This window comes from Hippopotamus amphibius, chromosome 5 (assembly GCF_030028045.1).
Source record: "Hippopotamus amphibius kiboko isolate mHipAmp2 chromosome 5, mHipAmp2.hap2, whole genome shotgun sequence".
Lineage (NCBI taxonomy): Eukaryota > Metazoa > Chordata > Mammalia > Artiodactyla > Hippopotamidae > Hippopotamus > Hippopotamus amphibius.
In genome coordinates this window covers 67,213,990-67,482,019 of record NC_080190.1, presented here as the reverse complement: position 1 = coordinate 67,482,019, position 268,030 = coordinate 67,213,990, and the positions used below count along the sequence as shown (strand labels likewise).

The 268,030-nt window shown below is 37.5% G+C and overlaps 3 protein-coding genes, 2 non-coding genes and 3 pseudogenes across 16 annotated transcripts; 5 read left to right on the top strand and 3 right to left on the bottom strand.

Annotated features, from left to right (window-relative positions):
* The first annotated feature begins 4,982 nt into the window (after positions 1–4,982).
* LOC130854000 (40S ribosomal protein S24-like) lies at positions 4,983–5,529 on the top strand (annotated as a pseudogene).
* Positions 5,530–6,656: 1,127 nt separating this feature from the next.
* Positions 6,657–37,961, bottom strand: SLC25A16 (solute carrier family 25 member 16). Of its 2 annotated transcripts, XM_057736566.1 has the most exons (9): positions 37,713–37,961; positions 32,676–32,768; positions 27,770–27,903; positions 26,931–26,994; positions 20,092–20,213; positions 19,773–19,839; positions 15,534–15,696; positions 11,276–11,344; positions 6,657–8,288 (listed from the first exon to the last, which is right to left on the bottom strand). In XM_057736566.1, exons 1-9 carry the CDS (start codon positions 37,834–37,836, stop codon positions 8,132–8,134), a joined length of 993 nt encoding a protein of 330 aa, XP_057592549.1. In that variant the 5' UTR covers positions 37,837–37,961; the 3' UTR covers positions 6,657–8,131. The 2 variants fall into 2 exon arrangements, with proteins under 2 accessions (XP_057592549.1, XP_057592550.1); XM_057736567.1 differs by lacking the exon at positions 32,676–32,768 and having other exon boundaries at positions 6,658–8,288.
* Positions 37,962–54,651: 16,690 nt separating this feature from the next.
* TET1 (tet methylcytosine dioxygenase 1) lies at positions 54,652–188,354 on the top strand. Of its 8 annotated transcripts, XM_057735361.1 has the most exons (15): positions 54,652–54,878; positions 60,250–60,388; positions 61,212–61,379; positions 62,181–64,210; positions 90,791–90,844; positions 134,408–136,730; positions 139,469–139,559; positions 140,103–140,196; positions 161,780–161,991; positions 166,368–166,518; positions 166,858–166,944; positions 170,379–170,468; positions 172,238–172,375; positions 175,154–175,502; positions 182,698–188,354. In XM_057735361.1, exons 4-15 carry the CDS (start codon positions 62,303–62,305, stop codon positions 183,708–183,710), a joined length of 6,510 nt encoding a protein of 2,169 aa, XP_057591344.1. In that variant the 5' UTR covers positions 54,652–54,878; positions 60,250–60,388; positions 61,212–61,379; positions 62,181–62,302; the 3' UTR covers positions 183,711–188,354. The 8 variants fall into 8 exon arrangements, with proteins under 8 accessions (XP_057591344.1, XP_057591345.1, XP_057591346.1 ...); XM_057735362.1 differs by lacking the exon at positions 60,250–60,388; XM_057735364.1 differs by lacking the exons at positions 54,652–54,878; positions 60,250–60,388; positions 61,212–61,379 and adding exons at positions 69,482–69,559; positions 110,785–110,855 and having other exon boundaries at positions 64,136–64,210.
* Positions 121,268–122,013, top strand: LOC130853456 (cytochrome c oxidase assembly factor 8-like; annotated as a pseudogene).
* LOC130853457 (60S ribosomal protein L5-like) lies at positions 177,622–178,862 on the bottom strand (annotated as a pseudogene).
* A 6,794-nt stretch (positions 188,355–195,148) lies between the features above and the next one.
* Positions 195,149–247,684, top strand: CCAR1 (cell division cycle and apoptosis regulator 1). Of its 4 annotated transcripts, none has more exons than XM_057734894.1 (25): positions 195,149–195,242; positions 196,439–196,563; positions 205,223–205,395; positions 205,836–205,880; positions 208,207–208,239; positions 212,811–213,004; positions 213,677–213,791; positions 213,892–214,084; positions 215,926–216,055; positions 216,315–216,476; positions 219,128–219,353; positions 219,944–220,057; positions 220,603–220,769; positions 221,503–221,713; positions 222,530–222,613; positions 224,136–224,321; positions 232,257–232,448; positions 235,783–236,022; positions 236,424–236,535; positions 243,222–243,304; positions 243,719–243,865; positions 245,182–245,302; positions 245,534–245,719; positions 246,253–246,458; positions 247,332–247,684. In XM_057734894.1, exons 2-25 carry the CDS (start codon positions 196,491–196,493, stop codon positions 247,389–247,391), a joined length of 3,453 nt encoding a protein of 1,150 aa, XP_057590877.1. In that variant the 5' UTR covers positions 195,149–195,242; positions 196,439–196,490; the 3' UTR covers positions 247,392–247,684. The 4 variants fall into 4 exon arrangements, with proteins under 4 accessions (XP_057590877.1, XP_057590876.1, XP_057590878.1 ...); XM_057734893.1 differs by having other exon boundaries at positions 195,195–195,358; XM_057734895.1 differs by having other exon boundaries at positions 195,220–195,248.
* LOC130854717 (small nucleolar RNA SNORD98) lies at positions 220,407–220,471 on the top strand. Its single transcript, XR_009054155.1, has one exon. It is a non-coding gene; the product is annotated as a small nucleolar RNA SNORD98 (small nucleolar RNA).
* Positions 247,685–251,191: 3,507 nt separating the features above from the next.
* TRNAG-UCC (transfer RNA glycine (anticodon UCC)) lies at positions 251,192–251,264 on the bottom strand. Its single transcript has one exon. It is a non-coding gene; the product is annotated as a tRNA-Gly (tRNA).
* Positions 251,265–268,030: the final 16,766 nt, after the last annotated feature.

The window sequence follows — 268,030 nt, the reverse complement described above, 5'->3', positions numbered from 1 at the left end:
CTTCTTGGCCATCCCCCTGAGGAAAACTTCTTTAAAGAATTTTCTTCAAGGTTATATCCAATTTCAACTCCTATTCACTTTCCATTTGCTTTTAATTTTTATTTTTTAATTAAAAAATTTTTACATACACAATATTAAAAACCACATCATCTTTTTCATTCCTTTTTTTTTTTTTGACCATGAGGAACGGCTTCTGGGATCTTAGTTCCCCAACCAGGGATTGAACTGGGGCCCTTGGCAGTGAGAGCACCAAGTCCTAACCACTGGACTGCCAGGGAATTCCCCAGGAATTTTTTATATAATTCTGAATAAGAGACGTCAGATATATTTTGCAAGTATTTTCTCCCCATCTGTGGCTTGCCTATTCATTTTCTTAAACTCAGCAGATCCCTATGCGGCCTTCCCTGGGCAGAACCGTCCCCCAAATCCTCTGCTTTAGCTCCTTTCTGAAGTACCTAGATAATAGTACCTGATGCACATTTCCTGAGTTATTTTATAGATGTAACGGCCCCCCCCCCCCGGGCCAAATGGAAGATGTTTGTTTCGTTTTTATGGCCGCACCACATGGCTTTTGGATCTCAGTTCCCTGAACAGGGATTGAACCCAGGCCACAGCAGTGAAAGCCCAGCATCCTAACCACTAGGCCACCAGGGAACTCCCTGGAATATGTGAACCACTTAAGGACCATGAGCACATAGCCCCCAGGCCTGCTGAAGCCTAAGGATTGATGATGTTAACCCTTGACACCGCCCTGTTACCTCACTATCAACCACATACCTTGCAACTCTGCCCCCTCACATCACCTTTAAAAATGTTTTGCTGAAACCCTTCAGGGAGTTTTGGGGGTTTTAAAGCATGAGTAGCCCATCTTTCTTGTATTGGCGCCTTATAATAAATGCTGCACTTTCCTTCACCACAACCCATTGTCAGTAGCTTTATTGTGCTGGTGAGCGGACCCAAGTTGGGTTAGATAACAAGATCTTCAAATATGCGTAAGTTTTAATCTTTATGAAGTCTAATTTCTCCATTTTTATTCTATGCTTTTCACTTTCTGTGACCTAACGTATCCTTGCCAACCCCTAGGAAACAAAGATATTCTCTTTTGTTTTGTTCTTGAAGATTATTGTTTTATTTTTCATTTAGATCTATGATCCATCTCAAGTTAATTTTTGTGTGTTGTGAGGTAGAGAAGGTGTCCTATTCCCCCCCGCCCTCAACCATGTGCATATCCAGTTTTTTCAGTAGCACCTGTTGAAAAGACTTCCCTTCCCCCATGGGATTGCTTTGGCACCTTGTTGAAAAACAATCAAATGACCATATAGGTATAGGTCCACTTCTGGCTCTCTATTCTGTTCTTTTGATGTTTGTCAATCCTTATGGCAGTACCACATTGTCATGATTACTACAGCTTTATAGTAAGTCATACAGTACTGTATGTTGTTTTTCCTTTTAAAGATTGCTTTGGGTATTCTAGGTCATTTCTCCATAAATTTTAGAATCAGGTTGTGAATTTCTAAAAAGAGGCTGTTGGAATTGATTGAGATTACATTAACCTAAAAATCAATTTGAGAAGAATTGATTTCTTTAAAATAGAGACTTCTAATTCATAAACCCCGTTTATCTCTTCATTTATATAGATTTTCTGTAATGTCTCTCAGCAACATTTTGTAATTGTCACTGTAAAGGTCTTGCACATCTTTTGTTAAATTTAAATATCATATTTTTTGATGCTACTTTAAATGAAATTGTTTTTCAATTGCTTCCTGCTAGTATATAAAAATACAATTTTAAAATACAATTTTACCTTAGGACTTTCCTGGTGGTCCAATAGTTAAGACCTCCACGCTTCCCTGGTGGTGCAGTGGTTAGGAATCCACCTGGCAGTGCACGGGACATGGGTTTGAGCTCTGGTCCAGAAAGATCCCACATGCCGCAGAGCAAGTAGGCCCGTGTGCCACAACTACTGAGCCTGCACTCTAGAGCCCAAGAGCCACAATTACTGAAGCCCGCGTGCAACTAGAGCAGCCACCGCAATGAGAAGCCTGTGCACTGCAATGAAGAGTAGCCCCCACTCACCGCAACTACAGAAAGCCCAAACGCAGCAACGAAGACCCAATGCAGCCAATACATACATACATACATAAAAGACTCCATGCTTCCAATGCAGGGGGCACGGGTTCAGTCCCTAGTCAGGGAATTAAGATCCCAAAGGCCATGTGGCACAGCCAAAAAAATAAGATAAAATAAAATTTACCTTATATCCTGAGACCTTGCTAATAGTTGTTTCGTATATTCACTGAGACTTTCTATGTAAATAATCACATCATCTATGAATAGAGACAGTTTTACTTCTTCCTTTCTGATCTTTAGCTTTTTATTTCATTTTCTTTCTTAACTTCACTGGTTAAGTAAAAAGTTCTGACACTGGGCATCCTTGCCTTCTACTGATTTTGGGGGAAAGCATTCAATATTTCACCATTAAATATGTTAGTTATAGGTTTTTCATGAATACCGGCTATGATTATCTAATCTATGTAAAAAACAAAAACAAACCTCCAAAACGTATTGTCTTTAAACAATCTTTTTTAAAGTTAATTAATTAATTTATTTATTTAGTTTTGTGGCATATGAGATCTTAGTTCCACCGACCAGTGATGGAACCTGCACCCCTGCAGTAGAAGCGAGGAGTTCCAACCACTGGACCGCCAGAGAAGTCCCCAACAATCATTTTTTTAGTTTATGAACTTTCATTTTGGGCAGGGCTCTGTGAGGAAAGCTTTTCTCTGACCATGAAGCATCAGCTGGAAGCTGGAAGATCCAGTTTGAAGACGGCTTACTCAAATGGCTGGCAAGTTGAGGCTAGCTAACAATTTCTTTATAGGGGCTGCCTGGCTTCCTGACGGCATGCTGTGAGGATTCCAAGAGCAAGCGTTCCAAAACACTACATGGAAGCTGTTTCAGCTTTATGACATAACTTCAGAAGTCACATAGCATCACTTCCACTGTAGACGCAGGTCCACTCAACCAGATGTAAAGGGAGGGAATGGTCTCTACCTCTTGATGGGATGAGTGTCAATGACACGAGAAGAGCATGTGAGTTGAGATGTACTGTTGGAAAATATAATCTGACAAAATGCTCTATCAGACTGAGGAAGGTCTATCCTAATGTGATTAGTTTTTATAATGTATCAATTTTTAATTTTGCCAAGTGCTTTTTTTGCATCTATTGAAGAATCATGTGTTTTTCTCCTTTATTTTGTGATTATGGGAAATTATACTATTGACTTAAGATTGTTACACAATTCAGCATTCCTAGGATAAACCCAGTTTAGTCATAATATAATAAACTTTTTATGTATTGCTGGATTTGATTTGCTAATATGCTATTAAAGATCTTTTCCATATTTGTTCTTGAAGGATACTGGTTTGTAATTTTATTTTTTTGTAACTTTGTCAGGTTTGGGCATAAAGGTTATAGTGGCATCATAAAATTAGTTGAGAAGTGCTCTCTTCTAATTTCTGAACGTTTGTATAAGATTCTTTGTTTCTTAGATGTTCAAGAGAATTCACATCTGAGCCTGGAGTTTTCTTTGCGGAAGAATTTTTGATAAACTCAGTTTCTTTAATTGGTCATGCAGATTTTGTTTCACCTACATCAGTTTTGGTTGTGATTTTCAAATCACAACCTGTTCTCTGTCCATTTAAGTTGTCAAATTCCTTAACAAAAAGTTATTTAGAAATCCTGTATTATCTTTTCAATATCCATAGGGTCCACAGTAATGTCATCTTTTTCTTTTTTCTTTTTTCCTGTGCTGCACGGCTTCTGGGATCTTAGTTCCCCAACCAGGGATTGAACCCGGGCCCTCAGCAGTGAAAGCACAGAGTCCTGACCACTGGACTGCCAGCGAATTCCCCATGCTTGATATTGTTTTTATGTTCCTTTTTAGTTATCAGTCTACCTAGGGGCTTATCAATTTTGTTGATCTTTTCAAAAAACCAATTTTGGAGTTTATTTTCTGTTTTTTATTTTGTTGATTTCTGTTGTTATTTTTTGTTTTGTTTGTTTGTTTGTTTTGGCTGGGCAGGCATGTGGGATCTTAGTTCCCCAACCAGGGATCGAACCTGAGCCCCATGCATTGGAAGCTCGGAGTCTTAACCACTGGACCACCAGGGAATTTCCTGATTTCTGTTCTAAGTGCAAATAATTGTTGATAAAGCAGAGTGATCTTTGTAAAAACATCATCAGGCAATTTTATTCCCCTGCTGAAAACCTTCAAGGGCTTCCCATTACATTTAGAATAAAACACAAAATCATTACTATATCCTATAGAGCACTAAATAGATGGATCTGCCCTTTGTCTACTTCGCCACCCCATTTGTTGCTACAACACTTCATTCACATTGGGCTTCTGACAATTCCTGTGTTAAACTAAGCTTTTTCCTGTTTCAGGGTTTTGTATATGCGGTTCCCTTCACCTTGGGCCATTCTTCACCCACAGCTCTTTGCATGGCTACTTCCTGTTCATGTGTAGGCTTAAAGCTTAGCACATTAAAGCAACTTTTCCTTGACCACTCTAAAGCAGCACTCTATTCCTTACATCCAACAATTATTCTCTATCATGTCATCTATTTACTTTCTTAACAAGCACTTTCCAGGAATTCCCTGGTGGTCCAGTGTTTAGGACCCCTTGCTTTCACTGCCAAGGGCCCTGCATTCAATCCCTATTCAGAGAACTAAGATGGGGGGCAGGGGGGATAAAAATAATTTTTTTTTTAATTTAAAAAGTACTTTCCAAAGACTGTAATCATTCTATTAATTGGTTTGTATTTATTGACATATTAGAGCTTTATCTGAATAGGAAGGATACTACTGTGTTGAAGTATAGCATCATGGCTAGTAAACTAGGCTGTAGATTCAGACTGGCTGAATTTGAATAGTAGATCCATCACTTACTGTGTGGACCTGGGCAAGTTACTTGATCTCCCTGTGTCTCAATTATCCCAACTGTGAAAAAGGAATATTTAATAGTACCTATCTTATAGTATTGTTATAGAGATGGTTAAGGCACAAAAGGTGCTTAAAATAAGGAATGGAGTCTTTTTTCCTTCCTGGCTGCTTGAAGATCAGCTGCCATCATGAACGACACAGTAACTATCCGGACTAGGAAGCTCATGACCAACCGACTACTTTAGCGGGAACAAATGGTCATTGATGTCCTTCACCCTGGGAAGGCAACAGTACCTGAGAGAGAAATTCGGGAAAAACTAGCCAGAATGTATAAGACCACACCAGATGTCATCTTTGTGTTTGGATTCAGAACCCATTTTGGTGGTGGCAAGACAACTGGCTTTGGCATGATTTATGATTCCTTGGATTATGCGAAGAAGAATGAGCCCAAACACAGGCTTTCAAGATGTGGCCTGTATGAAAAGAAAAAGACCTCAAGAAAACAGCGAAAGGAACGCAATAACAGAATGAAGAAAGTCAGAGGGACTGCAAAGGCCAATGTTGGTGCCGGCAAAAAGTGAGCTGGAGACTGGACAACAGAAGGAGTAAAGATTCTGCAGTGACTATATGTGTGGTGATTGTGCCCATTTCTCACGAGAGAGTTAATAAACTAAGACCTTTAAAAAAAAAGGAATGGAACATAGTAAATCCTCAGGAAACATACACGACATTATTTGTCATTGATTTCTAATGCCTAACACTGTCTGATATTCAAAGAATTGATGTGAGGAAGTGTTTTAAGTATACAGTTGCTATACAAGTGTGTCAGGTATCATTGGCCCAACTCTGCAAGGCAATGCATTACTCATATAATATAGGCATTATTATTTGCCATTCATCCCGGCTCAAATTAGCAACGAGACATTTCTGAGAAAAAAACAAAAAACAAATGACCTGCTTTTTAAATTGCTCTTTCCCTGAACTATCTGTGCCTCATTTCTCCCTACTGGAACATTTTCTCCAAAAACAGAAACCAAACCTTCCTTCTGCCCATCAGTAAACATCACTGAGCAACTATTATGATGCCATACCCTGTGCTCCTTAAAGGGGATGAAGGCATGACTCTGCCCATGAGAGAACCAATTGGGAGAACATAGGTAAACATGCAGAAACCAAAAAGTGTGGTCATACCCTATGAGAGAAATACCCAGTGACAGATGCTATTGGGAATCCAAGTGAGACTGTAAGCACAGTTAACAGACCCCTCAAGATATGCCCCCATAAAGCTGACATAATTCCTGGCACATAATGGGTGCTGCATAAATGGATGGTTAGCAATCTGGGAGAAAATGTTGTAAGATATTATTATATATACCCACTATCCTTTCTATCTCCATACAAACCACCATTAAGAGCTAGGAATGGTACCTCACTTATCAAGCCCTAATCAAAACCACTGTCCCATTCTATAGATCAGACGGCTGTACCCACTAAAAAGCAAGAAAAGTATTACAATGGAGATGAAAACAGAAATAGTCTATCTTCAAATGGAAGATAATCTGTCAAGATTCACTTTGAGTTATCCATCTGAAATAAATCAGATATAAATACTGTCATTATTTTAAGTATTCTTCCATTATGTTTAACATTTGTGTTTCAATAATGTAAATAGTTGAGAGGAATAATTGTTGAAATATGAATAAAATTTATTTTTAATAACCTACGTATTCTGTAACAGACATACAATGCAAGTTTTTATTTAAAAAAATATTTGCAGGCCTCTTTTATTGATAACATAACTGAGATACTTATTTATACATTTAAATTATCTTGAGATTTGATAGCAGTATCTAGCTACAGTGTAGCCCAGAAATGAAAATATACAAAATAGTTTTAGGAACACAAGTATTTTTACCTGTGGGTACACTTATAAATCATACAAAGATACACATTTATTTTAAAATAAAGACTTTGAAAATGAAACCAGTTCATATAATTTTTACCAAGGTATGACAAGAAATCTTTTATGCAAAAATAAAAAATAAAAGTTGAAACAGAAATAATACTTTCAACTTAGTTTTCTAAAGTCTTAAAAAATCACATCAATTCTACAAATTGCTATTTCTGAGGAAAGAACTATAACTGTCCCCCTCCCATTTTTGTCATGCCTTTAATAAAACATAAAAAGTGCACTAAACATAATAAATGGAATTCTTATATTTTAAACCATTTTAATATAAAAGGTAGCAATTCAGATCATGTTTTACATTTCTACTTGTTTATATTGCACTAAAATTATTTTACATGGAAGAACTAGTTGCTGTGTCATAACATAATACCTTGGAAACATTCTTTGACATTCACATCTATATTAATGAATATTTCACAGCCCACTTAAATAAATTTTCTAATATACATCAAATCATCTAACAAAGACAAATCTATAATGCTAACTTGTTTTGAGAGCAAAGATATTCATTATTTACTCTTATTGACTTTGGGAAATACACTGACTTTTAAAAACATATTTAAATCACTCCGAAACTGGTAATAACATTTAAGCAATACCTGAAATTTTCTGACTTACTGATGAGTCTCTACATGGTTACTTTTTGAATACAACATTTATCAAAAAATGAAGAGAAAAAGTGTTTGTCCTTTTATCCAGTGGAGCAGAATTAATGAGAAGAGAAATATTAAGAATAATACTTCAATGCTGGCTTCTAACCTATGTTTCATGTAACTTAAAATTTCAGCTCTCATCATTCTGCTGCAATATAACCAAGCCTGTTAATAATAACAACAACCAATGTTAGAGTTTTTGAAAATCACAATTGCAATTAAAAGCTTGGACTAGCATGATAAAACTAATGGCAACCTCCTGAATCCCATTTTAAGTCTGTTCTACTTTCAAATAACACTTTAAAATGGTTTCAAATAACCTTACTGATTAGCCAGCATCAGCTTAGGATTTTTTGCAATGTTCTAAGATACAGCTTTTGGCATCAAAAAGTATAGTAAGCACTTTCAATTTGTAATGAATAGAAAAATCAAGTACTAAAATACCAGTGGTTCCTGTGACAGGGTAAATATCCCTCTTCAAGTAATGTTCTCCCCCAAATTAAATTAACATTTTATTTTTCCCTCTGAGAGTTTATTAAGGAAAAGATATAACGGTGTTTTTTAATTGAGGTGAAAAAACTGCTTCATAAGTTCATATGTTGTAAAAGCCACTGCCTGAGAAGGAACACAACGAATGTAATTAAGAGATAAACCACGATATAATCCTTTTCGAATTCCATGGTGTCCATAGACATACTTCATAGTCTCCCGCATGGTACTGAAAGAGAATGGTTAAATGATGACAACTTTATGCCCAGTCATGAAGAGACAATTTCAGGATCCATAATAGCATTCTTCTTTTAAAAGAAGCTAAAATGCAATCTTGAGCACCTTTTGGAAGGCAAGTGTTAAAACAAGCTAAAAATTCATAATACAAGAGCAATTCATTCCAAACAAGTGCAAGCATTATGCATAGAACTTCAGGGCTTATTAATATGATATGCGAGGGTGAGTCAAAAATTATCCACACTCTGGTTATATTAAAACTTCTGTTGGGCGCCCTGTTTTGTTTTTTTTTTTATAAATTTATTTATTTTTTTAATTTATTTATTGGCTGTGTTGGGTCTTCGTTGCTGCACACGGGCTTTCTCTAGTTGCTGCGAGCGGGGGCTACTCTTCATTGTGGTGCATAGGCTCCTCATTGTAGTGGTATCTCTTGTTGTGGAGCACGGGCCCTAGGCGCATGAGCTTCAATAGTTGCGACACATGGGCTCAGTAGTTGTGGCTCACAGGCTCTAGAGCACAGGCTTAGTAGTTGTGGTGCACAGGCTTAGTTGCCCCGTGGCATGTGGAATCTTCCCAGGGCAGGGCTCGAACCCATGTCCCCTGCATTGGCAGGCGGATTCTTACTCACTGCGCCACCTAGGAAGTCCTTGGGCGCCCTGTTTTATCAGCGTGCTTTCCGTTCAAAGCTACTGTCTTCCCAGTTACTGCTGTGCAGGTGTGAACGTGTTACATCAGTTCATTTGTAACTGCGATGTGAGCAAAAATAGATGCCCCACTTGTGATTTGCATGAAAAAAGAGCAGCATGCAGAGATTCATTTTTTGTGGTCTGAGGGTGTACCTGGTGCCATTATTTATTGAAGACTGTGCACAGTATGGAGAAAGTGTTTTGTCTCAAAGAAGTGTGTATGAATGGATAGAGAAGAGCTGAAGCCTAAACTTTGGATTAAATGCAAAGGACTGCTATCCAAGGGCACTGTAATCTTCCATGACAATGTACGTCTGCACACTTCTGCCCATACTGTTGACACGCTGCAAAAACTTCCTTTTGAGGTGTTAAAGTATCCTCCCTATAGTCCTGATCTTGCTCCATCAGACTTTCACCTATTTGGTCCCCTGAAAGCAGCCCTATGAGGATGAAGATTCATTTCTGATGAAGTGAAGACAGCAGTGCATTGGTGGCTCACAGCTCAACATAAAGCTTTTTTTTTTTTTTAATTTTTTTTAGAAATTTATTTTTTTTAATTTATTTTATGTATTTATTTATTTATTTATTTTGGCTGCATTGGGTCTTCATTGCTGCATGCGGGCTTTCTCTAGTTGGGGCAAGCAGGGAAGACTCTTCGTTGTGGTGCATAGGCTTCTCAGTGCAGTGGCTTCTCTTGTTGCAGAGCACAGGCTCTAGGCACTCGGGCTCAGTAGTTGTGGCTCATGGGCTCTAGAGCACAGGCTCAGTGGTTGTGGCGCAAGGGCTTAGTTGCTCTGCATGTGGGATCTTCCCAGACCAGGGCTCGAACCCACGTTCCCTGCATTGGCAGGCGTATTCTTTTTTTTTTTTTTTTTAAATTTTATTTATTTATTTATTATTTTTGGGGGGCAGGCTTTTTTTTTTTTTTTTTTTTGGCACACGAGCTTAGTTGCTCTGCGGCATGTGGGATCTTCCTGGAGCTGGGATCGAACCCGTGACCTCTGCATTGGCAGGTGGATTCTTAACCACTGCACCACCTAGGAAGCCCGGGGCCGGCGTATTTTTAACCACTGCGCCACCAGGGAAGTCCCTAAAACATTTTTTAATGAGGGAATATGAAAGCTTGTTGACAGATGGACAAAGTGCATTGAAAAGCAAGGAGATTATGTCGAAAAATGATGTATTTGTCTTTTCTAAAAGTTAATTAAAATAAATTCTACAGCCAGAGTGCGGATAATTTTTGACTCACCCTCGTATTTTGGTGGTGTTATGTCTGTGACATTTACTAGCAACACTGTTTCATAATATTATTTGAAATAATGACGTAGTCTTTTTTTTATGTAGTCTTTTTAAAGGATATTACGAGCAGTTGCCCTTTAAACTCTTATTTCTGCTCAAGTTCTATGTTATGAGCAGATGGGTATAGAACTAAAGCTTGAAGGACTACCTTTCAGATTTCAGTAATAAAGCCTTTCTTGTTTCAGTGTTCTTTCCTTTCAAACCAGCATTTGGGGCTTTGTCTCTCCCTAATATGCAATGCAGACTGAAATCTTCAAAAAATCTTTTGGGTGAACAAAGGCAATTCAACCTCTGAGTACATATTCTGCTCTTCCCCTGAGGAACAACACATCACCAATCAAACAGAATGATTAGAAATCTCTATAGATTACAGAAAACTCTAGAAATATGCTATGTAATAGTGGTAGCCTCTAGCCATATGTGGCTACTGAGTACATGAAATGTGGCAAGACCAAAATTGATATGTGCTGTGAGTGTAAAATACACCCTGGATTTCAAACATTATTTTTTTAAAAGGATGTAAACTACTGAAATGTTGAAGTGGTAAATTTCAGATATGTTGGTTTAAGTAAAATATTTTAAAACAATTTCATGTTTCTTTTTATACTTTTTTAATGTGGTTAGGTCACCAGAAAAATTTAAATTACACATGTGGCTCACATTATATTTCTATTTAATAGAACTGCTCTAAAATGAAATTTTTTTTTTTTTGCCACGCAGCTTGTGGGATCTTAGTTCCCCAAACAGGGATCGAACCCCAACCCCCCAGTGAAAGCACCGAGTCCTAACCACGGGACCACCAGGGAATTCCCTAAAATGAAAATTTTAATAGGAGGATTAGGACCTGATTAAATTTTTATAAAGTTACCAAAGCATACTATGGGAGATAAAATGAAAGCTCTAGACTACTAGTGAGATCACAGTCCTATCTCCCTACTTACTTTACACAGTACATTTCCTAAAGAAACTGAACAATGACAAATGAAGAACTTACAGGCACTTTTCAAATTCTGGAAGAACAGTTCCTAACTGCATTCGCCGACGTGTAACATCAAATGGGTAGCTAAAAAAAGAAAAAGACAAAAGGACTTAAAAATAATTTTTAGTTTTCTACTCAGCAATTATTAAATTCAAAGCCCTATGTATGCTAGGAAATAACGTGTTCCTATTCTCTTACTGTTTTGTCTAATCTGGAAGTCAGGATATAGGCACATGAATAAAATCAAATAACAATGCAGAGGTCTCCTTGCCTTTGCCTAAGTGGTTCCCTTGGGTTAGATGATTCTTCTCTCTCATCACCCAACAGCAAGTTCTATTTATTCCCCAAAGCCAAATCAAATGCCACTTCCTGAGGAAATAAACTGGGTGTTTTCCATTGTTGTAACCCTAAGACAGGGTTTCTTAACTTTGGCACTATTGCCATTTGGGGATGGATAATTCTTAGTCGTGGGGGCTGTCCTGTGCATTGTAGGTCGTTTAGGTACATCCCTCGTTTCTACCCACTAGATGCCAGTAGCATACCCCCAGTTGTAACAACCAAAAATGTCTCTAGACATTAATAAACATCCACTAGAGGCAAACCACCCCCAGTTAAGAACTACTATTCTAAGAGTGTTCAGCAAGTGCCCCTGTATACAGCAGACCAAAAAATTCTCCTTAAGGGCTAAAATTAACAATACAGATAATTGCATTTAGAGGACAGAGAAAATTCTATGTGAAAAGATTGCCCGATTCTGCAACTATGTATGGGGACAACTGTTAACTAGACTTACTGTCATGATCATTTTGCCATATATACAAATATCAAATCATTATGTTATACACCAGAAACTAATATAATACTGTCTGTCAATTATACCTTGATTTAAAAAAAATTTTAAAGAGTGCCTAAAATGAAATATACGAAAGTAATCTCTTAAGAGTGGGACCCCAGGTGATTGTTTTTTAATTACTTTTTTGGGCCTAATATTGACTACTTATGTTAGGTCCTGTGCTAAACAATTTATGTACATCATCTCATTCCATCTTTTCTACAATTGCATGAAGTAGTTACTGTTATCTCAATATTAAGATAAGAAAATTGAGTCTTAGAGACATTTTTCATGTCATAAAGCTGCTTTCTATTTTCCTACTCAAAGCTCTCATTTATATATATATACACACACGTCACGTATATATACATACATATATAATATATATATGTGATATATGACAAAAATAATTATATACTTTTATATACATTTAAATTTATTGTGAAACAGTTATAATAAAAAAACCACCCATGTACCAACCAAACAGCTTAAGAAATAGCATTACTAATAGATGAAGAGCCCTATGCATCTCAACAGCATCTCCATGAATTACCTTTTATTGGAGGGGGGCCCTGTCTCAGGGCTTGCAGGATCTTAGCTCCCCACCAGGGATCCAACATGTGCCGCCTGCTGTGGAAGTGTGGGGCCCTAACCACTGGACAACCAGGGAAGGCCCCCCCATGGATTTTCTTTCTTTTTTTTTAAGCTCTTTATTGGAACATAATTGCTTTACACTCTTGTACCAGATTTGAGGTACACCAAAGTGAATCAGCTGTATTTATACATATATTCCCATATGCCCTCCTTCCTGCAACTCCCTCCCACCCTCCCTGTCCTGGCCCTCTAAGGCATCACCCATCATTGAGTTGATCTCCCTGTGTTATGCAGCAACTTCCCACTAGCTATCTATTTTGCAGTAGGTAGTGTATATATGTCCATGTTACTCTCTTACTTCATCCCAGCTTCCCCTTCACCCCTACCGCCCCAACCCCATGTCCTCCAGTCCATTCTCTGCATCTGCATCCTTATTCTTGCCCTGTCACTGGGTTCATCAGTACCATTTTTTTAGATTCCGTATATATGAGTTAGCATACAGTATTTGTTTTTCTCTTTCTGGCTTACTTCGCTCTGTATGACAGTCTCTAGGTCCATCCACCTCACTACATATAGTTCAATTTCATTCCTTTTTATGGCTGAGTAATATTCCATTGTATATATGTGCCACATCTTCTTTATCCATTCATCTGTTGATGGGCATTTAGGTTGCTTCCATGTCCTGGCTACTGTAAATAGTGCTGCAATGAACATTGTGGTACATGTTTCTTTTTGGATTATGGTTTTCTCTGGTTATATGCCCAAGAGTGGGATTACTGGGTCATACGGTAGTTCCATTTTTAGTTTTTTAAGGAAACTCCCATGGATTATCTTTTAATGGGAGGTGAAGAGAGGAAAAAACTTTATGGGGAACAGAGGGACCAAAACCTCAACCTGAAGGATTTAGTTTCCAAGCAGGAAAAGATGTGTCTGGGTAGAAGGAATTGAGTAATAGAAAGTAAGATGACAAAGTACAAGGATCAGAACTAGGAAAATAATAATAGGAAAGAAAGAAAATGGCATTCTAGGCAATGTTCTCAAGTGAGAAATGGCAAAAATATTGGGATATGTACAATGAGGAAAATGATTTCAAGATACCAGGACTAGAAGATGGTTATCAATAACAAATAGGAAAGTTGGGGGCAAGGGAAAGACACGAAAAAGAAGACAAGAAAGTAGTATATGATTATGGAGTTTGAACTGAGGACAGAAGTCCAGGTAGAAACATCCAAGAGATTGCTAGAGAAGTAATGGGGAGTCAGTAATGAAGATTTAAATAGAATTAGTTATCTGTACAGAGGTGACCGTTGAAACCATAGAGATATATGAGCTATTCTAGATATTTACGGAAAGAGCAGAGGACTAAAGTCTGGCTGGGCCTTAAAAGATCAGATAGGTAGGAGGAGGACGACATGAATCAGCTAGATACCCAAAAAGGGAAAGTTGGGAGGGATGACTGCCAAGAGAGGACACTGTTTACAAAAACCAAGGAACTAAAACAATTAGAAGGAGGAAAGCAAAACAAAACAAAAGCTTATGAAGAGAAGTGGAAAACAGAAGACAGATTTCAAGGATCTAAGCTGGATGTAAATAATAAAGAAAAGGGACAGTAAAGCCAAGAAGAGAATCAGAAAGCAGAGGTGATCATGTCTCTGCAAATGAACAAGGTTCCACAGCCATATTTCTAAAAGTAAACTAGGCACCTTTTTTTTTTTTTTTTTTTAAATATTTATTTAGTTATTTGGCTGCACCAGGTCTTAGTTGCGGTGCATGGGATCTTCATTGCTAAATGCGGGACCTTTAGTTGCAGCATGCAAACTCTTAGTTGAGACATGTAGGATCTAGTTCCCTGGCAAGGGATCGAGCCCAGGCTTCCTGCATTGGGAGTGCGGAGTCTTAGCCCCTGAACCACCAGGGAAGTCCCTATACCTTTTTTTTCTTTACCTTCAATCTAGTATGATCTGCTCTTACAAACAAGTATACTGAATCTGCCTTCACAAAAGTAATCCTTAATTATAAATTCCAATGAACACCTTACTTTTCAGTATTTATCTTACTTTGACTTTTCTTTTTCCATTGGATACTCTTTTTTGAACCTTTGTGACACTACTACTTCCTATTGTCTTCCTGTTTTTCAGGATACTCCTCAGTCACAGAAAGCTTTCCTTCTTCCTGTTCCTGAAAAGTTCTTGCTTCTTAGTATTCCAGCTTCTTTTTACCTCATCTAACCAATCTCTCTTAGTCTACAGAAATTCTCTAAAGCTACCTTTCCAATTACACTTTCCACCTAATTCATCTGTCCCTAATACAACTTATATTAATATATTCAATAGAACTCCCTTTAATAAGAGTATAGGCTTCTTGAGGCAATAATTTTATTTTTCCTTCAGTGAAATTCCCAATGCCTAGCATATTGTCTGGCACAAAGTAGGCCTTCAAGATTAAGTGCAAGAGAAGTTGTGCCTACACACACACACACACACACACACACACACACTCACGATAAATGGCTTCAAATTTCCAAAATCTTATATGGGCAAATTCATGAGAAAATATGGATGAAGACTATGTTTAGTATTTTTTGCTAGCTTTCTTCTTCCTTTCTTTCTTTATAAATCCACAGAAATTGAGTAGGTTCAAACTAATTTGGTCAATTTGGCACAAAGTTTTTTATAATATGCTTAAAGTGCAGGCCTATCGGAAAAAATGTATTAAATTAATATTTATATTTTGCAAGGAATCCTGTGTTTTAATAATCTATTAGAAAAAATAAAATGACTAACGAAAGCTAAAAATCAGTATTGGATAAATGTAATCTGACTTAATTAGTTCGATGAAGAAACTTACGATATTGTTTGTGCTATTGCTCCAGCAACACCACCACAAAGTAAGTTTATGTGAGTTTTCAAAACTAAGACATTAGGATTGTCTGATGAAGGTCTGCCAAGAAGGGTAGGAGCATGGGAAAGCCCAACACTCTTTAAGGTACCAAAAGTAAAAAATGAAACACCTGAAAAACAAAATATAAATTCAGCAGGATGCTTAACAGAACGTGAGCTGTGAGAGGACACCATTCTTACATAACAACCAATTAACTCAAGGAACTAATTATGCATTTCCTGATTTCCAATGTTTGGCTTAATCTAAGATAAAAAGATTTAATTAATGTTTACAAATAACCCAAAGATAACAAAAGTACCACCTATACAAAATTATACATTGGTTTTTCAAACACTAATATAATGTTCTGTTCACTGAATACAGGTAGTAGTTGAGTATAATGCTACCTTATACATGAATAGAATTAAACAGTTTTCCAAGGTTTCACATAAGTAAAAGTTAAATTAATGATTAGTAATTTTAAGTAAGCATGACATATTTACAATAACAATGATGGTGATAATGTAAGGTAGAGGCAACAAATTCGGAAGTGAGAAAGCACTGTTGTTTCAACTCAGTGTCTAATTTTGTCTTCAAGGAAGAGTTATGACAATGAGACTCACCAGACACATGGAATCCAATGAATACTGAATTAAGTTATTGATAATGTGCAGTTGGTGCTGGCTGAATATTTACACCATTTTATAATGGAAGCATTAAAGTCATACACTCAAAAAATTAAAAAGAGAATTCAAGCATTCCTATCAACTAAACATTACTCAAGATATCTTGATATCCACTAAATTTTAAAAACATTTTAAAAGATACTTGATGCTTAAGAACAAATAAGCACTAACAAAAATAATACCTCAATATATGCATTTATTCTTTACATAAAATTCTTATGATCTTATAGTATTTTATAATAATGCTATACAACTTTAGAATATTCATACACTTATATTTGGGAAATCTATTCTACAGACTTAAATACAGAAATCTTAACTACAAAAAAGCTCACAACAAGGAAATTCATAGCAAATTAAACACAAGTAGAAAAAAAACAGAAATACCTAAATTATGTGGAATGGTATTCAGTGAAATATGACACAATTAATAAAAATGTGACTAGTATTCAGACATATGAAAAATATTTGGGGAATGGGAAAAAATTAAGAAAAAATTATATACATACTATAACTATGTAAAAAATGTATTTCAAAAACAAAACTAAAAACAAAAAATTAGAATGAAAGAAATATAGTAAAAAACTAAAGAGTTCTGATTCCAGCATAATGACAGTCCAGGTATTCTGAAGGACTCTGTCATTGCAGAAAAACTATATCCATTGCTGGGCTTACAGAAAGGAAGAGAAGGTTTCCAAGAATCCCTAGCAGCACCACCTTCCAAAATATAATCTGGGCCCACTTGGGAGTCATGGCCCATGAGGGAGGTGGAGTGACTCTACATTCTGATGCCAACAGCAGCCAAGCCACTGAGATAGATCCTGCCGTTGGGCCTACAGAAGATGGAATCACTGGGTCAGAAATTCAGAGATTAAGATCAAGTAATGGACCCATAATTAAAGACCACCCAAAAAACCCCACAAGAAATAAAACAACAAACTAAATAAATAAAGACCACCAAGCATAGGAGGAGGCAAATTAACATATATTTATAAAATATTGGGGGTTAAGGATTCAGAAAAAATAAGCAAACAAGATAAGAAAGGATTAAAAACAAACATAAAAAGGAAAACAAAGGTGGAAATCAACAGTAAGGTAAAGAAATAAGTCCAAATATATCAATAATCACAATAACCATTAAGTAGACTAAACGGCAATTAAAAGATTTTACTGACCCAATTAAAAAAATACCCAGCTATATGATGATTACAAAATAAATCCTTAAAAATATGAAAAAGCAGAAAATGAAAGGATGAAAAAAGATATCCCAGGCAAATATTAACTTGGATCTGGGAAAAAATATATATATAAATGGGGAGAATTTGAACAATGACAATATACTAGATGATATTAAGAAAGTTTCATAATGGTGAGACAAATACCATATGATATAACTTACATGTGGAATCTAAAATATGACACAAAGGACATAGAGAACAGACTAGCAGTTGCTGGGGCGAGGGGCTTGGGGTAAGGATGGAGTGGAAGGTTGAGGTTAGCAGTTGTAAGCTTTTATATATAGAATGGATAAACGACAAGGTCCTACTGTATAGCACAGAGAACTATATTCAATATCCTATGATAAACCACAATTGAAAAGAATATATATAAAAAAAGAATGTAAAAAAAAAAAGTTTCATAATGGTATGTGGTTATACATATATGTGTATATATATATTTTTAAGGCATAGAGAGATGAATACTGGAAATATTGTGGGGAAATAAAGTGGATTTGATTTAAAAACAATTTGGGATGAAGGGTGGAGGGAGTAAGCAGGAGGAATAGATGAAACAAGATTTGTCATTAGCTGATCACTGTGAAGGTAGGTGATAGACATGGTGGTTCAACACAGTACTACCAATTTTTGAAGATGTTTGAAATTTTCCAAATCTTAAGTAAAAACAAATAAATAAAATAACAAATTCAAGGGATGTAGCTAAAGCAGCAGTTAAGGAAAAAATACTTACATTAGGCGAAAAAAAACCCCAAAGGTTGAAAATTAATGAGGTAAGCATACAATTGAAGAATAAACCCAGAGGAAAGAGATTATTAAGACATGAACAAAAATCTATGAAATGGAAAATGAAGGTAGACTAGATAAGAGAAAGATAAGAGAAAGACAAAAATGATTCTTTATAAAATCTGATAACTGATAAATAAAAATGAAAAATAACATGACTACAGATAAAGTTGATGTGAAAAAATATCAAGAAATAAGGAAAACCTTCTGCCAAGAAAGTTGAAAACAAACACAAAACAGTCAAATTCAAAATGGTAAAGAAGGGTATGAATTACCAAAAATGACTCACAGAGATAGAAAATCTGAATGGTCATACAACCATTCAAGAAATTAAACCAGTATTTAAAAATCACTTCACAATGAAAACTTTCAAGAAACAGACAATTCTAATCATTTTATACAGATTCTTCCTAAGGACAGAAATGAGGAAATACTCTTCAACTCATTCTATGAGAACCATCTTATCTTGATACTCAAAGCACACAAGGATATTATAAGAAAAGAAAATTACAAGCTAATCTTACTCATAAATATAGATGTAAAACTTCTAAAAGCAATTAGTAAATTAAATCTAATAAAATATAAAAAGATCACTATATCATAACCAATTTGGGTTGACATTAGAACATCTATTAAGGTCATTCATCAAATTAACAGATTAAATGAAAAAACATCAGTAATTGCAGAAAATGGTGTCTGATAAAATTCAACACCGGTTCAGATAAAAATTCTCAACCTGATAAATGATATATACTACAGTAAACATCATGCTAAATAAATTTTAGAAATATTCCCTTTAAAATCAGTAATGAGCCAAAATGCCAAGTATCATCACTTTTATTCACTGCTGCACTGTTTGTCCTTAGCTGGTACAGTAAGATAAGATAAAAATAAATAGAAAAAGAAATAAGGATTTGAACAGAAGTAAGAAAAATGATTTTATTTGCACAGGATGTGATGGTCCACACAGAAAATCCAAACATTTACAAGTAACACGGTAGCAGGCTATAATATCAAGTAGAATAATGGCTAGCTATAAAATCATATAAAAGTTAAATCAAGCAATAAATTGAAAACGTAATTTTCTAAAAGACACAACAAAGCTTATAAGGTGTCTATGAATATACCTAACAAAAATGTCCAAGATGTGTATGCATTCAGAATTCCAACAAGAATTTTTGTGCAACATCAAAAAATAATCCTAAAATGCACATGGAATAGCTAGATATCTATAGTCCTCACATTCCTGAAAAAAAGATGCATAAGGTCAAGGGACTTGTCCTATCAAATATAAAGACATTATAAAACTGTACTCTATTATTGTTTCAAGAAGTAGCACTAAAGATCACTGGGGAAAAGAGAAATTAATCAACGGTTATCCTTAGAGAGGAAAAGAAGTAATTCTGGACAGATCAGGGGCTTAAATATAAAATGCTAAACTTTAAAATCATTCCTACAAGAAAATGAAAAATCAAGATTTTGCCAACTTTAAAACATACCTGCATATGGAGCCATTCCTAATATAGTAGGCATCAAGCCTCTGTAAAATCCAAGGAAACCACCTTCCTTTCGAGTGAAGAAAAATTAGAAGTGAAATTACATTGGGCTCATTATGATAAATGCAAAACAACAATAGCATATGTTATAATGGAAAAATTATTCTGGACTCACACTGAAACACAGATGTGTTTTCACAATTATTATTATTAGTATCAATAACTATAAGTAAAACAATAACTATTCAAAACAATAACATTCAAAATATTTGCCTAAATATAAAAGAACATGTTATAGACAAGAAAAGTAAAAATGAAGTACCTTTGCATAAATTGTTTTGAATGCATGAATAATTCCTGTATAAGTGTGTTCCCCTTTCACCTGGAATGCTAGGCGTACTCTAACCATGTCAAGAGGGTAAGTACAGATAACTGCTGTCATACCTGAAAGGAAAGCAGAAACTTAAATGTATAAGAATCATATATTATATATGATTATATATATGTACATATATATATATCTTTCCTATCATTAGTAATGCTCTCAAATTATATAACAGTGATGAAAACCCAATGAAATCAAAGGTAATATTACTGACAGAATTATATCATAATATCATAAAAGGGTCAGTTTGTAAAATCTTTTCAAGTTCTTCCCACTGTGAAGTTATGTTAGCCCCAAAACAGTACAGTGTTAGTGGATCATGAGTATTTTTAAAATTCTATTACTTGTCTATTCACAGGTAAGATATCAGAAAAGAAAAACACTAGGCAGGATATTTGTCTTTACTTATTTTCTCTAATCCTAAAATGAAGAGATGCTTCACCCACCTAAGGAATTCTTTTAAAAATAGAGGCATTTTCTTTAAAAATTCAAAGCATGATCACTATTTTCTTTTTAAAATTTAGGTAAGGGGAATTCCCTGGTGGTCCAGTGGTTAGGACTCTGTGCTCTCACTGCCAAGGGCCCAAGTTCAATCCCTGGTCAGGGAACTAAGATCCTGCAAGCAGAGCAGCCAGGCCAAAAAAAAAAGCAAACAAAAAACACACACACAGGAATTCTGAAAAATAAATAAATAAAATTTAAGTAAATTTGTTACTGACTAAACATAATAAAAATATAAATGTTCAAGGTCATAGAAACAATTTGTTTTAGGAATAAAATCTCCTGATAAGCAAATTTACTATTAAGTTCTAGATTTTCATCAATATATGATTTCAAATTCCATAAACTATCCAGCTGAGTTTTTTATTTGTATCTTTCTTACTGAGGTATAGTTGATATATGAATTAGTTTTAAAATTAAAAATAATCTATTTTTGTAAAGTACCAAGGAAATATATGTTTGGGTAGAAAAATTAGAAAATATAGACAATCAAAAAATTTTAAATATACACATTCATCCTCCACTAATAACCACCTAAATATATAACATTCCAAACCATTTATACAGGGGCATTTACACACATGTAAACATATACATACATTTAAAACATGGTCATGCCACTTCTGGGAACAACTGCCAATTTGCATAGAAGATGAAGGACAGAGGACCATGCTGGCATGCACCATGAGGGTGGGATCAGCACCACCCAGATCATGGGAAACAGCCTGGGTTGTGCAACTGATTTATTGTAAGGGAGGAAAGGGATGGAGGGGGAATCCATGAATTAAAAGAGGCTTAAAAGACAAAAACAAAAAACAAAACGCCGTGAGCATGGTATAATTCTATTTTGTAGTCAATTTTTCCTACTTTACATTATATTTTGAACATCTTTACACGTGAGAAAAACATTACCTGGCTGTACTATAATTTATTTAAACAATCCTCAGACATTTAGGTTGTCTCCATTATTTGCTACATATTCTAACAGCAAACAGTGCTTTGATGAATGTCCTTATAACTTAATATTTCATTATGGATAAATTCCTAAAATAGAATTATTAGGACAAAGCATAAGGCTTTTAATAGAAACTGCCTTTCGGAATGATTGTGTAAATTTATAATGTCATCCATTAGAATACAAGTCCTATTTCTCTAACTTCTCAGAAGTATCAGGTAATTATTAGACAAGTAGAATATTCAATTATTAGATAATTTTTCCAACACTGGATGGACAAAAAAACACTCGTGTTATTTTGGTTTGTTTTTCATATGACATTCTTTTTTTTTTCTTTTTCTTTTTTTTTGTTTGGCAGTTTTATAACTTTCTTTGACAATCAGTGGTCAGTTCCCTTCCACATCAGCTGTGTAGATTTTTGAAAGTGGTGACAGATTTTTGAAAGTGGTTACCTCCCTGGCACATAGGTAACCAACATAAAGAGCTGGTTTGGTGAATCTTCATCATCATTATGTTTTCTGGACAACCGCACACAGATATGGTAGGGGATGTTCCTCATTTCTTTGGACTAGACAGCTTTGTTAAGCATAGTGTCAATGAGCACATCTGGATTTCCCATCTCCTTCCTGGCAAATTTCTGGATCTCTTTGAGTACCTGAGGGGCACACTCTTGAAGTCCACTCCAGGGATGTGCTTGTGAATGTTAACAGTGTATTTCCTGGTCACTACCTTTCTGGTAACCAGATCGACCCTTCTTTCACCACCCTTCTTTGCAGGAGCCATTCTGCCAGGCCCAGGTTGGAAAGGAAGAGCTTAAGGTATTGTCATGACTTTCTTTTTCTATGTAGGCTTGTAACATGATTTCATCTTTTTATTAGTCTTACCTAATGAAAATATAATTTTTTTTGCCACAGCTTTGGCCTACAATAGCATATGAGTCATATAAAAGTGGCAATTTAAGTGATTTCTGTATTCTTACCCTAATTTAACTTTTTAGTTTTAATTTTTTTGACACATAATTATTATTTTGGCCACACCACAGGGCTTGTGGAATCTTAGTTCCCCCTTCAGGGATCAAACCGGTGCCCCCTGCAGTGGAAGAACAGAGTCCTAGCCACTGGACCACCAAAGAATTTCCAGTTTTAAATTTTTAGTATTTGTTTAATTTTATTTAATAGACCTGAGATATCTTACCCTATTTACTTAGCAAATGCTACTGTAACTTGCATCCATTTTTATTAGCCCAAACTTAAATCTATACTAATTTTCAGAGCTTCTGCCACTCCCCCCGAAATCTAAATCAGTTCACCACTCTTTACACATGGATTAGAAAACAATGTTCTTTGTGTCATTATCTAGGAATCTTTCATACCATTTCTACCTCAGTAATTATAACATTATCTCTGAGCTAAAAACCTACACAACTAATATATTAATACTTTAATGCAAACACAGGCAACCCTTGGTTCTTTTTCCCCCCCTTAGTTCTCTCTTGAGAATGACAAAGACTCAGTTCCTTTAGACAATGAGCAGAAAGTCAGTTTGAATGTTTAATTTTAGATAAAAACAATACTTTGGATCAAGATTAGCCTAATCCCTTTTCCAGCAAGTGGCCCAAGGTGACCTCTAAAAAGGGTTCACTACCCACTTGACCCAGAAAACCCCACAAAATCATGCAAGTCGAGAGGTTCAAATCTTCATGTTCACTCTAAGAATACTCCTGAAACTCCCCAGGCCATGAAAGGTATGCACATCCGAAAAGCCACCAAGTATCTGAAGGAAGTCACACTTTAAAGAAACAATGTGTATAATTCCACCGAAAAGCCACCAAGTATCTGAAGGAAGTCACAATTTAAAGAAACAATGTGTATAATTCCATCGAAAAGCCACCAAATATCTGAAGGAAGTCACACTTTAAAGAAACAATGTGTATAATTCCATCATTACAACAGTGGAGTTGGTAGGTGTGCCAAGGCCAAACAGTGGGGCTGGACACAGGGTCGGTGGCCCAGAAAGAGTGCTGAATTTTTACTGCATGTGCTCAAAAATGCAGAGAGTGATGCTGAACTTATGGGCTTTGATGTAGATTCTCTGGTCATTGAGCACATCCAGGTGAACAAAGCCCCCAAGATGCGGCAAAAGACTTACAGAGCTCATGGTCAGATCAACCCATACATGAGCTCTCCCTGCCACACTGAGAGATCCTTACTGAAAAAGAACAGATTGTTCCTAAACCGGAAGAGGAGGGTGCATGGAAGAAAAAGATATCCCAGAAGAAAATGAAGAAACAAAAACTTATGGCCTTGGAATAAACATCACAAAAAATAGATGCAAATTAAAAGAAAAGGTTGGGGGCGGGGGGGAGCTTCCCTGGTGGTGCAGTAGTTAAGAATCCGCCTGCCAATGCAGGGGACACGGGTTCGAGCCCTGGTCAGGAAAGATCCCACGTGCCGCAGAGCAACTAAGCCTGTGCACCACAACTATTGAGCCTGAGCTCTAGAGCCTGCAAGCCACAACTACTGAGTCCATGTGCTGCAAGCACTGATGCCCACACACCTAGAGCCCGTGCTCCGCAACAAGAGAAGCCACTGCAATGAGAAGTCTGCGCACCACAATGAAGAGTAGCCCTGGCTCTCCACAACTAGAGAAAGCCCTCGAGCAGCAACAAAGACCCAATGCAGCAAATAAATAAATAAATAAATAAATAAATAAATAAATAAATTTATTTTAAAAAAATAAAGTAACTGAAAAAAGTTAAAAAAAAAAAAAAGATTAGCCTAGTGATGCTCAGAACAGGTTAGACTCATGGAGGAAAGGCTGTGATTTAGCTGTAAGTGATATTTTAAACCTTCCTTTTTTTAGTTTGCACATAACAATAAAGACTGTCTACTATGTGCCGAGCAAACCATACCAGGCACTTTACAAATACCACCTCTAATCCTCACATGCCAAATATCACCAACAATCCTACAAGGTAGACACATAATCCTTGTTTTACAAATGAGCAAACTGATGCTCAAAGTAAAGTGACTTGACCAAATTCACACAGTTTCTATATCACAGAGTAGAATCTGAGACTGAGTTTTCTCACTCATATCACAAAATATATTGCCTTTCCTGTAATTTTGTCTTCTCAAACACTTACTTAGTACTTTCTAAACTTAATTTTTAGTTCAGAAATTCCATCAGTTCAGTGATTGAAAATGTCAATCCTTCATTGTAGCCAATTTGATTTAGAGCTGTTCATCTGAGCTATTTGTTTTCAAGCTATTCATTTTCAAACTATTTAACTTGTTTTTTACCTACTGGTATTCAAATCAGCTATGTCTGGCAGTCAAGGCAGTGACTCTCTTCTAAATGGCCTCTTTTAAGCTGAATCTAAACTAATACAGTACAAATGTGATGTTCCTAAGACAGGCTTGGGCAATAATATCACATTTAAGTCACAGCAAATACCTTATTATCCAGATATTTATAAAACTACATATTTTGTAGCTTGGCTTAATATTTTACAGCTTCTGCTAAATATTGTTAAAGGGAAAATTTTACAAAATAAAATGAGGAGAGATTATCTATAAACTAGTTCTATGTTTATTGAAATGGTTCATATTAAGGAGTTAAACAAATATACAAAAGAATCAAAAGACTGACCATTTTAAGGCCTGATCATGCTGAAACAATTTGGTTAAACATCAGACTTTGCTAGGATTTTCCCAAATCATCACTATTCATCTTATTTTTGTATATTTCTGTAAATTTTCATAACTCCCATTTTTTTTGTACTCCCTATCTGAATCACTTTTGTCTTGCCCCTCCCATTTGTTCTCCCTGACTCCATTTGTTTCTTCTTTCCTTCTCACATGCTCCAAGCCTTTTCACTGTCTTCTTACTGATTTCAAGTGGCTTAACATGAAATAATTGAATTAACAAAGTGATCAAGATGGTAAGTTGGTAGAAAATGAGGACATCCAGAAATTTGTAAAGGTAAAGGAGGCATTAGCTTAAAAGCTGTAAGACCACGAGTCAGGATGAGGAAATGGCATAACCTAATTGTACATCAGATTATGGTAAAAATAATGCCAATGATTACTACAATGTTAAACTGATGATCTAGTTTTACAATTTTTCAGCCAGTTTACTTCACCATGTTTTTATATGATATATTTCTTTTGAATCTGAACAATCAATCAAATCTTCCTTTAAAAAAAACCAAAACCTTTTGGGAGTGGTCCAGTGGGTAAAACTCCATATTCCCAATGCAGGGGGCCCAGGTTCAATCCCTGGTCAGGGAACTAGATCCCACATGCATGCTGCAACTAAGAGTTCACATGCTGCAACTAAGGAGCCCACCTGCCACAACTAAGACCTGGTGCAACCAAATACATAAATAAATATATATTTTTTTAAAAAGAAATAGGACTTCCTAGGTGGTACAGTGGTAAAGAATCTGCCTGCCAACACAGGGGACATGGGTTCGAGCCCTGCCCTGGGAAGATCCCACATGCCGCGGAGCAACTAAGCCCATGTGCCACAACTACTGAGCCTGTGCTCTAGAGCCCATGAGCCACAGCTATTGAGCCCACGTGCCACAACTATTGAAGCCCACGTGCCTAGGGCCCGTGCTCCACAACAAGAGAAGGCACTACAATGAGGAGCCTGCACACCACAATGAGGAGTAGCCCCCGCTCGCAGCAACTAGAGAAAGCCTGTGTGTAGCAGCAAAGACCCAATGCAGTCAACAAATAAATTAAATAAATAAATTTATAAAAAAAAGAAAAAAGAAATAAAGAAACTGCTAATAGTGATTGCTTCTAGGTAGCAGAACTATTTTCATTGTATAGGAATATGTATTACTATACTCATTATAACTTTTTAAAAATTTTTTGAAAGAAAAAAATAAACATTTCCAGAAGTAGAACTGTCAAAGGGAACATATGTTTTTCACATAGTTGTAAGTTTAGACAATACCTTACCATCTCGCACCGTAAAATACTCTGAGTTGGGATATTAATGATTTCTTGCATAATTGAGCATAGGAAGTAAACAAATATGTGCTACTTAACCAATTCCACACATATTACCTAAAGCAAATTAGGTATTTTAATAGAAAATTAATTTTGAGAAATAAAACTTACCCACTCCTATATAGCACAGGGAACTATATTCAATACCCTGTGATAAACCATAATGGGAAAGAATATAAAAAGAGAATGTATATATGTGTATAATAGAGTCACTTTGCTGTACAGCAGAGATCGGCACAACATTGTAAATCAACTATACTTCAATTAAAAAAAAAGAAAATACCCACTCCTCTTACCTGCCATGGACCCAGCCATTAATCTGTGCACATGACCAGAAACTCCCAGTTTTGTAGTAATTAACTAGAAACCAAAAACATCAAATTATGCACTTTTACAGAAGCAATCTTGCCAAATACACTATACTACACATGATAACCACAAACACTTAAAGTGTGGATGGGAGCAGTAGGGATAAAATGTTGCTACAGACAATGAAGTTTTGATATGTTGATGTCATCACTTCTATCTGACTGACTAGCTTAGAATGTTGTTCCCAATCTCTACTGCTTAATTTTCAAGATACCCTATGATAATTTTAAAAAAACCTTTTTTTTAAAGATACCCTATGAAATTTAATTCATTAGACTCCTTTCTATGTTAACATGTTTGAGAGAATAAACTTGCAGTCAGCCAGAGAAGAGAAACTTAGTGTGATGGGAAAAGCTGTTAACTTACAGCATTACTCAAAAACAGACTTTCACAACATGGTTTCACAATTTTACTTAATAAGAAAATCCAAAGTTGCAATGTTCCTCTCCTACAATTGAGAAACAAGAATCACATCAAAAAGCTATTAATATTTTATGGACTTATTATTAGCTACTAGAAGGATACTTTGCTCGCCTTCATAAGTATGATCATAAACAATTTACTTAAAAATAACAATTCTGGAACAGATAACTCCAAAACCAAGTTATATTAAAAAATTTAAACTATCACAAGTCTTATTCTTTCAAAAAGGCAATACTTTATCCATTCATCCAAAGTAACTTTAAAGGTCAAAGCACATGCCTTTGTCAATTAAGTACAATATTCAAAGACACAAAAGAGGAAAATAAGATAAAAGTTCAAGTACCGTCTTATAATGCTCAAATGCCATAAACTGGATTGCACCATAGGGGAAAATTCGAATCATCATTGCACCATTCCCTTTATACAATCCGAGGTATCCCTCCTTTTGGGGAACAGCACGCAATGCAGAAAATACTCCTATTTTAGAAAGATTTTTAGAAGAAAAATACTATTAAAACAGAGAAAAGTACCTAAATTCAAATTTTCATGACAATCACAGATAAAGATTACTGTGCCATCAATCACGACATAATTTTGCTTGAGGAATTACATGAATAGTAATTTCTATGTAACAGTTAAAGCTACTTAAAATACATCATATGCCCAAATTATGTAAACATTCCTCACGTAAAAATATAAAACATACTATAGCAAGAACAGCTACAAATTATAGTAAATTATATTTATAATTATTATAAATTATATTAGTCCACAGAATCCTAAAAAAAATTAATAGAAATATATTCAAGGTCCAGATACTGCACTGCAGATGACTATCTGGAAGGATGAAGGAAGGTTTCCCAGACTGACCCAGATATACGTGTGGTTTGTTTATGAAAGAAGCTGCTAAATAAAAGAAACAAAAAATCTACTAATTAAAAAACTATTTAAGTTGGGGGGCAAATTTTCATTAATAGTGTACTTTAATTAGGAATACAGATAAACAAAGGCCTGAGTTCTGATCCAATATATTGATATATTTATTATTCTAATAATGTCAATCACTAATCCTATTTGCAGTACAGACTTCCACATTCCATTATTAAACTATTTAAATTCCATTATTAAACTATTTAAATTCAGTTCCTTTCCAAATTTTTCAAACAAAAATTTGACCAAATATGAAAGTAAATCACTGGGTTCATTTCAAAGTTTAGAATTCAAGTAAACTTTTGATACCTTCCCAGAAATTAAAACTGTAGGTACTTATTAACATCCAAGAAAAGATATACTCTAAAAGCATTTTAAATAAGCAGATATCTAAGTGGACTAATAATGTATTAAAAAGAATTCTATTTTGGGAGTTCCCTGGTGGTTAGGATTCTAGGCTTCCACTGCCATGGCCCGGGTTCAATCCCTGGTTGGAGAACTAAGATCCTGAAAGCCACGTGGTGCGGCCAGGTGGGGAGAAAAATAGAATCTATTATTTATATATATATACACACACACAATGTATATATAAATAGAATCTATATAAATAGAATCTATTATATATGTATACACACACACATACACACAAACACACACCCCCCGTATGTATAATATATAAGCTTCTTCCAAAATAAGGGTAATCATATTTAGAACAATGGCCGCCTAGCAGGAACAGAAAGGCTGACAATGAGGGAGCACAGAGGAGGTTTCAACTGTACTTACTGATAATGTTTATTTCTGAAGTTCTGTGTGACTCCATATATGTTTATTATATTATTCTCTAAAACTCTTTGATTGTTACAAATGTTTAAACAGAAATCATTAGTAGAAGTGAAATAAAGTTCTTTCAAAAAAAGGAAATCCAGGGATTTCCCTGGCGGTCCATGGTTAAGACTCGGTGCTTCAGAACTTCCCTGATGGCGCCATGGTTAAGAATCCGCCTGCCATGCAAGAGACACGGGTTCAATCCCTGATCCAGGAAGGTCCCACATGCCTTGGAGCAACTAAGCCCATGCGCCACAACTATTGAGCCTGTGCTCTACAGCCTGGGAGACACAACTACTTAAGCCTGTGTGCCTAGAGCCCGTGCTCCACAAAAGAAGCCACCACAATGAGAAGCCTGTGCACCACAAGAAAAGAAGTCCCCACTCACCACAACTAGAGAAAGCCCACACGCAGCAATGAAGACCCAACACAGCTCCCCCCCAAAAAATTTCCAATGCAGTGGGGCACGGGTTTAATCATTGGTTGGGGAACTAGGATCCCACATGCTGTGCAGCCAATAAATAATTAAAATTAAAATTTTGAAAAAAGGAAATCTAAGAAACAAACAGCAGGGCTGAGTGGCTGGGGAGGATACAATAAATGCACAATGAACAGAAAACATAAATCTATGACTGAAAAAAAATCTAAAAGACATGAATTCTCCCATTAAAAGCAAAGATTCTCAAATTCTGTTAAAAGTCAATGTCCAGGGACTTCCCTGGTGGCGCAGTGGTTAAGAATCCTCCTGCCAATACAGGGGACATGGGTTCAATCTCTGGTCCAAGAAGATCCCACATGCCACGGAACAACTAAGCCCATTCGCCACAACTACTGAGCCTGTGCTCTAGAGCCCACAAGTCACAGCTCCCGAGCCTGAGCACCACAACTACTGAAGCCCGGGTGCCTAGAGCCCGTGTTCCGCAACAAGAGAAGCCACAGCAACAAGAAGCCCAAGCACCACAACGAAGCGTAGCCCCTGCTTGCCACAACTAGAGAAAGCCCGCGCACAGCAGCGAAGACCCAACACATCCAAAAATAAATAAATAATAAATCTTTAAACAAAAACACACAAAAAGATTTAAAAAAAAAAAAAAGGTAATGTCTAACCATGTGCTTTTCACAAAACTCTCTCCTAAAACAAAATAACACGGAAAGACAAACAGAGGAAGACTGAATGTTGAATGCTTTCAAATGGTATTTAAATATCCATTGAGATAATTACAGTATTTTTCTCCTTCAACCTATATACAGCATATAGACTAAATAGTATATAGTCTATACACTATTTTTACTTTGGGAAATTGAGATTTTCTTCATGGCATAACACTGAACCAATTTTTGCATGTGTTACAAGCATATTTGGAAAGAATATGTATTCTCTGTAGGGTGCAAAGTCCTCTTGTCTATGTTACATCAAGCTTGTGTATTATTTAGATCCTTTTCTGTATTTTTACTTATTTTGTCAAGCTAGGATTACAGGAACTAACATTTGGTAAAATATAAGCACATGCTTGTATATATATACATAAGTTCTGAAGGAAAATAGAAAAAAATTATAAAAATGCTTGATTCTAATGAGGGGACGGAGGCAGAAAGACATCTGCTTTTGTACCTTTTGAATTATGAACTTGTGAAAATATTATACATTCAAAAAATAAAAATAAATAAAATGTAAAAATAACAAAATTAAAAGGGGAGGCACCTAGAATAAAACGCCCAGCGGCTACATGAAACTCCATACACTACACCAATAGTTCATTGTTGCACACCAGGAATTCTATTACAAATTTTGCATGCCTTGTAGGGTACACGGTAACCTGTGGCATGCAGCCCTGTAGAGCGTGAAATCTAATGTGAATATGTAATCTAATGATTACAAATCAGGAAACAAAACAACGTACATCAGCATGGGGAGAAGTTTAAAGGAATAAAACAATACTGCTTAGACATCCATATGTTGGGTCACTGTCAAACACCACCAGATATTTGGTAATATAATTCATCTCCTTTTCACCCTCAATTGAGACAACAAAAGAAAATCATTTCCTTCCTTTACAGTTTTATATAATCTCTCAGTAAGTTCAAAGGTCTGATTCTTTCCATACATGAGTAAGTACACTATGAAGATACAGAATTCATTTCTGGACACAGAGATATTAGCAAAATTTTTCTTTCAATTTGAAGAATAGACTTAGTATTAAAAATATTGACAAGAACATGAGCCACAATAAACATAAAATCACATTTTAAAAACCCAATTGTTAAAATAACTGATTCTTATTCACACTGTTAAATATCTTTCTTATAAAATGATGCACAGATCATGCAGAGCACACATCATTCCCATTACTGAAGCAAGAAACTGTAAAGCAATGGAGTGGTATGAGTTAGTTGCCTTGACCTAACTTCTTTCTCGGTCTTTGTCCAGATTAATTTTTTTCTTCTAAATCTTTTTCCCTCTAATTGAAAATTTAATATATGTCCAACATGTATTACAAATTAGCTTAGAGGAAAAAAATTGCCTATAACCTCACCATTGAAAATTAACCGCTTAATGTTCATATTTCTCCTTCCAGCCTTTTGTCTAAACATGTTTACTTAGATAAAAAGCAATATGATTAAACCACTTGCAATATTTTTCCATTTCATTCTTCCTAGTCAATTAATATTCTTTTACAATTTTTGTGATTGCAAAATAGTCTATAATGTGGATTTATTTATTCATTTAAATAATACTTATTATTTAACTTAGCCAATTCCCCATTATTAAACATCTTGGTTGGCTCTTTTTAATTTTTTTTAACCAACATAAATAATGCTTTGATTCTTTGATTCTTGTATATACATCTTTGAGCACATTTCTGATTATTTCCTTAAAACAACCTCCTAGAACTAGAATTGCAGGGCCAAAGAGTATGTATCTTTTCAAGACTTCTGATGCATATTACCAAAATGCCCTTCAAAAAGGTTATAAAAAATCCTTACTCCCACCAATGATATATTATTAGAGTGTCCATGTTAATTATAATAGCTGATTTTTAAGTTTGTAAGGAACAACTAAGAGCTTGATTTTTTTTTTAACAATGCAAGTTTATCTATATATACTAATTGCACTGGATTCTGCTTCCCCTAAGATATCTACAACACATGCTTAAGTGTTTAAAGGAATAAACCTTATCTCTATCACTAATTGGATTTTTTTTTTTAAATCAAGCTGAGCTATTATGTGTGTCTGTTAAGGATGTGATTTGTTAACCTCAATAAACAAATATGTAGTGCTTACTTCATTGATTCATATTTTAGAGTACATTAGTACCCTGAAATGATAACATATATAACCACTATTGCAAATGAAAATATTAAAATAGATAAGGGATACATCCCTTGTAAACCTAAACTTAAACTCCCTTTTGTGTCTAGTTCTTTCACAACTAGAAACCAAGACAGCAGATGGATAACATTTTCATTTTTATCTTTGGCATCCATTAACTCACCCAAATGTTTGTAATGGTGATTGTGAGCTTGTAATAAAACTTTTACTCGATCCAAAGGAGCAACTGTTGTTTTGGCACAGCATCCAGCAATACCTAAAAAATTTGAAAAGATCAGGAAGAAATTCCATACCATTTCTTTCCAGATAGAAATCATTATTTATTCGGCTTGCACACCCTCTAATCTCTAATTTGATCTCCATGGGTAGAACTGCCCAGTAGCAGGGATATGTATATCCCCCATTCTCTATAACTTAATAATTGAGCATGTCAGAATTAAAAATAAGTTTGAAGAGTGTAAATCTGCCCCCTAATTCCTGATGAACAATGGAATCTTGCTAAATGTAGCTATGGAGACAGACACTTGGAGGTTTTTATTTACCCACCTATAAACCTCTGTTTGAAATAACATATTCTTCTTCTGGATGACTTCTCATTGAAATAATCAAATTTTACCTGTAAAATTCAGTCATTCATTTATACACTCAGCAATTATGTATTTGGTCCCTACCACATGCCACTGTGCAGACATGTGGATGACAGTAAAGTGTATACATGGGCTTTACCATAAATCAGAATCCAGGTCAGCCCTACTAGCCTGGCATGCTTCTAAGGCAATAATATATAAAGACTTTTTGCTACAGACTGTTTCTGTTCCCTTAAAATTCATATGCTGAAAACTAATTCCTAGTGATGGTATTTAGAGGTGGGAGGTGGTGATTAGGACCCTCATGAATGGGATTAATGCCCTTATAAAAGAGGCTCCAGAGGGACTTCCCTGGTTATCCAGTGGTTAAGGCTCCATGCTTCCACTGCAGGAGGACACGGGTTGATCCCTGGTCGGGGAACTAGGATCCTGCAGGCTGAGCAGTGCGGCCAAAAAAAAAAAGAGGCCCCAGAGAGATCCCTGGCCGCTCCACCATGTAAGAACACAGCAAGAAGGTGCCAGCTATAAAGAAGCAAGTCCTCCCCAGATACCCAGATATCTGCTGGCATCACGACCTTGGACTTCCCAGTTTCCAGAACTATGAAAAAGAAGTTTGTTGTTTATAAGTCACCCAGATTACAGTATTTTTGTTATAGCAGCCTGAATGCACTAAGACACTTTTGTGAAGTAACTTACATGTAGTAAGCACTCAACCAAATGACTTGTTACCATTATAAAAAGGTGGATTAAAAAAGTCCTTGGTGTCTTTTTTATGATTATGTTAAGCTCTTCATCATTGCATATTTGTTAAGGAAGGTACAAGAGGACTGGGATTTTGTGGGTCTCTTCACTACTGCATCCCCAGAGACCAGCTCAGGACCTGGCACCTAACAGGTACTCAATACCTGTTTGTTGAATGAATGAATGAATGAAGAGTCTTAACTTTACAAACTTTCAAAAACATAAGACAAAATCACTCAAAATCCACACACATTTACTTAATAGCTCAGCATGTTACTGATGCTAAAATCCATATTCTGAAATATCCAAAAATAAAATGCCTATTTGTACTCAAATGTTAAATCCACATATAAGTTTCCATATCAAGCTTCTCTTATGTGGACAAATGGAAATAATAGTCATGGCCACTCAAAATTGAGGATAAACTAAAAATAATCTGCATTTGGGTATATCTGGCTTCAGAACAGTTTTTTTATATTATTATCTTCCCAGTCATTATGAATTAATCATATAAAAATTATTTAGAATCTGTTGAATAAGTAGTTTCCTTTAATAGTATCTTTACTTGCTTATAGCTCAATTAATCATCACAAAAGTCCACAGAGTTAGGTCAAGTAGCCTTTATCTTCATTTTGAACAAAGGAACTTACGATATTCGCCAGACCACTGCTAATTACCAATAAAAAAACATGTATGGCTTCCTTTGTACCAGTACTAGGCTAAGAGATTCAACTGCAGGCACTGTGCCAAGGCTTTTACAGGTAATTTCTCATTTAATCATTACCATTACATTCTGAGGTAGGTATTTTATTTTACCATTTAAAGGATAGGGAAACAGGCAAAGGGAGGTTAAGCAATTTGCTCAATGGTATTTTCTCATATCGCTTGGACCAGGAGTGCCTATAATGGCTATAAAAATCTGTGTGCAACTTTTCATAACCACTTTGTTCAAATAACAAAAAACTACAAAACAAAGCAAATTTTCACAACAGATGAAACTGGTAAATCCATACAACAGAATACTACTCAGTAACAAAAAGGAGCACACTACTAATGCCTGCAACGTGGATGAAACTTAAATGCGTTTTGCTAAGTGAAGAAAGGCAGACTCAGAAGACTACATATTGTATGATTACATTTATATAACATTCTGGAAAAGGCAAGACTATAGAGACAGAAAACTGATCAGTGGCTGCCAGGAGCTGGAAATGAGGAAAGACATGAGTACAAAGGAAAGTGGAAATAATTGGGGGTTATGGAACTATTCTATATCATGACTGTGGTGGTCATTACAAAACATGTTTGCCAAAACTCATTCAACTATACACACAAAAAAGGATGAACTTTACTGTATACAAATTATACTTTAATAAACCTGATGTTTGAAAAAACTATATAAAAACAAACAAAAATATTGTGCAAGGTTCTAAAAAGTACACAGCTTAATCAAGATTCTGTTGCAGAGCTTCCTATACTTGCTGCCTCCAATTTCTTTCTTCCTCTTAATGGATTTTGTGTAGTAAAGTGTAAGACACATAGAGAAAAGTGTGCAAGTATGCCACCTAATGAATTACAGTAAGGTAAATACACCCACATGAAGACCACCCAAATCAAAAAATGGAACATTACCAGCCTCCCAGAGGTCCCTCTCCTGTACTCCTCAAATCACTATTTGTTCCTTCTCAGGGACAACCAATCAGGCTTCTGAGTTCTAAGAACATGGATTTAGTTTTGGCTGTTTTTGAACTTTATACAAATAAAATCACACAGTATACACTGTATCTGGCTTTTTCTGTTCATTACTATGCTTGTGAGATTCATACACATTGTTGGTGTGGCAGGAATTTAACTCATTTTCAGTGCTGCATAGTATTTCACTGTATGATTATACCATATTTTGCTATACATTCTAATGTTGATGGACATTTGGTTTCCTTCTGCTTTGGGGATATTATGAATATCACAGATAAGAGCAGAAATAGATATGTTGGGTATATATCTAGGAGTAGAACTGCTGGATCATACAACTGCTAGATCAATTGCAGGTATAAAAATGTTCAGCTTCATAGATAACGACCCAGGTCAGTTCTCCAAAGATGTTGTACCAACGTACATTACCAACAGCAACATATGAGTGTCCTGGTTGCTAACCTTGCCTACACACCACCAAGACTCTACTCCAATGTCTAGTCAACATCAGAAAATGTTAACATGTCCAAAACTGAATTCCTCATCTTCCCACACAACCATTATGAAAGGTGTTTCAACTAGAGGCTTCCCATTCCAGTCAATGACAACTTCATCCTATCAGCTGCTCAGATCAAAATAAGTCCCCCTTGACCCCTCTTCCTCACCCCATCTCGAAAATCATTTATTCTATTTATATCCAGATTATCACAATTTTTCACCACCTCCCCTGTTACTAACCTGATCCAAGCCACCATTATCTATCATCTGAAAACTGCAATAACCACCAGACTGGTCTCTCTGCTTCCATATTTACATCCCTACAGTTATTCTCCACAGAGCAGCCAAAGTGATCCTTTGGAAATATGTCGTATCATGTCACTTCTCTACTAAAGACCTGCAATGGCTCCCTATTTCACTCCAAGTAAAAGTTAGAATCTTTACAATGGCTTGCAAGACCTTTCATTTACTGCCCCCTTTAACTTTCTAAATCCCTTCCCCCATCAACACCACCTGGCTCCAGCGACATAAGTCTCGCTGCTATTCTTTGAACCGATAAGGTCCTCCCTGACTTTGGAGCCTTTGCTTTAGCTTTTCTCTCCACCTGGAATGCTCCTCCTCAGACATCAACTTGCTAAACTTCCTCACTTCTTCAAGTTTGCTCAAGTGTCATCTCCCAATAAGACTTATCATGAATCATCCTATTTAATACTGCACCCACATAGCCTTTCCATTTCCTTGCGCCATTCTCCTTTTTACTTCTTCCCATTCCATTCATCATTTTCTAAAATACTATATAACTTATTTTTTCATTTTGCTTATTGTCTTTCTCACCACAAGTCCCCGACTAATGTAAACTCTAGGATCTTTGTTTTATTCCCTGATGTACCCCGAGCATGTAGCAGACACAGAGCAGGCACTCAACTATTCCTTGTATAAATAAATGTCCTTTTTATCAGCAGAACAAAATAATACTACTGCAGCATACAAATATCTTTCTACAAGTCCTCATAATGTGGAGTTTTTCAAAGCCCCGGCCTGAACAAAGTGATGACAATCCAGACAGTCAACTAAGAGAGGGCAGAGACTGAAACACCTCTTTATGAGAAAGCAGAAGAAATTTCTCAGAGACAGTATGAAACTTCTGGCCCCACAGTCACACCAATAGCAGGGCTGCACCAGCTACCTATCAAGTACCTGTGCCACAGTTTGCTGGAATCACTGGAACCGGTTTTGGTTGTAGACAGATCTGCACAATTTTCCAGTCATCCTTAAAAAGCTGATTGTTTTATTTTCTTTTAAACAAACAGCAAGACCCAATTCAACACTCGGTCGTGCATAGTCTTTAGAAAAGAAAGGAGTGCCCCGCATGTTTCACTGAAACCCTGGGGTCCTTGAAGGGACTCCCCTCTTTTCCCTGCTATCCAACCCTGAAGAATAGGTGCCTGATTCAGCCTTTCCACGTCCCCAGCCGCTGCTAGACAGCTCGAGGCCCCTCCTCCCTAGGATCCTGCTGTCATTAGTCAAGGGATTATTAGAGGTTACAGCAGGTCCGAGCAAACACCTGGCAGGGCATTGGAGCAGCCAGAGTCCAAGAATGTCATCGCGGCCGCATACACCCGACCTGCCCCGGATCCTGCCCCGGCCACTCTGTGCGCGGCCAGGTCCTCCCGGCGGACACCCACCTCCGGCTAGGAAGGAGCGCAGCCAGTAGAAGTCTCTGCGGGCTGCGGGCCCGCCGGCTCCTGCCGCCTGCGGCATCGTGGGAGGTGGCTCGGCCGCTGCCAGGGCCGCCGCCGCCGCCGCCATCAGGACCAGAGCCGCGTCGGGAGCTTTAGTCACTAATTCACAACCCAAGGGCCCTGGCCATGGCCAGAGCAGGCGGTGACAGGGTACCGACCGCCGCTAGGGCGGGACGGAATACCACCGGCGGCGCGGCGCGGCGCGGGCTGATGACGTAAGCTGGGGCGGGGCCTGGGTCAAGGCCCGAAGAGGGAGTGGCCTGGGCTGGACACCTCCTCCTCTCCCCAGCCTCGCCCCACGTCCCTGCATTTGGCTTCGTTTCAGGCCCCTTCTGTTACAGGCGGAAGAAGGGAATTATGGCTGCGAAAAAGGGCTTTCAGAATCCACCACCTCGGAAAGCTCTCCCCAGTCCATTAACCTGTGTTGAGCATCGACCTGTAATCCTCCATAGGGCTGCCTTCTGACCTCCCCAAGATGAACCCTTTCCAGAACCAACCTTCAGTTCCTCACTCTTTCCAGGAACTTCTGAAATTGCACTCTCTCCCACCCAATCAGCTCTGCCCTCTCAGAGCTTCTTGCTGAATTTTACTTTCTGCCTCCCTAACCCCCCACTAAGCTTCAATTCCACCCCCATCACCTCTGCCAAAGAAATAATTGCTAAAGCACGATCTTCCTTCTTTGGGGCCCTACGAATTACACAAACACTTCTGCCTTGCCAGAACTTTCTGAATCCGTGCCTTCTCGGCTCTCAAATTCCATGACTCCCCACCGACTTCTAAACTCTTAGGAACTTCCCAGTTTCTTCTCCCTGGCCTCACTGTATTATTAGACTATTTTCATTCCTATTCTTTGTGACCAGAGTTGTTCTGAATTTTTATCCTCTCTTTCAGAAATTGTCTATTATAATTTTCGTTAGTACTTACTACAAACTTCCCTGTTATTGACACTGGTCCCCACTTTCTCTTTCTGTGGATATACCTCTGCAAGGTGTTTCTACCCAACGTTTAAATTTATCACTAATGATGAGTCCAGAGTTAAAATGTATTTTTTCCAATGTTCCCAATATTCAATTTCTACCAGAAATAAGACCCGTATAGTAATATCATTATTTATAATTTGCACGTCTAATGGGAAGAATTGAAAGCTCCTGAAAGTGGATATGGTTGCATAACATTGGAATGTAATTAATTGCTACTGAATTGTACACTTAAAAATGGTTAAGATGGTAATTTTTGTTTGTTTTTTGGTCCTTGGCTTGCAGAATCTTAGGTCCCTGGCCAGGGATGGAATCCTGGTCCCCTGTAGTGGAAGCACAGAGTCCTAACCACTGGACCACCAGGGAATCCCTGAAGAATGTTTTATTACAATACAAAAGTACAAGAAAAACCATCCTAAGGTTTTTTTATGCAACAAAAAAAGAGAAAGGTCTATGAATTTCACATTACATAACTAAGAAAACGGTCCCAGCTCCTGGTGCTAATGTATTTTTCCCTTCCTGTAAGCTGTATTGGTATCTCTTTTCATCTGTTCCCTGTTTCAAATGAGATGAACCTTACAAATTTAATTTATCACGTAATGGCCCTCAACTCCAAAACTCAATCAAGATCTAGGACTGAAAGTTTACACATGATAACTGACAAGTCTAGTGAGTTAAACATCCAATTATTTCTTCTCTACTCAGCTGGGTACAACTAAACTACTCAACCTACAGATGTTATTACACTCACTCTCAGAGATCTTACCCAACCTCAGAGTTTTAAATACCATTTATATGTAGTCATTGGGATGATTCACAATCTCCAGCCCTTCCCACTCACTCTCCAACTCTATTGATCCATATTTCCCACATCTCCACCTGTATATCTAATTGGCCTCTGTTTGTCACATCCAAAACCAAATTCCTCATCTTCCTTCCCAAACATGCTACTTCTGCAGCCTCTCCTCATTTCATTAACTCACAACTCCATCTCTGTCCATAAACTGAGTAACTTTCTAAGTAATCTTCCTGCTTTCTCTTGCTTCCTATTCCTAATATGGCAGCCAAAGCAATTCTTTAAAACCCAAAACAAACCTTGTCACACCTTATCCCAAAAACCTTCAATGGCTTCCCATATCACTTGGGGGAATTTTTACAATAGTCTACTGGTTTCTTGTTATATCTCTGACCTCAACTCTTAGAACTTCCTTCAATCACACTGGCTTCTTTGTTCCTCATAAATACCTGGCATGATTCCTTCAGGGCCTTTGCACATGCTGTTGTTTCTACCTGTACTGCTTTCCCCCTAGATATTCCAAGTAACTTCCTCCTTTTATCTCCTCCTTCAGATTTTACACAAATGTAAGCTTCTCAAGGAGGCCTTTCCTGGCTGTAATATTTAAAATTACTACCCACTCCACCCTCACCCCTACCAAAACTCACTCTTTTTTCTCTCTTTTCCTCTCCTTTAATTTTTTCTACAGCACTTATCAGTGCTAATAATATATATAAAATATTTTTATTATCAGTTTCCCCCTATTAGAATGTAAGCTCCATCAAGGTAGGAATTATCTGTTTTGTTCATGTGATATGTCATCTGACACCAAATAGATGATAAACAGTGGTGGCACTACTTAAAGACCAATCCTTTCTATGTCTGTCTTCCACTGCTAGAATATTTAGCAACTAGTGGCCAGAGGCTAAAGAAATGGAGAAAAACTAATCCCTTCCTTCAATGAATGTAGTATTTCATAGGATGAATGTGAACCTAATAGTAAAATAAATATGCACAAATAAAAAGTAGGGATGCAGAAGAAAGACCATATTCATCAGAGGTCATTAGAGAAGGAGGTAATTGAACTGTCCTTTGACACAGCTGAGCATGGGCCGGAGCAAACACACATACATGTATACAGACTATAGATGCATGCGTGCGCGTGCACACACACCCACCCCAATAAACTCAGCTTGTTCAAAGAACAAAGAAATGTCCAATTTGCCTGTCTTAACATCCTTGACCCCCTCTCCATGACTCCCCAACACTTGTATGGCAGACCATTGACCAATAACATTAGAGAAATAGGTCAAGGTTATATCATGAACAGTTTCAATCTTGGGCTAAAGAGTTTAGGCTTAATTCAGTGGCTAATAAGAAACTGGTGACAGCTATGTTTTAGAAGAATTAATCTGGAAGAGATGAATACAATGATTAGGAAGACAGTCACTGACAGATCTGACAGTAAAGAAGCCAGTTAAGGAAGCTTTTGCAATAATCCAGGCAAAAGAGTTGGTGAAAGCATGAAAACATGATCAGAAAGAAAATGGATGGAGGAGATAGCACCTTCTGGGCTTGCTAAGGAATTAAATGTGGAAGGTAAGGCATAGGATGAGTTAAAACCGATGCAAAGGTATTTGCTAGGGTGGTTAAAAGATTTGATGGGCCATTAACAGATGAGGGAAAACAGAAAGAGGGACTGATTTAAGGCACAGAAAGGGGATAGGAATGTTGGCACAAACTATAAAGATGAAAATATACAAAATACTAAAGGACAAAGATTTGGCAAGTGTAGTTTTTGTTTTGTTTTGTTTTTGCTTTTGTTTTTGTTTTATTTTTTGATGTGGACCATTTTTAAAGTCTTTATTGAATTTGTTACAATATTGCTTCTGTTCTGTTTTGGTTTTTTGACCACAAGTCACGTGGGATCTTAGCTCTCCGATCAAAGATTGAACCCGCACCCCTGCTTTGGAAGGTGAAGTCTTAACCACTGGACTGCCAGGAAAGTCCCAGGCAAAGGTTTTTTTTTAAAATATGGGCAATACATGAATACCATATAGACTGGATATAGCAATAGCTACCTAAAAAGCCTTCTTTGGGGACTTCCCTGGAGGTCTGACGGTTAAGACTCCAAGCTCCCAATGCAGGGAGCAGCACGGGTTCCATCCCTGCTCTGGGAACTAAAATCCCACATGCTGTAGGGTGTGGCCTAAAAAGTAATAATAACTAAATAAATAAATTTTAAAAACCTTCTTTGAAAGCTTCACCCAACCCCACATATACCCTGATATTTCATGAAATGGGGAGAAATCAATGTGCCTTTATTATTTTTTTTTCATGGTAGGAAAGTGTTTTATTATATCAGTCAGGCATCTGGCCTGGCCTGGACCTGGGCCCAGGAATAGCTGAGCAGAGCCTGTCCCTCCTCCTCTCCATCTTACTCTGGCTTCTTTTTGTCCTGCTTCTGCTCCTCCTCCAGCGCCAGGGTTCGTTCTGGCTCCTAAGCCAGCTGGACACCACAGTAGGTGACAAACAGAACATCCAGCATACTCTGGGGGAACCCTGTGAGTAGCAGGTGCTTGGCAACCAGCTCTGTGAACTCAAGGCTTTTCAGGCCTATATGATGATGGCCCAGAAGTTCATGGCCCCAAAGATGGCTCGGACCCTGTGGGATATCTGCTCTGATGGAGAGGCCTCAATTCATGCTAGGGACCCCCACCCTGCCAGCTTCTGTACCCAGAGCTCAAAGTTGAAGCCAAAACAGTTAAAGCATGACCACAGGTAGACAATATCACAAGGCCTGAGCCACAGAGTGGTGATAGCAAATGTGGCCACAGTTGCCCCTAGCTCTGGGATCATTGCAGAGTGCTCCCCACCAATGTGGTCCATGTATTTGCAAAACCAGCTGTTGATGCCATGGTCAAAGTGTGACTCCACAAAGACATAGAGTACTGTGATGCACGTGGGAGGCTGGGGCAGGTCCAAATGATCAAGGCTAATGAAGGTTTGATGATGCTAAAGAGGATGGCCACTTCTCCCAGTCGTATACCAGGTTTGAGGAGGCTAGGCCAGTGGCAGACAGGGGGTCATCACTGCCTAGGGAGCGTCACACCTTGTGCCACCCCCCACTCCAAACTGGGCCTCCCAAAATCCAGGGGAGCTCCCATTTTAATAAGCACTGTGATGGACCTTAGCTATCTTTAATTAATTAATAAATTTATTTATTTATTTATTTATTTATTTATTTATTTTTGGCCATACCATGTGGCTTGCAGGATCTTAGTTTCCTGACCAGAGATGGAACCCAGCCCCTAGTAAGTGAAGCTCAGAGTCCTAACCACTGGACCATCACGGAATTCCCTTAGCTATCTTTAAGTCTTAGGGTAGCTAATCTCTTTTAGACAACAGATCACTAACTTTTATTTACTTATATTTACCAGGAATAAGAATCATATATCACAGATGCCTTATAATTTAAATAATTTTGGAGTCATATATAATTTATCCAATATATAACATATGATCTTTGCTCCTTTAGTAGCATTGTACACTCTTTTATCTGGTTTGCTTTTTGTTTTTGTTTTTGTTTTTGGCCCCACTCTACAGCTTTCAGGATCTCAGTTTCCCCAACAGGGGTTGAACCTGGGCCACGGCAGTGAAAGCCTGGAATCCTAACCAGTAGGCCAGCAGGGAACTCCCTGATATTTTTTTTAATTAACTTTTATTGGAGTATGGTTGCTTTCCTTGATTTTTTAAAACGTATTTATTTCATTTTATTTTTGGCTACTTTGGGTCTTCGCTGCTGGGCATGGGCTTTCTCTAGTTGTGGTGAGCAGAGGCTAGTCTTCGTTGTGATGTGTGGGCTTTTCATTGTGGTGGCTTCTCTTGATGCAGAGCATGGGCTCTAGGCTTCAGTAGCTGCAGCACATGGGCTCAGTAGTTGTGGCGCACAGGCTTAGTTGCTTCGCGTCATGTGGGATCTTCCCAGACTAGGGCTCGAACCTGTGTGCCCTGCATTGGCAGATGGAATCTTAACCACTGTGCTACCAGGGAAGTCCCCTGATTTTTTTTTAGGGACGTGCTTTTGTTACGTTTGAACTTAGGTGATTAGATCTTAAGAAATTGCATAGGTAAAGATGATTCTTATTATTTTCAACTCTAGAAATAATATTAGATATTCTTAAGTTGTGACATCAGATTTCCATGACTAGTGTACAATAGACAGTTGAAAAAATTTGTGAACGTGAGGTAAAGGTAAATCAGGAAAGCAAGGATTTTAGGAAACAGCTTCAGGTTTCTTTTCTTTTTTTAATATTTATTTATTTATTTATTTAATTTTTGGCTACATCAGGTCTCAGTTGCAGCATGCAGGCTCTTTTGTTGCAGTGCATGGGCTTCTCTCTCTACTTGTGGTGCACAGGCTCAGTAGTTGAGGCACGCAGGCTAAGTTGCCCTGTGGCATGTAGGGTCTTATTTCCCTGGGATCTTAGTCTTCCCTGCATTGTAAGACTGATATTTAACCACTGGACCACCAGGGAAGTACCCCCGGTTTCTTTTTTATTATGGCATTCAAAAAATGAAAAGTGACATTCTTTTTTTTATAACTTTATTTATTTATTTTACTTATTTATTGCCTCTGTTGTGTCTTCATTGCTGTGTGAGGGCCTTCTCTAGCTGCGGCAAGCAGGGGCTACTCTTCGTTGTAGTGCACAGGCTTCTCATTGCAGTGGCTTCTCATTGTGGAGCATGGGCTCCAGGCACATGGGCTTCAGTAGCTGTGGCACGTGGGCTCAGTAGTTGTGGCTCGTGGGCTGTAGAGTGCAGGCTCAGTAGTTGCGGTGCACAGGCTTAGTTGCTCCATGTCATGTGGGATCTTCCCAGACCAGGGCTCAAACCCGTGTCCCCTTCATTGGCAGGCAGATTCTTAACCACTGCACCACCAGAGAAGTCTGAAAACTGACACTTGCTAGTCAAATCTTTTTCTGTAGTCCACCAAAGCTGTACATTAAATTTCTAACACAATATAGTGAAAAAGGATAGAAACATTGAATGTCTTTTTCTCTACTTAGTAGGTTAGTGATCGTAAAGACAAAAAGTATCTGATCTTCAGTTTCTAACCTGTAAAATGTGGGTGATCCCTCCCCCCAGATATGATGCTGATATCAAATAAGATAATTTAGACAAAAGACCTACCAGAGTGCTGAGCACATAGTGTGTGCCGTATTCCCTTCACTTCCTTGGTATGTGCACCCCTAGACCTGCAGAACAGGTCATTATTCATTCAATCAATATATATTTACTGTCCACCTACTGTGTGGCAGGCGTTATGTTAGATGGTCAAGCTATAAAAGTAAGATAAAATTCCTACAAAGACTTTTGTAAGAGAGCTAGCAGTTACAAAACAAAAGTAAGTATAATTTGTCAGTATCTATCCAATATTAGGGGTATGCATGGAGGACTATAAGGTGCAAAGAGGGGAGAGAAGAGTTCTGTTGGGATTGGGGGGGGAGACTAAGGAAAGCTAGATACTTGAGCTGAGCCTTGAAAAAAGAGTGTTTTCTGAGTATTTCAGAAGAAGAGCAACATCATCTCAATGCAGGTACAATTAGATATAGAAATGAACTAGAAATTATTTAGAGAACTGACCTAATTTATTTTTGTTGTTGGTCAACAGGTATTTCTTTTACAGGTTTGAGGCATCAGAGATACAATAGTAAATAAAAACTTGGTCCCTGAACTTCAGGGAGCTTATGTTCTAGTGGGAGAGAGATATTTATCACTTAACCACAGAAATTTATGTAAAATTTAAACTGCGATAAGTACTTCGGGCAACTAAGATCCCACATGCTGCGCAGTGTGGCCAAAAAAAAAAAAGACCATAAAACAGGGATTGACCTAAACAAGTTTAGAGAAGCCTTCCTTAAGGAAATGATGCTTGAACCTAAAGGTGAAGAATGACTAGGGCTTAACTGAGGAAAGGAGAAAGAAAAAGCATTCCAGAAAAAAGAAACAGAGCTTAGGTGTAGGAGACTGGTGTCTTCAAGGGTCCGATCATAACTTCAAATGCATTACCATACTATGTCCTTCCAAGGTTCAGGCAGGTCACTTACATTGACAAATGTGTAAGACAATAGAGGGAGCTGCTAGACTGAAGAATTTTAAAGTACTTGCTTTGTCTGAAATGAAACTTGTCTGCAAATGAAATTTACTGGTTTACAAGAGTGGAATTATTGGTTTGCAATTACACAAGAAAGCCACTGAAACAGAAGTGAGAAGAACTAGGATGTTTGTGATATAAGATGAGATAGAGAAATAGGTCAAGTCTTACAGCCACTGGCAGCCTTGTAGCCACTGTAGGAGCCTTGACATTATCCTAAAAGCAATACAAAGCCAGTGTTAAGCTGTGGTTGACATGGTGAGGTGTGTATTTCAAAATGATCATTCTGCCCATGGCTTGGATAATGGAATAGGGACAAAAGTGGATGTGAGTACACAATTACAAGATGTGGCAATTAGTCTAGAGTAAAGGTTGTGGGAAAGGAGGAAGTAGATGGATTTGAGACATACTGAAGTGATGAAATGGACAGAACTTGGTGATGGATTCAATACAGATAGCAAGGAAAAAGAGATGTCAAAGATAACTCCTAGATTCCTGGTTTACATGACTGGATGGGGAATTCCCTGGCAGTCCAGTGGTTAGGACTCCGTGCTTCCATTGCAGGGGGCACTGTTCAATCCCTGATCAGGGAACTAAGATCTTGCAAGCCATGTGGGTGGCACGGCCAAAAAAAAAAAAATAAAGCAACAACATGACTGGATGGATTCACTGAGGCAGGGATCACTGGAAGAGGAGCACTTTGTTGTTGATTTAGGGCAAAGTGGAAGGACTGGGGAGACGAGTTGCTTGGTTGGGACATATTGAGTGTGCAGAGGCCTCACAGACATCCAAGAGGAGATATTAAAAGAGTTGAATGTATAAGGAGCAGCCTGGGCTGAAGATATAGTATTAGTAAGTCAAAGCTAAAGAGAGAAAACCCAGAACTCAGCCTTGAGTAACTGCAACAGTAACAGTAACAGCCTTGGGTAACTGGCCAGTTGGAGAATGATGAGATGGTAAAGGAGATAGAGATGTGTGTTTGGGGGCGGGGGGTGGTGGTATAGAAGCCAACGGAAAGGAGAGTCTTAAGAATAATATAGTATTGGAAATGTTGAGTTTAAAATGTCCATGAAGGATCTAACTTGAAATAGTCAGGGAACTCCCTGGCAGTCCTGTGGTTAGGACCCTGCACTTCCACAGCAGGGGGCATGGGTTTGATGCCTGGTCAGGGAACTAATATCCTACATGTGCAGCCAAAAAAAAAAAAAAAAAAGTAAAGTCTGGAGCTCAAAAAATGAGATTTCAGGCTAGAGAGATAAATTTGGAAGTTTGGAACATTTATGTTGCACCTTAAAGCCACTTTTATTTAGAAAGCATAGTATAATGTATAAAGATGGTACTCAATCAACAGTAGCAATTATTATCCACACTTGAGCAATAATAACACTGATGGATTTACTTAGTGTTTTTCTTTGAGAAGATAAAAACACTTTGGAGATATTATCCAATTGCTTCTGTCAGTCAATATTTGGCCTGTCAGCAATATTTATTGAGGGTATTATAGTGTTAGGTCCTATAGAAAGATAAGACACAAAAGAAGTAGAAGATATGAGTCTTACCCTGAAGCTTTCATGTAGTTGGGGAAACAAAATGTTGATATATGCAACACTAATGAACAGTGTCAAAATACATTATCAGTGAGTACAAATTAATAAAGTTCAACACTATTCTTCATGAATGCTGAAGGATGGGTGATAATTCAGAGGTCATGTACGTTTGGTGGGGTTGTTTAAGAACAATTTCCTAGAGGAACTGAGTTGTCAGTGGATTTTTTTTTTAATTTATTATTTATTTATTTATTTATTTATTTATTTATTTATTTATCGGCCGTGCTGGGTCTTCGTTGCTGTATGAGGGCTTTCTATAGTTGCAGGGAACGGGGGCTACCCTTTGTTGTGGTGCACGGACTTCTCAGTGCGGTGGCTTCTCTTGTTGTGCAGCATGGGCTCTAGGCTTGCAGGCTTCAGTATTTGCGGCTTGCGGGCTCTAGAGCTCAGGCTCGGTAGTTGTGTCACACAGGCTCAGTCACTCCTCGGCATGTGTGATCTTCCTGGACCAGGGATCAAACCTGTGTCCCCGGCATTGGCAGGCAGATTCCTAACCACTGTACAACCAGGGAAGTCCCAGTCAGTGGATTTTAAATGATAGAATTCTACAGATGATGAAGGCCTTAGAAATCTTTAGGGCAATGATAACTATTTTTGAAATGCATCTTATATATAAGGGGAGAGGATGGGAAAGGGACCCACAGAGTCCCAGCTTTGTGTGAGTCTGTAGTAGGTGCTTTACATTTTCTGTCATGTTTATGGTATTGTGATACTGTGAAGTTTACCAAGAAATTAGCCTCATTTGTGCAAATATATAGAATTACATAATTGCAGTCACAGAGTTTAGATAGGACCTCTAAGAGACATTTAATGAAATTTCTTGAGCTATTGGGTATCTGTTTTGTGCTAAGTCCAGAGCTAGCCCTGGGAATATATAAAAAGAAGATAAGTCCTTCGCGAAGCATACAATTTAGTAACTGGAGTAGAGTGTGTGAGAAGTGCTATGACAGAGATATTAACAAGGAGCTTTGTGAATTGGGTTTTGAGGGATGAAGATAAGTTTGTCAGGCTGGCAAGAATGAGAGCAATGTAGAGGGAGGCGAGGACAGAATAGAAGGGGGAAGGACATTCTAGGCAGACCTGTATCTGTCCCAATTTTTTCATCCCCTCTATTCTCAAAACTGGAGAAAGTATGTTTGTTAGAAGAGACTCACCAAATAATCAAGACAACTTTAACTGAATTATCAGAAGGGAGGAAGAGAATGTTCAGAAATAGTTCAGTCTGCTGTTTTGGGGGTTTTTTGTTTTTGTTTTTTTGATGTGGACCATTTTTAAAGTCTTTATTGAGTTTGTTACAATATTGCTTCTGTCTTATGTTTTGTTTTTTTTGGCCGCAAGGCATATATGGGATTGTAGCTCCCCAACCAGGGATTGAACCCACACCCCCTGCATTGGAACGCGAAGTCTTAACCACTGGAACACTAGGGAAGTCCCCAGTCAGTTGTTGTTTGTTTGTTTGTTTTTAACAAATTATTTATTTATTTATTTTATTGGCTGTGTTAGGTCTTTTTTTGCTGTGTGCGGGCTTTCTTTAGTTGCGGTGAGCAGGGGCTACTCTTCGTTGTGGTGCGCAGGCTCCTCATTGCCGTGGCTTCTCTTGTTGCGGAGCAGGGGCTCTAGGCACATGGGCTTCAGTAGTTGCAGCACATGGGCTCAATAGTTGTGGTTCACAGGCTTTAAAGCGCAGGCTCAATTGTGGCGCAGGGGCTTAGTTGCTCCGCGGCATGTGGGGTCTTCCTGGGGCAGGGATCAAACCCGTGTCCCCTGCATTGGCAGGCGGATTCTTAACCACTGCTCCACCTGGGAAGCCCCAGTCAGTTGTTTTTAATGTGCCTACTATGTAGAGGTCACCATGTATGAGGTAACAAGAAAGAAGAATCGGAACGGAGCAGGTACCAGCATGTCTCAGGTGAAAATGCAGAGAGAGGTCAGGAACACTGCACATGGCTTCAGGGGTTAGAGATAATGCACTGCAGTTACAGAGCAAAACATTCAGGGCTGGGGACTTCCCTGGCAGTCCAGTGGTTAAGACTCTGCACTTTCAATGCAAGGGGCGCAGGTTCGATCCCTCATGGGGGCATTAAGATCCCACATGCTGCGGGGTATGGCCAAAAAGTTAAAAAACAAACAAACAAAAAAAACAGTCAGGGCTGGAGAGTCAGCTCTGGGATTCTTCTGCTGGACCAGGAGTCCCGCAGTGCTTACAGTGCCAAGAGGGGTCTGAAGAGGGAGGCATCCAGGAAAAGAAAATGGTGAAGGCATTTTGGTTGGACTTATAGAAGGAGAACCAGAATGGCCTATAGAAGTCATAGAATTCCAGGGATGAGGAATTTCAAAATGTAGGGGGGAAAAAAGGAGAACGAAGCTGTGTTGTGCATGTAACTTCGGGAGAGTAGGTCAGTTGACCCAGAAATAAATAGATCTTATAGGAAAAAGAAACAGCAAGAAACAAAATTTGTCATGGAGAAAAATAGGGCTAAAGGTAGATGGGAGAGAAAGGTCAAGCAAAGGCATGGCCTGGGCATGATAAATGTGGATGACCTGTAGACAGCAGGGAAGAAGGTGTTAATGAAAAAGAAACTGAAGATGCTAGAAAGAAGGGCTCATTAATGTAGTAAAGACTGCTCATATAAAGTAACATGGAGACTAGGTTGAAGGGCACAAGATAATGGAAAGCCATATAACAGGGAAGAAACTTCAGGTAAGGCAATAGTATCACTGAGGAAGGGAAGGAGAGGTAAAAAACAAATCTATTGTGGGGACTTTCCTGGTGGTGCACTAATTAAGCCTCTGTGCTCCCAATGCTGGGCGCCCAGGTTTGATCCCTGGTCAGGGAACAAGATTCCACATGCATGCTGCAACTGAAAGTTCACATGCCACAACTAAGGAGCCAGTGAGCTGCAACTAAGGCCTGGTGCAACCAAATAAATAAATAAAAATAAATGTTAAAAAAAAATCTGTTGTGGTGATCATTTTGTAATATATAGAAATATTGAACCGCTATATTGTACACCAGGAACTAACACAGTGTTGTAGCTCAATTACACTTCAAAAACAAACAAACAAAGAAACTCATAGAAAAAGAGATCAGATTTGTGGTTACCAGAAGTGGGGGGTGGGGGGAGGAGGAATTGGATGGATATCTTCCAGTTATAAGATAAATAAGTACTAGAGGTGTAATATACAACACAATTAATATAACACTGCTGTATGTTGCATATGAAAGTTGTTAAGAGAGTAAATCCTAAAAGTTTTCATCACAAGGAAAAATTTTTTTTCCTTTTATATATATATGAGATAAAGCTTGTTCACTAAACTTGTGATAATCATTTAATGATGTATGTAAATCAACTCATTATGCTGTATACTTTAAGCTTATACAGTACCGTATGTCATTTATAGTTCAGTAAAACTGGAAGAAGGAAAAGAGAAATCTATTGCTTGAGGACCTCTTTTTTTTTTTTTTCTTTTTTCCGGCCATACCACACAGCATGTGAGATCTTAGTTCCCTGATCAAGGACTGAACCAATCGTCCCTTGCAGTGGAAGGGCGGAATCTTAGCCACTGTACTGCCAGGGAAGTCCCTTGAAGGCCTCTCTTGACAGCCTGGGTTATGGGCAGCTTTGGAGGTGAGAACAGGCTTAGAACAGGTTCCATGGCAGGAAGATACTCAAAATCTCCCAAAAAAGGGATTGTTTAGGAGAAATAAAGCCCTTAGGCAGATTTAGGTCTTAAAATTTCAAAGCTGGCTAAGGCTCCCACAGAATTCTGCCACTTGCAAGCAGTAGAGAAAATGAATGATGGGGATACAGAAGTCAAGTCAAGGTGCTTCCAAGTTGAGTTTGGGAGTGGTTAAGAGGACAAATGAACTAGTGGGTTGGAAAACTTACCATTAAAGTTGCTGGACAAGGCATAAATGGAAAAAATGGCCTAATCCTGTCATGGGAAGTAGGGAAGGAGTTTTCACCAAAACAGACCAAACTTAATCACTCTCAGATAGTTCTTGATTTGAGATACGGTCCTTTTGGAAGCTGACTATATTATAAAAGATCTTGTTTCATTATCATAACTAGACTACATCTTCATGCGCTACAGTTACTATGAAGGTATGCTAATTTTTCCAATTCCTTCCAAAACCAATTCTGGCAATTCCAATTTTTTTCCTCCCTCACAGTATCAATTTGATTCCTTCTTTCTTCCAGCTTCTCCGCTGAGGTGTCTTTTGGTTTGTGCCTACCATGTATTATATGTATCCTGTGTATTCTTGACAATCTTTGGATTCAATTTAGAAGCTTGAGTGAGAAAAAGACTTTAGGTCTGTGTCTGCCAGTCATTTGACCAGTAAATGCCAGTTCCTGCAAACCTGATCCATGCAAATTCTCTGAGAATTCCCATGGGCCTTTTCTACTCTAAGTTTTCCTTGCTCTTTTGGACTCCTAGCAGAATTGATAGCATTACATCTTTTTCAATGCTGAACTGTTATTGTTATCTTGCCCAGCCTCCCCTGCTCTTCCAGGACCTTGTAGATTGCAGTGTCCCAGATCACCAAGGGACTATTAAGTCTATCCTACCTACTATTACATTATCTATCCATCTATCTATCTATCTATCTATCTATCTATCTATCTATCTATCTATCTTTCTATCTATCTTTCATCTATCTATTCCTGCTCTCTTTATAGAGAATCATTAGTTTGTCTTTCTTATTTGTTTGTACCATTTATACTAATAGGAATGTATAAGAGTTCCTCATCAACACTTAGGATTGTCAAATTTAAAAATTTTGCCAATGGAATCATTTTTTTTTTTTATCAATGGAGATTATATTCCTTAGGAAAGAAACTCTGTGTGTGTGTGTGTGTGTGTGTGTTTGAGGGGAATATGTATATTTTCCCCTAGGACACTGCTTAAGGAAAGCAGGGCAGGGATTTCCCTAGTGGCGCAGTGGATTAGACTCTGCACTCCCAATGCAGGGGGCCTGGGTTCAATCCCTGGTCAGGGAACTAGATCCCACATGCATGGTACAACTAAGAGTTCACATGCCACAACTAAGGAGCCCATGTGCTTCAACTAAGGAGGCTGCTGCAACTAAGACCCAGTGTAAATAAACAAATATCTTTAGAAAGATTAGTAAGCAGGGCAGCTAAGATGAAATTACATTTATGTATTTAGGAAGTTATATAAGCACAATACCCACCTTATGTGTATTTTCACACCTCTTTCCTAGAGAGGTGTTTGGAAATAAGACAGGAATTCTTGCTTTGTTATTAAGAAAGGATGAGTAAGGATAGTGGGAAATTGCTTAAACATTTACTCTTTGACATTGAGGTCTGGAAAGAATTGCACTTTCTTTTCTTCTCCTTGGGCAGACACCTCATGTTATTGTTTAGTTTCCCATGACTTTTTCAACCTTTTAGTTTCTGTTACAATTATCAGACCCCTTTTCTAACAGGTTCAGATGAACCTGATGTTGCTAGGTGCTATGTTTAAGTCTCAGCTACCAAGGTGGTTTTCAATGTCACCTACATGCTCATGGTTTCCCAATTTGTTTTTCCAAGTTAAACTTCTTTTCCAAACTAAAAATTGTCTCAGACTTGGCCAGTGCAAGTTATCTATCTTTTTTTTTTTATGGGCACTTACAGTTTCCAGTTTTTTACCATTGTGAAATACAGTGAAATTGCTGTGTTGCCACAGACACAAACCCACCTTCAGGGCCTTTGTACTTGTTCCTTTCTAAGCATAAAATCTTCCCCAGCTTCCTCTCTTAATCTCTTTCAGATCTATTCCATGAGCTGATTGCCTTATTTAAAATTGCAGCCTTCCCCAGCACTCCCGCTCCACTTCTCTGCTTTTTCCCCTCCCTCTGACCATCACCATCTGACACACTACACGTTTTCTGCTTTCTAGCCTTCTTTATTCTCCCTGCCTCCTTCCACGATTGAATGCAAGCACCACAAGAGCAGAAGGTTTTGTTTTGATCACTGCTGTTTCTCCAAAGTGTGGAACTGTGCCTGGCACATGGTATGGACTCAACTAATGTTTATGGAATGAAGAGAATAAGCATTGCTATGGTCATTTTTCTACATCTTTGTGTGATTTTTCCCATTTCAATACTTTTTAAAGTTAATCATTTCAATTAACTGACAAAAGCCATGCTATTCCTAGTACATGATAGTCTTTCTCCTTTTGTTCTTTAAGAAAATCAAGTTTTGAGTCAAGCTCTGACAAGATATTAACAATTAGGCTTTTGGAAACATTGACTGAGAAGAGTCCATTTTTGCAGATAGATTTATTTTAAACACCACATTTCTTTCTCCAATCAAGGTATTTATCTGACGGTAGTACTGAAAACACTGTAGCACAGCCATTAGTTTGTTCTGCTTGCAAATATAGAATGTGTGTTCCTTCTTGTAGGAAGCAAATTGCATTCAATTCTGTATGCCTAGCTCCTAGCTCAAGAATAAACTTGAATGAGTCAATCAGTGAGAAAGGTTGAAAGTTTAGGAATCTTTCTCAAAAGAACAATCTGGCTATGCTTATCAAAGTAGGTATAAACAAAGAATAAAAATTATGTGCAGAATGGGGGTAGAATGGTGTGGAAGGCAATGACAGAAGTCTTTCCCTTCCGTTGACCTGGGAGGAATGACTGTTCCATGAACAGCATTTTCCTTACCACTGTGACTCCATCAAAGATCTGGATTCCCATGTCTGTTTAATAACTGACTGCTGGAAGAACAACAGCCATCAAACAGTTAGGGAGAAATTCAGATGTCTCAGTCAGTCTTAATTTTGGCATAATGCCACTGGTTATTCCTTCTAAGGATAAAAACTTACTTCCTCCTGTGCCTTCATTTCTTCATCAGTAAAGTGAAATCTACCAAAGTACAGGGGCAAATAACTAACAAAAATGTTATGATGACCTTTGCAGACATCAAGCTCTGAGTTAAGGGAATGCAACCCTCCTCTGCCTTCTCTCTAAGGTATTGAGGGCAGTTTTCCATTGCTTGTGACCCAGATATGGCTCAATGGTGTCATCTCTGACCTGGCATCCTATTAATGCACCTATAAACATTCAATTTAGAGACCCTAAAACTTTTCTCTCAGCCTGAGAGTCCCTTTGAAAAAAGATAATGACAAGAAAACCCTGACAAGCTTCTCCCTCTCCAATACTCTCCTTTGACCTTAAAAAAAAAAAAAAAAAAAAAAAAAAAATGTTGGGAGAGAGGAGGGCCAAGGGGAGGGGTAAGGGTCGAGAGAGGAGTCCAGCTCCAGTTTGGGGAAATCCAGCTCGCGTTTTGCCTCTCGCTCAGTAGTATAGGGTCCAGGGAAGGCAGAGCCCCAGCTTCACTCCCTGAGGTCTGTCCTGGGGAGACAGTGCTGCTCCGGGGGGCTGACCTGGCGGGGAGTGGCAGCGCAGTCCGCTCCCGCGCCGCTTTGTGCGCGCAGCCGCTGGGCCCTCTGCTCCCGGGTCTGCCCCCCGGGACGCCCCCCTGCCCCGCCCCAGTCATGCAACTCTACCTGCCTCTCCGCTGTGGACCTTTGGGAAGCAGTCGCCCACCCCGGGGGCTTGGGCCCTGACCCGGCCAGGAGCCGGTAGGTGTCCGCCCGGGGCCCGCCCGCGCCCCTCGCGCCCGCCGGGGCCCCTGGCTCCGAAGTTGTGGGGACTGGCTCAAGTTGGAAAGTTTCCCCGAGGGCTGGTGAAGGCTTGGAGCTGGGGGGGACACGCGCAGCCTTCCGAGCCAGAGGGGGCCAGTGGTGAGTTGGGCGGGGGCAGAGGGCAGGGGTCCGGGCAGCCACACGCGGAGGCCGGAAGGCGTTGCGAGGGGCAGTGCACTGCTGGGGCTGGACGTGGGCCGGGGCTCGGCGTCCGTGGGGCCGCCGCGGCCGCCGCGGCGGGCCCGCTCCCAGCGGCGACCCCCCACGCAGGGCCGCTTGGGGCGCTTTTGTTGCGGGTGGTAAACAATGCCCCTGGCCGGAGGACGCGACCGCCGGCCCCGAGGCCCGGCCGCGGCGCCGGGTGGGGAGAGCTGGAGCGCCTCGGGCTAGGACCCCGGGCTCCGCTGGAAACCGGATTGGGACAGGGCCAGTGTGGCCTGGGGGGATCCCTGACTGTGCCGGCGATTGATGCGCCTCGGAGAAGAATCCGAGGTCGGGGTGCCTTGGGCTGAGAGGTAAGAGTTAGGGCAAGTTTCGGGTGGGGAGCCCGGGCTGTCCCACGCTCAAGCGTACCCTCAAATAAGTTTTCTCCCTCCCCCACGGTAACATAGGGGACCGGTTCCTTGAGCAAACATTTGGCACTTGCCTCCTTGAGCTTTTCGGGGAGGGGGCTTCAGGGACTAAACTTTTGGAGTGGAGGTGGTAGGAGAGCCCTGCCAGAGGTTGACCCGGAGGTCTGCCGATCGGGGAAGAAGGGAGTGGGGAAATAGAATAGTGTTCTGTCAAAATGGCCTAATAACTCTTAGGAGCGCCACTCGGTCGCCGAGCGCGCTGGCTTGCAGTCGCATCAGTCCCACTAGGGCGGAATCCGGGAGCGGGCCCCAACCAAGGGTGGGAGGTCCGCAGAGCCTGCTGCCAGGGACCGGCCGGGCGGCAACTGTGGGGCCGGGGCTGGGGGTAGCAGGGGCCGCCGCCGCTTCACGTGTCGGGGAAGGGACTGGGCTACATCTCTCTCCCTCTTCCCCTCTCCCCCTCACCCCTCACCCCTCTCTCCCTCACCCCTCACCCCTCTCTTCTCTTCCTTCCCTCACCTCCCTCCCTCTCACCCACACTCCCAAAGGATTCAGCTACTAAGGGCTGTGTTGCAGTCCATAAATTTCTACAAAAAGTGTTCGGGAAGTTGCTGGCCGGCCACACAGTGCTCTTTCCACGGTAATGAGGGACACAAATTGGGCATTTCTGACCCAATAAAAATTAATGTATCAACAAGAGAACAGATATTGCTTGATCTAGGAGTCTTTCCCCCGCCCCCAGCTCGTCCTTCTCCCAAATTAACCAGGTCACTCCAGTGCCTCTTCTCCCTACTGCCCCGTTCCACTCAGGCACAAAATGACCTGCAGGATAAATCATAGTAATGGTGAGGTTGTAAAGACATGTTTGAAAAGTGTTTCAAGACCTTGAGCGAGGAGGAGATGAGGTGCACAGCCTAGTGTCCGCGGGGCGCGCCGAGCGCTGCACCCAGATGGGTTGAAGGGCGGCGCTACAGGGCAGCAACCTCAGGTCCGCCCTGAACCGAGAAGTGCCCGTCCTTCTCTCCACCCCCTCTCAATGTGATAAAGTAAAATAAAAACGTGGACTTTTTTTAGGCCTCACCGAGGGTGCCAATATGAATATGGAAAAACCGTTTGTGAACCTGTTAGGGCAAGAGCATTTTAAGGCATATTAGGAATTTATGTCTACAGTTAAACAAGGCGCGTGTGTAGATAAGGAGATGTTTGGGGATCGGTCAGCGTTGTTTCTAAGAGCTAAAAGGCTCAGGTAACGTGATTTTTTTTTTGGTGCGTTTCCTGATTGGTTTTATTGGTTTGTATTGATTACACAGGTTAAAACCCAAGTCCCTCTCCTCCCCCGTTCCCCACAGTTAAGAGATCTTAATTAGGTTGGTTGTCAACTTATGACAGCGTTTAAAACCATGTTATGATTTCAATTAAACTTCAGAATCAAGTAGGAGAGTTATTAGTATACACTGTCCCTATCTCTTTGCAAAGATTAGCAGCTGAGATTAAGAACTCCTGGATCACTGCTTACCATTTTAAGGAGGGTTAGCTATGGCTCCTAGCTCTGGTCTTCCAGAATCCATGGGTTGGGGGTTTGGATCACCTCTGTCTCTGCCCTTTGTTTCTCTTCCTCCTCCAGGCTTCTTTATCTTGTTTGTCCCTCCCCTCCCCCACCCTCTTCTTTGCCTCTGTATTTTTCCTTTTCCGTACACTTAAGTTTCTCTTTTTCCACCCCTCCATCTTTCTTCTACCTTTAGTCTTCAGCATTTTGATCCCAGTTGTCTTTTTATATTCTGGCTTTATTACTATATATTTCTTCCCCTGCCTCTACTTTTTGGCCTTTTTATTTGTTTGTTTAAGACATTTTATGCCTTCTGCTTTTTCTTCTTCTTCCTAACCTGTTTTATGCTTTTCTTGTTTTTGGAATGGTCATTCTATCTCCATTTTAACTTGTCCCTTCCCCTTTCTGTGGTCCTTTTTGGCCTTTTTTTCCTGGCTCTCCGCAGGACAGCAGGGGTGTTTTACATATGGAAGGAGGCTTTGAGTAAATCTGCTAGCATTCTAGTGAGTTTCCCTCCACAGCCTTTCCATGTGCGGAGGGCTCTCACACTTCCTGTGGCACAGAACTATCTAGGAACAGCAAGCAGCCCGCCCACCTCCTCTTCCTTTAGAACTCAGTTGCTGGAGGAACTAAGCCAGGTGGTGCCTTTTAAAAAGAAATGTTTTAAGTCTTGCATTTCTCAGTCAAGTGCAGTAGCCTTTAAATTCTAAGGAACTGAATGGAGTGACTATTAAATCAGAGTTTCTTTTGCAGCTAGCTCCATGTATGCAAATACTCACCACTTTTTTGGCCACTGCTGGTGGTGGGAAGGATTGCAGTATAATTTTAAATTGACATGTGGCCTGGATGGTTACATCAGTTCAGCCACTTCCTGCCCAGGGGACTTTGGGAGATCCACAAGGAGGAGGGATGTAAGTGGGAGAGGATTTTTCTGACACGGTACTGTCAATATTGTCCTTTACAGACAACCCATACAGTTTAGGAAGTCAGCTTTTCAGTTTCTAGCTAGGCAAGGTGATTGCATCAAATAATTGCCTTTTTTTTTCTCTTAAGACTCTATTTTCTGCTTTGGGCTGGTATCTCTTTTCATGTTTCAAATTATCAGTTGGCGCTTCCCTCCTGGACAGTAATGTTTGGATCAGTCCCCTATGTCACAAGGACATCTTAGGGAAAAAAAATTTTTTTGATTGTGGATTAGAGGTCTTCATGCCTTCTGGTGAAAAGATGAGTTAACTAAGTAATGTTTTGCATCCCACAGTTGTTGGGGATTTTGTTTGTTTCACTTTGTTTTCTCTTCCAGTAAAATAAGAACTCACAGAATAGTGACAATTAATTGCATGTGGTTCCCTCTCTGGGGCCTACTATATATGTTTCAAAACTGGGATGTTATCCTCTTATTTTCTTCTCCAATCATATTATCCTGTAGCTACCTCAGTAGCAGTCAGACCCTTGAATATACTCTAGAGTAGAATAAAACCGATTTTGAGAAATATTGAAATTTCAGTTTTCATCAGAAATGAAAAATGGAAGTGGAATTAGTATTTAATTGTAACTATATTTCTCTATGACTTAAATGCTCTATACTAAGTAAAAGCACCACAAAAGGAAATAAAGCATTTAATAATGTTTACAAGTTAATAAGGAAAATAAATTTCAGAAGATCTGTGCAGATAATTCCATATTTAAATATGGATCTATAAAATAGAATGGACTCCTTTTTTTTTTCCCCCACAGCCCTGGAGATAACCTAGTTATCACAAAAGGGGGTTACATTTCATTAGTGGAGCCAAGTAAAATTAAGATCTTGTGGGAGTCCTTATTTTGTTTCTGATTGTTTCTTTGGCTGGGTGGTACCCAGTGGTTTCTTCCCTGCATTTGAGTTTTTCAGGGGTCATTGGCCTCTTTCATGATCTCATAAAAAGGCTGTTACCATTCAAAGAGGCCACATCTTTCCAATCCATGTTGTTCATACCTTTTCCATTTCCTTGACAGGCTCTTTTTCAGGAGATAAGGTTTGAATGGTAAACATTATCTTAATTACAAGTCTGAATTTCTAAGCACTTCCATTTGAAAATATAAAAGAATATATGAGACAGAGATCAATTTATAAACTACTTTCAAAAGCAGATCCCATGACACCTTCTGGCATATCCAGATTACTTGCCTACATATATGAATTTTAATTTTTATTGCTGATTACAATATTTAGATTACATGCTCCTAATAATTTTTTAGCAATGTAATCCTGATATAAGAGATAAAGTATGTTTATACCAATATTGTTGAATTTCTAGAGAATGGAATGGATTGCTTTTTGTTATCTGAGAAAACATCCTTATAAAGATTGCTGACTTTCTGGAGATTAGAATTGGAATGTCTTTTGTTTCCTAAAAATGCTGGTACAAAAAGCAGTGGTCTTTGGAGAAAATATTCTACAGCTTTTCACAGCCAAAGAATACAGCCAAACTGTTTTTTTGTTGTTGTTGTTGTTTTGGTTTGGTTTGGTTTGGTTTGGTTTTTAAGCAAAGGGGAAAAGCAGTAAGCTTAGATGCCAAGAAATCAAGTGGAGTATTCTCTGGCCTACTATTTGTATTTAGCACAGATTTATCAAAATGTTATTTTTCTTGTGGTTAATGTTATCACTAATGTCTATTTTAAAAGTCTTTCTTAAAGGCTTAATGCTTTGACTCTAAATGCTGTGCTCTGAGATCTTTTATTATAGTGTGTGGCCTACGAGTTAGATGAGAACAGAACAAAAGAACTGGATCTTGTTTTGCAGGTTATGGCAAACTGAGGATTAAACTGGTTCTGTAATAATAACTACCATTAAGTTTATTTTCTCTCATTATTTTTTGTATTTTGGAGTGTACACAGCCTTTATTTTTTTAGCTCTCATTTCTTAAATGTCTATTATATGCCAGGCCTAATGAAGTCAACACTATTATGTTTCCTATTCTTTTTTTTTTTCTTTTTATGTTTCCTATTCTAATATACATAAGTAAACTGAGGAGTAGAGAGACCAAGGAATTTGTCAAAATCTCATGGCTAGTATTGTTTCTGATCTGGAAATCAAACCCACATCTACCTAATTCCAAAGTCCTTCTTACCTCAGCTATCACAAGGATGAAACCATTACCACTAGCTTTTCCTCAGAGGAGCCTGTTGATACCTCAAAACAACCTCATTTCAGATGCAGAAACCTTGACTGCTGTTAAGTAGTTTGCTGAAGAAAACAGCTGATGATCACAGATTCAAATTCAGGGTTTTCTGATTTGACCCCATCTCTAGCCACTAAACCAGCCAGCGCATCCCAGGATTACCTGAATCAGGTCAGTACAACAGAAACGAAACCAAAATTTGAGAATGGTAGAGGGCTGTCAAATTTTTACTTTACCAAGTAATAACACTAAAAAAAATAAGCCTCTGTCCATCTTTTCACACACAAAAAGGACTTCCCTCACTTTAGTTATTTATTTATTTGGCCACACCTTGGGGCTTGTGAAATCTTAGTTCCCTGACCAGGGGTAGAACCTGTGCCCTTTGCGGTGGAAGCATGGAATCCTAACCATTAGACCACCAGGGAATTCATTACTTTTTTTAAGAAAGGACATTATAATGAGAGAAAACAGGAAGGCATAATTAAATAATAATAAAATTCAACCTTATGAAAATCTTTATATGGCCTCATTTTTTTTTAAATTGAAGTATAGTTGATTTACAATGTTGTGTTAGTTTCAGGTATACTCAGCCTCATTTTTTTTTCTGCCTCACTTCACCACAGACTGGTGATCACCTGGTTGCAGACCAGTTTTTGGTAACCATTCTCCTACACCAGATTTTCTTACAAATCCAGCAACCTGTCAACTGTTAAAGAATCCTCACCCAGTTTGTTGTCACACTCTTGATTCCAGGATCTTTAGGGAGCCTATTGATGTATTTTGTATGGTGAGCTTCATTCTTCCTCATAGCTTGGTCTTATTTGGGGTCAAGATAGACAATCTGAGGAGACAAAAATGCAATTGATGATGGCTCTTGGTCAGTCCACTTTCATTTGCTCCTTTTTTCTTACCTTTCAAATAATAGTTGTTTGTCTGGTATGCTTTACTGTTCTAATTATCTCATTTTCTCTTTATTTCCAATTTCCTTGCCTAGGCATTCATCATGAGACTTTTGGGACCCTTGCTAGAAGGGATTTTAGAACCAACAGTCTTTGGATTAAGTCGGGTGAAAGAGGAAAGAGGGACATCATTTCTGGGTGTAGACAGTGCCCACCCCACTGCCTTATACAGAGGAGGTACTCAGCAGATATTTGTTGGACGTGTGAGTCTTATTTGCAATCTGATCTGTCAATACTAACTCCCAAGATTTTATGCTATTTTTGTGTGCATGTTTGAAACTCAAAATTTGTGGATGGTTAACTGGAATATGGTATTAATATTACTAGATCTACCAGGAGTAGAGTTTCTTGGATAATATAAGCCTCTTCTTCCTCTGGCTTTACCAACTTTACTGTCCAACAGATAATACCTCTGCCTGTGTGGTGATGTGCTAAGGAAAGAGTTTTAAGAGATAACTTTTTAAGTATCCATATTTGTAAAGATTTGGATTTGAGCTTTAAACTACATGTAACTACAATAGTTATGGTTTCTAATGTAAAGAAAACCCCCACGCTCAGCTTATTCAAAGAACATCATCAACTTAATCAGTTGTCACAGAAATTAAAATTAAAGGAGCTTTATTTGTGAATCCAGGGTTTAGAGGACACTTTAGTATGTTTTGTGTCTATTATATTTTCCTTTTGCAGTCCATATTCTCAGTTCCTTCAATTTTTTTAAATTTTTAAATTTTTTAATTTATTTTTTAAGAGCTTCTATTGAGATACAATTGACATACAATAAACTGCATATATTTAAAACGTACAATTTGATATTTTTTTCTCTTTAGTAATGTATATATGGCAATCCCAATCTCTCAGTTCATCCCAACCCAACCCCCTCCCCCTGCTTTCCCCACTTTCAGTTCCTTAATTTTAATTAATAATTGCTAGTAAATATTCTGTTTCAAATGAGAGAATGCATAGGAAAAAGACTCACTCCCAATGTTTTGTTGTTGTTATTTCAGATCAAACTTTCGTGCAACTGAGCACAACCATGGTGCTTCCAGATTCTCCTCAGAAGTGAGACTTTCCAAGGGACCAATGACTCTGTTCCCTGTGCCCTTTCAGTTTTTCGTACTCCGTAGCTATGTCTCGATCTCGCCATGCAAGGCCTTCCAAATTAGTCAGGAGGGAAGATCTAAACAAAAAGAAAAACAGCCAATTGAAGAAGGGATCTAAGCCAGCCAACAAAAATGTGGCGACAGTTAAAACTGTGAGCCCTGGAAAACTGAAGCAATTAATTCAAGAAAGAGATGTTAAGAAAAAAACAGAACCCAAACTGCCTATCCCAGTCAGAAGCCTTCTGACAAGAGCTGGAGCAGCACGAATGAATTTGGATAGGACTGAGGTTCTTTTTCAGAACCCAGAGTCCTTAACTTGCAATGGGTTTACAATGGCTCTCCGAAGCACCTCTCTTAGCAGACGACTCTCCCAACCCCCAGTGGTCATAGCCAAAGCCAAGAAAGTTCCACCTCCTAAGAATCTAGGAAAGCAACATGAGTGTGATTATAAGGTACTTACTGACATGGGGGTAAAGCACTCAGAAAATGATTCAGTCCCAATGCAAGACCCCCCAATCCCTCCTGATATAGAGAAACTAATTGGCATACAAAATGCATCACTAATTAAAGATGAGAGCCAAGAGACAACCCAGTCTTTGTCCCAGAGTGTGGAGGATTCTCAGATCAATTGCTCTACTCATAGTGGCCCTGCAGCAGAGATTATTTCTGGGTCATTGGAAGGGACACGTGGTTGTGAAGGACTATTCTCTAGAGAGAGATTGAATGATATCAGTGATTCCCCTAGAATGTTTGCTCAGGACACTCTCTGTGTTCCTTTGCTCCAAAGAGCAGCCCTCAAGGCTACCTCTGAAGGAAACGCCAACATTCAGTTAGAAGATTTGGGTTCACGAGTAGAATCTCTTAAGCTATCTGATTCTTACCTGGATCCCAGCACAAGTGAACATGATTGCTGCCCCACCTCCAGCTTTAATAAGGTTGTACCTGAATTGGACCTTAGAAACTGTCTGTCTATTGGTGGGTCAATATATCCTACCTCATTAATAAAACTCCTCTTGGCAGGTTCAGAACAAGAAACCCTTGGTGCTAAACCAGATCATCAAGAGGTACTCAAAGCTACCCCAGATCAACGGGAAGTTCCTGATACCACCCCTGTCCTAGGACGGGCCTTTAGTGCTGTCCCACATCAATGGGAAGTTCCTGGTGCTAACCCAGTTCATGGAGAGCCTCTGGGTGAGACCCCAAACCCACCAGAGATTCCTGGTGCTATTCCAGTCCAAGGAGAGGTCTTTGGTGCTATCTTAAATCAACAAGTCCTGGGTATGGGTGATGGTACTGCCTCAGACCCAGCTATCTTTCTTCCTGCTCCTCTTAACCCAATTGCTACCTATACTGCTCTCCCAGAATGGCCTGAGCCTCAGAGTACTGTTTCATCTGGGCTTGAGGTCCAGGGCGCTATGCAGATTTTGCCTTTGGGCTCAGGTCACACTCCTCAACCATTATCAAACTCAGAGATAAGTTTGGTACCTCCCGTAATGGCTATAAACAATATCGAAAACGAGAAGAACGTTTATATAAGCTTTCTGCCAGCTAACACTCAGGGGTTCACATTAGCCCCTGAGAGAGGACTCCACCATGCTTCACAGGGCATTGTCCAACTCTCCCAGGCATGTCCCAGCAAACTGGAAGGAGGGAGCTCCCAGATCAGCACCACCAGCATGGTTGACATCAACACCACAGTGGTGTCTAGGCCAGTGTCACTTGCCAGTACCTCCTCTTCTCCTTCCTACACTACTTTGCTACCTACTTTGGAAAAGAAGAAACGAAAGCGATGTGGGGTCTGTGAGCCCTGCCAGCAGAAGACCAATTGTGGTGAATGTACGTACTGCAAGAACAGAAAGAACAGCCATCAGATCTGTAAGAAGAGGAAATGTGAGGAACTGAAAAAGAAGCCATCAGTCATTGTGTCTTTGGAGGTAAGTAAATACCCCAGGAGCTGGGGATGCCTGTGAGACTTGATAGAGTGATCTCTGTGGACAGTTTGCTTCTGTATTACATCTTTTTGCTTGTTAAAATGTTGCTTTAGCTTGTCTATAGGAATCTGTGGATCTGCCTGAATTATGTTTTGTGCACTGAGTGACACATTAGCTTATTTTTAGAATTTGTCTCAGAAAAACTAGAACATAAAGGTTTTCCATTATAGGTTTTGATGGAGAAGAGGGAAAGTGTATGAAATGTGGTTTTGGAAAGATTTCCACTATGCCTCATTTTGGCTAGTTGTATGTCATTTTTGGAAGTTACAGATTTAAAAATTAGGAGTAGAACAAAGTCACTAACTGTCTTGCAGCCTGAAAAACTAGAGGAATTAAACTTCTTTTCTTTTGAAGAAATAGAATTGTCTTTGTCTTTAATCTTGAAACTTTGCCTTGGAGGTATAATAATAATAAAGCTTTCCTCTCAACTTTTGGCGTGATTTCCACCTGCTCACAGGATTATCGAGATTCAATGGTAGTCAGAAGTTGAAAATGGTTTTTTAACTCCAAAGTGATATACAAACATTTGTACTTCTTATTACAGTCATGAAACTAAGATAGTAAAAGTATTGGTTGACTTAGAGTTTGTTTAAAGGATTTTATGGAGCTTGGTTAATACTCAAACTTGCTTTAATTAAAATACCTGTCAACCATGGTGTTTTATAGTTTTTAGATGACTTGAAGTTATATTTATTTTGAGTCTGCTATGAATACGGGTGTAGTAGAACAGATTAATTTAAAATATTACAAACTTAAATTCAGTCAACCTCTTCTATTTCATTCTGGACTTAAATTATCTGTCCAAAAATGCTGACTTCCTGTTTGATTGACCCATTGCAGAGAAGAGATCAGACATTTAACCAATCATGTATTGATGACATGTAAGCTGCTTCTAAAACATTTTGTTGCTACAAATGTTACAGCAATGAACTATCTTCTTTACTCAAGCCCTTCACACATGTGGGAGTAGATCAAAATGTGGCCAGTAACTTAATAGTTTACATACTTATATCTAAAACACTTAGTAGCAATATTTTTTTATCACAGAGAGATCTCCTTGGTAAGCTCTTGATTTGTAACACTGCCCAGTGACATTGTTGCCAAAGGTACTCTCTGTCTCTAATGGGTATAAAGAAATTTGTTCTCTTCTTTTCTGAACTTGCTCCTCCTATTGCATTACGTTTTTGGTTAATGACTATCTACACAGTCACCCCAGAGGGAAAAATTCAGTCCTCTTTAATGCCTTTCTCTTGCTCTTCTAGTATCTCTTGTTCTATCTGAGCACGTCTATCTCTCCATTTTCTTGGCTCCAGCTGTAGTTGAGCCTTTATCTCTTACTGGGACAATTTCAGTGTTCTCTTTATTATCAGCAAGTATTTATTGCATGTCTACTCTGGGTTGAGTGTACCAGCTAACTGGGAAGTCAGGATGTTGAACAACGAACTCTCCTTAGGTACAGTTCAAATTTTCTTTCTATAACCCTGTTTCTCCTAATTTAATACATTTAGTGCTCTTCTATACATGTAACATCTCACTCAAAATAAAAGAAAATAGAGCAAAGTTTTCAGCGCCTTCCAATTATAGATGAAGCTTAGATTTCTCAGCATGGAATACAAGATCTTCAAGATCTTGGCATGACTAATCTCTTCTGTCTTGTTTGCTGTCACTTCTCACACTATACCTGAAGTTTCACCTGTATCCAGCTACTTATATTTCCCCAAGCCCACTGTATGTGATCCTGCCTCAGTGTCCATGCTCATGGTACACATTCTTCCTTTCCCTGTCTGACAAGACTTTACCCATTCACTCACCCCTCCCTGTGCTACACCTGTATCTGTGCATGTTCCCCTAGTTTCATTCCAGGGGACTTTGTTTTTCTAGTGCCTGTCTAGCCTTGGTATAGTGGTAAGTGCAAAATAAACACTTGTTAGTTAAATGAAAAGAATATACTCGTAACTCAAATAATCAGGTTTAGAAATTTAGATGTTGGCATGTGGTTTATTTTTGTAAATGTGCTCTGGCAAGCAAGTGTGGCCACTGTTGCCAAGGTCCATCCATGTGAAAAAAAACAGTATTTGTTAATGAATGAATGAATACCTTGGCTATTGCTCACAATCTCCTAAACACCATATTCTTTTCCTTTCCTTCTTTCCTTCTTCCTTCCTTCCTTCCTTCTTTCCTTTCTTTTTTCCTTCTTTCTTTCTCTCCAGATCTTTATTGGAGTATAATTGCTTTACAATCACATTCTTTACTAAAAAAACAAACACTTTTATTTTGACATAATTCAGTTTTGTAGAAATATTGCAAGAGTAGTGCTGATAATTTGGTTTATCTTTCAGCCAAATGGTAACATTTTCTCATAGTACTTTATTACTTTATCTCTCTTTTTATCTCCTCCCCCATGCATATATTCTTTTCTGAATCAATTGAGAATGTTTTTCATGGATATGATATCCCTTTATCCTTACATACTAGAGAATATATTTCCTAAAAACAAGGATATTCTCTCATTACCAAAATTAGCAAATTAACATTGAACCATTACTACTATCTAGCCCACAGACTTTATTCATATTTTGCCTGTAAGAAAATGTCCTTTTGGCCTCCTTTAATCTGGAATAGTTCCTCTAACTTTTAAAACAACTTTATTGGGACTTCCCTGGTGGTCCAATGGTTAAGACTCCTCGCTCCCAATGCAGGGGACCCAGGTTCCTTCCCTGGTCAGGGAACTAGACCCTGCACGCTGCAACTAAGACCTGGAGCAGCCAAATAAATAAATGAATGAATAAATATTTAAAACAACTTTATTGAGGTATAATTGACATACAATAAACTGCACACATTTAAAGAGTACAGTTTGATAAGTCTGACATAATGTATACACTGTGTGATGATTACCACAGTCAAAATCCATTACTCCCCAAAATTCGTTTATACCCCTTCCTAGTCCCTACCCTCCTATCCGCACCCTTTCTCCTCAGGAAAATAGTATCATTCTGTCATTATACATTAGTTTGTATTTTCTAGAGTTTGATATATATGGAATCATATAATATATACTTTTTGTTTGTTTGTTTAGAATAGTTCCTTAATATTTATTTTTAATGACATTACGTCTTTTGCAAAGTGCAGATTACATATTTTGTCCCTCACTTTGGGTTTGTCTAATGCTTCCTCACGACTAGGTTTGGATTATACATTTTCATATGAATACCTTCTCATAGGGGGGACATGATGTCCATTTGTCCCACTATTCATTATCTTAATTTTGATCACCTGGTTAAAGGTAGTGTCTTCCAGACTTCTCCATTGTAAAATCAGCATTTTTCACTTTGTATTTAATAAATATCTTATAGGGAGATGGGGACTTGTAAATACACTGCTATCCCTCAAACTTTCACTCCCCAGTTTTAATATTCATCTGTGATTTTTGCCTGATTGTTGCCAAATGGTGAATCTGTTCCCATCATTGCTTCTAAATCTATTAATTAGCTTTAAACTCCAAGGAAGAGCTTTTTTTCCCTTATTTGTTTCAGTGTGAACTTACAGATTTTTGTTTTGTTTTTGTAGGTTATACCCCTTTATTATTATTACTTATTTTGATGCTCAGATTTCCCCAGATTTGGCCAGGGAGCACCTTCAACCATTGTTTGAATATTTCTTTATTTTCTGCGACAAGTATGCTAAGGTTTTCTATTTTCCATCCTGCCCCAGTCCAGACGACAGCTGTTTATCCAAGGAAACTTGGTTCTTTTTGGTGGAGAATGAAAGCAAAATTTTGGTGATAGGTATTATCGTTGTTGCTGAAATGCTAGTGATGTGTTCAAAAGTTAGATTATGCACATGTTGAGTTAGTTCTCTCTCTGTCTCACACCCCCCCCCCACGTGCTTCAATGTAGTTATGTTGTTCATTTGAAATACAATTTTAATTTATTTGTTTATATTCTATTTCAGAGTTCCCCTGTACTTGATCTTGATGATACTCATATTATCTTGCTCTCTCTTGCTTCCCCTTCCCCCAAAAGATTGCCCTCACCCCTGACAAAGCTGATTCTGAAGAATGTATTGTGTTGTCCTTCTACTGAACTCTGACAGTACAGAAACCTACTCATCCAACAGTGCATGGAGAGGCACAGAAGAACATAGGAAACACTTCTTTGAGGAAGTTCATTCTGACAGAGCAAGGAACAGTTGTACACTCATTTTTCCCTGTCTTCTTTTGCTTAGTATTAATGTTTATGAGATTCACCAATGATGCTGCTTATAATTATAGTTGTTCCTTCTCATTGCAGTATAGTATTCCATTGTATGTATATATCCCAATACCTGTATCCATTCTATTGTTAATGGGCAGTGAAATGTTACAATACAGACAGAATAGTAGGATGAACATAGTAGTGCTACTGTGGACTTCCCCGCTTGCAGGATCTAAGTTTCCAGACCAGGGATCAAACTTGCCCCCTGCAGTGGAAGCTCAGAGTCCTAACTATTGGACTGCCAAGGAATTCCCTGGACGTTTTTATAAAAGTCTTTTGGTGACTGTATGCATGTATTCTACTGAGTGTATTCCTAGGAGTGGAATTGTTGAGTCACAGAAGATGCATATGTTTAGCTTCCACAGATATCAACAAACTGCTGTGGTTGTTCCAATTAAGACTCTCAGAGTTCCACTTGCTCCACATCCTTGCTGACACTGGATATTTTCTGTCTTGTTTTATTTTAATCATTTTGTTGTGTGTGTAGTGACATCACTAGATTGCATTTCCTCAGTGACTAATGAAATTGAGGTACTTATATGCTTCTTAGCCAGTTAGATATCATTTTTGAAGTGCCTGTTAAGTTTTTTATCCATTTTTAAATTGGCTTTTTTGTCTTTTCATTATTGATTTATGAGTTTATTATATTTTGTTGGTACAAATCCTTTGTTGAATAAATGATTGCAGATATCTTTACCTATTCTATGACTTAACTTTTCACTCAGTTGTGCTTTTTAATGAACAGAAATTCTTAACTTTAATGTAGTCCAGTTTACCAATCCTCTCCTTTATGATAACTTTTATTTTTTGTTTAAGAAAATTTTGTCTATTTTTTTTGCAAATTCCAAGGTCATGAAGATGTTCTCTTTTGTTTTCTTCTCAAAAAATTACTTTTTTAAACCTTTCACATTTAGATGTACAAAGATCTTGAATTGACATTTCATTCTTTTTCATATAGATATCTACTTGACCAGCACCATTACTGAAATGACTGTCCTTTCCCCACTACTACAACATCAACTTTGTCACAAATCAGGTGATTGATTAGTTCTGAATCTGTTTCTAGACTGTTTCATTGGCCTTTTGTCTATCTTTGTGTCTGAACTCTCATTACTAGGCTTTACAACTAGTCTTGCTAATTGGTAGTATAAGGCTTTCAGTTTTGTTTTCAGTATTTATTTGGGCTAGTGTTTTGGTCCTTTGCATTTTCATCAAAAAATTTTTAAAAAATATTTTTAAAAATTTATTTATTTGGCTGTGCTGAGCCTTAGTTGCCACGTGCATGCAGGATCATGGTTGCAACATATGGGGTCTTTTTAGTTGTGGCATGCAAACTCTTAAATGCAGCATGAGGGATCTAGTTCCCTGACCAGGTATTGAACAAAGGCCCCCTGCATTGGGAGCATGGAGTCTTAGCCACTGGACTACCAGAGGGGTCCCTTCATCAAAATTTTTGAATCAGCTTGTAAATTTCCACCAAAAACCCTGCTGGAATTTTTATTGTGTTTGTGATGAATCTATACATCAATTTGGAGAGACTGACATTTTTACAATATTGAATCTTTCAGTTCATGACCATAGTATATCTTTTAAAAAATATTATTTATTTATTTATTTATTTATTTTTGGCTGCGTTGGGTTTTTGTTGCTGCACACAGGCTTTCTCTAGTTGTGGCAAGTAGGGGCTACTCTTTGTTGTGGAGTTCAGGCTTCTTAATGTGGTGGCTTCTCTTGTTGCGGAGCATGAGCTCTAGGCATGTGGGCTTCAGTAGTTGCATCATGTGGGCTCAGTAGTTGTGGCGCATGGGCTTAGTTGTTCCGAGGCATGTGGGATCTTCCTGGACCAGGGATCAAATCTGTGTCCCCTGCATTAGCAGGCAGTTTCTTAACCACTGCGTCACCAGGGAAGTCTCCAGCATAGTATATCTTTATGTCTTACTTTCTTTCAATAGTATTTTGTAGTTTTCAATATAGTTATTTATTTTGTTTCATTTTTTAGGTATTTGATACCAAAATTTTTTGATATTTATTTTACACACTTACCAATGATTGAAGCCCATTTACTTTGATAACTAAGAATATTGGTAAGCAAATATATTTCATGTATTTGTTTGTTCCTCACATCAGAATTATTTTACTTATTATTGAGAATTGGAATAAGAAAGAGAAAATACATTTACAGTTTTAAATGTCAATACTATTATTATATTTATTTTATTATTTATAGTAACATTTTATCTTTATATGAAACAAATGTACATTTTAAAAACAGAACTGTTGGAATGTTTTTCTTCTAAAATATGCTAAGCCCCCAAAAGCATATGCCATTTCTCAAAATGTTAACTACTAATGTCTGGGAGAAGTAAAAACAATTTTGATTTATTTTTTTATCATATATTACACTTTTGTCTCCCAGTTGTTTCTTTTAATTGAACAACAAGGTGATTAGATAGTCTTCCCAGTGATATCTTTGGTCAAGAGATAAAATGTTATCTTTTTGCCAAGTTTAGTTCAGCTTACTGTTCTTCATATTAGAAATACAGTTAGGGACTTCCCTGATGGCATAGTGGTTAAGAATCTGCCTGCCAGTGCAGAGGACACGGTTCGATCCCTGGTCCGGGAAGATCCCACATGCCGTGGAGCAGCTAAGCCTGAGTGCTACAACTACTGAAGCCTTTGTGCCTAGAGCCCTGTGCTCCACAACACAAGAAACCCCCACAATGAGAAACCCGTGCATCGCAAGGAAGAGCAGCCCCCACTCACACTGCAACTAGAGAAAGCCCGTGCGCAACAACGAATACCTAATGCAGCCAATAAATAAATAAATAAAATAGTGGTTAATTAAAAACTAACTTTATAACTCATAGTCATCTAGGAATTTGCTCTTGGCTAGGTATTCCTCATTTGTATTTGTAATTTACTGAGACATGCATTATTCTATTTATTGAATAATGATAGATGTTGGGGGGTTGCTTTTTAGAGACTTAAAGCATACGTGCTTTGGCCAAGCTACACTTTCACAAATAATTTTTAGTATGCTTAAAAACAACAACAACACAACAACAAAACAGTTGTTTGTAGATATGCTTCTGAGGGCAGGGTTTTGAAGTATATATCTACAGCTTGATGGTTTTGTATAGTATCACACATTTAATTGAATGACTAAGCAGCTTGTGAGTTGGTTGCCAAAGTGAAATAGTCTCTTAATATTTACTCCAGTCAGTGTTTTTTAATTTCTTTTTGTTTATGTTTTTGTTTTTGTTTTGCTGAGCCAGGCAGCTTGTGGGAATCTTAAGTTCTCTGACTAGGGATTGAACCCAGGCCAGGGCAGTGGAATTCCCTACTCCAGTTATTATTGATTTTTTTCTCCCAAATATTAAAGGGTTATTATATACTTGGTTAGATTAATAGCGGTATACTAGATAACACTATAAAATGTGCTATTTGTTACCATGCTACCTTCTTAGCTAATAGAAATTACACCTGGAAAAATTGCAATACCTATATAGGTTGTGCTTGAAAAGCTAAAAATTCAGTATTATATGATACAAACTGAACCACTGACCGTTCACTATCCTATGGATAGTGTGATCTAACAGTCTAGTTCCAGAGATGTCACTTCAGAATTGGTTGACATACTTGTTATATTTTATCCATTTTGGTGGGAGTGGATTGGGATAGGCCTCTCCTGGCCACTGCTTTTCTTAGTGTTTTCAAACAGCCGGATTTCATTTGGCATATGTTATATATGGCATATGGAACAAATTTTTGCTACCAACTCTTGCAATTGAGGGCAGATGTTATATGTCCTTAAATATGCCTTTAAGGAATCTCTTGGATCACTAGTGAGACTTCAGTAGCGTACTTCACCACAGAGCTGACCATAGGAAAAAAAAGACTGTGGCATCTAGGATTCTTGCATGTTTAGCATATGTATATGTATATATATATATACATATATATATATGTATGTGTATATATATATATGTATATATATAAATGAATCACTTTTCTGTACACCAGAAACTAACACAACATTATAAATCAAATATACTTCAATTAAAAAAATAAAAATAAACCCTAAGTATGTCAACAAAACCATGCTGATCTTGATTCTGATTGGTAGGTGTTAATTTCTGGAATCTTGTCAATATGGTTCAACTCTTACTTTCCCATTTTGTGTAGACCATTTTATCAAATAAGAAAAATGTGTGAAAGTGACTGAATGCCTTCATCTAATATCAGTATAATCCAAGTTATACTATCACTTACTAGTGAACACTGTAGTTTAGTGCATGTTTATTTTGCTACAGAGCTTTGTTGACCATCTCTTCATTGGTCAGCTTCTTTATTTTTTTATTCCAGAGTAATATTTCAAGAGTTGATGGTTTCATAGCTGCAAAAGTCATTTTTATAAAGTAGCCAATCATTGTAGTACTATGATGGATGTGACACAAGTGTAACCAGCTAGGAGAGAAGGTGGGCTCGTATATTTTTGCATTATTATCATATTAAAATAAGATACAGCTAGCAACTGAATCAAACCAATCTAAGCAATTCAGGTCATTACCTTGATAATGAGACTCAGCTCTCAAGTCATGATTATTCAGAAAGTCTTTGCTAATTATTTTCAGCTCTTCATGTCTGCTAGTAAGCAACAAGAAAAATCTTGCTCTTTTCTGATTTATTCATGTCCCATTAATACTGTTACAGTTTTAAAAAGAAGGGCATGGTGAGAAAGCAGTGATTAGATGTGAGATGTTAACTTGCTTCTAAAGCCCAAGCCTAGGCTGTAGAAGGTGCTAGCACATAATAGGTGCTCAATAAATGTTTGCTGAACAAATGATTCAATGAGTGAATGAAATCGCATAAAAAATGTAAGATTCAGTTCATCTCACATACCAATGTCGCTTAAAAAAATAGTGCACTAGGGCTTCCTAGGTGGTGCAGTGGTTAAGAATCCGCCTGCCAATGCAGAGGTCATGGGTTCCATCCCAGCTCCAGGAAGATCCCACATGCCGCGGAGCAACTAAGCCCGTGTGCCAAAAAAAAAAAAATAGTGCACTGTAAACTATTATATCCCTTATGTATTTAATATATCATCTTAGGAGCTACTACCCCAAAACATTTTGGGGTTTATTCTATATATGTCATTTTCAAGTACCAAAGATACTAATTTAGGATCATGGGATATCTATAACAGAAATTCAAGTAGAGGACTTGAGAAAAAAGTTTTTAGAAAAGTACACAGTGCTTTAAAAATATGTTAAAAGAGCAGCTGCTTGTGTTGTTTAAAATTACTGCCATGTCCATTTGTGATTGTGAGTTCCATCAAGATGCAAAGTTTGGACACCTCAAAGTTCTAAAGGGAAAAGGAAACTGAAAGCTCAAAATCATGTTTTTCTAATTGTAAGTGGAGTTTAGAAAAACAATAATGGAAGGACACATACCTACCAAACCAAATTGTTGGAAGTGTTTACCTCTGAGGATTGGATTTTTTGGATGGAAGAAGGGTGTATTAGAAAATATGTGACTTTAACTTTTTGCTTAAATTTTTCTACATGGTTTGAATTTCCACATAAAGAGCTTGTGTTACTTAAAAAGTAATAAAATCAAGGTAATGTAATTTGCATTTAGAAAGTTTAAAAGCAGGAAAAAGATAAACTTTAATTCTACTACCTAGAGGCAACCATCATGAGTACACAGGCATATTTGCTACCAATATTTTTTCTGCATTTAAAAAATAACACTGTTACTATTGCAAGAATACCACAACTGGCTAAAGGCTCAGATGATGGTTAGCATTTTTTATGAATAAAGTATTTTTTTAAATTATTTTTTGGGGGGTACACCAGGTTCATTCATCTGTTTTTATACACATATCCCCGTATTCCCTCCCTTCCTTGACTCCCCCCCCTCGAGTCCCCCCCACCCTCCCCGCCCCAGTCATCTAAGGCATCTTCCATCCTCGAGTTGGACTCCCTTTGTTATATTTTTTAATTAAAAAAATAACATTGTTTTAAATAGTTTCTTTTTGTTTGGGTGGAAAGGAAAGATGATGCTCAGGTGTAAATGTTAAAAGTATACAAATTGCTTTGTTACAATAAAGCTAAATGTGTACACACACAGAAAAAAACAACATTGTTAAAGTTGAATGGGGTAAAATTTTTTCTTCTTTTTTTTACTCAGTATATCATCATCATTTCCCTTGTAAGTAAAAATTCATAAAGATTTAAAAAAATATGTGTATAATATTCTTTTGGGTAAATGAACATAACCTACTAAATTACTTTTCATGACTGGATGAATTATTTTTCATATGGTAGTCAACTTTTTTTTCTATATAAATCTTGGATTCCATTTCAAATTATGTGTTTGACACTGGAATCTACTAGTTCTTTATTTCAAGCTAGAAATATTAGCATAACCAAAATATTTAGTATTTTGCTAATGATTTATTATTGCCTAATGGTTTCTAAATCTTTATCACTTTGGGAAAGCTGAAGTTTGTAATACAGGTATTTTTCTATCACATTCTTTTTGGCAAACACATCTTCATGCCCTCTCAAAGATGGGGGTTGAGCCAGCATTTCAGCATGTCTCATTAGCGTAACTAAATGACTGGATACCCACCAGATCAGATTAAGTACTTGGTGTATTTTTAGCTACTATGGAAGAAAAACCAGAATTTTAAAATTATTATTATATTAGTGCCTTAGTCCTGTTAAACTTTCCACATGTTTGGTTACTAGACAAGAATTCCTAAGACTAATTTGATCCTGGTTTAAATGACCCCAACACTCGTCTTTCAAATGATGTTTTAAAAATCATAAAGTTGGAACTTCTACATCAGTGGTTTTTAATCTGGATGGGCTTCAGTGTCTGTGATCCCATCCCCTCAAAATTATATGTAACATATTGTTTTATATTCATTTTTCTGGGAAAATGGTCTTTAGCTTTCATTAGATTTCACAGAAATGTAAATCATGTCTCCTACTCCCCAAAATAAAAACAAGGGAGTCACACCAATCTTGTAAGACTTTGAAGGAGTGACATTGACAACTGTTACTGTGGTTAAGTTATACTAAGGGTTCCTATATTCCCCCATGTGGTCATCAGTGTGAGAAGGGACCTATTTGTGACATCATGATAGTCAGATCCATGAAGCAGGGATGCCTGAAGAGCAGGCATCAAATGTCTACGTAGGGTCTGGCAGAGTCCCTGCTCCATAGTAGATGCTTAACGTGGTGCTTATTATTTTTATCCTTGAAGAGATTTGCCTATTCATTTCATTACTTTTACCCATTTCCCTCTTGCTACTTGACTCATGTTATTTAGAGGCAAGTAACTAAAGTCATCAGAAGTAGCCCGTACATACCATTTCACAGTATCTGCAAATGTATTTTTCCTGCTAGAGGATTAAGATGCATTATGAATGAATTGGTTTCACTGTTCCCATGTGATACAGAATTATAGTTGTGGTTTCCGTTGAGACAACAATGCCACAGTTATTTTCTTGTCCTTGTATAATGAGAGGGTTTTGGTGTTTCTGCTGTATTCTAGACATTTACACTACACAGCTTATTTTTGTATCATGTTTCATATGGAACACCATTTTGTGGTGAAAGGGCAAAAGTAGGATCAAGGCAGGAGGAAGTGGGAGGACAAGACAGTGGAAGCCCACAGTTGATCCAAGCCATGGATTTTTGGAGGGAGCGGATCCAGTTTAGATTTAGGGAGAAAAGTGTGTGTGTGTGTGTGTGTGTGTGTGTGTGTGTGTTAGTTCCCTTCACTATTGCAGGAGTAAGTAACTTGTTTAGGAGTTAATACAGACTTGCATGGAGATTTGTATACAAGTCAACATAAAGTTAAATTACCATCTTTATTCACCTAATTCCATTTTCTAGGGACATTTCTGGTATGCTATGAGATGTTAAAACAAACAAAAATCAATAAAATAAGGAAAACAAAGTAGTGTTTAACTTCTTTCTTTTAAAAAAGCCAGTAACCAAGGACTTTGTCTTCATTGATAATTAGATACATAAGATTTTAACAAAATTTAAACTTCTTTGACTTACAATGAAGGAAACTGGCAAAGGAAAGGAAAAAGGGTAAAAAGAACATTTATTGAGGGTCTACTATGGGCCAGGCACTATGCTAAAATGCTTAATGTGACCATATTTGATCCTGACAGTGACCCATGAAGTATTCATATTAGGACTCTCATTTTGCAGACCCACAAATGGAAACCGACATTAAGAAACATATTAGGGGAAACTGAGACAAAGCGAGAGAGTAGCACAGACATATATATACTACCAACTGTAAAATAGTCAGTGGGAAGTTGTTGTATAACAAAGGGAGTCCAACTCGAGGATGGAAGATGCCTTAGAGGACTGGGGCGGGGAGGGTGGGGGGGACTCGAGGGGGGGAGTCAAGGAAGGGAGGGAATACGGGGATATGTGTATAAAAACAGATGATTGAACCTGGTGTACCCCCCCCCCCAAAAAAAAATAAAAAAAAAAAAAAAAGAAAGAAAAATATTAATTCCCTCTGGCTAACAAACAGTAGAGGCACTCTTTCCACTATGATTAAGGAAGATCAAGCAATTAATACTTCTTTTTAAAAAATTGAGATCTAATTCATGTATAATGAAATTCACTCATGGGACTTCCCTAGTGATGTAGAGGTTAAGAATCTGCCTGCCAGTGCAGGGGACATGGTTCTATCCCTGGTCCAGGAAGATCCTACATGCTGCAGAGCAACTAAGCCCATGCGCCACAACTACTGAGCCCAAGCGCTGCAACTACTAAAGTCCACATGCTTAGAGTCTGTGCTCCACAACAAGAGAAGCCACTGCAATGAGAAGTCCGGGCACTGCAACAAAGTGTAGCCCCCACTTGCCACAACTAGAGAAAGCCCATGCGCAGCAACGAAGACCCAACACAGCCAAAAAAAAAAAAAAAAAAAAAAATCACTCTTTTGAAAGTGTACAATAGCAGTCTTTACTGTGTGTGTGAGTGTGTGTGTGTGTGTGTGTGTGTGTGTGTGTGTATTTTTTTTGGCTGTGCAGTTTGCAGGATCTTAGTTCCCCAACAAGGTATCGAACCCGTGCTCTCTCCAGTGAAAGCACAGAGTCCTAACCACTGGACAACCAAGGAATTCCAAGATTGTATATATTTTAGTATATTTACAAAGTTGTGTGACCATTACTACAATCTATTCTAGAACACTTTCATCACCCCAAGAAAGAAATCCAGTATAATTAAGCAGTGACTCCCCATTCTTCCCTCCCTCAGCTCCTGGTAACCACTAATCTGCTTTTGGCTTTATGAATTTGCCTATTCTGGGCATTGCATGTAAATAGAACCATACAGTATTTGGTCTTTTATATTCTTTTACTTTAGCATAGGTTTTCAAGTTTCATCCATGTCATAGCAGTTATCAGTACTTAGTTCCCTTTTATGGCTGAATAATATTTCATTGCACGAATAAATCACATTTTGTATAAACATTCATCATCAGTTGATGGACTTCTGAGCTGTTTCTATTTTTTGGCTATTATGAATAATGCATTTACAAACATTTGTGTACAAGTTTTTTTGTGGACGTGTTTTCAGTTATTTGGGGTATATTGCTAGGAGTGAAACTGCTGGGTCATATGGTAACTCTTTGTTCAACTTTAAGAAATTGCCAAACTCTTATTATGTGACTTTTTTAAAAATAATCTTTACTTTTATTCATCTTAATTCATTCAGTGAATTTATTTCTTTCATATAGATGCACCTTGCATATTAAGATTATTCTTAGATCATTTATGTATTTATTTTTAAATTTTATTTTTTGGCTGTGTTGGATCATTGTTGCTGTACACAGGCTTTCTCTAGTTGTGGCTAGCGGAGGCTACTCTTCGTTGTGGTGCGTGGGCTTCTTATAGTGGGGGCTTCTCTTGTTGTGGAGCACAGGCTCTAGGCAGGTGGGCTTCAGTAGTTGCAGCACATGGGTTCAGTAGTTGCAGTACGTGGTTCTTAGAGTGCGAAGGCTTCAGTAGTTGTGGCGCACGGGCTTAGTTGCTCTGCCGCATGTGGGATCTTTCTGGCCCAGGGATCGAACCTGTGTCCCCTGCATTGGCAGGCAGCTTCTGAAGCACTGTGCCACTAGGGAAGTTCCGTTATGTGACTTTTTGATTATTGCCTTCCTAGTCGGTATGAGGTGGTATTCCAGGGTGGTTTTGATTTGCATTTCTCTAATGATTAATGATGTCAAGCATCCCGCTTATTGACCACTTGTATATCTTTTTTGGAGAAGTGTCTATTCAGGTCTGTCTTAGTCTGTTTGGGCTGCTCTAACAAAATACTGCAGACTGGGTGGTTTATAAACAATAGAAATTTATCACTCATAGTTCTGGGGAAGGCATCAGCATGGTTGAATTCTGGTGAAAGCCCACTTCCTGGTTCATAGCTAGTGCCTTCTCACTGTGTCCTCACATGGTGGAAGAGGCTAGGGAACTCTCTGGAGCTTCTTTTAGAAGATACTAATCCCATTCATGAGGGTTCTATCCTCATGACTTAAGTGTCTTCTGAAGGCCCCATCTTCTATCATCACATTAGGCTTTAGGATTTCAAAAAATGAATTTTTGGGGGGACACAAACATTGTCACTTGGTGCTTGTCATTTGGTAGCCACCAAACAAATGTTGGTTGAATTGAATGATACTAGTCATAGATGTGGAACTGGTAATGTAGTAAAGGTTGATATCTGAAGGGGTAATTGACAACTATTTTGTATTGAGTACTTATACTGAGTGCCCAGTACTGTTTTACGCACTGACATGCTCATTGTCTCATTTAATCCTTGTAATTTTTAAAAAATAATCTAATGAACTTTTAAAATTATTATCATTGTTAAAAAAAATTTTTTTGGCTGCATCAGGTCTTAGTTGTGGCACGAGGGACCTTCGTTGAGGCATATGGGATCTTTTTGTTGCAGCATGTGGGCTCTTCGTTGTGGTCCATGGGCTTCTCTTTAGCTGTGGCAGGCGGGTTTTCTCTCTCTAGTTGTGGTGCACAGGCTCCAAAGCACATAGGCTGTGTAGTCTATCTATCATCTATCTATCTATCTATCTATCTATCTATCTATCTATCTATCTCTCACCTACCTACCTATCTATCTATCTATCTATCTATCTATCTATCTCTCTCTCTCTCTCTCTCTCTCTCTCTCTATCTATGGCTGTGTCAGGTCTTCATTGCTGCTTGTGGGCTTCCTCTAGTTGTGTTGAGCAGGGGCTACACTTCCTTGTGGTGTGCGGGTGTCTCATTGCAGTGGCTTCTCTTTTTGTGGAGCACAGGCTCTAGATGCGCAGGCTTCAGTAGTTGCAGCACGTGGGCTCAGTAGTTGTTGGCTCACGGGCTCTAGAGCACAGGCTCAGTATTTGTGGCAGGTGGTCTTAGTTGCCCCTCAGCATGTGGGATCTTAGTTCCCCGACCCGGGATGGAACACATCTCCCCTGCATTGGAAGGTGGATCTTTACTGCTGGACAACCGGGGAAGTCCTTAAGCCTTGTAATAATCCTATGAAACATACATTCTTCATCGAATATATAAAGTAAAGCACTGAGGCTTAGACAGGCCAAGTCACTTGTCTAAGAGTACACAGTTGATCTTGGATTAGAGCCTCTGGCTTGGATGGTAAGTGCTCATTTAAACCAGCATGTTCCCAGGAATTTCTTGGAGGTCCATCATTAGGACTCTGTGCTTTTGCTGCAGAGGACCCAGGTGTGATCCCTGGTCAGGTAACTAAGATCCCACAAGCTGTGAGGTGCAGCCAAAATAATAACAGACAAACAAACAAATAGGTGAAATAATATTAACCAGGATATTCCTGAGCAAGGGCAACAAGCCAAATGTGAAGAACCTGGAGGGTAGAGAGAAGTGAGACCAAAAGGTAGATCGCTTGAGGATAACCATGCGATGGTTATTACTGCTATCTTTTAGACTTGTGAAACTTTGAAAGAGATGTTGTGTGAGAATCTTATACCAGGTTCATTTTAACAAAGATCTACTGTATAGCACAGGGAACTATATTCAATATCTTATAATAACCTGTAATGGGAAAGAATCTGAAAAAGAATGTGTATGTGTGTATATATATATACATATATATAGATGTAACTGAATCACTTTGCTGTACACCAGAAACTAACACACCAAAAAAAAAAAAAAAAAAGAAAGAAAGAAAAGAAAAGAAACTAACACAGAACTGTAAATCTACTATACTTCAGTAAAAATTAAAAAAGAAACCTATAGGTTCATTTTGCAAGAATATAATTTTTTTGGCATAAATCAAATATTTAAACTCTTTGAATTTGCCATTTCCACTGCTTCTGTATTTTAATTTCAAAGTTACGCTTCTCTTTAACCATCTTTTTTGGTCTTTTTCTCCATTTTTAATTTTTACCTAAGAAATTTTTACCCTCCCTGGACCTCATTCCCCTCTGAACCCTGGGCTGGTAATTAATTCTACACTATCATAATTTTTTCACTCACCTATGCCTCCAAGGAGATGTTTTCATATTTTGTGTAGTTTTCTTTTTTCTTTTTCTTTTTTTTTTAAAATAAATTTATTTGTTTATTTATTGGCTACGTTGAGGCTTCTTTGCTGCGCACAGGCTCTCTCTAGTTGTGGCGAGCAGGGGCTACTCTTCGTGGTGTGTGTAGTTTTTCTAATTGTCTTCAGCAGGCAGATTGTTCCAAATTATCAATTTTGTTATCACTGGAAGTGAAAGTTTCATATTCTTTTTTAACTAATAAATGTAAGATTATGTTATAATGGTATTGTGAAATTAGCATGCCCTAACTCTAGTAGAAATCTTCTTAATATGAGACTTATCTGGGAGAGGTTCCAAAGTCCCCAAATATTGTTTGCTTGAATATCTCCATTTTTATATTAGAGTTTTAATTGCTCAATACCTTGTTTATTTGTATATATTTTCATGTGACAGCCGCCATTCTCTGTGCCATACCACAAGCTTTTTTTCATAGCCATTATAGCATTTAACCCTAAAGTCAGCTTTGTCCCTCACTGAGTCTAAGGGAGGTTAACCTAGTCAGGTCCCATAGCTAATAAGCATCATTGGGATTTGGATCCCACCAGGGACATACCGATTTTGTATAAGATCATATTTTGATATTGTAAAATAGAACATCTCAAGGTGGACAAACCATGAGGAAATAATACTTTCTTTTAAAAAAATCTAAATTGATTTTCGTTTTATCACATACATAGTATGATTAAGAGAATTGTTAGGTATAGTGGTCTTTCATCCCCCACCCCCACCCCAAGCCTACTAATGTTTCATTTATGATGATGATTAGCAAAAGTAGCCTTATAAAAATATGTGGTATTCTATATATCATATATATATGTATAAAGTTAGAAACTTAATCACAGCATCAGTGAATGATCAGCAGTTTGACATTCTCAAATGATGTGCATGAAAGAACCTATGTTATGAGCAAGGAAAATATCAATTCACAGTTTATAAATAGCTAGTAAAAACATTAAGAACCATTTATTTTATTTTAAGCAACAAGAGCTAATGTGCCCTTTGAACAAGTATTTGGAAGTCAGGTAAAACAAACAAATTTGGGGAAAAATTGCATTTTCTTACCTAGTCATTGAGAGTATCTATGGAAACACCATTATAATTGTTTAGGCTAAAACATTCCTGATAAAGATAGGCAATTTTTCATTTAAATCTGCACAGTTAGCACAGGTATAAGTTTGAGCTTCATATCTGATGATTTCTAAGGTGGACTGTGGTGAAAATAACCTTTTTGTTTTCTTGTTACTATAAGCATATCTCCTCTTGATCCCACAAGGTATTCTTAAAGGACTTTACATTGCAAAAGCTCAAAAGGATCCCCTCAGACAGCGAAATGGTAATTGCAAGTTAGAAGAAATGTCTCTAGGATTTTCCTGGCAGTCTAGTGGTTAAGGCTACACACATCCACTGCAGGGGTCATGGATTTGATCCCCGGTTCCGGGAACTAAGATCCCACATGCTGCATGGCAAAAAAAAAAAAAAAAAAAAAAATCCTAGTAAGAATATCGAGGATGGTTTATTTATTTTAGTTTAAACAAGTGCTAATGTGCCTAGTGAATAAGTATTTGGATATCAAGAAAGTCAAACAGACTTTAGAAAAATTAATTTTAAGCATTATATAATTATAATGGTTTTTTTTGGAGGGGAGGGGGTGTGTTGGGTATTCGTTGCTGTGTGCAGGCTTTCTCTAGTTGCTGTGAGCGGGGCTACTCTGTTGCAGTAGCTTCTCTCGTTGCAGAGCATGGGTTCTAGGCGTGAGGGCTGCAGTAGTTGCAGCATACAGGCTCAGTAGTTGTGGCTTGTAGGCTCTAGAGCTCAGGCTTAGTAGTTGTGGCACATGGGCTTAGTTGCTTTGTGGCATGTGGGATCTTCCTGGACAAAGGATCGAACCCATGTCCCCTGCATTGACAGGCAGATTATTAACTACTGCACCACCAGGGAAGTCCCTATAATTATATTATGGGCTCCATGTCAAGTTTGTTTTTTTTTCTCTCTACTTGAGTTAAGCTCAATGAAGAAGTTATTCATTAAGTCAGAGATTCCACAGGTGTTAAGCAGTGCCTCTAATGTAGTTGGTGTTCTCTATTCTATTTCTGGCATAAACAAAGGAATGGCATCCCTTTCTCCAAACATAAGAAGCATCTGTCCTGTACAGCCAGTTATCCAGCTGAAAAAGTAACATTTCTAGGCAGACAAATCTTGTTTCTCCATAGATTGTGTGGAACTCTAGTAAATTAGATCAAAAACTAAAGAGGTTAACTCTTCCTGAGTAATTGATCTCATCTCAACAAAAACCTACATAGACTTATTCTCAAAATATTGCTTTTCTCTGATTAGGAGACAGTTATATGAGGGGGTTTTCTAGCTAAAATACAAAAGTTTCAGATCTAGGATAAACCAGTCATCTCTCCTTAGTTCTCTTGAAAAGATAGCTATTTGTGGTGAACAGCTTAACAGGGGTATGGTTGTTGGCTTTTGAAAGGACAAATTATGGAAAGTTGAAGGTTGGAACAGAAACATTTCAAATCGGAATGGTAGAGAATTAAGGCTGATTACATCTCTTCATATGCATGCTCAATGAACAGCATTAATGCCCACGTAGTAGCATATCTATTTATATGCATTTCTCCCCATAGGATGAGTGTCAGTAGCCCACAGTGCTCCTAGTGTCCTTGTACATGTGATTACCTCCATCTGGGGCACATACCTTTGTTCTCTCCCTCCATGTTTAACCAGCTCCTACTTACCCTTCCTTTGGTTTCAGTGGAAATAAATGTCATTTCCTCTGGGAAGCCTTCTCTCATCTTGCATAGATTTCTGGGCTCATCCCCATTCTATACTACTTCATAATTACCTGTTTGTGTTTCTCCTGAGGTGGTACTTTCGGGGGATGGGGAATATGCACCACGTCTGCATATTGAAAGTGCCCAACACTTGTTTTTAAAACAACACTAATGTTTTAAGGGCTTTTGGTTACTTAATGGGTAAATTTCATTGTAAAAACATGAATTAACAGCTTGGCTTGATTTTGCTAAACTTAGGAGACACCTAGGTCTAACCTTCTCAGAAAGAAGTTGTATGTGTGTAAATGCTCTGAGCTTCACAGTGAAATGAGACATTTTTAGGATTTTGCTATTAGATCAAAAACTAAGAGTACAATGCTCTCTAGAGCCAGCTCTCTTGCATGAATGTCATAGAGAAGGAGCCCGAAGGTACAGAGCTTCCTAAAAAAAAAAATAACATTAATTATAAAATACACAGGACAGACTAGCAATAATAAGAAGCAAACTTCAACTTTCACAAAAGGTTGAAAAGGAAATTTTTTCACAAAAGGAAATTTTTCTAAATCGCAGCATCTTTTGTGATTTGTTTTTGACAAAAACCATAGATGCTGTTATTGGATTCCTCTATTCAAATTATAGATCTAGACTGTAATAGAGGGAGTAGGCTTGTCAGTTTCAAGTTAGTACTAAGAATTGTTGAGAAGAAATTGGGGAGAGGCAATATTTCAGCCCCATTTAGTCTCTGGCATTATCTGTGGTTCACGTCATTGTCAAATGTTCTCACTTGGTAACTGCTGAAGATCATTGCTTGCTCACTTGTTTCTTAGTTCTTGCTATTGAAGAGCAGTTATTTTTACCAGCAGTAAGCAGGACTGCTAGAGAGAGTAGAGTTGGATACTAGGTAGACCTGGCCCCTTAGAGGAAAAAAGGGTTACTGTAGATAAGCCTCAGACAAGGAAGTGGGGGAGGGAAGGAAGTTGGGGAGGGAAGCCAGGGAAAGGCTGTGTCAGGGGATCAACTCAATCACCCAGGAAGATCTCCAGTGTTAGCCTTTTAGGTTCTATGTCTCACACAAAGTAAAATCAAACTAACTTTAGGATCGCCATTAAAATTTTTAAAGTATGAGCTGCCCTTTTTTTTTATTCTTATTGATTGGAAGTTTACAAAAGATGGTACTTGGAATATCTTACCTAGGTATCACTGCAAAAGCTATGAGTCTCTAACAGTAAATTAGAAGAGAAATATAGAAGATTTCGTGGGAGACGAGAGTGTGGTTAATATTGGAAGGATTTTGTGCTGCACAGGTGTCAGTTTTGAGGAATAGTGAGTAACTCTTGAGATTAATTTAGAAGAAGACCTCCTCCTAGGCAGTGTTTTTATATCTAGTTTTTTGTGGGTACAAAATTGCTTATGTTTAGAAAGAGAAGTAAGATTTTCAAATTATTCATAAATTTATCTCTGAGGGCACAAAATATTATCTTTTAAAAAATACACCTGGGGGCTTCGCTGGTGGCGCAGTGGTTAAGAATCCACCTGCCAGTGCAGGGGACACGGGTCTGAGCCCTGGTCGGGGAAGATCCCACATGCTGCAGAGTGCCGGTGCGCCACAACTACTGAGCCTGTGCTCTAGAACCCACAAGCCACAACTATTGAGCTCACGTGTCACAACTTCTGAAGCCTACTCGCCTAGAGCCCGTGCTCCGCAACAAGAGAAGCCACTGCAATGAGAAGCCCGTGCACCGCAATGAAGAGTAGCCGCAGAACTCTGCAACTATAGAAAGTCCGAGTGCAGCAACGAAGACCCAATGCAGCCAAATAAATAAATAGATACAACTGGGACTTCCCTGGTGGTCCAGAGATTAAGAATCCACCTTCCAATGCAGGGGACGTGGGTTCAATCCCTGGTTGGGGAACTAAAATCCCACGTGCCTTGGGGCAACTAAGCCCTCACACACCACAACTACTGAGCCCACTCATTCTAGAGGCAATGTGCTGCATGAAAGATCCCGAATGCCGCATCTAAGACCTGATGCAGCCAAAAATAAAATAAGTAAATAAATAAATATTAAAAAAAATAAAAAGTACACCTAATTGCAATGTTGATTTAAAATACTAACTTTTGAGGATTTCCCTGGTGGTCCAGTGCTGAAACTCCACGCTCCCAATACAGGGGGCCTGGGTTTAATTCCTGGTCAGGGAACCAGATCCCACAATGAAGATCCAGCTTGCTGCAACTAAGACCTGGCACAGCTTAAATATTATTTTTATTTATTTAAATTTATTTATTTATTTAATTTATTTATTGGCTGTGTTGGATCTTTGTTGCTGCACTCAGGCTGTCTCTAGTTGTGGAGAGCGGGGCAACTCTGTTGCAGTGCGCAGGATTTTCAGTGCGGTGGCTTCTCTTGTTGGGAGCATGGACTCTAAGGTGCTTGGGCTTCAGTAGTTGTGGCTCACAGGCTCTAGAGTGCAGGCTCAGTAGTTGTGGCACACGAGCTTAATGGCTCCGTGGCTTGTGGGATCTTACCGGACCAGGGATTGAACCCGTGTCCCCTGCATTGGCAGGTGGATTCTTAACCAGAGCACTACCAGGGAAGTCCCAAATAAATAAATATTAAAAAAAAATACTAATCTTCTTCAGCTGCTGTTCTTCTATCCTAAAAATGATGCAAGTGAGGGTTTTTTTGTTTTTGTTTTTGGAAGTATTGTTGATTTACAGTATTATATTAGTTTCAGGTGTACAACATAGTGATTCAATATTTTTATAACTAAGGATGTGGTTTTGAAGTATGTGGGGGTTTTTTTGTGTGTGAAGATGATTCTTTTAAGGTTATTTTGGGATATTTGCAAATTCTGTTGTTGAGTATTGAAAATGAAGTGGAATTAGAGGTAGAGTAGTGTAGATGGCTAGATTCAGGCTCAAGTCCGGTTTTAACTTGCTGTGTAACGTGAGTTAAGTAATTTTACCTCTTTGGGCCTCAGTTTATCTATGACCTAAATTTTCTCTGATGTTCCTTTTTAGCTCTGTGATCATGTGATTCTTAAGAGAAAATAGATCTCATTTTGTAATATTTGCAAGAACCTAATACACTTGAGTTATTACAAATTAATTATCAACTCATGCAATTTAATAATGGTTCTTTGTGGGGAAAACAAATACATTTAAGTGACAAAAATAAGTTCTGAATAGGTAGGACTACAACACAATGTTTTCTAGTTTCTGAATTTGTAATTCATTCAACAGGATCTACTTGTATGCATTTTGCCCGAAATAATAAGAGAATGGGAATGGCCTTCAACCTCCACTTTGTCTGTTAGTAATTTCTGATTATTATGTTCTCCATCAAAGTTCATGTCACCTAAGCCTTGAGCTGAAATGGACAAATCGCTAAGCATAGCATTTAGAACAGATGGTCACAACTAAGAGAGGTTACCAATCTATTCTGTGTTCAAACAAGTATAGATCTTCATGGTGTAGTATCAGTTGGATAAATGGAGTTAATGTTAGCTCTGGTCACTTCCATTAACCCTCATTTAGCTGGGATGAGCTTTGGCTTTATTAATTAACTGATTTTACACAACACTGCACATAGACTTTCGATGTTTGCTTAGGTTGCCAAATGCAGTATTGAGTGGTTTCATGAGTATCGCATACAGTGAAAACGCCTGTCCTTGGGGCTTTAAAAAATGGACTTCTCACCAGTGTGAATATTCAGTAGACCTGATCCTGATTTTATTTTATTGAGGCAAACATGGATCACACAGGCAATAAAATGGTTTAAAGTATTATACATTTTAAACCATTTGTAATTATATTAGATCTTTTTTTTTTTTCCTGCCGCATGTGGCTTGTGGGATCATAGTCCCCTGACCAGGGATTGAACCCGTGCCTTCTACATTGGAAGCGTGGAGTCAACCGCTGGACCGCCAGGGAAGTCCCCTATAATTATATCTTAATATATATCATGGCCACTTTACTAAATAGTGAGCAATCAACCTTGGAAAATGTTGATACTTTTTAAAAATGTTATTCTGGCGTTCAAGGGGAGAGGCATAATCTGTAATTGAAATGGAAGACACTTTAATAAATGCAGGGCTACCCTTGTATGCATTGTTGATGGGAATGTAAAATGGTAAAAAACAGTTTGGCTGTAGAAAATGGTTTAGTGGTTCCTCAAAAAATTAAACAGAATTGTCATATGATCCAGCAATTATACTCCTGGGTATACTCAAAAGAATTAAAAGCAGGGCCTCAAGTAGATATTTGTACACCCATGTTCACAGCAGTATTATTCACAATAGTCAAAAGGGAGAAACGACCCAAAACTATATTAACAGAAGAATGGATAACAAAATGTTGTTATTCAGCCTTAAAAAGGAATGAAATTCTTAATGCATCTTACAACATGGATAACCCTTGGAAACATTATGCTAAGTGAAATAAGCCAGACATAAAAGAACAAATATTGTGTGATAATTCTTATACGAGGTCCCTAGAATAGGCAAATTTATAGACCCAGAAAGTAGAACAGAAGTTAGCATAGGAGGGGGGAGTTACTGTTTAATGGGTACAGAGTTTTTGTATGGGATGATGAAAAAGTTCTGGAAATGGAAAGTGGTGGTACTTGCACAACATTGTGAATGTACTTAATGCTACTGAATTGTACACTTTAAAATCGAAAATTTTATGCTATGTATATCTTATCACACACACAAAAATCTCCAAAGAGAAAGAAATGTAGGATTAAAAGGTTTGGCACCCATTTTCAGGTCTTGTTGTATTTGATCCTGTTTTTCTACCTATCTGATGGTTGCTTCATTCCCCACAGAGAGCTTCTTAGTGTGGGCTCAGTGTGCTTAAAGTTGCCGTGGTGAACATGGTTAGGTCAGAGTCCACTAGTTTTGCTTGCTTCTTATAGTTGTTAAAAACTTTAAGAGTGGGTGGGCAAGGGAGAGGTGGTTTAAAGTGGGAAAACAATGAATGTTGAACTTCCCATTCCAACAAGAAAAGTGTGCTTTTGTGGCAAACCGAAAGGCTAGGAATCAAGGGTGATGAAATACAGACTTTCCGGCCCTCGCTCTGCTCCCGATTTCTGGTTGTGGGAATCTGTTCTGACTCCAACTGCAAGTGGAAAACCCATCTTTGGCTGAGCAGCCAGAGAGGCCCTCCTGCCAATCCCCCAAATGTGCTGCTGAAGCTTTGGCCCTGTGAGGATGGAGCTGAGGCTGTCTTCCCAAGATCTGTGCAGCTGTCAAGGTGGCTGTGATGGGACTGTGACCAGCCTCTGCACTGCATTTTGGCAGTGACCTTGAGACCTGCCAGCTCAAACAGCTGTCCTGGTTCTTCGTCTACTGCCACTGTCACATGTCCAGGGGGCTGAAGGGAGGGGCTAAACTCCTCTGGCTCTGTCATTCCCAGGGTCTGGCAAGTTCTAACTAGTGCCCAGCTCTCCCAGTGCTTACCACGCACTGGGCATGGGGGCAGTCCAGGTGTGTTGAGTGTGGGTGGTTGCTTGTTCCACCTCTGGCTCAGCTCCCAGTCCCTGGGAAGTAAGTGGCTGCATCTGACCATCAGCCCGTGCACAGACAGGCTCCACGTGGGGACCTGCTTGGCAGCTCTGTGGAGAGATGCTCAGTGACAGTTGATGATCTTGGGAGGCAGAGGAGCCAAAGGTGCTTCTTCTGTCCATAAGGTATGAGTCTGCCTTCTCGAAGGCATGGATTTCTTTGGGAATTGAAGGTCATCAGACATGCCCAGAGATAGAGAGAGAAATCTTCAGCCACTGAGTGGCAAGTGTATTTTGAAAACTCCTCCCCCCTCCTTGTCCTCATCCTGTCCTTTTCCTTTTAAGTGGGTTTATTATTATTTTTTAATCCGCCTTTGTCATTGGACATTTATTGACAGAAATCAAATTGCTGTGTTTCTGGGCAAAGCGCCTGCTGCAGAGAGGTGTGGTTCCCGAGGAATGAGACACGCAGCCCAACAGCTGAGCCTACACTGTCCTCACATAACCTCCCTGCCTTAAATATCGCCAATATTTAGCCTTGCCTTATAAAGTAAAAATGCACAATACCTTCCAGAGTTTCAGCAAGCCCAAATGCCCCCCTCAGCTCAGTTATATCTCCTGTACGTTGGAGGCAGGGCCGGGTACCCCTCCCCCTCCCCGCGCAGACCTGCCCTCGGAGCCGCCAAGAGGTTACTAATCAGGGAGACTCCGCCATCGATCCGATGGTGGAGACCTGGGGGATTTGTGTGCATTGTTTTTGCTGAAGCCTCCTGTGATTTCGGCGCGACCAGATCCTTTGCAGCGAACTCCATGTCGCAGCTTGTGGCTGCCTGTGTCCTGTGGTGAGAGCGGAGCCGCACAGGAGATCCTTTGTCTAGGAAGGCTAGGCAGAGAAGATCACTTTGGAGTTGCTAAGCTCTGCATTGCCATTGGCTGCACTCTTTGTGGGGCTGTTTTTGCAAAAGGCATGCCCAGCACGTCTACAGTGCTGGCAGGCCAGGGCTGCCTTTAAACACCATGATAATAATACCAAAAAGCAGTTTGCAGAACTGTTCCACTGTAGAGGCTTCCTCTGCAGAAGCAAGCAAGATGGCTACCTCGTGGGCTTCGCTGTGAAGAATGCAGAGGCTAATTAAGACAGACTTTAAGGGGAAAAAAGGGTATTTCCCTACTTCATCTTTATGCAAGGCTTTTTTTCAGTGACTTTTAAAGTATACATTTTACATAAGCTCTTTAGGTTCTGCCTAGCAAACATGTTGATGATTTTAGATGGTATAAGTAGTTTTTATAGAGAAATAGCCAAAAATTTAGGGGGGGAGCTAATTTTTTTCTCTTAAACGGTGGCTCATTTTGCAATTTGATTTTTTTTAGGTTATAAAGGAAAACAAGAGGCCCCAGAGGGAAAAGAAGCCCAAAGTTTTAAAGGTAATCAGCTATTGATTAAATCATATTTAATTTTTTTTCCATTTCATATAGTATTTTTCTGTCAGGGGTAAATTTGGAGTAGAGTGGATGTGAATTCTCCCAGATTTTCAGTAGATAAATGAATTTTCACTCAACTAAAGTGTTTTCTCTCTTTTTCTCTCTCTCTCCTTTTTTTTTTTTTTGATTTGCTGCATAATATGCATATTAGCATCCTTTATTTTCAACTCCACACAAGTGTGCAAAAGGAAAACTTTATATGCAAAGTGTTGTGAATAAAATTTGTGGCTTTTTTTGTAGCTCCCTTTGTAGCATCTGCATTTGTGGTGCTGCACCAGTGTGTAAACTTAAGCTCTTAAGGAGAAAGACACTATTTAAAGTTGACAGCTATGATCTCTTCTGATTTTAATAGACCTTCCATTAGATACTATTTTAAAATGTGTGATTTATCCAAAGGAAAAGGTACTTAGAGGTTTTAGTTCAACTTAAAATGTGTAAGCCATTGAGATTTTTGCAGCCAAATTACAATTGCTTAATCCCAAATTCTCATTATATCATCTTTAATTTTGGCATTCATAGAGCTGTAGGAATGGTATGTTTTATTTTCAATAATTTGCCTAACAAGTATTTAGTAGTTACCTATTTCAGTTATAAGCTAGCAGTCTGTGTTATGAGCTTTGTACAGTATTTAGAAGGGTTAATTTAAAAGCATATGGCATTACTAAAAGTTCAAGGCTAGCTTTAGTCTAGCAAATAGGTGCTTATGTGTTAAAGGTTTCAAGTGGTATATTGCTATTGTGAATGTAAGTATCCTGAGCAGGCTACCTTTTTAATTCAAGAAGACATATTAAGCAATAAAATGACTGGTCTTTAAAATTATATTGTGTATATATAATTAAAAATATCTTACCTTAATCTTAGCTTGTCTTTTGCAAATAAAGTGTTGGCACTCAAAAGAGGAACAACATGTTTGAAGTGTGGATATGGCACTTTTTTTTAAAATCTTATTTGTTTCATCAGTTGTGTACCTTGAAAATGCTATTGACATGCAGGACCAACCCTTGCATTGCTTTCTAATTTGTATGACCACTTCAAGTTTCTGTTTCCTATGTGTACACAGCATTGCCATGTACATTTTTCATCACCCAACAAGTATTTATTTAATATTTACCACACAGTCATCAGTGTGCTAGGCACTGTGAAATGAATGAAATTGCTTGGCCCAGAGTGTCACTGGGCCTGGACAAATAAGAATACTGGTTATTTTCAAGGTAAATTAAGCCCTTCTCTGTTTTTATTCTGCAAATTGATCCACCTGCTCCCTTTTAATGCTCTCCCCTCCTGCAGTTATAGAAGAATATCATTAAAATACCTAAAAATATTTCTTAACATCTTTTTACACATTCTGTATTGGGTGTGTCCACCTCAGGTGTTTTGTCTTAAAATCTGCAAGTGAGAAATAGTTTCAGTCCTGCTGTTATAAATGGCTCTCAAACTTGTGGGGTGGGGTTAGGGGGTGGGGGTGGGGAGGGAGCACGGAAGAAAGGCATGGAGACTGCATGGACAAACTAGTATGGACTAGTATTGGTAGCTAAATCATCACCTGCCTTTGCTATGAGGTAGAATTAGACTTTGGGAATACTATTTAATTCTATGTTTATTTTGTTAGTCTGTGGGTGTCCTGTCACCTGAAATAAATTTCAGAAGTAAATATGCTGTGTATTGCTTTTTTGAGTCATGGCAATGGACTCTGACTTTTAAAAAGAAATACATGCCTGTAGGTGGCTAAATTTCATGTGCCACAACAAGCAGAACCAAATAGTTGCTCACTTCCACTATAGCTATCAGTTGTTGTACAAGAGTAGGGAAATGCTCTGAAAGGAAAAAATTAATTTTTTCCTGATGTTGGCATTTTTAAATGTTTTCTTTAATTTTCTGTTGGGCATAATATTTTTTTTTTTGTTCTTCTCCAAAGAAAGCTTTGGTTTCTGTGCTCCATGGTAGAAATGCTAAAATACTTTCAGATTTTAGCTTGATATGTGGAAAATACAGTTACAGCAAGTGTAGAATATTATATAACCCTGAAGGAGATGTTAAGAAAACTAAATCCACATTTTGGGAGGGAGGGTGAAGGAAAAGGAAAACTTTCCATTTAGGATTTTATGGGTGAGGACTTAACATTCCAGCTGGCTGCTACCCAGGGTAATCAGGGATGGGAATCTTGGCCTCCTTTCATTATTCTTTCTTTACTTTTGGCATTGTGCCAGAGTTCTGCTCCTCTTCGACTCCTGCCTCTTATGTCTTCAGGTCTCCTGGGTCCCTTGCTCTTTGTCGGGGTGACTGCTATCTATAGGTATCCTGACTGCTTTTCATCTTCATCATCTATTGGGAGGTAGCTGGATAAATGAAGAGTCTGACTAAGGAAATTAGGAATAGAATTGAAGCTGGTCTCATCCTGCTCTGAAACTGCTAACTAAATACTGAATCCACTTGTGGGGCTGAAATTGCCTGGTGTGTGCCACACCTCTCCTCTTTAAACAATCTGTTATCTATATCAATGACCTGTATTCATTCTATTACACTTCAAACTTTAGAATTGTACGGGGTGATCTCAAATCCCTGACTGCAGAGAGCGTCTTCCTCCGGCTGAAATTACAGGTTCTGTCCAAAGCACTCGAATGGCCAGAATGGGTATCCAGTGATGAGGGTGGGAGTGGTCAGCACAAACTCCTGCCCCCTCTTGTGCTGAAGGACCAGGTTCCTGCTCAAGCCCCGTTTTGGTCGCTGGCGTGATTTTCATTGATGGCAGCGTGTTAGCTGTGCTATAATTGTTTGCTTGACTCTTGAGTAAGGTAAAGGTAGGAGATGATTTCAGGCCTTGATTCATGAACTTGTACTCGTGAGTAGCATGGTTTGGAACTCCTCTGGGTAGAAACATTTATGTAAGTAATCACTACGTTGTGTTTTGGGGTGGGAAGATATATTCCCTTTGAGAAAGTCAATTTTAAGGTGATATCACCTTGGTTCGGTTGTCATTGTCCCTAGAGAAAATCAGATTGCACGGTCAGTTGGGAGTATTGGGGAGAGTTTAATAAAGGTATTGTTTAAAGGGTGTGGGCAGAGTTCAGAAAAATCTACGGATGGCAAAGCATCCCAAGACTAATGACAGCAGAGAGATATTGCCACTCCTCGGTCTGAAGGGCCAAGGGCTTGGGAGCAGAAAGTCAGGTAGAATAGTAGGAACTAAATAGAGCAGGGGCTTTTGTGTGGCCTTTGGTAATGGGATCTTTCTTTGAAGAGAAAGTCATGGGAAGGTGGGTGTGGAAATAAATACTCTTCCCTCCAGTTTCCTGCTGTTTTCATTGGTTGATCCCAATCAGAAGCCAAAAGGAGAAAGGGAGCCTATTGATGAAATATATTTTGGTCAGCCTCCTGTGTCATGTAAGAGGGTGTAGAAGATGGAGTGGGGACCTGAAGGGACAAACAAAACCATATTCAGCATCACTAGTGACCACAGGGGCAGTATGGTATGGTCAAAAATAGTACTGGAACCATGATTATGTAAGAAAGTAACACTAGACAGGGTTGGGTGAAGTTTATGTAAGAACTCTGTATAAACTATTTTTGCAACTTATCTGAAAATCTAAAATCATGTCAAAATAAAAAGTGTGGGCATCCCTGAGAATGAACTGCATTTATATTTTCTGTAATTTCTTGGCTGGTAAGAGACATTTTCTAGCTATTTGGTCATAAAATATCATCAAAGTATTATTTGGAAGAACTGGGTGAACAAATAAAAAGAAATGTCAGTGGATATTAAACCAGAAAACTGTCTACAAATGATTTAAAAAAAAAGAAAAAGAACAAAAACTAAGTGATCTTCCTGCTAGCTTCTATGCTGGCAGCCCTGCTCTTCACTGTTTCCTTCCTTGATGCTGATAAAGGAAGAACAAGTGGTTGGGGGTGGGGGGGGTGGGATGGGGGAAATAAGACATCTCACTAGAAGAAAAGGACAAGACACTCGTGTATAGCTATACTGATAAGTCTTTTTGAAACGTGTTTTAAAAGGAGAATCCAATAGTAAATGAATCACATTCGTATGTGGTCTTGATTTACATGACAGTGATATTCAAAATATTTAGTACCAGCACTGTCTGGCACACAGTTAATGCTCAACATGTGTTCTTTCTTGAACAACAATATTATTAACATTCGATAAATACTTTTTTAGCCCATATTGAATGCTGAGCTACAATGGTATATAAGACCAAAGTGATTTCTGCCCTCAAGGAGATTAAATGTTGTTGAGGAAAGGCCAAAAAAAAAAAAAAAAAAAAAGACAAATTAATAAATTACAAATTGTGGTATACACTTTGAAGGAAACAAAGAAACAAACTTTGCCAAGATAGAAGAAAACACCCCCAAGAGAAATTTACTTGGTGTCTAAGATCTGGTCCCTTCGTTTGTAAATTGTTACATACACTAGTGAGGGCTTAAAAGTACCAAATTAGATACAATTGAGTTACCCTGTTTATCTTAAAAACTCATTAAGCAACAAGAAATGAAAGATAACAGGGTTACTAAAGATTTTTCACAGCAGCACTTATCTACAAGTTTGTTTCAGTTAGTTAAAGAAATCATTGGTAAAATGATAAACTTTTCTTAACACTAGTTATAAAGTAACATTCCATGACTTACAGCAGTAACATGTTGCAAATTTTAGTGACATCCTATCCTGAGCTTGATGGTTGTTCAGCAGAAAAAGAAAAAGCCATTTTGATAGTCTTTTTTTTTTTCTTTTTTCTAATTTTTTTGGCTGCACCACACAGCATGTGGGATCAAACCCGCACTCCCTGCATTGGAAGCGCGGAGTCTTAACCACTGAACCGCCAGGGAAGTCCTTTGATAGTCTTACATAGTCCCAGGCAAGGAATCCCAGACTTCTGAATATAACAGACCATCGGGGTGAAAAATTCAGAGTGGTGAGAATATCCACAAAGGGATACCAGCTTTAAAAATAAAACAAACAAACAAAACAATAACAACAACAAACCCCCCACAAGCATATAAATTGGAAGAAGATAATCTCAGAATATAGGGTGGTCATACAAAATTTAATAATTTAGCTTTAAGATTCAACACATGGTCCTTATTTTCCTCATTATGTCATAAGCTGGCAAAAACTATCAAAGACTTGTGCTCATCCATCAGTGTTTATTCACACGCTCAGAGGCACACATGGGGCTTCTGGTTTGCATACCCAGAAATTGTAACATAGCATTTTGCCCAGGGATCATGAGACTGATTTCAGAGCCGAGTTCTCACTAAGTCAGCTCACACACAGTCACATCATTTGTCATCAGAACATGAACATTTCCAGTGATTCAAGACTAATGTCCATTTTGTAATTTCTAGGAATGATCCCAGACAGAATGAGAGTGAATAGAAGCCAAGTGGGGTGAATAGGCTTGAAGAAAATTTCATTCAGGCTACAAAAAAAAAAAAAAAAAAAAAGTCTGTTGAATTCTTCCTAGCTCAGAAAAGAACATATGCTTTGTGTCTTGAATCCTTATGTTCATCTGATAATGTGTTTGTGTTTTGATAGTGCTAGATTCACACTGTTTTCTGAGGTCTGCCTCCCTTATTGTATAGCTGTCCATGTATTGGCTAGAATATCATCTCAGTAGACAGGTAAAAAAGAACCAAATAAGAACTGTTAGTTAAATTTTTGTTAAAACCTTACTAGTATCTTAAGTCATTTTCAAGTTATAATTAATTTAACAATGGAATGCCTTTCAGTATTCAAAATGTGTCATAAAAATGTTTTTAAAGATGTGATAGCAAGATTTACCCACCATAGCGGCCTATTCAAGAGAATGAAGGTTACAGTATCATTCTTTAACCTGTTCTGTTGCTTCATAGTTTTATATACTGTTTTAGTCCTTTTTGAACTAAAAGAAGGACTTTATGAATATGAAAAATTTTAAGGGAAGAGATGGTACAGTTTTATTATCTATGTTTAAAATAAATGATATATGAATTTGATTAAAGCACAGGTTCTTTTCATGGTTCTAGGGAACTAGATGGTAAACAGTAAATGTATTTGAGGAATTTAGTTATTTTTAAATAACTAAACTATTTTAAGTATTATATTGTGTGTTGTTTAATTTTAAATATAGTATACAAAAATACATACTCATAGGATAAGATTGTTATAGACAAGTGAATTATTTAATACATGTTACATTGCTTAGGACCACTTGACATATAGTAATTGCTCAATTAGTGGTATTATTATTAAATCTAAATGTATAATTTATCCTACTAAAAATATTAAGTGAGGCTTTAAGAAAATGTGTATTTTCTTAGCAATATATTCACTTGCCTTATTTGAGAAATATAAATCTGTATTCCAAAAAGCCTTTTCTTTCCTTTTAAAAATGTCATTTCTTCTTTTTGTAATAAGAAGAATCAGAAAGGAGACTTTAAACTTTGAAAATATTAAATTTCTCTCTTTCTCTGTTTATTATGTGAATATATTTTATAGAATCATTAATTCTATAATAAAGACTAGAATATTATCAATATGAAAAATAATCTCACAGTTGGTTAAATTATAGAACTCAGCTGCAAAGAAGAAGGTGGACTAGGATGAACACATTTAAAACAGGATATAAATTATAGTGATGTTTGCAAGTTATGTACCTTAAGCATAACTTCTTCCAGATAAGAATCACATAAGAAAGTTCTCACTAAGTTATCACAAAATTTATCTTAAATATCTGAATATATCTTTTTCTTAGAAAAAACTGTTTTTACTTAATACCTTGTGTATTCATTCTACTTTAGAAAGGGAAAAAAATCAAATAACTGTTTATTCCACTTCTTAAAGTAAGGTTAATGTTATTTTAGACAGAACTTCTCTGAAAATAGAAAACACAAGTCTGAAATTTTCTGAGTAATTTTTTTCTTTTTTGCTGATGGGTATGTGGGATCTTAGTTCCCTGACCAGGGATTGGACCCATGCCCCCTGCATTGGAAGAGCAGAGTCTTAACCACTGGACTGCCAGGGAAGTCCCTGAGTATTTAAATTTTGATATCATAGGTATTTAGTGCTTTTGATTACTTTTAATTTTAATATTTAAACTGTGTCTTTTTGTGGTATCAGCAGTATCCAAAGGAAAGTGCCTGAGGGAAATGTAATTGAACTGAGAGTTATTTTCATTGTCTTCAAAAGGGGAACAATAACTAATCCACAAGGTTGTTTAGCAGATTACATAATTTTAAATTTGCTGAGTTTATCTCATACAGAGTGGATGTTCAATAAATGATAGCTACGAATGATCGAATTAGTGTATTTCATGGCCTAACTTTATTTAGTCAGTTAGGTCTGAACTGTAGAAATTACTATAGTGACATCTGGGTATATAAGAGAAACTACTTTCTGAAATCATCAGGCCAGCCTTGAATAGTATTGATAATGAATTGGAAATCAGGGTATATATCTAATACATTTATTTTAATTTGATTAATTGTTCTCTAAATTTTATTTGAAAAAATCAAACCTACAGAAAAGTTGAAAGAATAATACATTGTACATCAATATTCTTTTTTTTCTTCGTCTTTTTTTTTTTTTTGGCTGCACTATGTGACATTTTACTTATAAATACTTCAGCATGCCTCTCCTTAACTACAATACAATGATCATACTGAAGATGTTTAACGATTCAGAAGATACTGTCCATTTTAAAATCTTTTCAATTGTTCCTCCCTTCACCGCCTGCCCCCCCCCCAATCCTTTTTAGCTGTTTCCTTCTGATCTAGCTGCTAATCTTAGATCATGTCTTGGATTTGGCTGTCTTGTCTCTTTGCTATCCTTTTATCTGGTCTTCCTGCCATTTTGTGTGTGTCTGTGTGTGTGTGTGTGTGTGTGTGTGTGTGTGTTCCTTGATTGGTGATTTTGAATACCACTTCTCTTTCATTACATTTTTATCAAGTGATCTGGGTAGATTACAATAAATTTCAGGTTTTAGGTAGGTTATTTAATCTACATTTAACTATTGGGGTCTTCATTGGAAATCATCCAGTGCTTCCTGAATTGGATCCTAAATTCTTAATTAGAGGAGATTAGCAGATTGGAAAAATAAATGTAGTTGGCTAAACTCAGAGATTAAATTGACCTGCCACATCTTCCACCAGGTGGAAGAGAAAGGGATGCCTTAATCATTGATTCACTGGAATAAAGAAATGGGGGGAAAAAAGAAGTAGGGGTATTTATAGAGCCATGGAGAAGCACCTTCAGTATTATTGGCTTGAAGTCAGGGTATTGATGAACCTTATAAAAATCTGAATGTTATTTGCTGATGGAAATAAATAGAAGCTATCTCAAAATGTTGATTTTTGTCACTTTACACCCATGAAGTCTAGTTTATGCCCTCACTTAATGGACAGGATAAGATAGCTGCACTGCACTTTAGGACATTTCATCAGAAATTTAATCCAGCTGCCCAGGGTTTATTTAAAGTCTCTGATATTTGATCACTTCATTAAAACAAGTTAGGACCATCAGAAAGCTGAGTTACCTGGGCCACATTTGTGAGATACTATGCATCATGACATACAATAGTTATATAAGGGACAGGCTAACTTCTGCTCAGTATAATTTCTGGTGAAAAATTGTCAGGATTAATTTGTGTGCTGCCCATGGTCAGAAAAAAAGACAATATAAACAATGTGTTTTTATATTTTGATTTTCAAGTCAGAAAACAGTGAAATTTGTTGCTTAAGCAGTGTAATATGCTCAGTTCTGAAATGAGAAAGCATCTTGTCTTCCTACTTTATTCTTGTTAGCTTCCTTAAAATTTAAAAAGTAATTTAATATAATTTCAAACAACAGAAAAGCTGCAAGAGTAGTACAAAGTATTTTCATATACCCCTCACCCAGTGTACCCATGTTAACATTTTATATTACTTGTTTTCTCTCTCTCCTCATATGCAGATTTTCCCCCTTGAATTATTTGAAAGTAGTTTCAGACATGAGGTCTCTTTATGCCTGAATACTGAAGTGTGTATTTCCTACAAGCAAGGACATCTTCTTGCATAATTATAGTATAATGATCAAAATCAGAAAATTAACATTGATACAATACTGTTATCTACTGATCAGAATTTACTTGTCCTTAATAATGTAGTGCATATCAAAAGATATTAAAAGAGTACAGGTCAGTTAGAATGTCTCTCTCTTTCTCTCTTTTTTTTAATAAATTTATTTATTTATTGGCTGCATTGGGTCTTCGTTGCTGCACATGGGCTTTTCTCTCTAGTTGTGGCCAGCGAGGGCTACTCTTCATTGTGGTGCATGGATTCCTCATTGCTGTGGCTTCTCTTGTTGCAGAGCACAGGTGCTAGGCGCGTGGGCTTCAGTAGTTGCAGCACATGGGCTCAATAGTTGTGGCACATGGGCTTAGTTGCTCCATGGCATGTGGGATCTTCCTGGAACAGGGATCCAACCCGTGTCCCCTGCATTGGCAGGCGGATTCTTAACCACTGTGCAACCTGGGAAATCCCAGAATGTCTCTTAATTTGGGTTTATTTGATGTTTGCTCATGATTAGAATCAGGTTACGCATTTTTAACAAGAATGCCACAGAAACGAGTTAGCGGGCTTTTTTCAGCGAACCGTATCTGGAGGCATATGATGTTAATGTGTTCCATTACTACGATCTTAACTTTGAAAACATTGGTTACAGTGGCACCTGCCAGGTTTCTCTTAAGTTACTCTTTTTCCTTTTGCAGTTAATATCTCCTGTGGAGATGCTTTAAGACAGTGTAAGCATTCTGCTGCTTCTCATTGGTTTTTAGTATCCATTCATGTTTCTTGTCTGATATAATTATTATCGACTCCATTTTAAGCTAAACATTTTATTTTGTATTTTCTTACCTTTAAGGCATCTTGACTTTGCTTTGAGCATTGAAATGGGACATATTTTAAGTTTTAGAGATTAAATGAATAAAACTTTTAATTAATAATGAAAAATGTCTATGACTCTATTTAATGTCCTATTGCACAGTGTAGCCAAATGCTTAATTTTGGTGGAGAAAGTTGTACTCAGGTCACTGTGTGATAAAATGTGGGTATAGTAAGGATCTGGGATGTTGAAAAAATGTAGGTATGAGGACGGTGGGGTTAACTAGGCATAGAATTCCAAGAGAATGTAACGGACTTCATTCCTTCTTTATCTTGCCCTTTCCCCTCTTATCTTCCACGCAACCCAACTTACCAAGAACTCAACAGAAAAGAAAGAAGCCTAACTCAGAGGAACTCAATGAGACAAATAAAGTAAAGTAGAAGATAACCAGTCAATCAGTGATAGCCTACTCCCTCAGTCTACAACAAAGTAGTATTGGGATTGCCATATATACATTACTGATAAGAAAAAAAATCAAATTGTGCACTTTAAATATATGCAGTTGATTGTATGTCAATTATATCTCAATAACAGTTCTTAAAAAAAAAAAAGACAAGAAAAAAGATATGTTTATGAGCCAGATAGGACAAATTACATTAAACATCATTTAGGGTGTATGTAAGTAACAAAACTCAAAAAATTAACTCCAAATGACCTTTATAGATTATCAGAATAGCAGGAAAAATATACTGCTAGCCTGTGTACAAATAGTGTTCTGAGACAAACATGAAAGTGTAATGAAAATTTTGTTGAAGAAAATGTAAACATCAGTATGATTTAAAAGGAAATCCAATGAAATCACTTAAAAATAGTTTTAAAGTACAAAAAAAGAATAATCTTGAAATTCAAACAAATGTATGAAGAATAGGAAAAAAGTTCTCCTTTATACTCATTGTCCCTCTCTTCTTTCATCCTTCTTACTTTCACATTTGAGGGGTATAACCTAGTAGTTTTGTGACTATACACACATACCAGTGTAGCTATAGGTACATATAAGTAGTATATGTATACAACTGCATCAACTCATTCTTTTTAAATAACGGCCTTATTTTTTGTTTGTGTTTTAAAAAACATTTATTTATTTGGTTGCACCAGGTCTTAGTTGCGGCAGGCAGGCTCCTTAGTTGCAGCTTGAGGGCTCCTTAGTTGCAGCTTGAGGGCTCCTTAGTTGTGGCATGCAGGATCCTTAGGTGCGGCATGCAAACTCTTAGATGTGGCATGCAAACTCTTAGATGCGGCATGCAAACTCTTAGATGCGGCATGCAAACTCTTAGATGCGGCATGCAAACTCTTAGATGCGGCATGCAAACTCTTAGATGCGGCATGCAAACTCTTAGATGCGGCATACATGTGAGATCTAGCTTCCTGACCAGGGTTTGAACCTGGACCCCCTGCATTGGTAGCACAGTGTTTTAACCACTACACCAGGGAAGTCTCATGGCCTTAGTGTTTTTTTGTTGTTGTTGTTGTTATCTTTTTCATGGCCTTAGTTTTTGAAATGTATTTTATATATAATGAAATACCCAGGTCTTAAATATATTACTCAGCCAGTTTTGATGAATGCACAGAAAGACACCAATCTTTTTCTGTAATCTCAGAGCCTCTTCCTAGTCAATCTGCTTCCCCTCCAAGCAACTACTGATTTGATTTCTATCACCATAGGTTGGTCTTGCCTTTTCTGTAAGTTTTTACGTATGGAATTTTATAGAATATACTTTTACAGGGACATTTGGCTTCTTTGACTCAAGATTAGGTAGGTAGATGGTTTTGAACACCCTTAGCTTGTTGTTGTTGTTGCTGTTGTTGTTTACAGCCTTAGTGAGATATAATTCTCATACCACCCAGCTCATTTATTTAAAGTGTACAGTTCAGTGGCTTTTAGTATATTCACAGTTGTGCATGGATCACCATAGTCAATTTTAGAACGTTTTCATTATCACCCAAAATAATGTATTTCATAGAAATAGAATCATGTAATACATGGTATTTTGTTAAGTGGTTTCTTTCATTTAACATAATGTTTTCAAGATTCATCCATGTTGTAGCATATATCCTTCCTTGCTTCCTGAATAATATTCCATTGTATGTATACAGCATATTTTAGTTACCCAATCACCATTTGATGGCTATTTGGGTTGTTTCTACTTTTTGGCTCTTATGAATAATGCTGATATGGTCATTCACATACAAGTTTCTGTGTAGACATGTTTTAATTTCTCTTGGGTGCATACCTAGGAGTGGAATTGCTGGGCCATGTGTTAACTCTGTGTGTAACTCTTAGAGGAACTGCCAATGTACGAGAAGTCCAATTTCTCTACATTCTGGCCAACACATTCTTATACAAGTGCTTTTTTGGGATGTGAACATATATTTTCATTTATCTTGGATAAATAGGAATTGAATTGCTTGTAGGTTGGGTGTATGTTTAATATTTTAAGAATCTTCCACTGAAAGAGAATATTAGTTGTTCCACATCTTCTCCAACATTTGGTGTGTCAGTTGTTTCCTTAATTTAGTCATTCTGGTGATAGCTATGGTCTTGTTAATTGTTACCCATTAAATGGCTCTATAATAACTGCTTTAATTTATTTTTGAAGAATATTCTATATATTACCTAAAATAGTAGCATTGTCAAATTACGATAACATGTTCAGGACAATTAACTGGCTTCTAGTTTTTCATCATTATAACTATTGCTAAAGTAAATATACTTGACTGAACACAGATTTTTTTGAATGTTATGTGATCTATGAACATGTCATATAACATTAAGCCTGTAATAACAATATGAAGAAGAAGAAAGTTAAAAGTGAGTAAGTTTTTTTCTTTTCTTTTTTTTTTTAATTCTAAGGGTTTGTGTTTAATTTTGGTAACTTTACAGAGGAAACAGAATTTGTCTTGTAGCTTTGTCATTTACTTGCCTTTAATCTTTAGATTAAAGCACAAATAGAACACAGAGAAGAGGAATTGAGGTTCAGGAAGTTTAATGATAGCTTAAAAACCTCATGATTGGTGTAAGGAGTTCAAATTTCTAACTAAGGTAGATTACATGCGATAATACTGACAGTAGTTCTAACTAAGAGTACCTAAGTATCATCAGTGAGGTTTATGATGTCATGGAGAATGAAAGAGGTGCCTAGAAGTTTAAAATAAAGGAAAAAACTTACTAAGAGGTCAGCTTCACAAAAGAAGAAATATAAAAGTCCAAGAAATAATTTTTTAAACGGTCAGCCTCTATAATAGTTTGAAAAACTACATTATTATATCTTTTTTTTTTTCCATATGAATTTGGAAAGGTAAAAGAACATGATTAGCAAATAGGGAAAATTTGAGGTAAAATGGGACTGTCTTGGCACACTGAGAAAATAAATTGGTACTGTCTTTCTGGAGAGCAGTTTGGATAGTCTTAAAAGTATGGGCCTACTTCAGTCTAAAGAAAGGAAGAGAGTTTTAACAATGTATTTTTCAAGTGAAAAAAATTAGGTTACAGAATGACATATGGTGTAGATCTCATTTTTGTTTTAAAAATATACTGCATCAAATATTATATATTTATATACATAAAAAGGAATCTGACAGACTATATACTCATTTTTCCTGGGTATATGATATGGAGCCTTTCTTCTTGTTTTCCTCATCTATATCTGCTGGATTTTGTTTGTTTTCCTTAATGAGAACATAATAATGTCAAATAAATTTCTACTTAAAATTTAAAAACCCAAACCCTAGGAAATCTAAAAAAGAGGGGATATATGTATATGTATAACTGATTCACTTTGCTGTACAGCAGAAACTAACACAACATTGAAAATCATCTATATGCCAATAAAAATTAAACAAATAAAAACGAAACAAAAACACAAACCCTAATACTATGATTAAAAACCAGAGTAATCAACACAGTGAACATTGTGAAAATCATTCCCTCTGTGTGAAAGTTCCAGTTAAGCCTTGATAAGGGAAAGGGGTCTTTGGGAAAGGGGAATGGACTCAAGATTATGATAGATATATATTTTTTGACTTTTTATTTGGATATCATTTTTTAATTTATAAAAACATTGCAAAAATAGTGCAAAGAATTTCATTATATCCTTTACCCAACATTCCCAAATGTTAACATCTTACATTACCATAGTTCCATGATCAAAACCAGATCACTGGACTTCCCTGTCAGTCCAGTGGTTAGGGCTCTGTGCTTCCATTTGCAGGGGGCACGGGTATGATCCCTGGTCAGGGAACTGAGATCCCTCATGCCATGCAGCATGGCCAAAAAACCCCAAAACAAACCAGGTCGTTAACATGGACACAATACTACTACCAATTCTAAAGACCTGTTTCAAATTTGGCCAGTTTCCTCAGTAATGTTCTTTTTTTCAGTGCAGGATTTAATTTTGGTCCCTCATCACATTTAGTTGTCATGTCTCTTAAGTCTACAGACTGTAATGGTTCCTCAGTTTTGTTTTTGTTTTTTTTATTATTTTTTATTTTTTATTTTTTGGGGGGTACACCAGGTTCAATCATCTGTTTTTATACACATATCCCCGTATTCCCTCCCTTCCCTGACTCCCCCCCCTCGAGTTCCCCCCACCCTCCCTGCCCCAGTCCTCTAAGTCATCTTCCATCCTCGAGTTGGGCTCCCTTTGTTATACAACTTCCCACTGACTATTTTACAGTTGGTAGTATATATATGTCTGTGCTACTCTCTCGCTTCGTCTCAGTTTCCCCTTCACCCCCCGCCCCCTTCCATACCTCGAGTTCTCCAGTCCATTCTCTGTATCTGCATCCTTGTTCTTGTCACTGGGTTCATCAGTACCATTTTTAGATTCCGTATATGTGAGTTAGCATACAATATTTGTCCTTCTCTTTCTGACTTACTTCACTCTGTATGACAGATTGTAGTTCTATCCACCTCATTACATATAGCTCCATCTCATCCCTTTTTATAGCTGAGTAATATTCCATTGTATATATATGCCACATCTTCTGTATCCATTCATTTGTTGATGGGCATTTAGGTTGCTTCCATGTCCTGGCTATTGTAAATAGTGCTGCAATAAACATTATGGTACAAGTTTCTTTTGGGATTATGGTTTTCTTTGGGTATATGCCCAGGAGTGGGATTACTGGATCATATGGTAGTTCTATTTGTAGTTTTTTAAGGAACCTCCAAATTGTTTTCCATAGTGGCTGTACCAACTTACAGTCCCAGCAACAGTGCAGGAGAGTTCCCTTTTCTCCACACCCTCTCCAACATTTGTGGTTTCCAGACTTTGTGATGATGGCCATTCTGATGGGTGTGAGGTGATACCTCATTGTGGCTTTGACTTGCATTTCTCTGATGCTTAGTGATGTTGAGCATCTTTTCATGTGTTTGTTGGCCATCTGTATGTCTTCTTTGGAGAAATGTCTATTTAGGTCTTCTGCCCATTTGTGGATTGGGTTATTTGCTTTTTTGGTATTAAGCTGCATGAGCTGCTTGTATATTTTGGAGGTTAATCCTTTGTCCGTTGTTTCATAGGCAATTATTTTTTCCCATTCTGAGGGTTGCCTTCTAGTCTTCTTTATGGTTTCTTTTGCTGTGCAAAAGCTTTTAAGTTTCATGAGGTCCCATTTGTTTATTCTTGATTTTATTTCCCTGATTCTAGAAGGTGGGTCAAAAAGGATGTTGCTTTGATGTATGTCATAGAGTGTTCTGCCTATGTTTTCCTCTAGGAGTTTTATAGTGTCTGACCTTACATGTAGGTCTTTAATGCATTTGGAGTTTATTTTTGCGTATGGTGTTAGGAAGTGTTCTAATTTCATTCTTTTACATGTTGCTGTCCAATTTTCCCAGCACCACTTCTTGAAGAGGCTGTCTTTTTTCCATTGTATACTCGTGCCTCCTTTGTCAAAGATAAGGTGCCCATATGTGTTTGGGCTTACTTCTGAGTTCTCTATTCTATTCCATTGATCTTCCTTTCTATTTTTGTGCCAGTACCATACTGTCTTGATCACTATGGCCTTGTAGTATAGTTTGAAGTCAGGAAGCCTGATTCCACCAACTCCATTTTTCCTTCTCAAGATTGCTTTGGCTATTCGGGGTCTTTTGCGTTTCCATGCAAATCGTAAGATTTCTTGCTCTAGTTCTGTGAGAAATGCCATTGGTAATTTGATCGGGATTGCATTGTATCTGTAAATTGCTTTGGGTAGTACAGACATTTTCACGATGTTGATTCTTCCAATCCAGGAACATGGTATGTCCCTCCATCTGTTTGTGTCGTCTTTGATTTCCTTCATCAGTTCCTCAGTTTTTTGAAGTCTTTTATGACATTGGTGCTTTTGAAGAATCCTGGTCAGTTATTGTGTAGAATGTTCCTCAAGTTGGGTTTGTTTGATGCTCCCTCATGATTAAATTTAGGATATGTGTTTTTGGCAAAAATCTACAAAAGCAGTGTACCTTATATTAGGTCTCATATTTGAGTTAACATTGTTAACGTGGCTTAAATGTCTGCAAATATCCTGTTTTCCATTATGCTTTTACGCACTGATTTTAGCATCCACGAATTTTTTTTTTCCTTTGCCCCGCCGAGCTCCCTGACCAGCGATGGAGATGGAAACCGTGCCCCCTGCATTGGGAGCTCAGAGTCTTAACCACTGGACTGCGAGCGAAGTCCCCCATGTATAATTCTTGCCTCCCATAATCATTAATGTTGTGCTTACCAAATCGTCATTTTCTATTTCTATCATTCCTCTCCATCTGTTATTGGAAACTCCACTGCAAAGAGGCACTATCCCTCTTCTCCAACTTATTTATTCATTAAATTATTTATTATATCAATATGGACTCACAGCTGTTTATTTTATTCTGTGGTGTATAATCCATTACTGATAGATAACTGAAGGGTTAAGGGAGACTTGCCCTGTCAGGTTCCAAGGATAAGGTAGGACTGATGGGTGACGGGTGGGACGAAACAGCACACTGGACTGTTTGTAGGTAGTTTCTTGTTACTTTGAGTACTTAAGCAGAGGTTGATGGATTGCCTAATAGAGGTAATGCAGAGATAGTTCATGCCTGGCATCACTAGATGGAGTCCATGCCCTTGAAGGTCTCTTCTAACCTTGAGATCTTCTCAGCAGCTTAAGCAGAAAACACAGATGGCCACTTCATAACTTACTTAGCCACTAAGCTTGTGTAGTAAGGGTTTTATATCAGAGCATGTTTAGCCTCTGGTGTATCTGTCCCATAATTAGTAAAACCCAGCTGGCACCGCAGGCAAAGGGTAAGGTGTATAGAACTTCAATGTAAATAATCTAAAAAACGCCAGACTTGACAGATTCCACTGTTTTTTCGTAGCTGGGTTCTCACTTCTTAGAACTAAACACAATGATGTGTAAGTTTAGCTCAAGGTTACTTTTTCTTGGGATGTGTAAAGGAGATTATTGCATTTGCTGGTATAGTTGTGTTTCCTAGTACCAAGAACATTTCTTTATGATTTGTTGCCTACGGCCACTTCAAATCCTTTTTCATCACTTCTTCAGAATTTCAGCTTTGGATTTTTTCGCCCCCCATACATTTCCATATTTTTCAGATGAATTCTATACTTGTCTTTATTTCCATGATACTTCTATGAAGCAATAGAGTAGTTTTTTTTAACAAACTTATTTTTCTTATTTTGTGTTTATTTATTTTACTATACAAAAAAAATCAAACTTTACTTTTATGAAAACATTTTTAAAAATTAATTTTTCCCGCACTTCATTGAGGTGTAATTGACATATAACACTATATAAGGTTACAGTGTACAATGTGCTGATTGGATACATGTATATGTTGTAAAATGATGAGTGCATTTTTATGTTCTTTTGGGATGTCACTGAAATTTTCTTCCCTTTTAGTAGCTTGTAGCATTAGTCTCATTTATTACTGGCCCAGATTTTGCTCTTTGCTGTGTTTTTAAATTAATTGTGAGTTAAAAGGTCTTAGGTATTATTTGAATCTCTACAACCCAAGTACTGCTCACCCCTGGCAAGGGTCCTTTGTTTACCACATTTTATCCAGCTTCTAGTCCCTCCGATCGCTCATCCCCAAGCTGATTTTTTTCATTCAGTTTTGCAAGTAAAATACCAAGAGACCTTGATGGAATTGCTTCACTACCAACGTCCAAATGTATAACATCTGCTAAGCTTTCTTCATGCCTGGAGCCTTGTGTTCTCAAAACTCCCATTTTTCCACGACTGTCATCTCATTTGTTAGCAAGCATCAAAGTGGTTTACGAGCAGGTCACAAAAGTCTAGCTGGCAGCTTTCCAGAGAGGTGCAGAATAGAGGTAATTTAGGGTCAGGTTGTAACTGTAATTCTTAAAAGAGAGGTAAGAAAAATTCAGTGTTAGCAAAAAGCCCTTGGTGTTCACAGACTAGGAAACCATTTTCTGGTGCTATTTTTGTTTATTTTTATTAAAAGCCTTACACTCAGCTGTCAGTCTTTAAACAACCAAACTCAGTGTATGATATTAAAATTCAATGATTTATGTTATTGTAAAGCACCAGTCTTTGGGGAACTGTAAATTTCAGAATCTTCTTTCTGATTTATGGTTTTATTCTTGTCTTCCTTTTCCTTTATTTGTTTTGTATTCCATGATGTATAAGATGTTTATGAAGAATTAAAATGTAATGGAGTCCCAGATTTGAATTTGTCTGTTTATAATTGTTAAAGAAATACCTAAAAGAAAGGGGGAAAATGCAGTGTCCTCCTCTATGTGATTATAATGACTTCTAACTTTTTTTTTTTTTTGGTAATGCGTTTTTTTCTTTGTAATGCCTTCATTTTCATCTGACGCATTTTGTTTGTATTATAAAGTACATGAAACAATGATGGCAACACATGTGCTGGTGTTTTATTTCAAATAATGTGAGTCCAAGCAGATGATATTCTAGACACTTATTAAGTATCTTTTCCTTTCACTGTAAATTTATTTGTTGTGGACTGTTAGCCTCCTGCAACTCACCCAGATGGCCAGTATTAACTGCTGTCTCATATACTTTCAGATATCTTTCGTTACATATATAAATAGATGTAGAGAATGGTATTATACTATATTTTGCCATATACTTTTTAAAACTTTTTTTTTAAGTTCTGAAACAATACATACAGAGTGTATATGAGACATTGTGTAGTTCAGAATTATTACAGGAAGACTCAATCACCAGTCAAGTAATTAAGAAATAGAATATTGCCAATACTGCAACCATCTGTGCATATCCTTCTACTATCTCATCATCCTCCCCACATGCAAGAGGAAATTTCTTTCCTGCCCTTAGGATAATCATTTATTTGCTCTTCTATATAAAGTTTTATCATTCCTGTATGCATCTTCGATAATATAGTTCTTAAGGGTAAATTTCTACAGGATAAATACCTAGGAGGGAGATGGACATGTAGTTAAAAGAAATTTTTTTCTCTTGCATAAAATTTTTATTTTTTTCTCATTACAAAAATAATCATGTATATTTTAAAGTTCTTTGACATCATTATACAAATTAATTAAACACTACAGTAATGTATGATACAGAAAATGAAAGTACCCAGTAACTAATCCCATACCAAATAATATACATTTGGTTTATGTTCCTATGACTACACTAACATTTATTATTATCTTATAAAAATTAGATTGTATTATATTACTTCTTTGATGCTTCATTCTTTTCATATGATTATTATTATTATTATTTGGCTGCGCTGAGTCTTCATTGCTGTGTGTGCGCTTTCTCTAGTTGTGGTGAGTGGGGGGGGGCTACTCTTCATTGTGGTGGCTTCTCTTGTTTTGGAGCACGGGCTTAGGCACGTGGGCTTCAGTAGTTGCAGCACTCGGGCTCAGTGGCACGTGGGCCCTAGAGCGGGAGGGCTTCAGTAATTGTGGTGTGCTGGCTTAGTTGCTCCATGGCATGTAGGATCTTCCCTGACCAGGGATTGAACCTGTGTCCCCTTCATTGGCAGGCGGATTCTTAACCACTGCACCACCAGGGAGGTCCCTCATGTTAATTTTATGTACTTCTTTTGGGGTCAGGGTAAGTAGATTTTTATCGAGATTTTAATAGATTGAGAAATATGGATTTAAGAGTACTATTTAAAGACAAAGGGAATCAGTCATAAAATTAAAATAGAGCATATGTCTTTTAAATTGATAGAGGAAAAGAGAAAAAAAATCCATTTATTATAGTAAATGTTTATGAAATATAGTCCTCATCTAAAAGAAAAGTCACAGATTGTATAAATAAAACAAAGTCTAAATTAAATGATATATTGTCCACAAGAGACACTTCTAAAAGCAGCATGAATTGAAATGCAAAGGATTCTCAGTCAAGCCTCCAGATGTGAATGTTGCCCAGGTGATACTTTGACTGCAAACTTGTGAGATCCTAATTAAAGGACCCAGCTAAGCCATGCTGGACTCCTGACACATGAAAACTGTGAGATAATAAATGTATTATTTTCAGCTGCTAAAAAAAAAAAAAGAAAAATGCAAAGGATGGACAAAAAACATTCTAGAGAAATGTATACAATATGCATCTAGGTGTAAATTGAAAGTTTTTGATAGTTGCCTTCTAAATTTAAGCTTGAACCAAGACTATCAAGGTTATCACCTCTAGATATTATCTATCCTTATATCAGTCTGACATTTTTGTTATTACATTATTTTCATTTTAAAATTATTACTGAGATTTTTTTTCAGCCTTATTGAGGTATACGTTATAAATAAAGGAAATTCCCTGGCGGTCTAGTGGTTAGGACTTTGTGCTTTCACTGCGGAGGGCAAGGGTTCAATCCCTGGTTGGAGAACTAGGATCCCACAAGTCAAGCAGTGCAGCCAAAAAAAAAAAAAAAAGACAAATAGATTTGTAAGCTATGTAACTGTACATTGTGAAAATATTCCCTTCATCAAGCTAATTAGTACATCCATCACCTCACAGATTTACCTTTCTTTTTCTTTTTTCTTAGAACATTTTTAAATTTAATTTTATTTATTTTTGGCTGCATTGAGTCTTCGTTGCTGAGTGCGTGCTTTCTCTAAGTAGTGGCGAGTGGGGGCTACTCTTTGTTTTGTGGTGCATGGGCTTCTCATTGATGTGGCTTCTCTTGTTGCGGAGCATGGGCTCTAGACATGCGGGCTTCAGTAGTTGAGGCTTGTGGGCTCAGTAGTTGTGGCTCACGGGCTATAAAGCACAGGCTAGTAGTTGTGGTGCATGGGCTTAGTTGCTCTGAGGCATGTGGGATCTTCCCGGAAGAAGGATCAAACCCGTGTCCCCTGCATTGGCAGGCCGATTCTTAACCACTGCGTCAGCAGGGAAGTCCTCTTAGTGAGAACATTTAAGTTCTACTCTCTTAGCAAATTTCAATTAATACAGTACGGTGTTATCAACTGTAGTTACCATGTTATACTTTAGAACCTCAGACCTTATTCATCTTATAGTTGAAAGTTTGTACCTTTTCACCAACCAATCCATATTTCCCTCATCCCCCCAGCTCCTGGCAGTCACTTTTTTTACGTTCTGTTTCTGTGTTTGACGTTTGTTTTTTTTCAGATTCCACGTATATAAGGGATAGCACGAAATATTTATCTTTCTCTGTCTAACTTATTTCACTTAGCATAATGCCCATTAGGTTTATCCATGTTGTTGCAAATGACAGGATTTCCTTCTTTTTAAAGACAATAAAATCCCATTGCGCATATATACCACATTTTCTCTACCCATCACCCACTCATCAGTGGACAGACACAGGTTATTTCCTTACCTTTGCTATTGTGAATAATGTTGCTACTTCATTTGAGGTGCTAGCTCATTGTGGTTTTAATTTGTATTTCCTTGACTTTTTAATGTACTTGTTGGCCAGCTGTATGTCTTCTTGGGGAAAATGTCCATTTAGGTTCTTAATTTTTATTTCTTTATTATTAATGGGATGAAACATTTTTTTCATAGAAAAAATGTATTAATACTGAAATTTGATAGATGTGGTTTCCTGAATTTTATTTCAATTTTTTGTGTAATTAGAATTTCTTTTGACCTTAATAATAAAGGTAACAGATGCTGGTTGAAAAAAAATGACAAAATAGCAAAGTGCTGAACGATAGGCGTTCCCTGTTTTCTTCATACCGTCCTCTCTCTTACTTCACAGCAGTAAGCTCATTACTAGGTTGTATAGTTTTTCAAATGTTTTAAATCTACACTTACATAGATACCTCTCCCCAGCACTCCCCATATACACACACAGAGGACTGTATCACATGTAATTTTTCAGCCGCTCCTTTAATGCTATGTTTTGAACCTTTTGACATTTCAGTACATGCTCTTTTAATGGCTGCCTAGAAATCCATTGTACACACGTGTCATACAGTACTTTATTTGCCCAGTCCTGTATTCTTTTGAAATATTTGTTGTTATGATGCAGCTCAAACATGCCTTACATAACTATTCTCATATTTTTTGCTCTGAGTAAAGAAAAATCTAAAAATCTTTAAAAATTATTGCCTTTAACAAAAAGGGAAAGATAAAAAGAAATTTTCATCGTTATAAATTATCTACAGGAATAAGAGGAAAAAAGGACTACTCATGATGGGACTTTTGATGAGTGTGTAGTACCTCTTAGCTGCATGACTCTGCCTGCAAGAGCTTTCTTGGTTTCTCTTCCTGACTTTCCAAAACGGAGTCATGCATTAAGAGAGGAATTAGATGGAAAAAGACCAGAGCTGTGGTTAAGGAGAAAGGTGTCGTATCCAGACTGTGTGGTGGGTGAAAAAGCTGATGCTAGGTCCTGGAGACTGTTTTGCAAGAAGCAAGAAAAGAGTAGAACAAGTGCATCTAAAATAACTTTTCCTAACCAATCCTGCTATATAAAGTGTCTGGTTCCAAAAGAGCCACATTCTGAAAAGAAGTATTGGAAAAGTTGACATTTAGAAAAGAGAGAAGGATTCTGTTCCTTTCTTCTAAAATAATATTTACAAATGCAGAGTTGGTAAATCTCCCCAGATTAAGCCACTGTGCAATACCTGTTTCTTCTTTATTTTAAAATCAGTTATGCGTTTATTCATATTTTTATTCTTTCAGATAAACATCCAACTTTTTAAACAAAAATATTCAAGCATAAAACAAGTTGAGAGGATAATGCAATGAACACCACCGTACCCATTATCTTAATGCAATAATTGTCATTTTGTATGTGTATGAACCATTGGAGAGTTGTAGCTATCATCCTTAAGGTTAAATCTCTTAAAAAATTCTGCAGAAGCATACCATTATTACAGTATTCCTAGTGTTCCATATCTAATATCTAGCCTGTACTTTGATTTCTTTCCAATATAAAGCACACACATGTGAGTCTAGAGAACAGCTACCAAAATCTGTCCTTTGGGGACCAGAGTCCAAAATGAGGAGACAGCATTTCAAACAAATAAGTGCTATCAGTTGATGTGATAAATATCTGTGCAGAGATAGTAAGGAAGGGAGTGTGCAGTTTTATCTGAGTGAGGCAGGAGGATAAGAAATACTTGATGCTACCGGTTGGGGGATTGTTAAGAAATACTTGATTCCACAGGTCACATTTCCTCTAGTTCTCTAGAGGTGAATTGGTGTTTTAGAGGCAAATTGAATGGGGGAGGGTTGAATGACCAGAGAGCTTTCTATGTTGAAGTTGCTACTTGAGAAAGATGAAGCTGCTTAAAATAGCCTGGAGGAAGCAAGGCTGGGGGGTAGGGCTGGTGTGGGGAGTCCTGTTGTTGTAAGCCACATTCAGTAAAATTTGGCCAAGGCTAGGAGCTGGAGGCCTTGCTCGCTGCTCTGAAAAATGTGAATTTTGCTCTGGGGATTAGTGGTTCCCAGCTTCCTTTACCAAGCTGATCTTTGAATCTTTATGGGGTTTTTAGCTGCAGACCTGAGGGAACCATGCAGGGGTTAGTTTAGGATCTGTGGTTTTCTAAAACCCCCTTGGGTCATGTTGATGTTTAGCCAGGTGCTGTGTGGAATACAGCCTAAAGCAATGAGATTTGCATTAAAATGAGTGCCATAAATAACTGCATTGTCTAATAACTTGAAATTTGGGCTTCTCAATTTGAAACTGAGAAACGGACTTTGTGATTTTATTTTAATCAATTTAAAATTTAAAACTGAAGCGAAGTGAAGTATTTTCCTATTAAATACAACTTTATTTTGGTACCACATTTTACTTTAACCATTGAATATTTAGCATTGAATTGAGATTCATTAAGTATAAAATATACACTAAATTTCATAGGTTTTATACAAAAAAGTAAAATATCTCTGATAATTTTTGTATTAATTCCATGTTGAAATATGTTTGATATGGTGGCTTAAATAGAAATATGTTAAAACTTATTTCACCTGCTTCTTTTTACCTAAAGGAAACACCTCCTAAAAACTTTAAAATGATTTCTGTAGCCCACGTTGTATTTCCATTGGACAGTGCTTCCTTAGAACAATATGAAGGTTTGGGAGTGCTGCATTCTGGAAGCCAGTCCCAGTTCTGAGATTAATTTACTAAGGGTACAAGATGAAAGATTAGGTTCTGAAAATGTTTGTTATCTAACATCCATTAGAATGTGATCTCCTTAAGAGCTGATACTTTTTCTCTCCTATTAACCATGCCTAGAGCTTGTTATGGGTACTCTATAAATATTTGTTGAATGAATGTACTGAGGCAGAGCAGTAGGAAATGGGGAACACAGGGATAAATAGAAGAGATTTTAAGGAATAGAATCTACTCAACTTCGTGCCTGAATTTGGGTCTTGAACGAGGAGGCTTCTTAGAAGACTCACTAGGTGGATCTGGGTGTTAAAGCAGGCCCCAAGGATGAGGTAATTCATTAACTTTTAGATGTGGTTCAGTTTTAATTGTCAGGTGAAGATGTCCAGTTGGTGGATGACTGAATCTGACATTCAGGAGAGATATCTTGTCTTGATGTGAGAGTCAACAGCAAACAAGCGCAGACTGAAGGGCAAGCATGTGGATAAACAGGGCAGTTGGAGAGGAGGCAAAGGGAAACACTGTCATTTATAAGTGGGCAGGGAAGCCAGCCAGGGAGACTGAAATGATGGGCAGAGAATTGAAGGGAGGGTCCTCAGGGAGCAATGGTATGAAAAGATATTCTTCAAGTCCATTGAATTTGGTATTGGACTACATTGGTGAATCTTGGGTAGTTTCAGTGAGGTGGTGGGAGCCGAAGCCGAATTAGAATGGGTTGAAGAGTGCAGGATAGGGTGATTGCAGTTTGGAGGATGTTCTTTGTAAAATAGGACACTGAGGTAGGGTGGGAGCTAAATATTTCTGGAAGATTTTGTTTCCTTAAGATAGAAAAGATTTAAGTTTGTTATAGCCTGTAGGGAAGGAGGTAGACGGGGAAATATTTACAGATCTTTGGCTCCAGAATGCTCTCTGATTTTCCCATTAGGAATGTGTAAATACCTCTGTGCATATCATCACCAGCTAAATGCTGAATAAATACTCAGTATTCTTGGAGATTATGTTCTTATTCTTAGAAGGTCTAAATGGAAATAGACATTTTCTGCAAAGGAAAACACTGGAGGAAGGGAATAGAGACCCAAGGCCACATGGGCGATGTGGAAAGAACTAAAGCTGAAACCTGTCTTGGTGCCTTGTAGGATCATGAATTAACTAGTTATCTGATGGCCTTCTGGAGGGAGTTAGATGAGGCAAGGTCCTTAAATATTATCTTTGATCATGAGGGAGCATTCCAGGTGGGGTGACTTGATAGAAGTTAAACCCTAGTGGAAAACAGGATTATACAAATCTCCTGAAATCTTGGGGAGCATCTAAGAGCCATTAACCAAAAAAAAAAAAAAAAAGTACATATAAATTGCATTTGTAAAAGGTAGTGTGATTGGATTAAATAATCTGCAATTTGTATTTGTATGTTGTTCTTTTAACTGTTTTTTAAATTAATATGGCACTTCATATTGGGGTATTATTTAATACCAAGAAGTTTTCACTGAATCTTAGTCTCCTAATTATATGAAACTAGCGATTTTGAGGAAAAAGTTATGCTAGCAGGTAAAACATATCAGGGTTATCCAGAAGTAAAGAGGGTTCTAAGCCATGGAACATATGCAGGGGGAAATAGACAGTGACCTCCGACTGCTTCCTTAAGAACTAGATGCTAGATTGGGTTCCGGTTTTACTTCTTTCCTTAATAACTTTGTGTGAACCCATTATGCACATACTGAATTTGGAGATTGTTATGATATTTTGAGTAGCAGTGCTATACTACTACAGCTCACAAACAGATTAATAAAAGTAGGCCAGTCAGCTCAGAAAGATAATTCCCACAATCTAACAAAAGAAACTACCGTAGGAACTGTGTTGTTCTTTTCAGTTCTAAGCATCTATGGCAATTTTAGTTCAGTAAGCGTTAGTAAATATTAGTAAATAAAGGAATTTGTTATAAATGTTAATACTTGCTGCTGTCATGATTATTTGTAGGACGGTGCATTGGGTTAAACACTAGGACCTTGTGACTAACACTAGGACTTGGGCCTTTAAATTTTGGCTCAGAGCACTGATCTGACTTTGGCTAGTGACTTAACCTTATCAGAAACTTCCTTATTAGAAGACAGGAGAAGTGAATACCTTTTTTTTTTTGGTTGCACCGCACAGCTTGCAGTATCCTCGTTCGCCAACCAGAGATCGAACCCAGCCGGTGGCAGTGAAAGCACGAGTCCTAAGCACTGTACTGCCAAGGAATTCCCGTGAATACATTTATCTCAGTAGGAAAAGTAGATGAGATAATTCATATAAAGTGCTTACAGTGCTGCCTGGCAAGGGTCACATGCTCAGTACATAAATAATAGCTCAGTACATAAATAAGAAATATTCTTTTCTTAATTGTGGATTTGAGACTGGAGTTATTTGGTTTTTGCTATGTATTGAAGGACATGTAGAGAAAGAACTACCACATACATATTTTTCCCTTAAATAGTTCATTTCTACATGTATTAAGGTCCAACACTTATAAATAAGTATATGTTGTTTGATTTAATCCCCAAAATCAACCTGTTCAGTGCTATTACTAGTCTTGACTAATCTTTTTAAAATTTATTTTTTTATTGAAGCATAGTTGAGTTACAGTGTTGTGTTAATTACTGCTGTACAACAGTGACTCAGTTATACATATACATATATATACACATTCTTTTTCATATTCTTTTCCATTATGGTTTATCACAAGATATTGAATATAGTTCCCTGTGCTATAGAGTAGGGATTTATTTTTTTAATAATTTTTTTAAATCCTGAGAAATTATTGTTCTTATTTTTAAATTGAAGTATAGTTGATTTATAATATCATGTTAGTTTTAGGTGTACAGCATAGCAATTCATACACACACACACACACACACACACACACATATTCTTTTTCAGATTCTTTTCCCTTATACATTATTACAAAATATTGAGTATAGTTCCCTGTGCTATACAGTAGGTCCTTGTTGGTTATCTGTTTTATAAGTTACTCCCAGTCTTGATTTATCTTAAAGAAACTGAAGCTCAAAAAGGCTCCTGTAGAGCAAGGACTCGCTCTACACCACGTAGTTGGTAGGCAATGGGAGAGTTACCAGTTTGATTCCAGTAAAGCTCACGCTATTAAAAATATATGAAACAGTTAAGGTACATGAAAAGTGTAAAGAATATTACACTGGGGACTTCCCTGGCGGTCCAGTGGTTAAAACTGCGAGCTTCCAATGCTGGGGGCGTGAGTTTGATCCCTGGTAGGGGAATTGAGATCCCACATGCCGTGAGGTGCTGACAAAAAAAGAAAATGCACTGAACATGAGAGTTGGTTATTAACTTTAAGCATGGATAGGATTGTTCATGAAGAGTGTTAAGAACAAAAAATCAGTGGGTTTTGATTTCGAATAGGCTCAGGGACACACACCCATGGCCAACCGACACACGGGAGAGTGAGGCCAGGGGAGAGGTAGATTTTAGTTTCAGTTGAGGAGCTTCTTGGGGATCTACAAAAGAGCAAGTTAGGCCTTAATATTTAAGGAATGATTGGATTTGGCAGTTGAGAACTCACTTATAACCTTGGGGGGTAACTACTTAAGATATTTGAATGATGAGGCAATTTGATGGGGTGATAACACAGGCAGATTTGGGGTTTGACAGGTTTTTTTGTCTTTTGTTGTTTTTACATGAATTAGCCCATTTATTATAGGCTAGCGATGTTACAAATGGTGGACCTTCCCCTGGTCTTTCTGTTCCTTCAGTCAGGCTGGTGTTGTAGGTCCGGGCATCACCTGCGACTTTTTCAGGAAGCACAGTGCCAGATCCCCAAAGCTCATCCCTTCATTTTGGTTTTGCCACCAGAGAAGCAAGTGTACTTGGCTAGCTGGCTAATTTCAATTTTCTTCACCATCTTCCTGAGGGAGGCACCATAATGGGCCTGTAGTTACTGATAATCCTGACCTTAGTGCCTTTAGCATTGTCGCCACAAACCAGGTACGAGCCCACAGAGCGGGTTTTTATCTTTTTGACAGGGAATAAATTATACTAGCTCCTAGCTCCAGAGGAAGAGGTCTAGGACAAGGTCATCTGTGACGAGAGAGGTTTAGCTCTTAGGTCAGTTTTGTATACATTTGGAACTAATCTGCAATTAAGTTGGTTTTTGATTAAATAGAAGTAGTCCCTCCCCTTAGTAACTCTCTTCCTTTGCCCCACCCCCAAGTTAAAGGATTTACTTTGGATTCTAAGACCCTGTGGCCAAATGAGGGTGGAGTTTTTGTTTGGGGATAAGAATAAAAACATTTGAAAAGCTGTCTGGGTCTGAAGGAGAGAATTGAGAAACATCTCAAGTTTCTGCCATGGCTCCTATTCGGCGCAAGCTTGGAAAAGCCATAAGGCCAGATGGCACCGAGGTAGGGCAGGTGGGGACGTGTGCTGACCCAGTTCCTTAAACTTCCCCTCTCCCGGCTGACCCAGCCCTGCCTTTCTATGGCCTTTGAACCCCTCACCGGGTGGCTATAGGCAAACTGGAGAAACAGAGATCAGAGGCAAAGCTCAAAGAATGTGAGGCCTACAAAACTTGGTAGGGCAAGTTTTTCCCTTTTTATGCCTAAAAAAAAAGGAAAAAGAGAACTTAATGGCTGGGATTCTGGAATAGATAATTTCACTGCTCTAGGAAAATAAGGTAGCTGTTTTGCAGGTGCCCTTTGAAGGAAGATATTTTTGGTGTATGTGTGTTAAATGTTTATTTTAGAATCTCCTTAGGTGGATCTTTGGTAAGTAGCTGATTCATCTTTACTTTTTATTTAGGTTTGGTTTTGCTAACAAGCAGTCATGGTGAGCATTGTGTGGTGGTAGATTGCAGAGCAGGGCTGACCTCCATGCTTCTTTTTAGGGAATGTGGGAGGGAAAATACAATATCAGGCATGATTGTGTCATCTTAAAGTCAAAATTAATGGAGGCTCCAGTGGGTCTCCCTCAAATTTTTCTCTAAGCACTCAATTTTCAGGTTGAGAATGTAGAAAGTGTCACTTCTGATTAGGAATAAATACATCATGGGCTGTTCCTCCTGTTCTACATGTTAGTTTTTAAAATTGTTTTTTTCCTCAAAGCAGGTGAAAATGGGGGGGGGGGTGGTCAGGGTGAAAAAAATCTTAGATATTACAAGGGGACCACAGTATATAAACAGATACCCACAATAGCTGTGGTATTAAGATCTCATAGGGAGGGATATTAGGGAGAAAATTTTTTTAAATTAATTTATTTATTGGCTGTGTTTGGTCTTTGTTGCTGCACATGGGCTTTCTCTAGTTGCAGTAAGCAGGGGGCTACTCTTTGTTGCAATGCGTGGGCTTCTCATTGTGGTGGCTTCTCTTGTGGAGCACGGGCTCTTGGTGCACAGGCTTCAGTTGCAGCATGTGGGCTCAGTAGTTGTGGCTTGCAGGCTCTAGAGCTCAGGCTCAGTAGTTGTGGCACATGGGCTTAGTTGCTCCGTGGCATGTGGGATCTTCCCGGACCTGGGCTCGAACCGGTGTCCATTAGGAATTCTTAACCACCGCGCCACCAGGGAAGTCCCGGAAAAAATGTTTTAAAAGACTCCTGCAGGGACTTCCTTGGCTGTCCAGTGGTTAAGACTCAGCGCTCAGATTCAGTCCCTAGTTGGGGAACTAAGATCCCACATGCCCTGTGGCGCGGCCAAAAAAATTTAAAAAAAACTAAAAGACTCCTGCAGTAAGGGGTGAGAAAAAAATGAAAAGAAGGTTGAGAAACACGCCAATCTACCTGTTGAGTAAAGGGCATAGTCTTGTAGGACCACATCTCTGAACATGGTTTGAAAGTCTTTATTTTTTCATGTAATCTGGGTACCTGTTTCTTCATATAGGAAATGCAGCACGTATGGAATGTGAGCGTGTGTTGGGAGGAGCTACAATCAGATCCTGTCCAAAGGGCAGGGTCATTTCAGAATAAAATACCCCTTTGCTCAGTGCCATTTGAGCTCCTTCAAGGGTGGGTGTTAAGAGTATCCTGATGAGGGACGGCAGCCATGGCGGCCTTGCGACCCCCAAGAGGGCCTCCTCTCTGCCGCGCCTTCTCCGGCAGCGGCTATCAGCTCATCCCCCAGCGCAGTGCTGAGCGCAGGAATGCTGCGCCGAGCCGGGTCTCAAGATTCTGCCCTCCAAGAAAATCTTGCCATGATAGGATCGAGCCCCCAGATAAATATTCAAACCTTCGACCTGTTCACTTTTACATCCCTGAAAATGAATCACCAGTGGAACAAAAGTTAAGAGAATTAAGACAAGAAACACAGGAATGGAACCAGCAGTTCTGGGCAAACCAGAATTTGACTTTTCATGAGGCTTTGAGATGGGCCACTTCTCAGGAAATCCACATCCACACTTCTCCAGAAGGAAAAACGGCAAGATGAAGAAAGGGGGTTCTGATAGCTGTCTTCTTTTAGGGAAAAGAAGAATTTATTCCCTCAAGACTAAAAGCCAAAGGCCTGGAACTGAAAGCGGAATCAGATCGGGAAGCAACATTGAATGCAGAAGCAATGGCTGACTTTTACAAGGAATTTTTTTTAAGTAAAAATTTTCAGAAGCACATGTATTATAACAGGGACTGGTGCAAGCGTAATTTTGCCATCACCTTCTTCATGGGAAAAGTGGCCCTGGAGAGGATGTGGAACAAGCTTAGACTGAAACAAAAGAAGACCAGCAATTGGGAGCCCGCTCTGACCCATCCACCCGGCGTCCGAGTTTCCATGAGAAGCAGCTGCTTATAGGAGCTCTTTTGCCAAGGGCTCTAACACCTGTGAGTGCAGGGCAGGCTGGAGGATGTGGGTCCTGCTGAGGCCCACGTGGCTCTGTCCTGACTGGATTCCAAGCTGACTCTTGGTCACGAAAGTGGAGTGCCTTTTTTCTGTGTTTTTGAATTATACCTATTTGAAAGAGATATAAAATATAAATATAAAATATAAAAATATTAATAAAATTTCACTTGAAACGTTTGACTCCACTCACGGGGATGATTAGGAAGCTGGCTGCGGTGTTATGGCCTCACCGGACCGGTAGGCCCAGGTTATTACGGGTCCCCAGGTCCAGGCAGCTGTCCTGGGAGGCACGCACACAGACCTGAAAGCAGGTGCGGCTCCTCCGTCAGACCCCAGGGGACAGCAGAGGTGCCTGCGGGGAACTTTTCTCCATTTACCCCAGTGAGGCAGAGCCTGTTTCCAAAGGTTTCCGGAACAGCTTGTCGTGAATCATGTCCCTCTGTTTCAGTTCTTGTAAAATCGGCATTGTTTGAAATAGGATTATGTGGTTATAGCATGATGACGCTCTCTTCGTACTGTGTCCTGGAGCTGGGGGGTGGGGGAGGAGCCTGCCTCAGCAGCGGGGACGCGGCCTTCAGAGCCAGGGCACACGCCTATCCTCTGAGGACAGACGAGACATTTGGATTTTACCGAAAGCCACTTGGCAAGCAGTTTTTATTCCAAAATGGTGTGTGATAGTAGAGTGGAAAGGCTGGATTTCTTCTGTGGTTTATAAACTGCTGCCCCCGGAGGTGACCTCCAAGGAGGCATTCCAGGGACAGAGGAAGCACATCATCTGCCTGCCATGCGCATCCCCACCCCAGGCTCTTAAGGGCCATGTGGATGGACGAGGGTGATGGTGAAGAGGAAAGCCAAGCGCGGCTGAGCGTGGTGGTTCCAGGTGAACACGGTGTGGTCCATCAGCTCCATGGGCTGTTAACCCAGGTGTCTACAGAGGTCCCCAGGGAGTGGAGCGCGTGCATCAAGCAGCGTGGGACACGAGTTTCACAGAAACAACCCCATCTCACTCATCACGCCACTGTCTCTGCTAAGCACAACCTGTCACCAGCCCTGTGACACTGTGTGCGTCTGCAGAGAAACACCAGCAGGGTTAGGGGACCGGGCGGGGCCCTGGTTCCATGTACCCAAGCCCAGAGGTGTGAACCATTTTCTAGCTTGTAGTTCTTTCTCCCATTCCATCAAACTCACGGACTGATTTTCAGGTCACTTAAGGTCTTCTCCTGGCAACTTCCAGTGCTGTTTCTAATTCGTTTTGCACATCAATTCTTAGAGATTTTGAAAGTGACTTTCCATAGAAACCAATTATAAACTGTTAAGGATACCTCATGTTGTATGTTACCATCTCTGTGAGGGCAGAGGAGGAGTATGGAAAGTGGGCATGTGTTTGTCACCTGTGGGACTAGTGAATGACCTCGCAGATGCAGGTGTGAAGAGTCATCCTCTGAGGTGTTGAGATCCTGATGTCCCAGAGCGGTTAGCCTGGTGCTGCAGACAGATCGTTTACGGGATCACTGAGCAAACGGATTCTGCCCTTCACCTGGTGGCGTGTGACCCACAACCAGTATTTATCTTGTCCAAGAACTTTTACCGGCCATAGCTCTTCCTGCACGTTTCATGATTTACCTCCTCGGGGCTCCTAGGGGCAGGGCTCCTGAGGTTTCAAGGAACAGAAACTTAAATCAAGTAAGCTCTGGTCAAGGGTTAGGGGCAAGTAACTGGTAGGAGCCAGAGATCTCCAGCACTGGGGAAAGCCCTCCAGCCAGGGACTGTTACATCCCTGGCCTGGGCCCTCGGGGTGACGGGGTGACGCAGTGCTGGGCAGAGACTCAAGGTTCTCATCCCCACCGGAGCCCCTCAGAGGTACAGCCAGGAGACGCTGCTGTCACAGTCCCAAGGATGCTTTAAGAGTGACTTCAAGATGAGCCCAAAGCAACATACATTCTATATTCAGACAAGAGCAAGCATAAGTGGCTCTTAGACTTTGTGAAGTAAAAATGGTGAAAGGAAAGTTTCCTTTAAGGAAGGAGCGGCGCTCGAAGTGGCTGTGTCTTGGGCTGGGAGGTTCGGAGGAAATTTCGGGTGTCTCAGCAGTGATAGGAAGACAGCAGAGGCCAGGGTGCGATGCAAAGCACCCCCACGTCCCAGTGTCCAGAGTCCCAAGTGGGTCTCCTGCAAATGTTTGTACTCGACCTAGTGGTGGTCAGACTGAGGACTGGAGAAGCATTTTACAACTCAGCACTTAAGTATGGTTGAAATACAGTAACTGTATGTTGTCTTTTTTTAAATAATTTAATTTAATGCCAAAATGGTTACTTGCCTCAGGGTGTAAGCCGTGTTGCTAGCTTCTTAAATGCTTAGTGAATTAACGAGAAATGACAGTGCTGTTTTCCTCTTTCTTGGATTCTTAAACATTTAAGATTAAATGACTGTGATAAATGTTACTTTGGGTCACAAATAAATGCAAATAAATTTTTTATTGGAGTGTAGTTGATTGACAATGTTGTGTTAGTTTCAGGTGTACAGCACAGTGATTCAGTTATACATATATATGTATGTATCTGTATTCTTTTTTCAATTACTTTCCATTACAATTTATTACAAGATATTGAATATAGCTACCTGTGCTGTACAGTAAATCCTTGTTGTTTAGCAGATAAATTTTAATTAAGGTTATTTTGACCCTAAATTTGAATGTCAAGTTTTAAAAAAATTTAGATTGTTTTAAGATGATTCTTTGTCACAGCCATATTTAAATAAAGTATTTTTGTAGACTTTTAAATAATTACAGAAAAGAAAAAAAAAAAAGAGTATCCTGACGATAGGAATGTGGAAAAATGACAAAATGGAGGGGGCCTGGGAACTACTGGTCCCAGATCTGATCTAAGGAGTTCACTGTTCCTGTTAGTTCAGAGTGCGAACAACCTGTAATCTTGGAATGGCTATGGAATGGAAGACAGAGAACTAGGGGACTTTGAATCACTTACTGTCTTTTAAACTGTACCCTTGGGTCCTTTTGGAGTAGCAGAGAACAGGAGTGGGACTGAGGGAGATGGGGGTTGGAGGAGGAGAAAAAGAGACACAAACACAGGTGGGTAGGTGGCATGAGTTTGGTGACCCCAGAGTGTACATGAAACTTGAGGGCATAAAACAGCCACCATTCCAATATGCTTGAAACACTTCACTTCCTTCAGAGAGTCGGCTTCTGTTTAGAGATAGATGTTAACAATAATAATTTGAGATTCAAGATGGATGTTCAGGAAATACACTATGCCTAAACAGATTAAATGCCAATAAAATCTTCATTAAAAAAATGAAGCCACTGGGGCCTATTTCAATTAGTAGTTTGGAATAGCGCTCACGGCCACAGATCCTTCCAGCTCACTAGGTATGTGCATTTCGTCCCAACCCTTGCTCAGCTGGTCACACTGATGGTTTAGTCTACTCTGGTGGGTGTATTTACACCACAAAAGTTGGCCAACCCTACAAAACAGGGCTTCCTCCCCACCACTTCCCAAGTTGATTGTTAGACATTTACCAGAATACCACTGAGGACAGTTTCTATAAGATAAATGTTGACAGTTGTATGTAGCCTTCCTGAAATATCTTAAATATTAGCAAATACATATCTGCAGTCTTCCTTATGCTCTAATTTGTTTGTAACTTGATACTACATGAACTATTCTGCTTTTAGGTTTTTTCACTTACTATACCCTAGAATCTTTCCAGAGAGTGCTTTGTCAATTTTGATTTAATTTTAAAGGAAATACATTAAAAAGTCAAAACAATGTTTAATCAGATCTGGGTCTAAATAGTTCCCAAACCTTTGCTATTTTCTCACTGTTAGGTATTGCTCCTAAACCCTTCATATTCACCATTAGTCTCTTTTGTATTCTTCCAGAGTTTCTTTATGCAAATATGGATGTGTATATTATTTCTTTTTATACAAAAAAAATATTTCATATACAAGTTTTATAGTTTTTTAAACATAATATATTTTTGCACATCTTTACCTATTAGCTAATGGAACTTTTTATCATTCTTTTTTATAGTTGCAAGGCATTGTGTAGCCGTATCACAATTGAATTAGTCTGCTACAGATGGACATTGGGATATTTTCACTTATTTGTTAAAATATACAAAGCTGTCAAAATGTAATTATATGCAGGTATAACTAGGATAAATTTCAAACTGCTATATTGAAATTGCACTTAATTTTGATAATTATTGCCACATTACCCTCCATAGGGTTGCACCGTTTTGTACTTCCACCAGCATTCTATGAAAGTTTATCTCCCCACAGCTTGCCCAACGGTCTAGGTGGTCAAACTTTTTCATTGCTATTCTGATGAATAAAAAATGTTATATGTGTCATTTTAATTTGCATTTCTTTTAATGTTGAGCACCTTTTCACAGTGTCTTCATCAGGGTTGTATGAAGATTAAATGAGTTATTGCAAGTAAGGAGTATACTAGAATACAGCTAACCTTTTTTTGAATTATAACTAATGTAATGAAATTGTGCTCTCTCTTAGTGATAGCTCATCGTCACTGTGTTCGAGTCATATTATCTCATCTAATTCCCATCACAATCATACACGATCTCTTAAAAGGATGAAACTATAGTTTAGTCTAAGTAGCATCTCCTGGGTCACACAATTCCTAAGGATTGCTCTCTTCCTTTCCCCATCTTAGTGTTCAAGATTAACCAGTAATAGCATGTAGGTTGGTATCTTTTCTTTTCAACACTTCTATTTAAAAACAAACCTATATATACTTTATTTAGATATATCTATTTAAATAAGTTGATTTTATGTGTTTTTTATTTTTTTAGGGTTTTTTATTTGCTTGTTTTGGCTGCATTGGGTCTTGGTTGCTGCGCGCAGGCTTTCTGTAGTCGCAGCAAGCAGGAGCTACTCTTCGTTTGAGGTGTGTGGGCTTCTCATTGTGGGGCTTCTCTTGTTGTGGAGCACTGGCTCTAGGCTCATGGGCTTCAGTAGTTGCAGTGCGTGGGCTCAGTAGTTGTGGCACGTGGGCTCAGTAGTTGTGGCTCGCAGACTCTAAGAGCAGGCTCAGTTGCTCCGTGGCATGTGGGATCTACACAGACCAGGGATCAAACCCGTGTCTCTTGCATTGGCAGGTGGATTCTTAACCACCCTGCCAAGAGGAAAGTCCCTATGTATTTTTCTTAAATTGAGGTATAGTTTATTTAAAATATTATATTAGTTTCAGGTATACAACATAGTGATTCAAAATTTTTATATAGATTATATGCTCCATTTAAAGTTATTATAAAATATTGGTTACATTCCCTGTCCTGTACACTAGATCCTTGTAACTTATTTTATACATAGTAGTTGATACCTCTTAATTCCCTACCCCATCTTAACCCTCCCCGCTTTCCTCTTCCTAGTGGTAACCACTAGTTTGTTCTCTACATCTGGGATTCTGTTTCTATTTTGTTATATTCATTTGTTTTATTTTTTTAGGTATCACATGTAAGTGATATCATACACTAATTGTCTCTCTCTGTCTGACTTATTTCACTAAGCCTAATATTCTCCAAGTCTATCCATGCTGTTGCAAATGGCAGAATTTCATTCCTTTTTATGGTTGAGTACATTCCATTGTATATAATATACCACATTTTCTTTATCCATTCATCTGTTGATGGACACTTAGGTTGCTTCCATATCTTGGCTATTTAAATAATCCTGCTGTGAATATTAGGGTACATGTGTCTTTTTGAATTAGTGTTTTCATTTTCTTTAGATATATACCCAGGAGTGGAATCACTGATTCATATGGTAGTTTGTTGAGGAACCTTCATACTGTTTTCCATAGTGGCTGCACCAATTTATATTCCTACCAACAGTGTACTAGGGGTCCCTTTTCTTCACATCCTTGTCAACATTTGTTATTTGTGGTGTTCTTGATGATAGCCATTCTGATGTAAGGCTCATTGTGGTTTTAATTTGCATTTCTCTGATGATTAGTGGTGTTGAACATCTTTTCATGTGCCTGTTAGCCATCTATATGTCTTTGGAAAAATGTCTGTTCACACCTTCTCCCCCTTTTTTATTTGCTTGGGGTCATTTTTTGATCTTGAGTTGTATGAGCTGTTTATATAGTTTGGATAGTAACCCTTTATTAGTCATCATTTGCAAATATTTTCTCCCATTTAATAGGTTGTCTTTTTTTAATATTTCATTTTTTTCTTTATTTATTTAGCTGTGCTGGGTCTTATTTATGGCATGTGGAGTCTTCCTTGCAGCATGCAGGGTCTAATTCCATGACCAGGGATTGAACCTGGGCCCCCTGCATTGAGAGCAAGGAGCCTTAACCACTGGACCACAAGGGAAGTCCCTAGGTTGTCTTTTCATTCTGTTAATGGTTTCCTTTGCTGTACAAAGCTTTTTTTCTTCTTTTTTAAAATAAATTTATTTATTTATTTTATTTTTTATTTATTGGCTGCATTGGGCCTTCATTGCTGTGCACAGGCTTTCTGTAGTTGTGGAGAGCAGGGGGCTATTCTTCATTGCAGTGCACCGGCTTCTTATTGCGGTGACTTTTGTTGTGGAGCATGGGCTCTAGGCATGCAGGCTTCATTAGTTGCAGTGCATGGCTCGCTAGTTGTGGTGCACAGGCTTAGTTGCTGCGTGGCATGTGGGATCTTCCCAGACCAGGGCTTGAACCCGTGCCCCCTGCATTGGCAGAGCGACAAAGCTTTTAAATTTAATTAGATTCCATTTGTTTATTTTTGCTTTTGTTTCTTTTGTTTTAGGAGACAGATCCAAAAAATAATGCTGTGATTTATGTCAAAGAGTGTTCTGCCTGTGTTTTCTTCTAGGAGATTTATGGTTTCAGGTCTTATATGTTGTTCTTTAATCCACTTGATGTTTATTTTTGTATGTGGTGTGAGAAAATTTCTAATTTCATTCTTTTAGATGTAGCTGTCCAGCTTTCCCAGCACCACTTATTGAAGAGACTATCTTTTCCCCACTGTATATTTTTGCCTTTGTTGTAGATTGTACATGGGTTTATTTCTGGGGTCTCTATTCTGTTCCATTGATCTATGTATCTGTTTTTGTGCCAGTATGATACTCTTTTGATTACTGTAGCAGAATAGTATAGTCTGAAGTTAGGCAGTGTGATACACCCAGTTCTGTACTTCGTTCTCAAGGTTGTTTTGGCTGTTTGGGGCCCTTTGTGTTTTCATACAAAAAATTATTTGGTAATTTTGATTTGGTATTTTGATAGGGATTGCATTGGATGTGTAGATTGCCTTGGATAGTATGGTCATTTTAAAAATATTAATTCTTGCAATCCATGAAAACAGTATATCTTTCCATCCGTTTGTGTTAGCTTCAGTTTCTTTCATTAATATCTTATAGTTTTCTGAGTACAGGTCTTTTATCTCCTTAGTTAGAGTTATTCCTTGGTATTTTATTCTTTTTGATGGGATTGTAAATGGGATTGTTTCCTCAATTTTTTTCTGATAGTTTGTTGTCTGTGTATAGATATGCAAGAGATTTCTGTATGTTAATTTTCTATCCTGTAACTTTACCAAATTCATTGATGAGCTCTTGCAGGTTTTGGTGATTTATTTATTTATTTATTTTTTTAGAATTTTCTATGTATAGTATCAAGTAACCTATAGTGACAGTTTTACTGCTTCTTTTCCAATTTGGATTGCTTTTATTTTTTCTTCTTGTCTGATTGCTATGGCTAGGACTTCCAATAGTATGTTGAATAAAAGTAGCAAGAGTGGGCATCCTTGTCTTGTTCCTAATCTTACATGAAATGCTTTCAGCTTTTCACTATTCAGTATGATGTTAGTTGTGGGCTTATGGTTTATCATAATGGCCTTTAGTATGTTGAGGTGTGTTCCCTCTATACCCACTTTGTGATGAGTACATTATTTGGATGTTTGAGGTTTTTTGTTTGTTTGTTTTGCTTTTTTTTTGGCCATGCTATGCAGCTTGAGGCATCTTAATTCCCCTAACCTGGGCCCCTGGCAGTGAAAGCACTGAGTCCTATCCACTGGATTGCCAGGGAATTCCTCATTACTTTGTTTTCTTAAAGTTTATTTTTATAGTTAGTAGAGTGTAGGACATGTTTTCAAGTATTTGTAAACTTGTGATACCCAGTGTTTTTAAAAAGCTAACATGAGATGTAACTGAATAATAATGGTCAATTTATTTCCTAATATGTATACCAAGTATTTTCTATTACCTGCTTTGTCTTTGAAAAATGCAAGAGATCAAAGTGTAAAACTATTGAAACAGCAGTCCAAGGGATCTAGACTGAGTAGGAAAACAAGAAAATGAAAAGATGCAAAATGAACTGTGAATAGGTAAGGGTGGTCAAGAAACGAGGAGATATCATAAAGTAAAGATCTTTGGCACTATCATAATTCTTGGAAGCACATTTTTAAAAATTGAAGTTTAGTTGATTTACAGTGTTGTGTTAGTTACAAGTGTATAGCAAAGTGTTTCAGTTATACATATTTATATACATCTTCTTCAGATTCTTTTCCATTATAGGTTATTAAAAGATATTGAATATAGTTCCCTGTGCTATACAGTAGGTCCTTGTTGTTTATCTGTTTTATATATAGTAATGTGTATCTGTTAATCCTGAACTCCTAATTTTTCCCTTCCCCCTTTCCCCTTCAGTAACTATAAATTTGTTTTTGTGTCAGTCAGTTGCTTTTTATTTTAGCTCATTGAGACTGTCATGCTTTTGGTACATAAATTTTAAAAGGACCTCAAGATCGTCTCTGTAGGGGAATGTACAGTCCAGTGTACTTGGAATGCATACATATAAAATTAAAAACTTCAAGAAAAAAAATTTCTCTTTAATTCTATTTTACAGTGGTAACTATTATTAACATTTTAGGTTTATACTACTAGCTTTTTGTCTGCGCTAGACATGTGTGTGTGTCTGGGGGGTGGGGATGTGCTGCAAGGCTTGTGGGATGTTAGTTCCCAGACGAGGGATCAAACCCTGACCACAGCAGTGAAAGTACTGAGTCCTAACCACTGGACTGCCAGGGAATTCCCAGTGTTTGTGTGTTTTAAATAAAAAGGGATGATTATGTCCCATGTGCAACTTATTTTGGTTAATGATATTATGAATATCTTGCCATGCAATCACTAGATTGATACATAGAATAATGGCTGCACATTTTTTCACAACATGAATATATGGGTTTGTTTATTTCATACTTTCTCTATTATAAATGTTATGTTGCATTATGATGTGCTTACATACATTTCTACTTTTTTTAGTTTTGCAATTTGGATGGATGAAAACGTTACATTTATTTTCATTTGCTTGTCTTCTAGTAAAGTTGGACAGCTTTTGATCATTTTGACTTCCACCTAAGTGAATTGCATGTGCCCAGTCTTTCCTCACTGTTCTGTTGAGTCACTTTCCTTCTTAGTTTGTTGGAGCTCTTTTTCCTTAAGAATAGTACCTCCTTACATGTATCGTGAATATTTTCCCAGTCTGTCACTTGACTTTTCAATTTATTTTTGGCAATATTTCTCCTGCCTTTATAAGTAGCTATGCATATCAGAAAATAAACCCATTTTACATCATGATTCAGTGCACAAACACATGCGTAGAAGATTTATATGACAATACTTATCTTCGCTAAATGTAGTATACTTATTTTTTTTAATGTTCCATTAAAGACACACTTGTCACAAAGCATGACAATTGGTATTGGGACTCAAAGGTTGTGATCAGCAATTTGAAAAGCATATAATGGTGTCTTTGCCTTTAAGATTGTTAATATCATATGTAGTCAAAGAATTCTATCTCTTACGGTTTATTGCTTCTTGCTTTTGCTTTGGAAGATTTTTTCCTACTTTATAAATTTTCTTATTTTTATATCTATATGTAAATTATTATTATATCTGGAATTTTTGTTGCATGTTATGAGATAGGGATCATACTTCCCTCTTGTCATTATTAAGAAATTGATACTTTCTCTACTGCTTACAAATGCCAGCATTTTAGCAATAAATTATTAAAATATTTTTGAATTTAGTCTGTTAATTTGTCTCTCTACCCTACATGTTAAACTTATTATTCCTTTTAATATTAAAAATATTATAATATTGCTGTCTTTTTAAAAATCAGCTATTTCATTTATTTTTACAAAGTTGTTTTTTAAATGTAATATACATATAGAAAAATGTATATATGATAATTGTATATTTTGATGAATTTTGATAAAATGAACACAGCCTATGTAACCTGTACCCTGACTAAGGAATTAGATATAGCCCTTCTGAACGCCGATTCTTTTTTTTTAGTCAATACTCCTGGTTTTTCTATGGAGTCAGTTATATCATCATTCAATAAGAAGTCTCCTAATTTTTTTATATTTAGAATTTACTGTCTTCAAGGCATTGACTAGAATATCTAGAGCCGTGTTAAATATTATAGAGGTTATTTTATATTTGCTCCTGACAAAAATGTCCCCTATTGTCTTGTCCTCTGGTACAATTTTGGATGAGCTGTTTCAAGGTTTAAAAAAATAGGGATTAGAGGGGGGAATAGTGATTCCTTAATGGGTACAATGTTTCTTTTAGGGGTGATGAAAATGTTCCAGAATTAGAGTTGATTGTTGAACAACATTGTGAAAACAACCTCGGAATTATGCAATTTCAAATGATAAAATGGTGAATTTTATTTCATGGGAACTTCATCTCAAAAAAATTCTAAAAAAGGATGTCACTATCCACTCACCAGAATGGCTAATGTATAAAGACAGAAAATAGTGATTGTTAATAAGAACATGAGCTAATTGTTAATAAAAATCGAAACTCGTAATTTCTGCTGTCAGTGTGTAGTGATAACCACTGTAGAAAATTTTTTGGCCTATCTCCTAAAGCTGAAGATACATGCGTATCTACACACACTGAATGACCCAGCACTTCCACTCCACCCAATGTATACATAAGTTCACCAAAAGATAACAGTAATGTATTATAGCAGTGTACTTTGTTATAGCCAAAAACTAAAAATGTGTCCATCTACAGTAGAATAGACAAATACATTGTAGTATATTCAATCAATGAATTACTGTATAGCAGTATGAATGAATGGATTACAGTTATACTTTACAATGTTCATGACTCACAAATATAATTTTGAGTAAAAGGAAATCAGTTGTATAGTTTGGAAAACAGCAAAAGAAATCTGATAAGATGTCATAACAGTGGTGACCCTGTGGCAGTGGAGTGATGACTCGATGTGGTTTTTTTGTTTTGTTTTTGTTTTTTTAATAAATTTATTTATTTGTTGGCTGTGTAGGGTCTTTGTTGCTGTGCTCGGGCTTTCTCTAGCTGCGGCACGCGGGGCCTACTCTTTGTTGCAGTGCGTGGGCTTCTCAGTGCAGTGGCTTCTCTTGCTTTGGAACATGGGCTTTAGTAGTTGTGGCACATGGGCTCAATAGTTGTGGCTTGTGGGCTCTAGAGTGCCGGCTCAGTAGTTGTGGTGCACGGGCTTAATGTGTCCATGGCATATGGGATCTTCCTGGGCCAGGGCTCGAACCCGTGTCCCCTGCACTGGCAGGTGGACTTCCAACCACTGCACCACCAGGGAAGCCCTAGATGTGTTTTTTTAATTGAAAAATTTTTTTTTGCTATTTTTATTCTTTTCTCATTATCGAAGTGTACTTGATTTACAATGTATTAATTACTGCTGTACAGCAAAGTGGTTCAGTTATACATAAATACTTCTTTTTTATATTCTTTTCCCTTATGGTTTATCATAGAATATTGAATATATTTCTCTGTGCTATACAGTAGGACCTTGTTGTTTATTAGATGTAAGTTTCTCAATTGGGATCTGGGTATTCAGGTGTTCATTTTGTGAAAATTCAACAAGCTATATATTTATGATTTATATTTTTTTTGTGTGTATGTTCTACTTCAGTACAGTTTGCATTGAAATAATAGGTATTGTTAATTGAATGGCATCAATGTAAAAATATTTTAAAATTTTATTTTGGCAAAAAATAAATATACCAAAATATTAACAGGCATGGGATTATGATGGTTTCTACCTCTTTTTTTTTTCTTTCCCCTTATTGGTATTGTATAACTTTTGAAAATGTAAAAAAGTGAAGATAAAATGTTTTCAGGGACTTCACATTCAGTTGCTTCTAAATTGTAAATATCGTATAGCTCTTACTCAGATATTTGAGTAGATTATATGAGTAATTTCTATGTTTATTTTATAGGTAGATTTTGGCAACAAAACAGTAAATGGCCCCAAGTCAGAATCCATGGAATACAGTAGTTGTGGTCATGAGGAAGAACAAAGATTGGAATTGAATTCATGTCCCTTAGAAAATGTAACTAAAAATGAAGAAAGTATGACAGGTATTGAAGTGGAGAAGTGGACACAAAACAAGAAATCACACTTAACTGATCATGTCAAAGGAGAATTTAATACAATTAAAACAGAAGCTGAAAATCTGAAAAACTCTGAAGATGACAGGAAAAAAATCCTACTTACTGACCTCCTTGAACCTCAAAAATTGTTTGCACAAACTGTAAGAAACGGCATTAAAAATGTACACTATTTACCAACTGAAACAAATTTGTCTTTTAAAAAAATCAACATTGAAGAACTTGGCAAGGCATTTGAAAACAATCCTTATAAATTCCTGAAAGACACCGCAAACCATAACAATGCCATGAGTGCCATTGCTACTAGCACGAGCTGTGACCATCTCAAGGGGAGAAGTAATGTTTTGGTTATTCAGAAGCCTGGCTTTAATTGTAAGTCTTTTCCAGATCCTGCAAACCGCAACTTAAATAGTCATGCTAGTATACACAATGAAAGTGATCAACCAAAATCCCTAGAAATTATAACAAATAGAGAACTAAAAGAAGGATCAACACTTCAACCAGGTCTTCTATCCCTAATGAGAGATAGGAGATTAACATTAGAGCAAGTAGTGGCCATAGAAGCTCTAACACAACTTTCAGAAGCCCCATCAGAAAATTCCTCACCATCGAAGTCAGAGAAGGATGAAGAAACAGAACAGAGAACAGCTAGTTTGCTTAATAGCTGTAAAGCTATCCTGTATTCTGTAAGGAAAGACCTCCAAGATCCAAACGTACAAGGGGAGCCACAAAGCCTTCATCACCGTCCATCTTTGGAAAAACAGAGTTCATGCAACACATTGGTGTTCAATGGCCAAAATGTTTCTAAGTCACAGAACAGCTCACCTAGTGACCAAGCATCCACAAAGGCACAGGAATATTCAACAGCCACAAATTCAATATCTCTTTTTATACCAAATTCAAATTCATCTAAAACTGATACCAGTAAAAATGTTGCTCAAGGTAGAATCACTCTTGACAGTTCCAAGAATTTGCATCAGTTGACAACAACAGCAACTAATAAATTGGAGTATTGTAACCAGTCACTGGACAGCAGTATCAAGTTGGACTCAAAGGATGATCCATCATGTCAAGATACGGTTCACAGTAAAATAGAAGAAGATGTTGCTGCACAGTTAACACAACTTGCATCAATAATTAAATTCAATTATGTAAAACCAGAGGACAAAAAAGTTGAAAGTACACCAGCAAGCCTTGTTGCATATAATGTACAGCAAAACTGTAGCCAGGAGAAGGGCATAATACAGCAGAAACCACCTTCCAGTGTACAAAATAATCAAGGCTCTTTAGTAACAAAGCAAAAGAACACAATCCAGAAAAAGACAAAATCTACCCCAGCAAGAGATCGACGGAAAAAGAAGCCTGTGGTCATAAGTTGCCAAGAAAATGACCAGAAAAAGCAGGAACAGTTGTCGTATGAGTATAGTAAGTTACATGACATTTGGATAGCTTCTAAATTTCAGAGATTTGGTCAGTTTGGTCCACATGATTTTCCTCTTCTATTGGGAAAAATTCCTCCGCTAACCAAAGTATGGAAACCACTGACTCAAAGGAGTTCAGCATTAGAACACAAAAAATTATTTCCTCCACTCACTCAGATAAAATTTGAGCGATATTATCCTGAATTAGCACAGGAAAAGATGAAGGTTGAACCCTTGGATTCTCTCCCCATAATCCAGTTAAAAACAGAATCCAACGGGCAGGCGTTTACAGAAAATGCATATACTCAGGTACAGCCAACAGTGAATGTCAATCAGAAAGCTCATCCTTTACTCCAGCCATCCTCTCCAACTAACCAGTGTGCTAATGTGGTGGCTGGTGATGACCAAACACAGTTCCAACAGGATGTTAAAGACCAACTTGTGCATCAGAGACCGCCAACGTTGCCTGGTATCTCTCATGAGACCCCTTTACCGGACCCAGCACAAATTCTCAGGAACCTTAATGTAGTCTGTTCAGGTGGAATTACAGTGGTTTCTACCAAAAGTGAAGAGGACGTCTGTTCATCCAGTGTTGGAGCATCAGAATTTTCCCCACGAGACAGCGCGCAGAAAAGTTTTAATGATTATGCGATGAACTTCTTCACTAATCCTACGAAAACCCTGGTGTCCACAACGAAAGATTCTGAATTGCCTACCTGCAACTGTCTTGGTAAGTGCCTGCATGTGTGTTTCTTCATTTTCTTGCATTAACTGCCTCAAGTCATGACCAAATCAAGTTTTGTTTACCTTTTATGTGTGATGTTTTGGCCCCACGAGTATTCTAGCTAGGGTGGACTAAATAACTCTATACCCATTTTTCTGTGGGACCTTTATTGATGCTGCTCAGATAAATGGGAAATCCAGCTGGTAACTTGGAAATTTTCTTAAGTGGAAAATTTGATTTCTCTCAAGCTAGATGTCTCTCAAGTTGTTTATTGTGCATATCATAAGAATGAATTTCCTTAATACTTCATCACAGTTTATTCTTCCTATATTCAAAGGAATTTCAACTCTTAAGCCTTTTGTTTTAAGATATGTATTTTAAAATTGTGCAGTATAACATGCATACAGAGAACATAAAATATATGTGCAACTTAACAAATAACGTAAAAAATGTATCTGTGTAGCTGCTAATCCAATCAAGAAGCAGATTGTTCATTAGTATACTCCAAAATGGGTAGTTAAAGGATTGATTGGAAGGACAAAGTAAGTATATCATTCCGGTATTTTTTTTAACCACAATAGAAAAAATAGTGAAGTGTAACAATGACTTTTAGTTCTTGATTATTCAGAGTGCATTTGATATTCTGAAATGAATCCTTCCATTTCCCTGCTCATCATTCAACACAGTTTTGACAGCCTACCACATGCTGAGCACCAAAGACAGGCTCCTCTGAGAATGAGGAGCCTCTAAGGAGAAGGATCTGACAGTCTGGAAGGGGTGACAGTGCTGTCTGAGTGGGGTTGAATTGGGAGAATGAGAGATTCTCGGACCAGGGACAGAAGAGTGTAATAATGACAATGGCTCCTATTCCAGATCTTTTACTGCAAGTCTGATAACTGTTCTACACCCTTGACTTGTTATAGTCACAACAACCCACCAAAGGGAATGAGCATTATCCCCATTTTACAGGTGAGGAGACTGAGTCAGGGGAAGTTCATAGCTAGTAAATGATTAAACTGGAATTCAAAGACAGGCAGTTCCAGCTCCAGAGGCTTTATTTGTAACTTCCATCCTCTGTTGCTTCAAAAATATGAAGTGAAAAAGAGACTATTTTTCTGAATATCATTAAAAACGGGAAAAAGGTCTTTAATTTAAAATGCCATTAAGATTTATATACCTCAGCTAGTCTAATTTGACTGCATACATAGGATGATTGTCTAGTTTCAAGACCATTTCCTTATATAAACCACCTTGTCACAGTAGGAGTCAAGATAGCAAGGCATGCAAAGTTTATTCAGTATATGCAGTGAACCTGGAACTGTTTCATACACCGTCAGTTACATCTTTTCCTATAATTGTTACATTTGAGATTATTGTGCTTATTGTATAGTAATGGGAATTTAAAAAGAGAAACAAAAAAGTTGACTCAAATCATCCCAAGTGAGGGTAAAGGATCCCAATCATATCTGAGGGTAAAGGATTTCTATGATAATGTTATTATTTTGTAGCTAAATTAATAATTAACCTTCAGATCAGGGTTCCTCAAATTTAGTGATACTGGCATTTTAGGTGGGATAATTCTTTGTTATAGGGGGACTGCCTAATCTACTGTAGGCTGTTTAGTGGCATCCCTGGCCTCTACTCACCAGCGATAACATAACACATGCAAGTATGCAGTTGTCACAACCCAAAATATTGCCAAATGACCCCTTTGGCAAAATCACCCCTGATTAAGAACCACTGATTACCAATAAGTTAAAAATTATTCACTGTATCTTGCTTAATTAGCCACAGAAATAATCCTATGTTGTATTTGATATCCAGTTAGAATGGTAAGTAATGATCTTTTGATGTAGGTAGACATGCATTCCCCAGTGATATTAGTTAGACATGAATCTCAGAGGCTAAGTTATACCATTTTCTAAGAAGTATGCAGTTCACACTCACAAAAATTCAAATGGTACAGAAATATGGTGCAAATGTCTTTTTTCTAGAGAAAAGCAGCTATTACAGTTTTTCTATATGAATTAACACTATTAGTGATTTTAATTTTATTTCCAGTTTTACAAAATTTAAGGCTTTTAAAACATACTATTTTTGCAACTTGCTTTTTTAACATAATGAAATCTTGGATTCTTTGATGTTTGTAGACACCATTGTTTTAATAGCTTTATTGTGTTCCAGTATATAAACAACCCCAAATTTATTTAAACTATCACCTCACTGAAAGATCTTGAGTGTTTCTCTTTTTTAATATTGCATATAATTGTAACAAGGAATAATCTTGTGTACATGTGCATTATAAATATATAATTGTGCACCTGTGTAATAGAATAAATTCTTAGTGCAATTTTTGAGCTCAATTTTAATAGGATTCTGATGCCAAACTTTTACAATTGTATTGCTCTTGAATAACTTAATTTTGCACCTCAATTTTTATAGATTTTTTTTAAAGCAGGAGATCTGAGAATAAATACTAACTACAACTTAAAATATGTTTTTCCTCCTCTGATTCATAGAGAAAGAGTAGATTAATTAGGAGCAGAAAGAAAAGGATAAGTTAAATTCCAGGGCCTATTGTCCTAGACTTTAATTACTAAAGCTTACCAAAACCTTGCAAGATTCATTGCTCTGAATTTAAAAAACAAACAAACAAATTAAAAAAAAAAAAGTAAAAATAGCTCTTCCTTGCCCCTCTGCAATTTTGTAAAGCTTTGGGTCTAATAATCTTATTCCTTCCACAGATCGAGTTATACAAAAAGACAAAGGCCCATATTATACACACCTTGGGGCAGGACCAAGTGTTGCTGCTGTCAGGGAAATCATGGAGAATAGGTGAGGAAATATGCTTCCCTGTTAAAATCATTCATTATTGGGGACCTGACTCAATGCAGAGAAATAATCTCTGGGAACAAACATGAGGTGAATGGACACCTTCCAGGAGTATGAGTTGGATGTTTCTTAGGGCCCAGGAAAAGCACAGAGTCCTGGTGTCCCTGCTGAGTCACTCATCACAAGCCATTGGGCACTCAGTAAGACCCTCACAAAGCAAGGCTGTCTTTGTTAAATGCAGACATACTTATTTCTGTGTTATTGTGTAATGGTAGAAATAGTTAAAATTACCTCTGTCAACACTGCATTCACATTCCTTTTGCTTGTCTTGGAGCCAGGCCATTTTTTTAAAAAGAGGGATCCTTAAGGACAAGTAAACAGAACTGGATAACAACTAAAAATATCTGCCACACAAAAGTAAATTTTTAACGAAGTTATAATGATGAGTGTTTGATTTTTTTGTACTTCTATGAATCTGTATCTTATGCACATGAAGATTTAAAAGTGTATTGCAATTATTTCCCCTTCACTGTGTTTCGTACTCAGGTATGGTCAAAAAGGAAACGCCATAAGGATAGAAATAGTAGTGTACACGGGGAAAGAAGGAAAAAGCTCTAATGGGTGTCCAGTTGCTAAGTGGGTGAGTATTTATATTTATTCATTTCTCAAAATGGATTTATTCCACATATAAATTAAATCAATTTTTTTCCATGAAAATGTGGTCTAGAAAAATACCCACCCCCATTATTCCCAGGGAAAAAAGGAGGCTATTTGTCTTAGCCTGGGCTTTTTATATTGATGAACAAAAGGGTATGGCCATTCCCAGTTGGTATCTAGTGATAAAGAGTCATTAGCCTTACCAGCTTTTTGTTACTTTTAGAGAGCATCAGTGCATTTATAATTAGCATAAATGAATGGTACTAAACTATACATATTGCTTCCTCTATCTTTTCTTACACATTCTTTTTTCATATTCTTTTCCATTATGGTTTATCACAGGATATTAATATAGTTCCCTGTGCTGTACAGTAGGACCTTGTTTGTCCATTCTATATATACCAGTTTGCATCTGCTAATCCCAAACTCCCACTCCTAGCCTCTCCCACCCTCCTCCCCACTTGGCAACCACCAGTCTATTCTCTATATCCCTGATTTTGTTTCTGTTTTGTAGATTTCACATATAAGTTATATCATATGGTATGTCTCTTTCTGACTTCACTTAGTGCGATAATCTCCAGTTGCACCTATGTCTTACATTCATCACTTATTTTGAAATTCTTTCTGATTCATTATCTCATAGGGCCACCTTAATGAAGATCATACAATATTGAAAGCAAAATCAAAATTTTTACAACATTATTTCCAACGTTATTTCTGTGACTACTTTGAGTTTTCTAAAATTGCGGGGCTACAAACTGGATTTAGCTTCTTTAGGAAGTTCTCAACTGAGAAGCAGTATCATAGCCAAATGTATATTTTCAGGAGGGTGTTCACATCCACAAAGATATTGACCAGTTTATTTGGAATTCTTGACCAAAGGATCATTTGAGATCCTGTGCTGTCATTTGTCAGGAATGATGATGGCTATAAAGATGACTGTAATAACTGCCTTTCATTAAATGTCAGGCACCATGTTAAGAACTTGACATACATTCCTCATCAATCCCTATAGAGGGACTCTCATGGTTTTGGAAAAGGGAAAAGTCATTGTCTTTATGCCCATTTCAGAAGACTGAAAAACATAAAATGCAAAATGGTGATAGGGCTTGAACCCCACTATTCTTCAAGCAAGACAATTGCCGCATCCATACCGGTCCTAGCAAGCTGTATGTCTTTGTTATTTCTTTTTTTGTTTTTTTGGCTGTGCTGCATGGCATGTGGGATTGAACCCATACCCCCCACAGTGGAAGAGCGGAATCTTAACCACTGGACTGCCAGGGAAGTCCCTCTGGTAGGGTTTTGATTGGAATTGAATCAAATCTAGCAACCAGTTTGGGGGAATCCTTAACCACTGGACTGCTAGGGAATTCCCTGTTTGGTTACTTTTCAACCTTTGGAAGGTGACAGCAGTGATGAGCCCAAGAGCTGGGCACTGAACACTAAATATGTTAGAATACTTTAAGTTTCTTCGATCTATTTGGAGTGCGTAGTCTTATCGAAATATAAATGAACATATCAAGGAATTCTCCATATATTTAACACTACCCCAATAGTGATATAAATCGTTCTAGTACCTCAGAATGTTTATAGAACATAGGTTTAATGGCAGGAGCTCCAACAGCTGACTGGAAAGATGAATTGATTTCCTAATATAAGATATGTACTAGGATGGGGAGAAGAAACACAGGAGCCTGAGTCCCTGATGGTACTAATAGAACTGCTGTAACAATCTTAGGCTTCTTCCTTTTTTTTTTTTAATAACTTTATTTTATTTATTTACTTATTGGCTGTGTTGGGTCTTCGTTGCTGCACACGGGCTTTCTGTAGTTGTGGCGAGTGGGGGGCTACTCTTCATTGTGGTGCATGGGCTTCTCATTGCAGTGGCTTCTCGTGTTGTGGAGCTCCAGTAGTTGCGGCACACAGACTCAATACTTGTGGCTCTCGGGCTCTAGAGCGCAGGCTCGGTAGTTGTGGCACACGGGCTTAGTTGCTCCGCGGCATGTGGGATCTTCCTGGAGCAGGGCTTGAACCCGTGTCCCCTGCATTGGCAGGCGGATTCTTAACGACTGCGCCACCTAGGAAGTCTCCCAATCTTAGGCTTCTTAAACCTTGGTTTCTCTAACATGAGAGAAATTTTTTTCACTTCTTTAAAACCTGTTTTTAGGGACTTTTCTGTTATTAAATAGAATCAAGTCCCAAATAAGATACCTGCCTTCAAATTGTTACAATGTGGGTGAATTTGGAAGAGAAAAAAAGACCATTTCAGAAGGAGAAAGATAAGTGAAGGAACTCATGCTTACTGATGACTTTCCATTGCCAGGCCCTGGGCTAGATCCTGGGGATACAAATGTGAATTCAGATGGACCAGTCATTTCATTGTGTAGATGGGAAGAAACTGGCCCTGAGTCATACCTGCTAGCACAAACACATTTTGAACTAAAGTTTACTTACTCTGTAGTATCGTGAATGTTTGCTGCAGCCATCCTGCCTCCCAAGAACTAAATAAAATTTCCTAAAATGCTCACTGTAAGTGTAACATTTTCCCTAAAATTTCCATCATGTGAGTGGTTGGGGTGGCGCTGGGATGGGGGTGGGGGCGTCAGTGGTTGTGAACTATTGTTTCCCAAGGACCAACTTCTTGTCTTGCTGTGCACACTGTCAACTCAGCTGTGAAAGTTTTCTCTCAATTTCCACACAACATTCACCCACACAAGACAATCCCCACATGTGAGAGTTTTGGTGAAGATATATCTAAACAGTAGTCAGAGTGATCTTCATTCTTATTTTTATGTTTCACTCACTGTTGAAAAAGTTAAGATGGTTGATTCAAAACATTTTAAAGTAGGAAATAATACAGACTGCCCATTTTTTATACTGGGTTATTAGGCTTCTATTGATTTTTATAGAAGGTCCTTTAGAAAACTGACTGTTTGTGATAAGTTGCAAATATATTTTCTATTTGTCTTTTTTTTTTTTTCCCCATGCTACACAACATGTGGGATCTTAGTTCCCCGACCAGGGATTGAACCCGTGCCCCATGCAGTGGAGGGGTGGGGTCTTAAGGACCATCAAGGAATTCCCTGTTTGTCATAATTTTTAACATTCAGATTTTTTAAATGAGATGAAATTTTAAGTTCAATTTTTAATGAAAAACTTTGCTTTTATGGCTTTAGTATATCTTAGGGGAAAAAAATCTTTACCACTTCTAGCTTATAAATGATTCTCAAATTTTCTTTTCATAATATTTTAATGATTTCATTTTTTTCTACACTTAACTACTGTATTCATCATATGTGTAGGATGTTAGTCACAACTTAATTTTTTTCAACTGCCTACCCAGCTCTCCAACACCACTTACTTGTCTGTCTTCTCCCTAATGATTTGTATTTGTTCACATTCGTAAATTTTCTATTCTGTCACATTCCTGTTATGTCTCTCCTGTATCAGCATCAAATTACTCTAATTATTTGGGTTTAAAAATATGGTTTAATATCTGATAGAGCTAATTCTTCAGAAATTTCCTGACTGTTCTTGCCTTGTTTATTTTTCCATATGAGTTTATAATCACCTTGTCTATTTGCAAGAAATACCTTGTCTATTTTGGTATTTTTATTGGAATCATATTACAGAGAGAATTTGGAGAATTTACTGTTTAAAATTATTTATTTATTTATTTATTTATTTATTTATGGCTGTGTAGGGTGTTCGCTGCAGTGCTCAGGCTTCTCATTGCTGTGGCTTCTCTTGTTGCAGAGCATGGGCTCCAGGCACGTGGGCTCAGTAGTTGTGGCTTGCCGGCTCTAGAGCACAGGCTCACTAGTTGTGGCACACAGGCCTAATCGTTTCGTGGCATGTGGGATCTTCCCCGCCCAGGGCTTGAACCCATGTCTCCTGCATTGACAGGCGGATTCTTAACTACTGTGCCACCAGGGAAGTCCTAGAATTTACGTTTTTGATATTTAGTCTTCCTGTCCTAAATACTATAATTTTCCATTTGTTGATGCCTTCTTTTGTCCTTCAGGAGTGTTTTAAAGTTTTGTTCCTATAGGGTTTACATGCTTCTTGTTTTCCAATTTATTTCTCTTGTATATCTCAGATGTACAATCATAATCTATAACAACAAATTTATATTCCCCTTTCCAAATTTAAAGTAGCAATTCCTTTTTTTCATTTAATACAGTTAGTCTAAGATACTAACTCCAAAATTTTATATTGCTTTAAATATGGTCTCCTTGTCTTTTTCCTCTCTTCAGTGAGAGTGTTTCAGTGTTTTCTTCTTATGAATGGGTCATCAGGGAAGGCCTCTTTGGAGAGAGAACTTTTAAGTTGAGAATTCAGTGACAAGAAGGAGCCAAGTATGCAAAGAATACCCCCAAGAATGCAAGGAAGTACATTCCTAGGCAGAGAAAACACTAACTACAAAGGTCAAGGAAGAGAGGACATTCTTTAATAATCTCAGAGGAGTCTAGTGCAATTGAGGAGGTAGAGAATGGAAACAGGAGAAGGTAAAAAGTAGGCAGAAGCCAGAGCATAAATGGTTTTGTAGGCCATAGTGAGTTTTAGTCCATGAACAACATGAAGCCTTTGAAGTATTTTAATTAGGGATGTGTTATCTATCTGGTTTATGTTTTATAAAGAGCATTCTAAGTACTTACTTGATAAGCTCAATATTACTTCTCTGTTGCTTCTTTACAAATTACTCAAATTTGGTAGATTTGAACAGCAAACATTTATTGTCTCATCGCTTTTGTGAGTCAGGAATCTGTAGGTAACTTAAGAGGGTACTTCCAGAAGAGGTCTTGATCATCTCAAAACTTTTTTTATTTTTTTATGAACTTTTATTGAAATATAATTGACATACAATAAACTGCATATATTTAAAGTGTAGAATTTGATTTTTTTTTTCTTCTTAGTGGTGTCTATATGGCAATCTCCTGATTCATCCTACCCCGACCCCACCCCCGCTGCTTTCCCCGCCTTGGTGTCCATATGTTTGTTCTCTACGTCTGTGTCTCCATTTTTGCCTTACAAACTGGTTGGTCTATACCATTTTTCTATATTCCACGTATATACATTAGTATACGATGTTTGTTTTTCTCTTTCTGATTTACTTCACACTGTATGACAGTCTCTAGGGCCATCCATGTCTCTATAGATGTCCCAATTTGGTTCCTTTTTACAGATGAGTAATATTCCATTGTATGTATGTACCACTTTTTTTTTTTATATAAATTTATTGGCTGCATTGGGTCTTTGTTGCTGCATACAGACTTTCTCCAGTTGTGGTGAGTGAGGGGGCTACTCTTCATTGTGGTGTGTGGGCTCCTCATTGCGGTGGCTTCTCTTGTTGCAGAGCACGGGCTCTAGGTGCGTGGGCTAAAGTAGTTGCAGCACATGGGCTCAATAGTTGTGGCGCACAGGCTTAGTTGCTCCGCGGCATGTGGGATCTTCCTGGAGCAGGGATCGAACCCGTGTCCCCTGCATTGGCAGGTGGGTTCTTAACCACTGTACCACCTAGGAAGCCACACATCTTCTTTATTATCATCTCAAAACTTGTCTGGGGAGTGGGGTGCTGGAGGGTCCACTTCCCATGTCATTTGCAGGAAGCTTTAGTTCCTTGATAGCTATTTACTAGAGGACTCACTATCTTGTCACAGGACTTCTTAAGTGTTTTCTCATGTCAATAGCTTGTTTTTCCCCAGAGTGAGTCAATCAAAATATAACAAGGAGGAAGCCACAGTGTCTTTTATGACATTGGCCTGGGAAGTTGCTGCACAATTGAGCCTTATTTAATGTAGGAGGGGACTATGTAGGGGCATAAATACAAGGTGGTGGTGATGATTGAGGGCATCTTGGAGACTGGCTATTACAAAATTCAGTATCTCTTCTTCACTAAAAATATCAATATGTTAAGGATACTACATTGACATTGTAAAATGTAGCTATCTTAGCCCTATCCAATATATTTAGTATATAATACATCTAATCTAATCTATCTTCCTTAGCCCTGTTGTCTCTAAAGGCGAAACACTTCAACTGTGAATCTTTATTCACAAAATAATGCTGTTGAGCATCAACATTGTTTATTATGGGGCATATCAACAAAAAAGTTTGTCAAATATAAAGGTAGAGTTTACCTGTGATCATAAATTGAACACTTATCAAGCAACTACCCAGGTGAAAAATGCAACATTGCTAGGTTCCCAGAAGCCCCGCATTCTGACTTCTGTGGTAATAATTTTCTTGCCCATCCCCCTGTGTGTTTCTATTCTTTTGTGTTTTGCCCCCACATAGTACCTTGCACATTTGCTGAAATAAATGGTAGGGATTTGTTCCCAATCTGTTAGTTATTATTTTTTAATGCACATTTTTTTGTATGTATGTATGTATGTATGTATTTATTTTTGGTTGCACTGGGTCTTAGTTGTGGCAGGTGGGCTCCTCAGTTGCAGCTCCAGCCTCCTTAGTTGCAGCTTGCTCACTTCTTAGTTGCAGCAGGTGGGCTCCTTTGTTTTGGCATGCAAACTGTGCATTGCGGCACGTCTGTGGGATCTAGCTCCCTGACCAGGGATTGAACCCAGTGCCCCTAAATTGGGAGCATGGAGTCTTATCCAATGTGCCATCAGGGAAGTCCCTGTTAGTTATTTCTGAATCTTTTACTTATTTGCCTTTAAGTAGCAAAACGTGAAAATATCCTTATGGCAGCTGGCTTCCACTTGAGTAAGTGACCCAAAAAAGCAAGGTGGCTGGGTTAAGTGGTAGGATTTTTGATGATTCTTTCTGCCTTTCAAATCTTCTCTAGCATAACAGTAATAATTACACTGATAGAATTTTCATATATATCAATACTTTTATTTTTTATGAAGGCAAATATGAAGTCTGCAGCTTAAAGATTTTGGCAGGAACTTTCTGTTAAAATCCTATTAATGGCTTAAGTCTTCTTAATGGTTCTTAGGTACATAAAAAAGAGTATTTAGCATTTTCCATAATGCAGGTATAGCAAAATTATTTTCTTATTTTCCCTTTTTCAGTTTTTCTTTCAGAATCTGGCTCTTTTCACAAATACAAAAACAATTCAGAGACAAGACTGAAATAAAGCATAGTTGCAAAGAACTTATGCAAATTTTAATGCCTACTAATGACAGTACAAAAGAATGATTTTTTAAAAAATATTTATTTATTTAGCTGTACTGGGTCTTGGTTGCTGAGTGCAGGATCTTTAGTTGTAGCATGCTAACTCTTGGTTGCGGCATGTGAGGTCTAGTTCCCTGACCAGGGATCAAACCTGGGCCGCCTGCATTGGGAGCTCAGAGTCTTAGCCACAGCATCACCAGGGAAGTCCTACAAAAAAATAATCTTTTTTTTTTTTAATTTTTTAAAATAAATTTATTTATTTATTTATTTTTATTTATTGGCTGCATCGGGTCTTCATTGCTGTGCTCAGGCTTTCTCTAGTTGTGGCGAGCGGGGGCTACTCTTTGTTGCAGTGTGAGGGCTTCTCATTGAGGTGGCTTCTCTTATTGGGGAGCACAGGCTCTATGCACGTGGGCCTCAGTAGTTGCGGCACATGGGCTCAGTAGTTGTGGCACATGGGCTCAGTAGTTGTGGTGCTCGGGCTTAGTTGCTCTGCGGCATGTGGAATCTTCCTGAGGTGGGGATTGAACCTGTGTCCCCTGCATTAGCAGGCTGACTCCCAACCACTGTGCCACCTAGGAAGTCCCCCCAAAAATAATCTTAATAACAAAACCAAGAATTAATTCTGTGAATCTGTGAAAAAAATAGGTCTTATAAATGATTACATATGTTAGAGAAATTGTAATGTTAATCAAACTCTATTTTTTGCAAAATTTCCAAGTTATGTTATTTAAAATACTCATATTGTTCTTTGCTTGTGCCTGGAGCAATGCCCAGCCCACAGTTAGCACTCAAGAAATTTTTGTTGAATGAATGAATATAGCTTAAATAAGACTGTTATTTAACATTGAATATATTGAATCGCAATTGGTATCTTGAAATAGTATTGCTGTGGTATAGATTATTAGCTCTTTCCTGAGACATGGGCCATTTTAAGTATTAGAACTAATAGTCTGCTAAAGTTGTCCAACCCAAATTTGAGCTCTTGATAGAGGTTAAATAAAAAATGCATTGAAACAGTTTTCTCTATAGTCTACATTGTTTTTAGGACTTTATTATTTTGAATAACACTAGCAGTGTCAAGTCTTACATATGGATACTTAAAGCAAGAATGCAGGAAAAGGAGGGAAAGGAAATGAAGGTCAATCATTTTAAACTAAGAAATCTAATAAACCTTCAACTGGTAGCTTGTATTGCTCCAAACTTACTTTTCATGTTGTATAGTTTACATTTGTCCTGTATTTGATATTATCCATTAACATTTTGTGATTTTATGCACATTTTTCATCTCTGTGTGCAGACTTATGTGTGGCAATAGTGGTTGAATTCTATCCTACTTTTATCATGCTGTACTTACCTCCTTTTTTTTTTTTTTTTTTGTAAACATCTATTTATTGGCTGCGTTGGGTCTTCGTTGCTGCACACGGGCTTTCTCTAGCTGTGGTGAGCAGGGGCTGATCTTCATTGTGGTTCATGGGCTCCTCATTGCAGTGGCTTCTCTTGTTGTGGAGCACAGGTCCTAGGTGCATGGGCTTCAGTAGTTGCAGCACACGGGCTCAATATTTGTGGCTTTCGGGCTCTAGAGCGCAGGCTCAGTTTCAGTAGTTGTGGCTCACGGGCTTAGTTGCTCCGTGGCATGTGGGATCTTCCTGGAGCAGGGATCGAACCTCTGTCCCCTGCATTGGCAGGCGAATTCTTAACCACTGAGCCACCTAGGAAGTCCCTTACCTCCTTTTCTTGAAGGGAGATGTTAGCGTTAGGTCACACAAAAAGCCTAACAGCGAATTCTAACTGGGCAGCACAAGTTTCTAAGCCAGTCTCACAATGTTTTGCTTTTGCTCTTAACACCATTTTAATCTTTTCTTGGAAATGTTTCTTTGCCAGGTGGTCAGTAACACTCCCCCATAATTGTTAGTCTTTAACAGACATTTCTGTCTCTTCTCTGCTGTCACTTTGGATCTTGTCAGGGAGTAGTTATCTTGTTATTCAGTAGATTTTGGTGGAAAGGGTGATGTAGTTTCTTGGGTACACTATGCTCCATTAACTCCCTATACTACTCTCACCACCACTACCCCAACCCTCTGCTGCAACTGAGCCTTTGAGGTGATGACTGGAGTTGGGAGAAGAATTCAAACAGCAAGCTTCCCTGGATGGCTTCAATGCTGAGCAAGGTCCCAGTTCATGGGTTCCCCTATGTAGGATTGTTTATTAGTCAGTGGAGAAGATGTAACAGTGAATATGTACAAGTGAATGTTTTATTGCCCACTGGGTTTGATGTGACCAGAGTTTTTGGGGTGAGGTGTAAACCAGGCCAAAGTATCTACAAGTTTTAAAACCATCTTGCCCAGACTTGTACATTAATATAATCTTCAGAGACTTCCTTTTTTTATTCCTTTGTTCGAAGTTTCTGCCTAATATCTGCCTTGGTTTTCTTCAAGCTGTACCATGGTGCTGCTTATTTCTGTGCCCAAATCAGGCACCTCTCTGTGTATTACCATGTCAGCATAATTAAGGGGTAGTTGATGTCCTGGGCTACTTTTTGGTTGTCTGCAAAATCTTGCTAAGGTGCAAAAGCCATTTTATTCTTCAGTGACCAAAATTAGGCAAAAACTGGAGGTTGATGCTATCAGTTAATATTAATCTGACTTACATTTTTCACTGTCCTTGCTTTTCTTTTGTTATAAAACATTTTTCTTCACTTAAGCCTACTGTCTGCGATATATCATTAGAACTATTTTTTTTAATATTAATTTATTTATTTTGGCTGCATTGGGTCTTCGTTGCTGCGTAGGATTGCAGTGCGAGGACTCATTGTGGTGGCTTCTCTTGTTGCAGAGCACAGCCTCTAGGCATGTGGGCTTCAGTAGTTGTGGTGCGTGGGCTCAGTAGTTGTGGCACACAGGCTTAGTTGCTCCATGGCATGTGGGATCTTCCCAGACCAGGGATCAAACCCATGTCCCCTCCATTGACAGGCGGATTCTTAACCACTGCACCACCAGGGAAGTCCCTAGAACTACTTTTATGTTAGCTTGCTTGCATATAGAGTTTTTTTTTTTTTTTTTAAGATTTATTTATTTATTTATTTGCATGTGGCAGAAACATGCACTTCTTTTTTTTTTACTTTATTTGTTGGCTGTGTTGGGTCTTTGTTGCTGCTCACAGGCTTTCTCTAGTTGAGGTAAGCGGGGACTACTCTTCATTGCAGCGCTGGGGCTTCTCATTGCGGTGGCTTCTCTTGTTGTGGGACATGGGCTTTAGGCTCACGGGCTTCAGTAGTTGTGGCTCGTGGGCTCAGTAGTTGTGGCTCACGGGTTCTAGAGTGCAGGCTCAGTAGCTATGCACTCCGATCGGGCTTAGTTGCTCTGTGACATGTGGGGTCTTCCCCACCCAGGGATCAAACCCGTGTTCCCTGCATTGGCAGGTGGATTCTTTTTCATATATATAAATTTATTTATTTATTGGCTATGTTGGGTCTTCATTGCTGCACACAGGCTTTCTCTAGTTGTAGCGAGCGGGAACTACTCTTCGTTGTGCGCAGGCTCTTCATTGCTGTGACTTCTCTTGTTGCAGAGCACGGGCTCTAGGCATGCACGGGCTTCAGTAGTTGTGGCACATGGGCTCAATAGTTGTAGCTCACAGGCTTTAGAGCGCAGTCTCATTAGTTGTGGCACATTGGCTTAGTTGCTCCTCGGCCTGTGGAATCTTCCTGGAACAGAGATCAAACTCGTGTCCCCTTCATTGGCAGGCAGATTCTTAACCACTGCGCCACCTAGGAAGTCCTACCTCTCATTTGTTTAAAAAATATTTTTCATAACTTAACGTTCATTTGTCTGTCATATGAATTTTAGAAACAAGCTAAATATATGTTAGAATGGGTAATAGATTAGTGGATAGAATTAAAATCTTTTAATGTCTAACCTTCCATCTAGGAACAGCTTAATTAAGATTTACTTACATGCGTTTCCCTTAAGGTAATCCTTACAGCTATGTTTAACTTAAGTTGTAAACCAAAACTTACTGCTGATATATATTAAAGCTGTTGAGTCCACAACATTTATAAGGAGGCACCTGTTTTAGTCTCTTTAAAAATCCAGTAAAAATCTTTGATTCTCTTGAATTTTCTAGAAAGAATTTTCTATAAAAAATAATTGTCTTTCAATTATAATACAACTAGTTTCTTTTCATTTTTTAAATCACATTGTCTATTTGATCTAAAGTCTCACCTTTAATCATAGTTTTCAGAAGTAATAGTTTGATTAGCCTTTGTATCTTCAGATATCTGTAGGTACCAACAAATGTAATAGTAATTCTGATCCAACAAACAAAATGCTGTGTTTCCAAAAGAACAGTTACGAATTCTATATACCAGTAAGGGAAATTTAGCGTTTATAGTGGAAGATAATTAAATGCCAGTATATCATTCATTGACATTATGAATATTTTTTTGTTTTGTACATAGCAAGAATGTGTATATATCTAATGTTCTCTGGATCTTGGAGGCAGGGTAATTAAAAAGCTCCTTAACTACTTTTTCTGTTACTTATATAAATATACAATGGCTAGAAGCTGAGTTTGACTGTTATAGTAGAGACTACTCTTGGTCTTTAAGAATGTAAAGATAGTTATCTACGGTTACCTCCTTATAAATTGCAGCAGTAACTTTATTTCTTCTCTCTCCACCACTTTTTATATCCTTAGTAAAGAATGGCTCTAAAGCCACTAGACCACCAGAGGTTATTTAAGAATATCCCAGATTATCATTCTTGATCCTGGTCTATCATGCCTTAAGAGCTACCTGTGGGGAATTTAAGTAGGTTGTCCCCTCGAGTCCAGGTTAAGAGAAATAATTTAGAATGTACTTTTCAGAGCTATACATAAATAGGCTATTGAAGCAGAACAATTTATAACCCAGGACAAGGGGACTCCATCATAGAAATGCTAGGAAATGTCTTCCTAATGACCATCAGACTGATCTTTTATCTCCACTTCTCTGAAAGTACTATCACAATGATCACTATACCTTAACTGCCAGAGAAAGTCTAGATCCTCAAAACCTCTGTTCAGTAGTTCAAACTATTGATTATACTCCCTCTTGGTAACACAGCTTTGCCCCCATCACTTCTCAGCAACTCAAGTCAGTCTGTCTATAATATGCCTTCTTAGGTGATCTTCTTCATGGCCATACCTTGGTGTCATCAATGTGATAGTTACTACTCCACTATCACTTGCCTCCTTGAGAATGGCATAGAGAGGGAGGAACCCAGAGTTACTTTTGGAGGCGAGGTTCCAGAAAGAAAGTTGGGGAGGTGTTGACCTTTGAACTACATCTTGAATACAGAACAAACATTATCTTTATGTCAGAGATCCCAGAAATAGAACAAATTATGTGTAATAATTTAATAAAGGGAGTTTTATAATCACAGGAACCATCTGATGTGGATACAGTTGGTGGAATTCTTCCTTAAATAACACTCTTGCCTTGTAGTCTGGGTTTCCAAGAATATTAGAATTGCCTTTGTACTGTCTTTTTTCTGGTGGCAAACTCTTTCAGTTTTTTAAGTAGGGTCTCCTCCATGAAGCCTTTTCACTCTCTCCAAACAAAAGAGGGTATGGCCCTACTTTGCACGCTTATTCATACAAATCTCTCACAAGTGTCTTTTATTCTCCCCTAACAACATTATAATAGAAAAATGCATTGCTAATATTTTCTCCATTAGTGGAAATTAACCTTTACATTCAATTTTGGGTTTGCATCATTTCACTTAAGTTATTAATCAGCTTCCCAGGTAATTATAATTTGCAGTCTATCATGTTTAGAGAAAATCACATCTTGCTAACCTGACAGTATTTTGGACTTGGCTACTAATTGCTTTATCTAAATTCATATACTTAATTTATATCATCAATTTATTTCTAACATCAAAAATGATACACATCGAATATTCATTGCCTCACAGGTTGAGTATAATTGAAAAGAAAGAGATTCCCCCATTGTTCATTCATTTTTAAAAATCTATTTATTTATTTATTTTGTCTGTGCCAGGTCTTACTTGCAGCATACATGTAAGATCTAGTCCCCTGACCAGGGCTCGAACCTGGGCCCCCTGCATTGGGAGCGCAGAGTCTTACCCACTGGACTACCAGGGAAGTCCTTTATTTTTATTTTTTTAAATAAATTTATTTATTTAATTGGCTGCGTTGGGTCTTCATTGCTGCACACGGGCTTTCTCTAGTTGCTGCGAGCAGGGGCTACTCTTCATTGTGGTGCGAAGGCGCCTCATTGTAGTGGCTTCTCTTGTTATGGAACACGGGCCCTAGGTGCGTGGGCTTCAATAGTTGCGGCACATGGGCTCAATATTTGTGGCTCACGGGCTCTAGAGCACAGGCTCAATAGTTGTGGCACACGGGCTTAGTTGCTCCATGGCATGTCTTCCCAAAGCAGGGCTCGAACCCGTGTCCCGTGTATTGGCAGGCGGATTCTTAACCACTGTGCCACCTGGGAAGTCCCAGTCCTTTATTTTTTTAATTATTTTATTTCTCAGCTCTTGGACCTTGTGTCTTTTTTGTGTGTGTTTTGTTTTTGTTTTAATTAATTTAATTGAAGTATGGTTGACTTACAATGTTGTCTTAGTTTTGGGTGTACAGCAGAGTGATTCATATATTCATATATATTTTTTCCAGATTATTTTCCATTATGGTTTATGACAGGATATTGACTATAGTTTCCTGTGCTTACAGTAGGACCATGTTTATCCATTCTATAAATAGTAGTTTGCATCTTTTGTTTCTGCTGATCCCCAAACCCCCATCCATCCCTCTTCCACCGTCTCTCCCCCTTGGCAACCACAAGTCTCTTCTCTGTGCCTTTGAGTCTATGTATGTTTTGTAGATAAGGTTCATTTTGTGTCGTGTTTTAGATTCTACATGTAAATAATATCATATTGTATTTGTCTTTCTCTTTCTGACTTCACTTAGTATGATTAATCTCCAGGTCCATCCATGTGGCTGCAAATGGCATTATTTCATTCTTTTCAATAGCTGAGTAGTATGCACGCGCGTGTGTGTGTTTGTGTGTGTGTGAGAGAGACATCTTTTTTATGTATTCATCTGTCAATAGACATTTAGGTTGTTTCCATGCCTTGGCTATTGTAAATAGTGCTGCTGTGAACATAGGGGTGCATGTATCTCTTTGAATTATAATTTTGTCCAGATATATGCCCAGGAGTGGGACTGCTAGATCATATGGCAACTCTAGTTTTTTGAGGAACTTCCAAACTGTTTTTCTTGATAGCTGCACCAATTTACATTCCCACTAACAGTGTAGGAGGGTTCCCTTTTCTTTACACCCTCTCTAGCATTTGTTATTTGTACGCTTTTTAATGGTGGCCATTCTGACTGGTGTGAGGTGGTACCTCATTGTAGTTTTGATTTGCATTTCTCTAATAATTTGCAAAGTGAGCATCTTCTCATGTGTCTGTTGGCCATCTGTATTTATTCTTTGGAGAAATGTCTTTTTAGGTCTTCTGCCTATTTTTTCATTGGGATGTTTGTTTTTTTGTTATTGAGCTGTATGAACTGTTTGTATGTTTTGGAGATTAATCCCTTGTTGGTCACATCGTTTTTAAATATCTTCTCCTGTTCCATGTGTTATCTTTTCATTTTGTTTATGGTTTCCTTTGCTGTGGAGAAGCTTATAACCTTGATTAGGCTCTTTAGAAACTTATTGTTCTTTATCAGCTACTTTTCAAAATTGAGAGCATAAGGTCTTCATTTCCGTCTCCAAATTAGGTTGCAGCAATATTTTTTTTCCTTAATATTTGGTTCTGCTGTTTATTTCTCTAGAAATTATAGGAGGATATGATTAGATACAGCTTTATTAGCTGCCCAGAGCTCTTTTGTTCAAATAATTTTGATCATAATTGAGAGAAAATAGCAAAATGTAGGATTTAAACTCAGAGAAATGCAGAAATAGTAAGTGATAACAATAAAATTGGTTTTAAATAGATATTTTAATCAGAAAAGTTGTATCTAATACATTAATTAATGAAAATGGTACTTTCTGTTGAAATCCTGCTTCAGTTTTCTCTGTGATTATAAAGTATTGAAATGTAGCGGTCGGAGGGATAAATACTAAGTATGGGGATAAATTCTCATAGCATGCCAGTCTCTAATGGCTGGTCATTTTGATATCAGATGCTTTTTTACTTTCTCAGCATCATTTCTAAATGTATGAGTGTCCTTTCTTAACAGTAAAATACGTTAGAGTAGCCAAAACAGTCTTGAGAAAGTAGAGCAGAGTTAGAAGACCCACACTTCCTTATGGCCAGAGGTATATACCCGTGAGAAATGAAAACGTGTGTCTACATAAAAAATTGTTACATGAATGTTGATAGCAGCATCAATCATAATAGCAAAAGCAGAAACAATCCAAATGGCAACCAATGAATGGATAAACATAAAGTGGAATGTCCATGCAATGGAATATTATTTAGCAATAAAAAGGAATGAAATACTGATAAGTACTATAAACATGAATGAACATTATGCTAAGTAAAAGAAGCCAGAAACAAAAGGTCACATGTTAGAGGATTCCATTTATATGAAATGTCCCAAATGAGCAAAACTTACAGGGATAGAAAGTAGAATAATGGTGGCCAAGAAAATAGAGAAATTTGGCATTACAGCTAATGGGGCTTCTTTTCAGAGAATGAAAATGTTCTAAAATTATATAGCGGTGGTAATGGTTGGCCATATCGGAATGTACTAATAACCAATGAATTGCGTACTTTCAAAGGATGAATTTTATGATATTTAAATTACATTTCAGTAAAACTGATATGAAAAGACAAGTGGATGGTATTTACGAAAGTCATTTATTTAAAACATTCTTCATTCCAACATTATTCAATTTGGGGTATGTTTTTAGCACAAGTCCTAAAAGAATATATGATTTTTCCTAGGATATAATAATTGCATAGCTTCTAATACAAGAATAAATATTAACAAATGACAGGACAGTAGTCATGATCATTATGTCACTCAGATGTTTGGATACATCATTTAGCATCTCAAATGAGTCTGTCATGAGGCCCCAGCTTCAATAGCTTACCAATTAATAGCTTGTTTCAGTTACATAAAAATGTGGTTCTTGCCAAAAGTTTTAAATTTTGGGCTATTCATATGACTTAAAATCTGTTTTTGAAATGAGAGTTTCTGTCTTATTAATAGTATAACTTGTTTTTGAAATTTTAATTAAATGCAACCACATTGGGTTTTTGTGGTTTTTAGCCATTCATTCAAAAAATATTTGACGAGAGCCTCCCATGAGCTGAGTTCTGTGCTCGGGAGCCAAGTATGCAGTAATAAAGCAAAGAGACATAAAATAGTGGCTAATATTTATTGGATCCGAAGTCTGTGCTACTATAGAAAAGGTTAAGAAAATTGCTACAATGTCCTGAGCCAGTAAATGACTAAACAGTTTCTGTTTTTTGTTTTAAATTTAGGTTAAGGTACACTTTTTTTTTTAATAAATAAATTTATTTATTTGTTGGCTGCATTGGGTATTTGTGGTGCGCAGTCTTCTCATTGCGGTGGCTTCTCTTGTGGTGGAGCACGGGCTCCAGGGGAGCCAGCTTCAGTAGTTGTGGCATGCAGGCTCAATAGTTGTTGCTCTCAGGCTCTAGAGCACAGGCTCATGTAGTTGTGGTGCATGGGCTTAGTTGCTCTGCAGCATGTGGGATCTTCCTGGAGCAGGTATTGAACCTGTGTCCTTTGCTTTGGCAGGCAGATACTTAACCACAGAGTTACCAGGGAAGTCCCAAGGTCACATTATTTTAGTATAATATACATGCAGAAGACTTCAGAAATCCTAAGGTCACAGAATTTTTCTAGTGTACACACTCATGTAATCAGAAGTCAATATTACTTGCCCCTCAGAAGCACTCTTTGCCCTCTCCCAGTCACCTGCCTTCTAACATTAATTAATCTTGCCTGATTTGAACTTTATGTAAATGCAGTCTTGCAGTATGTATTCTTCTGCATATGTCTTCTGTCCTCTTTCTCACAGCATTGTGATTGTGAGATTAAGCCACATCGTTTGTAACTGTAGATCATTCTCATCTCATTGAGCCATTCTTCTGGTGATTAACATTTGGGTTTTTGCCAGTTTGGGTAAAAATTGGTAAATAGTGGTGTTATCTTTGGGAAATATAAGAATGCATTTCTGTTTGTTATATTCCTAGAAGTGGAGTTGCTGGTGGGGCGTGGGGCGGTATATGCGTACGTGTGGCTTTGGTTGATACTAACACATAGTTTTCCAAAGTGGTTATCTTTTTTTCACATTCTCAAGCATAATGCACCGGTGTTCCAGTTGTCCTACATTCTTATCAACACTTGACATTTTCTATCTTTTTCATTTTAGACAATCTCCTGGGTATGTAATTTAAAGAAGACTCCTCTTTTTTTCATTGTAGTAAAATAACACAAAATATGAAATTTACCATCTTGACTATTTTTAAGTGTACAGTCCGGATAATTATGGATACTCACATGGTTGTGAAGATCTCCAGAACATTTGCATCTTGCAAATCTGCAGCTCTGTACTCATTAAACAGCTCCCTATTATTCTATCACCCTAGCCGCTAATACCATTCTATTTAAAAAAATTTTTATTTATTTATTTATGCTGTGCCAGGTCTTAATTGTGGCATGCAGGATCTTTGCTGCAGAATCTTTATTTGCAGCACATGGAATCTTTAGTTGCAGCATGCCAACTCCGTGGCAGCATGCATGTGGGATCTAGTTCCCTGTCCAGGAATTGAACCTGTGCCCCGTCCATTGGGAGCATGGAGTCTTAGCCACTGGACCACCAGGGAGGTCCCCCTAACACCATTCTACTTTATGTTTCTATGCATTTGACTACTTTACTTATCTCATGTAAGTAAAATCATAAAGTGTTTGTCTTTTCATGCCTGGATTATTTCACTTTGAATTTTGTCCTCAAGGTTCATCCATTTGCAGCATGAGACAGGATTTTCTTCCTTTTTAAGTCTGAATAATATTCCTTTGCGTGCGTACCACATTTTGTTTATCCAGTCATCTGTCAATGAACATTTGGGTGGCTTTCACCTCATGATTATTGTAAATAGTGATGCAGTGAACATGGGTATGCAAATATCTGTTTCAGACCTTACTTGAATTCTTTTGGATATATATGCAGAGGTGGGATTGCTGGGTTATATGGTAGTTCTATTTTTAATTTTTTGAGGGACTTCATACTGTTTTCCATGGCAGTTACACCATTTTATAACTTTGCTAGATGACTAATAATATGAGCATATTTTCATATGCTCATCATCTGTTTGGATATTGTTTTGTGTTGAGCCTATTTAATTTTTTCAGCCAATTTTCTATTTTGCTTTCGTTATTCATTTGAGGAACTTCTTTATATATTTTGAGTAAGAGTAGCTTGTCAATTATATATATTGCAGATATGTCTCCCACTGTATTGATTGCCTTTATTCCTAATCTTCTTTTGTTAGTTAATGCTTTTGATAAAGTTCTTAATTTTAACGTAGTCTAATTTCTTAACTTTTTCCTTTACAATTAGTAAATTTGGTAATCTTTTTTATTATTATTTTTTCTTTTAAAAGGTGTTTTATTGAAATATAATTGACATACAATAAACTGCATGTATTTAAAGTGTACAATTTGGTTTTTTTTTCTTATTAGTCATCTATTTTATACATATTAGTGTATATATGTCTATCCCAATCTCCCAATTCATACCCCACCCCTCCCCAAATCCACTCCCCCGCCTGCCGGTGTCCACACGTTTGTTCTCTACATCTGTGTCTCCATATCTGCCTTGCAGACTGGTTCATTCACACCATTTTTCTAGATTCCACATGTGTGTTAATACACGATATTTGTTTTTCTATTTCTGACTTACTTCACTCTGTATGACGGTCTCTAGGTCCATCCATGTCTCTACAAATGACACAGTTTCATTCCTTTTTATGGCTGAGTCACACTGTATATATGTACCACATCTTCTTTATCCATTCATCTGTCAATGGACATTTAGGTTGCTTCCCACGATTGGTAATCTCTTTTAAAACATTATACCTACTCCAAGGTCATGAAGGTGTTTTTTTCTAAAAACGTAATGTTTTATCTTTCATAGTTAGATCTACAATATAGTCACTGATATGAAGTAGACATCAAGATTTCTTTTTTCTCCCCCACATGGATGTCTATCCAGTACCATTTATTGAAAGGACTGCATTTTGCATTGCACTGCAGTGTCAACTTTGTCATAAGTCAGGTGACCATATTTATATGGATCTCCTGCACTCTGTTTTATTCCATTGATCTCCTTACCTGTCATTGCACCAATATTAGACTATGCTAATTACTATAACTTTACAGTAGCTCTTGATATCTGGTAAATCACTTTCTCTGTCTTTGTTCCTTTCTTTGCACTTCTTCGTCCTTTGCATTTCTGTATAAACTTTGCAACAAGTTTGTCAATTCCACCCTCAAACAAAACTAATTCTGGTAGGGTTTTGATTGGAATTGTATTAAATCTAGCAACCAATTTGGGAGAAATTGACGTCATTATAATAGTTACTATTCCATGAAAATGGTATCTCTTCATTTATTTAGGTCGTCTTTAATTTCTTTCAATAACGTTTTTATAGTTTTCAAAGGTCTTATACAGGTTTAATACTTGTCTTACTCCATTTAGATTTCTATGAGACAATATCCGACTGGGTGGCTTATAAACAACAGAAATTTATTTCTCACAGTTCTGCGGTTTGGGAGTTCAAGATCAGGGTGCCAGCATCATTGGTGGGTCCCTCCTCTCTTTGTGTCTTCTCATGATAGAAGGAGCTACATTGCTCTCTTGGGGTCTCTTTTATAAGAACACTAATCCCACTCATGAGGGCTTCCTCCTCATGACCTAATCACCTCCCAAAGGATGCCTCCCCCCATTGATATCATTGTTAGGATTTAGGATTTATTATATGAATTTGGGGTGGATGTAAATAGCCATACCATAACATACTTAAGCAGCTTATTGAACCTGTGTCTGAATTTAGACACTCATTATGCCTAATTTTCCGTTATTGACCGAAGGAAATACGGAAGATCTGGAAAAGGCACAAATAGAATGAATAAGTAGCATTTTAGCATTTCCCACACAAAGACTGGACCACTATAACTTCATTGGTGTGACAACTTGAAGATTATCTGGTGTAATTTTGTTTGATACAATATATCATTTTGAATTTGAGCTTATTTGAAAGCATGTATTCTTATTTGGCTGTTAAAGGACATATAAATATAGAAAAAAATTTTAATATAAATAATTGTGTTTAGGGGGAAGGTCCTAAAGCCAACTCTACTCAAGGGATGCCTTGGTAGCAATGATTGTTAACCATCTGGAGTGACAGAAGAAAGTGATATTGGGTAACTAACATCTTAAGAAGTTTCATCTCAAGTTTTTGTAATATTATAGCAACAAAAATGGAATATTAATTATGCTATGGGTGCTCCATTCTTGTCACAGGGGTGGGCAGTTTCATCATTTACTGATTATGTACTGATTAATGTGATCAGTCTCTGTAAATTTGTGATATATGGAGGGAGTTTTAAACATAGTTGAATGATTTTACATGATGTCAATATTTTAATGTACTTTTCAAAAATAAACACTAGGTTGAATACTAGGACCACAGGGCAGTATTTTAAATAGTTAGGAATCCTTTTCTAGCAACTCATGGGTATGATGCAGTGTAAGATAAATGAATAAATATTCAATATTAATTGTTGTAATTTGCATTCTCCTTGTCAGCTGGACCACCTTGATCTTATAAGATGGGTATGATAAATCCCTGTGATAGCATGGAAAAAAAATCACAGGAATTGCATGAATATTGCTTTATGTATTAATTATTCTATATGGTGAAACCATTCGCCCAAGGAAAAGGTCCGTAACTTTCCTCAGATGCTAAATTTCAGCGATCAGAGTTTATTTTTAATTTTAGGAGTACTAGGTTATTTCCATCTAGCTAGATTTGTCCTGTTGTGGCAATTATGGAAGAGCAGATGAGTTAATTAGGCTCTTTTCCATGGGACCCTCTGTTGTCTGTTTTGCAATACTGTATCAACAGTGAAATAAAACACAAACTGTTTCCACAGATTCCTGCCTGTTGTTTGTTAGTCAAGTAACCTTGGATACCCTGTGATGAGTTGTGTGGAGGCAGCTAGTCTAACAACTGAAAGTCCTATAGGCTTCAACACTTTATGAGATAGCAATTTTTTAAAAACTAGAATGTAATGAGGCAGAGCTTTAAGAGCAATACCCACTGCATTTGGCATTAGGTTTCTCGTTTTCCATAAATATATGCATTCTGCTTTGGCAGGTTTTAAGAAGAAGCAGCGATGAAGAGAAAGTCCTGTGTCTCGTTCGACAGCGTATGGGCCACCACTGCCCGACAGCTGTGATGGTGGTGCTCGTAATGGTGTGGGACGGCATCCCTCTCCCGATGGCAGACAAACTGTACTCGCAGCTTACGGAAAGCCTAAAGTCGTACAACGGTCATCCCACAGACCGAAGATGCACTCTCAATGAAAAGTAATCAAATCTGTTTTGTCCTGTTTTGCCATTCAGTCTATTATAACATGTTAAATTAGCTACCAACTACATAGGTTATAGGGGAGAACAGAATTTTAGGTATTGTGCAACTAAAAAGAGTGACCATTTCTTTAAAGAGAGACTTGGTTTCATAGTGAGTTAAGACCATTTTAGGATATTCTCCTTTAGAATGTTCTTTTCTTGCTTCCCTCTTTGATACCTGATCCTTCTCAGCCCTGCAGTCTGGAGGAGAGAGCTTTTCTATGAAGGAACAACTCCTCCATAAGGAATTGTACCGTTTTGCATTTCCTCCAGCAATGTAAGAGAATATCTGTTTTTCTACAGTTTTCCAATTGTCAGACTTTAGTTTTTGCCCATTTAATAGGGGATAAATGTCATTAATTTACTTATATGCATTTTTCATATTATGAATAAGAGTATTTTTTCATGTGGTTTGCCATTTGTTTTTTTATTTCTTTAAGTTTTCTTGAAATGTAATTCATTTACCATGTTGTGTTTAATTTCTAATGTACAGCAAAGTGACTCAGTTATATATATGTATATATATACATATTCTTTTCCATTTATGGTTAATCACAGGATATTGAATATAGTTCCCTGTGCTATACAGTAGGACCTGTATATATATTCATCGTATATATAATAGTTTGAGCCTACTAATCCCAAACGCCCAATCCTTCCCTCCCCCAGTCCACCCCCACCCCTGTGGCAACCACAAGTCTATTCTCTATATTTGTGTCTATTTTTGTTTCGTAGGTTTATTCATTTGTCTCATATTTTAGATTCCATATATAAGTGATAGCATATGGTATTTGTCTTTCTCTTTCTGACTTACTTCATTTAGTATAATAACCTCTAGCTTCTTTGATGTTGCTGCAAATAGCATTATTTCCTCCTTTTTTTATGGTCAGCCATCTGTTAATTATTCTACCCCCTATTTCAAAAGGATTGTTCATTTTTTTTCGCTCCCTTTGTGATTTAATTTCTAAACACTTTTGCCAGTTTAGTATTTGTCTTTTTACTTTTGCTATGTCATCTTTTGTAGAAGTTTCCTTTCCTTTCCTTTCCTTTCCTTTTTTTAATTTATTGGCTGCATTGGGTCTTCATTGCTGCATGCAGGCTTTCTGTATTTGTGGAGAGTGGGGGCTACTCTTCATTGCAGTGCGCAGGCTTCTTACTGTGGTGGCTTCTCTTGCTGAGGAGCACTGGCTCTAGACACATGGGCTTCAGTAGTTGCAGTGTGGGGGCTCAGTAGTTGTGGTGTGCAGGCTCAGTAATTGTGGCACACAGGCGTGTTTGCTCTGTGGCATGTGGGATCTTCCCGGACCAGGGCTTGAACCTGTGTCCCTTGCATTGGCAGGCAGATTCTTAACCACTGTGCCACCAGGGAAGCCCCAGAAGTTTTCTTTTTAATGTAATTTAGTGTATCTATCTTTCCCCTTATTGTGTCTGAATTTTGAGTGGTATTTGAGAACATTTTTCCCTCATACGAGTTATAGAATGGTTCACCCATGTTTTCTTTTATTTCTTATTGAAATTGGAAATTTTTAAAAGATAAACCTCTGATGCATATAACATTTATGCTGGACAGAAGTGGGAAGAGGAGATCCATTTTCCTTCTTTTTTCCATTTATCCCAGCACTACTTACTGAGGAATACTTCTTTTCCCCTTGATTTGAAATATTACTTTATATGAAAATTATATATAATGGAGTCCTCTCTTTTATATGAAGCCTGTATCACTGTCTGGTCTTTTCACGTATTAGTACCACATTTTTTAAATTATAGAGGCATTATAATATATTTTCATTTTTGGTAAGGCTAGTTCACCATTCTTGCTCTTTTTCGAGGTTCTCTTTGTTATTTTGTTTGCTTTCGAATGAACTTTATAATCAATTTGTCTAGTGTTAAGATAAATCTAATGGTATTTTTAATGGGATTACATTAAATTAACCTGGAATAAGCTGATATTGTTATGATGTTGAATATTCCAATCCCATAACATGATTTTTCTTTCCATTTGTTAAAGTTTACTTTTATGTCCTTCAAGAATGTTTTATGTAGTTTTCCTCATAAAGTTCTCTCTTTTTTAAAAGAAATGTCATTATACAAAATATAAACAAAATATGTATCATCCCCTCCCTAACTTCCACACAAGATTATTTGTATACCTTCCAGAGCATTCCTTCATGTTTAAAATCATTTCATTATATTTTTGTTAATCTTTCCAATCCCGACAAGTATGTATATGTCATTTTTAATGTCTCTATTTTGTTATATGGATTAATAATAATAATAATACCTTTTGTATAAACATCTCTAAATGATATCCATATGAGCTTATTTTTCCCAAGAATTCGTAAATAAGTTTTATTCTATTTCACTCAATGTAGATCCAGCCTATCGCTTTTTAAAATTTTTATATTTACAGAAATGATGCAAGAATATTTCAGTGAACTCTTATATACGCCTTACCTAGATTCCACAGATGTTATCAGTTTGTTACATTTACATTTATACACATAGTCACACATACACACAAGCTTACATGTTATCATTATTGATTTTCTGTAATTTGTTTCTGAATAATTTGTGAACTAGCTGCAAACTTTGACTTTTCCCCCTAAATAATACTTTGGAGAGTTTTTTTCTAAGAATGCGGACATTATCTTACTTAACACCAGTGCAATTATCAAAAGCAGCAAATTTCACTCAGATAAAATGCTATTCTCTAATTCAAATATCATCTATTCTCCAATGATACTTCATACTGATTTTCCCCTACCCGTGATTTGATGGATTGAATTGTTTTGTCTTTTGGGTCTCATTCCTTTTACCTCAGTCTTTTTTTTGTGTTTCATGGTATTTCCTGTTTGAAAGGCACAGGTTAATTTTGTAGACTTTGCTTAATTTTGGATTGTCTGATTGTTTCTTCCTGATTCAATTCAATTCAAGAATTATTCACAGGAATACTACACTCAGGCCATAATATTAGGAGCTATTTTAAGTCTATTAGTCTCATCATTGTTGATGTTGACTGTTTTAAGAGAACCTTTTAGGTCTCACAGCTAATTGTTAAGCTAAATTTTTCTACTTGTTTGGCAACTTCTTTGAAATTCTGCAATTTCAAATTTACCTTCTTTGATCCTATTTACATCCCATTTTTCTTCCTTTTCAAATTATTGTAATCTTTTGCCTCTTTAAAAGCATATATTCTATCTTAGTGGAAGTTAGGATATTTGAACTATTCCTCTTTCCTTTTTTCCTTCATAGTATCTTACATGATCCTTTTTGTATTCAAATATATTGGGCATTTTCCTGACTTTCACAACTAAAAATATTTATAGTCTTGATTTCTGAATTTCTATATTCTTTTCACTTACTATCTTTTTTAAAATGTGGTTTTTTGTTTGTTTGTTTGTATTTTTAAGGCATTACATGAGTACTAATTCCATGCTGTTAGAAGTTTCAAGCATTATGCAAATAGGAACCACAAGAGTGTACGTTCCTTCTTTGGTTCCATATCTTTGTATGTATACTCTTATCATTGTCATCCTTAGTATAGAGTCTATTTTGGGGCTTCAGAAATGTTCCCAAGGTGATAAAATTCCTCAGTCACCGAACAAAACAGGCTTCCTCCTCATTGTTTTTCGTGACATTTATAAAGGCTTTCTTTAAAATCGACAAAGTAATTTCACATACAACATATATTGTCCTTAATCAGTCCTCACCAGGAGTATATCAATGTCATTTTACAAAGGAAAGATAATGTCTAAAGAGATAATGAGATGCTTTAATTTTCACTTCTGTTAGGAAACCAATGTAGGATTAAAATCCAGGCCGTTTATTTCCCTTCCTTGGACATCTCCAAATCAAACAAGGTTATGGATATATCAGATCTGTATGGTTTGTTGCCTTTTATTTAGATTTACAATCTTTTTTCTTTTTTTCCCTCTGTATTGGGTCTTAGTTGTGGCATGTGGGCTCCAGAGTGCACTGGCTCAGTGCACGGGCTTAGTTGTCCCACAGGCATGTGGGATCTTAGTTCCCTAAGCAGGGATTGAACCCGCATCCCTTGCACTGGAAGGTGGATTCTTAACCACTGGACCACCAGGGAAGTCCCTGGATTTACAATCTCGAACAAACATTTCAATTGAAGATTTAGTTATATTCAAGTACAGTTAGCTTTGTGTTGTTAGCATAACATTACTTTAAACAAAATAAGTAATAAAACAGATCTGTTAAAATCATTTCATTATCCATCTATACTTCTATAGTTATATGAACCTGAAATATTCTATTTGAGGTATTGTCCTACTTTATCAGTTCATTCCCTTGCACTTACCATCTTACAGTCGTACCTGTACATGTCAAGGAATTGATCCAGAGACTTGTGGAGCATCCTTCTCTTTTGGCTGTTCATGGAGTATGTATTTCAATGGCTGCAAATTTGGTAGAAGCCCAAGTCCTAGAAGATTTAGAATTGATCCAAGTTCCCCCTTACACGTAAGTGTCCTTTTTACTTATGAATTACACAGTGAATATATAAGTACATTCCTTTAAAATTTTTTTTAAATTGTGAAAAAATTAAATATTGGAAAGTAGTGACAAAATAGTAACTATATGTGTATATATAAGAAAATAGTTTAAAATTTTAAATAATGTAGGTAAAGTCTTCAACTATCAACCCAAATTCCAGTTGTCCCTGGCTCCCTCCTTCTTCTCCCCTAACCCCAAAGAGAATCACTTGTAAAAAATCTAGAATTTTATACCCAGCCAAAGTAGGAAGAATAAATAAAGCTATTTGCCAACATTTCAAAGACTCAGTAAGTTTACTACCCACAGCACTACTATGAAAGAATTACTAAAGGACGTAATCCAGAAAGAAGATATATGAAACCGGAACCAATCTGTCCGGAACACGAGGCCATGGTGAGCAAAGAAATTAGTCAACCTTACTGTTAAGTTTAAATAAGTTGAGTACTTACATTTTTAATTGAAATAACAACCTATAAGTATAATTCAATATTCTTATCAAATCAGGGGTGGGTAGGCAGTGGGAGGGGGTGGGGCACCTATATAAACTAAATGTGGTAATGTTTTATGCTTTGTTTGGAGTTGGGAGGATTTAGATACTGATTAACTCCAAGATCAGTGTTTTTCAAACTTTGTGCTGTGACCAAGTGTAAAAAGCATTTTATATTACAAACAACTATACAGACTATATATATTCAAGTAAGTAAAGAAAGCAAAACTATCACAAAACAATACTTATCCTCACTGTATGTAATAAAGATAATATGTAAATATTAAAAGTTAATGTATCCATTATACTTATTGCTGAGGATCACTATGATGCAGTAAAATATTTTTTACAAAATTTCGTTTCTTTTTTAAATGCTAGTTTTGACCTCCTAAACTGATTTCATGGCCCAGTAAAGAGTCATGACCCACAGCTTGGAAAACACTGCTCTAAATATTTTTAGAAAAACATATTTGAGAAGTGTATGGTTAAAAATTTTTTAGATGATTACAAATAGAATTTATAACACTTGAACTAGTTGTGGAAAACATTCCGCTCATCAGTCAGCAAAGTTAGTTTAAAAAATCATTAGGATACAGGATAAATAGGAAACAAAATAAAACAGCAGGAATTAATCTTAATTGTAGCTATAATACAAAGAATATAACATACAAGGAAAGCTCAGAATAAATAATCCCTTTGAAGAGATAATCAAAATTATTTGGTTTTTCTAGAGTTCCCATTTACTGTGATAAAAGAAGGAAATGACTCTAAGAGAACTATCTTTTGCAAATAAAGTATCTTAGAAGAAATCTAACAAGACTTTTATCAGACTTTTAGGGAGAAAACTATAAAAGTTACTAAAAGGACATATAAAATACCTGATAATGAGAAAATACCATGTTCAAAGGTCAGAACACTTGAGAATGAGGTGTGAATTCTCCCTTAAAATTAACTAGTTAAGTTTTTTTTTCCCCAAATAAGTATCTGATGAAGCTGTTAGTATACAAATACATTAGTAATATTGACATGACTGTTAAATTTCCATTCTATAACAAATGACACTGTTCCGGAATGAATGTAAGATCAGTTTTTGCTTATGGTTATTATTAACAATGAGTAATGTTTATGTAGTGTTTATAATACAGGAAGAAGCATTCCTCTTTCCAGGAACTGACAAAAGGCCAGTCTGAAGCTCAGCAGGCAAGGGAAAGTGAGGTGCATACAGCGGCCTTGTAAACCATGTCAAGAATTTTGGAAGATCATTGAAGAATTTTAAGGCGGAAAGTGATATAATCACACTTTTCTTTCTTTTCTTTTCTTTTTTTTTTTAAAGGGATCTCTCTGGCTTCTCTGTGGATTGGAGTTGGCCAGAAGTTGGTTTAGCAAGATGGGCTAGCTATGAGAACAGTCCAGGGAAGGGATGGTAGTGACTTAGAATACGGTTGTGACAGAAGAAATGATGAGCAGTTGTTGTTCTGGAAAGATTTTTTAAATTAGTTGTTATTCCTTGACATAGGGTATGCTGAAACAGGACCAGGTTTATAGAAGGCAGATTATGGAGTCAGTTTGAATGCATTGGCTTGGAGATTCCTAAGAGAAATCCAAGTGAGGCTGTCAGGTCATTAATAAGAACCTGACGCTCAAGGGGTGACCTTTGGTCCAGATGGTAATTGTGGGCATTGATGTGGAGATGATGATACTAGAGATGAGGTATAGGGTGAGAAGGGTATGGGGATGTAGGTGTGAGCCACTTAGTAAAGATCTGATAAGAAATCTCTATCTGATGCACTCATTCATTCTAATGAAACCATTAGAAAGTCAGGATTTTTACCACATGAATAAAGAAACTACATTCAAAAAAATGATACTAATAGCCATCTATTTAAGTTTTATTTAATTAGTTTCTATTTGCCTACTTTATTTCATTTCCACATAATAAATGAGATATTCCATAAGATGACAAATTGCCAAATCTGTCTTGTGACACTGAATGATTCATAATATTCTATTAGCAGTAAAACACAATTACCCCACCCAGTATTTCAAGTGTTAGAAAATATAATAAAGTCTTTTTAACAGGCATTTAAATAATAAGTCTGAAGTTTTCCACAAATTTATAATTAATATGTGAGTATAGCTAGAAAGTGTTTTTAAAGTAGGGGTCTGACTTCCCTGACTATATTTATTAAACATTGAGTAACAAATATGTAGATAGATGAATGGAACAGAGCAATCTAGATATAGACCCAATATACATGAATTTCCTTTTCAGTGAAAACACCAACATAAATGAGTAGGAAACCAAAAGGATTATCACAGATGCTTTGCAGTTGCTGACCGAGGCTTGTAAAAAAGCACTCGAGAATTAACTTCCTGTGTCTACATCGCTGTGTGGCTTTGGTGTTTATAATAGTCTGCTGTATACCAGAGGTGAACTGACCCACACGAAGGTTTCCTTCCTGAGTTGTAGGCATCCACCAAATCTCAAATGAGGCAGAAGCCTTCAAACCTCCTTACATGCTTCATTCATCTTTGTTGTCAGTTCTCCATCACTTGTCTTCCTTAGATGTGACTGATCATTTATCAAGTCTCTGACTTGATTTAGGATATAATCATCTCTGAAAAACTATCACAGTGGTTTTCCAACTATTGTTGCCAAAGGCTCCTTTCTCTCCTTAGTCCCTCATACTGTCATCAGTGACATTTTTATTATTCTTGTCATGACAGTTTTCCTTTGAAAAAAATCTTACATGTTTCTACTGTCATTCGAATCCAGAATCTTGATATGGTGTTAAGGCTTTTCCACAGTTCTATTAAATCTTCCTCAATTTGTAGCCATTACTGTGTGGAAAAGAAAACACAGGGTTTAGACAGCCCGTTGCCTATCTATTACATTTGACGCTCTTAACACGGGATCTGATAAACATTATGCGCCTTGTGAGAGTGTTGCTCTCCTGTCTCTGTTATAGAACCTTGTTTCACTTCTTCCAAGTTTCCACTTGTTAGCAGGAAGGTTGAATACATATAAAATATGGTTCTTGTTTTTAACAACATGAGCAGTTTTGCAGCTTACCACTAACAGCAATTAGATTTCTCATTAACTGATAACATAGACTTTTAATTTCCAAAGACTAAATTCAAGCATGACAATGACCAATAGTTCAGATTTTATGAAAACAATCCATGTCATATTCTGCGGTAGCTCTTTTATCACGGTGAGTATGAACTGTGCATTAAGCCCACATCAGCAGTGATGTATAACTCATTTTCATACGTTACACAATAAAATCATCACTCATGTTACTATGAAACAACTTTTATGGACTGTCTTTTCCTATAGGAAAAAAACCTTGAAGATAATTTACAGAGTTTGGCTACAGAATTAGCTCCAATTTATAAGCAGTATGCTCCGGTTGCTTACCAAAACCAGGTATGTTTTGGGACCTTATATGGCGCTCTTAAACATGGTTGAAATTTATATCTAAACAGTGTCAGTGTTAATAGAACATTTTTTCAGATTTGAACTTAATGTAGATCTACTTTATTGGACAGCTTTAAAAATTATCTCGTGTTTTTTAAAAAGTCTATTATGGCAATTAAATCTCCATAGTGCCAAAATTATGATTGTTTCTAGAAATAAAACTTATAAAAGTGGGAATGCATCATCAAGCAAGTAATTGGGAAGTGGGAGGGGTGGGGAGATGTTGGTCAAGGGATACAAACTTCCAGCTGTAAGATAAATAAGACCTGGGGATCTGGTGCACAGCGTGGTGGCTATAATTAACAATACTGTATTATGTATTAAAAGTTTTAAAGACATCTTAAATGTTGCTTATACACACCAAATAATTGTAATTATGTGAACGGATTGCAATGTTAACTAACCATATTGTATAAATCATTTTGTAATACACACATGTATCTAATCATCACATTGTACACCTTAATCTTACATATGTTGTATGTCAGTAGTATCTCAATAAAACTGAGGTGGGGAATACATTTTTTTTTTTTAATAATTAATTTATTTATTTATTGGCTGGGTTGGGTCTTTGTTGCTGCACACGGGCTTTTCTCCAGTTGTGGCAAGCAGGGGCTACTCTTCATTGTGGTGTGCGGGCTCCTCATTGAGGTGGCTTCTCTTGGTATAAAGCACAGGCTCTAGGCACATGGGCTTCAGCAGCCGTGGCACATGGGCTCAATAGTTGTGGCTCACAGTCTCTAGAGCACAGGCTCAGCAGTTGTGGCACACAGGCCTAGTTGCATGTGGGATCTTCCTGGAGTAGGGATCAAACCCATGTCCCCTGCATTGGCAGGAGGATTCCTAACCACTGCACCACCAGGGAAGTCCCTACATTTTTTTTTTAAGAAAATAAAAAGACAACCACAGATTGGGAGAAGATAATTGTAAATCATACATCAGACAAAGTAGAAAATAAGTGTGTAAAATACCTAATTTTAAACATAACCAGGGAGTTCCTTGGCGGTCCAGTGGTTAGGGCTCTGCATTTTCATTGCCAAAGGCCTGGGTTCAATCCTTGGTCGGTGAACTAAGATCCTGCAATCAGAGTGGTGCAGCCAAAAAAAAAAGAAAGAAAACAACAACAGCAAAGAAACCAAAAACATAACCAGAGGTCCATATTTTCAAAATATTTAATAAAAATTAAAATACTTATGTGTATTATCACGAGTAACAAGCTCTCTGTTAAATTCCAAACTTTCATTTCTAAAAGTTAAGAATTTACTTTCTATACTGGTTCATGAATATATATGTACATCTACATATATATGTACTTTTTTAAAAGTTATGAATTTACTTTCTGTACTGGTTCATGAATGTATATGTACATCTACTTTTTATAGACATTGAAAACTGGATACACGATCAAAGCGCTGTATTAGTCTTTCTTCCTAATGAAATATTTGAGGCTACTGTTCTTGTTTATCCACCATCAGCAGGTATTAATGCCCTTACCTTGCCTTCAGTGATTGTCATTTTAATCCATGTAGTCTCAAATTCTTTACCCTGAATATTACTAAAGTAGACAATCACTAAAATAATATATACTGTAGTGTCAGAAATCTCTGAAATTATAAAGTGTAATTAAGTTGTAAACTTTGTCAGAAAGTGAATTTTATTCTTTATTGAAGGTGGTTCTTCCTATTGCTTAAAACTGTGGGTCATACATTATTTTTCAGGTGGCACTTGAACATGTTGCCCAAGAATGTCGGCTTGGCAAGAAAGAAGGTCGTCCTTTCTCTGGGGTCACTGCTTGCCTAGACTTCTGTGCCCACCCCCACAGGGACATTCACAACATGAATAATGGGAGCACGGTGGTATGTACCTGGGTGGTTTTTGATTCTAAAGGCTCCATCACTATATGCTCAGGCCGAGGTCCTTAAAGATGATTATTACGATAAATCCTATTGTGTGTCTGTTCCACATAGTATATATATTGATAGTGCTCCAAAAAAGTTACAGAACCAGCCTGAAATATTTTGTTGAAAGTCTTGAATTATATATTTAATTGTGGTAGGTTTATTTGGGATGTAGGACTACATGATTATTCAAGGCAACCATTCTGTGCTGTCAAACTTCTAGGTAGGAATTTAAGCAACTTAATGTTTCTTTTTTGACACCTGTACTTCAGGGATTTTGTGAGGGAACTGTGCTAAATTTGCCATCCTTTTACTAATATTGGTTCTAATGCTAGTATGTAGAAACATTTAGAAGAAATATTTGCACGTATATGTGCATACTATGTTTTTAGCCGTGAATAGAATCACATGCCCATAGCATGAAGTCAATCAAGATATACTTAAATTAAGGAGAAGACCTCAGGAAAAATCACGCAATAGTCCTTTTATAAGGGAAGTGAGTTTGCTTCAAGTAGTTATCTTCTTACTCAATAAAACAGATTAATAGAGCGTAATTGCCTCTGTTTCTGCATGATACCAGTTTGGCCTCCTGGAAGTGCACAGTATGCTCCATTGAAAGGAGCATACTTCCTTATTTGGTTAGTGTGGTCTATCAGTAAGGCGTTAAGGAGCCAAAATAACTTTTTGCCTCACACCTTTTCACTGATGTTGACTGTGGTCTCTGAAACCAGTGTCATTTACAAATGTTGAAATGTTATAAATTCATCCAGATGAATCTTAGCCAAAGAGTGATTCAACATCATCTTTGGCTAGTACATTTTATGTGAGTTCCTTCATTAGAGAATATTAGCGATAGGGTTGAATTAGGTTCAGAGTCAAACTAAATTTTAGTTCCTCTTCTCTTCTCACGTGTTCAGTGCTTGTTCTTCGCACTGCTCGTTACTCATGCAGTGAGGCTCATACCTAGAACTTGGCATGACACCAAATTTCCCCATCTCTGAAAAAACCTGAACTCCTGAAATTCTACTGCCAACTCTCCTTCCACCCTGTCTGTTTCTCTGGTCTTTGTAATTGTGCTCCTATCTAGTCCTCGTCCCCTTATGAGTCTCCCTGTGACCAAATAAATTGATTGAAGTAAACAGTTATGGGTGAAATATTCTAATTTTTAAGATGATTATTTTAAAATTATTAACAGATCACACCCAAAAGAGTTCGATGTTTCAAGCCTTGCTGCTAAATGTGACTAGATACTGAGACAGTAGTGTGACTTTCAAAAGCTTTACTTTATCATCTGTATCCATCAAGTCCCATCAAATTTGAGAAATCAAATCTGGTAACTCTCAGTCTTATAACACCTGTGCTGTCTTAGAAAGAGATCTTTTCTATAGGAGAAATGTTTTTAATGAAAAAATAATGAAGTCATTGGGTATATTTTGATGGGTCTTTAATGACAATTGAAAATTACGATTAAAATATTAGTTTATGAGGAATATTAACATTAAGTGTCAAAGTCAGGAATTTCTACATTTTCCTGTATTTTCATTTCTCTGCAATGAATACAAATAACTTTTAAAGTAAGGAGAAGGGCTGAGATTGGTCATATTCAAGACAAAATTTTCTTAAGAATTCCTATTTCACATCCAAGAGAAAGAAAGACTTACTGTTATATTTCTAACTAGAGTAGAAGCAAAACAGAGCAGAAAGAAAAGATTTATCAAGATAAAATATTTTAGTTAATTTCTTTAAAATATTGGTGTATAAGTCCTGCTAGAAAGAGAAATCTTTTTTGCTTCTTTTTTTTTAAAAAATTTATTTGTTTATTTATTTTGGCTGCATTAGGTCTTTGCTGCTGCATGCGGGCTTTCTCTAGTTGTGGCGAGCTGGGGCTACTCTTCGTTGTGGTGCACGGGCTTCTCACTGCGGTAGCTTCTGTTGTTGCAGCACACGGGCTCTAGGCACGTGGGCTTCAGTAGTTGTGGCATGCGGGCTCTAGAGCGCAGGCTCAGTAGTGGTGCACAGGCTTAGTTGCTCCGTGGGATCTTCCTGGACCAGGGATCGAACCCGTGTCCCCTGCATTGGCAGACAGATTTTAACCACTGCGCCACCAGGGAAGTCCCTCTTGTGCTTCTTTTGCTTTATTAATATCTGTCAGTTTATTTAATGAGGAAAAAAATCACCTTGACAAGGAGGGAAAGGTAAAATATGTATAGACAAATTCCACTTACAAGCAGAAGTGAAAAAAATCATAGAGGAAAACACAGCAAATTAGAAAATTCATCATAATTTAGTCATCTCTACCAAAGGAATGTGACATTATTTAAATATTAAGAAATAGTGTGATTTATAAGCTAAAGGAATATCCTTTTATTAGTTAACATGTAACATGAAGATAGTGAACGATTCAGTAACTATTTCTTAACATAGGTAATGAAATAAGATGGAATGTAACAAAGAAGGCTGACTATTTAAACTATTAGAAAATACATAAACATGCATAATATGTACTTACAAAATCAACTCATTATACTAGTCTGCTTATAAACAATTGATAAGTTACTCGAATTGAATAGCATCGAGTGGATTGATATATAAAATATTTTTCCAGAATGAATGAATATACCAGCAGTAACCAATTGAAAATAGTTCCCTTTCACAATGGCAACAATAAGAAGGCAGGAAGAACTATGGTGAATGTGCAGGATCTCTAGTTCCTATTTCATGTTTTCTTCCTATCAGGTCTGCACTTTAACACGAGAAGATAACCGCTCATTTGGTGTTATTCCTCAAGATGAGCAGCTGCATGTGCTTCCTCTTTATAAACTTTCAGACACAGATGAGTTTGGCTCAAGGGAAGGAATGGAAGCCAAGATCAAATCTGGGGCCATCATGGTCCTCACACCCCGCCGCAGGAAAAGAACACGATTTACTCAGCCAGTTCCTCGTTCTGGGAAGAAGAGAGCAGCAATGATGACAGAGGTTCTCGCACATAAGATAAGGGCTGTGGAAAAGAAATTTATTCCTCGAATCAAGCGGAAGAATAACTTGATGACAAACAACAGTAAGGTTTCATCGCTGCCACTTTTAGGTAAGGCTTATGGAGCCTGCAAATTTTCTTGTTTTTTTTTTTTAAAGCAAAACCAAAACATGTTCTTATTGTTTGTTCCTCAGCTATTTTGAAGCAATACCCCTTCTCAGCATACATAAAATGACATCACTTGTTTGAAGTCTTACTTCATCAGCTTTTTTTTTTCTTTTTCAGCTTTAGCATCAATTTAAGTAGTCCATTTAACAGATATTACTGAGTACTTTTTTGAACTGTTCTAGGTATTGGAAAGGGGCAGAGTGCTATGAAAGAATTCCATTTGAATAGGGTTGTTGAAAAAGGATTCACTGAGAATGAGGCATTTGAGTAAAGTCCTAAAGGAAATGAGGATCAGCAATGTTTTTATTTGGAGGAAGAGCATACCAGGTAGCAGAAGTGGCAAGTGCAAAGCTCAGGAGACAGGAATTTACCTTCAATACTTGATGTAAGCAAAGAGGCCAGTATGGTTGGAGCAGAGTATGAAATGGGGAGAATAGTAGGATATGAGATCAGAAAGGTAAGAGGGGCATCCGAGCAATTCATCTTGGGCTTTGTAGATTGCTGTCAAGACTTTGGCCTATATTTGAGGGAGAGGAAGGTTACTGGAGATTTCAGAATAGAGAAGGGCTATGATCTGACTCAAACCTAACATCCCAGTTACTGGATTGAAACTACAGTTAAGCGGGGCAGAGAATAGAATAGTAGGGTGATCATAGACAGGCTAGCCTAACAACTCAGGAAAGAGATGATGGAGCTTGGACCAGAGTGGCAAATGAGGAGGACGAGCAATGTCTTATTCGAGATGTTTTTAAGGTAGAGTCAACTGAATAGCTGATAGATGTAAGTCTGGAGGGTGGGCCAAAAAAGTGTCAAGCTTTTACCCTGATGTTACTGGCCTGAAGAAGCTGAAAGGGTGGTGAAACCAACAACCATCATGAGGAATGGGGAGAGAAGATGTAGAGGGAAATTAGAAGCTCACTTTGGACGTGGTAAAAGTTTGAGACACCTGTCAGACATTCAAGGTTGACAGTTGAATAAGAGTGTAATAAAAAGAAGAGGTTCAGACTGGAGGTAAAATTTAGGAGGTCAACTGCATAGAGATAGCATTTGAAGCCTTGAGAGTGAAAATGAAATCAGAGAAGGAGGTGAAAAAGAAATTTGACTGAGGACAAATCCTGGAAATTTTCAATTTGTAGAGGTTTCAGAGATGTGGATGAACCAGCAAGAGAGACCAAAGAGTGGGAAAGTGTGGTGAGGTAGGCGTGAAACCACAGAGTAGACGTGGAGAGGAGTGATCAACCCTGTCAAATGCTGCTCCTGTGTCAATTGCAAGAGCAGAGTCCATAGAGCAGTGGTAAAAAGGAAGGAAGTAGGTATCAACCCTGTCAAATGCTGTTCCTGTGTCAATTGCTAGGGCAGAGTCCATAGAGCAGTTGTAAAAATGAAGGAAGTAGGTTTCTAGAGAAAAGGGAAAGAAATGGAAGACAAGCTTGTGGTTGGCTATAAAGGGCGTCAGTTGAATGGAGTGAAGGTTATAGAGTTGAGGTTCTTTTCCTTAAATGGAAATTTTTAAAAATATACAAAGTGTGTGAATGACATAATGAATTCCACTTCCCTCATAGGCTCCTAGTTTAAAATTTTTTCAGTACATAGCCATCTTATGTCATCTATACCATTACCCCGGCTGCATGGGTACGAAAATAAGAAGGTATGACTTGCGCATTTTGTGTGTGTTTGTAACAAATTACAGAAGTCATATCTTAACCATTGAATCATCTCTCTTTTTTTAATTAATTAATTTATTTATTTATTTATTTATTGGCTGCATTGGGTCTTCATTGCTGCATGTGGGCTTTCTCTAGTTGTGGTGAGCAGGAGCTACTCTTTGCTGTGGTACATGGGCTTCTCAATGCAGTGGTTTCTCTTGCTGTGGAGCATGGGCTTCAGTAGTGGTGGCACATGGTCTTAGTTACTCTGCTGCATGTGGGATCTTCCTGGACCAGGGATCAGACCCATGTCCCCTACAATGGCTGGCAGATTCTTTTTTTTTTTGGCTACTTAGTCAATAAGTTTATTATTTTCTTTATCTGAAAAATCTTCATAGAAATTATGGTTTGGTTTATTAACTCTCAGGAGCCTGTTCCTGAGCTCCAAGGAAGCTTGCCTTCTTCTGAGCTACCTGATCTTTCTTCTGCGCAAGTGACATTTTGGGACAGTTCCATCTCTTCTTTTTAACTTCTTTCTTAGGCTTCTTGTCATATACCGGATTCTCTTGTAGTGTGGCATGAGCTTTCTTGTACATCTCCTCCATGTCTGGAGTTACATTGTTCTTTATGTATTGAGAGGATTGTGTTTTGTAAGCATCTACATCTTCTTCAATCAGGTAACACATATAATCTGCAGCGTTCTGCCCCATGATGTGCTTTCAGTGAACCTCAGCATTGAATTCTTTGCTTTCTGAATCTTAACCAGGGAACCGTTTGGAACTGTGAGGGATAGACAAGCCTCCATCGACAGCTCCCTTCAGGGCCCCAAAAACTTTATCCCCAGTAGTAGTCCTGGCAAGCCCTGCATCCAAGTAACAGGTGAAGGCACCAGGTTGACCATCAGTGCTTTCCACATTGTATTCATCTCCAGTCACCTCGACTTGGCCTTCATAAATTGTGTCCATACCAAACCTATGAAGAAGTCTGTGGGCCAGCAGCAGGCCAGTGCAATACACTGCAGCAGAGTTTGTCAGGCCAACCTTCACACCATACTTTGAGATTTCGTGAGCATCAGCTGCATGAACTATCATATCTCCTTCTATGCGGGCACAAGCAATCTGACAAATGATGTCTCTGTTGGTTACCTGAACTATCATTCTGTATTTGGATGTGTTGTACTTTTTTTTATCTTGGATTACCAATCATTTCCAAGCATAATAGTCAGTTTTGCCCTCTCACTGTCTTCTAAATTTCACTTGGTATCTCTTGAAGTAGGCCTTATTCTTTTTTTTAATATAAATTTATTTATTTATTTATTGGCTATGTTGGGTCTTCGTTGCTGCACAGGGGCTATCTCTAGTTGCAGTGAACGGGGACTACTCTTCGTTGTGGTGGGTGGGCTCCTCATTGCCGTGGCTTCTCTTGTTGTGGAGCATGGGCTCTAGGCACTTGGGCTTCAGTAGTTGCAGCACGAGGGCTCAATAATTGTGGCGCACGGGCTTAGTTGCTTTGTGGCATGTGGGATCTTCCTGGAGCAGGGATTGAACCCGTATCCCCTGCATTGGCAGGCGGATTCTTAACCACTGCGCCACCTAGGAAGCCCCAAGTTGGCCTTATTCTTGACAACTTTAACAAAACCCATCCTGTTGAACAGAGGATTTAACTGCCACTGAGCTGCAGAACCAGCACGGCTCCTGGGGAGAAAAAGCTGGCTGGCGGATTCTTAACCACTGTGCTACCAGGGAAGTCCCTGAATCATCTTTTATGTGTCACTAAAAGATAAGGAATCTTTATAAGCATGATACCTAAAACAAACAAAATCAAATAATGCCTTAATACCAATCAGTGTTCAAATTGCTCCACTTGTCTCCTAATTGATTTTTTGTTTTTTACATTTGGGGTTTCTTCTTCTTCGTCTTTGTCTTCGTCTTCTTCGTCTTCGTCTTCTTCTTCTTCATCGTCCTCGTCTTCTTCTTCTTCTACTCCTCCCCCTCCCCCCCTCCTCCTCTTCTACATTTGCATTTATTTTTTGTGGCATTTATTCCTGGGCCATAAGTTTTTGTTTCTTCAGTTTCTTCTGGGATATCTTTTTCTTCCATGCACCCTCTTCTTCTGGTTTAGGAACAATCTGTTCTTTTTCAGTAAGGATCTCTCAGTGTGGCAGGGAGAGCTCCTGTTTGGGTTGATCCAACCATGAGCTCTGTAAGTCCTTCGCCACATCTTGGGGGCTTTGTTCACCTGAATGTGCTCAATGACCAGAGAATCTACATCTAAGCCCATAAGTTCAGCATTACTCTCTGCATTTTTGAGCATGTGCAGTAAAAATTCAGCACTCTTTTTTGGGCCACTGACCCTGCGTCCAGCCCCACTGTTTGGCCTGGGCTCACCTACCAACTCCACTGTTGTAATGATGGAATGGCACACATTGCTTCTTTAAAGTGACATCCTTCAGATACTTGGTGGCTTTTTGGATATGCATACCCTTAATGTCTGGGCAGTTTCATTAGTGTTCTTAAAGTGAACACGAGTGTTTGAACCTCTTGAGTTGCATAATTTTGTGGGGTTTTCTGGGTAAGTGAATAGTGAACCATTTTTAGAGGTTACCTCAGGCCACTTACCAGAAAAAGGCCATTTAGCTTGTTTAAATCAGTATCCAAACAAGGTCACACATTACCTCCTATGCTTCTTTTTTTTTTTTTTTTAATTTAAAGCCTGCTTTTCCTGTTTTTTTCCTTTTTCATTATAGCAGAAACCATTGTCCGTAGAAGCAAATTCAGCTTCAATTTTAAAAAATATTACTATGGCCAGAACAATATGTGTGATTTATATAATCCTATTTCTTCACATCTTCACATGTTTGGTGTGTCTTTTTGTGATGTTAAGACTAGGTCAGGGGACTTCCCTGGAAGTCCAGTGGTTAGGACTCATTGCTTCCACCACAGTGGCACAGCTTCAGTCCCTGGTGGGGGAATTAAGATCCCACATGCCAGCCCCACCCCCCCCCCCAAAAAAAAAAAAGACTAGGTCAGGTGTTGTCAACCTAATTCACTGATTATAATGTTCCTTAACAGCTTTTTATCTAATGGCTTTAGAAACCCTTATTGTCATATTACATATTCTTTATTTCATTAGGAGTTTGTCATTCTTTTCCAATTTTTAAAATCTTCTTTTAAAAAGAAATTCTCCTCATAATAACTTGTTAATTCTGTATGGATCGTTTAAGGAAATCAGAGTAAATGCTTAGCTATTTACCTTTATTCTCCAGTTTTAACAATACAGGTTAGTTCCCAAGCATCTTCCAGTATGACTTTTTTTTTTAATTTAATATCATTTTGAACTCCTTTTTTTTTTTTTAACATAGTTTATATTTCAATGCATATTTTTTCCAACTATATTTGAAAATGCTTTAAAAATCTTCAAATTCATATGCTTTCATTCAAATTCCCATCTTTGATCAGTAGAAACTCTTCAGGCTGGCTTCTGATTCTTTTGTCATGACCCTGATTGTCTTTGATAATTTCCTTAGTTTCTGTTCTGACAAGATGTTCCAGGCTCCTCTTACGTAATCCTGCCCCATATCTAAAATCAGCCATTCCTCCAAGGAGCCTTAAAAGTAAAAAACACTATGAATTTAAACTGACATTCAAACTAAGAATTACAGGGTATTCTTTAACTTCTTTGATTTTTATATTTTTAAGAGAAGTTGTTTATTTGTTTAAGATGAGAGAACTGACAGTGCAGACATTTGTATAATGGTGAGACAGATTAACAGAGATAGTAAAGAGGCAAGGCAAGGGAGAATTATCATTTGTTTTTGTTGTAGTTCCACTTTACAGATATTTAATTTAGTTTTTAAAGATTCACATACCTTGTTCCATGCTGCTTGTTAACAGCAGTCATAACATTTTCATCTTTGTGTCATTCCCCAATAGCATCTTTACATGCTATTCTCTTTTTTTTGTATAATATATAATCTGTTGGTAGCCACATGCACAATATTTGGCCTATAACTTCTTATCCTTTTGTAATATTACCCATGAAAGCTTTTTTACAGGTTTTTCCATTCAGTAAGACTCATCATGTTTTAAATCTTTTCTTCCTATGGCTTGTACTTTGTTAACAACTTAACAATAATAGTAGATGCAGCCACAGATAGTAGCATAGATTTCTTGATATACCACTCCTTGGGTCCTGTGTGTAAGTTCTCTTTAGACATGGGAATTATTATGTCTCCAGGTTGTACCATCTGAGGGAAAATTGCAGATCTTCTGAATTAGATCAGTGTTTACTATATTATTGTTAATTATTTTAAAACAAGATCACTTTAATTTTGCTGTTTCTTGGTCCTTGAAACCTACTGCTTTTGCCTTTCAAACATTTTATTAGAACTTCAGAACAGGGAGAATGTCCTCAAGAAAAATGTTTCCATTTGATGTGAGTTTTGTGTGGATATGTCAGAGCAAATGGCCCACCTTTTGTCCAATGTCATAATAATGATCTACCTACTTTGTGAGAAAGAAACGAAGTTTAACTGCACTTGTTTTTGTTGTTGTTGTTATTTTTTAAAATAAAGTTATTTATTTATTGGCTGCATTGGGTCTTCGTTGCTGTGCGGGCTTTCTCTAGTTGTGGTGAGCGGGTGCTACTCTTCCTTGCGGTGTGCTGGCTTCTCATTGCCATGGCTTCTCTTGTGGAGCCTGGGCTCTAGGCACACGGGCTTCAGTAGTTGTGTCGTGTGGGCTCAGTAGTTGTGGCGAGTGGACCCTAGAGCACAGGCTCAGTAATTGTGGCACACGGGCTTAGTTGCTCCGAGGCATGTGGGATCTTCTCAGACCAGGGCTTGAACCTGTGTCCTCTGCATTGGCAGGCAGATTCTTAACCACTGTGCCACCAGGGAAGTCCCTAAATGCACTTGTTTTGAAGGGTATGAATAACTTACTTATGTGACTTTCCTTTGCCTAATAATTAACTTTGCCAGTTATGATGCTTTCATTACCCAGAAATCTTTATAAACTGTTACCCACTGTAACATTTTCAAAAATGAGCTCATGCAATGTGTAAAATGTATCTAAACAGCTCTTTGGGTAGTGAAATATTGCTCTTTTTGTCACTGTGTTATCACCTACACCATATTTTGATGTATGGTTTTGATATTTACTTCATAGCCAATTAGGCCACTTCCAATATCTTAGCATTTTAGACAATGGACATCTTTCTGGCTAAACTTGTGAACTTATTATGATTATTTCCAAAGTAAATAATTCTTTAAGAAAAAAATATTGGGTGAAAAAGCATATCCAAACTACCTATAATTTTTAATGTGTGCGTATGTCAGGCTTAAAGTAATTAGAACAAAACTGGCCAACATTGCCATCATCAGTGTTTTTTTCTATTATTCTTTGTACTTCTCTTTAAAAGTATTGTTTAAAGACAACAACTATCAAAAGTAGTTTGTATTTATGTTTACATTTGGTTTCCTTTTCTCTATTTAGGGAATAAAACAGAGACCATGCCACCTGAAATAAAAAGTGAACCTGAACCTCATCTTGTCTTCAGAGGTTCGGACAACACTAAAACCTACTCAACGACCCCATCCATTCCTCACCCAGTGAAAGAGGCAAACTTAGCTCCAGGCTTCTCCTGGTTGCCTAAGACTGCTTCAGTCACAGCAGCTCCTTTGAAGAATGATGCATCAGTTTTGTACGGGTTTTCGGAAAGAGGTAGCAATCCCCACTGCACAATGCCTTCTGCAAGACACAGTGGTGCTAATGTAGCTGCTGGGGAATGCGCTGAAATTGCACAGCCTGGTGAAATGGTTCCTCTTCCCACCTTGTCTACTCCCGTGACAGATTCCCTGGGTTATTCTGAGCCTCCCACTGGTCCATCTGAGCAGCTAACTTCTAATCAGCCAAACCAGCAGCCCCCATTCATCACTTCTCCCCATGAACTTGCTTCCTCTCTGGTGGAAGAAGATGAGCAGCATTCTGAAGCAGATGAGCCTCCATCAGATGACCCCCTATCGGATGACCCCCTGTCACCTGCTGAGGAGAAACTGCCCCACATTGTTGAGTATTGGTCAGACAGTGAGCACATCTTCCTGGATGCCAATGTTGGTGGGGTGGCCATAGCGCCCGCCCATGGCTCCGTTCTGATTGAGTGCGCCCGGCGAGAGCTTCATGCCACGACGCCTGTCGAACACCCCAACCGGAATCACCCTACACGCCTCTCTCTTGTCTTCTACCAGCACAAAAACCTGAATAAGCCCCAACATGGTTTCGAACTAAACAAGATTAAGTTCGAGGCAAAAGAAGCGAAGAATAAGAAAACTAAAGCCTCCGAGCAGAAAGACCAGGCAGCTAACGAGGGTCCTGAACTGTCCACTGAAGTTAATGAATTTAGCCAGATTCCTTCTCACAAAGCGTTAACATTAACCCATGACAATGTTGTCACCGTGTCCCCTTATGCTCTCACACATGTTGCAGGGCCCTATAACCATTGGGTCTGAAGGCTTTTCTCCCCTTCTTAATGCCTTTGAGAGTGCAGTGTATTTTTTCAAGGTGCTCTTAAAAGAAAGTCATGTTGTCGTTTACTATATCTTCATCTCACCCATTTGAAGGCTGAGGTAAAAAAAAAAAATTGGGGTGGGTATTTCTTAACTGTGACTACATTTTGACAATTGGTAGAAGGTGCACATTTTAAGCAAAAACAAAAGTTTTATAGTTTTAAATACATAAAGAAATGTTTTGGTTAGGTGTTAACCTTGATAGAATCACTCAGTTTGGTGCTTTAAATTGTTTACTATGAAACGAGTCATTTTTAGAGGATTTTAACAGGTTCATGTGCTATGATGTAAAATTAAGACACACAGTGTTAACTCTACACAGCTCCTGGTGCTTAACCACATCGACACAAAAATAAGCTGAATTATTATTTCATGGTGCCATTGTTCTAACATCTTCCAATCATTGCTAGAAAATCGGCATATTCCTTTGAAATAAACCAATGAAATGTTTTTTCTCTTAAAATCTCTCTCCTGTGTAAAATAATTCATTGTTGTTAGTAATGGTTGGAGGCTGTTCATAAATTGTAAATATATATTTTAAAAGCACTTTCTATTTTTAAAAGTAACTTGAAATAGTATAGTATAAGAATCCTATTGTCTATTGTTTGTGCATATTTGCATACAAGAGAAATCATTTATTCTTGCTGTGTAGAGTTCCATCTTGTTAACTGCAATATGTATTCTAATCATGTATATGGTTTGTGTTTTTTTAATGTGTCCTTTCTCATTCAAAGATTAGCTACTTATATAAAATAGTTAGATCGTACAAAAATTGTTCATTCTCTCTAAAATTGGAATTAAGAAGCATATCACCAATATTGATTAACTTTTCTTTGGAGCTAAATAAGAATGGTCTGATTTTTTTGAGCAACAATGGCCCTAATTACTTTCACTCCAGCTTTCTCAATATAATCCATGAAAAGTGTTTCCAAAAGGAGATGAGATTCTGAAGAGTCAAATGCTTCTAAAGTTTCGAGGTGATAAAATACAAAAATTAAGTAGCAAGAAACTTATCCACCCCAAATTGCCTTTCATTCTAAAAGTCATTCTGGTCCAGAATAAGAATAAAATTCCTGTTGAAATCTTTTGAAAATAAATTTCCTATCATCATTATCACACACACCCCAACACACACACACACTCACACACACTCTTAAACAAACAGTAGGAATGATGTTATAAGCATGGCTTGTCCATTAAGAGCTAATCCAAAGTAGTTTATCTAAGTATGTTGTTTGGGGGAAATGTTAACTCATCTTTTTCCAGGTAACAGGAAAATAGGCATTCCATTTATTTTAGTCCTTCCATCATTTTTTCCCATTTCTTTATTGACTCATTTTATAGCAAAACAAAAGTGATTGCCCAAACAAAATGTTTAGAACAAGAAGAAATTTCAGTGAAATACTTGATTCTGTTAAAATGCAGAGGTGCTATAACATTCAAAGTGTCAGATTCCTTGGGAGTATGGAAAACCTACTGGTGCTTCTCCCTTGGAAATGCCATAGGAAGCCCACAACTGCTAACACAATTCTGGTGCAAAAGCAAACAGTTCCAACAAGCTCTCTAAAGGAAAACTCATTGTAACTTATATTAAAATAATATATGGTGCAAAGTATCAGTTTCAAGCTTTTGACTAGTTCTGACTAAAGGAATATGAAGGGATTGTAAATAACAAAATGTCCATTGGTAGACCATCATTTTGTCAAGTAGATTTCTGCTTCTTGAATATGTAAAATAGAATAATTCATTGACTTGTTTTAGTATTTTGTGTGCCTTAGATTTCCGTTTTCAAACATGTATATTTTTGTGAGCCTAAGGTTTCTTATACATATAAGTATATAAATAAGTGATTGTTTATTGTTTCAGCTGCTTCAATAAGATGTTACTAGTATTAGACTATCAGGAATACACCCTTGTGGTATTTTGTTTTAGACTTTAGGCCTTAGCTCCCACTAGAAATTATTTCCTCACCAGATTTAATGGATAAAGTTATAAGACCCTTTATCCATCCACCCATCTATCCATTCTTCCATTCAGTTCTTACTGAATGTCTGCCAAATTTAAGATTAGCTTTTGTTTTCCTTTAAATCACCACCCATGACATAGTAAACTTGAAGAATTAAAATCCTAAAAGATAACCTCATACATATTTTTCAAAAATAGCAATTTTCCTTCAAAGCAATCCGTTATGATACATCTGCAGCAATTTAAATCAGTTTGTCACCAACTTTAAATAAATTCCTTAACAATCTAAACTTGAAGCACCAATGTTGACTTATGGGAATATTTGGATTTGTGAAGTTAGTTGCAATTTACCAAAACAAGTACATGAAAATACCCTATCTCAACTAAAATATTTCCATTCTGTTATTGTAAGTAACACCATGAATGGCCTGCCTCAACCGATAAGCCCTTTGTGGGAACCACATATGATTCCTTCCTTGTTGAACTTTACTTCCCAAGTTTCACAGTGTACCATCCCATTTTCTGCCCTGTGATTTTTTTTTCAAAGGTCATGCTTATTCAGTGTCCTACAGCATTGTGATTGTATGCTGGCTATACTGTTTTTAGAATGCTCTTTCTCATGAAGCAAGGAAATAAATTTGTTTGAAATGATATTTTCACTCAGAAAACTGGTCATCTAACATTATTTCTACCCTTTTGTTATGTTTTACTATACTATCAGCTTTTGTTTTACCCCTTTTATAGCACTCATTGCCTTTTCAATCTTTTGCCTTTGTTTATGGTCTGATAATTGGATTCATTGATACCTGACCCCCAAGTAAGCCCAACCTGTTCTTACTAGTTACAAAGTTACCAACTACGAGAGAGAATAATTCCTACCTCTTGTAGAATCCTACAAAACATCATGCTGCCCTTCAAAATCCCACTTCTAATGGCTCTCAGGCCATCAATGAAAAATTTTTCTCGTGCTTGTCACCCTCACCTACGTCTTTCCAATTCATCCACAAAGTACAAATACTTCATGTCATAAACCTGATTGAAATATATTTTTATTGGAAAGTGAGGCTAGCTGAAAATGTATAGCTGTAGGTAAATTTTTGCCACATGTTAGCAAAATGTTTGCATCTTAAATAACCTTCCACATCATTATTATGCAATCTGCATGTGGATGAAATAATTTCATTTGTTAAATATAGAATTTCAACTAGATTAGATTCATAAGCAATTTATTTAAGACATAACCCCAATACGTAGTTTAATTGAATGCATACCCCTGTGTAAATGAGATACTGACTTAATTCATATGAACTAACCTACTTTCTAATGTCACTGCTTCAGTGGACTCCTACTGATTATCATTTATTTCAAAATAGCATGTATGAAAATAACCCCAATCTATTTAAGTTTAGTCTTCTTAAAACAAATTATATCTTTTTATCTGGGAGAAACTTTTGACATTGCATGACAACTTCCACCGATAACGGGCACAGCATTTCCTTTGAATGTGCCAAGTAAATCAGTAGCTGTATGTGACCTTTAATACATAGCTACCTTCTATTTCACAACTTCTTGATGCATGGAAATCTTTTTTGTCTAGATTTAGTACAACTGGGAATTTTGATCTTTTGTAAAAATTTATGATGAGAATTGTGAAATAAGGTAACATAGAGGCCTCTTACAGCCCTGGAAGACATCTTAGAAATCATACAATTCAATCACTGGGGCCTAGACAGCAGATGTTAGTGTCAATGTGCAATTATGTTTGTAATTAAAAGTTAAACAGTCAAATGAAGGCCACTTTGTGGTTAGGAGGACTGCAGGAAAACAAACGTGATCTGCTCACCCACTGGGGATTTTATCTCTGTGAAGTAACCTTATTTTTGGTACAAGTCAAAAATAAAATGGCTTTGGGTTTTTTCCTGAGTGGTTCAGGGAAAGAATTTAAGTGAAATTGGATCAAGATTTCCCTGCCTGCAGAGTTTTGTGGGCTTTGTGTGGGAAATCTAGGTGACTTTTACCTATGAAACTGTCCTGTTAATTCATCTCACAAAATGTGGCAATAGTCCTATTTGCTATTTCAATAAACGAATATCAAGTACTGAGAGAGTACAGGTTTTTATTTCCCCTGGAACAAGTGTTTGGCATACATAAGGAGTTAGAAAAGATTGAATGGTTGGAATAATTGGGGACAGTATATTTCCATTGTATATACTCCTTAGCCATAGTTGTATAGTCTATTCACACTCTTGCCAAGTTGGCCTCACAACTAAGTCCCAGCATAGTTTGTATTGATGGGACTGTCTATGTGTATTAGAATACTGTTTTGTGTTGTGCACAGCTCCTAAACTTGCCCATAAATGTATTGAACTTGTGTAACTTCAGTGTCAGTGGTATGGCACACTTATCCAAGTGATAGAATCATTGCCCTGATTTCTGAAGAAGTCTGGATTTATCTAAATCAAGTTATGCTCCACGTCAAGCTTTCTTCTAATAGATTTAGAAAATGATGCCAGGAGCAGTCCCTCAGAACTATCTGAAAGACTGACTCCTGGGCTTGAAGTCCTCAGAAAGTCTGCTGAATAAAATGCAATTCTCACCTTAAAAAAAAAAAAAAAGCCATACATGGCTCTGGAATACTGTTCAGAAAGAATCAGTATGTCCTTTATCAGAAGTGGAATTGTGTATTTTCTTAGAATGTATTGAGAATCATTGGAATCTTTGTTTTTCTCTAGTGTATAAAATAGTGTCTTAAGTTTCTCTGTTAATTTTGGAGATGGTGGAGCTGACTTTTATGCAGGACATCACTCTTTTTGTCCACAGTGAACTCTACAAACTTTAATCCTCTGCATTCCAGGATCTGGATGACTGTTTCAATGCCTGTTTCTTCTGGGCACCCAATCAAATACCATTGTTCACTTCAAAGGGCATGTGTTTTGTTCCTTCAAGTAATCCAAATGTATTTCTTATTTTTCCACTCCTAATTTTCCTGTCTTCTGTGAGGGGCCCATAATGTGTTTCTCTTTTGCTAATATACATTGTTTAATATTTCTAGCTTTAAAAGTCTAACATTAACCTTTTCTTTGTTGGTTGTTCTCCTTTCCCATCCCTACTGTTATGTCCATAATCCTGCCTGGGTCATAAATTTTCTTCCAGTTTGTTCAGCCATAGATGTCCCTTAAAGCAAAACTTAGTCTAAGGTAAAAATGTTATATATTAGCTGATTTAACCCATTTATGTTTGAGTGCAACTTTGGAAACCCTAGGTTAACAGTATAAACCTAGTTTTCCTAAAAATAAAAATTTTTTTCCTAGCAACTGTTATGAAAGGCATTCTCTCTTCTCTCATTCCTCAGAAAAAAAATCTGAACTGTCAGAAACATTTTCATTTTTGGAGAAACAATTTTAGAAAGTAATTTGGTGCAAGTCAAAAATAAAATGGCTTTGGGTTTTTTTCTGAGTGGTTCATTCTTTGCCATTTGGCTGGGTATAAACTTGTCATCTTTGAGCAGAAACTCTGCTTGTTATTATTTTTCTTTTCTCATTTAGCTGAAGCTACAGTGTCACTAAGTGTATTTTCATTCTTTTTATAGTGTTTAATCCTTTTCTCTGATTTTCTTTAAATTAAAACTCTATTGCTTCCCCCCTCTCTGTTCTGTCTCCATCCTGCACGTCCCTACACAAATACATGGTTCATTTTAGGAAATAGCAGTGATCTTGCTCAAGTTGTCTTTTCCTGTCTTTTAAAATCATTTCACCAATCCTTTTTGGAATAATACCAAAAGAATTAAAAGCTTTTATTCAGCCCTCTCAGTTAGACGCAATTTCAGTTTTTAGGAACCCCAGGATAGCATCAAGTGCTCTCTTTACCTATCCCAGCACTGTTTGACCCTCAACTTATTTATTAATGTTTGAGTGTTTTACAGAAAGTTGTATGAGACGTTATATATCCTAGCACTCTGGCTTTGCAATTTCTGTATAACGCATCATACTAATTATCAATAGTCTGACTGGTAACTTTGAATTCGCGCGTGTGATCTATAGAATAGACAGTATTTTTTTTTTCCTGCATGTTTTCCTCCTTATCGCCCAGCTCAATTTTATGGATGGTTTCTCTTTTCTAATGTAAGTTTATCCCTTTGGAATTTGGTTGTTGGCAAAAATAGGAACTATTTTATAATCTGAGTGAGAAAAGTTTAGAAAATGGACTGAAAATAATCTGAAGAGTTCTTATATAAGTCAGTCATCAGAAGCTCTTTTGAGTACACTAGGGGGAAGTTAAGGGGCAGAAAGGAAGGAGAATTCTAAGAATAAGAAGGAGAATTCCTATAAGCAGCCTGCAGGTTCACCTATCAGCTCAAAACCAAGTTGTAATGTTTCTACTCCCCACGCCATACCAATTTTTTTCTGAAAAATAGCAGCTCAAAATGAGGAACACTTTTGAAAGCAAATATGGAAGTAAGAAGAATTATAGTCCTTGTACTTCATAATGTTTTAGGCTATCAAACTGCTTTCCTATGTGCTGCTTTTTTCTCCCCAACAAGGTTCCCATCTTACTGGCCAGGAAGCTGCAGATTGGCAAGAATAGCAAATGGCTTGCTCCAAATCACACAGAAAGTCAAGTGAAACTAAAACAAGCAATATCTGCAGATTGCTGAATGCATTTCTGTGCCACAAACTATGCGTTAGAGAGTGTTATTGAGTGGAAATTTTGTCAGACCTAAGAATAATATAAAATCTACTTATTGTACAGAAAATATGCTTCTGAAGTATTTTGTCTCCACTATTTATTTTAGCCAGCTATTTTCTTATTCATACGTTGGCAGGTCTGCCCAAATTCCTAGGACTTCTGCATTAGGGCTTAGATTAATGAAGTTTTATTTTTTCCCCTGTAAAAAATTTTTTTCTTTGTTTAAAGAATGTCCCTGTACTACTGAAACAAAGGGAAACCTCCTAAATAATAATTGCTTAAAAATATTTTTTTTAAAGACCAAGGTCAGCAATTCATAATCGAAGTTTAATTTTTTTTTATAAATTTATTTATTTATTTTATTTATTTATTGGCTGCATTGGGTCTTCATTGCTGCAGACGGGCTTTCTCTAGTTGCTGAGAGCAGGGGCTACTCTTCACTGTGGTGCGCGGGCTTCTCATTTTAGTGGCTTCTCTTGTTGCAGAGCACGGGCTCTAGGCACGTGGGCTTCAGTAGTTGCAGCACACAGGCTCTAGAGCACAGGCTCAATGGTTGTGGCACACGGGCTTAGTTGCTCCATGGCATGTGGAATCTTCCCAGAGCAGGGCTCAAACCTGTGTACCCTGCATTGGCAGGCGGATTCTTAACCACTGCGCCACCTAGGAAGTCCAAGTTTAATGTTTTCGTAAATTGAAATGCAATTTTCTTGAAGGGAATGTGCTTGGTAAACTGATTATTTTAGTTCCCAGGCACTCATGGTAAAAATGTAAAACTGTTGGCATCTCTAAGGGATAGCTCTGTCTCCCACTTATTTGAATTTGTTTTCTTTTTTGTTCCATTTTCCCAACCACAGAAAATCTCTGGGTCAAAAGTTAAACACACCTTTGCTCAGAGAGTTAAGAAAAATAATGAGATGCATTAGTAAAGTTTTTAGTAAGCTCTTTATAAAGAGGTAGGAAAGCTGGCCTATTTCATCTGTATATTATGGGTTTCTAATGAGAAACGTAGGCCAGACTGCCCTAAATAGTCAAATAAATAAGATTTTTGGTGATTCAGTTCAGTAACTGCCTGTCCTCACTAATACCTCTTGTGACATTATAAAATAAATGGCTGATGACATAGGACTTTACAAAAAGAGCTCTTTAAAAAACACAAAGAGATATGGTCTTTTTTTAAAAAACTTTTATGAGACAACACTGTGATAGGTGCTTTAAGAAATATTTTTCCAGAATGGTTTTATAGTAAAAATAAAGGGCAGCTTTTGCATTGTGACATATGGGTGGATGGTCCTCTTTGGGTTAGTAAGAAATCATGAAATGCTCCCTAAAGAGAAGTTCGAAAAACTCCTCAGCAGAAAGAAAAGGATTGATTTCTGGTTTCTATTCTCTTATGCTACACGGTGACCTACCAAATAGATTTACATACACATCGATATCTTGATTTGAAGGAGAAGACTGATTAAATTCATCATTAGTGGGAGTAAAATATTCAGATTCTTCGCCATGGTGATGTAGAGTAGCACTAAATTCCCAAGAGAATTATCAACTTAACAAAATAATATTCCTGTCTCTAGCTGACTTTTTCTCTCTTTGGGGTGTATTTACTATTTATTTTGTACCTTTGATTTTTCCTTTGGAGGATTTTACCTATTGCCGTCCTACTGTATTAAATATCCCATACATTGAAATAGGTTAGTAAGAAAAAGATTTTCAAACCCCACAAACATCCATTTTTGGTTCTTGACATATGGGGGAAACAGTTTAAGGAAAAAGCACTTCAACATGTAGAAGGGAAAGAGATAATCTTAATTATGATGATTTCAATTCAGGATCAATACGTAGTGCTCTGTATACAAGGGAACACTTACTAGCAGTACTTGAAGACTTGTGAGTTGGAATTGCATGTTACTTGAAAGACCTAATTAAGCTAAATTTTGGTGCACAGCAGTTGTACATGATTTCATGTTTATGTAGCAAAAATGCTTTGAAATGTACTAGTTTTGAAACATACATGTAAAGATAGTTGTGAAAATTGTCTATTATATTTTCCTGTGTGTCTCATTTATTTAGAGCATAAAGTTTCTTTTTTTATTGTTCTAACTGAATAAGGCTAAATGAATACTGTAATTGAAATTATATTTTAAATCTTTGTCATGAGTTTTTAAAAAAAAACTATTGCAAATTGTATCATTCCTGATTACACAGAACTTTGTGGGTGGTTTTAAATAAATTTTATACTTCTATTTTGCACCTGGTGGTCTAATTTTTCTTTCCTCTTCAAAATCATATTTTTAAAATGTAATATCCAACAAAATTCACACATTTTTAACTACAAAGGACTATAAGATTTAATATTTGGAGATAACCAAATATATGGATTGGGTTCAACACAAAATCAAGATGGCTACACTTATGGAATCCTTATTATGAGGCAGAAACCTTACATTTTATGTAAACTATTTAATCCCCACAGTGATGCTATTAAGTAAGAGCTCTGATCAACCCCACTTTACAGATCAATTCAGGAGCTCACACCTCTAGTAATTAGCAAAGCTGTTAATCGATTTGCTTCTAGACTGACTCATGCCCTCTTGGATTTATCATTATTTTAATTGAACTATCCTGAACACAGTATGCTAAGAGTACTTTAAAGTTGACATCCTAAAGTATTTATTAAAACCTGAAATGAAAAAATAGATTGACAATAGCCTTTTAGTGATATTCCAGCAACTATCACAGGAAAATAAGTTACTTTATTATCTTTTTAAATATTTATTTATTTGGTTGCAGCAGGTTTAGTTGGGGCTCACCAGCTCCTTAGTTGTGGCATGTGAACTCTTAGTTGCGGCATGTATATGGGTTTTAGTTACCTGACCACAGATTGAACCTGGGCCCCCTGCATTGGGAGCTCTGAGTCTTATCCACTGTGCCACCAGGGAAGTCCCCAAAATAAGTTACTTTAAATTCACCTATTTTTGACACCTACTTCTCTGTAGCATCCTGGTAGTCCTCTTCTTTCTAGTGAAAGGAACATCTCCATCACCACCACTTCCCCTTCCCCACCTCCTCCCCAGGTTTAGCTGGGCAGCTAGAGACTACATTTTCCACCTCCTTCTTGACTGGTTAAAAGGGAGACGTGAGATGCTGAACATACGAACAGACCTTGGCAACACCCCAGGGAATGACAATAAATAGTTCAACTAATATCCCTTATCCTTATCTTATTTCCAAAACCAGGGACCAGCGATTGAATCCAGGCAGTAAAAACACTAAGTCCTAACCACTGGACCACCAGGGAATAACCACTTCTATCTTTTTGATACTCTCTAGACAACAGTCTGAGCAATCTTTTATTTTTTAAAAAAACATTTATTTATTTGGCTGTGTCCGGTCTTAGTTGCCACGCAGGATCTTCCTTGCTGCTTGCAGGAGCTTTTAGTTGCCGCATGCAAACACTTAGTTGTGGCATGTGGAATCTAGTTCCCTGAGCAGGGACTGAACCCACGCCAAGTCCCATGAATGATCTTTTAAGACACTAATCTTTTAAAAACAGATCTTGGGGGGGAATTCCCTGGCGGGCCAGTGTTCAGGAGTCTGCGCTTCCACTGTCCGGACCAGTGTGATCCCCGGTGGGGGAACTAAGATTCCCCCAAGCTGTGCGGTGGGCGAAAAAAGGAAGAAAAAAAAAGAGAGAGAGATGTGAGAAATTGAACTCTGAAATCTGTAATACCTGTTGGAAGAAATTAAAGACCTATATAAATGGAAAGATACTCTATATTCACAGAATGGATACTTGATGTTAATCTTGGGAATGTAAACTGGCGTAATCTCTGTGAAAACAGGTTAACAGTTCCTCATAAAGTTAAGTATAGAATTTACCAGATGGTCTAGAATTTCACTCCTAGGTGTAAACCTAAAAGAACTGAAAACAGGAGTTCAAACAAATACTCTATGTGAATGTTCATAGCAGCATTATTCAAAATAGCCCTAAAGTGGAAACAATGCAAAAGATCCACAGACAAATGGATAAACAAAATGTGGTAATACCCATTTAATCATTTTAGGTATAAAATGGAATAAAGTACTGATGCCTGCTACAGCATGAACCTTGGACACAGTAAATTACAAAAGCTAGACAAAAGGCCGTATGTTGTATGATTCTATTAATATGAAATGTCTAGGACAGGCAAAGCCATAGACAGAAAGCCGATTAGTGGCTGCTTGGGGTTGGAGGGAGCAGGGATTAAGGAGTGACTGCTTAATAGGTAGCGGTTTGTCGTAAGGGTGCAGGCTATGGTGGTTGCAGAACCATATGAATGTACTAAAAGCCCCTGAATTGTACAATCTACTTAAACGAGTGAATTACATAAGTGAATTTCATCTCAATTTTTTAAAGAAGTTAGGAAGATGCCACTGGATATATCCGTTCTTCCAAATACTTGAACTGCAAAAAAAGAAGAAAAAAAAAAAAAAGGCGAAAAAACACAAAATGGCGGCTGGCTCATCGGATCACGTGACTGCCGATTCTTTCCTTCCCACACTCAGCGAAAGCTTTTCCTTTGAGCTTGCGCAGAGACACTGACTCATTGTTACGCGAAGCGAAGGTAACCCTTCTTAGGCGCGCTCTAGTTCTAGCGGCATAGTGAAGGGGTGAGCACATTGAAGGCTAGCTCGGGAGCGCGCACGTTGAACGTAAGCCCGTTTGCGCCGTTCCTCGGAGAGATGGGGAGGAGGGGAGAGGCACTGGGGAAAAGGGAAGTTGGCGCATGCGCACAAGGCTGACGGGGTTGAAATGGCTTCAGTGTTAGCCCGGATCGGATTCAGGTGAAGGTCTGGTTCTCGCGACTGAAGGCCGAGCCGGGGTTCTTAACGTCTTATCGGATCCGCGGAAGGGCTGGGAGCGACCGTTTTGGTAGCACGGCGTCCGTAGGCCGGCGACGGTGGGGCTCTCGTGGGACTTGGACGGGAGGGACTCGGTCCCTTTTGTGCGGGTCGGAGCAGGCCCCGCGCGGCCGGCCCCTCCCCCACCGCCTCGCATTTTTCCGGCGGTCCCTCAGGTGCCTCCGGCGACCCTCAGGCTCAGCCGCGGCCTGGCGGGCACGAAGGGATGCCTGACCGCCGTCCCTCGCTCTCGAGCCGCTGAGGCTTTAGCCTCCTGGGCTGCGGTCCGGGGCGTCGGGCCGCTCACGGCGGCACGGCTTTTGTGGGATGGAGGCCTTCTCCGCCCCGCCGGGGGCTTAAGGGGGCCACGGCTCGCGGTATCCTCCTCTTGGCGTTTTGCCTAGTCTCGTGGGACGGAGGATTCCGCCTCTCCTGGCCTGCGGCCCGCGAGGAACTGGGGCTGGAGGAAGATGGATGGCAGAGCTCTGGCCCGTCCGAAGCGTGGGGGGGTGGGCGGAGGGAGTGCGCGGGCTGAGATCTTCGCCTCTTGTGGCTTGATTTTGGGGGGAGGGGTCTTCGCGATGCTTATTTAAGGGGCATCCGTTATTTCAACTGCCTTTCTCCTCGGAGGTGGGGAGATAAAAGGAGCCCCCCAGCTCCTTCCCTACTCTAGAAAGTAAGGAGATGTTCGTTATTTAAGTGATATTCTTGAATGCCTTCCTTTATTCGCTGTCTCGTCCCAGTTTCCGTTATTGGTTTCTCCACTTTCAGTCCCCAGCTCTTTGCCAAAAGAAACACGCAGGCTATATTTCTTTTGAACGTAAAGCTGTGTACTTTTTATTGTTAAGAATCGGGTAGAAAACAGCAGATGGTCTTCTGTTTAAATGTGACAGTTCGTAGTCGCAGAAGGAAGTGCCTTTCTTGTAAGCCTACCCCTAACGTCATATTGAAATTGGGTACTTTTTGGTGAACTGCTTGATGTAAAATGTTTTTGCTGCATATCGGACGTTCACATGCCCCTTGTTATTTATATTTGGTGTACGAAGATGTCCTTGACAAATTGAACATTTCCTTAAAATAATACTTTTGTGATATTTGTAGTTTGGTTGAACTTTAAACTGTGGATCCTTTCTTAATAGATTGCTGCTATAGAAGACAAACAAGTGAAGGTTTTTTTACCCTCCTTTTATCATGGCCCAGTTTGGAGGACAGAAGAATCCGCCATGGGCTACTCAGTTTACAGCCACTGCGGTATCTCAGCCAGGTCAGGCTTCTTCTGAACAGATGTACTGTAGATGTCGGGTTGGGGATATGTTATAAGTATGTGAATTAGGCTATGCACAATATTGTAAAAAGTTTGCAAATGCTGTATCTTTTGAGCTTATCTGTTAAGCTTCTTTTAAAAGTTCATGGGCCAACTAGCAAAATATCTGTTTTACACAGCAGTTTGAACAGTTATATATAGTTTTTCAAACATTAAATTGATTAATTGGTTTAATTATGTTAGAGGTTAGTAGCCACTCATTCGTTAAGTAGAGTTTACCTCATTTGGCGTATTAAGATGTCAGTATTCATAAGTTATATTTTTAAATAAATGTATTAATCCATACTTTATGAAAAATTATACAGGACTGGTTGTCAATTATTTGAATTTAAAGTAGAGAAACCAGCTCTAAAGAATGTATCAAGCAAAGGAAAAGGATAAATATATGTAAAAGGAGCACATGAATATTCATTTTCAGAAGAAAGTAACAAAACATGTCATTGAAAGTGTTTGTTTCAGTGTTTCTCGCCATTGCTCTTAGGAAGATTCTTTTACTGTTTCTTGACTTACGATTTGAATCTTAAAACGAGTTTCCCAAGTTTACAGAATGAAATTTTGAGTGTCTTTGAAAATTTTGAGTTACCCAGAAAAGCTGCTGCTTATTTTGTTAATTTGAATATATTTTTATTTGTGACATGTCTGATATTAGTTCTTTGCTGCATTTTACTTAAACTTTTGTTATTTGAGGTCAGTGATAGAGCCACTGTGATCTTCTGACTCCCGTGTTCTCAATTTGATGGACATGATTATCTTGTTATGTAGGTGACCTTTCTCTTTAAGGAAATGGATACATTAGGGTTTTTATTTTAATTTTTTTGATTTGAGGTATTAAATGATCAACAGTTATTTCTGCAAACAACTGAAAAAATATGAAATAATAGTTAAAGATTATGTTAATTCAGATCCAAGTATTTCTCCATGTTAAATAGTGGCGAACCTGATAATGACTTAGTTTTGGTGAAACAGGAGTTATTAGCAGCTACTTTGTGGCACAGAAGCAGGTGCTGTATACTGGTATTTTGGTAAACTAAGCATGTTTACCTGTTTTTTCCTACATATAACTTGTTTTAATTTCATATCTGTATTGTTCCAATAGAATAGCTGTTATGGTGGAATTCTGTTGTCTATAGCTCTTAACATTTGTAATTACTTAAATGTACATTATACTCTTGTTTTTATTTTAAAACTGAGCAAGGGAGACACCAAAGGTTTAAAACTTGTCAAAGTCAGTAGTAAATATAGGTCTCCTTTTCCATACTTGACAATAGAGATTCCAAATGTAAATAATGGGATTTGTCTAAACAGAGTTTGTATTTATGCTGTAGGAAATTATACATTTTCTGGGTCCTAGCATTAATCATAGTTTTTCAAAATCTGATATTTTGTTGATACATTATGACTTAAGTAACTAGGCAAGTGTTTTGTTAGCATCTGTGCTTAGTTTTCCTACAAAAATCCTGGAGTAGGTTCTAAGTGGAACTCTAGTGACAGTGTTTTTATTAAAATATTTAATTTTTAGGTGCTATATTTTAAGTTGTTTCCTAAAAGTTTGATATATTCTAGCCTTCATTTTCAAGCCTTTGTGACTAATCGTTATCTTATTAGAGTTGATTCTCAGAGCCAAGCTAATTTCTGTGAACGCTGAATTTTTCAGCCCTAAGGCAATTATAATTTGTTTTATTTATGCCTCTTTTCAATGGAGAACATTTTAGCCTAAGTATATGGAGCCTTAAGTTTTCTCCTGGCAGCTTCAACTACAAGTTGAGGAAAAATTTCAGCAAAGGGCATTAAAAGGACTTAATCAGGGTAATAGCATAGGTGCCTGTTTTATTCTAGTTAAAAAAAAAAATATATATATATATATATATATATGCCAGGTATATTAGTATCAGAGGTTGATGTCATTAATCAAATAATCACACAGCAGAATAAGATTAACTGAATAATTCAATTCAAATGAAATATTTTGATCTTTGTGCCTGTGTATCTGACTCATTTTCTTATGAAAGCAATATAAAAAATTACTACTAATTCCTTTTTGTATATAACTTAAGGTGGTTTTGTTCAGTTAATGGCTTTGCTGTTCCATTTTCTAGTAAGGTTATCTTGCATTTGTACTAACTCTGAAAATTCTCAGCTAACAGCGATTTGAAAATTTCAGTGCATTCACACAGATGATGTATTTAAAATAAGATTAAAAACTTCAGTAAAAGCACAGACACTAGCACTTTATTGCTGAAGTCGAAGATCAGTATTTGAATTGTTTCTGATTAATTTTAATGCTAAGTCTGTTCCATTAAGGAGTTAGTAATTTCTACGTCTGTCATCTTTAATTTTCTTTTCCTTTATTCTCCATATTCAAACATATATCAAACCTTGACTTTTTTCCCCCTTGAAAATGCCTCAAATATATTCCTCTGTTTTATATTTAGGCCCTCTGTACTTTGCATGTAGATAACTGCATCAGTAGTAGCTTTCTCTTGCTTACAGATCCTATGCATGTGTTTTTGTATATAATTGCAACAATATTAAAATGTTTGGATGGATTTAGCCAATTCAGACCTATTTTCTCACCCATTTCTTTGACCATTTGTAAGATGACTACATTCTGGCTGTAGACAAAAAACAAACTAGCTCAGGAGTTAAAATCATAGTGCTTTAACACAGGTGACTTAAGGTAACACAGGTGACTTAAGGTAATACAATTGTTTTAAATGTGACTTCATTTAAAAAAATTTTTTATACAAATTTTATTTATTTATTTATTTTGGCTGTACCACGCAGCTTGTGGAATCTTAGTTCCCCAACCAGGGATGGAACCCACGCCCCCTGCATTAGAAGTGTGGAATCTTAACCACTGGACTGCCAGGGAGGTACCCCCATACAAATTTTAAAGGTCACACTCCATTTCAAGTTATTACAAAATATTGGCTATATTTCCTGTGCTGTACTATATGTCCTTGTTAGCTTATCTTATACCCAGTCGTTTGTACCTCTCACTCCCCCACCGCTTTCTTGCCCTTCCCTCCCTTCTCCCCACTGGTAATCACTAGTTTGTTCTCTGCATCTGTGAATCTGCTTTTTTGTTATATTCACTAGTTTGTTGTATTTTCTTAGATTCCACATATAAGTAATATCATACAGTATTTGTCTTCTGTCTGTCTTATTTCCCTTAGCATAATGCCTTCCAAGTCCATCCATATTGCTGTAAAAGGCAAGATTTCGTTCTTTTTTTATGGCTGAGTAGTAGTATTCTGTATAAATATACCCCATATCTTCTTTATCCATTCATCTATTGATGAACACTTAGGCTGCTTCCATAAAATGACTTCATTGTTTCTACCTCTTTAATCTGGCCCAGTGGTTGTCTTTTAAAATGCCCATCTTTTGAGTCAGAAGCTCAAATTGTTAAATTGCAAGATTCATGATCTTTTTCCAACAAATAATAGTGAAGTACTATGTATACTTATATTAGTTACCTCTTGAGAGAGTTGGATGTTTCCAACTCATTTGGTAGAAAAGGAAGATTGCAGGAATTCTCTGGCCGACCAGTGGTTAGGACTCTGGCACATTGACTGTCCACTTTCACTGCCGGGGCCCAGGATTGATCCCTGGTTGGGGAACTAAGATCCTGCAAGCCAGCATGGCCTAAAGAAGATTGCACTGGTGTGGGCTTAACCCTTTTTAAACACTACTAGTGCTATGTAATAGGAAGTTGTCTCCAAAACATTTTTCTAAGAGTAAAAAAAAAAAAAAACCATAAAATCTGTTAAGGCTCATTGTTAGTACATATTTTTTCCCTTATCCTCTGAGCATGCCTTACTTCGCTCTCATCCAGTGAGAGCTGCGTTAACATACCAAACTACACACCAGTGAGTGCCCCGTCTCTCTATCCTAAGTTGACCAGGCAACTCATGTTTATGCGATTGTGGCTTCTCTTACACTATGTGTTTTTTATGATCTGGGAAATGATTTTGATCTATTATAGCTGAAAATGTAATGAAAGTAACCTCGAAAGTTTGAATATTAACTTTGGGTGATACAGGACTCATTGAAAGAAATGAAGTTGAAAACTAGGAAATTTCTGAGGCATTCAAAGGTGGAAGAAATCATATGACATTACAGATAGTGTCTTCAACTTCAATCGTTGGGAGTGTTGACCAACAATCACTTGAGTAGTAGCTAGAAGAGGTGATAGCCAGGATCACTAGCCATCACGTCCATGGAACTTCAAGGGAGTGGAAGAGCTATTGTCTGATAGGGTTTTTATCTTTATAGAGACTCTAAGAACCCCATGTAACACTGATTTATTTAAGACTTTGCTTCTTCGTTTTACAACAGCTCTCTCCACTAAGTAGAACTTTCTGTGATGATGGATATATTCTTTTCTTCATTATCCAGCATGGTAGTCACTAGCCACATGTAGCTGTTGAGCCCTTGAAATGTGGTTAATGTGACTGGGGGACTGAATTTCTAATTTTATTTAATTTTCACTAATTTAAATTGAAATAGCCATATATGACTGGTGGCTAGTGTATTGAACAGTGCGGTTAGTATAGAAGATTGCAGCATTTAGAATATGTTATATTTAAAATACTGTTTTGTGCCTTAATTTTTTTTAATATGCCCAAGACTTATTTTATAACTGGAAGTTTGTGCCTTTGACTCCCTTAATTTCTTATTAATGCCTTAATTTCTAATTCTTAATAGGTAATGAGAAAAAAAAGGTAATGAATATTTCCAGTTATTTGTGTACATTATGGGGTTAGACTAGAACCTCAAAAGCAACAGCAATGCATTGACCAATGAGTTGTCTGATCGTAAGAAAGTTATCTGTGCATGGGGGCATCAACGGTTTTGAATTTCTATGAAATCTAATCTTTAAAGCTCACTTCTTAGGAAGGATGTTGAATTGAAGGTGACATTTAGGAGACTTGTTCACTTGATTTAAAACTTGGGTTTATACGTTAAGTGCACAAGTTATAAAGAGAATCCCGCATGTCTTTATGTTTTTCTCTCCATATAGTGTAAGATTGCTTTTGAACATATATTGATACATGGAAATTTCAAAGGATAAAGCATTACTTGATCATTGCCATAAATAATTTTGCAAAAGGTGAAAAAAAAAGTTTCTTGGGTCGGTTTGAGGTTTTTGTCTTTTTAGCAAGAGGTTGCTTCTAAGTTATTTTTTTTAAATTGACGTACAGTTCATTTACAGTGTTTTGTTACTTTCAAGTGTACAGCAAAGATTCAGTTTTGCATATATGTATGTGTATATATATGAGGTTTTGAATTTTATTTCAGAAGGATGACTCAAGAAAGATAGTTATAAAGGTAATAAGGATTTTTTATTTTTTTATTTTATTTTTTTATTTTTATTTTTTTAAGCTCTTTATTGCAATATAATTGCTTTACACTCTTGTACCAACTTATGAGGTACACCAAAGTGAATCAGCTGTATTTATACACATATCCCTGTATCCCCTCCCTCCCGCAACTCCCCCCCCACCCTCCCAGTCCCGGCCCTCTACAGTGTCACCCATCATCAAGTTGATCTCCCTTTGTTATACAGCAACTTCCCACTAGCTATCTATTTTACAGTTGGTAGTATATATATGTCTATGCTACTCTCTCACTTCGTCCCCTTCGCCCCCCGCCCCCCCAACCCCAGGGTGTCCTCCAGGTAATAAGGATTTTTAAATTCGTGAGTTTGATGAGATAAGGGACAACAGATGGGACAGGTTTCTCTTACGTGTTTTAATGGTGTGTTCACTGGTACTCAATATATGATAAATGAGTCAGTCATAAAATGAATGCTTCAGTCATATAAAACTGACTTTACATTTTAGAAAATAGTGTGTTTCAGATGGGCCATGAGAACTTCAACAATCATATTGAATCAGGTACTGATAACAGACTGTTCCAGTGTGGATAATTGGAAAAAATCTCCAACTGATGTGTTAAGCTACTTATGGAGAGAGAAAGATTAAGAGATTCATACTTTTATACTTTGTAAGTTATAGAATTATCTTGCAGAATACTGATTATAGTAATTCACAAGAAGATTGGAGAATGCTATATACAGATATTCAAGGATAGCTTCTTAGATATCCATAAAAAAGAGGAGCATTAATAAATTTTAATGAAACATAGTTGTTAAAATCGCAAATGTAAATGATTTTTAAAAGAGCTATATCATATAGACATATAAAAGCCACAACTACATGCACAGTGATTTCACAAAATTTGAATTAACTAGCTAGTAGTGTGCAGCAACTACTAGAATGTGAATTTCCTTCCTATAAATTTGTCCTAGCAGTTGAGCCTTTCAGTACCAATCAGTCTGCTTTGTAGTTTCTAATTCATCCCATAGATTGTCAACAGTGGAAAAGAGACTGTGGATATCAGCTATCATCCCACCTACTTAATGCTACACTGCTGTATGTTGTCAGGGTCTAGAACACCTAGAAAAGGCATAGGAAAAAAAGAGCTCTTTCTGAGATATTGGCTCTGAGCCCTTCTCCTGTGGCAGCTATCAGTACTTTTCAGTGTTCTGGAAATTGGTACCAGCAGAGTGAAAGAGCAGATCTGAGGTCAGAGCTCAGGTGGGTGAAGGAGATGCAGGTATGATACTTGAATCACAAGATGTTACTTTTGTCAAATGCAGAAAATTCCAATCTAAGAATTTTAAATACTAATAATTTTTCCTAGATTCTTTCCCAGTCTTGTGTTTACATGAGAATTTTACTTCTGTTATCCTAAAACAGTGGTTCTTAACTTTTTTGGGGTCCATTATCATTTTGAAAATCTGATGAAAGCTTTGGACTTTCTTGTCTGTAATTTTACATTCAATTTCAGAAGGTTAACAAGATCTACTGGTTAGAACCTGTGCCCTAGTTTCAGTACCTTTTTCTCTGTTCTCACTGCAGTTAACCTTATTTTGAATTTACACTTACGTTAAGACATTCCGCACTTCTTTCCATTTAAATTAATTTTGTTAGTCCTAGTTTCTCCTTTCTGCCCATCTTTGGCATCTGACTTACCTTAAAAACAAAAGAGAGATCTAGAAAAATGATACAGGTGAGCTTATATGCAAAGCAGAAATAGAGACACAGATGTAGAGAACATACGTATGGATGGGGGTGCGGAAGGGGGAATGGGATGAATTGGGAGAACAGGATTGACATATTTACAATACTGTGTGTAAAATAACTAATGAGAACCTACTGTGTAGAACAGGGAACTCTACTCAGTGCTCTGTGGTGACCTAAATGGGAAGGAAATCCAAAAATGAGGGGATATGTATATACTTATAGCTGATTCACTTTGCTGTACAGCAGAAACTAACAACATTGTAAAGCAACTATACTCCAATAAAAATTAAAAACAAAACAGAAAAAGCGAGCACAAAAGATTGATGCTTGTAAGGGTTTAGAATTGTGTATTCAGGACATCCGGTAGGTTTTTTCCCAGCCTTAGATTCTTTTTCTTCCTCATCCTTTTTTAATTTTTAAAAAATCAGTGTTTTAGCAGGGAATAATTTGTAATTTATACCTATTCCACATGTGATTTCTGGGATTCGTTTGCTTGTTTTTGCCTAAGTTTGTTATTGGCTTGTTTTATTTTTAAGTAGAATTAATCTGGACTCTTCAACAACTCATTGATGATGAACCTCACACTTATAAAGATTTTCTGATAGATTCTAGACTAGGTGCTTTGGTCAATTCATTAATGGTCTCTGCTCTGTTCGTGTAAGGCACAATATTGCTTTTTCTATAGGATTATTAACTAATAACTGTAGAGCAGCATTTTTTCAAGTTATTATGTATAAGCAAGGTGCTTTGGAAAAGGGAGTGTTACATGAGCAAGTATTGCTTTTATGGCGACCTCTTTGAGATTCACAATGCTTACTGGCATAGAAAAGGTTCTGAGGATTCCTGCAGTAAAAATGTGTGCTTAATTCACTGTTTCATGAACTTTTTAAACCTTGGACCCCTTTTTTCCAAACTTCAATGTCCCGGGGAACTAGTCATTATTCTAAAAGATAAAGTTTTGGGAAGTACAATGCTAAACTGCAATTTAACTTTGTGTTTTTAAACTGTTCCTAGTGTGTGTTTCCTAGTCTTACAGTTCTTTAATACAGAGTAGAAGTACATGAAAATTCTATCCAGTAGGATGTTTTAAGGGTGGATCACTTCCAACAATGTTGTCCTTAATTTATGATTCTAATCTGCTTGAAGATAAAACAATACATTCTAGATTAGTAAGATAATTTATTTTTTGTTCTTCCTAAAAATATTTCTCAAGGGTGCTTTAACCTCTTGGTCTAGGTAAGGTTGGTTGGGTTCATTCTGTAGTTTAATTTTATATATTAATGTTTTCTTATATCTATCATGACTTGAACAAATATTTAATAAAGCCAATGGAATTTGAGTTGGGGTATGAATCAGTTAAATTCAACAAGCATTACTGAAATTTTTTTTTCGGTTTTTACTAAGCAATGACAGACTGTAATGCACAACTAAGCACTCATTGAAAATTCCTGGAAAGGATCCAAATAATCTTGATTTTTTCTCCCCCCTTTTTAATCTCATTTTAGCTGCATTGGGTGTTCAGCAGCCATCACTCCTTGGAGCATCTCCTACCATTTATACACAGCAAACTGCATTGGCAGCAGCAGGCCTTACTACACAAACCCCAGCAAACTATCAGTTAACTCAAACTGCAGCATTGCAGCAACAAGCCGCAGCTGCAGCAGCTGCATTGCAACAGGTGAATCTTTAATAGGTTTTAATATGTGACATAGAAAACTTTCAAATCTGGTTAGCTGGGCTAGGTACCTTCACATTTTAAAGAATGAATAGTTGTGGGGTTCTGTTATGCTTATTTTTTTTTCTGGTGATAAAAATTATTTATGCCCAGGACATACAGAGGGGTATAGTTGCATAGTCAAAATTCTTAAGTTCTTATATCTTAATTATCTGGGTAAAATTCTGTTCTTGATAAATCCCAAAGTATAAGTAATCACTGTTTTGTTTGTTTTAGGTGAAGTGTAGATATTCCAGAAAATTTCTTTTTAGTGTAATTCTGGTTATGTATTTGAATGTGTATATATGTAAGTGTGTGTATATATATATATATATGTATATTGCTTTTTGAGAATGACTAAAACTAATATCCGTATTTTTCTTTTAAAAAATCTTTTTTTCCAGCAATATTCACAACCTCAGCAGGCCTTGTATAGTGTGCAACAACAGGTTAGTGTATATTTTCCGTGTTAAAAGCTGATTTTTAAAAAGTCATTTGTTTCAACTAAATTTATGTAGGTTTTATTTCCCATCGGTAACCTCATTGTGTGATTTGAATTCTTCTGGGGTAGAGGAAATGTGGTATGTAAAAAGGAATGTCTCCAAGGGAGAGGAAGATAGGAGAGAGGTCCTGAAAACTCAGATTCTCAGCTAGCAGCCAGACTTTGTCATATATTTTTAAGAAAGCATGCAGAAGATAATCTGGAGAGAAACACTCTATTAATGAGTTTTGGCCCAATACTCCTGTTTGAATCTAGCCCTACTGTGCTGTACTGGACCACATATGAAAATGAAAAGCTTTTTTTTCCCATTTGAAACCTAAACTGTGGACAGACCATTGGCTTTCACCCTTTATTTATTTAAAGCAATGGAACCCTACCTTTTTTTCCCTAATGAAATTGTATATTGAAACCCAGTATATGAAATATAAAAACAGTGTTGAAAATGGGAGGAAACCTCCCCTTGTAGTTCTCACCCATATTCCCAAGGCACATTTGAACCATTTGAAAACTCCTTACTTAGACTAAAAGAAGTTTCTTTGGCTCCTTTTCCCTAGGCTCATACTCTAATCATGTTCTTCAAGGGTTATTATATCTGTGATGATAGAAAGAGGTAAGAAAAACTGAACCCAAGGAGAAGCATATCAAGCAAAGAAGAGTTTGACCTTCTCAAATCTAGATAGGTTCTAGCCTAAGCACCCGTTGTAGGCTTTTCCAGGATTAAGAGGTAGTCTTCATCCCTTCTCAGTGCTATTAAAAAGTTTTAGGAAAATATAGCAGTCAGGAGGGGAAAAGGGAATAAAAGAGAGGGACCAAAAACTTGGATCCACAGACAGTGTGGAGAAACATGAGCCGTCTTAATTCATTAACTCTTGTCCCTAGATCCATGCCCCAGTTTCATCCTTGCCTAGTTCCTTTTGGGTTTCAGAAGCATTTCATTTTCCCTGAAGATTACAGTATCCCACTAATAATTGCTTTAAACTTCTAAAACATTGACAAGAGATTGGTGTCCAATTTGGCTTATTTTCAGTACCTTTAGACTTACTTTAGGAAGTACATTATTAAAGCCTGTGTTATTTCAAACCACATGAAAATGGAAATACTCAAATGTTCTTACCCTAAAAAATGCCATCTTAACTTACAGAAAAATGGAAATTTGATAGATTTAACCTAACAATACATGTTGACCTAGGTAAACTGGGTGTTTTGAATTAGAATGTCATATAGATTGTTTTATCCTAGCTTTTTTTAAAGTCTGGCAAGGATTCATTAGGAAGCTTATTAGTCATAGTGAATAAAAAGTCATAACAGAAGGACTGAGATCTTCAGATTCTGCCATTGGGCTTAAAACACTAGTTAGAAGCTAATAAACATTAAGGATGCCCCGAAGGAAATCTTATATAAGTCCAAATCTTGCCCTGACCAGGGTTCCACGAACACAAATGATGCTTATGCTCTTCTCAGACTGCTTACCTGGGCGGTAGGAAAAAAGGCCTTTTCCTCAGGCTGTTAAGCTTCATGAGGAGATTCCTGCTCTTTTAGCTATAACCATGGGACATTAGTGCACGATAGACAACCCCAAGCTGGGCAGCTTGACAAGAATGTTGAAAGATTGGGCTGGGAGCAAGCAGGAATAAGTATTTCTTTTGAGACCTTCCTGATGGTTAATATAAGCACAATGCTGAGGTTTCAGAAAGTTTACTTCTGTTCCAGAGTTTTAAAATGCTCCCTTCCCAACAATTCCTTTTGTTTTTTGTAATTTTATACTTTGCTATTGGCAGAAAAACTATATATGTCAGAGTGTGTAGTCCTTTATGGTCCCTATGCCTTTGGCAAACCTGACTGTAAGGAGTGCTTCTCATTTTAGGGGGATATATATGAATTGGACAGCCAGTAATATTTTTGATACAGGTAGCATCTGATGATACTGAATCATTTCTATAGTATGGTAATTAATATGGGGCAGAACTAGAAGTTTACCCCACTAGGGACTTGTGGAGTTTTTTGTGAGTGATATTTCTCTGAAATAACAGCAGCAAAAAATTTCTTTATCGTTATTGAATGAGTTAATTATAATTAAGGTCTGTAGTTGTTACAAATAGTTGTAGGAAACCTTACACCTAATGACCTCTGTTACTTTTCACACGTTTCTTAGTTAGAAATAAAATACTCATTTAATAGGAATTTTTCCTTTTGTAAAGCATCTGTGAAACAGCAATTCTGATTGATCCTTATCTTTTTTCTTTCCTGTTTTTGTTTGTATTTTCCATTTTTAGTTACAGCAACCTCAGCAGACCCTTTTAACTCAGGTTAGTTTGACATTACTTTATTTCTCTTGAATATCTGAATGAAAAGTAGACCAAAGTTTTATTTCTATTGTAGGTTTTCTTTCAGGGTTTTTGTTTGTGTTAAAATTTATGTATGTATGTATTTATTGGCTGCGCCAGGTCTTTGTTGAGGCACGCAGGTTCTTTGTTGTCGCGTGTGGGATCTTTGTTGTGACATGTGGGATCTTTTAGTTGGCAGCATGTGGAATCTTTCAGTTGTGGCATGCGGGCTATTAGTTGCGGCATGCGGGATCTAATTCCCTGACCAGAGATCGAATCTGGGCCCCCTGCATTGGGAGTGCAGAGTCTTCACCACTGGACCACCAGAGAAGTCCCTCTTTCAGGGGACTTTCAAATGAATATTTCAAATGAATATTTGTTGGACTCACATAATAGTTTAGCAATATAATGTTAAATAAAGATGGAAAGCATGTTTTTGTTTTTTCTTTCATGCTGTTTGCTGATCCTGATGTGATCTAGTTTGAATAAATATGTGATCTTATTTTATTTATTTTTTAATATTTATGTATTTGTTTATTTGGCTGCGACAGGTTGTAGTTGGAGCACACGGGATCTTCACACATGGGGGATCTTTCATGTGGTGTGGGCTTCTCTTTTTTTGTGGCATGTGGGCTCTAGAGCATGCAGCCTCAGTAATTGCAGCACATGGGCTTAGTTACCCCACAGCATGTGGGATCTTAGTTCCCCGACTAGGGATCGAACCCACGTCCCCTGCATTGGAAGGCAGATTCTTAACCCCTAGACCACCAGGGAAGTCCCCTGAGGTCTTATTTTAAATAAGACTGGTTTTATTTATTTGTTTGTTTGTTTATTTATTTATGGCTTTATCAGGTCTTTGTTGCTGCACATGGGCTTTCTCTAGTTGTGGCGAGCAGGGGCTCCTCTTCGTTGTATTGTGCAGGCTTCTCATTGCGATGGCTTCTCTTGCGGAGCACTGGCTCTAGGCACTCAGACTTCAACAGTTGTGGCATTCGGGCTCACTAGTTGCAGCTCGTGGGCTCTAGAGCACACGCTCAGTAGCTGTGGCGCACAGGCTTAGTTGCTCCACAGCATGTGGGATCTTCCCAGACCTGGGATCGAACCTGTGTCCCCTGCATTAGCAGGCGGATTCTTAACCACTGTGCCACCAGGGGGAAGTCCCTTAATACTGCTTTTGGCTTTTACATTTTCTTTGTAGCTAATATTTTTAGGAATTTTTTTGTACATGTTATATCTTTTTTAGTTTGACTTTAGTAGGTGATTTATTGTGTTGTATTATCAACTTAATTTTTCAGCAACATTATAAAGTTTGTGAACTTTTGATATGTAATGCTACTTTAGGCTTTGCGGACCACCTAAAGTAGCATACAGTCTATGTTGCATGTTTTTTTCCCTTTTATACAATTCTTTAAAAGTATAAAAACCTGGGGCTTCCCTGGTGGCACAGTGGTTAAGAATCTGCCTGCCAATGCAGGGGACACGGGTTCGATCCCTGCCCCAGGAAGATCCCACATGCCATGGAGCAGCTAAGCCCATGTGTCACAACAGTTGAGCCTGTGCTCTAGAGCCCGTGAGCCACACCTACTGAGCCCATGTGCCACAACTGCTTAAGCCTGCGTGCCTACAGCCCCTGCTCCGCAACAAGAGAAGCCATTGCAATGAGGAGCTGGTGCACCACAATGAAGAGTAGCCCCCACTCGCCACAACTAGAGAAAGCCCGTGTGCAGCAACGAAGATCCAACACAGCTAATAAATAGATAAATAAATAAATTAAAAAAAAAAAGTATAACCCGGAATTCTCTGGCAGTCCAGTGGTTAGGACTCCTCTCTTTTTCACTGCTGAGGGCTCAAGTTTGATCCCTGGTCAGGGAACTACAATCCCACAAGCCGCATGGTGTGACCCAAAAAGAAAAGGGAAAAAAAAAAGTGTAAAAACCATCTTTGGTTTGTACGTTGTATAAAAATTACAAGCCATGGGCTGGATTTGGCCTATGGGTCGTGATTCACTGACCCCTGGTATGTGCAAATGTTAAAAAGAAAGCAGAACCTCTAATAATAACTGGGGACAGTGATTGCCACATAGATAGGGAACTAGATAGCTGAGCAACAAATACCTAGTTTTAGTGTATAAGCTTTTGTACCTTTATAGTGTTGAATCTGTTAGTTACTTTTTTTTTTTATCTTTCTTTCTCTCTCTCTCCCTCTCTTTCTTTTCTTTCTTCCTTTCTTTCTTTCTTTCTCTCTTTCTTTCTTTCATTGACTGTGTTGGGTCTTTTTTGCTGTGCGCGGGCTTTCTTTTTAGTTGTGGTGAGTTGGGGCTACTCTTCATTGTGGTGCGCGGGCTCCTCATTGCCATGGCTTCTCTTGTTCCAGAGCACAGGCTCTAGGTGCATGGGCTTCAGTATTTGCAGCACATGGGCTCAATAGTTGTGGCTCACGGGCTCTAGAGCACAGGCTCAATAGCTGTGGCACACAGGCTTAGTTGCTCCGCGGCATGTGGGATCCTCGTGGAGCAGGGATCGAACCCGTGTCCGCTGCATTGGCAGGTGGATTCTCAACCACTGCGCCACCTAGGAAGCCCCTGTTAGTTAGTTTTTAAAAATAAAGTACACTGCAATTGAGAAATCAACCTCACTTTGTTTTTATTAAAGAACTAAAATTGGGACTTCCCTTGTGGTTCAGTGGTTAAGACTCTGTGCTTCCACTGCAGGGGGCACAAGTTCTGTCCCTGGTCAGGGAACCAAGATCCCCTATGCCGTGCAGCCAAAAAAAAAAAAACAAACTAGAATTGATTAACACCTAAGTCCTGTTTTCAATCTCCTGTAGCAGGATTTCCAGACTAAGTAGAAAAGCTGTAAAAGTTAGTCTTTTCTTAGAATAGCATTTCCCAAAGTGTGCCCATAAAGCATTAGTGTCTTAGGGTGGATGTTAAAGAAACTTCATGAGAAAATTTCGTGGCTATAGTTTAAGAAATGCTGATTTCCTTTACTGTATATAGGACTTAGCTTTTTTGTTAGTTTGTTTAATTGTAGAACTTTGAGACTTGCTTTATTGGGCAGGTATAAAATTACGGAGTTCGTTTGAGTTGAAGAATCAGATGATTGTTCCTTTTTAATGATTTTATTTCTGTTTATCTACAGAAGTTTTAATCAGTAATATGTTGTTATTCATGTTTGATTGTGCCAGAAAAGACCAATGAAAGTGTTACCTTTTCCCTCCAGCTTTATTTTAGATATAATTGACATATAGCATTGTATTAGTATAAGGTGTATAGCATGATTTAATAATATGTATATATTGTGAGATCTGTAGAAATCAGTTTAGTTATTAACATGCATCACCTCACATAAGTAAGTTTCTTTTGTCTTCTCATGAGAACTTTCAAGATCTACTACTGTCTTAGCAAGTTTGAAATGCACGATATAGAATTGTTAACCATAATCACCATCCTGTACATTACATCCCCAGAACTTATCTTATAACTGGAAGTTTGTACTTTTCGACTGCTTTCACCCATTTCCCCCACCAAACTCCCTCCTCTGGCAGCCGCTAATCTGTTTTTTGTTTTTGAGCCTCTGGGGTTTTTTTAGATTGCACAAATAAGTGAATCACACATATTTGTCTTTCTCTGTTTGACTTAGTTCACTTATCTAGGACTTCCCCAAGTCTTTATTATGCCATTATGGATTTTGAATTTCTAAGAGGGGGGTAGAATATGCAGGGGTTGGGTTTTTTTGTTTTGTTTTTTTAATATTTATTTATTTATTTAGGCTGTGCCGGCTCTTAGTTGCGGCACACGGGATCTTTGTTGCGGCATGTTTAGTTGTGGCATGTGAACTCTTAGCTGCGTCATGCATGTGGGATCTAGTTCCCCAACCAGGGATCGAACCCGGGCCCCCCTGCACTGGGAGCATGGAGTCTTATCCACTGGACCACCAGGAAGTTTCTGCAGTGTTTTTTTTTAATTGATTGCACTATGGTGACTTTTTTGTCCCGAAACTTCCTGTGAAAACATTCATCTGAGGGAACTTAATCATGAAATTGATCAAAAATAACCTAATTTTTCAGACTTGATTCTTTTTTGTGTTTTTAAATTGCCTCTGAGTTTTTTTTAAGTTAATTTTATTTTATTTTTTTTGGCTGTGTTGGGTCTTTGTGTTGCTGCGCGCGGGGTGTCTCTAATTGTAGCAAGCGGGGGCTACTCTTCTTTGCAGTGCGCGAGCTTCTCAGTGCGGTGGCTTCTCTTGTTGTGGAGCACAGGCTCTAGGCGCATGGGCTTCGGTAGTTGTGGCTTATGGGCTTAGTTGCTCTGTGGCATGTGGGATCTTCCCGGAGCAGGGCTCGAACCCATGTGCCCTGCATTGGCAGGTGGATTCTTAACCACTGTGCCACCAGGGAAGCCCCCAGACTTGATTCTTATCTTCAAGGTGTATGTATGTATTTTCTAACTTCAAATTGTTTTTAGCATTTTGAATTAGTTTTAAGTAGTCAATTTTAATTTCTAGACTACTTCAAATCATTGCCTTAATTTGATGTTGATTTTGTTTTTATAGCCAGCTGTTGGACTGCCTACAAGCCTTAGCTTGTCAACTCCTCAGCCTGCAGCTCAGATAACTGTATCATATCCAACACCAAGGTCCAGTCAGCAACAAACACAACCTCAGAAACAGCGTGTTTTTACAGGGGTGGTTACAAAACTACACGATACATTTGGATTTGTGGATGAAGATGTATTCTTTCAGCTTAGGTAAGGTAAACTTCATTAGGTGTTGGCAGATGCCTTGTATTTAGCATTAAGTATATTGATAAGGCACCACTTAACTGTGACATGGAATTATGGTTTAGCTGTTTTCTGCTTTAATCATTCAACGTGTACGTGTGATATTTTTTGATGGAGAATGTGACTAAAGATATCTTTTGATTATTGAGCAGTATCTTTGGATTATTGAACAAACTAGTCATGGTGAATTCTTTGTAAGTGTTTGTAGGAGTGAGTTTACATTTCTAGCTATTCATGAGCAGATTTACAGTGAGATTAAAAATTGAAATAGTTATGCTTTTTAAAATTTTATCTTCTGTTTGACATATCTATGACAATATATACATAAAATGTTTTAGTTGAAATATAATAGGATTAAGTGACTGATGAGCTAATGAATTCGAAATAGTATTTTGTTAGTGTAGTGGTGGTTGTAGGAAATATATATCTCCTTAGATATTTTAAATGTATTTCTAAAGAATGTCCTTAGAAGTACTTTGTTTGGGAAATTAAGTAAGTCTGGGATGTGTATCTACTTTTTAAAAGAGCTTTTTAGGCTTCCATTTCTGGTATAATTTACTTTAAAATGCTAAGTATTTAAGTCTTTTTTTGGAGCAATCTCTTCTGACTGTGTTTGTATTTAACTTAATTTTTTTTCAGTGCTGTCAAAGGGAAAACCCCTCAAGTGGGTGACAGAGTATTGGTTGAAGCTACATATAATCCCAATATGCCTTTTAAATGGAATGCACAAAGAATTCAAACACTACCAAATCAGGTATGTAAAATAACATTAGGTATTATGAAAACTTGGTGGTTGAGTCTTCCAATTTATAAAGATTTTTCTTTAAAAAATTTTTTTTCTTCATTTTTTTAAGAATCAGTCCCAAACACAACCTTTACTGAAGACTCCTCCCGCTGTACTTCAGCCAATTGCACCACAGACCACATTTGGTGTTCAGGCTCAGCCCCAGCCCCAGTCACTGCTGCAGGCACAGATCTCAGCAGCTTCTATTACACCACTATTGCAGACTCAGCCACAGCCTTTATTACAGCAGCCACAGCAGAAAGGTATTACATGCAATGTATCTTTTCTTTTTAGATTTCAGACTAATATAAAAGTGTTCAGTTATTAAAATATCGATAGTATGCTGTGCTATTAATTACAGAAAAAGGCAGGGACTTCTAGAATACTTGTGTATAGCACTTCTACTTGTATAGCGATTGGGAAGTATTTTTATTTTATTTCACTTTTTCAGAGACCTGTTCTTTGTGAACTTAAATATCAAAACTAACAGTCCCCTTTCCCCCTGTTGGCATCTTATCATTTATAGAAGAAAATGTTTTGAGACTTACTGTTATAAACATAACATTTTATATATGTGTAGAGTCTGATGGCAGCACTTTGCTCATTGAACCATAGTGCATTAAATAAATGAGCTGTGTTTTAAAATTTTCTTTTGCAGATTGATAATTTGAAACTCTGGACATTTTCTTATGAAAAGTGTTAAATGATAGTCTTGACTTTAGAAAAAGTCTGCTTAATTGGTATTTTTTAAAAATGTAATTGTGGCATTTTCTCTTTTATCATAAATTGACACAAATATAACAAAGTTATAAAACATTGTGGTGTAGTGAGTTATTAAATGAACACCTGTGTAATTGCTATTTGGGTAAAAAAGTACATTACTAGTTAACTGTTTATCTTTTTTAATAGTTTTACTTTAAGTATGCATGCTCATAAGTATACTTTAGCTTTGTTTTTGAATTTTCTGTAACGTGTGACTCCATCTCTACAATCTTGTGTAAGACTTTTGTTCAACGTTATGTTTTAAAGTTTTTTCATATTTGTTTATTCCATATGGCTCTACTTTTTTGTTTTTATAATATTCCATTGTATGAATTATACAGTTTATGTGTTTTTCTTTGGTAGATGTTTGGATTGTTTCTAGTTTTTGTGTTCTGGAAACACTGCTGTGAGTAGTCATAATGCAGGCATTATGATATTTCACCCCTATTTATACAAGCGTGCCTTTCCTAAAGGAGAATCTTTTCCTGTATTACCATAATCTACTGTCACTTCTAAGAAAAAGCATTTAGATATCCTTGTTTATATTCAGACCTCCCCAGTTGTCTCTGAAATGTATTTTAAAAAGGTTGTTTTTTGGTTTCCTAAACAAAAAGATATTCAAGTTTCATGTGTTGTATTTGGTTATATTTCGTTAGTCTTATTCCAAAATAATTTCCCACTTTTTCTTTCTTTGTTTGTAACATTGACTTTTTAAGAAATCGGTCTGGTTGACTTGTAGATTCTTTATGGAATGTAGTGTTCTGTATTTGTCTTGATTGTGACATTTTTACCTTGTTTCTCTTTCTGCCATGTAAACTATAAACTAGAAGTTAAGTCTAAAGGCTTTTGGCAAGAACACATTGTAGGTGATGTTTTCTAGTTCATACCGCATCATACTAGGAGGCACATGTTGTTAGATACTTCCACTATTTATTGATGTTAAATTTGATTACTTGGTCAGAGTGGTGGCTATAGATCTCTCCAATATAAGGGTTCTTTTTTCTCTTTGTAGATAATGTCTGGATGATACTTTGGTGCTCTGCAAATGTGTTGTTGTGTAGCAATCTTTGGTTTAATGTTTGTAGCTCAGAGATTGGCAAACTACAGGTCTTGGATTTGGTCTGTGACCTGGTTTTGTATGGTCCCTGAGCTAAAAATGGTTTTTACGTTTTTAAATGGATATTTTAAAATATACAAATATGCAAATGGTCTCTACCATTTACCATTCATGGGTCATAAAACCTAAAATATTAGCCAAATTTCTCTATATAAAATTTAACCAAGTAATGCTTTTGAATTTCATTTAAATAGGTTAAAGTATCTTTTTCTGTATCTTTTAAAGCTGGTTTATTGCAGCCTCCTGTCCGTATAGTTTCACAGCCACAACCAGCACGAAGGTTAGATCCACCATCCAGATTTTCAGGAAGAAATGACAGAGGGGATCAAGTGCCCAACAGAAAAGATGACCGAAGGTATGTTTTTAAAGGTATACTTTTGATGGTGGTGATGGTTGCACAGTGTGAATGCACTTAATTCCACTGAACTGTACACTTCAAAATGGTTAAAATGGTAAGTTTATTATATTATATATATTTTTGCCACAATTTTCAAAAAGTTATTAAAAAATGTATACTGTGGAATCTTGCTTATATTACCTATGATATTTATTTCATTTAAGAACTCTTCAGTAGTGCCAGAAATAATAGTAATTTTAGAAAAATTTGCTTTAAGTCGTGAAAGGGAGAGAGAAAGACGTAGATCCAGAGAAAGATCTCCTCAGAGAAAACGTTCCCGGGAGAGATCTCCTCGAAGAGAGAGAGAACGGTCGCCTCGGAGAGTTAGACGTGTTGTTCCACGTTACACGGTTCAGTTTTCAAAGTTTTCTTTAGATTGGTAAGTTCTTTTTTTCCCTATTGTTTTCTTAGATTACTAATTTCATAATTTTGTATAATTTGGAGGAATGTGTTACATTCAGAGAGATTTTTCTTACAACTTTTGTTTCCTGACATTTAGTGATGTTAGTTATATAAGGGCAGAAATTCAGTTTGAAGTAGAATTTTAGTTCTTTGCAAGAGTGCATTATTTTCATACACTCATTAAAGATACCAGCTATTTAAAAAGGCAGCCCCTCTGTAGTGAAGTTGTTCCTTAAAAGTAAAATTATTTAAGATTCAGATTTATTGATAACCTTATTAAGGTTATGCATAGTTCATTGTGTATGATGAAGTAATGATATATTAGTAACCAAGTTAATTGTGGCCTTATAGTATAATAGAAACACAGGCCTACATATATACTCACAGACACGTAACATATATGGATATGTGTGTATGCATAAATACACTTTTTAGCCTTTGAAATCAGAGGTAACTGGAAAGTTACCAAGAATTTCTGAGCTTCACTTGTGAAATGGAAGTTATATCAGTTGGCAGGATTATTGTGAGGTTGAGTTGATTTAATGTACCAAAAGCACTTAACCCTGTGTATGGCAGTTGTAGATACTCAGTGGTGGTTGGGATTTGGTGGTCAACTAGGTAATAGCTGCAAAAGTGCAGTTCATAAAGAGGCAAATTGTTAAGTGACTAATTTGCTCTAAAGGAAAGAAAGAATCATCTAAAGGCCTTGGGACTGGCAATTGTGTATAGGAGAAATTAACAGATGGAAAAACAAATTTATAGTAAAATAAGAAAAACGAATCATTAAAAATGTTTAAAGCCATTTGGTATAGGAACAGGTAATCGCGTGCAATTCAGTGTCTTGAGAGGATATTGCTGCATTTCAATGAAGTATAATAATATAATACTGGCCTATGAAAGTTAAAATTTCTATTTATTCACTTCTACATTGAGTAAATCAGTGTAGTATTTAAGCTACTCAATGCCCAAAAAAATCTTGCTTGATGACTTTGCTTAATTGTTACGTAGTAGGTGTTCATTTACTCTTGCATGTGGTCAAAATATCAACTGTTAATTTTTACTAGTTTTCTTGTTATCCCTGTTTACTTGTATACTTAAAAAATATCTTGTCTGCATATTTAAGAGAAATTCATTGGAAACAAAACAACTTCTCCAGCCCCAAAAATATTAACTAGAGCAGCTCTGCTTTTAAACTCATCTGTTAACCAGCGTAGAATGCTATTCTGGGAGGAGTTGATAATTAGGATATAAATTGAGCAGCTGTCTTTCTCCTTCCAAGTTAAATCTTTACAGTTTCACTTCATCACTTTGAAGTAAATCCCCAGAATATCAGATGAACACATTACAAATAAAAGTGATTTTAAAGTTTCCATATCTCTTCTCATCTGTAGTTGTGGATGGAAATCAAGATTTTCTTATAGTAATATGATTATAAGAGACTGTATGCCAAGAAATGATGTTTTATTTATAGATTTTACTCCTATGGGATAAAACACAACTTCAAAAATTCTGGTTTTGGAAAAGTAGGAAACTATTACACATACTTTCTGTTTGTAGCACTTCAAAAAAAACAACAAAACTCAAATAGTTGTCTTTCACATTTTTGTTATTTTGATAGCAAAATTTAATCGAAATAAATATAATTATGTCAACAACTGTAACTAAGTTTATGCTTCTATATTTCTTACTTTTAGGTTTCAAATAAAAAGACATCCCCATAGATACATTAGTTCACATTTCGTACTCTTACCTTTAGTTGTCTTTTGAAAGGACAGTGTAGTTATCTTTTCATCTTACTTACAAACTGTTGGTGTTTTCCACTTTTCATTATGCTTTTAACAGAAATCTCTTGGCCTTTTACCAGATTGATTTACTTCTAAGTCTCTCTCCTTTAAAAAGCTCTGTTTCTAAAAAAAAAAAAAAGCTCTGTTTCTTAGGAAAAAAGGAAATCATCCTTTTAAAAAAATTCAGTATGCCAGATTTAAAAGGCAAGAAACTTATTCTCTCTTTACCTAATAAAGAATCATGTATGGATCTTAATCATTACATAGAGAGGTATGGAGATGTGGATAATCCAAAAAACATTTGGATTTTGTTTTCATGTAGATTTTTATATTTAATTTTAAATTAACTATGCCTGATCTAGGATCTTACTATAGAATAAAGGTTGTATTTTTTTTCTACACTGTATAAACCTGATTGAGGAGCACTTATACTAATTTGTACCACTCTTATCCCTTCTTTGTATCCATTCTGTATGAACCATAACTTTCTCAAAAGTGCAGCTTCAACTGAGGCAGAAATTGCTTTTGTTCAGATCTTCTCTGGAGCGTGGGTTGAAGTTATTTCAGTGGGTCTTCTCTAAATGAATTTTAAGCTACACACAAAAAATAAAGAAATAAAGGTAACATGTAGATACTAGTTATTTATTCAAAACTGTAAGTAAACATTGGAAAGTGACATTTTCATATACTTCTTTGTAAATCTACAGCTCGTTCATTAATAATTGTTCATTTTCAGCTGGCTTTTAACTGTATCAGATTATATATTTAGCGTTAGACTTGAGTGAATCTTTGCATAATCTTTGGTGTTAAGGCTCTTTATTTATTATTTATGTCTGTTTTTCAGTCCTAGTTGTGACATGATGGAACTAAGGCGCCGTTATCAGAATTTATATATACCTAGTGACTTTTTTGATGCTCAGTTTACATGGGTGGATGCTTTCCCTTTGTCAAGACCATTTCAGCTGGGAAATTACTGCAATTTCTATGTAATGCACAGAGAAGTAGAGTCCTTAGAAAAAAATATGGCCATTCTTGATCCACCAGATGCTGATCACTTATACAGTGCAAAGGTTTGTATTCTGTGATGTACAGCAGGAATTTCTGAGTAGTTACTCATATTAAGAGTGTATGTGAAATTAATCTTCAGAAAGTGGTTAGTATGTTTAAGACCTGAATGTCTGTGTTTTCTTCTTGTCTACCTGATTCTGTTTTGGTTATTTAAGTAATTTAATTTAACTTCCTTTTGCCTTAACTCTTGAACTGTAAAACTGTGGTTATTGCTTTAACATTTTGAACCTTACAAAAATGTGAAGGTGAGGTTCATTTTATTGAGCTTTTTGGAATGTTCCGTAGTTCTGGTAGCCCCACATAAAATGTAATGCTGGGTGAATGCACTATATGTTAGTCTCCAGGGTAACATTCAGTATATTGCTTATGGTCAGTAGTTTTCTGCTATTTGAAAAACATTGATCAAAAAGCATTCCTTGAAAAGTTAAAACTATAATTATAAGGTATCTAATATCATTTCTGCCATAGCATTTTACTGTCCATTATTATAAAAAACTTCAGATATCTATTATGTAAGGATAATTAGTAGTGCTTCTCATTTTTTTACATTACTTTAGACTTTTGACAGGATTGAATTGTTTGACTATAATAGGTAATGCTGATGGCTAGCCCTAGTATGGAAGATTTGTATCATAAGTCATGTGCTCTTGCTGAAGACCCACAAGAACTTCGAGATGGATTTCAGCATCCTGCTAGACTTGTTAAGGTAAAGTGAAACATTAAATATTTTAACTTAAGGTGTATATTTGTTTTGCTTAGTTCTAACTGTATATATATACAATTAAAAAGACTACCTTTTAAATTACGTTGATTTGTTCTGTAACTAATTTTAATATAGTTACAACATTCAATGATGTAGATGTTTTTCTCATTGCAGATTATGGCTGTATCTTATTTGTATGTCACTAGTTCAACTGTCCTTTTGATGTTTTATATTTGAAGCCTAGTAAAATCTTAGTGGTAATGGATTTAGTGTATCTGGTTGCTCTTAAACTTTGAATTATAGCTTGTTTCTTTAAAAGAACTTTTAATCTGAGGAAGTATTTTAGAAGGATGAGTTATGATGTGTAAATCCTATTCCATTGCTGAAATGCAGTGTGGAACACGATGAACTGAACTCTTCCTTGACTGACAGATACCAGAGGTAGTAAAAATGATATTGGAAAGGTTTGTTCCTTTCCTTTTCAAGTATTTCATTTGTAATTTGACAAGTTGCATAATATATATAAATGATTCTTTTTTTTAAATTAGTTTTTAGTGGGCATGAAAGGCAAGGATGAAGCCATGGCCATTGGAGGCCACTGGTCTCCTTCGTTGGATGGACCAGACCCAGAAAAAGACCCCTCTGTGTTGATTAAGACTGCTATTCGTTGTTGTAAGGCTCTGACAGGCATTGATCTAAGTGTATGCACACAATGGTAAGTACCAATTCATTTCTTGATTAGAAATGTGTTTTTAATAGTTTATGTAGATGTTCTTGTCTATCAGCCTTCCCCTCCCCCACCCCTTATTTTAGCAGTCTTGATCATGCGGGTAATCTCAAAGGAAAATACTCATTTGTAGCAAAAGTTTATTTGGTGCCAAAAATGTTTGGGAGAAAAGGATTAAGAACTAATCAAAATAAACTGAAAATTTTAATGTTTTGTTATGCCGTATTTTGGAAGTTGGATGTATGTTGAAAATATTTTTCATTTCATGCATAGCTGGAGAAGATCGTCAAGAGAGAACTTCATTTCATTATAATTCTTTTGTTATAAAATGATGTAGTTGCTGATTATTTTTGTTCAGCCATATTTTCTCTTGAGGCTTATTTGTCCTGTGTATTTTAGTATATTTCGTGTGACTTAATTGAGAATATTCCTTTTTTAGCACATGAAATCTGAACAGCTATCCAGCTTCTTCAGGTATTCTCTAAAATATGGGTAGCTCTGTAATCAAACTTGAAAATGCCTTGGGGAACATATTCTTTAACCATAAAATATTGTACAAATGTACCAAAAGAGGAACTATGGCTTCTATAATTTTTTTTTCTTTAGACCAACCTCAGGTTCTTGCAGCAAAATTTCTTTACTTGATGTGCTACAAGTGAACTAGGGTCTTTAAAATGTATTTTAGAATTTTTTTTCCAACATGCTTCTTCCCTTGCAACAGGTACCGTTTTGCAGAGATTCGCTACCATCGCCCTGAGGAGACCCACAAGGGGCGTACAGTTCCAGCTCATGTGGAGACAGTGGTTTTATTTTTCCCGGATGTTTGGCATTGCCTTCCCACCCGCTCAGAGTGGGAAACCCTCTCCCGAGGATACAAGCAGCAGCTGGTCGAGAAGCTTCAGGGTGAACGCAAGGAGGCTGATGGAGAACAGGCACTGAACGCTAATCCCTTTTTCTATTTCCGCTTCTCACAGGCACAGGAACACAGGCACAAATGCACACCACACACTACATAACAAACACACATGGAGGAACATAGCTGGTAACAGCGACTGGTAATCCAGCTTTCAGCAGTATAGTTGTATGTTCTTTTCTCTTAAAAAAAAACTGTCTATTATGCTAACTTTAAGAGTGCTGAGACCTCAAAGGAAAATAAGATGTGCTTAAATTGCACAGAATTTTGTTTTTATCATAGGTCTAGTTGCTGGAATCTGGGACCAGTTGTTGAGCAAGATTCAGTATTAAGCCATTTTAAACATTTTGCCATTTTCTAAAATTTAAAAAATTTTCTCTTTCACGGTCATCAGTTCTAGTCATGGATATTTGAAATTGGACAACCACAAGTCTGAGAGATTTGAAATTTCAGGCTATGTGGCATCGTCTTTGGTACATTTGAAAGGTCTGACTAAATCAGTCTTAACTTTGGGTGGCTTGAAAATTGGGGCAAGATCACACACTGTGTGGTTAGTGGAGACCGGCAGTGTTTGTGCATCCCTGATATCCTTTGTGTTGTAATTTATCACCCTTTTGTGTTTCACAGATCTGGCTTTGATTGGCTGATGAGTGTCTTTGTGATCAGTTAAAAGTGGTAGAATGTATGTACGTGGACTTGCCTAAATAATAACTTTAGGAGAAGACAATCTGAAACATTTGTGACCTTGCACAGATCAGCAACAGACTTTTAAAAATAAATTACCTTTATTTTAAGGTTGCAGAATAGTAATTCTGTTGTTTACTTTGTATATCAGGATGAAGAAGAGAAGGATGATGGTGAAGCTAAAGAAATTTCCACTCCTACCCATTGGTCTAAACTCGATCCGAAGACAATGAAGGTAACTTTGAAAGTAATGGTGTATAATTTGAAGTCTATGAACAGGAATAGAGGATGTTGTGAAACATTAGTTTTTCAGATATAAGCCATTAAAAATGAAGTCCACTGGTTTTATGTAAATATTCTGTGCTTGTGTGTGTGTGTGTAAAAATTAAATAAAAGGTGACTTCATAAATCAGTTCAGCCAATGTCTGTTAAATTTAATATACATGTGCTTATAGTATGAGGAACATTTCTTTTCTGATTTGGAAACTGACCAAGGTGGAATTTCTGCACTTAATTAAGTTCAAGGAGAAGCAATGAAACATTGGAAAAAGAAAAAATATTTTTAAATAAAATTTAAAAGTAAAATGTGGATTGATATGCATCTGAACTAGGAAGAAGGTAATTTAAGAGCCTTTTCTTAAAATTTTTGATTAATCCTTACTAGTTTTCCTTTACTCCCCAAGGTCTCTGGACCTGTTATCTTTTTGCAATTTTACATCTCTGGGCCTATATTGTCAATGTAGATCCATAGATTCTGCATACATAAATTCTACATAGATCAGAAGATCAGAAGCTTGCTTGCTTTTGCAACTTCCTATTTATGAAAGCTGACCTTTTTGTTAACTTCTGTCCTCAGCAAAAAACCGGTTTTTTCTTTTTTATGAAACTGTAGTTTTAAAACCAACACTGCTTTTTTAGTAAGTAGAGAATGTATATCATAAGAATGTTTGTTATTCTTGCACTACTCCAAGTTATTTTCCTCAACATCAGGTTTCATATAGAGTCCTGTGGATTCAGTTTATTAGATTACGCCTGCACCCCAAGGACTTTCTGTCAAACTGATGGCTTGCTGTTGTTTCTTATTTTAAAACTTGTATTCCTTTTGATGATAAATATAATGCATGCTTATTTTAAACATTGGTGTATGCATAAAAAATTGAAGAAAAAAATTTCTCAAACCTATCACTCAAATATAACAGCCTTTCTTAAAATTTGATGTGTTATCTTCCATTATTTTTTTCTGGGTACAAGTTGGTTGGTTGGTTGATTGATTCTAATCATGTTGTATAAAAAAGTTGCTACCTCATCCTTTTCAATTAATAATAGTGTTTCCCATGTAATTATTTTTAAATGTTCTGTACTGTTCCATCTAGTTGATGTACTTGTTTTTTCCTTAGGTATTACTCCTTTATTGGATATTTAGATTCTTCACTTTTTTGGAGGGAGGGATTATGACAAGGAATGTATCCATATAGAAAGTTTTTTTCTTGTGTTGAGGTTATTTCCTTAGGGTAAATTCCTGGGAATTAGAATTTCTGGGTCAAAGAGTATTAACTTTTCTTTTAAAAAGCAACTTAAAATATGTTGCAAATTATTTTTAAAAAATTCTGTCACTTTGCATTTTCACAAACATTTTATGAGCTGTACAAGTGTCCCTTTCACCAAAATTTAAAAGAAATCATACAAAAAGATCATTGCACAGTTCCCTATTTCACTATCCTGTTTTCTTTTTCTGTGTTTTTATACTGTATATTTAGGTAAATGATCTCCGAAAAGAATTAGAAAGTCGAGCTCTTAGTTCCAAAGGCTTAAAATCCCAGTTAATAGCCCGATTGACAAAACAGCTTAAAGTAGAAGAGCAAAAAGAAGAACAAAAGGAATTAGAGAAATCTGAGAAAGAAGAGGAAGAGGAGGATGATAGGAAATCTGAAGATGATAAAGAGGTATGTATATACTAAATCATTTAAATACTATTAAACGTAATATTGGTTTATAGGGTTCTTGAAATATGTATGTATATACTTTTATTAAGGTATAGTTTACATAATAGTAAAATTCATTCTTTTAGTGAACAGTTGTACAAGTTTTGACACATGCATATCATCGTGTAACCACCACCGCAGTCATTGATATAAAACAGGTCTGTCACCCTCTGTAAATACCCTGAACCCCTTGTAAGCATTTTCTTCTCCCACCCTGTCAGCCTCTGGAAACCACTGATCTGTTTTCCTGTAGTTTTGTCTTATCCAGTATATCATGTAAATGGGATTACATAACCTTTTGATTCTGACCTCTTTAACTTAGCATAATGCATTAGAGATTCACCCATTTTATGTTTCTGTGGTTTGTTCCTTTTCATTGCTAAATAGTATTCCATAGCATCAGTGTATCAGTTTGTTTATTCATTCTCCACTTGAGAGACATTTGAGTGATGTAGAAGTCACATATTTTTAGTCCTCCCTCTTAAAAATGAATAATGTTTTAGATAGAAAGATGAATGGAAATTTGGTTGACAAAGCCATTAAGATGAGAGATTGAGTTCTAGTGAAGTGCTTGTCTGAGAATTTTGTTGCTTTAAAGTTGTGTTTGATTGCATCTCAAGCCTTAAGACTCAGAGGCTGTTTATTCTCTCCCATGTATGCCTCAGTCTTATGCCCAGAAGAATAATTCTTGGATATTTTCTGAATTTGCAACATGGGGATGTCAGAAGTGTGTTACAACACCAGTAATTGGATAAACCAACATTATGTGTTTCCTAGTGGAATGCATTGTGAAGTATACATCATTAATTATGAAGTATTCTTGCTGAAAATGTTTTACCTTAACCTAATTGTGAGAAAACAGATAAATTTAGAACACGAAATTCTACAGAGCAGCTTGTCTGAACTTTGCAAAAAATGTCCATGTAATGAAAGAAGGAAAATGGCTTAAAGAAGGTTAGTAAGACAGACAATTGAATGCACTAAGTGAAACTTGACTGGGTCCTGGATAGAGGGGGGAAAAGCCATAAAGAGTATTTTTGGAATAATTGGAGAAATTTGATTATGGATGTGATATTAGATAACATTGAAAAAATGTTAAATTTCTTGGATGTGATAATGGTTTTGTAATTATGTAGGAAAATTATCTTGTTCTTAGGAGATGCACAATTTCTAATTTTATTATGTAAGTTATAAATATTTATTTTGATAGTGAAATTGTCTCAGAGTTTTGACCAGCAGGAGGCCTTTCAAGTTGGCTTCTGTGTTCTTGAAATGTCCTTGTCATTTTTTGAGAACTTTCTTATTTTGCAGCACGGTACAGTGTTTTAGTCTTAGTGTACTATCCCTGCCCTATTTCTGAAATCAGCCACTTCCCCAGGATGCCCTGGTACCTTTTCGTTAAGAATGATGCATCATATTTACAACAATATGTATATTGAAAGTCATGGGTTTGTACTAATATCTCCAGTTCTACTCCAACATCACAGAGTTCATTCTTAGTTCTCTCTTTCCGTGTATCTTAACACCTTTCTCCAATAATGAGAAACATACCTTCTATTATACTTAATATATTTGCTTACTTTCTCAGTTGTCCATCACATCCCCTCTCCAGTCTGGATATCCTCCTTATCATTCCCTGCCCTATGCTTTCTCTGTATGGTTACTTCCTTGCTTCATTTGAGTTTCAGTGCCTGGTAACAGGGCAGCTCATCTGCTCTGGGCCATTGTAGCTTTCCTTCCTCACCAGCCTCCATCCCCTGTGTAGATACCTGCTTTGCTTATAGGAATTGCTTTAGAACTGAATTGTTCAGGACAGGAATGGTAGAAAAAAGAAGGCAGACAGTCGATTTTCACTTCTTGATGTTAGTGGCCATTGGTGCTCAAATCCTAGATCCATTGATTTATTGGGATTAAAAATGGTGATATAATTTTTATTTTGTTTTCACATATTCCCCTCATCTACTGTTTGGTTACCCAGTGGTACAGGTTTGCCTTTTGGTAAATTCATATAGAAGAAGGCAGGATCAATACTTCTTTTTCTTTTTAAAATATAGAATGTTGGGAATTCCCTGGCTGTCCAGTGGTTAAGACTCCATGCTTCCACTGCAGGGGGCCCAGGTTTGATCCCTGGTTGGGAAACTGAGATCCCACATACCACATGGTGTGGCCAAAAAAAAAAAACTTTATCTATATCTCTCTATCTATCTATCTATCTATCTATCTATCGAATGCTTCATGAGTTTGCATCATTCTTCTGCCATGCTAATGTTAGTATACGTGCTGCTAAATCAAGCGCTATTTTTTTTGTTTGTTTTTGGGTGTTTTTTGTTTTTGTTCATCAGGTTTTCACGATAATGAAATGGTTCCCTGCTGTCCTCAGATGGTAACCTGTTTGTTTTTAAACATCATTATGAATATGTGGATTTGAACATTTTTGATGGGTTTTGATTCTTTGCAGTTCTTATCCTTATTGCAGCTCAAATTGTCCCCCTTTTTCTGGTGCATGGGAATATATACTACGGATACACCATACAAATATAATATTAATAGCCCCACCACCAGCATTAAAGTATTGCTTACTTTAAATATATTTTTGCATTTACTATTGCTATACCTGCTTTCTACCCACTTTTCTTTTTTATTTTTGTTAATGTTTTATTAACAGTGTCATGTATTTTTTTTTATTTTTTTTATTTTTTTATTTATTTTTTTATTAATTTATTATTTTTTTGGGGGGGTACACCAAGTTCAATCATCTGTTTTTATACACATATCCCCGTATTCCCTCCCTCCTTCGACTCCCCTCCCCCCACCCTCCCTCGAGTCCCCCCCACCCTCCCTGTCCCAGTCCTGTAAGGCATCTTCCATCCTCGAGTTGAACTCCCTTTGTTATATAACAACTTCCCACTGGCTATCTATTTTACAGTTGGTAGTATATATATGTCTGTGCTACTCTCTTGCTTCGTATCAGCTTCCCCTTCACCCCCCGCCCCCCCCAAACCTCGAGTTCTCCAGTCCATTCTCTGCATCTGCGTCCTTGTTCTTGTCTTGTCACTGAGTTCATCAGTACCATTTTTAGATTCCGTATATGTGAGTTAGCATACGATATTTGTCTTTCTCTTTCTGACTTACTTCACTCTGTATGACAGACTCTAGGTCTGTCCACCTCATGACATATAGCTCCATCTCACCCTTTTTTATAGCTGAGTAATATATTGTATTCCATTGTATATATATGCCACATCTTCTTTATCCATTCATTTGTGATGGGCATTTCGGTTGCTTCCATGTCCTGGCTGTTGTAAATAGTGCTGCAATGAACATTATGGTACATGTTTCTTTTGGGATTATGGTTTTCTTTGGGTATATGCCCAGGAGTGTCTACCCGCTTTTTTATGTTATCCTGTGAATACATTGTCCTAGCATGTAGCGTTACACCCTGTACTCTCTCTTTTTTAAATATTTATTTGGCTGTGCTGCGTCTTAGTTGCAGCATGTGGGATCTTTGTTGCATCATGCAGGATCTTTGGTTGCGGCATGTGGGATCTAGTTCTCTGACCAGGGATTGAACCCCAGGCCTCCTGCATTGGGAGCACGGAGTCTTAGCCACTGGACCACCAGGGAAGTCCCTGTACTCTCTTTAATGCTCATTTAATTTTGTGTTGTTTTTGTTTTTTAATAAATTTATTTATTTTTATTTTTATTTTCTTTATTGGCTGCTTTGGGTCTTCCTTGCTGTGCACGGGCTTTCTCTTTTGCAGTGAGCAGGGCTACTCTTTGTTGCAGTGCGGGCTTCTCATTGCAGTGGCTTCTCTTGTTGCAGAGCATGGGCTCTAGGTGCACGGGCTTCAGTAGTTGTAGCACACAGGGTCAGTAGTTGTGGCGCAGGGGCTTAGTTGCTCCACAGCATGTGAGATCTTCCCGGACCAGGGCTTGAACCCATGTCCCCTGCATTGGCAGGCAGATTCTTTTTTTTTTTTTTTTTTTTTTTTATATCTATCTATTATTTATTTATTTAATTTATTTATTGGCTGTGTTGGGTCTTTGTTGCTGCACATGGGCTTTCTCTAGTTGCTGTGAGCGGGAGCTGTTCTTCATTGTGGTGTGTGGGCTCCTCATTGTAGTGGCTTCTCTTGTTGTGGAGCATGGGCTCTAGGCGTGTGGGCTTCAGTGGTTGTGGCACACGGGCTCAATAGTTGTGGCTCACGGGCTCTAGAGCACCGGCTCAGTAGTTGTGGTGCATGGGCTTAGTTGCTCCATGGCATGTGGAATCTTCCCAGAGCAGGGCTTGAACCAGTGTTCCCTGCATTGGCAGGTGGATTTTTAACCACTGTGCCACCTAGGAAGTCCAGCAGGCAGATTCTTAACCACTGTGCCACCAGGGAAGTCCCAATGATCATTTAATTTTGGTTTTATGACTATATATCTAATGCTCACAACTAGTCTTTGTCATTGTCTCTGAAGCTCATGTGTAGTAGATTCCTCAGAGCTCATGGTAGCAATATTTAAGTTATTGTATGTTGTTAACAGTTTGACTATATCCTATGTACTTGAAAATCACTTTTGCTGAATGCAAAATTTTTGATTCACATATATTTTCCTTGAGTATCTTAAACGTTACTTTTTTTCTTACGTAAGATTTTGTTGTGAAAAAGTGACGAAAATGCGCAATCACTATTTTGCCTAGGTGTATAAATTTCTAATCTTACTAGAAATATGTTTTGATATTGGTCATTTTGGGTTAATATCATCAGATGCATAGTGTGCGCTTTCAGTACGTAAGTTCGGATTTTTTTTTTCCCCCAGGGAAGCTTCTCTTTAACATTTTTTGGTTTGTTTGATGCTAAAAAGTGCATAAATTAAAATTACCCTTATACTGTTTTTCAGTGTACAATTCATTGACATTAAAGTACATTCACAATGTTGTGCAGCCATCACCACTTTCCATTTCTAGAACTTTACCCAAACAGTAACTCCTCCTTCCTATCCGCCTAGTAACCTCTGTTCTTTCTGTCTCTATAAATTTGCCTATATTAGATACCTCATGTAAGTGGAATCATACAATGTTTGACTTTTGTGTCTAGTTTTTTTTGCTCAGCATGATGTTTTCAAGGTTCATGCATATTAGCATGTACCTAAACTTGATTTCTTTTTAAGGCTGAATAAAATTTCATTGTGTTTATATACCACATTTTGTTTATCCATTCATCTGTTGATGGAAATTTGTATGGTTTTTACCTCTTGACTAATGTGAATAATAGTGCTATGGACAAACAAGTTTTGTTAAGTAATAGTTTTTTATTTGTTCTGTTCCATTGCTTTGGTTTTCTTTAAGAAATTCTGATGTATTGAAATTTTTGCTTCTTCAATATTGGTCACTTTTTCTTGAATATTTTTCCTTTTCATTTCTTTTTGATTTTTAAGATTTCCACATTACCTTCTGTTCTCTTAAGGCATTATATCTCTTGAGTTTATTTGCTTTTTTATTCCTTCCGGTTTATTCTTTTTTTTTTTTAATTTTATTTATTAATTTATTATTTTTTTGGGGGGGTACACCAAGTTCAATCATCTGTTTTTATACACATATTCCCTCCCTCCCTCGACTCCCCCCCCCCCTCGAGTCCCCCCCTACCCTCCCCGTCCCAGTCCTCTAAGGCATCTTCCATCCTCGAGTTGAACTTCCTTTGTTATACAACAACTTCCCACTGGCTAGCTATTTAAATTCTGAATTTAAATTCTGAATTTAATTTTAAATTTAAATTTCTGAAACTGTCTTCTCTTTTCTGATTGTTCCTTAAGTTCTGTCACCTCCTTTATTATTTTTTTTTTGACGTGGACCATTTTTTAAGTCTTTACTGAATTTGTTACAGTATTGCTTCTGGGGTTTTTTGTTTTTTAAATGATGTGTGTTTTTGGAGGCATGTGGGATCTTAGCTCTCTGACCAGGGATCGAACATGCACCCCCTGCATTGGAAGGCGAAGTTTTAACCACTGGACCACCAGGGAAGTCCCTGTTACCTCATGTTCTACTTTTGAAATTCTTTTTCATGTTGTTCTTTTTCATATCTTGTAACATTGTCTTAATGCTTTTTATCACACTTTAAAATGGTAAGTTAAGATTTTTATCTGTCTTTTCGCCATGTCATTGGGTCTTTGTGGCACGTGGGCTTCTCTCTAGTTGTGGTGTGAGGGTTTTCTCTTCTCTAGTTGTGGCACGCAGGCTCCAGGGTGCACGGGTTCTCTAGTTGAGCCATGTGGGCTCAGTAGTTGTGGTGCATTGGCTTAGTTGCCCCACAGCATGTGGGATCTTAGTTCCCTGACCAGGGACTGAACCTGCGTCCCCTGCATTGGAAGGCAGATTCTTTACCACTGGACCACCAGGGAAGTCCCACTATTGCTTATTTTTATGTGAATATAGTTTTCCAAAAGTATATTTATTAGAAGGAGGTTGCTTCAGGTGGCTTTTCTAACGTCACAGAGCTCTGTGTTCTGTTATTTTCTTGTTCTGTCAAAAAGTATGGTGACTTGTGGATATTTCTATCTTTACTGCCCTCTATCACCTTTTCTTTTTTAGGATTTATTCATTTATCCATTTTTGGCTGCATTAGGTCTTTGTTGCTGCGCTTGGGCTTTCTCTAGTTGTAGCGAGTAGGGGCTGCTCTTCATTGCAGGGGCTGCTCTTCATTGCAGAGCATGAGCTCTATGTACGTGGGCTTCAGTAGTTGTGGCTCACGGGCTTAGTTGCTCCACAGCATGTGGGATCTTCCTGAATCAGGGATTGAACCTGTGTTCCCTGCATTGACAGGAGGATTTTTAACCACACTGCCACCAGGGAAGTCTCCCTCCAACACTTTTTATCCGGACTTCTCCCATGTCTCTGTTGTCTCTTTGTTGTCCCTGTCCTGCTCACTATTGATTCTGCTCCCAGAAGTTTCTCCTCAGTGTGGGACCCTATGCTGGAAGGATGCCCTGGTAAATCAGCTTTGCAAGTTCATAGGTAGGGCTAGAATATCTAGGCCCTTTCAGATATTAGCACTGACCCCTTGTACTCACTCACTTTTCCCTAGTTTCAGCTGCTGTTCTTAAATTTACCTGCTGTGCTTTCTATTGCCTGTTTTATGATTTTCCTGTTCTTAGATCCAACAGGCATCTTCGTTGCTTCTTTCTGCTTTCTGCCCCCACAGATGTCAGTAAGAAATAGATATTTTGGGTCTGGTGACTTTTTCCCACCCATTTGTGTATTGGAGTTTGTGGGGGATACCTTATCACCTTATTTTGTTGTGAATATACATGGATGTTGGTTTTGCTATCTAGATTATTCTCATTTTATTTATTTTTTATTTATTTTAAAAATTTATTGGTTTTTTAAATTAAAGTAAATTAATTCGGTTGTGCCAAGTCTTAGTTGCAGCTCACAGGCTCCTTAGTTGTGGCATGCGAATTCTTAGTTGTGGCATGCATATGGGATCTAGTTCCCTGACCAGGGATCGAACCTGGACCCCTGCATTGGGAGTGCGGCGTCTTAGCCACTGAGCCACCAGGGAAGTCCCTCTGTCTCCTTTTAAATGTGGGGATTCAGGTAGACCCAAAAACTGTTACCACTACAATTTTCCCAGAATCTCCTGATTTATGTACAATGTTAATATAGTTTTGTGAGGTTTTTTTGCTCTTTAGAAGGCAGTGTCTTACGCTGGGAAGTTGAAAAGAAAGAGAATTAGGAGCCATAAAAGCTGCTATCCTCTTTAGTAGATTGAACTTTGCTCTCTTCTTAGCCCTTAAGGTTATCGTTGTAAGGAGTCATAGAAATTTGTCCTTTCTCTTTACATGGTGTACGTTTGGAATGTATACCTAATGTACATAGAGGTTTAACCATTACTTAAAATTTCAAACATGTAGGAAGAAGAAAGAAAACGTCAAGAGGAACTGGAACGCCAGCGTCGGGAAAGAAGATATATTTTGCCTGATGAGCCGGCCATCGTTGTACATCCAAACTGGGCTGCAAAAAGTGGCAAGTTTGATTGTAGCATCATGTCTTTGAGTGTTCTTTTGGACTACAGATTAGAGGACAATAAAGAACATTCATTTGAGGTAATATTTTAAGTTTGAATTGGGATCCAAATAAGGTTCACATGTTGGTCAGTATATCTCTCAAATCTCTCAAGTCTCTTTTGAGTGCCTCTTTCATTGTTTTTTGTGTTTTCCTTACAATGTATTTTTTTGAGGGGGAAAAAAAACCAAATGATGTTCCCTACAGACTCACTCTGCTGAGTGCATTCCTGTGGTGTGGTTTAAATGTTCTTCTGGCCTATTTCCCATAAATTGGTAGTTGGATCTAAAGTCTCAATCCAGTTCAGGTTCAGTTATTTTTTTCCTAAGACTACTTCACAAGTAGTGATGTGTTCTTTTATCAGGATATTAGGGTACATTTGATACAATAAAGTCTAATTTCTTTTCTTGGGAATGTTGTAGCACTTATATTATTTACTCTAGAATTAAAATACCATTTGATGGGATTGAAACTTTTACTTCTGATTGATTTAGGTGTAAGATAAAATAATTGATGTTTATCTTTTCAACATGAATCTATTTCTTTGTACCATTACTTTAGAGAAGCTTTACAACATACAGTTTGTCATTTTTCAAAACAGTGGAAATGCACTTTCATCTCTAAGTAAATGATTGCTTCATTCTTTAAACAAAACAATGTAAAATATCCCCAAATGTCAGTTTTGTAAGTAGCGTGTACAAAATTATAATTGTGTTCAGTTCTGGTATCTTATCAACATATCTCACATTGTTTTATTTGATAAATTATATCGTAAAAAGCAGTCATACCTACTTGACCCAGGAGGTCATTGTTCACCAAATGGTAAGATAAAAATGAATTGCTTAGACCAGAGACATTTGCAAACAAATATAGAGGACTAATGAGGCAATTATCAAGCATGAAGTGCATGCTTATTGGTTTTGATATAAACTATGTTACGATATTAAAATATTTACAGTTTTTGAAAGTGTCCTTAAACATTATATATTGCATGATTTTGTTTTTATTACCAGTTGCCATAAATTTAACTCTTAATAGTGCCTGCCTATCATGTGGTAGTCATTCAAGAAGTAAATAAACAAATGAAAAAAATACTCTTTGGTATTACTTACTGCTTATAAAGTATATATTGTATACATAATGGATGTTGTAAAGGATGTCAAATTAATGCTGTTCAGTGGAGACAAAGTGATTTGAGAAACAACCCTCTGCTAGCAAAATGATCCTTTATTTTTTTCCTCTCCACCTAGCATATCCCCTTGATAGGTTTCCTTTTCATCTATCATTAGAATGTAACTCATTTTGGTATATGAATTTTAAAAAATATTTATTTATTTATTTATTGGCTGCGTTGGGTCTTCATTGTTGCATGCGGGCTTTCTCCAGTTGCGGAGGCGAGTGGGGGCTACTCTTCATTGTGGTGCTTGGGCTTCTCTTGTTGCGGAGCACTGGCTCTAGGTGCGCAGGCTTCAGTAGTTGCAGCACATGGGCTAAGTAGTTGTGGCTTGCAGGCTCTAGAGCACAGGCTCAGTAGTTGTGGATCTTCCCGGAGCAGGGATTGAACCCGTGGCCCCTGCATTGGCAGGCAGATTCTTAACCACTGTGCCACCTAGGAAGTCCCATGGTATATGAATTTTAAAGAAAGTATTCTGTAGCTAAGAAAACCCGTATATCATCAATAAAAAATAGATTTTTGGCTGATTGAATATTAATGCTAGGTGTATCTCTTTCACTGCTTGTAGATGAAAAGATATGTAGAATTAATACTGATCTAGTTACTGCTCTAGGTTTCTTACAAGCTAACACATTTTAATTGCTTTTTATCTGAGTAATAGAAGATAGAAAACTCTTTAAGAAAAATATGACTCTTGCTACTTACTTATATGGAGATTTTATATAGTTTTTACATTAATAGTTAAAAGGATTTTCAACATCTTAATGGTTATTTTACTGATAATAATTTCTTTCTTATTTAAAATGTATAAAGACTCGGGATGAATGAAAGAAAAATAGATTATAAGATCAAGTATAGTTTTAATACACTGTATATTCCTTTATGGTCAGGAAAATAGTCTGATTAAAGTGTCCTACCAATTATACTGAATACATTGCCAAAGATTACATATTTTAGAAGTGTGGTAACTATTTCAAGTTCTAGACGCTTTTAATGTGTTGAAAGCAATTAGCCTTAGATATATTTACATAGGGAATTCTCTGGCGGTCCAGTGGTTAGGACTCGGTGCTTTCACTGCCGGGGTCCAGGTTCAGTCCCTGGTCGGGGAAATAAGATCCTGCAAGCCATGCGGCATGGCTGAGGAAAAAAAAAACAACAAAACATTTACATAGGACATTTAGTGTGTAATTTTAGGTTCATGAATATATTAAAGGTCATTATCCCTGGATCCTTGCATAGTAGTAATGCTTACTCCCAACTCAGAGTTTTGATTTGGTTTCCCCTGCGTGGAGTATTCTTCTGAGTGCTTGTAATGGCTCATTCCCTTGCCGCTTTCGCATCACTTTTTTTAAAATAAATTTATTTATTTATTTGTTAGCTGTGTTGCTTTGTTGCTGCACACAGATTTTCTCTAGTTGCGGTGAGTGGGGGCTGCTCTTCATTGTGGTGCATGGGCTCTTCATTGCTGTGGCTTCTCTTGTTGCAGAGCACAGGCTCTAGGCACGTGGACTTCAGTAGTTGTGGCACATGGGCTCAATAGTTGTGGCTCATGGGCTCTAGAGTGCAGGCTTGATAGTTGTGGCCCATGGGCTTAGTTGCTTAGTTGGAGCAGGGATCAAACCCGTGTCCCCTGCATTGGCAGGTGGATTCTTAACCACTGCGCCACCTAGGAAGTCCCTCGCATCACTTTTAAAATGTCACTTGATCAGAAAGTCCATCTCTGGCTACACTCTTTTGTTACTCTCTGTACTCTTATCCTGCTTGTTTTTCTTATAATTTAATGTTGATTTGGTTATTCCATAGATTATCCCATTAGATTGTTAGCTTATGAGAGTTGGAATTTTTATCTTCTTTCTTTGCTGCTGTATCCCCAGTGCGGAGAACAGCCCCTGGTACATAGTAGGCATTTCATAAAAACTTGTTGAGTACATCTCATGATAAATGTATATGATAAACTAGTACAGTTATTAATTTTTGTAATTTTTGGCCAAAAGTATACTAAACGTAGTATTTATATCTTCAGAAGAGTTTTTGAGGATTTTGAGGCTCCTCGGCATCATTGACATCAATTGTTATAATTTTATTGTTCGTGCACATTAATTGTTAGATGTGACAGATTATCATTTGATAAATTACTTACTTGCTGGATTTGTTCAATATTTCTATTAAAGTTGGCTGGGTTACTGTTCGTTTTTTTGTAGGTTTCATTATTTGCAGAGCTTTTCAATGAAATGCTTCAAAGAGATTTTGGTGTCAGAATATACAAATCATTATTGTCTCTTCCTGAGAAAGAGGATAAAAAAGAAAAGGAAAAGAAAAGCAAAAAAGATGAAAGAAAAGATAAAAAAGAAGAAAGAGATGATGAAACTGATGAGCCAAAACCCAAAAGGAGAAAATCAGGCGATGATAAAGATAAAAAAGAAGATAGAGATGAAAGGAAGGTCTGTAATTATTTCCATGACTGGCAACCCGGTTTGGAAGTTTTCTAAGTAGTCTTCCGGAGTGTAACACATGATAATGAATTCCATCAGAATAGTGAAATGTAAAGGCCAAACTAAAAAATTTTAGTGTATTATTAGAAATTTAAGTCTTTGAATTAAGCCTATATAAGCATCTATAACTAGTTTTCTGGTAGTTTCTTCTTTTTTTAAGTTTAAGGTATATAGTGTGATGGTTTGATTTATGTGTATTGTGACTGGTAGTTTATTCTTAAAGTATATTATTGTTACAAGATATAATGTGATACTGTTTCAAGTTATATTTAGTGGATTTAATGTGTTTTCTTTTAGTCATTTGATGTTTGGTGAGATCTTGCTTAATTTTAAGACATTTTAAATTATAGAAAGAAGATAAAAGAAAAGATGATTCTAAAGATGATGATGAAACTGAAGAAGATAATAATCAAGATGAATATGATCCAATGGAAGCAGAAGAAGCTGAGGAGGAAGAGGATGGTATGCTTCAGGCTTACTTATTTCCCCTTAAGATGAAAAATACAGTTTTTGGTTGGTGAATTTGTGTCACTGAAATCTGTAACTGTAATATTTTTTAGAATAGAAACAGTAAAATATTCTCTAGTGAAAATGTTTCATTAAGTATTGTTTTACTAATTTTTAGGTGAGAGGATTATTTTAAGAAATGTTTATTTTTAACTGTCATATGTCCCATGTATAATTAATGCTAACTCAATTTGAGGGGAAAAAATATTTCCCTGAATGTGGTGTTAAATTGTGTCATGAAAAGGTATAATAGGCTTCCTTGTTTCATAGAATATAATCTTTAGAAAACTAATTTTAACATTTTTTTAATTATGAAGACTATCATATAAGCAAAAGAGTACATATAACATATAGAGTTTAAAGACTAATAATAAATACCTGTATACCTATCACCCACATTTTAAATAAGAAACTTTTACCAGTAGTAATGATATTCTCAAAATACTTTACAATAGATGTCTTGACTAGGCATAGATGCCAGTCCTGAAGTACATGTGGAGTACCACTGAGTACCTGTCAATTTCATCTTTTTTGAGATGAGAAAATCATAAGAGATTTTTTTGTAGTACATATCTATGAGGACTATTACTACTTAAGGTATTTTTGGTTTGCCTCTACATTTTTTCTTTTTGCCACATCATTTTATATTTCTTCTAATTGATGAAAATATTCAAACATAAAAGAAGTTGAAAGAATAGAGCATTGAACACCCTATATCCAACAGTTGATTTAGTAGTTAATATTTTATCTTATTTATGTTGTCTGTGTGTTTCTATGTGTATGTTTCTGATCCATATGAAAGTAGGAATTCTTCAACTTGCCTAAGAAAAGACATTCTCTAAATCACAATTCCATAATCACTCCTAAGAAAATTAATAATAATGTCATACACCATCTATTGATGCCATCTAATATGTAGTCTTTCTTAAAAGTTTATTTTATTTTTGGCTTGGCACATGGGCTCAGTAGTTGTGGCACATGGGCTTAGTTGCTCTGTGGCGTGTGGGATCTTTCCAGACCAGGACTTGAACTAGTGTCCCCTGCATTGGCAGACAGATTCTTAACCTCTGTGCCACCAGGGAAGTCCCTAATTATGTGGTCTTAATTGTTCTAATAACTCAGTAGCAATGATATAATATGCATATATCAGAATTTCTTTTATCTTCATTACCTGCTTTGCTCAATGAAGATTAGCCCTTTTTACAGTCCCATTTTGTCTCCCCCATCCTCTCAGTATTGTTTTATCACTGCATTAGTTAAATCACTAAACAGTGTTCTCATTGTTTTGTTTATGTCAGAATGTTCTAGCTCTCATCCCTTAGTTGTCGTCTTTATTCCTTTTCTACCATTTAACCTCCTTGGTGGTGTTCTCTTCCATTCTCCCAGCTTTAAGTACTGTCTACGGGTACTGACAATTCTCAAATTTGTATCTCAAATCAGACTTCTCTTATTATTCTTCCATATCAGCAGCCTGTTTGTCATCTCCACTTAAGTTATCTGACATTTCAAAATGAACACGTCTAAAACTGAACTGCAGCTTTTCCTCTTCACCATAAAGAAAACAAACAGAAAATCCTCTTTGTGGGAAACTTTGCCTTTCCCAGCTCTTTTGATGGCAATCCCATCCTTAGAGTTGCTCAAGCTAAAATCTAGGAGTCATCCTTGACTCACTCTCTCTCTCTTTGTCATATTCCATTTCCAGTCTATCAGGAGTTCATATTGCCTCGATCTTCAAAATATACCCAGAATTAGACCATTTCTCGCCAGCTTCACTAATCTAACCCTGATCCAACCCATGTTGTTTCTTGCCTGGATTACTATAATAGCCCCCTACCTGGTTTCCCTGCCTCTCCCCTTCCTCTAAAGTTTTTTTTCAGTACAGTTGCCGGAATAACCTTTGTAAAATTTAAGTCCTTTATTCAAATTCTTACAGTTGTTCTCCATTTCACTCTATGAAGAAAGCCACAGTGTTTACAGTTATCTATACCACCCTACCATATCAAGTCTTCAGTTTCATCTCTTACCACTCTTTCCACATGCTCATTGCAGCTCAGTCACTGGGACCTCCTTGAACCCGCTATATATGCCCCTGTGTTAAGACCTTTGCATTAACAATTCCTTCTACCTGCAAGCTCTCCTAGAGATCCACCTTCCTGACTCCCTTGACACTTTAAGTCCTTATTCAGCTATCACGTCTCAGTGATGTCTGTTCTGTATCCTACCCTATTTAAAATTGCAGTCTTCCCCCCACCCCCTACTCCCCACCAAAGTACACATTCCTGATTCCTCCTTATCCTGTTCTACTTAGAGAACTTATAACCTATTCTGCTATACTGTTTACTTAGTTTACTTATTATCTTATTTCCACTTGAATATAAGCTCTTAATAACAAAAAGAGAGATTTTTCTGTTTTCTGATATATATTAGAAGTTCCTAGAACAGGCTTAATATCCAAGTAAGCTCTAAATAGATATTTGTTGAACTAATATCATAAGCTGCAAAGCCAAATAGGGCAGTAGGATGATAGTTTTGGGGGTGTTTTGTTTTCTCTGGTGTTTCTAATCGATGCTTGCTTACATTATCATTTTTTCCCATACTTTATATCTCATTATCCAATCACATTTCAGAAGACCACTTTCTGCCCCATGGAAAAGTAGAATTTGTGGTTAAAAAATATATAGTGCCAGTTAATGTCTAAAATGGTGTTGAATCTTCTTAGTAATCAGAGGAGCAAATAACAGTGAGGGTCTAATTTTACCTGTCAAATTGGTGAAACTTAAGTTTCTAATAAAAGTTAACATCAGTTTAACAAGGATAAAGAGAAGATTACTTTCACTCTTGTGGTGAGTTTAAATAATTACACCTTGGGACTTCCCTGGTGGTCCAGTGATTAAGAATCTGCCTTCCAATGCAGGTGACTCAGGTTCGATCCCTAGTCAGGGAACTAAGATCCCACCTGCTGCGGGGCAGCTAAGCCTGCAGGCCACAACTGCTGAGCCCGTGCGCTCTGAAGTGTGCATGCCACAACTAGAGAAGCCTGCATGCTGCAACAAAGAAGAACCTGGGTGCCACAACAAAGACCCAGCACAGCCAAAAAAAAAAAAAATTTGTTGCGCCTTCTCTGGACAGAAATTTGGAAGTGTGAATTAACCATGTCCTTTCAAATGCCAACACAAATATTTATTTCATAATTGTTTATAAAACAAAAAGCTAGAATCAATCTTAATATTCAACGATAGGGAGTTATTTAAATGCAGTTTGACATAGACACGCAATTAAATTCTGTGCAGTCATTGAAAAAGAAGTTAGAGGATAGTGACGTGGAAAAAGATGGCAGAATAGATTTTATAGACATATACAGCATGTTCTAAGATGAGCAAGGATTACTTGGCCTTTTTTTTTGTTTTTTAATAGCCTCGCTGTGAGGCATGCAGGATCTTAGTTCCTCGACCAGGAATTGAATCTGCGCCCCCTGCATTGGGAGTGTAGTCTTAACCAGTGGACCACCAGGGAAGTCCCTGGATTTTTAAAAAAATACTTTAAAAATATAGGTTTCAGTAGAGATGGTTTCAAAAGTGACACCTTTCGAGTTAAATACTCAAAATAAGGTGGGTCATGTCTGTAAAATATGAATAAATGAAAGGAGAGGATACTTAACCATTTCGTGACTGAGGAAACTGAAGCTCTTAGCAGTAAATCAGTTTACCCACAATAATAAAGCTATAAAGCAGCTGAACCACTCTGTACTATGTTTTATGTGTATATGAAATAATTAGGTTCCAGGGATATATTCTCTTTTTGAAAAAGTTTATTTCGATTCTAATACATATCACAAACTCACCCCTTTTAAGTGTATATAATTTAGTTTGATATAACAATTTAATAATTCCTGGTAACTTTATAGAATTGTGAAACCATCACTACAATCCAGTTTTAGAACATTTGTCTATTTCCCCTTTTATTTTATTTTGATTATTTATTTAAATTTTTTATTTATTTTTTTTGTGACTGCATTGGGTCTTTGTTGCTGTGCATTGGCTTTGTCCAGTTGTGGCAAGTGGGGGCTAGGCTTCATTCAGTGCACAGGCTTTTCAGTGCGGTGGTGGCTTCCCTTGTTGCAGAGCAACGCTCTAGGCATGTGGGCTTCAGTAGTTGCAGTGCACTGGCTCAGTAGTTGTGGCACACGGGCTCTAGGGTGTGCGGGCTTCAGTAGTTGTGGGGCACAGGCTTAGTTGCTCCGAGGCATGTGGGATCTTCCCAGACCAGGGATCGAACCCGTGTCCCCTGCATTGGCAGGCAGACTCTTAACCACTGCTTCACCAGGGAAGTCCTGTTTCCTTTTTTTTAATAACAAGTTGAGATATAATTCACATATCATCCAGTTCACCCATTTAAAAGTATGCAACTCACTGTTTTGGTTTTGTTCTTTTTTTTTAGTATTTATTTATTTGGTGTGCTGGGTTTTAGTTGCAGCATGCAGAATCTTCATTGCTGTGTATAGGATCTTCGTTGCTATGTGTGGGATCTTTTAGTTGCAGCATGCAGAATCTGTTAGTTGCGGCATGCAGGATCTTTAGTTGTGGTATGCGAACTCTTACTTGGGACAAGTGGGATCTAGTTCCCTGACCAGGGATCGAAGCCTGCATTGGGAGCATGGAGTCTTAGCCACTGGACCACCAGGGAAGTCCCAACTCACTGGTTTTTAATATATCTGCATTTCATATAAATAGGATCATGCAGTACATGATCTTTTGTGACTGGATTCTTTTCACTTAACATAATGTTATTAAGGTTCATGTGTGTTTTAGCATATATATTCTGTTTCATATAAAGTTTTCTCTATATTGTTACTATTCTCGTACAACTTCTCACCTAAAGCATTCTTTCCCAGAGTGTTCCAAAATATTAACAGGTGTTAAGGTTAAGAAAAGTATGCTGGGGTCAAATAAATTTGGGAAACTTGGGCTAAGCAAAGGTTTGCATATTTTACTACAGAATTTTTTAGGTGCTTATGTATGTTGTGAGTGTGTAAGAAGGGAATATAGTATGAAATATTATGAATATATACTCTGTAATATCTCAAGGACTAATTAACTCCAGTCATTTACTGTATCTCGTATTTTACCAACAAACCCTTTGTTACTGTGGGCTTTCTGATGGAGATCCATTTGAGAGATCCAGAAGCCTTTAGAACCAGAATTTCTCTTTTAAAATTGTTGATAAATCATTAAATATTTGCAAAAAAAACTCTTTAGTCATACATTATTCATGAAAAGATGATGTATTAGTTCACTAGGGCTACCATGAAAAGTGACTCAAACTGTTTAGCTTAAACAGTAAAAATTTATTGTCTTCACTGTTCTGAAGACTAAGTCTGAGATGAAGGAGTTAGCAGGGTTGGTTTCTTCTGAGGGCTGTGGCAAAAGGGTCTGTTCTAGGCATCTCTTCTCAGATTGTAGATGGCCATCTTTTCCCTGTATCATCACATCATCTTCTCTCGGCATGTATAGATTTCCTCTTTCTGTAAAGACACCAGTCATTGGATTAGAACTCACTCTAATAGCCTTATTTTAACTTGATTATCTCTGTTTGGACCCTTTCTCCAAACAAGGCAACATTCTGAAGTACTGGGGGCTTAGGACTTCAACTTAGGGATTTTAGAGGATAACAGTTGAACTCATAGTAGGTTTACTCTTTAATATTAGTTGCATAATGAAATGGTAATGGTGGTTCACCTGAGGGTGATGGCTGAGGTCTTCGATAACTGGGTAGCTTATGGGTAGGTAAGAGAAAGGAGTTTACTTTTTACCAGCTTTCTGTTTATTTATTAAGAATAATTTATCCAATTTCTTATCTTTTATCATAGGACATATATGTTAGTGTCAGCAAAAAGATAAAAGGAAAAACAGCCAATATAGTAAAGCTAACTGCGAATGGATTATTGCACCATAAAACTATACTTAGTTTTAAGAAAATATACTTATTTGTGCTTTGTTTGAATTTATAAGTTTCAAGTTTTTGTATAAAACTCATTTATGTTTGGAAACTAATTCCCCCAAATATTTATTAAATTATGTCCTTGTATTTGAATCAGTAAAGTCCGTTTTTTTCTTCCCTCTAGTCTCTTTATAAATTTCTTCCTGTTTTTATTCTTTAGAATTGTTTCTTATAATCCAAACTTGGTATTTACATATTTCTTTTTTTAAAAAACATTTATTTATTTATTTTTGACTATGTTGGGTCTTTGTTGCTGCGCTTGGGCTTTCTCTAGTTGCAGTGGCAGGGGCTACTCTTCATTGCTGTGTGCGGGCTTCTCATTGCGGTGGCTTCTCTGGTTGCGGAGCACAGGCTCTAGGCACACGGGCTTCAGTAGTTGTGGCACGCAGGCTCAGTAGTTGTGACACACAGGCTTCATTGCTCTGCGGCATGTGAGATCTTCTAGGACCAGGGCTCAGACCTGTCCTCTGCATTGGCAGGTGGATTGTTAACCACTGCACCACCAGGGAAGTCCCCACATAATACTACTTTGCTGTTTTATCCTTTGGAAACTGATTAGTAAAGGAAAGGTATTTTCAGTCTGTACAGTAGTTGAAAACTTATCTATTATTGAATCTTTTGCTGCTGTTATATTTATTTTATAGATCGGGATGAGGAAGAAATAAACAAACGAGATGACAAAAGAGATATTAATAGATACTGCAAGGAGAGGCCCTCCAAAGATAAGGTATGTATTAAATACTGAAGTATGTTTGACATACATTATTATGTTAGTTTCAAGTGTACAACACAGTGATTTGACATTTTATACAGTACTATATTCTATATAATATGATAATTTACATTTCTTACATAATATAGACTTATTATTAAACATAACTAAGTGGTGAACTTTATTGATCCTTGTATATCTATATATTACCACTCAGCAGAATTCAGTCGGTTGTATTTTGGTGTTTGTGGTTATGTCAGATAATCAATATGTCTTATTTCTTTCTTCTATACAGATAAACCAGATGAACTCATTTTAGCTAAGATGAGACAAAGGTCTTTTCAGATTTTTGGTATTACATGAACACAGTCTAATTTTTCACTTTTCAGGGGTAAAAATTATGTACTGTATCTTCTGCATTTTCTTTAGGAAAAAGAAAAGACTCAAATGATCACAATTAACAGAGATCTGTTAATGGCATTTGTTTATTTTGATCAAAGCCATTGTGGTTACCTTCTTGAAAAGGATTTGGAAGAAATACTTTATACTCTTGGACTACATCTTTCTCGGGCTCAGGTAATCTATCTCGTGAATATTTATTTATTTATTTTTAAATAAATTTATTTATTTATTTATTTTATTTATTGGCTGCGTTGGGTCTTCATTGCTCTACACGGGCTTTCTCTAGTTGCTGAGAGCGGGGGCTACTCTTCATTGTGGTGTGCAGGCTCCTTATTGTAGTGGCTTCTCGTTGTGGAGTATGGGCCCTAGGCTTGTGGGCTTCAATAGTTACGGCACATGGGCTCAGTAGTTGTGGCTCATGGGCTCTAGAGCACAGGCTCAATAGTTGTGGTGCATGGGCATAGTTGCTCCGTGGCATGTGGAATCTTTCCAGGGCAAGGCTCGAACCTGTGTCCCCTGCATTGGCAGGCGGATTCTTTACCACTGCGCCACCTAGGAAGTCCCATCGTGAATATTTAAAATGAAAAGCATTTTTAAGTAACTTTATCTTTTTAGTATCTTTGACTTTTTGAAATATAAAGGCAATACAGGGACTTCCCTGGTGGTCCAGTGGCTAAGACTCCTTGCTCCCAATGCAAGAGGGCCCGGATTCAGTCCCTGGTCAGGTCAGGGAACTAGATGCCACATGCTGCAACTAAAAAAGATCCCACATGCCACAGCGAAGATCCCACACGCCGCAACTAAGACCTGGTGGTGGAGCCAATTAAATAAATAAATATTTTTAAAAATAAATAAAAGCAATGCAGATTCATAGTAATACAGTTAAGCAATACATATTGAAGTAAAGTAAAAGAAGTTAAAAGTCTCCTCTCCCTCTAGTTCCACTCCTCTGGCCTAATATATAAACTTCTAGATCTTTTCGTAAGCAACTTATATGTGGATATATGTGATAGTTCCAGTTTTATAAACAGTACAGGAAATCATTCTAAACACACAGACTTTTTTTCATTTAATAGTATATCAAAGGCATTCTGCCATGAAAATAGAGACCCTTTTTGTTCTTTTTATTACTGCATAGTGTTCCTTGCTATAGGTGTGCCTTTGTTGCCTTAAGAGGTCCCAGTTGCTGAGTGGCTTTCATTTTTCAGAATTATAAACCATTCTGTAATAAATATGTTTGTACATATACTTCAGTGTATGTATTAGTGTTTCTATCAGACTTTTTTTTTAAACATTTTTTTTCAAGTGATAATTTGGATTTTAAGTTTCTAGAGAAGACAGTTAAAAGTATAAGTGCTTTAATTGAGTGGTAGTGAATACCTGAGAAATGCCATTGATGTTCATCATATGTGAAAATTAGAACACAGATGTTCAAGGAAAATCAAAAACTTATTTTCATCTTTTAATTTGTTTACTTCCTTGCATATCAGGTAAAGAAACTTCTTAATAAAGTAGTACTCCGTGAATCTTGCTTTTACCGGAAGTTAACAGACACTTCAAAAGATGAAGAAAACCATGAAGAGTCTGAAGCATTGCAGGAAGATATGCTAGGTCTGAGTATATTATTATTTTTTTAAGATCATGCCGTTTTATAACTTATTAATTAAGGAAAAAATTAACATAATAAAATATGGTATTTTTTAGGGACTTGCCTTGAGGTACAGTGATTAAGACTCCACGTTTCTACTGCATGGGGTGTGGCTTGGATCCCTGATCAGGGAACTAAGATCCCACATGCTATGCAGTGCAGCCAAAAAAAATATGGTATCTTTTATATTATAGGAAACAGATTGTTACTTCCAACACCAATAGTAAAACAGGAATCAAAGGATATGGAAGAAAATGTTGGCCTTATTGTGTACAATGGTGCAATGGTTGATGTAGGAAGCCTCTTGCAAAAATTGGAAAAGAGTGAAAAAGTGCGAGCTGAAGTGGAACAGAAGCTGCAGTTACTAGAAGAAAAGACAGGTAAGGAAAAGCATTGGATATGTTGGTACTTATAACAGTATTGGGATATATATATATGTATAAACACATACATATATATATACCTATACTTGTGCATATTCATACCTTATGTTTTAGTCTATACACATAATGTGTTTACTTTTGAGCATTTCTGTTAAAGGTTAAAAAATTGTTTAGCTTTATAAGAATTAATCTTTGATCTTCATGTGCTTTCTCAGGTTCAATCGTTTTTCTTTTGCATCCTTTTAATCCTTCCCTGGTTCCACTTAGTTTTCACCAGTTTTTGCTACTTTCTCTAGTCTGTACAATCATTTTAAAATGTAGCTTGGGTTTAGAAGTAATACTTAGGTAAAGCTTAATTTAAATGAAATGAGTATTGCAGTGTGCTTTATAATTATTAAAATTGACACTTGTAGCCAGTTTAAGGAATTATATACACTTGTTATTCTCCTAGCTTAAATATTTTTAACCTCAAAGTTAAATTGGAAATTTTAAGGGGTAAGATGGTGAATTTTGGATTTTTTTTTTGACAGATGAAGATGAGAAAACCATATTAAATTTGGAGAATTCCAACAAAACCCTCTCTGCTGAACTTAAAGAAGTTAAAAGGGACCTTACTCAGTTACAAGAAAACTTAAAGATTTCAGAAAACATGAATTTGCAATTTGAAAACCAACTGAATAAGACAATCAGAAACTTATCCACAGTAATGGATGAAATCCACAGTGTTCTTAAGAAGGTTAGCTATTTTGTACCTTCAACATTTTCAAAGTTTATTCCTTTTCTTAAAAATCTATTTCTGGCAAATTTAATATTGTTAAGCTCTTCGTGGCTTTTCTAACAGAAAATAGTGGTGAAATAGTGGTAGCATTCTGTCTTTCATTAGAATAGTCAAAAGGAATTCTCCAAAGGTGGTATTTTCCTAGAACTTACTTAAGATGTCAACATGGTTTATTTGTGCAGACTACTTAAAAAGCAAGTTTTACTTGCATTTCTTTTAAAATCAGAGATTGAGTTTGAACTTGAGGCAGATAGGCCACTTTTTTTTTTAAGAACTTTTATTGAGATATAATTGACACATTATACTGCATGTATTTAAAGCGTACAATTTGAATTTTTTTTCTTATTAGTAATGCATGTATGGCAATCCCAACCTCCCCCCCGCATTCACTTTTTTTTAAAACCCATTTATTGGGCAGAGTTGAGAAACTTTTTTACACTATCAAAAATTTATTAGTGTTCTTTGTCTCAAAAATGTCTAGTGACTCAGTACCATTGTAAACTAGCGTCAGTAATTGAGAGACCTTCCAATATCCTGGGTCTCACTCAGAGAACAAGAAGAAAAAAAAAATCTACAGTGCAAGGAATGTACTACTGTTAGTAATATAGTCCTAAGAACCTCTGATTTCTTAGGACTTAGATGGCTTTCTCAAATATTAGAAATCATTCTGCACAGAGTTGAGAGATTTCTTTCATAGTTCCCCCCAGTTCAGTTTTCTATAGATGGTGAAACAGGCTATCTGGAGTATCTCTATTTACTAATGTTTGTTATTTTTAAAGTTACCTTTAAGAGAATCTAATAAAATATACTTTGTCTTTGTATGTTGTATAGGATAATGTGAAGAATGAAGATAAAGATCAGAAATCCAAGGAGAATGGTGCAAGTGTATGATAAAATACATGTAGTGATGAAGAATGGTGATAAATAATGTAATATATAAAATCATGATACAAGAATGTTTGAAAGTGATGCATGTTTGATTTTAGTAGTATAAATATCTGTTAGTTCAAATGATGTATAAAGTTTTATGAATGTGAGAGTCTTTGCTTTTGAAAATTGCTTGTAATTCCTGGCATCCAAATTATTAAACACTCCTTGAGTGAAATAATTTTGCATTGCAAAATGTTTTAGGATGAACTTTGTTATAGTTTTATCCCCAATAAAGTTCATCAGTTTAATTGACAGTAGTATTTAATTACAAATGTCTTTTATTAAACATAGAAAGTTGTAATTTTATTTATAGAATTATCATTACTAGTTTTTAAAAAAAAATTTAGCCTTTTAAAATTTCAGTATGAATCATAAAATAGCATGCCACTTGTGTTTTGCAAGGTTTTTGGACCACACATTTTTTTAACTTGTCCTAAAATCCTTTCTATCAGTCTCTAAAAACATTTATTAAAAATTTAACTCATTCAAAAAACAGTTTATCAAAAACTAAGAAAATAACACATAATTGTCATTGTTATTATATATGTTAGGCTTTACATAAAACATAATTTTGATGTTAATGTTAACTGCTTTCAATTAACTGTTCTAGTTTCCGAGAGTAGCACCTATACTTTAATTTTGAGGGTTTTTTTAAAATGCAGTGTATGTCAAATGTACAGTTTAGTACCAAGCCAGTAGATGTCAGTATAATGCCTTAAGTTAAGCCTTCTTTAATTAAAAATATTTTTTTATTAGTCTGTGTACTTCCTTCAGAATTTTAGATACATAAGAATTTTATTAACTGTTGAGTGAAAAGGTAGAAAATGCGACATATTCTAAAGCAGTGGTTCTCAACAGGGGGTGAATTTGCCCCCATAAGACATTTAGCAGTGTCTGGAGGCATTTGTACCTGTCCCAACTGGGTGAGTGCTACTGGCATCTAGTTGGTAGAGGCCAAGGACTTTGCTGAATATCTTACTTTGCATAGGACTGCCCCCTACAACAAAGGATTGTCCCCTAGCCCAAAATGTCAGTAGTGCCCGGTTGAAAAACTCTGGTATAAAGGAATGTAGGGTCAAAAATGACATGTCTTTGAAGTAACACCAGTGAAAGCTGAATTGCATCTTTTAGCAAATAATCAGGTTTTTTGTATGTAAATAACCCTTCTTGGAACTTTTCACTATCATAGAAATATATACTGCATTAGGGTTTTTATATTTTATTTTGCTAGAATAATGGTTCAGTGTTCCATACAGGTTAATATGAGAATGTAAGTGCCCTGTTACGTGTATCTTAAGCTAAATGGAATCCACATAGTTCTTACTAGGAAATAGATTAAAATACCTAAAATTCTTTCAAAGCAATTTTTTTTTTTACCTTAAGTTGCTCTTTTTGGTCTTGTTTGTTGAACTTCTCTGAAGTTGAATTACTGATTGATACATGATTATACAGTTACTATATAAATATTCCTCTATCTTTGAGGTAAGGTAGACCATTATAGGGTAATTAGAAAGTGTTTTTCTCAGAGGAAAATCATAGAGATAATCTTTGACTCAAAGACAGTGAGGAATGTAGCTCTCTAATACAGCGTGGTTTTGAATGAGAAAAATCATTACAAAGGCTACCTGTCAGATTTATTTGTCCCAGAGATAGTTAAATAAGAATAATATTGGGAGAATGGAGGAAAAAATGTCTTTCCATTATATTATTATTTATAGGTAAATTGGAAGTGGAAAGTGAGATGACTAAGCTAGTAAAAAAACACGTTACATATAGAATAATTGGTTTTAGTGAAAATGAGGTAAAAAGAACCTGTTTCTGTCCTTCTAAACTGTTTTGGATTTTATTTCCAAAGTAAACATACAGTCTGTTCTAACGTTCTGTCAGCTGGCATTGACCAAACTGAAAACATTAATCAGATAACAAAGTAGGTCTATGGTAACATTTAATTTTGTTTTCCCAACTTTTTTATGTTCTGGATGCCTGTATTTGCATTTCTAGTGCTTGATTCAGTCATTTTAAGACAATGAAATTTTAGGATTTTAATATTTCTTTCGAAATTTTGCCTAAGTCCTGGAAAATTACTCCTCAAAATGTAACAGCACAAAAAAAATTTATTTAAAGAGAATTACAGGGGACTTCCCTGGTGGTGCAGTGGTTAAGAACCCACCTGTTAGAGAACCAAAAAAAATAAGTTTGGAAATTTCTAGTTTTCTGCTAAAGAAAAGCATTTGGAAGATGTTAAAAAGTGGATGTGTTTGCTTATTGAAACATGGGTGAAATTTATTGTAACTGTATTAGGGAATTTTCTTGTGGATGTCCTTGCCCACAAGGCATTAAAGAATATGGTGAAAATAGATAATGTTAATTGTACATAGCAAACAGTAGAGGTATTCTTTTTAGATACCTAAATAGAATAGCTGACAATTCCAACAGGAAAGGAGTGGTATCTTCAGTGGTTGGCAGAGTCCAAGCTAATCTTAGTGAGTTCTCTCTCATCCAGGTAATAACTGATCCTTGAGAGGCTACTCAGAGCCTGGATTCTTTTAGCTACTTAAATCTCTTAAGTGCTGAGTAAAATTCATCAGAAATACTACTGTGGGAACTATAGATGTTGTTTAGGGTTTGACATAATACTGAAGGGCTTTCAGAGCATTCTGGTAGTCATATTAATAGTGTAGAGGGGACACTTCTTCCTGCTTGCTCCTATATGTCCTTTCTAGCCCAGCGTGCTCTTACCTCATCAGACCTTTGAAAGTCCCCAAGTTAACTCTAAGATGGCACTGAATCTTCTTGTGGGTCTGAGATAACATGAGGTTGTTTTCACTGTCGGAAACCATGTAGGTTTGCTTTTAGAATGTGTAGAATGTGAAGTCAAAGTAGGTACAAAAAGCATGTATAGATTTTAGGCAAAAGATTGAAGTGAGCATGGTAACTAGATGCACTGTAAAAGGTTCCTCCTTAGGACATGTAGTGGGCAGCAAACTTCCCAGGTTTAATTGCACTGCAGTTGCTATGTCTGTGGATGCTAGGAAAGAAATTTGTTCCACTGTAGTTTTGTAATTGGATTTTTGGAAGTTAATAAAAGTTAATATCTTTTTTTCCCTATTTATCTATTTATTGGCTGTGTTGGGTCTTCGTTGCTGTGCACAGGCTTTTTTAGTTGGCGGTGAGCAGGGGCTACTCTTCGTTGTGGTGCGCAGGCTCCTCATTGCCGTGGCTTCTCTTGTTGCAGAGCATGGGCTCTGTTGCAGGCACATGGGCTTCAGTAGTTGCGGCACATTGGCTCAGTAGATGTGGCGCACGGGCTTAGTTGCTCCACGGCATGTGGGATCTTCCTGGAGCAGGGATCGAACCCATGTTCCCTGCATTAGCAGGTGGATTCTTAACCACTGCGTCACCAGGGAAACCCAATAAAAGTTAATATCTAAGAATAGCTTTACAAATTATTTTTGTTTAATGAAGTTTAATGGAATGATGAGAATTTTTTAGGTATCATTACTAACACATTTTACTACCTCTGTTTTATTAACACAGTGGGTGATACTTAGACCATACTTTACTGCTTAAACTGGGAACCTTTTGAGAGAAGATATAAACAAGTACAGTATAAGGCAAACTATTAACTATTTATTATTCACCTTGTGAGTAAAATTGACCTGCTTTTAGTGTTCACTAAGTTTTTTGGGTTTTGTTGTTGTTGTTGTTTTGGGGTTGTTTTTATTGTTGTTGTTGTTTTCCCCCAGCCTGTGGGATCTTAGTTCCCCAACCAGGGATTGAACCTGGGCCCCTAGCAGTGGAAGTGCAGAGTCCTAACCACTGGACCACCAGGGAATTCCTTGGTGCTCACTAGTTTATTTTTTATTTTATTTTTTAATATATGTATTTATTTAGTTGCACCAGGTCTTAGTTGCAGCGGGCCTGCTCCTTAGTTGCGGCTTGCCAGCTCCCTAGTTGTGGCATGAGAACTCTTAGTTGTGGCATGCATGTGGGAAACTAGTTCCTCGACCGTGGATTGAACCCAGGCCCCCTGCATTGGGAGCACAGAGTCCCAACCACTGTGCCCTAGTCCCAAGTGCTCACTAGTTTAAAAACAAGTCTCAGGCTTATACATGAATGAAGGTTCAGTCCCAGAATATTTTTGACCATAAATTATACACTTAGTTTTTCTTATTGTAGAGAAGACATATTATGTCAGGTATTCAGATAGGGTACAACTGAAGTCACTGAGTCACCCCCTTGATTCAGCCCCATTAATGATGGAATCTGAATATGATCACTGGGCCTAAACTAAGGCAGTGGTTCTCAAACCAGTAAGCATCAGAATCACCTGAGAGTCTTGTTAAAACACAGATAGCTGGGTCCCATCTCCAGAATTGCTAATTGAGATGATCTGGGGTAGGGCTCAGGAATTTGCATTTCTAACAAGTTCCCAGGTACTGCTGCTGCCTTTCTAGGTTAACATGCTTGGAGAACCTCTGAACTAAGGTAGACATCTAGAGCAGTTTTTCCTACTGATACGTGATTTTTAAAGCTCCAAGAAAAGTAGCAGTTGTCGTGGAGATATTATCTCTGAGCATTTCGGGCTTTCTCTGTAGGTGTAAATATTTCTACATTGGTAAATATTTTTACATTGGGTATACTAGACACTGAAATATTTCTTGAATAAGTGAATGCAAATCTGGGAACCTGGAGGGTAGTCACTTTGAAAAGCTATATTCTTTGAAATAGTTTATGGGAAGAGTCACAACTGCTTAAGCAGCGGAACTAAATCACTTTATAGTTTTTTTTTCCACTTCTTATCCTCAAGCTGACCTGACTATGTAATTCGTTTGTGAGGTATCAAATACTGAACATAATCTAACTAATGTAGAATGACTTCACTGTCCAAAGCTCTGTCAGGTGGGTAGAGAGAGTAAAGGGGGTGAGAAGATGGTAATCTTCTAGGCTGTCTTTACTGAAAATCAGGCAGATTATAATCTTAGTTCCAGGGGAAATTGATCAATTAGAATTAGACCTCAAACAGTGTCAAGCTCATGAATACAAAGTCCAGCCCCTAAAGAAGAGAGGATTTTGCAGACTGTCAGGATCCCAACCACAGAGGCAGGATTCAGAGCTGGGGCCCCAAGTTTAGCAAAAAAAGAAGGTGGAAATCAGGAGCCAGAAAAATGCTCATCTACACAGATTTTATTTGAAGACTAGTTTGGTAATGGTGGTGGCATTTGGGGTCCACAAATTTAAGGACAGTGAAAGTAATAGATCCTACCTAGTGGTGTAACTCCTCAGAACATGTTGTCAGGCAGTTTGGATTAGCTCAGAAACCTGGTGAGCCTAAATCTACTATTTAAAGATATCTGAAACTTATAGCTAGGCAGGGCTGAAATGCAGGCTTAACTTCAGGTGGTTTTACAGATGTTTATTACTCAAAAATACCTAAGCATTTTCATATACTTAATTTTTTTTTTTAAGTGTGAGCCATCCTGATTTCAAATTGAATGAAGTCAAATCCAGGGTAAATCTGAATTTGGAATGAAATAAGAACCCTGCCATTCTAAAGCTTAGCCTTCAGCTCAAAAGTTAATTTTTCTGTTTTAGAGCTTGGTAATGTTACGCTCCTGGTTGCCTGGGACTTCTAGCAGTGTGCAGATAAAGATTATCTTCCCTGTGGTACAGTGGTTAAGAATCCGCCTGCCAATGCAGAGGACATGGGTTCAAGCCCTGGTCCAGGAAGATCCCACATGCTGTGGCACAGCTAAGCCCTTGGGCCGCAACTACTGAGCCTGTGCCCTAGAGCCCGCATGCCACAACTACTGAGCCCATGCACCACAACTGCTGAGCCCATGCACCACAACTGCTGAAGCCTGTGCATCTAGAGCCCATGCTCTGCAATGAGAAACCACTGCACTGAGAAGCCTGTGAACCACAACAAAGAGTAGCCCCTGCTTACCACAACTAGAGAAAGCCCACACACAGCAATGAAAACCCAACACAGCCAAAAATAAAGAAATACATAAATTCAAAAAAAAAAAAAAGATCACCTTAGGAAACTGAAGCCTCTGGAGGTAAAAGTTGTGATCCACAAGCTTCTTGCTTTCTTGGGCATTTACCGTTGCTCCAACAGTACCCTGGTACTCTTGCTTAAAAGTAAACTCAAGACCAGAAGCAAAACCAATGCTTTTAAAAGAGTCCTTGTGTTTTCTATAGGAAATCCTAAGCTGTTATGAAACCGTACGTTGAGATTTTGTTCGTATAAAATGTATGAATCTGTTAGGAGAGCTTCCTTCTAAGGGTAACAAAAATCTTGTGAGCATTGCTGGGGTAAGTAGTTTCTGGCTTATCTCCCATTGGATTTTCCCCCCTTGTATTTTCTAAGTGGTTATTTACTAAGCTATACTGTGTTTTACTAAGTTATTTAAAAACTTTAAAAATATTTTGAAGTCTAGGTTTAGATATTTCACTCACCTTTTAAATACTTGGATCTTCACATTGTTTTACAGTGTCTTGAGAGCAGATCGCTTTCCAATTCACCAGTTTTAGAAACCCATGTGCCCTGGACCTAATATCAAAAAATGCCATATAATCACTTTAATTTTTCTCCTTTATTGCAATGCTACAGTTTCATTATTAACTTGTGGTTAAGATGGTGCCTCTTCCATATGAAGTTTGTTCTAGGTTCTCAAATTTGGGAGATTAACTTCAGAATTGAACTTTTTCCAGACACTTTTTTAAAAATTAGCATTTATTTGTGTTTTCATGGCTTTTGCCCTAAAAATTTTCTGGGCTATTAAATCAGGTGCAGGTTCTACCTTTGGTCCAACAACAATTGATACTGTGCTGTTGTAGCAATTCAGGCAAATGAAGCATCATGAAGAGCAGGGTGCAAGTTTGAATGTGATCTCTAGGAAGCCATTATATAGAGGTTATTGCAACACTAATCTTGGAGTTGAAAACTTTCTCGCATCTAAAGAGACAAAATGTGAGCGGTTTGCATGCCGTATTGTTGGTGATCATTCTGAATTTTCATATTCAAGATAAACCAAAAACATAAACTTATCTTGGGTTTAGTTTGCTATGACAAATTCTCCTTTGCAAGGCTCATATAAGGGTTTGGAAAATTGATACAGCTTTAGTAGCCTGTGCTTCAGCAAAGAAATTGGTCATTTTTCCCATTCTAAAGGTGAGAAAATTCAACCAAAAACAATGGAAAGATATTCTTTCATGGTCCCAGGATAAATGGTAAAAGGTTTAATATTTCATATTATCTGGCTTCAGTAAAACCTCATATCCACTTAATAAATGAACCTAGTCTCCTGTTCTTTATAAGATTGTATTTCCAAATGCAGTTCACTGGTTACCTCTAGCCTTTTTATCTTCCTTCAGGCAGGGAAAGAACAGAATCTACTTCTAACATATAAAGAATAAATATTTAATGTCCATTCATTTTCTTTCTTAGATAGATAGACCTTTTGAAAGCCAATCCCTGACCACACAAAGATCACTTGCTGTTTCTGGCTATAACATAAATATTTAATTAAGATCTACTTTGAACCATTCTTCCTTAAGGCATAAAGTACACTAGCCTTGGGCTGCACTATGTCATTTCGCAAATCCATGTGTTATTTAATCCCAGGGTTTTTACCAGCTTTGCAAACTCAGGAGGCATTCACCTGGCTGTTGGAAGTGTTTCTAGGAGGTGAATTTTTAACCTTTGAGCTACCGTTTCTGGAAGAGAACCAGTCAATCTGGCTATTATGAATAATGCTACCACATTCAGGTAACAAGTTTTTGTGTGGACATATCTTTTAATTTATCCTGGGTGTATACCGAGGAGTGGACTTGCTGGGTCATCCATTGCGTTTTTTATATATATAAAAACAATAATAATAATATATATATTGTTACGTATATTATATATATATATATAAATTTCCCCCAAGTTTTATTAAGATGTAGTTGACATACAACACTATATTAGTTTAAGGTGTACAGCATAATGACTCGACTTACATATATTGTGAAATGATTACCACAATAATTTTAGTTAACATTCTTTATCTCATATAGATACAAAAAAAAATGGTTTTTTTCCTTGTGATGAGAACTCAGGATTTACTCTTTTAACACTTTCCTACTATTATAGCTAATCTAGATAACGCTGCAGTGAACGTGGGGGTGTAGCTATCTTCCAGGGTTTTTTAGTTATTGTTAAATGGGAAGAATACAGAAAAGTATCTCTTTTCTGCCTTTCTGAAGTTAGTATTTCTAATTTATAATGTGATATATAGTATGATTCCATTTTTCTAAACATTTCTTTCTGCCTATATTTACCTAGAAAAATGTTCACCTTGTTAAAGGTGATCATTTCTGGGTGGTAGAATTTCAAGTGGATTTTTTCTTTTTCTACTTTAAATTTTTAATAATATGTCATTTTTTCAGATATGAGGCATTCTAATTTCTATTGATTTATTTGCCATGCTGCACTTCATGCTGGATCTTAGTTCCCTGACCAGGGATCGAACCTGCGCCCCCTGCATTGGAAGCATGATGTCTTAACTGCTGGGCAACCAGGGAAGTCCTGAGAGACACTCTGAAAAAAAAAAAACACCTATGTGGTTTGGAAGACGATTGGGAGTTATTAATGTCCCCAAAGAAATGTCTACAACCTAGAAAACCCAGTAAATCTCCTTTCTGAGTGATCATAATCGGTTTAAAAGAATTTTCTTTTCCTGTTGTCCACTAGTGTGATTTACCTCTCATCACCAACTGGCAATTTGAATATCCAAGAGGGATAGTTTATTGGTTTAAAAAACAATTCTTGGGCTTCCCTGGTGGCGCAGTGGTTAAGAATCCGCCTGCCAATGCAAGGGACATGGATTTGATCCCTCGTCCGGGAAGATCCCTCATGCCACAGAGCAGCTGAGCCCTTGTGCCACGGCTACTGAGCCCATGCGCTGCAACTAATGAAGCCTGTGCACTAGAAGCCACGCTCCACAACAAGAGAAGCCACCGCAATGAGCCCACACACTGCAGCAAAGAGTAGCCCCTGCTCGCCACAACTAGAGAAAGCCCACACGCAGCAACTAAGACCCAACGCAGCCAATAAATAAAAGAAATAAATTAAAAAAAACAATTCTTGGCTTCAAATTCACTCAAGGAACATGGACAGTATGGGTGTATGTGCCCTCTTAACAGTCAAAATATAAAAAAGTATAAATATTAATATAAAAGGCTACATTGACATAAAAAACAAACCATGACATTATGAATGTATTGATTGCCAGTGAATTATCTTAAACAATTTTGGTTTATTTAGAATAAGCAATTTATATTGTGTGAATTATTAATTCATTATATTTTATGAATTATATTAATTCATAAAAATTAATGAATTCTTTTGAATAACAAACTGTGCACTTCCCAGAAACAAAAGTTTTATTTTTGTAATGAAGCAATCCACTGATAGGTTTAAGAAGTAAGCTCTGCTCGTCTTGTTAAAATACTGCAATGTGCACATAAAAATGTATTTACAGTAAATTTTTAGGCAATCTAGTACAAAACAAAGTTGCCTATGAAAGAATATTTTCACTTGTAGGAAATGCGTTTTGAGAACTCACTGGCCCTCGGATGTGGGTCTTTGATTTTCTAAAAAATTAAGAACTCTGAAGTGGAGGGCCTAGTGCTCTTGATTTGAATTCCAAGGAAGCTGATTACTACACATGGCTCTAATAAAGTTTTGCCATAAACATCTGTGGGAAATCTGAGAGTAATCTTGTGGAGGGATATTAAATTTGCAGGGCCTGTTGGCTGTTTACCCCTGAAGTGTTAGGTCCCCTTGTGGTAAATTAAGTGAATTCTTTGAGACTTTTTCCTAAGGAGTCTAGAGAGCTCTAGGGATTGGTAAGAGGGCTGCCTTTCACTTTTTAAGCCCTGGTTTGACTCTAACCAGGTTAACCTTGCGACCTTGAATTGTTTGTGTGAAATGAGGTGGTGATCTCAGTTCTGCCTTAAGGAAATGTCTTTCAGTCGAAATTGGCACTAATTGGTCTCCCTGTTGACAGGGTTGGCTGAGAGGCTCATGATTGAATGGGCAGTGAGAACAGAAACTAAATCATCCCACCCCAGCTCAGCAAGTTGGCTGGAGGAACACACAGGACAGCTTACCAGTTCTCCGCTCTTGCAGCAGCATCCAACACGCAAAGCAACTGGGTGGAACCAGGAGGCCCAGAAGGTCTTCCATTTGTGCACTAAGAATACTTTCCACAAAAGGGCCAGAGAGCAAATATTTTAGGCTTTGCAGACCATACAGTCTCTGTTGCAACCACTCAACACTGCTGACAAGAGCAGCCATAGAGAATGCATATGTGAAAAAGTGGGCTGGCGTTCCACTAAAACTTAAGGGACAACACAACATTGTAAGTCAACTATACTCCAATAAAAATTAATAAAAAACTTGACACTGAAAATTTGAATTTAATTTTCGCATGTCAAGAAATATTTTTCTTTTGATCTTTTTTCTCCAAGCATTTAAAAATGTAAGTATTCTTAGCTGGCAGGCCATACTAAAACAAGCAGTGGGCCAGATTTGGCCCCTCCATCCGTAGTTTGCCCATCTCTGCTCTAGACTGAGTATTGGAGAGCTCCCTCACTTTCAATCCTGGCCCAAACACTAGCTATGGACCCTGGGCACTTTAACTTCTGTGGCCCTCAGTATTTTTATGAAGTATGTTTTGACAAGAACAGATGAAACAAAGTTCCTTTTAGCTGTAATATTAGATTTCCTGATTTCACTATAGGAGCAGAAGTCAACCCAAGCAATGTTATGCATGCAAAATGGAAATTAGTTTACTTAAAGGAAACAAATCTTAAAATCCTCAGTGTGAATCTTTGTCCTAATATGAGGAACAATGTCACAACTCTGATAGGTCAAAATTTGTAGCCTAACTATTCAAAGGCTCATTTATATCACTTCTTTCTATTTTCCAGTGCTATTCTTCTTCTTTCCTGTTGTTTTTTGGTTTGTTTTTGTTTTTGGTGAGTGAAGAAAACACAATGCCAAAGATTATTGGAAAACAGACATTTTTCTCCTTCAAAGATGTTATTTAAAAATATTAATGTTTTTGTGTCTTATTGGCAAGTATATTTTACAAGCACTCTGCTGCCTAGATTACCTTATTGTTAGAGGTAATGACTGAGGGTTAGTAATCACTTTTACTGAAGAGCAGAAAAGAAAAACAACTTATTCAACATATTGATATATATATTTAAAGGTGAAGGTATTTTAAGAGCATATTTATTTCTTCATAAATCACATTTCATGTATTCCTTCATTTTTCCTTTTGTTCTTTGTGTCAGAGATCCAGTTAATGTTTGCATTTCTCATAAATTTTGTTTTGTTTCATTTTAAACGAGGAGTTTAAACAACAAGATGCTTGACTTGAAGAGAAAACTATCTAGGATTCATTTATTTTTTAACTTATTTACTGGCTGCATTGGATCTTTGTTGCTTTCTCTAGTTGTGGCAAGCAGGGGCTACTCTTCGTTGCAGTGTGCAGGCTTCTCATTGCGGTGGCTTCTCTTGTTGCAGAGCAGGAGCTCTAGGTGCACAGGCTTCAGTAGTTGTGGTGCACAGGCTTAGCTGCTCCACGGCATGTGGGATCCTCCCGGACCAGGGATGGAACCTGTGTCCCCTGCATTGGCAGGTGGATTCTAAACCACTTTGCCACCAGGGAAGTCCCTAGGATTCATTTCTTTTAGAGTAATTTATCCCTACTTAAAGACATTGCCCTACATGTAACAGCTATGTACAAAAAAGTTATAAAATTGTCCTTGGTTTTACAGTGATGAATGAAAAACAAAATCCTCCAATCTAACGAGATATGCAAGAATTTTATGTTCTTTCTTTGTTAAACAGTGAGAGTAAAATAACTTACTGGAATATAACGATAAGAGCTGAGCAGCATGCCACTAATGGAGAAAAGGGGGTATTTTCACAGAACCAGTATTTTTTCCCATCCCTTCTCCATCTGATGTCGATCAAAACATACCATTGGCCATTTAGTTTTTAAAAAAAATGCAGTATGCCTGTGCACATACACCATTTACTTTATGTACAATAAAGGAATATAGAAGGGGAAAAAGAGTAGAGAAACAGTAGTAGTCAGGATGTGGTGGAACCAAACTGCAGTTTTCTAATGGAGAATGTCTTCTTGGCCTGAAGGAACAGAATTCTGAAGTAGCAGGTTCCCTTTTTAGTAGACACCCCCTGTCTGCTGCTGGAACACGTCAATTGTATCTTCATCCTCCATTTCCAACTGTGCATGTGTATCTGTTTCATCGACTGGCTGCCCCTCAAATCAGAATCTGATCTGCCTCATTGACAACTCCTGTGGTTCACCATGGGCTCTCATTAGTTTACTAAGTGGTGTATGCCTCTTACTCTTAAACTGCACCACAGACCCATCCTGCCCTGCGACCTTCAAATTAGTATGATCGTTGCTCTCAGTTTTGACTCCTTCATCGGCCGTGGCGAGCGCGGGAATCTCCTGAGCTGCGGCTTCACAAAAGCGGTACCAGGTCCACCCCAAACGAGCACGCGAGCCGCACCGGGAGCAGCCGCAGAAGGAGGCGGCAGCGGTAGAGCAGGGAGAGCGCGCCTCTCACAAAGTGTTTTACATTCGGTTTGTTCAAAGTGTTCAGTGACCCAAATAGCGCCCACACTTTGCATTGCGTCGCTCGGCACGTCTCTTAGTCTCTCTTAAGTTATAGTCTCTCCTCCCCCGCTTTGCTTTTCTTGTCATGAATTTGTCATGAAGGGTCTGAGGTTTTGAAAAACACTAAATTGTAAATTACTTGAAATAATGGAAGTGCATCCTTTATCTTTGTAGCCTCCTCTTTATTACCCAAGGCAGTACCTGGAATTCAGCAGGCTCAACAAGTGTTTGTTCTTGTATTATACGTACTTCTACAAAGCCGCACGTTTTATTCGGATCCTCTGTAGGATGTTGAGTGAACTGCACCTGTTTAGGCCTAAATGAGGGTTGATTGGTCCCTGACTTGAACATCTCATCCTCCTGTACCACATTTTTGTTATCATCTTGTTCAAGGAACCATTTCCCTGCTTTTGAGCAGTGCTGTGCAGGCATTCTAGAGAATACATAGATGAATAAAAGCTAATCCTGGATTCCTGCTATTGAGAAACTTAACCGACTGGTAACAGGTAGACTGTCAGAAGAGGGGAAGCAACACTTTGCGTCACAATCCATGATGATTTCACAATCCATGATGATTTTAGTGTGTGAGAGAGATGCCTTAGGATCTTTTTTCCCCTCCCCACCATGATAAAGCAGAGAGAGAAGGGAGACTTGTACCTAGAAGGCAGGGGCCTCACTGGAAACAGAGTTCCTTTGAGATGTGGGCACCTGGAGTGGGGCCAACTCATTTTTTATCCGATTTGCATGTAAATAGTGGGATATGAGGCCCAGCTTTATACCCTCCTCTGTAACAAAACTGAATAGAAGTGGTTTCTCCTTTAAAACCCTGAAACTGGATTTGGCATATTGCCTTAGCTCTCCACACTTTCTTCTTTGGTGTCAGGGAAAGAGTTAATCTAATTTTCCATGTTTCAAATAATAGCAATTTTGCTGATTTGCTCTGGCTGCAGGGCACTTCTTATGGCCTTCTTGACAGGCTGTTGCTCCAACTTTCTTTCCAGAAGTAATATTTTCCAGCTCTGAGCCCTGCCCTCTGACCCTGAGTTTAATGGGGAGGTGGAGAGATGGAGTCTGCTCATTTTGGGTAGAAAGCTAACTGGCTTTGATGGCCTCAGTGCAGAAGAGCCAGCTGCCTTTACTTCCTTTAACTCAAAAATTATTGGGACCTCTTTTTAATTGTAGAATATTTGGAAAGTATAGAAAAGCTCAAAGAAAGAAAAATTGCATGTAATCCCATTATCTAGAAATAATTTTTGCTAACATAATGATAGTTATTCCGATTTCCCCCTCCCCAAACAAAAATGGGATTATGGAGTGTTTTAAATGCTTTATGGATGTTAATTCCTTTAACGAAGTAGGGAGGGGCAGAGTGATGGGACGTTTGTACTGACTTCTTGACCAAACTATTTAGTCAGCTTCTTACAAAGCTTTTTAAATTTTTACTTATTTATATAATTTTTTTATTTATTTTTATTGACATATAGTTGATTGACAATATTGTGTTAGTTTTGGGTGTACAGCATAGTGATTCAGTTATATATATATTCTTTTCCAGATTCTTTTCCATTATATGTTATTACAAGATATTAAGTTACCTGTGCGATACAGTAGGTTTTTGTTGTTTATCTTCTGAGCCCTCTTTTTGACTAGGCCTCCACATTGGGCCTCATGCTATCTTCTGCCTGCCCTGGCCAAGAATATTGCTAAATCAGTTTAGTGCATATCCTTTACCCTTGATAATTGATCAAGTTCTGCATCCCGTGATGTATAAATTCTTGATGTGATTTTAGCAAGGATCCTGTTAGGTCACTTTAGCAAGAATCCCCTTATTCTTGATGTCTCCTATCAGTAATTTTCCATTGACTTCCTCACTCTGCTCCTTGGTAAAAATCCTCAGCTTCTTTGCTTTACAGCTATCTTTGCTGTCTAGACTTGGCAATAGCCTTGAACAAAATCTTCCTTACCATTTTAACAAATGTCAGAATATATTTTTAAAATTTTTATTGGAGTACAGTCGCTTTACAATGTTGTATTAGTTTCTGCTGAACAGAATAATTTTTTTTTTATCACTTCTCACATCAGAATCATGGGGTTTCTAGTATTCTTAGCCTTTTAGTGTTCCAAGCTAAGGGCTTTTTTTTTTTTTAAGAATTTTTAAAAAAAATAAATTTATTTATTTACTTATTTAATTGGCTGTGTTAGGTCTTTTATTGCTGTGCGCGGGCTTTCTTTTAGTTGCCATGAGTGGGGGCTACTCTTTGTTGCGGCGCATGGGCTCCTCATTGCCGTGGCTTCTCTTGTTGCAGAGCATGGGCTCTAGGCACATGGGCTTCAGTAGTTGCAGCGCATGGGCTCAATAGTTGTGGCTCACGGGCTTAGTTGCTCCACGGCATGTGGGATCTTCCTGGAGCAGGGATTGAACTCCTGTCCCCTGCATTGGCAGGCAGATTCTTAACCCCTGTGCCACCTAGGAAGCTTTTTTTCTCCAACGTTTATTTTCTTTTTTGGCCTCTTGCCATTGAGAAGATAAAGAAATGAAATGTTTAAAGTCAAATCAGAATCAGTTTTGGGGATATCTGACTTTCAGTCTCTGTGCATCTCTTAGGACCTCATTGGGCTCAATGATTACTGAAATTGCATTAGGGTTCCTACTCTTGGGAGTGAAGGTGGAGCTGTAGAATCATAAAGCTGAAAGGGACCGTAAGAAATCTTTCAGGTCAGCCAAGTATTTTTACTCGCATTTTACAGATAAAGCTACTGTGGTCTGGAGTCTTGTCTAAGTTAAGCAGCTAGAATAAAGATGGTAATGTTTTTTCTTTAAAAAGAAATGGCATTGGGACTTCCCTGGTGGTCCAGTGGTTACACTCCATGTTCCCAATGCAGGGGGCATGGGTTCAATCCCTGGTCAGGGAACTAAGATCCTGCATGCCACATGGCATGGCCAAAAATAAAAAGTAAAGTATGCTGCTGCTGACTTTTAAAAAAAAGGAAGAAAGAAAAAAAGAATTAAATGTCCTTCCCCTGCTCTCACCTCCTTTTCTCTGTCCTTTGAGTCAACACAGTTGCTTAGGAAAGCCTCATATTTCCCTTTGATAAATAGAAACAGAAGTCTCCACGGCTTTTTTTTTTTTCCTGATAAAGAGAAGAAATGTGATGTAGAAGCTGAAATGGTCATAATAAAGAGAACTCAGATATAAAACGCTTTCTAAATCAGCCCAAAGTGTCAAGGCTTTCTGAGTTAAGGAAAGGAACTTCAACATGATGAATTTTGGTGTGGAAAAAATTTTGAGGTGGTTAATCCTGAGTATAACATGTGTGTCTGTAAACAGACTCCAGAGAACCCACTGAACTCTGGATGCCTGGGTAGGTGAGGCCTGGGTGTGCCTGTTCCTTGAGGCTTTGCCCTGGGCACTGAGTATTGGACACCAAGGTCTTCCTGTGTACCAAAAGTGCTTTTGTGAATGGTGACACCAGGCTAGCAAGAAAGCAAGAAAAACAGGGTTATCCTGGATAACTAGTTAAATTAGATTTGATTCAGGTGGAACCAATCTATGGCCCAGGTACTGGGCTACATCCTGGGTCATAGAGATGAATCAGGCAGAAGCCTGGCCCTCAAGGAATCTCAGGTTGCCCAATGAAACAGGTAACTAAATATTATAGCCTTTGTCACACATGTGTTATAAGAGGGTTAATGAGGTGCTCCAAGAACAGATTTAATCTTCCTGGATGTGTCACAGGTTTTACAAGCTGGCCTTTGTAGTATACCACCTGGTGGAAAGGGGAAAGGTCTTTAGGCAGGGGGAATAGTATAAGCAAAGATGTGGGAGCATGTTTGGGAAGGTGTGTAATTTTGAGTAGCTGGAGCATAAGATCCTTGGTGTGGACTGGAGGAGGAGAGCAAGGATGGAAATGGAGATGAGGCTGGAAAGATAGGCTGGAGTCAGGGTGTGAAGAGCACTGAATGCTCTTCTTAGGACAGACACCAGGCAGATGTGAGCAGCAAATGATCCAATTTATCTTCTCTAACGATAGTGTAGCAAGAATGAATTTGTTTCCTTTCAGGTCCAGTTTTCTAAACCAAATAAAATCAAACTCCAAGTTCCATTTGCCAGAGTTGGCCACATCTTGGCCATGTTTCAGGAAGTCCACTCCTTGGAATTGTCAAAAAAAAACTTGGGGGTTTACATGATACCCGGAAAATGGGTAACTGATCTTTTTCCTGGAGTGGTCATTATAGTTACCGTGGTACCTGCTGCCACACAGTCCTGATGCCAAGGGTTGCTTCTCCACTTCATTGACCACTAAGTTCCGAAGCTCTGTGTTGGCTCGGAGAGGTCCCCACAATTTTCCTGACTCCATTGCCTCAGAGACCCTCTTACTGTGGTTCTGAAGGCTGATGCCTTGGAGTCTAGTCTCCACAAGTATCAAGTGTCCCTCCATATAGGGTACTCTTGCAAAAGGCATCTCTTAGTAGTGGCACTCTCTCAATTCAGTCAAAGGCATTAGCTTCCCTTTCCCTTCTCTCTAAGACAAGCCATGTTAATCTTCATTAATGGTCCTGAAGCCCAAAGCTCTTTACCGATCCTGTGTCCTGTTCTGTGAAAGACCACTGTGTTTTTGGAGTCAACAGCAAATTGGATGAGCTAAATAAGTCTTCACAAAAAGTGATAATGGGAGAAGCAGTGCATGTGCCCTAAATGGTGGCTTTGGAGACACAGATTTTTCTAAGGTGGGATTGTCTGGGCAGGAATTTCGGGCCTGTTAAGGTGGGCAGGAGACACCTCATCTAGAAATAGGAGAGGGGAAAAGTGAAGTCAATTGTTTTCTTTCTTTCAATTAAAAAAAAAATTATGTACTGGCTGTGTTGGGGTTTTGTGGCTGCGCGCAGGCTTTGTCTAGTTGCTGGGAGGGGGGCTACTCTTCATTGTGGTGAATGGACTTACTGCGGTGGCTTCTCTTGTTGTGGAGCATGGTCTCTAGGTGCACGGGCTTCAGTAGTTGTGGTGCACGGGCTTAGTTGTCCCGTGGCATGTGGGATCTTAGTTCCCTGACCAGGGTTTGAACCCGTGTCTCCTGCATTGCAAGGCAGATTCTGTTTTTTCTGATGGTGGGAAGGCAGATTCTTAACCACTGGACTGCCAGGAAAATCCCCTTTTTTTTTTAAAATCATACTAGACCTACTATTTTTTTTTTTTTACTTAAAATATATATCTGGGATGTTGTATCAGCATATAGTTTTGTCTCAGTCTTTTTAATGACTGCATAGCATGACATTTGGGTTTTTATACAGTGTTGGAATTACTTTATCCTTTCTCAGGCAAAGAGTCCACTGAAAATATAAAATTAGAAAAAAAAATCCTTCCATCTTGAGACATTTTAGTCTGACTGCTCTGTGCCTCTTTAAGTGGAGAATGATGACAAAACTGTTTTGTAAAATGTTTGTGTCTGGTTTGCAGAGACCCCAAAGATGGAAGGCCCTTGAGAAGTTCCAATTTCTCTAGCTTTTCCATGTAATACAGGCCATTCAGGTTGGAGGCCTACAGTTTTCCATTTAACTTTTTTTTTTTTTTTAATTTTATTGATTTATTTATTTGCTGTGTTGGGTGTTCATTGCTGCAGGCGGGCTTTCTCTAGTTGCGGCAACTGGGGGCTACTCTTCATTGCGGTGAAGGGCTTCTCATTGAGGTGGCTTCTCTTGTTGCAGAGCATGGGCTCTAGGCCTGTGGGCTTCAGTAGTTGTGGCTCATGGGCCTTAGAGCACAGGCTTAGTAGTTGTGGCACACGGGCTTAGTTTCTCTGAGGCACGTGGGATCTTCCTGGAGCAGGGATCGAACCCATGTTCTCTGCATTGGCAGGCGGATTCTCAACCACTGCACCATCAGGGAAGCCCTTCCATTTAACTTTTAAGACAGGTTTCATTTTGTAGAAGTTTGGAAATATTTGGACGGGAGCCGATCCTTTGGGAAAACAAGTGACTGTGTAGTTGACTGTAGTTTAAAAGTTTCCCCCTCACATTCTTTCTCCTTTCTTTTGTTAATTGGACTAGCTTAAGTGATAGGACAAATTTCACACATCTGAACAAAAGTTTCCACACATCTGAACAAAAGTTTCCACCATTTAAGACAGTTCCACCTCATAATTTTGGGCCATGAAACCTCATAGCTGGGTCTCCCTGCCAGTAGCCTTGCAGCTACAGGCCTTGCAAGTAAGGGCCTGATTGTTTATTTCCAGTTCAAATTCTTGGGACCGAGAATCAAGCTCAGGACAATTTTTCACAGCAGACCACAGGTCCAATTAGTCAGGGTGATGGTCTCCTGCCTCCCCTTCTAGCCAGCTGTGTAGGCAAGGAGACACTGAGATCTCTGCTTCACCACCTATCAGCTTTGTCCTCATGGGCAAGCTGCCTAAACTCTATTTTGTTTTTCTTATGAAAGATAGGCCTCAATATTACCCCTTTCAGAGGGTTAATTTTGAGGATGAAGTTAGATCACACATGTAAAACTCTTAGTATAGTTCTCGGCACAAAGTGAGCTGAGAGTAAATGGGAACCATCATTATCATTACCATAGGAAAGACACTACAGTAGATGTAACAGACATAGAGATAAGTCATAGTTCTTCAGGCTGGGGAACAGGAGAGTCATCTCTATCATGACAGAAGGGTGAGCTTGGCCCTCCCTGTGTAGGCCATACAGACATAGACATTTAGTTCATTTGGGCTCTCTGCTGTATTTACCCTTCCTTCCATCCATCCATCCATCCATCCATCCATCCATCCATCCATCCATCTCAGAGTCAGACTTCAGATGTGAGATGCTTGCCTCAGGTTTGCATGCTTATCTGGACTGAAAATTGTGTCAGACTTATTTGTTATAGGGAACTCTGACTTGGAGGTTGTCTGACTCCATTTCTTACTGTGTGAGGGGGAAATACTTCTTAATCCAACGTAGCTTTGGTTACCTCATCTGTATAAAAAAAAATAGAGATACTAATAGGAGCTAACACAGAATTGTGAAATTAAGGCCCCCAGCATACAGTGTTCAATAAATGTTAGCTATGGTTATTAACAACATCATCTATCATTTACTATGATAATGACTCACTAGGGGCAGGGTACAGATTATCCCAAATTATTGTAGTTGTTATTGATGACTGATAAGCTGAGGGAGTGGGAATCCAGATCCACCTCCAAGTCTCGTCAAGCCCCTTCCCTCCCTCTCATAGTGCTGATTGTAGTAAGAATGCCCTTCCTCTCCTTTCCCTATTCTTTCCCTCACCTAGTGCAACAATCAGGGTTCCAGCCTTTCTGTCCCTCAGCTTCTGGATTGTACCTCATGCTCCGAGACGCTGGCTAGAGTCTGCTGTGACAGATCACAATTCTTTTTTGGAATCCCCATCCCAACCCAGGCCCGAATCCCAGGGATTTCACCATTGCGCCTCGCCAGCCAATCGGGGTGGTGCCTCTGGGTCACTTTCTGTCCCTCACCACTTTAAGTCTATGGGATAACCACCCCAGGAGCAGGACCAGACCCCAGAACCTCATAAAGTCATGAAAAAGGTCCTTAGAATTGAGTCCCAACTCATATTACAAGACAGTAAACTGAGGTCAGAGAGGGGAAGTAACATGCAAACTGATTAGAAGCAGACGGAGACGCAAACTTGGGTCTCCTGAGACACGAGCGAGTCTGCCCCTCTTGGCCTCTATGCCTGGTGGCGATCCCAAAGCCAGGGCGACGGGGGCCATCTTGATGCTCCCGGCTCTGCGGAACCCTGGCCGTGCCGTTCGCGCCGCAGTTGGAGGCGGCTCGGCTCCCCGCGGGCTGCGGAGCTCCCCTAAGGCTTGGAAAAGCCCCAGTGAGGGCCCGTGGGGAGAAGGGGAACTCCGGACTGC

Excerpts from the sequence above, each read along its gene's own strand:
- SLC25A16 (XM_057736566.1), bottom strand. The coding sequence starts at position 37,836 with ATGGCGGCGGCGGCGGCGGCCCTGGCAGCGGCCGAGCCACCTCCCACG. Across the intron at positions 32,769-37,712 it reads GCGCTCCTTCCTAGCCGGAG|GTATTGCTGGATGCTGTGCC; the intron begins GTGGGTGTCCGC and ends CAAATTTTTTAG. Across the intron at positions 8,289-11,275 it reads CCAGAATTTGAAAAGTGCCT|TACCATGCGGGAGACTATGA; the intron begins GTAAGTTCTTCA and ends ATTCTCTTTCAG.
- TET1 (XM_057735363.1), top strand. The coding sequence starts at position 62,303 with ATGTCTCGATCTCGCCATGCAAGGCCTTCCAAATTAGTCAGGAGGGAA. Across the intron at positions 64,211-90,790 it reads CAGTCATTGTGTCTTTGGAG|GTTATAAAGGAAAACAAGAG; the intron begins GTAAGTAAATAC and ends GATTTTTTTTAG. Across the intron at positions 139,560-140,102 it reads AGGGAAATCATGGAGAATAG|GTATGGTCAAAAAGGAAACG; the intron begins GTGAGGAAATAT and ends TTTCGTACTCAG.
- CCAR1 (XM_057734894.1), top strand. The coding sequence starts at position 196,491 with ATGGCCCAGTTTGGAGGACAGAAGAATCCGCCATGGGCTACTCAGTTT. Across the intron at positions 213,792-213,891 it reads TTCAAACACTACCAAATCAG|AATCAGTCCCAAACACAACC; the intron begins GTATGTAAAATA and ends CATTTTTTTAAG. Across the intron at positions 222,614-224,135 it reads TCGATCCGAAGACAATGAAG|GTAAATGATCTCCGAAAAGA; the intron begins GTAACTTTGAAA and ends CTGTATATTTAG.